This window comes from Anomaloglossus baeobatrachus, chromosome 1 (assembly GCF_048569485.1).
Source record: "Anomaloglossus baeobatrachus isolate aAnoBae1 chromosome 1, aAnoBae1.hap1, whole genome shotgun sequence".
In the NCBI taxonomy this organism is placed as follows: Eukaryota; Metazoa; Chordata; class Amphibia; order Anura; family Aromobatidae; genus Anomaloglossus; species Anomaloglossus baeobatrachus.
The window spans coordinates 867,135,747-867,391,073 of NC_134353.1; the positions used below are offsets into that span (position 1 = coordinate 867,135,747).

Sequence of the window (255,327 nt, forward strand, 5' to 3'; positions counted from 1 at the left end):
TATAAATAATTTTGGTTCCTAATTGACCTAAAATGGAAAAGGTTTATTCTGATTTCATGTCAGATAGTGAAAAAACCTGCAGATGTGTCTTTTTAGATATTGTATGTAAACGTCTGGTTTCAATTGTATGTATATTTACAAAAATGCAATGCTCAAGCATACTCAAGCAATACCATATGAGAGAACAACCATTTCTATTGTGAGGTCATGACAGGCTTGTCAGAGTACTCTTACATCATGAAAAAGTAATGAAGGGGGAAAAGTCAAGTGTCTCAACTAGAACACAATATCCACCACTATCCACCTAGTGTATTCGATTTTGAGAAGCCTGACAGGATTGAATCAGGCAATAAGTTACCTGTAAAGAAACCTCTGTCTCGTGGAAAACCTCATTTGTGTGATCAAATAGATCTGGAATTTTTTTTAGAGATAATGATATCTTTGAACTTCATCCACAATGACATTGTCTTAAACATAGTAACTGAAAAGTTTTATGTACCAATCTTGGGAAATTACGATTTGCTTTATGACTGAAAATCTGATTCATACACTTTATGGACAAAACTATTTGGATACCTATAAATTACACTCACAGGAGTTTTTATGACATCTTATTCTAAATTCATAGTCATTCATATGGAGTTGGTTCCCACTTTGCAGTAGGGAAGGCGTTCTATAAGATTTTGGAGGTGTCTGGAAATTTTAGATCATTCATCCAAAAAAACATTTCTGAGGTCAGACTCTCATGTTGGATGAGAGGTCATGGCTTAAATCCCTGTTGTAGTTCCTGCTAGAGTTGGTGGATGAGGTTGAGATCTTGGGTTTGTGTGGTCAATCTTGTTCTTCTACAATAAACTCACCAAACCATGCCTTTATGGACCTCAATTTGCTGCATGCTGCAACTGAAATAGGGCCCCCCAAAACGGTTTGTCACACGGCGATTTGTACAAACTTTGCCGACTATCATGACAACTTTGGGCTCTGTTCAGATTGCAGATTTTGACACTCCGCCCGATGGTGTCTTTGGTGTCTAGGATCAACACAGGCAGACTCTGGCATCAACCTGCTGTGTGCTGATTCATAGACAAGTTAGTGGGCGTTAATCTCTGCTAGTCTGCTTGTTAGGATCCTTTGATCACATGTGGTGGTGAAGCCATTCACATCTGCTTCCCTTGTATTTAAGCTGGATGAAATCTTCTACCCCTGCCAGATATAGTTTCTATGTTGGTCTGTGTGGTGTGGTATTCCAGAGTCTCTGGTGAAAATTGTGCTATTTGCTTGTTGCAGTTGTGGAGTTTACCCCTGTTGCTTTGTAGCTTTCTTCCTTCTCTTGTGTTTCTTTCTGAATTTCTTATTGTCGTTACCTATGTGTGTGCGTGCTATATGACAGAGTTTTGATTTTTGGTTAAACTTTGTCTGTCTATATCTGTGATTTTCATTACACTCCTGTCCCATCCCTCCCTGGGGGGAGGGTGAGGCGGAAATCAGACCACGACTGGTCAGGAGCAGGGCCAGGAAGGAGATTCAGGCATCCCCACCATTAGGGGTATCCCTGAGAATAGGGATAACATAGGGCTCCCTAGCTTGAGGGACAACTCGGGCCCCGGTTCCTCGCTATCCCAGAGTCATAGTGACACTGTTCCTACAAAGTTGGAATCCTACAATTGTACACAGTGTCATTGTGCTGAAACATTAAGATTTCCCTTCACTTTTATGTTATATACAGAGTATATAGAACCCCCGTGTGGATGAAGAAAGTGGGAGTGAGGACAGATTCCAAGTGTCCAAAATGTACTGTGGAAGAAGCAGGGATCATGCACATGTTGTGGGAATGCCCGTGTTTACAAGGGTTCTGGATCACAGTGTTAAATTTAATTCAATTAGTGATGCAAGTGGACCTACCCAGAAACCCACTGGTGTGTGTGCTGGGCTATGTAGATGAGGTGGGGGTGGATGAACATGAGAAGCTGGCAGTGGCACGATTGTTGTATGCAGCAAGGAAACTAATTGCCTTGTATTGGCTATCTGAAAGCACCGACACGTAAGGAATTTGTTCAAAAAGTGAATTATATTATTTATATGGAGAAAAATGTTTATATTAAAAGGGGAAGGAGAACTCAATATGAGAAGATCTGGAGCAAGTGGCTGCACTTTCCAGGATTAGCGTCATTTGATCTACTGAAAGATAGGATATTTAGACTATAGGTAGGAAAGGAAAGATCGCAGTGGCTGAGAAATAAGGAGGGCAGGTCATTATGTGAATAAAGAGGGATGCAGAGAGTGGAGGGGTGAGACTGTCGACCGGAAGAGGGTGGGGGGGAGGGGGAGGGGAGGGGGTATGTGTGAGGACTACCCTCACAATTTGTTATGTTTATGAAAGTTTTAAAATGCAATAAAAATTTATCTGATTTAAAAAAAAAAAAGATTTCCCTTCACTGAAGTTAAGGGACTTAAGGGTACTTTACACGCTGCGATATCGGTACCGATATCGCTAGCGAGCATACCCGCCCCCGTCGATTGTGCGACACGGGCAAATCACTGCCCATGGCGTACAACATCGCTTACACCCGTCACACGGACTTACCTTCCCTGCGACGTTGCTCTGGCCGGCAAACTGCCTCCTTTCTACAGGGGCGGTACGTGCGGCGTCACACAGCAGCCGTCCAATAGCAGAGGAGGGGCGGAGATGAGCGGGACGTAACATCCCGCCCACCTCCTTCCTTCCTCATTGCCGGTGGACGGAGGTAAGGAGATGTTCGTCGTTCCTGCGGTGTCACACATAGCGATGTGTGCTGCCGCAGGAACGAGGAACAACCTCGCTACGTACGAGACAACGATTTTTGGTAAATGAACAACCTCTCATATACCAACGATTTTTGTCTCTTTTGCGATCGTTTAAGGTCGCTCCTGCCTGTCATACGCTGCGATGTCGCTAACGACGCCGGATGTGTGTCACAAACACCGTGACCCCGACGATATATCGTTAGCGATGTATCGTCGTGTAAATGGCCCTTTAGACCAACTTCTGAAAAACTAGATCATGGGATTATCCATCCTTTCATGATGCAGAAAAACTAATATTCTGGCATTCTTCAAACCCAGTACATGCTTAACACCACTCTATCCGTTACTAGGTAAGGTGCTTGGTAATGTAAGGCTTACATGCTGCTGCTCGGCCATGTAAACCTATGCTATTAAGATCCCAACTAACAGTTTTTGTGCCTATATTTATACCAGAGGAGGTTTGGACTCTGCAGTCATTAAGTCAGCAGATTGTTGACAACATTTGTGCATTTATCACCTCAGCACTCAGAGACTCTGCTTTGTAGCGTTACATGTTATGCTACTTTGTTCCTGAGTTGCTTTGGTTCCTAAATCCTTCCACTTTTCAACAACACCACTCACAATTGATTGTTGAATATTTAGAAGTAATATTTTGTCCACGTAGTGTATCTCTAGTAAACCTGTTTGGACATTGTTGATACACAGCGGGTGAAAGAAATATTAAACACTTCACCAATATTCAAAGTAAATATATTTCTAAAACAGCTATTGATATGAATTTCTCACCAGATGTCGGTAACAACCCATCCAATCCACACAGGTAAAGAAGTCAAACCATATATGTTCATAAATTTAGTGATGTGTAATAAGAAATGGCAGGGGAAAAAACTATTGAACACATGAAGAAAGAGTGGTACAAAAAGCCATGGATAGTCATGACACCAAATGAAGTCTATCAGTATTTAGAGAGCAATCCTGCCAGTTAGTGAAAAATAATTTCAGCTGATTCAATTGATGGCCTATAAAAAAGTGCCAAGGTGCCACACGAGAAACGTCTCATGATGGGAAAAAACAGTCAGTAGGCTGTCTCAAGACTATCGCAATCCTATTGTCTTACTGTTGCAAAACAATCTGATGGCACTGGTTACAGAAGAATTAATAAACTACTTAAGGCTCCAGAGAGCACTGTTTGGGCCATAATCTGGAAGTGGAAAGAACATCATTTCACCATAAACCAGCCACGGCCAGGTGCTCCCCACACGTTTTCAGACAGGGCAGTGAAAACAATTATCATAAGAGAAGTCCAAGAGCCAAGAACCACCTGTGGAGAGCTACAGAAAGACCAGAAATCAGCGAGTACAATTGTTTCAAAGAAAAGAATAAGTAATTCACTCAACCTCCATGGCCTGTATGCACGCTCACCACGCAAGACTCAATCGCTGAACAAAAAGCAGGTTTAAGCGCGTTTAAAGTTTGCTCATCAACATTTAGACAAACCTGTGAAATACTGGGAGAACATAGTTTGATCAGATGAGACCAGAATTGAAATCCTTGGATGCCATAATACACACCATATTTGAAGGGCAAAAGTTACTGCATATACAGTGCCTTGTGAAAGTATTCGGCCCTCTTGAATTTTTCAATCTTTTCCCACATTTCAGGCTTCAAACATAAAGATAAAAAATTAAAATTTTATGGTGAAGAATCAACAACAAGTGGGACACAATTGTGAAGTTTAACGAAATTTACTGCTTATTTTAAACTTTTATAAAAAAAATAATAAGCTGAAAATTGGGGCGTGCAATATTATTTGGCCCCTTTAAGTTAACACCTTTTGCTGCGATTACAGCTGCAGTCGCTTAGGGTATGTCTCTATCAGTTTTGCACATCGAGAGACTGAAATTATTGCCCATTCTTTCTTTGCAAATAACTGGAGCTGAGAGAGGTTGGATGGAAAGCGTTTGTGAACAGCAGTTTTCAGCTCTTTCCACAGATTCTCGAATGGATTCAGGTCTGGACTTTGACTTGCCAATTCTAACACCTGGATACGTTTATTTGTGATCCATTCCATTGTAGATTTTGCTTTATGTTTTGGATCATTGTCTTGTTGAAAGACAAATCTCCGTCCCAGTCTCAGGTCTTTTGCAGACTCCAACAGGTTTTCTTCAAGAATGGTCCTGTATTTGGCTCCATCCATCTTCCCTTCAATTTATACCATCTTCCCTGACCCTGCTGAAGAAAAGCAGGCCCGAACCATGATGCTGCCACCACCATGTTTGACAGTGGGGATGGTGTGTACAGGGTGATGAGCTGTGTTGTTTGTACGCCAAACATATCATTTGGCATTGTGCCCAAATAGTTTGATTTTGGTTTAATCTGACCAGAGCGCCTAATTCCACATGTTTGGTGTGTCTCCCAGGTGGCTTGTGGCAAACTTTAAACAACACTTTTTATGGATATCTTTGAGAAATGGCTTTCTTCTTGCCACTCTTCCATAAAGGCCAGATTTGTGCAGTGTACGACTGATTGTTGTCCTATGGACAGACTCTCCCACCACAGCTGTAGATCTCTGTGGTTCATCCAGAGTGATCATGGGCCTCTTGGCTGCATCTCTGATCAGTCTTCTCCTTGTTTGAGATGAAAGTTTGGATTGACGGTCGGGTCTTGGTAGATTTGCAGTGGTATGATACTCCTTCCATTTCAATATGATCACTTGCACAGTGCTTCTTGGGATGTTTAAACATGTGGAAGTCTTTTTGTAACCAAATCAGGCTTTAAACTTATCCACAACAGTATCACGGACCTGCCTGTTGTGTTCCTTGGTCTTCATGATGCTCTCGGTGCTTTAAATAGAACACTGAGAATATCACAGAGCAGGTGAATTTATACGGAGACTTGATTACACACAGGTGGCTTATATTTATCATCTTCATTCATTTAGGACAACATTGGATCATTCAGAGATCCTCAATGAACTTCTAGAGTGAGTTTGCTGCACTGAAAGTAAAGAGGCCGAATAATATTGCTCGCCCCAATTTTCAGTTTATTCTTTTTTACAAAAATTTAAAATAAGCAATGAACAATGTCCCACTTGTTGTTTTAATCCAATCAATTTTTATTGTAGGAAGTTACATTACAAAAAAAAGGAGAGATTCAGGTATCATTGGCAATAATACACAAAGAAAACAACGCTGTAACATGTGGTAGTGTCACCTTTGATTATGATTCACATTTCCTGTCACACCACCACCAATCATGTCTGATGCAAGTTGCAACTTTTTTAGGTTAATCAATACCCAATACGTATACAATCAACCTACCAATTTACTCTTTAATCCTCAAAATGAGGGATCCAAACAACCAAAACCAGAGAGTAAGAATGGAAGATAAGAAAAGGGAGGGGAGAGAGAGGTGGGAGAGGGGGAGAACCATGGATGGTTGCAAGGAGGCAACCAGGGAGGGGGAGGGGGGAGGGAGGGAATTGGATGGCGTTTTGGGGTAGCCCGAGCAGTAACAACAACAGAGATTTAAACACCTTGACTATTGACATGTGGTATGGGTGAACACCCTGCGTAACACACACTTTGAGCCTATTTGACCCGTTTTTAATTATCAACAGTTTGCCCTGGAAACAGATGCCTGACAGGGGATGCATATACAGAGTTTAACCACGTGTCCCAAATCTGAAGTATTTTGTTTTTGGCGCGGATGGAGTGAGCCAGACAGAACTCGTATTGGCATTGGAGATTAATTCGGTTATATAGTTCAACTAATGTAGGCGTCTTTGGGGATTTCCAGTGCAAACTTATGCAATATCTGGCAGCTACTAGAATGTGAACTAATAAACCCCTGGATTCCCAAGAGAACTCCTCTATACCCACGTTTAGCACTGCCAGAGCCAGATTCGGATTAATACGATTGCCTGTCAGCTCACCCATCAGGCCAAACACCTCCAACCAGAATGAGAAAACCTTGGGACAAGCCCACCAGCAGTGACCAAGAGTACCCCTTTGGAGGCAGCCCTTCCAACAATGTGGTGAATAATTTGGGAGGAACTGTGCTAAGTTGGCTGGGGACCGATACCATCGCAGGTGTACTTTTTTCAGTTGCTCCAGATGATTTATACACTTGGAATATTTTTGGATATTTGCTGATGCCGAGTGCCAGTTTGAAGGTGAGGTAGAGACACTCAACTCCACGTCCCATTTATTCATATAAGGAGATTTTTGCTCTTCGGGGGGGTTATTGAGCCATTTGTATGTCGAGGAGATACCTTTGGATTTAATTATCTTTTTAAATACCAAAGCTTTTGTTGTAGGTAACAGAGGCTTTGACTTTGGAGGAAATTTAGAGGCCAGAAAATGACTAATTTGGATGTGTTGATAGAAACAGCCCTTTAAAGAGGGGTGTTCCCGTACTATTTCATTAAAGGGGTTAACACCCAAATCAGAGTATAGATCCGCCAGCACTGTAATGCCCGATCCCTCCCACCTGGCTAGATTCAAAAAGGGGATTTGAGATTCCAACGACTTGAGGGAAATCTCTGAAAGAGGAATCTGAATCTTATGAATCAAGTCATTTCGCCAGACCTCCAGGGAGGCTGACATGGTGGGAACACACGGGGAGAACCGTGAACGGCTCAAATATTCTGCTTCCATCATTCTTCTGACCGAGCCCTGGCGGGACAGGAAATTTTCAATCTGAGCCCATCTATGTGAATTACCTGGACGCCACCATTCCTTTAGTGATTCAATTAGTAAGGCTTTATAATATGCCGTTATGTTTGGGGTGCCCAATCCCCCTAAGTCATATGGGGGGTATAACACTTTACCTGCGACCCTAGCCCTTTTATTACCCCAGACAAATTTGTTAGTCAACGATTGAAGTTTCATCAGGGTTTTGTGAGAAATTTTGATGGGAAGGCATCTGAGCACATACAATATTTTGGGTAAGAAAACCATTTTAAAGGACTGTATCCTGGCCATCCAGGACAATGATATTTTTTCATATCTTCCCAATTCCTTTTCTAAATTTTGGATCAGAGGTTCCAAATTTTCTTTAATTAACATCTGCGATGGTGTCAGCTTAATACCCAAATAAGGTATCCCCCTGTCGCACCATTTGAATTGAAAGGCCCCCTCCAGCGCACTCCTGGCCTCCGCCGGTACATTAAACGGCAGTATCAAAGACTTTGCCGCATTAAGCTTATAATACGACACTTTAGAAAAGTTTGATAATGTGTTCACCACTGCTGGAATCGACACTGCAAGGTTAGAACAGGAAATTATCACATCGTCTGCGTATAAACCAAGTTTATGTTCAAATTCCCCAACTCTTATACCAGAAATGGCTATGTTTTTTCGTATAGCTTCCGCCAGAGGTTCTACCACTAAAGCAAAAATAGCGGGAGACAATGGACACCCCTGGCGGGTGCCATTACTTATTTGAAATTTAGATGACAGAAACCCCGATGCCAACACTGACGCATTTGGGTAAGAGTAGAGGGCTAGAATGGATGACTTGATGTTCCCCAAGAACCCGAATTTTGTTAGAACTCTCTCCAGGTATCCCCAGTGCACCCTGTCAAAGGCTTTTTCAGCATCAAGAGACAGGAATGCACTGGGTTCACCCGATATCTCCACCAGTCCAATCAAGTCAAGCATCCGTCTGGTGCCATCCTTAGATTGCCTCCCTGTCACAAACCCAACTTGATCTGGAGCCACTAAGGTCGGGATCACTTTGTGAAGTCTATCTGCCACTAGTTTGGCATAAATTTTAACATCACAATTTAGGAGTGAAATGGGCCTAAAATTACCCGGGGTGTCTGCAGGTTTCCCTGGCTTGGGTAGCGTGATAATTATCGCTTCTAAGTTGTCTGGAGAAATTGACCCTTTATTTTGCCAAAAATTGAAGGTTTTTGACATAAAGGGGGACAGAGTGGATGTAAATTGTTTGTAATATTCGTATGGCAGCCCATCGGGGCCCGGGGCAGAGTTAGACTTAGTCATTTTGATGGCACCTAGGATTTCATGTGTAGTAAAGGGAAGATTAAGTTCCTCTAATTGCTCATCTGAGACCCGGGGAAGATCCAGGGTGTCTAGGAAACCCTGTATATCCACTTGAGTCGGCTGTGACGTATTGGAATCATATTTTAGATTATACAGGGCCTCATAGTATTTCGCAAATGCTTCTGCTATTTCAATGGGATGTCTAGTGATTGTTCCGTTCGGGTCCCTCAGGAATTCTATTTTAGATTGGATCTCACGTTTTTTCGTCCTTCTTGCCAATAAGGACCCCGCTCTATCCCCCATAGCATAAAATGTCGATCTATTTTTTTTAAGATTATGTTCGTATTTTTGCAGGAGTAGGGATCTTAGTTGGAATCTATGGGTTACAATTTCTTTAGTCAAGTTAGGGGATGCTTTGGCTTTATTCAGGGATTCAAGGTGATGAATACGGGTTAATATATATTTAATATCTGCGTCTTTTTTCCGTTTTTGGATGGAGGCTATTTTTATGAGCTGCCCTCTGACTACGGCTTTATGAGCAGCCCACAGGGTCTCGTCAGAAATTTCCCCATTATTATTAAGTTTAAAATATTCTGTTAACACTGACTCAACTTCATCATGTACCTTCTGCCTACCAAGCAAGCTGGTATTCAGTCTCCACCTAGGGGAATTTTGAACATTAAAGCTACCCTGAACAGACAAAGAGATCGGCGCATGATCTGTCCAAGTAATTAAACCAATATCAGCTGCCACACAATTACTTATAGATTTGCTGTCGACCAAAAAAAAATCAATTCTACTGTATGAGCGGTGCCTGGAAGAGAAGAACGTATAGTCTCTTTCTGATGCGTGCAAATATCTCCAGATGTCATGAAAATGGAATTCATTGATGAGATGCTTAAGTTCCTTAGCATGTGGGATGCTGGTGTTGGAGCAATCCATGGAGCGTATTACAGGTATATTAAAGTCTCCACAGATGATTTCCGCCCCTGTGGCAGTATCTTTGAATGCTTGGAAAAATGTCCTAGCAAAGTTCAATTGTGATGAATTTGGGGAGTAGACCGTTGCCAAGGTATAAGGGACGCTGTTGATATAACAAGACAAAATAATATATCTTCCATCCGCTCCATAACTGACATTTATCAATTTAAAGGCCACTGAGTTCTTTATTAAAATGGCCACTCCTCCTCTTTTTTTTGAGTCATTAGCAAAAAAGGTGTGTTGGAAGCTTGGATGAAGTAGCCGTTTATTATCTGTGGAAAGAAGGTGGGTCTCCTGAATGCACGCTATATCACAGTTAGATGCCTTGACCTCTCTCCACATCATTGACCTTTTTGCTGGGGAGTTGAGTCCGTTCACATTAATAGACAATATCTTAATTCTCATATTGGAGCCGCAGGGGGGGTTGAATTCCCAGGAACGCCATCAGGGATGAGAGGGGCTAGACCAGCAAGGAATTGAGAGAAATTTCCAGAAAAAATTAAGGAACATTTGTGAGAAGAGGAACAAAAACAAAAAAATTCCAACAACACCGGTTTGCCCCGAGTAGGGTGCCCGGTGTATAACCGCTCGCCATAGGCGAGAACATCAGGGGGGCTACGTGACATCCCGTGTCACAGGAGCAGGGACAGCAGGTGCCATAAGCAGGAAGGAGTCCCAGCTAAGCTACTGACCATTCAGGGTTAATCCTGTCTGGAGGGCCTCTATGATTCTCCTGCCCACCAGGGTTTGGTGGGTGGGCTATTCCCCAGTCATCCAGCAATTTGCCCAGCTGAGAAGGAGTATGACATATGTGAGTGCCTCCATCTTTGAAAATTATCATCTTCACCGGAAACCCCCACTTGTACTTGATGTCTTGATCTCTAAGGAGTTTAGAAAGGTGGGCAAATTCTCTTCTTTTATTAAGAGTTGCAGCAGAAAGATCTGGGAAGATTTTTAGTCCCATGAAAGTGTCTGGCAGGGCTGGATTTCCCCTCAGTGTGTGCAGCACAGCTTCTTTTGTTTTATAGAAATGAAGTCTAGCCAGGACATCTTTAGGCAGAGCTGGATCTATGCCTTTGGCTTTAGGGACTCTATGAATCCTGTCCACTATCAGGTCTCTGGTGTCCCATCCAGGGAGTATAAGCTGCAGAAACTTGTGGAAGTATTCCTGGAGGTCTTTATCTGCTACTGATGAGGGAATCCCTCTGATTTTTAGGTTATTTCTTCGGGATCTGTCCTCTATATCACTGATTTTAAGTTTTAGTGCCTCCACCTCCTTTTCCAAAGCTGTGTTAGCATCTATCAGATTGTTATGTGATGTTGCAAATTCAGCCATCTTAGTTTCTACATGCTCTGTGCGAACCCCTAGAGACCTGATCTCTTCCTTCAGCTCTCTTACTATTTCTCTGAGATCAGCCTGCAAGGAAGCCCTCAGCGTTTTCAGCAGAGCTTGCATTGTTTCCTCTGTCAGTGGAATGGCTGTGCAGCCTCTTAAACAGCCTGTTTCTCCCTGTGAGGAGTGGGAAGAAGCTGAGTGTGAAGCCATCTTGCTTGGTGAGCAGAGATCCCTATCCAGGGGGTAGAAGTCTGTCAGTTTGGCTGGAGTGCCAGTCTTTTTAGGTCTCCCCTTAGGCATAGCTGGGGGCTGGGGTTACTCACACCTCCTGTAGCTGGTAATCCTGTTATCTGTGAGCTGATAAGAGCCGGTTTATCCTGCTTCAGCACAGAGCTCTCCTTCAAGCAGCCGTCGCCATCAGCGTGCAGGCCACGCCCCCCCTCGTCCCACTTGTTGTTGATTCTTCACCATAACATTAACATTTTTATCTTTATGTTTGAAGCCTGAAATGTGGGAAAAGGTTGAAAAATTCAAGGGGGCCTAATACTTTCGCAAGGCACTGTAACTCCAAAAACACCATACCAACAGTGAAGTTTTCATGTGGAAACATCATGGTGTGGGGCTGTTATTCAACATACGGCACTCAAAAACTTCATATAATTGAAGAAAGGATGAATGGACAATTGTACAGAGACATTCTTGATAAAAATCTGTTGCCATCTACTAGGACTATGAAAATTAAACGATGGTGGATATTTCAGCAAGACAATTATTCCAAACACACAGCTAAGGAAACTGATAGAAAGAAAATAAAGCTACAAGAATGGCCCAGCCAAACACCGGACCTGAATCCAATAGAAAATTTATGGAAGGAACTAACCTCAGATTTCATAGAGGGAGCCCACGTAACCTTCAGGATTTGAAAAGTGTTTGTGTGGAAGAATGACCAAAATCACACCTGAGCAATGCAAATTACTAATTTCTCCATAGAGGAAGTGTCTTGAAGCTGTCATCACCAACAAAAGTTTTCGATGAATTATTCGTATGAATTATTAAATACATTACAGTACGTGTATTCAATACTGTTCCCCTGTGTCATTTCTCATTATTACAGGTCACTAAATTTATGGACATCTATAGTCTGATTACTTTGCCTGTGTGGATTGGATGGGTTGTTACCGATATCTGGTGAGAAATTGATGTCAAGAGCACCTTTTAGAAATACCATATTTTTCGTTTTATAAAGCACACCAGATTATAAGACGCACCCCAAATTTGAAGGAGAAAAATAGGAAAAAAAATAATTTTTACTGTTAAAATGAGGGTCCATTTTATAATCCAAGTGCCTCTTATATTACGGTAGCTCACCAGGGTGGAGTGGCGGTGGTGCAGTGGCTCAGGAAGGTCAGAGACAATGCTGGGGGCTCAGAGGAGGGGGTGTCTGGCTCAAGAGGGTCAGTGTACAGAGGGTCAGTGATACTGCGGTCTCGTGGGTTGTCACGGCAGTGGATGCCATTGATCTGCCTTATGGACTTGGAGGAGGGGGTGTCACGGCTCAAGAGGGTCAGTGTGCGGCAGCGGAGGGTCGGCGATGCTGCGGGCTCATGGGGTGTCGCAGCGGCAAGTGCCATTGATCTGCTGGGGGACTGCAGGCTCCATTGAATCGCCAGCCATTGACGCCTTTGACTTCAAGAAAATGGCCAGGAAGGCGGCGTATGCGTAGATTGGCCTTCGCGGCCATTTGTGTGAAGTCCATCGTGTCAACCACCAGCGATTCAAAGCATCCCGCAGATCAAGGGCGCCCGCCGTAACACCCCATGAGCTCACAGTATTGTCGACCCACCGCTGTTGCACACTGACCCTCCTGAGCTGCTCCACTGCAATGACACCCCCTCCGACCCTCCGTATTGCCAACCCTACGCCACCACTGTCACCCCAGTAAGCCATATGCGGTTCGTTTTACAAACCGGAAAATACAGTATATTAACTTACAAAATTGGTGATGAGTTCAATACTTATTATTTATGGCTGCACATGAAACAAAGTGATCATCTAATAAAATTATGCAATCTAAGAAAACATAAACAGCCCAAGTGTTCTAGGACTGGACATTTTAATAATTGGTATATAGCAGATGGGACATTACAGTGCATATTGCAGACTAGTGCTAAACTGCAATTCCTCATCCCAGGAGCGGATACAGACAGAACAGTACATGGGCCTTTTACAATCCAATAGCTCAATAAAATGCACAATGAAAGTGGACCCCTTTACCTCTTGGGCCTATATGTGGTGTCACAGGCTGTACCAATGATATGTCCTCCCCTTCCTCAGCCCATGAATAACAGTGGTGTTGTGTTGGAAAAATAACAATCAGACACTTTCTTGCTAATCTAATCCACCACTTTAATATAAAATACCATAGAATTTCATGCAGCACAAACACTAATATCTAAAACGTCCTAATACGTAATATTGTTATTCACCCCACATACACAGGATTGGATCCCAGGAGAAGAAGATGAAGTATTTCCAGTGTGAGGGATTTCCTACTTCCTCGGACATAATCTGCTATTGCTTTTGGCAAATAAATCTACACTGGAAATAGGGAAACGGAGAAGAATTGTAGCCATGTGACCACCATCGATGACTGAAGGGAAGAAGTGCTTGGCTGATTGTTATGTCCCATTTTGCTGCAATCACATATAAAGTAAAAACTTGTAATGACTCCTAAACTTGCAGTCACATCCCCTGAAGAAGCAATGATGAAACGTGTTGGGGTGGGAAGCAGCCATTCTGCGGTCCAGTGTCTGTTTTTAGGCTGTCTATCCAGTGGTGTAACTTTTAAGCTTGTCCGGTTATTTGTTTACTTATCTGGTGAGGTCTCCTTTGGATTCTTATACTTTTGCTTATACTATGTCATTACAAGTTTGTGTTACCTTTTTGTTAATTTTGAAACTCTAGTCATACATTGTATTGCTTATTGTCCTATACTATACCTATGTTAAAAAGAATTAATCACCAAGGTTTTGCTAACCCATTTGACAGCAGCATAATGTAAGGGCAGAGACCGTGATTCCAGCTATGTATCGCTTACAGGGCTGCTTGCTGCAATTTCGATAAAACCATTGTTTTATCTACTATCGATCTACCCGTTCTCTGACAGCTGAGCTGTGTATAACCCTTTTGTCACACAGAGTTTTGCTCAAAACTTGCCGATTGTCATGGCAGCAGTGTAAACTGTTCACACTACAGATTCTGACACCCCATCTTATGGTTTCACTGGTGTTTCTGAATTACACAGGCAGGCTCAGGTATTGTTCAGTGGTGTGCGCATACATGGTCTGCTAGCCTGCTGATTACCTCTGAGATCACATATTGTTGAAAACCTATCACATTTGCTCCCCACCTTTTTTTGATGGTGGAATCTGTCTTCCCATGCCTACCACAGTTTATTGATGTGTTGGTCTGTTGTGTCCTAGTCCTGTTGGTGATTATGTGGTGCTTGGAGTTATTGAGGAGTTCTCCCATTGTCTTGTTGTTTCCTCCCTTCACTTAGGGGTGCTTCACACACAGCGAGCTCGCTGCCGAGATCGCTGCTGAGTCACGCTTTTTGTGACGCAGCAGTGACCTCATTAGCGATCTCGCTGTGTGTGACACTGAGCAGCGATCTGGCCCCTGCTGCGAGATCGCTGCTCGTTACACACAGCCCTGGTTCGTTTTCTTCAAAGGCGCTCTCCCACTGTGACACACAGATCGCTGTGTGTGACAGCGAGAGAGCGACAAATGAAGCGAGCAGGGAGCAGGAGCCGGCGTCTGGCAGCTGCGGTAAGCTGTAACCAAGATAAACATCGGGTAACCAAGGTGGTTACCCGATATTTACCTTAGTTACCAGCATCTGCAGCTCTCACGCTGCCTGTGCTGCCGGCTCCGGCTCTCTGCACATGTAGCTGCTGTACACATCGGGTTAATTAACCCGATGTGTACTGTAGCTAGGAGAGCAAGGAGCCAGCGCTAAGCAGTGTGCGCGGCTCCCTGCTCTCTGCACATGTAGCTGCATTACACATCGGGTTAATTAACCCGATGTGTACTGTAGCTAGGAGAGCAAGGAGCCAGCGCTCAGTGTGCGCGGCTCCCTGCTCCCTGCACACACAGCTAAGCGGTGTGCGCTGGTAACTAATGTAAACATCGGGTAACCATACCCGATGTTTACCTTAGTTACCAGTGTCCGCAGCTTCCAGACACCGGCTCCGTGCAAGCGCAGCGTCGCTTGAACGTTGCTGCTGGCTGGGGGCTGTTCACTGGTCGCTGGTGAGATCTGCCTGTTTGACAGCTCACCAGCGACCATTTAGCGATGCAGCAGCGATCCTGACCAGGTCAGATCGCTGGTCAGATCGCTGCTGCATCGCTAAAGTGTGAAGGTACCCTTATTTTCCTCCTTATCTCTTATTGTCTTATACACCTCTGTGTGAGTGTGCTGTGAGATAGAGTTTTGGTTTTCCTTGTGTCTGTTTCTGTGGGCTGAACCACTCCTGCCCCAACCCTTCCCTGGGGTTGGGGGGAGGAGTTCAGGGATAGATAGGGTCCCCCTAGCCTGAGGACCAGTCTAGCAGCTGTCTCTTTCCCTGTCTGCCTCTGTCTGTCTCTTTCCTCGTGTGTCTTTCTGCCTGTCTCTTTTGGTCTGTCTCGCTTTTTTTTTTCCCTGTCTGTCTCTGTCTCTGTTTGTCTCTGTCTCTTTCCCTGTGTGCCTCTTTCTCTGTCTGTCTCTCTATCCGTCTCTCCACTGACATCATATTACCTGTCACGCTTCCCGGTCCCCGGGCCCCGCTCTCCGGTCCCCGTGCCCCGCACTCCGGTCCCCGTGGCCCGCTCCCCGGTTCCCGCCGGCGTCCCCTGCTCACCACCCCGGTTCCGGTCCCGTCCTCCGCGCCTGCACCCTCCTTGTGTCCTGCTCCCCGCTCCCGGCGCTCCTCTGCGACATGGGACACACAGCCGAGCGCTTCTGCTTCCTCCTCACCGCTTCCTGGACTGGCTTCTGGCACACGGGCATCGCGCATGCGCATTAGGGCGCGCGCGTGGTCATTGACCCTCTCTTAAAGGGCCAGCACCCAGAAACAGGAAATTGCATAGACAGGTACAGGGTATATTAGGTTTCTCTTTCCTGGTGGGCGGGTCCTGTTCTACGTGTTTAGCAAGCTAGTGTTCAGGTCCCCGTATTGCTTTACCCTGTGCTTTGCCCTGTATTAACCCTGTCTGTCTCGCAGAGCCTGTCCTGCCACGCCAGCCGCTCCGAACCAAGTCCATCCCTGGACCCTGACGGTGACTTCGGCGGATGTTCCACCACCTCTGCAGCTCCGCCAGTCTCCAGTCCCTGGCTCCGTTCGGTGACCCGCCCCATCGCTCAGCAGGTTCCGGATTCCGCCTGACCCTACAACCCGGCCTCGGACCCTGAGCCTCGTCACCCGGACTACCGTCCAGAACTCTGTGGGTTCAGCAACATACACCTTTCCTGCTCCTCTACGGACTGTCTGGCTACCAATAGTGCTTCGGCTGCCGTGCATCAGGACCCTCTGGTGGGGTGACCGGCCTGGCTGCCTCCTCAGGGGAAACCAGTGTACGGTCCAGAGTTTCCACCACCCGGACGTAACATTACCTCACACATAAGCTTCTTATACTATGAATGTCCTTTGTTCCTATAGCAACCAATCATAGCGCCTATTCACTTGAATGGAGGCATGATTTTTGGAGAGTAAGGGTACCTTCACACTTAGCGATGCAGCAGCGATCCGACCAGCGATCTGACCTGGTCAGGATCGCTGCTGCATCGCTACATGGTCGCTGGTGAGCTGTCAAACAGGCAGATCTCACCAGCGACCAGTGAACAGCCCCCAGCCAGCAGCGACGTGCAAGCGACCCTGCGCTTGCACGGAGCCGCCGTCTGGAAGCTGCGGAGACTGGTAACTAAGGTAAACATCGGGTATGGTTACCCGATGTTTACATTAGTTACCAGCGCACACCGCTTAGCTGTGTGTGCAGGGAGCAGGGAGCCGCGCACACTGAGCGCTGGCTCCTTGCTCTCCTAGCTACAGTACACATCGGGTTAATTAACCCGATGTGTACAGCAGCTACATGTGCAGAGAGCCGGAGCCGGCAGCACAGGCAGCGTGAGAGCTGCAGAGGCTGGTAACTAAGGTAAATATCGGGTAACTACCTTGGTTACCCGATGTTTATCTTGGTTACAAGCTTACCTCAGCTGTCAGACGCCGGCTCCTGCTCCCTGCTCGCTTCATTTGTCGCTCTCTCGCTGTCACACACAGCGATCTGTGTGTCACAGTGGGAGAGCGCCTTTGAAGAAAACGAACCAGGGCTGTGTGTAACGAGCAGCGATCTCGCAGCAGGGGCCAGATCGCTGCTCAGTGTCACACACAGCGAGATCGCTAATGAGGTCACTGCTGCGTCACAAAAAGCGTGACTCAGCAGCGATCTCGGCAGTGAGCTCGCTGTGTGTGAAGCACCCCTAACTATAAAGCGCGGGGTTACATTTTTACATTTCAAAACATAGTCTATGACGTTCCCTGAATCACATGGGGTGTCTGTGTAAAATTTTGTGATTGTAAATGCGACGATGCGGATTCCTTTAGCGGACACACACATATACACACACACACACACACACACACACACACATACACTCAGCTTTATATATTAGATTTATACGTTAATAATGTCTGGATATGATTATTGGCTAGTTGTGACTGAAACGTCTAAATAACATGCAATGGATTTGCAGGATGATAAGGAATTTGCATTCTTCACCTGCCCAATTTTTTGGAAATTAGAAGGATTCTGATCCCGGAGTAGAGAATTTGTGGTGTGGGGTCAGTTGGGCATCATTGGTCTAAGTTCAATGGAAAGAAACCATTTCAGTGCCTCAGTTGTACCGGGGATTGTACTGTATGTAATGTGCTGAGTCATAGGTCAAATTAAGTCAAAAAGAGAAATGTAATATTACCAAGCGGTGTTTACACAGCAGCCTTGTGAAAGCCGAGGGCTTTATTGACGAGACCGGTGGCTATTTAAACATGTCTACAACTTCGTCATTGGTTGCTCTTGCATAGTGCACAATGCGGGCTGCATATAACAGACACCAAACAAAACGGATTGAAAGTTAGAACAAAAACATTCCATTGTAAGAACAATATCAGAAATAACTTCTCTGTGTTTCCTGTTTCCAAAGCAGCAGTGTCTGTGTGTTATCCCAGCCTGCCAGCCTGTCCGTCAATGGCTCTAATGGTTTATGCAGCATAATAGGAGGCTGCTTCATTATTACATGTGCCTGTTAGGTCAACGTGATTGACTAATGTGAGCCGTAGACATTTACCATTCGATACTCGTGATGGGAATGATCATGTCCGACATCATTCAGACATCTGTTTTCCCATACGAATAGTGATGGGCGGCCCTGGATTGTAAAAGTCCAGATCAACACAGCTTCAAAAACATCTGGGTGGAGGGCCGGCGAGAACTCCGGCTAATGATCTGGCAACTCTGGAAATAAAAAAAAACGAAAGGAAAAATAAAGCAAACGTGCTATACTTGCAGAATCTCCGGTGGAGCTGTAACTGCTTCCGGGCAGATCATTATCACTCATCCATATACACCGCTTCCCCCGCCCCCAGCAGTCCTGGCATCTGTGATTGCAACCAGTCAGACACTGTCACACAGGTTAAGGGTGCTTCTGACTGCAACCAATCACAGACCCTGTCTGCGGGTCCCTATCGTGGTGTATCGTGGTGTGGCTCATAGCTAAACCTACTGCCTGCAAACATGGAGGTTGTGAGCTTGATTCTTGGGAAGATGAGATCACAAGAGAAGATAGATGATTATTTAATGTATGTACATGCTGGCTCTGCCCACAGAAGGAGAAGCTATGGAGGCGGCGAAGAGAGTGAAGAAGTCGGGACAAAGCCCTGATGTGCTGGAACAGCGGGGCTGAGGCCTCAAAAAGGGACAGTCCTACTGAGTCTGGAGTTGAGAGCTATGCTTTTAAGCTTTATGACAGAGCTTTATGGTTCCTAGGTGCTGCCATTTGGTGCCTCTCTGTGGATATAGACCTCCATAAAGCAGCATATGTTGTAACATACTGCAATGTCTTTCCTGTCAACATATACAGGTGACATATTAGGGATTCTGTGAGTACAAAATGATCAAACCAAGCAGAGGCTCTTAGTTTACCCTGGCGGAACCAAATAGCTCAGTGCCACCTAATTGTCTTCCATCTATATCTGCTTTTTCCCGGCTCCTGTAAAGCCAGAGATGTTAATCCGGGAAGAGGTAGGCGAAGAGAAGTTGCACTGAATTTATTCCTGCACCGAGTGATTCTGCTTTGTTTGAAAGGTCATTTTGTTCTGAGAGACTTCCTTTAAAGAAAATCTGTACCCATGTTTTTGCCACCTAATCTGAGAGCAGCATAATGTAGAGACTGAGACCCTAATTCCAGCAATGTCACTTTCTGGGCTGCTTGCTGTAGTTTTTGTGAAATCACCATTTTCTAAGCAGGACTGAGTACTAGAGGACTAGTAAATCTGCTGCCATTTAGTCCTCAATATTCATGAACTCTGTATAACCCAGCCCCCACCACTGATTTGCATCTCTCTGCCTATTCACAGTGTACACAGAAAGCTGCCAATCATTGATGTGGGTGGGATTATATAGAGTTTTGCATTCAGAGAAGTGGTAGATCTGCAGCAGATAAAACAGGAATTTTATCAAAACTACAGCACCCAGTAAGGTAAGTGACACTTGCAGGAATCAGGGTCTCTGCCTCTACAAAATGCTGCTCTCGGGGTAGTGAAAACTTAATGACAAATTCCCTTTAAGGTTTTTTACAACATAAAGCTTGCAAACAAAGTAAATTGTAGAGAGATGTTTCAAGGGAATTCTTTATGAGAAATAGAAATAGTTTAGGTGTTATGTTACACAACATAAAGTCACGGCTGCTTAATAAGCATTAACAAAATGTTCTAAATATTCTTTAGTAGTGACTGCCATGTCAACCTGAACTGGATAAACATGAAGCTGTTCTCAGAATGGTTCCTATAGAAAATGTCAAGGCAAGAATGTTCTGTATTGACTGGAGACTGTGGCAACATTCAAAATTATAGGGAAAGTATTAGCAGACAATACACGTAGACTTTTCACACACTCCGCTTCATCCGCACCACTTCTATTCTGCACTGAGGTGTAGCACAGGTATTTTGGGTGTGTTATGCTATGAGGGTTTTATTCTATATACAGTGTGTCCACTCATATCCTGTCCACAGCCATTAACTTGAGAACGGCGGCAGCTATAGGCATAGAAGTGGTGTCTAGGTATCGTAAAGTAGTCATGCGCTACGCTATGAAACAACCTATAGCGCCACCTAGTGGAAAACGACGGAGTTAGCATTTTTATCTTGAAACGGAACGAGATAGAGAAAAAAAGTCAATTACAAAGTTGTAGGGCATCATCAATTCAATACGAATAATGGCGGTGGACAGAATATGGGTGGACACACTGTATATGGAAGTGATGTTTTTGGAAATAGTGTTTGCTTCTTGTTAAGGTTTATTTCCTCCAGTATGTGTGACTGTTAATAGATAATCTTTTTGGTTACTAGTTTCTATTCATCTCAGAATTGAAATCTTCTCATATACTGACTCGGTAAGCTGGGTGCACAAGACTGTATTATCTCCATTAAAAAAAAAACGGCCCGATCATTCTAGCAGAGTCTGATCAGAGCGGGATCTGTTTTTATCAATTGTGGAGAAAAATAACAACATTCCTCCATTCTGTCAATCTGTAAAAATCGGACCTCACACAAGTGAGGTCCAATTCTTTTAAAAGACCCATAGAATTGAATGGCTGAGTGTGATCCGATTCTGGGAGGCAAATTGTGCATGTTGCAATTTTGATAAATTGGATGTGAGCTGTCTCATTGAATAATAGAAGTCTGAGTGCGATCTGATATTTTGTCAAAAGCAGTTGGACCAAAAATATGGTCATCTGCAGAAGCTCTTAAAACTAGAAGTCCCAGAAATTTCGAGCTCTCTGGGTTCCAAAGGTAGAAATGTTAAATGACCCCTCTCTGGGACTTCTAGTGTTGACGGGAATTTTTAATAGACTAATTTAAAATCTGGTATCCAAAAAACAACAACAAACAACAATAAATATTTTTAGGTAAGGTGCTCAAACGTTTTTCAGGTAGGGATTGACCTTAGGGTGCCAACCTCCATGGTTAGGTAGGGGAAGAACTAGGGCTATTTGCCCAATCCCTACCGGAAAAACTTTTGAGCACCTTACCTAAAAATATTTATTCTTGTTTGTTGTTGTTTTTTGGATACCAGATTTTAAATTAATCTGTTCAAAATTGTTTTTAGGTTTTTTTTTTCTGATGGTCTGTGCAATATATACTCCCTTTCAAGTTTTTGTCTTTGTTTTTTGCTGTAGTGTTAAAGGGAACCTGTCAGGTGCAATATGAGCTCCGAACCACAAGCAGTTCTGGGTTGCTATTCCCTGCCTAACCGTCCCTGTATCTAGTAGTATACATAAAGAGATCTTTAGAAAAAGTATTTCTAAAGATCGTTTATGATATGCTAATGAGCACAGGGACTAGTTGCAAGGGTTTTAGTTCCTGCTCTCATTTATTCTGCCCTTTTAGCATGTTAGTACGCACACAGGGGAGTGCTAACTTGCTATTCAATACAGCATCACCAGTGCTGATGTGCGTACCTGTGTCCGCTGTGACCGCTGATCAGAAGTCCCAGCACTTGCACTCATGCGCAGTATACCTCTCTGAAGCCGAGATGTGTACACCCGGCTTCATACTGCGCATGACCGGAAGTTCCAGGCGTTCTCATCAGCGGTCACAGTGGACACAGGTACGCGCGTCACCGCTGGTGATGTTGTATTGACTAGCATGTTAGTACGCCCCTGTGGGCGTATTACCGTGCTAAAAGGTGGAATGATCGCAGGAACTAACACCCTTGCAATTAGTCCCTGTGCTCATTAGCAAACACTGGTCGCAGAATTATTAGGCAAGTTGTATTTTAGAGGATTTTTTTATTATTGATCAACAACTACGTTTTCAATCAACCCAAAATACTCATATATATCAAAGCTTAATATTTTTGGAAGTTGGAGTGTTTTTTTTTTTAGAATTGGCTATCTTAGGATTATATCTGTTAGTGCAGGTAACTATTACTGTGCAGAATTATTAGGCAACTTAATAAAAACCAAATATATTCCCATCTCACTTGTTTATTTTCACCAGGTAAACCAATATAACTGCACAAAATTTAGAAATAAACATTTCTGACATGCAAAATCAACCCCCCCCATATATTAGTAACCAATATAGCCACCTTTCTTTATGATGACACTCAACAGCCTACCATCCATAGATTCTGTCATTGCTTGATCTGTTTACGATCAACATTGCGGGCAGCAGCCACCACAGCCTCCCAGACACTGTTCCGAGAGGTGTACTGTTTTTCCCTCCCTGTAGATCTCACATTTTATGAGGGACCACAGGTTCTCTATGGGGTTCAGATCAGGTGAACAAGGGGGCCATGTCATTATTTTTTGATCTTTTAGACCTTTACTGGCCAGCCACACTGTGGAGTAGTTGGATGCATGTGATGTAGCATTGTCCTGCATGAAAATCATGTTTTTCTTGAACGATACCGACTTCTTCCTGTACCACCGCTGAGAAGAAGTTGTTTTCCAGAAACTGGCAGTAGGTCTGGGAGTTGAGCTTCACTCCATCTTCAACCCAAAAAGGTCCCATCTTTGATGATACCAGCCCATACCAGTACCCCACCTCCACCTTGCTGGCGTCTGAGTCGGAGTGGAGCTCTCTGCCCTTTACTGATCCAGCCTCTGGCCCATCCATCTGACCCATCAAGAGTCACTCTCATTTCATCAGTCCATAAAACCTTTTAAAAATCAGTTAAGATATTTCTTGGCCCAGTCTTGATGTTTTATCTTATGTTTCTTGTTCAAACGTGGTCGTTTTTCAGCCTTCCTTACCTTGGCCATGTCCCTGAGTATGGCACACCTTGTGCTTTTTGATACTCCAGTAATGTTGCAGCTCTGAAATATGGCCAAACTGGTGGCAAGTGGCATCTTGATAGCTTCACGCTTGATTTTCCTCAATTCATGGGCAGTTATTTTGCCCCTTTTTTGCCCAACACGCTTCTTGCGACCCTGTTGGCTATTTGCCATGAAACGCTTCATTGTTCGGTGATCACGCTTCAAAAGTTTGGCAATTTCAAGACTGCTGCATCCCTTTGCAAGACATCTCACAATTTTGGACTTTTCAGAGCCCGTCAAATCTCTCTTCTGACCCATTTTGCCAAAGGAAATGAAGTTGCCTAATAATTAAGCACACCTTATATAGGGTGTTGATGTCATTACACTACACCCCCCCTCATTACAGAGATGCACATCACCTGATTTACTTAATTGGTTGTTGGCTCTCAAGCCTATACAGCTTGGAGTAGGACAACATGTATAAAAAGTATCATGTGATCAAAATACTCATTTGCCTAATAATTCTGCACACGGTCTATCATAAAGAATCTTTAAAAATACTTATGTCCTATCAGACAGAGGGACGGTTAGGCAGGGATTAGCAATATGCACCCAGAACTGCTCGTGGTCCTGGGTGCATATTGCACTTGACAGGTTCCCTTTAAGCTACCAACTAAGGCTGGGTAGATACAACATTGTTTCAGACTCCCAGTCGATTTCAGCTAAGGCTGGATCCACAGGACCGACTTGCTGTACATATGTTCCATCTTTTGTCACTTCTTTTAACTGCTTCAGGCTTCAAAGACCAGGGAATGTGTAAAAGAATTAGCATGTTCCTTCTTTGGCCAACTGCTGCTTGGAAGACGTTTGCTATTTAAAGCACAACTCCAGTGTTTTGTTTATTTCTGTACTGGAGTGGTGCTTTTAATCTAAGTCCCCTGCCCTCAATCTTATACTCACCTGCTGCCATCTTCATCTGTTTCCAGCGCTGCTCTGGTCAGTCTCCTGAGATTTGTGACCTACTGGCAGCTTCAGTTTCCATGGCATGCGGAAGGTGACAACTCAATGTAACTGTATGAGAGCCTCGTTCTTCCTCTCATAGTTACATTCAGAGTTTGTGACGTAACTTCTGACTTCAGCCAGAAGTTACAGGCACAAGATGGCATCGTGGAACCAGTAAGGCACCGAAAAAGGATGAGGAAGGCAGTAGGTGAATATAATACAGGGGGGGGCTTTTCCAGAGCTGGAAAAAAACAAACAAAAATCACTCGAATGGTGCTTAAAGCTTACGGATGCGTGGCCCACAATGAGTTTTCGGTGACTTTTTGCCCCTGTATAATTTCATTGAGTCAAAAATACAGCCTCTTAAAGTTCTAGGAAAGTGAATGGAATTATAGAACTCTCCTTCCCTCTGCGCTACTTTTTTATTCAGCGAAAACTGACATGCGGTACGTGTTTCAAAACTGCAACATGTAGTTTCTCTTGTGGGTAAGCGGAGTCTTATGTGCACATTTTTCTCATAGTATTGTATTGGATGCCAAAAATCTGCAGGTAATAACTCATATACATTTTTAGAGCATTTCCGATGTGGAACTGCACAAAAAAGTCCGCACCTAAGTATATCAATAAAGTTTTGTCAAAGCCAAATATCAGGAAGTTGGAAACTCCAAACAATATTATTGAAAGCAAACACCAGGGTCAAAAACATGATAAAAATGTAAGAAAAGACCTTCAATAAATCAATGAAAAAACGCAAGTAACATAATTTACATAAGTGGTGCAGAAATTTGTCACGGGAATGTACTAACGGATCAGAGGTTCTTAAATTGGACCTTAGACTCGAGACCTTATGCTGTCCCTTATCTCAGAGGTAGGCTTGATGCTAGCCAGGTCTGAGCCCCCATCATGACCCTGTCTCCTATCCGAGCCCTGATCTTACTACACCCATCCGGAGAGGGGGCCGGAGGCCGGAAACCCAGGAACAAAATCCCCACTGAAAAGACAGTGACAAGGACAACGAAACCTCGTACACACTGCACTCAAACATAAAGGAGAGAGAATATGTGTACATGGGGAATAAAGAAAAGGGTAGGGAACAGAGGAACATTCACGCCACACAGTAAAGCAACTGTTGTTCACCATGACAACCATCGACACCGGGATCGCTGATTCTATCTTCAGCGATCTTCTACAACACTCCCCAGCCTTAAATAGGAAGAGAGCAGCAGTGGATGGTAATTAGCAACCTGGCTCTCAGAAGAGTTGCACACTGCTCTAAAAAAGGATAGCTCCTGCAAGGTGGGAGCCGAAAAACAACTCAGCCGACGGCCAGCATAGCTGAGCACTTAAGAGAGGCCAGGTTGCCTGTCGGACTCTGCAATGTAAACAGAGTCCTACGCCGTAATAGTAATCCGAATGTGCGGATTCAGACAGTGCATGACAAAATTCAGCAAAATAAAAAACTCACCAAAAGTTCATCATGGGAGCGAAGCTTAAATGACAAAAAAAAAGACATATGGTGAAGCTCCTCTCAAAAACTAAGCAAAAGATGCCAACAAAGTTGCGTCAGGAAAACCAGCACTTGCGTTTTCCTGAAGCATCGCCGCCTTGGAAGCGCAGTAGGTACACCAGTATCTAAAAGACATTGTGTGCACCAGGGACGGACATAATGGCTCGAGTGATAAGGGGGCCACTTCTACCTCCAAAACACATGGAATTGTGCATTTTGATGAGATGTTGGACTGCAGTGGGGCCACATATTGTTCTGACCATGTCTTCTGTATGTGTCTGCCCATGGACAGTACACATTCCTCTAGGCTGGCTTCAAATATCCAAGTATTATGGTCTGTGCACACACCATGATTTCTGGGTCATATGCAGGTCTCTTGGCCCAAACTCAACAGTGTCATAAGGACATATGAGGCTCTTAACGTGAGGTCCCAGGAGACCTGCAGCTAGTCCAGAAATCATGACCATAAAACTTGGATGTTTGAAGCCAGCCTTCATCTTAAATATGGCCTAATTGAAAAAAAGCTCAAATTAATCACTGGCTTCTTGGCAAGGCATCGAGTACTTCCACGCTAAAACATTAGACCAAAAAAAAAAAATAAAAAAAAAATTATACAAGTAATACTGTAAATTTTAAAATGGTGAAAGGGTCTGTGTCTATATTAGTAGCCTTATGCCCACGGACCGAGCAGATGCATGCTAAATATAATGCCGACCATAATTACCTATACACTGTTCTTTCTTGGAGATAGGAACCGCTTATGATTTCGTTAGACTTGAGTTCATTACCCCAGTGTAAGCAGCAGAATCGCCTAATAGCTTGCCCATTTTATGTCTTCTTCACACCTTAATTTAATGGCATTTCAATAAAGGAAATCATTACATAAGAGAGTTTTCCATTTAAACTTTCCAGCCATGGAAGCGGCTTTAACACTTTCTTTCATGTAGAGTTGTGTAGCCCGAGGGCTGGGAAGTTTTACAGCTTAGTGAATTTTTAATTTCCAGTCTAACACATGTCACCGGGAAGCCACACTGTGTGTAAGGAGTGATCCTCCGCCGCCTGGACTTATAAATCTTATTATTCAATAAAGTTGGAAAAAGGATTAACATGATTGTAAAATTTGAACATAGTGGTGGTCCTCTGCTTGGACTTTCCCCCCTTTTTGTAAGGATAAGGACAACTTTAGGGGGATTTTTTTTTTTACGTTGTAATACAGTTGAGCTTTAGTTAAAATTTTGCACCATCTGCAGTTTTTTTCTCCTGATGAAGGAGTTTAACTCTGAAATGCGTAGATAAATAAAACTGCTCTTTTGTTCAACACCAGCCTCTCCATTGGATATCTTCTTGACCAGCAGCGCTGCAGATTTATCGGTATATTCCTTTACACTATTGCCTAAAATTGTAATTCCCTTGCAAATAACAGCAAGCCAAGAGGGCTTACAGCAGACAGACCCCCCACTCAGCTTGTTCCCATAAACGGCAACTCTATATAGTGCCAATACAGTTGGGTGGATTGATTTGCATGAGTCAGGTCCATCAGCCAGGTCAGTAGTCTAATGGGTGCTTTACACGCTGCGACATCGCTAACGCTATATTGTCGGGGTCACGGTGGTTGTGACGCACATCCGGCGTCGTTAGCGACGTTGCAGTGTGTGACAGGCTGGAGCGACCTAAAACGATCACAAAAATGACAAAAATCGTTTGTTTTGGAGAAGTCGTTTAATAACCAAAAATTGTTGTCAGGTAAGTAGCGATGTTGTTCCTCGTTCCTGCGGCATCACACATCGCTATGTGTGACACCGCAGGAGCGACAAACATCTCCTTACCTGCGTCCACCGGCAATGAGGAAGGAAGGAGGTGGGCGGGATGTTCCAGCCACTCATCTCTGCCCCTCCTCTGCTATTGGAGGGCTGCCATGTGACGCCGCTGTGATGCCGCACGAACCGCCCCCTTAGAAGGGAGTCGGTTCGCCGGCAACAGCGACGTCGCAGGGAGGGTAAGTACGTGTGACGGGTGTTAGCGAGGTTGTGCACCACGGGCAGCGATTTGCCCGTGATGCACAACCGACGGGGGCGGGTACACTCGCTAGCGATATCGGTACTGATATCGCAGCGTGTAAAGTACCCTTAAGGCTGCTGGACAGTAGGGTGATCAACATTGTGCCAGGTCTGCTATTCAGAAGCCGTTTCTGGGATCATTGAAGGTATATATTTTCTAAACTCATATCCAGCAGCCAGAGATTTCTTACTTGGCTGATGGACTGGAGTCTTGCAAATCAATCCGCCCAACTCTGATTGCTACACAATGCTTTGAAAAAGGATTCATACCGTGAATTTTCACAAATTTTTTCACGTTACACCCACAAACTTAAGTCTCTTTTATGTGAAATGTAAAGGAAATGATACATGGTTTTCTAAATAAATATTTAAAATATTTAATCTTAATCTGTATAATTATCTCTATAGAATAATCTCTATAATCTGCATCTTATGCATATAAATCTGCATAAGAAAAAAAATCGCAGGTCTGCACTGCCCTATAGTTTGATACTGGTCCAAATGCTCTCTGATAAAATATTGTATAGCATTTGGCAGTGTCAGCGAGCCCTTAAGCGGGCTTTACACGCTACGATTTCGCTACAGCGATCTCGTTGGGGTCACGGATTTTGTGACGCACATCCGGCCGCTGTAGCGATGTCGTAGCGTGTGACTCCTAGGAGCGATTTTGGATCGTTGCAAAACCGTCCAAAATCGCTCCTCGTTGACATTGGGGTCCGCTGCCAGTTATCGCTGCTGTCGCTGGGGCGAAGTTGATCCTCGTCTCTGCGGCAGCACACATCGCTACGTGTGACGCCGCAGGAACGAGGATCATCTCCTTACCTGCCTCCGGCCACAATGCGGAAGGAAGGAGGTGGGCGGGATGTTACGTCCCGCTCATCTCCGCCCCTCCGCTTACATTGGGCGGCCGCTTAGTGACGTCACTGTGACGTCAAACGGACCGCCCCCTTAGAAAGGAGGCGGTTCACCGGTCACAGCGACGTCGAAGGACAGGTAAGTATCTGTGACGGGGGTGCGCGACTTTGTGCGCGACAGGCAACGATATGCCCGTCGCGCACAAACGATGGGGGCGGGTGTCATGCTAGCGATATCGGGCCGGATATCGCAGCATGTAAAGCCACCCTTAGTCGCATACTACTACTTCACAAATCTGACCTTTATGGAAGAGGGGTAAGAAGAAAGCCATTGAAGGCCACCATAAGAAATCATGCTTGCAGTTTGCAGAAAGCCATCTAGGGGACACAATTAGCATGTTGAAGAAGCAGTTCTGGTCAGATAAGACCAAAGTAGAGCTTTTTGGGCTAAATCTTAAACACTATTTGTAACATAAAACTAAGGCTATGTGCGCACAGTGCGTTTTTCGCGGCGTTTTTGCGCGTTTTTCGGGTGCGTTTTTGGCCTCAAAACTGCAGGACTTTGCTTCCCCAGCAAAGTCTATGAGTTTTCAATTTTGCTGTCCGCACACATCTGGTTTTTTTACCTGCGTTTTTGAGTTAAAAAAAAAAATGGACATGTCAGTTCTTTCCTGCGTTTTTCTGCGTTTTCCCCCCATGCAATGCATTGGAAAAACGCAGCAAAACGCAGAGATCAAAAACGCAGCAAAACGCAACCGAAAACGCACCAAATCGCGGCAAAAACGCATGCGATTTTGATGCGTTTTTTCGATGCAGGTGCGTTTTTGTGCGTTTTTAGCGGCCAAAAACGCACAAAAACGCAGCGTCAAAAAGAAGCAGTGTGCGAACCTAGCCTTACACTGCAGATCATCCTGAAAATACCATCCCCACTGTCAAATATGATAGTGGCAGCATCATGCTATGGGGATGCTTTTCTTCAACAGGGACAGGGAAGCTGGTCAAAGTTGATGAGAAGATGAATGTACCTAAATACAGGAAAATCCTGGAGGAAAAGCTATTAGAGGCTGCAAAGGACTAAATACTGGGATGTAGGTTCACCTTTCAGCAGGACGATGACCCTAAACATACTGCCACAGCTACAATGAAATAGTTTAGATCAGGGCTGCATGTGGTCTGCCGAATTATGTTGTGCGGCCTGGGGAGAACCGGGACACTCTGGATCTCATCTTCCTGTATTCAAATATAATTTGATTTTGTCATTCAGAAATTAGAGAACGATAAAGGTGTTGTTCACTTTTGTGCACATAAAATCTGCAAAAAATAGTGTGTCTGAATCAATAAAACCCCTGACAAGAATGCATACATTGCATATAGGCGGCCTTTAACATGCCATTAATTTTGGAACATTTTTTGTCACATAATGAGCTAGTGGAAAGTGACTACAGAGCTAAATTAGTCACTGGCTCTGAAACACCTGCAGCCCATATTTCTGAAATATCTGCACTAGATTTAGCTACAAATGTATTTTCTGGTTATTGCTCCTACAGATCACATAAAAATAGCATGCAGTTCCCCCAATTTTGATGCCCAGCCATTATAAAGCCAACAGCTGGGAGCTGGTATACTCAAGCTGGGGAGTCCCATCCTTTTTCGGCCCCCCAGCTTAAAAATAGCAGCCCTCAGCTGCCCAAGATTGTTGCATCCATTAGATGCGACAATCCCAGAACTTTACGTGGCTCATCTTGATTACCCTGGTGTGGTGTCAGTTGGGTAACAAGGGGTTAATAACAGCTCACAGCTGCCACTAAGCCCTAGATTAGTAATGGGAGGAGTCTGAGACCCCCATTACTAATCAGTAAGTGAAAAGAAATAAACACAAACACCGAAAAATCCTTTATTTGAAATAAAATACAAAAGAAGGGAATTTTGTTTACTTACCGTAAATTCCTTTTCTTCTAGCTCCAATTGGGAGACCCAGACAATTGGGTGTATAGCTACTGCCTCCGGAGGCCACACAAAGTATTACACTTAAAAGTGTAAGGCCCCTCCCCTTCTGGCTATACACCCTCCCGTGGGATCACGGGCTCCTCAGTTTTAGTGCAAAAGCAAGAAGGAGGAAAGCCAATAACAGGTTTAAAGACAAATTCAATCCGAAGAAACATCGGATAACTGAAACCATTCAACATGAACAACATGTGTACCCGAAAAAACCAAAAATCCCTAAGAAAACAGGGCGGGTGCTGGGTCTCCCAATTGGAGCTAGAAGAAAAGGAATTTACGGTAAGTAAACAAAATTCCCTTCTTCTTTGTCGCTCCTAATTGGGAGACCCAGACAATTGGGACGTCCAAAAGCAGTCCCTGGGTGGGTAAAAGAATACCTCGTGATAGGGCCGTCAAACAGCCCTGTCCTACAGGTGGGCAACCGCCGCCTGAAGGACTTGTCTACCTAGGCTGGCGTCCGCCGAAGCGTAGGTATGCACCTGATAATGCTTGGTAAAGGTGTGCAGACTCGACCAGGTAGCCGCCTGGCACACCTGCTGAGCCGTAGCCTGGTGCCGTAATGCCCAGGACGCACCCACGGCTCTGGTAGAATGGGCCTTCAGCCCTGAAGGAACCGGAAGCCCCGCAGAACGGTAGGTTTCAAGAATTGGTTCCTTGATCCACCGAGCCAGGGTGGATTTGGAAGCTTGCGACCCTTTACGCCGACCAGCGACAAGGACAAAGAGTGCATCCGAGCGGCGTAATGGCGCCGTGCAGGAAATGTAGATCCTGAGTGCTCTGACCAGATCCAACGAATGCAAACCTTTCTCAAATTGATGAACTGGATGAGGACACAAGGAAGGTAATGTGACATCCTGATTGAGATGAAAGGGGGATACCACCTTAGGGAGAAACTCAGGAACCGGACGTAGAACCACCTTGTCCTGGTGAAACACCAGGAAGGGAGATTTGCATGAGAGCGCCGCTAGCTCGGACACTCTCCGAAGAGACGTGACCGCTACTAAAAAGGCCACTTTCTGTGAAAGACGAGAAAGGGAAACATCCTTCATAGGCTCGAAAGGCGGCTTCTGGAGAGCAATTAGAACCTTGTTCAGATCCCAGGGCTCTAACGGCCGCTTGTAAGGAGGAACGATATGACAAACTCCTTGCAGGAACGTGCGTACCTGAGTAAGTCGTGCTAGGCGTTTCTGAAAAAATACAGATAGCGCTGAGACTTGTCCTTTAAGGGAGCTGAGCGACAAACCTTTTTCCAACCCGGATTGCAGGAAGGAAAGAAAAGTAGGCAATGCAAAAGGCCAGGGAGAAACTCCCTGAGCAGCGCACCAAGATAAGAATATCTTCCACGTCCTGTGGTAGATCTTGGCGGAGGATGGTTTTCTAGCCTGTCTCATGGTGGTAATAACCTTTCGAGATAATCCTGAAGACGCTAGGATCCAGGACTCAATGGCCACACAGTCAGGTTCAGGGCCGCAGAATTCAGGTGGAAGAACGGCCCTTGAGATAGCAAGTCTGGTCGTTCTGGTAGTGCCCATGGTTGGCCTACCGTGAGGTGCCACAGATCTGGGTACCACGATCTCCTCGGCCAGTCTGGAGCGACGAGGATGGCGCGACGGCAGTCGGCCCTGATCTTGCGCAGCACTCTGGGTAACAATGCCAGAGGTGGGAACACATAAGGTAGCCGGAATTGCGACCAATCTTGAACTAAGGCGTCTGCCGCCAGAGCTCGGTGATCGTGAGACCGTGCCATGAAAGCCGGGACCTTGTTGTTGTGCCGTGACGCCATCAGGTCGACGTCCGGCATCCCCCAGCGGCGACAGATCTCATGAAACACGTCCGGGTGAAGGGACCATTCCCCTGCGTCCATACCCTGGCGACTGAGGAAGTCTGCTTCCCAGTTTTCCACGCCTGGGATGTGAACTGCGGATATGGTGGAAGCCGTGTCTTCCACCCACGTCAGAATCCGTCGGACTTCCTGGAAGGCTTGCCGACTGCGTGTTCCACCTTGGTGGTTGATGTACACTACCGCTGTGGAGTTGTCCGACTGAATTCGGATCTGCTTGCCTTCCAGCCACTGCTGGAAGGCTTGTAGGGCAAGATACACTGCTCTGATTTCTAGAACATTGATCTGAAGGGTGGACTCTTCCTGAGTCCACGTCCCTTGAGCCCTGTGGTGGAGAAACACTGCTCCCCACCCTGATAGACTTGCGTCTGTCGTGACTACCTCCCAGGATGGGGGTAGAAAGGACTTTCCTTTCGACAAAGCGGTGGGAAGAAGCCACCACCGAAGAGATTCCTTGGCCGCCTGAGAAAGGGAGACGTCTCTGTCGAGGGACGTCGACTTCCCGTCCCATTGGCGGAGAATGTCCCATTGTAGTGGACGGAGATGAAACTGCGCGAAAGGGACTGCTTCCATTGCTGCTACCATCTTCCCTAGGAAGTGCATGAGGCGTCTTAAGGGGTGAGACTGGCCTTGAAGGAGAGATTGCACCCCTGTCTGTAGTGAACGCTGTTTGTCCAGCGGAAGCTTCACTATCGCTGAGAGAGTATGAAACTCCATGCCAAGATATGTTAGCGATTGGGTCGGAGTTAGATTTGACTTTGAAAAGTTGATGATCCATCCGAAACTCTGGAGAGTCTCCAGCGCAACGTTCAGGCTGTGTTGGCATGCCTCTTGAGAGGGTGCCTTGACAAGTAGATCGTCCAAATACGGGATCACAGAGTGACCTTGAGAGTGCAGGACTGCTACTACTGCTGCCATGACCTTGGTGAAGACACGTGGGGCTGTCGCCAGCCCGAAAGGCAGAGCTACGAACTGAAGGTGCTCGTCTCCTATAACAAAGCGTAGAAAACGCTGGTGCTCTGGAGCAATCGGCACGTGGAGATAAGCATCCTTGATGTCTATAGATGCTAGGAAATCTCCTTGAGACATTGAGGCGATGACGGAGCGAAGGGATTCCATTCGGAACCGCCTGGTTTTTACGTGCTTGTTGAGCAGTTTTAGATCCAGAACGGGACGGAATGACCCGTCCTTTTTTGGCACCACAAACAAGTTGGAGTAAAAACCGTGACCTTGTTCCTGAAGAGGAACGGGGGTCACCACTCCTTCCGCTTTTAGAGTGGACACCGCTAGCCGCAGAGCATCGGCTCGGTCGGGAGGTGGAGAAGTTCTGAAGAAGCGAGTTGGAGGACGAGAGCTGAACTCTATCCTGTACCCGTGAGACAGAATGTCTCTCACCCAGCGGTCTGTGACCTGTGGCAGCCAAATGTCGCCAAAGCGGGAGAGCCTGCCACCGACCGAGGATGCGGAGAGAGGAGGCCGAAAGTCATGAGGAAGCCGCCTTGGTAGCGGGTCTTCCGGCTGTCTTTTTTGGGCGTGACTGAGTCCGCCAAGAATCTGAGCTCCTCTGATCCTTTTGAGTCCTTTTGGACGAGGAGAATTGGGACCTGCCTGAGCCTCGAAAGGACCGAAACCCCGACTGTCCTCTCCTCTGTTGGGGTTTATTTTGTCTGGGCTGAGGTAAAGATGAATCTTTACCCTTGGAGTGTTTAATGATTTCATCTAAGCGCTCCCCAAACAGTCGGTCACGAGAAAATGGCAAACTGGTTAAACACTTTTTGGAAGCAGAATCTGCCTTCCATTCTCTTAACCACAAGGCTCTGCGCAAAACTACGGAGTTGGCGGACGCCACTGCCGTACGGCTCGTAGAGTCTAGGACAGCATTAATCGCGTAAGACGCAAATGCAGACATTTGAGAGGTTAAGGGTGCCACCTGCAGAGCAGATGTACGTGTGACCGTGTCAATCTGTGTAAGACCAGCTGAAATAGCTTGGAGTGCCCATACGGCTGCGAATGCTGGAGCAAACGACGCGCCGATAGCTTCATAGATGGATTTCAACCAGAGCTCCATCTGTCAGTGGCATCTTTAAGTGCCGCCCCATCTTTCACTGCAACTAAGGATCTAGCTGCAAGCCTGGAGATTGGAGGATCCACCTTGGGACACTGGGTCCAGCCCTTGACCACGTCCGGGGGAAAAGGATAACGTGTATCCTTAAGCCGTTTGGAAAAACGCTTATCCGGATAAGCGTGGTGTTTCTGGATTGCCTCTCTAAAGTCAGAGTGGTCCAGAAATACACTTAATTTACGCTTGGGATACCTGAAATGGAATTTCTCCTGCTGTGAAGCTGTCTCCTCCACAGGAAGAGCAGGGGGAGAAATTTCCAGTATTTTATTGATGGACGCTATAAGATCATTCACTATGGCGTCACCATCAGGAGTATCCAAATTGAGAGCGGTCTCAGGATCAGAATCCTGATCAGCTATCTCCGCCTCATCATACAGAGAGTCCTGCTGGGACCCTGACCAGTGTGATGAAGTCGAGGGCCGCTCATAGCGAGCTCGTTTAGGCTGTCTGGGACTGTCGTCTGTGTCAGAGCCATCACCCTGGGATGCCAGAGACACCCCCGGATCCCGGAGCTGTTCCGACTGAGGGGGACCAGGGAGCAATGAGTTAACAGTGTCCATGGCCTGAGATACTGGTCTAGACTGCAATGTTTCAAGAATTTTAGTCATAGTCACAGACAATCTGTCAGCAAAGACTGCAAACTCCGTCCCTGTCACCTGGACAGTATTCACAGGAGGTTCTGCCTGGGTCACCTCCAGCAGAGGCCCCGGCCGAGCAAGTGCCACAGGGACCGAGCACTGCACACAGTGGGGGTCAGTGGAACCTGCCGGTAGAACAGCCCCACATGCGGTACAAGCAGCATAGAAAGCCTGTGCCTTGGCACCTTTGCTTTTTGCGGTCGACATGCTGTTGTGTCCTCTGAGAAATCTAGGAGGGTATATAGCATAGAATCCCCAGCGACCGTACAGTGCAATGTAAAGCTGCAAGCATAAAATACAATAAACACTTCGGCAACAGTGGGGGTCAGCCCTTGAGGACAGCTTACCGCCCGCTGAAAAGCGGGTGTGTGGGCACCAGAATCCCGTGTCTGGGTCTCCCAGTCTCCTCTCTCCAGCTCAGACTGCACACAGGAATGGCTGCCGGCGTCCTGTGAAGAGGGGCGGACCGTGGGCGTGCCTCAAACAAAGTGCGGGAAACTGGCGTCCCACTGTGCCCAGTGTGAGGGCTGGAGTTTGCAAAGCAGACTCCAGCCCTCTGCGCTGACGTTCTGTACAGCGTCCCGCCCTTCCCCTGACTGGCAGGCCTGGGGGCGGGAACGAAACGAAACTAGGCCGCAAAAAGCCGGGGACTCGAGTAATAAGCGCGGCCGTGATATATGCACGGCCAGCGCGGAAGTCCCCGGCGCACCACAAGTCCCAGCCGCGCCGCAGCGAAAAAAACCGACAGCAGCGGCCGCGCGGCAGTTTCAAATACGTGTCCCCTCTCAGCAAAGCTGCAGATAGGAATGGCACCAGCGCGCAGCGCTGTTGTTCCCGGCGCACTAACACACCCAGCAACGCTGCGGTGTGCGCGCGATATGTACGGGGACACAGAGTACCTTGACGTAGCAGGGCCTGTCCCTGACGATACTCAGCTCCATTCCAGCAGGTTCTCAGGGGCTGTGGATGGAGCACGGTCTCAGTGCCTGGAGACCGGTAAAATCCCACTTCACCCAGAGCCCTAAGGGGGATGGGGAAGGATGCAGCATGTGGGCTCCAGCCTCCGTACCCGCAATGGGTACCTCAACCTTAACAAACACCGCCGACAAAAAGTGGGGTGAGAAGGGAGCATGCTGGGGGCCCTAGTATGGGCCCTCTTTTCTTCCATCCGACATAGTCAGCAGCTGCTGCTGACTAAACAGTGGAGCTATGCGTGTATGTGTGCCTCCTTCGCACAAAGCATGAAAACTGAGGAGCCCGTGATCCCACGGGAGGGTGTATAGCCAGAAGGGGAGGGGCCTTACACTTTTAAGTGTAATACTTTGTGTGGCCTCCGGAGGCAGTAGCTATACACCCAATTGTCTGGGTCTCCCAATTAGGAGCGACAAAGAAAACACACTCTTTCACTCCCTTTATTAACAAACAAAACACCCAGGTCCAAACTAATCCACACGAGGTCCCAGATTCCGGCTCTGCTACATCTGAAGTGATATCGTGTGGGCATAGAATATAACTGCCTGCTGTGAGCGTCAGGCAGAGACTGAGCCACAGCGATAAGTGGAGATGTCACAGTTATTTTCGGTCACAGCTAGAGGTTTCGATGGTCCTGCAGCTGTGATCGCATATAACCTGACCTCAGGTGACCTCATTGAACTGAGTGACCTCACAGTTAACCTGATCTCATTCAACTGAGTGAACTCATCTCAGGTGTGTTTATTTCTTTTCACTTACAGATTAGTAATGGGTGGTCTCATAGATGCCTCCCATTACTAATCTAGGGCTTTGTGGCAGCTGTAAGATGTTATTAAACCCTCATTACCCGGATTACCACAGCACAAGAGCAATCGGGACGAGTCGGGTAAAGTTCCAGGATTGTCGCATCTAATGGATGCAACACTCCTGGGCTGCTATGGGCTGCTATTTTTAGGCTGGGGCCCAATAAGCATGGGTCTCCCCAGATTGAGAATACCAGCCCCCAGCTGTCGACCTCATCATGGCTGGGTATCAAAATTGAGGGGGGACGCTAGCCAATTTTAATTATTTATTTAAATAATTTTAAAAAAGCTGCATAGTCAGTCTTATTTTGATACACAGCCAAGATAAGCGCAGGGCTCAGGGCTGCAGCCTGTAACCTTATCTTTATCTGTGCTGGGTATCAAAATATGGGGGAAAACCTGAGACAATTTTTTTATTTATTTATTTTTACAGCAATAGAGATGCACACACACAGTGTCTCTAATTGGTTGCAGTCAGACACGCTGTGACACAGGTGGGGGCGCATCTGACTGTGCAACCAATCAGAGACACGAGAACTGCTGGTGGACGGAGGAAGCAGTGCATATCTATGAGGTTAATAAGCGGCCCCGGAAGTAGCAGTAGAGCCGTGTGGGAGGCTCGATAAGTATAATACGCCTGCTCCCCTATCACTTCTACTACTATTTTAAAGTGACGGATTCTGGTCCCCGTACACTTATATGAGGACCTGTGTCTGGCCAGATATTCGGGGTCAAATCCAGGCCTGAATTGTATTTTTTTTTTTAATCCTGGTTGGATTCGCTGATACCAGATATCTGCGAGTCCGCCCATCACTAGTTAGATCACATAAAATTGCAATACAGTACATTCAATGTTGTGGGTGGAGCATGAAAAAATGTGGAAACGTTCACGAAGTATGAATACCTTTTCAAGGCACTGTATATCAGTGCATTTAGTGTGACTTACATTTTGATACATCATGTTTCTGAGATTTTGCACACCGCCTATCTACTGGTTTCTTTACCTTAAGGCCCTGTGCGCTCTAGAAAATGGAATTTTCTTAAGAAAATTCTGCACCCTCTGAGTGATTACTGCACCTGCGGTAAAAAACTGAAGCAAACCACACCCGAAAACTGCATGCGGTTTTACAGCGGTTTGCTGCGGTTTTGCCACGAATTTTCCACCGGTTGTTCTCTGTGTTTTTTTACCATTATCTAGGGCAAAAACTGCAGGTACCTGCGGAAAAGAAGTAACATGCACATTAATTCCACAGTGGAAATTCCGCAGCAAAACCTGTTGGTGAAAAAAAACGCAGTGTGCGCACCGCATTTTTTTTTACCATAGGTTTTGCAGGGGAAGGACTGCAGCAAGGTTCTGGACATCATTTTCTATAGCAAAACATGCAGCAAAACCGCGGCAAATCCGCGGTAAAAAACGCAGTGTGCTCACAGGGCCTAAAAGAGGATTCCTATGCAAAAGGGTAGCTAGGAAAACTACAGACAAAAATATCAAGGCTGATTTTTTTTTTCCAGGGATGTCTTGTACAGTCGGTGATCTGATGTCAAAGTTGAAATTAAAGAAAGATAAAAGGATGCACATAAAATTTGCAAAAATAGTAAGCCTGAATCAATAAAACCCTTGGAAAGAATGCATACGTCGCATATAGGCGACCTTTAGTATGCCATTAATTTTGGAAAAATATGTCACATAATGAGCTAGTGGAAAGTGACTACATAGCTAAATTAGTCACTGGCTCTGAAACACCTGCAGCCTGTATTTCACTAGTTACAGTGCCTACAAGTAGTATTCAACCCCCTGCAGATTTAGCAGGTTTACACATTCGGAATTAACTTGGCATTGTGACTTTTGGACTGTAGATCAGCCTGGAAGTGTGAAATGCACTGCAGCAAAAAAGAATGTTATTTCTTTTTTTTTTTTTAAATTGTGAAAAGTTTATTCAGAGGGTCATTTATTATTCAACCCCTCAAACCACAAGAATTCTGTTTGGTTCCCCTAAAGTATTAAGAAGTATTTCAGGCACAAAGAACAATGAGCTTCACATGTTTGGATTAATTATCTCTTTTTCCAGCCTTTTCTGACTAATTAAGACCCTCCCCAAACTTGTGAACAGCACTCATACTTGGTCAACATGGGAAAGACAAAGGAGCATTCCAAGGCCATCAGAGACAAGATCGTGGAGGGTCACAAGGCTGGCAAGGGGTACAAAACCCTTTCCAAGGAGTTGGGCCTACCTGTCTCCACTGTTGGGAGCATCATCCGGAAGTGGAAGGCTTATGGAACTACTGTTAGCCTTGCACGGCCTGGACAGCCTTTGAAAGTTTCCACCCTTGCCGAGGCCAGGCTTGTCCGAAGAGTCAAGGCTAACCCAAGGACAACAAGGAAGGAGCTCCGGGAAGATCTCATGGCAGTGGGGACCATTGGTTTCAGTCAATACCATAAGTAACGTACTCCACCGCAATGGTCTCCATTCCAGACGAGCCCGTAAGGTACCTTTACTTTCAAAGCGTCATGTCAAGGCTCGTCTACAGTTTGCTCATGATCACTTGGAGGACTCTGAGACAGACTGGTTCAAGGTTCTCTGGTAAGACCGAGACCAAGATCGAGATCTTTGGTGCCAACCATACACGTGACGTTTGGAGACTGGATGGCACTGCATACGACCCCAAGAATACCATCCCTACAGTCAAGCATGGTGGTGGCAGCATCATGCTGTGGGGCTGTTTCTCAGCCAAGGGGCCTGGCCATCTGGTCCGCATCCATGCGAAGATGGATAGCACGGCCTACCTGGAGATTTTGGCCAAGAACCTCCGCTCCTCCATCAAGGATCTTAAGATGGGTCGTCATTTCATCTTCCAACAAGACAACGACCCAAAGCACACAGCCAAGAAAACCAAGGCCTGGTTCAAGAGGGAAAAAAATCAAGGTGTTGCAGTGGCCTAGTCAGTCTCCTGACCTTAACCCAATTGAAAACTTGTGGAAGGAGCTCAAGATTAAAGTCCACATGAGAAAAGAACCTAGATAACTTGGAGAAGATCTGCATGGAGGAGTGGGCCAAGATAACTCCAGAGACCTGTGCCGGCCTGATCAGGTCTTATAAAAGACGATTGATTATTAGCTGTAATTGCAAACAAGGGTTATTCCACAAAATATTAAACCTAGGGGTTGAATAATAATTGACCCACACTTTTATGTTGAAAATTTATTAAAATTTAACTGAGCAACATAACTTGTTGGTTTGTAAGATTTATGCATCTGTTAATAAATCCTGCTCTTGTTTGAAGTTTGCAGGCTCTAACTTATTTGCATCTTATCAAACCTGCTAAATCTGCAGGGGGTTGAATACTACTTGTAAGCACTGTAGATGAAGCTACAAAATGTATTTTCTGGGGTTTTTTTGCTCCTACAGATCATATAAATACCGTAGTCACATCGCAATAATGATATTTCAAGAACAGACGACTGAACAGCTGTACCACTGTAGTGCTAGATACTTCCTAGCAATGAAAAGAGATTCAGGTAGAAATATTAGTAGGTTGTGTGTCCATTGATGTGCCAGCAGGATATCTGGCAGACACAAATTCTGGTGTACATGGTACCAGACTAGAAAAAATAAACAGACAAAAACACAGTGACCAGATTCCAAAATCATGTACCAGGAGAACATCTACAGAACATGTGCCAAAAGTCTGCTGCTAACTCATGGCATTCAGTATCGGGGAAGCGGACCATCACATGTAGACTGTTGAAGCGACTGATGAATAATGTGTAGTTGTATCAATGTATTATTAATGGATGGAAATACCTGTATATGGACAAAACTATCAGAACACCTCAACAGTACACCTAAAGGAGCTTTTATGACCTCCCATTCTAAATCCATAGGCATTAATATGGAGTTGATCACCTCTTTTGCAGCTGTAACAGCTACTGCTCTTCTAGGAAGGCTTTCTATAAGTTTTTTAAGCTGTCTCTGGGATGTTCTGCGCATTAATTCAGAAGACCATTTATAAGGTCAGATACTGATATTAGATGGGACAGCCGGATCTTTAGGATGAACTAGAATCTCCATTCTAGTTCATCTTAAAGATATTCATTGTGGTTGACATCAAGGATCTCTGTGGTCAGTCAGGTTCTTCCACACCAAAATCACCTAATCATGCCTTTGCACTTGGTAACCCACTCGGTAACATCACTCAGGTTCTTCCACGTGAAAATCATCCAACCATGCCTTCGCACTTGGCAACCCCACTCTGTAATGTCAATCAGGTTCTTTCACACCTAAATTATCCAACCATGCCTTCGCACTTGGTAACCCACTCTGTAACGTCAGTCAGGTTCTTCCACGTGAAAATCATCCAACCATGCCTTCGCACTTGGCAACCCCACTCTGTAATGTCAATCAAGTTCTTTCACACCTAAATTATCCAACCATGCCTTTCGCACTTGGCAACCCCACTCTGTAACGTCAGTCAGTCTATTCCACACCATAATCATGCAACCATGCCTTCGTACTTGGTAACCCCACTCTGTAACTTCAGTCTGTTCCACACCATAATCACGCAACCATGCTTTTGTACTTGGTAACCCCAGTCTATAACGTCAGTCAGGCTCTTCCACACCAAAATTCACCCAACCATGTATTTACACTTGGTAAACCCAGTCTGTGACTTCACTTTGTGGCTGAGTTGTTTGTGGCTGAGTTGTTTTGCTTCTTTCCATTTTTCAGTAAAGCTGCTCACAGATGGTGGATATTTCAGAATGAAAAATAATTTCAGGAACTGACTTGTTACATCGGTGACATCCTACTACAGGACCACTCTGGTATCGGTAAGCTCTTTAGAATTAGCCAATCTGTCACGTTAGTAAAGGTAGATGGAACGGCGAGAGGCTGGATTTTATACACCTGTAATAATGGGACTGACTGAATAACCTAAATTTAACAATGAAGATATGTGTCCTGATACTTTTGTCCATATAGTATATGTATTCATCCTGAAGGCTACAGTCACACATTCAGAAGTTTGATATAGTTTTTGAAGCCAGAATTGCATTCAAAAGATGGAGAATTCTCTGCCTATTTACAGGTGGTTTCTAAGATCTAATAATGGCTTTAACTTCAAAAACTAGATAAAAATCCCCTAAATGTGGAAACTCCGCCTAAGTTGGAATATTGCTTTTCCATGTGTCTGTTACTTTCAGTGGGTTTTGTATTATTTTATTGTGTTAGGTAACTGTACAAAGCAGAAGTTAGTGTTCTTGAGTCCTGGAATTTAAAGATACTCATCAAGGGTAATGTGAAATAGGTTTCCTTGGTTTGAAGAATTTTGCATTTAATGTGTGTCATAGCCTAATGTAAAATGTGTCTAGACAGAATGTATTAAAGTTGAAGGTCAGTATAATAGAATAAGGTATTTAATAAAATAAGAGCAAAGTGAGAGAATTTGGTTTTGTCGTGTTGACAATGGTATCTGATCTGTATCTGTATCTGAACTCTGAATATTATAGACCAGGAGGAGCTGAGCAGATTGATGCAATTTGTGATAAATCTTTCAGTACAATTTGCCTTTTATGCATTGAAATCCCTGATGTTTGTATGCATATGGGTCCAGTTGGCGGTCCTATTCAGTGATTGACAGTCTTCTCTGTATAATGGTACATGCGGCGCTAACCATCAATCACTAGTAGGACCGCCCACTGAACTCCTATGCAAATGAATACTAGGAATGTCAATGAATAAAATACATATTATACCAAATCTTTCCCAACCAACCTATATGTCAATCTGCTCAGCTCCTCCTTCACTATACCATGCTTTCCATAGATCAGAATGCATGTACAATGTGATAGGTTCCCTTTAAGTCAATAGCGGTATTGCCAAACTCACCCCTTCCTGACACCCTTCAGATATTTCTTGGCCCAGTCTTGATGTTTCCCCTTCTGTGTCTTGCTCAGTGGTGCTCAGGCTCACCGTCCTTACCTTGGCCGTGTATCTGAGCACTGAACACCTTGTACTTCTGGGTCTCCAGGGAGATTGCGGATCTGGAATATGACAGCACTGGAGGATAAGAGGTTCCTGGTCACTTGGAGTCTTCTCTAATCTTTGAATGTTACTGTGCATCTTTATTTTCCACACTTTTTTTGTGACCCTGTTGACTATATGTAACAAAACCTTTGATGGTTCTGTGATCATGCCCCATTATCTCAGTATTTTCAAGAGTGTTGCATCCCTCTGTAAGACTTTCAACAATTTTTAACTTTTCAGAGTCTATTAAATCTCTTTTTGAGCCATTTTGCCTGAGGAAAACAAGCTGATAAGAATTCTTGACACCTTTATAAAGGGTATTGTATCCTTAGGCCGCACCGTTCTTCATTACACAAATACACATCACCTGATCTGCTTCATCCAATAAACCATGGAAGTTTATACAACTTGGAAAATCTTTAGAAAATTATTAGAAGGTGAAAATACGTATCTCATAATTCTGCCTTTTATTTCAGTGTTGTGATTTTGCTGTGAAAGTACAACACGCGTCCTTCATTAAAGTCAATGGCGAGGAGCTGTATGCCACTGGAAACTAATGACAGAAAATTCAACACATTTGGAAACATTTGCGACTCTATGTCCCAGTTGCAGTTGATCGTAGGTCATAATGCGAATTGCCATTTAACTATTGCGTAAGAAGAAAGTATATTCAAGTAATATTTCGAGTGATGTTCCAAATGTGGTTACTGCATGGGTAAGGATCATACATTCAAGTATTTCCGCTATCCAGCCTGGTATTGGAAACAAAAGTCAGGTGTGGTGCCATTCCAACTTGGTCTTTTGGGCTTAGCTTTTGAGGCTCAATAGATTTTTGGCAATTAGTTAACATTAGAGTCTTATTTTTCCAAATGGGGGTTGCTTCTTCATTGTAATAATTCTAACCTTGCTGTAATCAGCTATTAAGTAATGGTAGATGGAGGATGCAAAAAAAAACCCCAAACCCCAATGTAGAGCTGCCACATGGATTTCCAAGACAGCGGAGGAGGCTATCAAGTAATGGTAGATAAAGGATGCAAAAAAAAGAAGAAAAAGTCCAATGTGGCACTCCCACATGGATTTACAGGACAGCGGAGGAACGTAGATGTATATTTATTAAAAAACAATGTGTTTCGGCTACTGTATAACCTTCATCAGATGTACAAAAAAACCCATAAAATATACAAATCAGCTATCAACTGACTTTATGATGAGCTTCTGTTTACACAGAGCTTTAGTGTAAACATGAGGTTGGGGCAGAACCACATTCGGAGCCACTCATGTGGCCAAAAGGGTGTATCAGATTTCTTCAGAAATTGCAGATAGATGCACGTCGGAGTACTTTACTGGGTTCTGATTTGAACCCCATCATTGTCCCAATGGAGCTTTTTACTTAAATGAAGCCACTGGACTCACTTTATGACATCCGTTCTGGAAATAGTCATCTTTTTCAGACATGCAGAAAACAGAAAAAGATGTGGGGTGGATCTATATCATCGACGTTTCCATCAGAATCCATTTGTTGGGGGAGATTCAGACAGGAACCCTTATGTTGCGCTCAGTGGAAACCACTAAATAAGTATAATCCTACCCTTATACTACTATGTACTTTATTTGCATGGACATATCTCAAAAATGTGCCATATTGGAGAACAAAATTAATTATTTTATAAAAAAAGTTGTGGCATTCTCAATGATTGAACTCTTGCATGGAAACTCTAATACAGAAATCAATTGCCAAACATTCAAAAGTTCCTGACAATCTCATATATATTCCCAATATTCCGCCTCAATTAATATTGACAAGATGGATGAGCTCACTTTCTTAATGTACAATCCACAGAAAATGGCTTAATAGCCTAATTATTTAACAACACATCAGTGAAGAAATGCCTTGAGATAAAATAGCTGTTAATACTGAGATAAATGAAACTGTTTCAGTCACAATGGACTAAAAAAGAGAAGAGAAACATTTACTATTAATGACAAGATGTCAGAAGTTTCTAATATAGGCTGTCGGCATCTGCCTTTGGCAATGACACATTAAGAAGCTGTGGAAATATTATCTCTATCAAACCATGTGAAATCTAGAATGACTGTCAAAGCTAAAACTCTGATGCATTTTATATTATACTCAAATCCTGAGTATCGGTACTCAACCGAAGATACTATCCCATATACTGAAGGCACTACCCCGTACACAGAAGACATTACCCCGTACACAGAAGACACTACCCCGGACACACAAGACACTACTCCGGACGCACAAGGCACTACCCCGTGCACACAAGGCACTACCCCGTACACAGAAGACACTACCCCATACACAGAAGACACTACCCCGGACACACAAGACACTACCCCGGACACACAAGACACTACCCCGGACACACAAGACACTACCCCGGACACACAAGACACTACTCCGGACGCACAAGACACTACTCCAGACGCACAAGGCACTACCCCGTGCACACAAGGCACTACCCCGTACACAGAAGACACTACCCCGAACACAGAAGACACTACCCCGTACACAGAAGACACTACCCCGTACACAGAAGACACTACCCCGTACACAGAAGACACTACCCCGTACACAGAAGACACTACCCCGTACACAGAAGACACTACCCCGTACACAGAAGACACTACCCCGTACACAGAAGACACTACCCCGTACACAGAAGACACTACCCCGTACACAGAAGACACTACCCCGTACACAGAAGACACTACCCCGTACACAGAAGACACTACCCCGTACACAGAAGACACTACCCCGTACACAGAAGACACTACCCCGTACACAGAAGACACTACCCCGTACACAGAAGACACTACCCCGTACACAGAAGACACTACCCCGTACACAGAAGACACTACCCCGTACACAGAAGACACTACCCCGTACACAGAAGACACTACCCCGTACACAGAAGACACTACCCCGTACACAGAAGACACTACCCCGTACACAGAAGACACTACCCCGTACACAGAAAACACTACCCCGTACACAGAAGACACTACCCCGTACACAGAAGACACTACCCCGTACACAGAAGACACTACCCCGTGCACAGAAGACACTACCCCGTGCACAGAAGACACTAACCCGCGCACAGAAGACACTACCCCGCACACAGAAGACACTACCCCGCACACAGAAGACACTACCCCGCACACAGAAGACACTACCCCGCACACAGAAGACACTACCCCGCACACAGAAGACACTACCCCGCACACAGAAGACACTACCCCGCACACAGAAGACACTACCCCGCACACAGAAGACACTACCCCGCACACAGAAGACACTACCCCGCACACAGAAGACACTACCCCGTACACAGAAGACACTACCCCGAACACAGAAGACACTACCCCGTACACAGAAGACACTACCCCGTACACAGAAGACACTACCCCGTACACAGAAGACACTAACCCGGACACAGAAGACACTACCCCGCGCACAGAAGACACTACCCCGCACACAGAAGACACTACCCCGCACACAGAAGACACTACCCCGCACACAGAAGACACTACCCCGTACAAAGAAGACACTACCCCGTACACAGAAGACACTTCTCCGTACACAGAAGACACTTCTCCGTACACAGAAGACACTTCTCCGTACACAGAAGACACTTCTCCGTACACAGAAGACACTTCTCCGTACACAGAAGACACTTCTCCGTACACAGAAGACACTTCTCCGTACACAGAAGACACTTCTCCGTACACAGAGGACACTTCTCCGTACACAGAAGACACTAACCCGGACACAGAAGACACTAACCCGGACACAGAAGACACTAACCCGCGCACAGAAGACACTACCCCGCACACAGAAGACACTACCCCGCACACAGAAGACACTACCCCGCACACAGAAGACACTACCCCGCACACAGAAGACACTACCCCGCACACAGAAGACACTACCCCTTACACAGAAGACACTACCCCGTACACAGAAGACACTACCCCTTACACAGAAGACACTACCCCGAACACAGAAGACACTACCCCGTACACAGAAGACACTACCCCGAACACAGAAGACACTACCCCGTACACAGAAGACACTACCCCGTACACAGAAGACACTACCCCGTACACAGAAGACACTACCCCGGACACAGAAGACACTACCCCGTACACAGAAGACACTACCGCGTACACAGAAGACACTACCCCGTACACAGAAGACACTACCCCGTACACAGAAGACACTACCCCGAACACAGAAGACACTACCCCGTACACAGAAGACACTACCCCGTACACAGAAGACACTACCCCGTACACAAAAGACACTACCCCGCACACAGAAGACACTACCCCGTACACAGAAGACACTACCCCGCACACAGAAGACACTACCCCGCACACAGAAGACACTACCCCGTACACAGAAGACACTACCGCGTACACAGAAGACACTACCCCGTACACAGAAGACACTACCCCGTACACAGAAGACACTACCCCGTACACAGAAGACACTACCCCGTACACAGAAGACACTACCCCGTACACAGAAGACACTACCCCGTACACAAAAGACACTACCCCGTACACAGAAGACACTTCTCCGTACACAGAAGACACTTCTCCGTACACAGAAGACACTTCTCCGTACACAGAAGACACTAACCCGGACACAGAAGACACTACCCCGCGCACAGAAGACACTACCCCGCACACAGAAGACACTACCCCGCACACAGAAGACACTACCCCGTACACAGAAGACACTAACCCGGACACAGAAGACACTAACCCGGACACAGAAGACACTACCCCGCACACAGAAGACACTACCCCGAACACAGAAGACACTACCCTGAACACAGAAGACACTACCCAGAACACAGAAGACACTACCCCTTACACAGAAGACACTACCCCGTACACAGAAGACACTACCACGAACACAGAAGACACTACCCCGCGCACAGAAGACACTACCCCGCACACAGAAGACACTACCCCGCACACAGAAGACACTACCCCGTACACAGAAGACACTTCTCCGTACACAGAAGACACTAACCCGGACACAGAAGACACTACCCCGCACACAGAAGACACTACCCCGCACACAGAAGACACTACCCCGAACACAGAAGACACTACCCTGAACACAGAAGACACTACCCAGAACACAGAAGACACTACCCCGTACACAGAAGACACTACCCCGTACACAGAAGACACTACCACGAACACAGAAGACACTACCCCGTACACAGATGACACTACCACGTACACAGATGACACTACCACGTACACAGATGACACTACCCCGTACACAGAAGACACTTCTCCGTACACAGAAGACACTACCCCGTACACAGAAGACACTACCTCACACACTGAAGACACTACCCCGTACACAGAAGACACTACCCCTCACACAGAAGACACTACCTCACAAACTGAACACACTACCCTGTACACCTCAGTGGTACTCCACAATAATAAATACAAAGTTCAGAAGATAGTTTCAAAATATATTTTAACAGAGGAATTATAGGCCTTACCAGTACATTAAAATTCAGTAAATTATATTTTAAAGGTATTAAAATGCATTGAGGATGTATTGTCACGGCGTGTGGCACAGGAGACAGACTGTCCTATAGATGGTCACAACATTTGGTTGTGCAAACTGCTCCCTGACCTTCTATAAAATCTTGCTTAGTGTATTAGGTATCCTATGTATCACCTCTGCTTGTGTTTCATCCCTTTCCCTTTAGAACCCTGTGGAGTTCTTCATCCTTTCAGCTGTTTTACATCAGCACTTCCCTTGGTGACTATCATTTCTCCTTACTCTGTGCTGGTGAGGGGTCTAATACTCTTACAAGTCTTCAGTGCAAAGGGTCGGCTTGTATACATTGGGAGAAACTTGTTGCTGTTGCAGCTGTTTTCCCTGAGTTATATGGAGATAAGTTGTTTGTTTTATTTTCCCCTGTTTGTTATCCCTGTGTCTTCTTTAGAGCTTAGTGGGGTTGACTAAGCACTCAATCCATCCGCTCCGTACCTAGGGCCTACTTCAGGATCAGATATCCGGCTTGGCACATAGTTGTGGAATCTATCTAAGGTGGAGAGGGTAGCTAGAGCCCAGCGGTAGGCTTGGTCAGGGGTCACGATCTCCCCCCTTCCCTAGACATAGGGTTTCCCTTCTGCCATTTGCTTGGTACTTCCCCGTACCTAGTGTGGCAAGTATACAGTACACTCAAATTACATAGACATTTCATGACTGGTCCAACTCAGTAGTGGTCCACAATGATACCGTAAATAACAGGTCCAGAAGATAGTTGCAAAACAAACATTAAGAGATACATTACGGCAATATTCATTGCTTGTCAGAATGCTGTTCATAATGTGGCTGGAGTCACAGCGTCTATGTCTTGTTGCCCGCAATACGGCTGAAAACATTGCACATTCAAGTCAGTGAAATCACCCAAATTCTGTTATGCTGGGGTTCAGACAGAAGCCATTGGGAGCCACTGAACATAGGGCTATATGCTATGTGAGCATAGTCTTACAAAGTTTGTCCAGAACTCTACTAGTCAATGACCCAAACTTTGCTCAAGGACTTGTGTGGCTTAGTCGTCTCCATTAGACCCACTTACATACTTAAAGGGAACCTGTCAAGTCCAATATGCACCCAGAACCACAAGCAGTTCTGGGTGCATATTGCTAATCCCTGCCTAACCGTCCCTGTATACACTAGCATAGATTAAGGGATCTTTAGAAAAGGTATTTCTAAAGATATTTTATCGTATGCTAATGAGCGAGGGGACTAGTCCCCTGGGCATTAGTTCAGTCGGCTCCATTAGCATGTTAGTACTCCCTTGTGGGTGTGCTAACATACTAATGAATGCGTAGCGTTAGTGGATAATCTCACTCATTTCTCCGCTGCCATCGCTGCCTGACGCTGGATTTCGGCTCAGTGCGCATGACCCTGGAGTTTCGGTCACTGTAAAGCATTCAACTGCTGTAAAGCCACGATGGCAACCTGCAGGGGCTGCTCCGTGCATGGGACGTGATCCTCAAGGGGTGCCTCTTGCAGACCGCAGGCACATAGACCCCTCTGTGATCGCGTCCTGTACACGGGGCAGTCAGTGCTGCTGTCAGCGCTTTACTGCAGTTGAATGCTTTACTGCACTACTAACGCCGTAAAGCATTCAACTGCAGTAAAGCCATGATGGCAGCCTGCAGACCTGTGCATTGGACGCGATCACGGAGGGGTCTACAAGAAGCAGCTGAGGTCACTACGGAAATGGAGGACAGGTGAGAACAATTTTTATTTCATAATAGAGGACAAGAAGGGGATTGATAGGAGGACATTACTGTAGGGCACATTAATAGAGGGCCCAAGGAAGGGGTACAAGGATGGGCACATTATAATAAGGGGAGGGGGCACAAGGATGGGGAACATTACTACAAGGGGGAACAAGGATGGGCACATTACTACAAGGGGGAACAAGGATGGGCACATTACTACAATGGGGAACAAGGATGGGCACATTACTACAAGGGGGACAAGGATGGGCACATTACATTTTATTGGGGTCTATTTTTATTTGTGAAACTTCCCAGTAGCTGCTGCATTTCCCTCCCTAGGCTTATACTGGAGTCAATACGGTTTCCCAGTTTTTTGTGGTAGAATTAGGGGCCTCGGCTTATACTCGGGTCGGCTTATACTCGAGTATATACGGTACCTAATATTGCTATAAAGTATATAATGAATAGTCTTCATACAAAGCATTTTGGTTTATGGCCTCTTGGGGTCAGTAGCATATTTTTTCCAAAAGGCAGCATTATTTAAGTGTACAGTATTTTCTGGTGTTTTTCCTTTATGCTGCAGGCCTTGGAAAAAAACCCATGAAAAATATTTCGAATGATAAAAAAATGTAAAATAGCCCTTAAATATTGAATATATTAAATATTGAAGATGCACAGAAGATTCTTTTATGTTTGCTGAAATCTCCGGGCCGTGTCCATATTCGTGTTAATTCTCATATTGAACCGGCTTTCATAAGAGATTGACAGTTCGTTCCAGTTATCCCATAAGCTTTTGTGAGGTTATTATTTTATTCATCTTGAAGGAGCTGAATTGATCACATTTTCCCTTTGAATACTTCTCCCTTCATTTGATTTTATTGTACTTGGCGCTCTCGCTATATAAATCTTCATGTGCTGTAATAATCAAAATTCTGGAAGGATCGCCTCTCGCCATTCTTATGACCGGGGATAAAAGTTGATGTTCTGGTATAACACAGGCAGTACGCTAATTCTCCGGGCTAAATATAAAAGACTATTTCAAATACAGTAAATGAATGATGAGCAATGGCTTCATTTAGTGGGACTTCGCCTTTGTGGCATAAATTGCTTTTCATAGATGTTCTATACAATCTCTTATAAGATGTAAAAGTTGCCTATTGCTTGAGATTATGTGAAGATGACGTTATTGTAGCTTATTACGGTAGAACTTGTACTATATATATACCTAGTGCTTGATAGATGTATAGTGCTGTATAGATCATTGAATTCACCATGGGTGCTGTATACATGTGATCCAGGGGAAACTACATTGGAGATCAAAATTAGCGAACAATGTATGATTTTGCCCAAAACATGATTATCATAATTAGAGAACAGCAATGGCTGTAGCACAGAGAAAGACTATAAGTACATTTTCTGCAGGGAACAACAGTCACAATCAGTAGGACATGTACAGGCCTTTGCTTTCAATGACTTCAGCAGATCTGCGGCCACAGGATATCACTAGTCTCTCACACTGCTCTGGTGTGATTTTGGTCCACTCTTCTTCCAGTCTCTTCCACTGTTCTTTGACTGTTGTGGGTTTCTTGGCCATAACTTTGTCACCAAGGATTTTTCAGAGGTTTCTATTGGGTTTAGCTCAGGACTCTGGATTGGCCATTTCAATGTTTTCTGTTTCAGGGAACTTCTTTTCCCATTTTGCTTTATGACAGGGGGCATTGTCCTGCATTAAAAATTGCTGGCTGCAGAAAACATTTCCCAAGCCATGACACTTCCTCCACCATCTTTCACTGACTTCTTAACACACTTTGGGTTCAGTCTTTTCCCAGTTTTTCAACGAATATAATGTTTTCCATCAGACCCAAATAAATTAAACTTACTTTTATCACTAAATGAACTGTGGACACTTCTCTTCTGTCCACACAACATTCTCCTCACCCAAAGTAAATCTAGGCTTTTGATTCTTTCTGCTAATGAGAGGTTTGGTCACTACAGAGTGGACTTTCAGTCCAAATGCTCTTAAGCATTGTGACACTGTATGATGACATAGATCCTTACCCTGTTCAGTACTGAACTGGTGAGCAATTCCAGCTGCAGTGTTGAGAAATGATTACACATGCAGATTCTCCCCATTATCCTGTCCTCTCTTGCATTTGTCTTTCGAGGGTGATCAGTCTTCTTGGGGTAAGTGAAAGAGTTTGTGATGTTTTCAAAATCACAGACTTGGAATCACCAACTTCTCTTGCTATGGCTGATAGGGTCACCCCTTTGGCCTTCATCTGGACAACCTGCTGCTGGAGGGTTTCAGTCACTTTGGAGCAGCACGCAATTTTTGCTAAGTCAGTGCAAACTGGAAAGTCAGGCTGCCAGTTACATAGAGTTTGTCAGATAATTAAGGAAATTAGCTCCAGGTGCCAGATTAACCAATAACTTGCAGGTATCTGAAAGTGTTCTCTAATTTTGATCAGTGTTCTTTTACATTGATCTCATTTACATTTTTATTATGTGATTTTGAAAAAATTCAATTTATGAACTAAACTTAACATACTGCTAGATTACACGTTAGGATATAATCACATAGGACTACACAGTGACCTTAACATTTAGGAAATTGTGTTATTTTCTAATTTTGATCTCCAGTGTATATCAAAACTATTCCTGACCCATTCCACTCCGATTCAGTGACGAGCCGCTCACAATAATCGGTACATATATTTCATGCACAGCCATTGATTCCACTGCAAGGGAAATGAGGTTATATGCAGCTAATTTATATGCTTGTACAGCCAAGTTTTCCCAGTAAAAACCACTAGAAGAGTATGCAGGTGGTCATTTTCCTGAGGTGGATTCACATGCAGCTTTGCCATAGTTCTTGAGCAGATTCTGCCACTGGCGATTTTCACTCTTTACTGAAAAGTATAGAGCAAGTAAATAGCATGTAACGTCTTTAAAAGCTTCAAGGTTTCCAAACCCTGAATCGGTTAAAAGAAGCGACAAGAGATGGAACGTGCGTTGCAGTCTATTTGACATTGCTGTGCACGTGTTCATTTTATGGGACGCACTTGCGGTACTTTTTCAGTCGGATTTCAACTAAAACAAACGGCATGTGCACAAACCCTAACGGTGGCCATGCACTTTAGATAGCTGACATCTATCTCTCCCGACCACTCTATACACATGCAGGCTGAGATGAGCGGGCATTAAGCTGCTGGCAGTGGCTTACCTCTAAAAACAAAAGAATCACGCATTCAAATTCAAAATGCCCGATCCTTCCTCCTTCCCAATGGAGTGGAAGCTGCAAAGAGATCAGACCCATATTAATGCCTACAGTATGGATTTAGAATGGATCTCATAAAATCTCCTTTAGGCGTAATGTGTCGGTATGCCACTACTTTTTGTGTACTTTAGATAGCTGCCACAGGAAACTATGATTGTTCGACAACTGTTCTCCACTTATTTTTGTATTTTGTTCTTTTAATTTTCAGTAACTGAACAATCTTTTATAAATGTACAAATTGTATGCTTTCTAGTGGTGAGCAGGCACTACCATGCCCTGGTGCTCTGTACTCGTAACTCGTGATGAGCGGGCACTACCATGCCCTGGTGCTCGGTACTCGTAACTAGTGATGAGCGAACACTACCATGCCCTGGTGCTCGGTACTCGTAACTAGTGATGAGCGAACACTACCATGCCCTGGTGCTCGGTACTCGTAACTAGTGATGAGCGAGCACTACCATGCCCTGGTGCTCTGTACTCGTAACTAGTGATGAGCGAGCACTACCATGCCCTGGTGCTCTGTACTCGTAACTAGTGATGAGTGAGCACTACCATGCCCTGGTGCTTGGAACTAGTGATGAGCAGGCACTACCATGCTCGGGTGCTCAGTACTCATAACTAGTGATAAGTGAGCACTACCATGCATGGGTGCTCAATACTCGTAACTAGTGATAAGTGAGCACTACCATGCTCGGGTGCTCGGCATTAGTGATGAGCGAGCACTACCATGCATGGGTGCTTGGTACTCGGAACTAGTGATGAGCGGGCACTACCATGCTCGGGTGCTCAAAACTCGTAACTAGTGATGAGTGGGCACTACTATGCTCGGTTGCTCGTAACTAGTGATGAATGAGCACTACTATGCTTGGGTCTCGCAACGAGCAGTTGGATGCTTGGATTGGTGCAACTCAAGTACCGAGTATAATGGAAGTCAATGGGGAACTCGAGCATTTTCCTGTAAGATTTCCCTGAAAAATGCTTGAGTTCCTCATTGACTTCCATTATACTCCGGTACTGTAATTGATCCCGAGTATCCAACCGTTCATTACAAGTACCCGAGCATAGTAGTGCTTGCTCATCACTAATGCTTACATGTTCATCATTTATATGGAGAATACATTTAAATAGTAAATACTGATCCTGTTTTCACAAATTGTCGATTTTGACTTTTTTTCCAAGTAAAACATGAACACTAGGATAACGTCTATCAAAAATGTGAAATCGGTTTGGATTTTTCTTGCCACTTTGCAGAAGCCGACTGTTGTTCTACATTTTTCCCCCCTATTTTCGTGATCTTACATGTTCATACCATTGATTGAGCTGTGTAGTACATCATGCTGCCCATAGTGAAACAGCCGTTGCCAAGGGGCCAGTAGAATAATGTTTCCAGGAACTGAAAAAAGAGTAAAACCCTGAAGGCATCATCTTTATTTGAAAACCGTTATATAGAATCAGAAAATCACAGGACAGCACACAGTCACAGGACAGCACACAGTCACAGGACAGCACACAGTCACAGGACAGCACACAGTCACAGGACAGCACACAGTCACAGTACATCACAAGACAACGGTATCTAACAGAACAGAAGAAATGTTGAACCAAGCATCCGAGTATACAGATTTATTGTAAAACACACACAAACTTAATTGGTTCCTAGAGATTGGACGTTTGGCACATTATTAGAAAGTGTAAATGGTCATATGTTTTATTAAATAGGGGCATTACCTGGTCGCTACCAATGCACTACAGTGCCGAAATCAGGGGAAATACTGAGAGAAACACCAGATTTTGTATATATTATGCTAATACATGTCCTTTCTTAAAGGGATCTGTCTTGCGATGGACTGCCTTTAAAGTAAAATGTAAAGCCTGCTTTACATGTTACGATTCTGCATACGATATCGTAGGCGATCGTAACCACCCCCATCGTATGTGTGGCACGTTCAATTTTGTTGAATGTGCCGCACAAATGATTAACCCCCGTCACACGTAGTTACCCGTCCATACGACCTTCATGTGGGCGGCGAACGTCCACTTCCTGGAGTGGGAGGGACGTTAGGCGTCACATGGCAGCCGTAAACATCCCTTCCACCTCCTTCCTTCAGCATTGCTGGCCGGGAGCCGCGGGACACAGGTAAGATCTGTTCATCGTTCCCGGGTTGTCACACACTGCGATGTGTGCTACCACGGGTACGATGAACAATCTGACGTTCAATTCATGAGGAATGAACGACGTGCGTGCGATGAACGTTTTACCATTCATTCGCAATCGCACGTAGCTGTTACACACTACAATGTACCTTACGATCTCGGATGTGCGGCACTTACGACGTGACCCCGCCGACACATCGTAAGATATATTGTAGTGTGTAAAGCGGGCTTAAGTTTGAGACACTATTACATTAGATCAGGGGTCCCCAACCTGTAGCTTTGGAGCCACATGTGGCTCGCGGGCCTGTGTTGTGTAACCCATGACTGTCTGCCAGCTTGGTGCATTAGCATCAGGTCTAGCAAGCAACTATGAAGAGCATGTCTAAAGATGGTGACATTTGTGAGATACCCCTTGATCTTGGTATACTACCTAAGTGTGATTTCTGTGGAAAAGCTTTGGCTGTCATTGTACCTGTAATGGCGGCTCTGCGTGTCACTACTGTGGGGGGTGGAAGCTGTATGTGGCTCATGACCCTCTCTCGAAGCTGAATGTGGCTCTACTGGTTGGAAGGGTTGGGGATCTCTGCATTATGGGATCACATGATCACACATTTTCTAATACAGTGTAATAAGAACCAGTCCCTTTATGAGGCGGAAGATGCCAATCACAGTAATACAATAGTAAAAGAAAATTCAGGTAGCGTCACAATAATCCAGTTATTTCAAGCAGCCTGTACATGGGTCGGTTGATAAAAAACACATAATAATGTAAAACCAGTAAACATGTGCAAGGCAGTGCGGCATATGTATAAACTAGTGACATAAAGAAAGCAGTGTAAACATTTAAGGCATAAAAAAACGTAATTACACAAAAAGTTGTAACATCGGGTTAAGTGTCTAATAAAAAGAACTAGGCCTGAAGAAGAGCAGAAAAGTAAGGCCGGGGCTACACGGGGCACTGGTGCGATGCTCGCATGACACTCGGCTCACGCTGGCAGCACAGCAGAGCCGAGTGTCATGCTAGTGTACCTGTGACTGAAGTCCGACTGTGCGAGCGGACCTCAGCTGTGGGGGGCGTGCCGGCACTGAGGAGGGGCGGGCCAGCGCTGAGGATGGGAGGGCTGGGCCGGCACAGAGGAGTTGCGGGCTGGGCCGGCACAGAGGAGGGGCGGCCCGATGCTGCAGAGGGGAGGGAGGGATTTATCTCCCTCTCTCCTCCGTAGCCGGCTATTGCGATTCTCGCTCTGCACTCGTGGTACACCGGTGTACCGCGAGTGCAGTGCGATTTTTCTCTTGCCCCATACACTTGAATGGGTGCGAAAGAAAGTCTCACATTACACTTGCAGCATGCTGCGATTGTTTTCTCGGTCCGATTCGGGCTGAGAAAATAATCACTCATGTGCGCTGACACACAGGCTAATATTGGGCTGAGTGGAAAGCGATGTTTTATCGCACTACACTCGCACCGATTTTCTCGCCGTGTGGCTTAGGCCTCAGAAACTAAGGCAGTATAGCAGAAAAGGGGTTATTCTGAAAACCAGTGCACCAATAAGGCAAGGTTCATATCAGGATTGTAATAGTCCCATATATCCAGTGCCCCAGAGAACATACCGGTAATAAACCTGCAAATATGGCGACTTTGGCCATAACATCTGACCAAAGGTCACTAGGTGTCGCTGCTACATCACAGCATAATACAAGTGAATGGCATTACATTGGGACCTCGAGGTGTCTGTGACCGCAACAAGCAAGTTGTAAGAAGTCCAACAGCATCAGATTATTTACAACTTGCTTGTCATCGTACCCTCGGGGTCAAAATGCAATCCCATTCACTTATATTGTGCTGCGATGTAGCAGTGACACCTAGTAAACTCTGGTTTCACAACAGATGTTGCGGCCAAATACACCCCCAGCTTTTATGAACCGTAAGCACATTGGAATAATTGTTACACACAGATATTAGTAAAAATGATTAAAGGGAACTTGTCACAATAAGAAATGCTATTTATCTGCCAGATTTAGGGGTAATCAATAGAGATTAAATATTCTTTACCTGCAGATATAAGGATAATCTGCTGATAAACTGTGTTTAATTCCTGTGTAGCTGGTTTACTCTCGAGCAGCAGCTACAGGGAGAAAATTGAGTTTTATTCTCCCTATAGCCGCTCGCTTCCAGTCATCGTGGTGCTTCAGGGAGCAGATTTAGTTATCGATTACCATAAAGTGAGCTCGATGTAATCATTTACCAGCACACTGATTGACAGCCTGCTCTGCTCACATACACTATAGGTATAGTAGATAGCTGGAGAGGCATAAAGAGCAAAACAGAGTCTTATCTTTAACACTAAGGTGAAGTGAGGAAACATGCTCACCTGCAAGGTTGTGAAAGTCACAACTGCTGAAAAAACATGACAAGGCTGTAGCAGCCCCACAATAAATGGACAACTGAAAAACGGAGGGAAGGGTTTAATCTGAGTGGTCATCGACAGGGATATCAAATGCAGTATTTCTTGGATATGAATTGTCGACGCATTTTGGAGTAAAAACTCCTTCAGGACAGGAGTTTTATTTACTCCGAAACGCAGACAAATAAATCATATCCAAGAAATATTGCATTTGATCTCCTTGTCCACGGCAGCATGGATTACCCCCTTCCCTCCCATTTTTTGGTTATCCACACACACTGTAGAGCAGACTGTCAATCAATGTGCTGGAGAGTGATTTCAGACGTGCTCACTGTATAGAGTGGTGTCAGTAGCTGCTCCCTGCACAACCTCGATAACTGAAAGCAAGCGGCCGCTGGGAGAATAAAACTCTATTTTTTCACTTTAGCTGCTTTTCCAATACGCCGGCTACAGATTGTTTAAGCACCATTTATCCGCAGATTACTCTTACATGTGCAGGTAAATAACAGATCTCGAGGTGGCATAGTCCCTTTAATATTAGCGGTATCGTCAGCAAATATGTAGGGCGACGTTCAATCATACGGGTTCTTTTCAGTTTATGGTGTGATATTTCTTAGTTGATCTCTCACTCTGTGCAATCTCCTGTTGCTTAATTATTGTAATTATGATTTGTGTGAATACCCGGGGCTGCTCAGGTCAGCGGCACATGATGCTCATTAACACATCCGCATTCACAAAGTATAATTACCATAGAAATGAAGGTTTGGTATCCATGTGTTAAAGGCAGCCAGAGATATTAGGATATTGCGCTCATACTATTAAGGTTGGTTTTAGGTGACATTTTAATCATTTTTTTCATTACAAAACCTGGACCCCACAATCTGGCTTCGTTCTATCGTGACTGAAGATTCTAGTTTGCAACATATTCCTCCAAAGGAACGATCTAAACCTATGCCGTAGTATATGCACACAGTGCCAGATTATGTAGTAAAAGCAAAACAAACACAAAAAAAAACATGTATGCATTTTTTCCCCGGGTGCCGGAAGTGCGTGAAAGATTTTTATGTCCAATGTGCTGTAAAAACTTTAATGATTTATTTATAATTAACTCTTAAAGGGGTTGTTTGTGTATCGAATATTGATGATCTATCCTCCGGATAGGATATCAATATCCGACAGGTGGTGGTCCGACACCCCCACCAATCAGTTGCTATTTGTTCCGACAGCTCTGTAGAGGCCGCTGCCAAGAGCTACACAACAAATCCAGAGCTGAGAACAGCTGATGGGTGGGGGGAGCCGGGCATCTGACCCCACTGATCTGATATTAATGACTTATCCTGTAAATAGGTTTCCACCATTACATCTCCTCTAAGCTCCATTCAGAAAGAGTGAAATGCAGCAATGTGGCTTACGCGTTTCAGGAACGCATATATACTAATTCAAATCATGAAAAATGCTGCGTGTGAGTGGGTTAAGCACAACTGTCAGCCAATCAGCTGTGCCAATAAGCAGATCATTGTAATACAAATGGTAAAAACGGTATCGAGATTCCATCGTAATTCTTAAGGAAACTGTATTCCAATGGAAACCTCGACATGCTGCTCAGCCTATACTTATATAAATGTGAACCTAACTTTTCCTGTATGAGGGGCTGCTGATAAGTCTTTGGATTTGTGATTTTTTTTTGTTTCTATGAATGTTACATCACATGAAAGCCTTAGGTGTCTAATATATGTTTTCAAAATGTTGTGTTTGTTGCTTATGGCAACAGTGTTCTACGCACACGAGAAAAGAAAATGGCGGAGTCTGATGCGATATTCACAGCAACTGAGAGCAGAGGAGTGATGAAATTCTTGTTTCTGCAAGGAAAGGATGTGAAGGATATTCATGGTGATATGTCGCAGACATTGGGGGATCAATGCCCTTCATATTCCACAGTTAAGAACTGGGTTGCAAAATTTAAAACGGGCCACTTCAGCACCAATGATGAGGAACGTCCTGGACGACGGAGAGTGGTTGTTGTGGAGATTGTCGATGCTGTGCACAACCTCATACTGGAGAATCCACGAATTTCAGCTAAAGCAATAGCAGACATCATGGGGATTTCCCGTGAACGTGTTTGTGTCATTATCCATGAACATTTAGACATGAGGAAGCGATCTGCAAATTGGGTCACCAAATGTCTGACAACAGATCAGAGATCATGCGAGTGAAAACTTCCCGATCCATTTGTCAGCGTTTCTGGACTGATAAGAACTTTCTGGATGACTGGTCACTATGGATGAGACCTGGATTTATTTATACAGTCATATGAAAAAGTTTGGGCACCCCTATTAATGTTAACCTTTTTTCTTTATAACAATTAGGGTTTTTGCAACAGCTATTTCAGTTTCATATATCTAATAACTGATGGACTGAGTAATATTTCTGGATTGAAATGAGGTTTATTGTACGAACAGAAAATGTGCAATCCGCATTTAAACAAAATTTGACCAGTGCAAAAGTATGGGCACCCTTATCAATTTCTTGATTTGAACACTCCTAACTACTTTTTACTGACTTACTAAAGCACTAAATTGGTTTTGTAACCTCATTGAGCTCTGAACTTCATAGGCAGGTGTATCCAATCATGAGAAAAGGTATTTAAGGTGGCCACTTGCAAGTTGTTCTCCTATATGAATCTCCTATGAAGAGTGGCATCATGGGCTCCTCAAAACAACTCTCAAATGATCTGAAAACAAAGATTATTCAACATAGTTGTTCAGGGGAAGGATACAAAAAGTTGTCTCAGAGATTTAAACTGTCAGTTTCCACTGTGAGGAACATAGTAAGGAAATGGAAGAACACAGGTACAGTTCTTGTTAAGCCCAGAAGTGGCAGGCCAAGAAAAATATCAGAAAGGCAGAGAAGAAGAATGGTGAGAACAGTCAAGGACAATCCATAGACCACTTCCAAAGACCTGTAGCATCATCTTGCTGCAGATGGTGTCAATGTGCATCGGTCAACAATACAGCGCACGTTGCACAAGGAGAAGCTGTATGGGAGAGTGATGCGAAAGAAGCCGTTTCTGCAAGCACGCCACAAACAGTCGCCTGAGGTATGCAAAAGCACATTTGGACAAGCCAGTTACATTTTGGAAGAAGGTCCTGTGGACTGATGAAACAAAGATTGAGTTGTTTGGTCATACAAAAAGGCGTTATGCATGGAGGCAAAAAAACACGGCATTCCAAGAAAAGCACTTGCTACCCACAGTAAAATTTGGTGGAGGTTCCATCATGCTTTGGGGCTGTGTGGCCAATGCCGGCACCGGGAATCTTGTTAAGGTTGAGGGTCGAATGGATTAAACTCCGTATCAGCAGATTCTTGACAATAATGTGCAAGAATCAGTGACGAAGTTGAAGTTACGCAGGGGATGGATATTTCAGCAAGACAATGATCCAAAGCACTGCTCCAAATCTACTCAGGCATTCATGCAGAGGCACAATTACAATGTTCTGGAATGGCCATCCAGTCCCCAGACCTGAATATCATTGAAAATCTGTGGGATGATTTGAAGCGTGCTGTCCATGCTCGGCGACCATCAAACTTAACTGAACTGGAATTGTTTTGTAAACAGGAATGGTCAAATATACCTTCATCCAGGATCCAGGAACTCATTAAAAGCTACAGGAAGCGACTAGAGGCTGTTATTTTTGCAAAAGGAGGATCTACAAAATATTAATGTCACTTTTATGTAGAGATGCCCATACTTTTGCACCGGTTAAATTTTGTTTAAATGCGGATTGCACATATTCTGTTAGTACAATAAACCTCATTTCAATCCAGAAATATTACTCAGTCCATCAGTTATTAGATATATGAAACTGAAATAGCTGTTGCAAAAACTCAAATTGTTATAAAAAAAAAAGGTTAACATTAATAGGGGTGCCCAAACTTTTTCATATGACTGTATGACACTGAAAACAAGGAGCAGTCAAAAGAGTGGAGGCACAGTGGTTCTCCTCGTCCAAAGAAGTGCAGGGTGCAAAAATCACACCATTTCTGATGCTATGGCTGCAACAGATGCCTGGTTTTGAGGCACAACAGAAAACGTTTTTGCTAGGCTTACAGAACTTGGAACACAAGTGTAAGACATGTGTTGACATCAGTGGAGAGTATGCGGAATAAATGTAAAGTTTCATCATTCTATCTCGTTTCTTTCTGGGTAAAGCCAAAGACTTATCAGCAGCCCCTCGTAGTACATTATTTTTACAATAATTACAAAGACTATTACAATAGAGAGAAAATGCTACATGTAAAGAAATCATGGCAGAATTTTCCGATCACAATCTGAAAGTTTGCCGCAACAATCGCTGCGAAGTATGGGGCGGGGGTGTTAAGGCTTCCTATACTTTTAATTTCAATGGCTGTAGTATTCCCCCAGTGTGTATTCTTAAAATGGGCAGATACAGCTTAAATATTACAAGCACTGGGGCTAGAAATGTCAGGAGAGACATACTGTTATTAATGTACTGATGTATGCTGTGGCTAGATGCTTTAGCCCACAGGTCCCCAAACTTTTTGACTTTGCTAGCCACATCCAGCTCCTGCCCTTCACAGTAGTGACACCCACAACCCCATTAGAGGTATAATGACAGGCAAAGGTTTTCCAGACAAACCACACCGAGACAGTGTACCATGATCCAGGGGTTCCTACCTTACTCCCATTCAGATCTGTTCTTCTGTGTAGGGCTACCCACAAAAGTCACCATCTGGACACCTGCTCTTCATAGCTGTGTGGCTGATCTGGTGCTTATGCACCAAGCTGGAAGACCCTCGTGAGCCACACATTACAGACCCGTGAAGCACATGTGGCTCCCGAGTCATAGGTTGGGGACCCATGTTTTAACCAATTATGAAAATGATTTGGATAACGTCATAAAGCCTGAGTACGTGCATTGTCTGCGGCCGCATTTGTATGACAGCCATGTAAGGAGACCAGAAGACAAAATCTGTCCCAAAGTTGGAGCTCTTCAGGAAACACATTTGTTACCGTGTTCTTTCAGCTTTTGTAAGGTAGCCTCGTAGCGTAATACCAGGATGTATTTTCTCACAATTATACGCAGCAGCCCTCATGGTTGTAAATATGTGAAATCGGAAAGCCTTTGCAGGTTCACCTTCAACCAAGTACCAAACGGGGAAGCCCCCTTTCACACATCAGTTTTTTGCCAGCAGTCACAATCCGTTTTTTCAACGGATCCGTCGCATCAGTTAATTTTCAGCCCAACTGTGTTTTTACAACCCATCTGAGCATGCTCAGTTAATAAAAAAAGGGCTACGGCGCCAAATTCCATCATTTGACGGATTACGACGGATCCTGCGCCCACAGGTCTCCATTCCACCAAATGACGGACGGCGACGGATCCGTCAAAGTCTGTTTTTTTGACGTACATAAAAAACGTTTGTGGACGTTGTCTCCATCCGACAGACAAACATTTTTCGACGGATGAAACGTGAGGCCATCCGTCGCTAATACAAGTCAATGAGAAAAAACGGATCCAGTGGCATCAGTTGTTGGTTCCATTTTTTTCAAAATTCGACGGCTTGTGACTGATGGCAAAAAACTGGTGTGTGAAAGGGGCCTTAGTTTGTAACATTTATCTTACAGTGATCTACTGTTAAGCATCATCGATAGTCTATCAGTTCTTTCTAACCTACGCATGTGCACCCTTTTTCATGGTATAACTAAGGGAACCATGTGTGCTGGAAACACATGGAAGAGTGGATTATAACTAGACCCTGAAAGTTCTTACAAAATGCTAGACAACCTTTTGTTTTTTTAACACTTGCTATCCTGAATACGCTGTAAAGGACCATTTACATGCTGCGACATCGCTAATGATATATTGTCGGGGTCACGGTGTTTATGACGCACATCCAGCGTCGTTAGCAACATCACAGCGTGTGACAGGCAGGAGCGACCTTGAACGATCGCAAAAGAGACAAAAATCGTTGGGATATGAGAGGCCGTTCATTTACCAAAAATCGTTGTCTGGTCAGTAGCGTTGTTGTTCCTCGTTCCTGCGCCAGCACACATCGCTAGGTGTGGCCCCGCAGGAGCGAAGAACGTCTCCTTACCTGCCTCAACCGGCAATGAGGAAGGAAGGAGGTGGGCGGCATGTTATGTCCCGCTCATCTCCGCCCCTCCGCTTCTATTGGACGGCTGCCGTGTGACATCGCTGTGACGCCGCAAGAACTGCCCCCTAAGAAAGGAGGCAGATTGCCGGCCAGAGCGACGTCGCAGGGAAGGCAAGTCCGTGTGACGGGTGTTAGCGATGTTGTGTGCCACGGGCAGCGTTTTGCCCGTGACGCACAACCAACAGGGGCGGGTACGCTCGCTAGCGATATCGGTACCGATATTGCAGCGTGTAAAGTACCCTTAAGATCCTCAAAAAACAAACAAATCCTCCCAAGCTCCAACAAGAAATCGAAAATCTTGTGTGCAACAGAAGTTACCTGGGACCTCCTGGAAAACAGTATTAAGCCCCAGCATCCAAAGGCAGATTCAAATGATTGGGAATAGGGCATGAATTTGGTTTGACTCATCAGAAAGGGGCTGTAGTTATACAAATACAAAATGGCAGTCCATGTACACCAGATCGGCTGTAGAGGGTTCTGAATTGGACCCAACATCTATATTGTTCGTAATTATATTGTTCGTAATTAAAAGGAATCTGACAGCAGGTTTTTGCTATTTAACCTGAGGTAGACAAAATATAGGAGCACAGATCCTGATTCCAGTGATGTGTCAGTGATGTGGTTTTATCAGTACGAGATTATCACTACACAACAAGCTGCCTCATGTGTCCTAGTCCAACCACACCCCCAGCATTGATTAGCAACTCTCTGGCAAACTACAGTGTACACAGAAAGCTACCAATCAGTGGTGCGGCTCGGGGTTATACACAAGCTCAGCATTCCGAGCTCTACAGGAGAGAGAAAACTGTGACTATCAAAACTTCTAGACCCAGTAAACTAAGTGGTACATCGCTGCAATCAGGGTCGCTGTCCAGACATCATGCTGCTATCACATTACATAGCAAAAACCTGCCGACATATTCCTTTTAATGGGAAAAATGGACAAGAGTCGACTTTATGAGACCACCTCCTTCAAGGATCTAATCATGGCCACTTAAAATATGTTCAGAAAGTGTTGTGTAAATGAGTGGGAAAAGACCGGTCCTCATCTGCTTGTTGATGGATTCAACATAATAATAGATGCTGAACTACTCAACACAGAGAGCGATCTGCAGAATAAGTGTAAACTGCTAAAAAAAAGGTGGCGGTCCTCTACAGAGTAAGTGCGAGGTCTGAGTAGATCATGTGTATCAAAAGAAATCTTATTTTATCCCTAACTATATTTAAATCAAGTGACATCTGGCCTCTCATGTAACCTTCCCCAGTTGTTCCTGAGAAGTCTGAGGTGTAACAGATCCCCCTGGCCAGTCTGGAGAACATAAATCTGACCAGCCCGGTCTGTCTGTCTGGCTGCCAGCCGCTCCTCGTGACTTTGGAGTGTAGAATGTAATATTCGCACACGGCCAACACAACGAGCCTTCAATGTGTGACCTCTACAATAATTAAAGTAACTGAAGCAGCTATGAAAGTGTCAGGCGTTTACCAACACGCAGAAAACAAATCCTATCAGGAGGACCTTTGTGAGTTAAGGCAGCTTTACACGCTACGACATCGCTAAAGCGATCTCGTTACGGAATTTGTGACGCACATGCGGTCGCTTTAGCGATGTCTTTGCGTGTGACTACTATGAGCGATTTTGAATCGTCGCAAAAATGGTCAAAATTGCTCATCGGTGACATGGGGGTCCATTCTCGAATATCGTTGCTGCTGCAGTAATGATGTAGTTCGTCGTTCCTACGGCAGCACACGTTGCTCCGTGTGACACCGCAGGAACGAGGAACCTCACCTTACCTGCGTCCCGCCGGCAATGCGGAAGGAAGGAGGTAGGCGGGATGTTACGTCCCGTTCATCTCCGCCCCTCCGCTTCTATTGGGCGGCCACTTAGTGACGTCGCTGTGACGCCGCACGGACCGCCCCCTTAGAAAGGAGGCGGTTCGCCGGTCACAGCGACGTCGCTAGGCAGGTAATTAGTGTGACGGGTCTGGGCGATGTTGTGCGCCACGGGCAGCGATTTGCCAGTGTCGCACAACAGATGGGGGCGGGTACCCACGCTAGCGATATCGGTACCGATATCGCAGCGTGTAAAGTGGCCTTTACTATCTATTTTTTATGTTCTGGTTATCACAATGGTAATCAAAATGCAGTTACTGCAATCTAAAAAAACACCTATAAATACATAATTTACAAATGTCTTCCAGGATATGATTTGTTTCTTAGTTATTAAAATGATTGTCCCACAAATAGAGGCAGACTAAAGTTTCCTGTATACTGAGCATGTGCGACTACCACTCCAATAGGCAGTCAGTGGAGTAGTGGTCGCACATGCTCAGTAACGCTTCATTCATGCAAAAGTACTTTGGAGCTCCAGTTCCCGTGACCAATGGGCAGACCCCCAGTGATGATACATTTACCATCTATCTATGCATAGGTGATGTTTATGAGACAAACCTTTAATGACTTACACCTGAAAGGGAATCTGTCACATCAGAAAATGCTAATAATATGCACATATGGAGTTAAAGGGAACCAACCAGCAGGATTTTCATAAAGAATGTAAAGTCAGTGCTATACTGGCACTAGGATGTTGAATGTAAGCATAGCTTTTGTTCAAAGATTGGATGTTTTATTTCAGAAATATGTGCAAGTAAAGTTCCAGCAATGCACTGCTATTTGATTGACAGGTGCAATAGGGGTGGGAATATGTGGGTCAGGTCTTGCTATCTACTGTACTCCCGCCCCTGCATGCGTGCCTGGCCTTCCTCCCCTTGTTGCTGTCATAGACATTAATTCCGGTGCAGGCAAACAGACGGGTGGGAATTGATAGCAAGACCCAACCCACATATTCTCTTCCTGTTGCACCTGTCAATCAAATAGGAGTGCATTGCTTGAACTTTACTTGCACATGTTTCTGAAATAAAACATTCAATCTCTGAACAAAAGCTATGCTTACATTCAGCATCCTAGGCCAAGTATAGCTTTACTTTACATATGAAAATCCTGCTGGTTGGTTCCCTTTAATCTGCAGAACAATAGCATTAGGAAGGTGCATGATGGACGCCGTACTAAAAGTGCAGAACCTGGGGAAAAAAAAACAACTTAATTTCTCCCAGGTGCCTCTGCTTTCAGTCACGCTGTTGCGGCTAGTCACTACTCACCATACTTTGAGCGATGCATGGATGCCTCGGAGCTTTGACATGACTGCTGGTTCTCATTGATGCACTGCAGAGCAGGCAGTCAGTCAATGCGCTGAGCTTGTGTACAGACATCACTCAAATTGGTGATATGTCTGTATGACCGAAAGCCGGTGCTCCCAGGAGAACTATATTTCACTTTCACTTAGGCCTCTTTCACACGTTCGGGCCTCCGGTACGTGTATGGACAGTTTCCTCACATACCAGAGACACGGCCACACGTTGACATATGTTTTCCTATAGTTTCGGGCACACGTATTTTTGCACGGAACTTGTGTCTGTTCCGTACTTGCGTGTGCCCGTGTGCTCCACACGCCGACATGTCCGTTTTTCTCCGGCATCATGGGTGTCACACAGAACGCAAACGTGTCACAAGTAACACACACGGATCACACGGATGTGTTCCGTGTGACACGCACCGGAGAAAAGACATGTGTCTATTAAAAAAAAAAAAAACCCCTTTCCTCACCTTCTCCAGCCCTCCTGTCTCTGCCGCTGCTGTCACTTGCTGCCGACCGCCGCTCATTATGCTCATTGCATATTCACTTCACTGCGGCCGGAAGCAGCAGCAGCGGGGAGACGGCAGGACCGGAGACCGAAGATTAGCACCACGGACAGCAAAGCCAGGGACAGGTGAGTTGAAAGTTCCCATTCTCCGTGTGTTATCACGGATAACACACGGAGAACACACGTGTGCCATACACACAGCTCACCGTGGGCAATACGCATCTTTGACAAGTACGTGAAACACGTGCGTGATTTTCACGGGCGTGTGAAAGAGGCCTTAGCAAGTTTTTCCCTGTGGCCAGTTTAACATTCTCAAAGTGATGAAAGGTCCTCATTCAAGGACAGCAGTGGCTCAGTGGTTAGCACTCCAGTCTTGCAGCCCTGTGGTTCTAGGTTCAAATCCCACAAAGGACAACATCTGCAAGGAGTTTGTATGTTCTCCTTGTATTTGCATGGGTTTCCTCCGGGTTCTTCTGTTTCTTCCCACACTCCAAAGACATTACTGATAGGGAATTTAAATTGTGAGTTAAGATGGGGACAGTGATGATCACGTCTGTAAAACGCTGTGGAATTAATAGCGCTATATAAGTGAGTAAAATAAATGTCGGAAAGCAATCTGATGATTCACCAGCTGTCCTGTAGCTGAAATCCCCAGCAGTCAGCTCGAATGTGTGAGGAGACCTGACAGCAACTGCTCAGGAGAAATGAGGCATTACACATTGGAGTCCTCCAGAGCAAGACACCAGCTTTGTAGCCACTTTACACTCTGGCTAATAGATTAGAGCTGCATTTTCAGGACTGGGGCCAGGCACCTTCCTATTGCTATTAACCAGAAGAGTAACCCCATAATGGTCTCATCCGCGTGACAGGCTCCCTTTAAAAAGTAAATTTCTCTGTTACATCAAGCACAACACAAAAATTTCTCAGATTTAAAAAAAACCCAAAAAAACCCAACCCCTTCTTTGTGTAGACATTGGCGTTATGCACTTGTAATGACGCCTTCTATTGTTCATTGCGGATATCAGGATCCCACTTCTAGTGCACCTATCCTTTACTGGTTCATGTGCTCAGTCGCATTAATGATATGCAAATAAGAAAAAAAAATGGTTAACGAAAGGTGGGGCCCCGCTGTCAGGAGGAGCTGGCGGAGTTGTAGGACTGGCAGACGGCAGAGGACATCACACGTCGGGTGCGTGCTTGAGCGTCTACTTCGGTTGTGCAGTGTGAAGAAACCAAGTCGCTTAGTATCTCCCTTTTTGTGATCGGTGATGGTCCCTGCAGTGTGGCCCCAGTGATCAGACATTGATCGGTGATGACACCTGCAGTGTGGCCCCAGTGATCAGACATTGATCAGTGATGGTCCCTGCAGTGTGGCCCCAGTGATCAGACATTGATCGGTGATGACACCTGCAGTGTGGCCCCAGTGATCAGACATTGATCGGTGATGGTCCCTGCAGTGTGGCCCCAGTGATTAGATATTGATCAGTAATGGTTCCTGCAGTGTGGCCCCAGTGGTCAGACATTGATTGGTGATGGTCCCTGCAGTGTGGCCCCAGTGATCAGACATTGATCGGTGATGGTCCCAGCAGTGTGGCCCCAGTGATCAGACATTGATCAGTGATGGTCCCTGCAGTGTGGCCCCAGTGATCAGACATTGATCGGTGATGACACCTGCAGTGTGGCCCCAGTGATCAGACATTGATCGGTGATGGTCCCTGCAGTGTGGCCCCAGTGATTAGATATTGATCAGTAATGGTTCCTGCAGTGTGGCCCCAGTGGTCAGACATTGATTGGTGATGGTCCCCGCAGTGTGGCCCCAGTGATCAGACATTGATCGGTGATGGTCCCAGCAGTGCGGCCCCAGTGATCAGACATTGATCAGTGATGGTCCCTGCTGTGTGGCCCCAGTGATCAGACATTGATCGGTGATGACACCTGCAGTGTGGCCCCAGTGATCAGACATTGATCGGTGATGGTCTCTGCAGTGTGGCCCCAGTGATCAGACATTGATCGGTGATGGTCCCAGCAGTGCGGCCCCAGTGATCAGACATTGATCAGTGATGGTCCCTGCTGTGTGGCCCCAGTGATCAGACATTGATCGGTGATGGTCTCTGCAGTGTGGCCCCAGTGATCAGACATTGATCGGTGATGGTCCCTGCAGTGTGGCCCCAGTGATTAGATATTGATCAGTAATGGTTTCTGCAGCGTGGCCCCAGTGGTCAGACATTGATTGGTGATGGTCCCCGCAGTGTGGCCCCAGTGGTCAGATATTGATCGGTGATGGTTCCTGCAGTGCGGCCCCAGTGATCAGATATTGATTGGTGATGGTCCCTGCAGTGTGGCCCCAGTGATCAGACATTGATCGGTGATGGTCTCTGCAGTGTGGCCCCAGTGATCAGACATTGATCGGTGATGATCTCTGCAGTGCGGCCGCAGTGATCACACATTTCTCTCCTATGTTAAATTATCATAAACCTCAGACAATTTCCTCATTTGTAAAGTGAGAAGACATTCATGCACTTTATAAAATCATGCTTCAAATTTGTAACACTCCTTAATTGAGATTTTCCTTTTTTTGACCACAAAAGCTTAACGACAAGTGAAATAAAAAGTCCATCTGTTTAGTAATTTCCACCTACTGGACTGTAAGACACGCTGTGGGGCAGTGAAGTTTTGTAGGAAAAGTAAACTGATTGATTTACTTTTCATCTGTAAGGCATGGATGATGTAGAAACTGACCATTTTATGTGCCTCGAGACACATTTGGCATAATATTGCAACACGTTGCTGTATGATTTGGCACGTCGTCAAAACTGTTAATTTCCAAAAGATCTATTATAAAACATGGGGAGGAGGAATATTATTTTAAGGGCTCAGTCCTTTACTCAAGAGAAAAGCTTTTTGGTTTGGCTCGCGACCTAGGAACGTTTGCAATAAAGACATGCCGTCTACAGAACCTCCGGGCTTTAGGATAAGGTTTCTGTATTTCAATCCAACCTAGAAGAGAAAAAGAAAGGCATGTAAGACATTCATGTAGACTGGGAGTGCACAGGTGAGAATGGAGAGGAATGCACAGGTGAGAATGGAGAGGAGTGCACAAGTGAGAATGTGGAGGAGTGCACAAGTGAGAATGTGGAGGAGTGCACAAGTGAGAATGTGGAGGAGTGCACAAGTGAGAATGGGGAGGAGTGCACAAGTGAGAATGGGGAGGAGTGCACAAGTGAGAATGGGGAGGAGTGCACAAGTGAGAATGGGGAGGAGTGCACAAGTGAGAATGGGGAGGAGTGCACAAGTGAGAATGGAGAGGAGTGCCCAAGTGAGAATGGAGAGGAGGGCACAAGTGAGAATGGAGAAGAAGGCACAGGTGACAATGGAGAGGAATGCACAGGTGAGAATGGAGAGGAGCGCACAGTTGAGAATAGAGGAGCGCACAGGTGAGAATAGAGAGAGGCGTGCACTGGTGAGAATGGAGAGGAGCGCACAGGTGAGAATGGAAAAGAGTGCACAGGTGAGAATGGAAAAGAGTGCACAGGTGAGAATGGAAAAGAGTGCACAGGTGAGAATGGAAAAGAGTGCACAATTGAGAATGGAGAATAACGCACAGGTGAGAATGGACAAAGCTCACAGGTGAGAATGGGGAAGAGCTCACAGGTGTGAATAGAAATCAGCGCACAGGTGAGAATGGAAAGCAGCGCACAGGTGACAATGGAGAGGAGCGCACAGGTGACAATGGAGAGGAGCGCACAGGTGACAATGGAGAGGAGCGCACAGGTGACAATGGAGAGGAGCGCACAGGTGACAATGGAGAGGAGCGCACAGGTGACAATGGAGAGGAGCGCACAGGTGACAATGGAGAGGAGCGCACAGGTGACAATGGAGAGGAGCGCACAGGTGACAATGGAGAGGAGCGCACAGGTGACAATGGAGAGGAGCGCACAGGTGAGAATGGTGAGGAGCGCACAGGTGAGAATGGAGAGGAGCGCGCAGGTGAGAATGGAGAGGAGCGCGCAGGTGAGAATGGAGAGGAGTGCACAGGTGAGAATGGAGAGGAGCGCACAGGTGAGAATGGAGAGGAGCCCGCAGGTGAGAATGGAGAGGAGCGCGCAGGTGAGAATGGAGAGGAGCGCACAGGTGAGAATGGAGAGGAGCGCACAGGTGAGCATGGAGAGGAGCGCACAGGTGAGCATGGAGAGGAGCGCGCAGGTGAGACTGGAGAGGAGTGCACAGGTGAGACTGGAGAGAGGCGTGCACAGGTGAGACTGGAGAGAGGCGTGCACAGGTGAGACTGGAGAGAGGCGTGCACAGGTGAGACTGGAGAGAGGCGTGTACAGGCGAGACTGGGAGGAGTGAACAGGCGACAATGGAGAACGCACAGGTGAGAATGGAGAGGAGCGCACAGGTGAAAATGAAGAGGACCGCATACGTGAGAATGGAGAAGGCGGCACAGGTGAGAATGGAGAGATGCGCCTCGATTGAGATTTGAGAAGAGCGCGCAGGTGAGAATGGAGAGGAGCGCACAGGTGAGAATGGAGAGGAGCGCACAGGTGAAAATGGAGAGGAGCGCCCCGGGTGAGATTGAAGAGGAGCGCACAGGTGAGAATGGTGAGGAGCACACAGGTGAGAATGGAGAGGAGCACACAGGTGAGATTGGAGAGGAGCACACAGCTGAGAATGGAGAAAAGCCCCCTGGTTGAGATTGCAGAGGAGCATGCAGGTGAGAATGGAGAGGAGCTCAGAGGTGAGAATGAATAAGAACACACAGGTGAGAATGGAGAGCAGCGCGCAGGTGAGAATGGAGGGCAGCGCGCAGGTGAGAATGGAGAGCAGCGCGCAGGTGAGAATGGAGAGCAGCGCGCAGGTGAGAATGGAGAGCAGCGCGCAGGTGAGAATTGAGAGGAGCGCGCAGGTGAGAATGAAGAGGAGCGCGCAGGTGAGAATGGAGAGGAGCGCGCAGGTGAGAATGGAGAGGAGCGCGCAGGTGAGAATGGAGAGGAGCGCGCAGGTGAGAATGGAGAGCAGCGCGCAGGTGAGAATGGAGAGCAGCACGCAGGTGAGAATGAATAAGAACACACACGGGGGAAAGAATGGAGAGCAGCGCGCAGGTGAGAATGGAGAGCAGCGCGCAGGTGAAAATGAAGAGCAGCGCGCAGGTGACAATGGAGAGCAGCGGGCAGGTGACAATGGAGAGCAGTGCGCAGGTGAGAATGGAGAGGAGCACCCTGGTTGAGATTGCAGAGGAGCACACAGGTGAGAATGGAGAGCAGCGCGCAGGTGAGAATGGAGAGGAGCGCGCAGGTGAGAATGAATAAGAACACATAGGTGAGAATGAATAAGAACACACAGGTGAGAATGAATAAGAACACACAGGTGACAATGGAGAGGAGTGCACAGGTGAGAATGAACAGGAGGGCACAGGTAAGAATGGAGAGGAGCGCACAGGTACATTGTTACTTAAGGCATACTCAAGATAAAGGGGTTTAAAAGGTAAGTCAACAGCCGATTCATGCTGCCCAAACCAGGAATTTCCTGCATCAAAGACCGGATCAGTTATTAAAGCTATGTATGTTTTACTCAAATGCTGTGGAATTTTATAGAAAACAAACTTACAAGATCAAGAGCCAAGAAGACCCAGATAACTAGTCTAAGAAACAGATCCCTGGTGACTCCAAGCGATACACACACATATGTAGAGACCTGTAAGTAAAGGCGAGTCCAACACAAATGCTGCACTCACAAGGTCTGAGCACAGACCACGTCACAGACTAGCCGCGGGTCAAGTTTGTATCAGTACCCATAGACAGTCCAAACATGGACCATGATACATGGATGTGTGAATGCCACCTAAAGCTAATGGTGGGAAGTCATAGATTAAAGAAGTCCATCTTAACAGGAAGATTGCAGAAAAGCTTGGTACGGTCAGCCACTAAAAAAGCATTCCACTGCTGGGCTGATCTCTAAAAAATGGAGGCTACACAGTAATCAGTTGATCTGGTGATAAGCAAAATTTAGAATTACAAGTCGGTCAATCAAATGAATCAGTGGCCATGTAATACAAGAATACAAGAAGCTTTCTCTGCAGATGCACTAATCCAACAATAAATTCCATTTCCTTCAATAAAACATAACTGGAGGGCTTGACTTCTTGCGAAAAGCTCCTAAGAGGGAGTCTGCTTGGTTTGAACAGTCATGTACCGCTGACAAAAGTGAAGACATGGTCAAGCAGATCAGTTCACCTTCCCACCTCTTTGATTTGCATTAATACCCATTTAAAGATAGAAAAAGTAAAAAGGTACACTGAACTGTGTGACCCTCCATGTATCGCCTGTGCTTGGTTTGAACAGTCATTTTGTGCTGGTAAACTCCCTGTAATGCAAACTGTTATTTAGATAAGCATCATTTTCCATTGAAAAATAAATACATGAATTTTGGAATCTAAACTGTCACAAAATAATTATATGGAAATTGTTCCCTTCTCTTGTTATATATTGTTTTTGATGTATCTGGGTTAATCGTGGCTAGATACAATTGTCAAAGGATTTTTAGTCACAGCTAAGCGCTTTGATTTTGTTGAGAAGACAAGTCAAGTGTCATTGAAGAAACAGTCTATTGAAGAACAAGAGCTATTTCTCCTTGTTTTAAAAGGAATCTGTCAGCAAGTTTTTGCTATGTAATGTGAGAACATCATGTTGTAGGGGATAAAAAACAAAATAAAACTATGCCTATCTTATCAGGCTGTGTACTGTTGTTTACTTAAACTAAAGGCTTTATCACTTAGTGATTATCATTGCTGTACTACAATGTCATGTGTACAGCATTACGGCACGCCGCTTCCTGTGTTTGAAACCTCAATGTCAAAGTACAATCTCTATATAAAGCCTGGTGTGGGTGGGGTCAGCTCTCTCAGCTCTGCTACATGGCTAAATCTAAACATTCTGATTGTGTCAGGACCGTTGCACCCAGTAATCTAAGTGATACATCATTGAACTTAGTATCTCTTTGCCTACATCATGCTGCTCTCAGATGAGATAGTAAAAACCTGCTAACAGATTCCCTTTAAAGAAAACTTATGATAGGAATGTAACAAATCTTACCTCTGGGTTCATTATTCCTTGATCTTTAAAGCAACTATAAAAGATATCCATAGAGAAGACCTCACTCCACAAGTAGCCATAATACTGTCCATCATATCCCCCAGCCAGGTGACCAAAAGTAGCAGGCATGTTGGTACCTAAATTACAAAGGCTCCGAAAATCAGATCAAGTAAAAATGCAAAGTTACACCTTCCTATGCTATGTATGCTATGTAGTGGCCACTTTCTGCAAATGATGAGATTTTAATGTAAAACAATGAGTTTTAAAGGGTTATAAGACTCATAAAAATATCTATTTAACCATTCCATACATTGGTCGGTATATGACTCTCCAAAGATGTTTTGGCAGCCTGCCATTGCATGGAAATTGTGAAACTGCAGGAGAAGGGTAGCTGCTGTCAGAAACAACCAGACTTCCCATAGAGAAAGCTGAGTTGGTGTTGTAACGCTCACCACCAAGGTCGCACGTACACTGGAATGGTGTAGAGTTCCTAGGCGCTTGCCTGCAAGGGGTCACTAGTACCAAGCTGGGAACGGTCTGCAGAGTAGCCGATCAAGCCGAGTGTCAGAAGCCGGGAGGTCACGTCAGTACAGAGGAGCAGGAGAAGCAGAGGTCACGTCAGTACAGAGGAGCAAGAGAAGCAGAGGTCACGTGCAAGCCGATGGTCGGTAAGCCAGAAAGTAGCGTCAGGTACAGAAGGGGAGCAGAGCCGTGGTCAGAGAACATGCCAGGGTCGGAAGCCAAGAGGACACAAAGGTACAGAAGGGTGAGTGGGACTGGAGTCACAAAACAGGTCGAGGGTCAGGGAGACAAGGAGTACAGACAATACGGGAAGGACGAAGGGCAGGGAATGAGACGCAAAGTACAAGGACAAGATCAGAACAACTCACGAAAGCCAGAAGCATGCACTGCAGAGCAGGAACTATTACTGGCAGCGTTCCGGGTAAAACAGCTCTAAGATAAGGCAGAGCGATCACTCGGAACGAGGCACGACCAAATAGGCCCCTACCCCCGAGCCTGAACCTGGAGAATACAGATGACAAGAAAACACTTAGGACACAATGGCTCTGCACAGAGCAGAGCCATAAGTGAATCATAACAGGTGTATTGTAACCGTCTTCCTGATCATGAAATACACTGAACTAAAGGTGGATGATATACCAAATCCTATTGACATGCTGCTAAAAACAATCTGCGGCAAAAATGGAGCTATGATGCTGCTTTTAAGCCCACAGAATGTCAATATATGCTGGGAGTTTTTCCTGTAGATTTTACCCTTTTGGAACAAAATCTGTGACAAATGTGAATTTAACTATGCTGACTTAATATTCGATTTTTATACAGATTTGCTACAGTTCTTCGTCGAACAATTAGGTGAATGTAGTCTAATAAAACAAAAAACAAGAATATAATTGTACTTATGGCAAAAAAACAGAACTATAATAAAAAAAAATAAATTTGATTTTTGGTACTCGCTGTAAAATCCATCTCTTGAAGTCTATATTTGGCGACGCAGAACCATGAGATAGTCTGCTGCAACCTGAAGGCTGGTTTGCAGAGTAGAAGAAAGAACGGGTTTCAATAAAAGGTATTTATTCCTAGTGTTTGTCCTGATGAAGGGGACGGAAGTGTCCCTGAAACGCGTAGACCCATGTAAATAAAGGAATTCTTCCATACTCTCGGTGCATCTGTGGTCTTGGCGCGGTATTCAAACCCGTTCTTTCTTCTACTCTGCGAACCAGCTCAACACTACGGGACTGCTGCCGACCACGTTACTTTCATGCTTTTTGAGGGGTTGTGACTTGCACAACCTGATAAGGTGAGTGTCTCTCCCACATCTACGTCACTCTTTTATACCTGGTAAGACCCAATTTGCGCCTGTTGTTTCCACAGTTCTGCTTACGCAACCTGAAGGCTGACACTAGTATTACATAGAATAAAAAATTGGCTCCTCTGCAGCAGACTAGCCACCGGCCTCCTCTGTTTTGTGACTAAGAGGAGAAAAGAATAAAAAATTATAACTGGTTATCAAGAGAAAACAACGTTAATATTCGCCCAATAGGCAACAAAAAAAGAGGGGAGCAGTGTTCTGGGACTAACGAGAAACAGATTTTATGGCAAGTACCAAAAATCTACATTTCTTTGTCGCTTCATTGAGGGGAGGGTACACATAACCATGGGATGTCCCAAAGCTGTCCCTGGGGTTGGAAAAAGAGAAAACAATATTCTGCTAGCTTCAAGGAACTTACTATAATACCATTTTTGGGCAGTTGTGATGTTTTGATCGCCTCTTATAACATTTTATTGACTAGATCAGCAGACATGAGCAGAGAAAGATGTAGGCTCAGTGTGTGAGCCTGCATGAAAGGGAGGGGCACGACCTATGACACACAGGCTCCACACCCTGGAGAAAAGTCTTGATCTATGGATCAGTCGCTAGGTTCTGCTGAAATAAGATAGCCAAGGTGAAATATAAAACTTAAAAAAGCCAAGCACTAGCCCTGATTCCAACCCAGACTGCAGAAAAGACAGCAGTAATGGCAAAGAAAACACCACTGGAAAGGTATCGAAAGACTCACACCAGCAAAAATATGCTCTTCAAGTGCGATGATAAATACAACGCGAAGGTTTATGCACTCTGATCATAGTTTGATTGATTATATCCGAGAGACATGACCTTCTTAAAATCTCAGCTTCAACAGACATGCCAGTAAAGTGACCAGCTGTAAATTGTGATGGAAGAATGGACCCTGGAACAAAAGGTCTGGGCGATTCGAAAGAGGCCATTAAACTTCGACCACAAGATTGATGATATCCAAATACCAAGATCTTCGTGGCCAATCCGGAGTTACTAAAATGACTGGCACCCCCCTCTGCTCTGCTCTTCTTGAGAAGTCTGGGAAGAAGAGGTAGAGGTATGGCTGCGAGAACTGCGACCAAGAGATTGCTAGAGCATCGGCCCCAACTGCCTGAGGGTTCCGGGTACTTACGATGAATTTTGGTACCTTGTAGTTTAGCCTGGAATCCATTAAATCAATGTCTGGTGTGACCAAATGCTGGTAGATTTCACTGAAAACCTATGATTGAAGAGCCCGTTACCCTGGATCTATCCATTGGCGACTTAAAAATTCCGCTGCCCAATTGTCCACCCTGGGAATGTGAACCACGAGCATCAAGAGCCCATTGTCTTCTGCCAAATCAAGTATCTTTGCTACCTTTTCCATGGAGGACTGACTCTTAGGCGGGCTTTGCACGTTGCGACATCGCAAGCCGATGCTGCGATGTCGCACGCGATAGTACCCGCCCCCGTCGCAGGTACGATATCTTGTGATAGCTGGTGTAGCGAAAATTATCGCTACGCCAGCTTCACATGCACTCACCTGCCCTGCGACCGTCGCTCTGGCCGGCGACCCGCCTCCTTCCTAAGGGGCGGGTCGTGCGGCGTCATAGCGACGTCACACGGCAGGCGGCCAATAGCAGCGGAGGGGTGGAGATGAGCAGGATGTAAACATCCCGCCCACCTCCTTCCTTCCGCATTGTGGCCGGCGGCAGGTAAGGAGATGTTCCTCGCTCCTGCGGCTTCACACACAGCGATGTGTGCTGCCGCAGGAACGAGGAACAACATCGTACCTGTCGCTCCACCGGCATTATGGAAATGTCGGAGCCTGCACCGATGATACGATAACGACGCTTTTGCGCTCGTTCATCGTATCATTTAGGATTTACACACTACGACATCGCAAGTGACGCCGGATGTGCGTCACTTTCGATTTGACCCCACCGACATCGCACCTGCGATGTCGTAGTGTGCAAAGCCGCCCTTAGTCCCCCCTTGACAGATACTATATGGTAACACTGTGGCACTGTCCAACTGAATCTTGATTGGCAATCGAAGTAGTAGGTGCTGTCAGTGGAGCAGACCCTGATGAATTGCCTGCAGCGTCAGAATTTTGATTGGGAGAAATCTCTTCTGACTCCCATGTGTCCCCTGGGCTGCAAAATGACGATAAATTGCTCCCCAACCTGTGAGGTTGGCATCTGAAATCAGAACTTACCACTCAATAGACAGGAAGGAGCGACCCTGAGTCAGAAGGGGTAAGGTTGACCACCATCTGAGGGTCTGTAAGCAACATAGTGGAAGACGAATCGGCTGATACAGGGACTGCAATGACCTGTCCCAACAAGCCAGAAAAGCGTTCTGCAACTGTCTTGAATAAAAATGACCAAACGGGACAGCCTCAAAGGCTGACACCATTTGTCCCAACAACCTAATGCAAAACTAGAGAAAGGTTGTCTGGACATCTCAGGATTTGGATGGAGGACCAAAGATCTAGACTCTCCCCCCTCCAGGAGAAGAAACTACCGCTGAGAAGTGTCAAGAATCATTCCCAAAACTGTAAACGCTGAGTGGGAGCTAACGTGGACTTTGACAGGTTGACCACACACCCAAAACGGATCAGGGTGTGTAACTCGACCTGCAAACTCTCCCAGTTCTGGGATTGAGAAAAAGTCTTGACAAGGATGTTGTCCAAGTAGGGATTACCATTATTCCCCTGGAGCGGAGAAGTGCCATAAAATAGGCCAAAGTTTTCATAAATACCCTGGGCGCAGTGGCCAAATGAAATGAAAGAGGCCTGAGCTGAAAGCGTTCATGGCCGAAAGCAAACCGCAGGAAATGCTGGTGAGCCGGAAAATAGGAACGTGCATAAGTGTCCTGAATGTCAATCGCCAAAAGAAACTCGCAAGTTTCCATGGACATGACGATGGAGCGGAGGCACTTAAGGGGGCTTTACACGCTACGATTTCGTTAATGTTTTATCGTCGGGGTCACGTTGTTAGTGACACACATCCGGCGTCATTAACGATATCGCAGCGTGTGACACTGACCAGCGACCTTAAGCGACCTCAAAAATGGTGAAAATCGTTCACCATGGAGATGTCGTTCCAAAACCAAAAATCGGTAATGGTTGATTATCGATGTTGTTCGTCGCTCCTGCGGCAGCACACATCGCTGTGTGTGACACCGCAGGAGCGAAGAATATCTCCTTACCTGCCGCCGGCCGCAATATGGAAGGAAGAAGGTGGGCGGGATGTTACGTCCCGCTCATCTCTGCCCCTCCGCTTTGATTGGCCGGCCGCTTAGTGACGTCGCGGTGACATCGCTGTGATGCCGAACGTCCCTCCCCCTTGAGGGAGGGATTGTTCGGCAGTCACAGTGACGATGACGACCAAGTAAGTGCGTGTGACGCTGCCGTAGCGATAATGTTCGCTACAGCAGCGAACACATGATATTGCACACACGACAGGGGCGGGTGCTTACACGCTCGATATCACTAGCAATTGCTAGCGATGTCGTAGCATGTAAAGCACGCTTTATTCTTGAAAAGATGTAGGCGCACCCACTTGTTGAGACACATGAGATCCAAAATCGGTGGCACGGAGCCGTCCTTTTTGGGAATAACAAAAAGATTAATATAAAAAGGTCTGAAAAATTCTGACGGGGGGACTCTTGTAATCACTCCTGCATGCAACAAAGAACATATGGCTAGATCAAAACCAGATCTTATGCAGAGTGAAATTGGGAGAACAAGTTCTAAAAAGCCAATCTGGTGAAATGGATTCTATTCTGTAGCCTGAAGAGACAACCACACTGATCCAAAGATCACTGACTGCTCCAATCCATACCCTCTGAAAAAGGAGTAGGCGACCTCCCACCCAGACAAAATCCCCGAGTGGGAGCCGCCCATCAAGCCTCAATCCTTCTGTTGCCTCTGGAAACAGAGGTATTTCCACTGGGCTCAGCAGGCCGCCAGGTGGAAACTGGCTTGAAGGGCCCTGTCTTAGCTACCTGACATGCACAAAGTCTCTGATGGGTACAGATCTCCAGAGCTGGATACTGCCGAATCGGACAAAGAGGTAAATCTTCCCGCCTCCAAAACAGCCGTCTGACTGTAGCCTAAGACAAAAAAGTACTTTTACGACCCATGACATCTGCAATAATTTTTATCTAGTTTGGTTCCAAAGAGACAGGACCCCATGAAAAGGTGACCCTGTAAGAGACTACTTTGAGGCTAAATCTGTTCTCCAAATCTTAAGCCATAACATGCGGTGGATAGCTACACAATTACTTGCAGCCTAAGAGGAACATTCCGCTGCATCAAAGATATTTAGCTGCCTGTGCAATCTGATCTGTCACTTCAGCTAAATCCACTTCTTGGGATCCGGCCAAAAAACTGCGATGCAGGTGTTTAGCCTAGGCTGAAACAATCTTAGCAACCAAGGTACTTGCTAAGGCCAGACAAAGGGCAGACGCTAATGCCTCAAATACAGACTTGGCCACAGACTCAATGCATCTACCTGTGGTATCCTTTAATGATGCAAACTCACGAAGAGTAGACCAGGATACCGTTAACTCCTCTGGGAAAGGGTACAACACCTCTATGCAACTATTGTTCTGAAAGCGTTTGGCCGGGTGCTCCCAGGCTCTTTGCAGTGCCTCAGTAAATTTCTCATGGACAGCAAAAGCCTTAGCCACATGCTTACACCTTCTAAAGAACCCTGTCTCACATGATGGCAGGAGGTCCATTGATCTGACCCCTGGGGAAGAATCGACTGCTGTAATTAGACTCTCTACCATGTCTCTAAATCTACTAACCTGATAAGGTCTAATACCAATCCCCACACTGAAACTCAAATCTCATCATTCTGCGTAATACCCCCTAAGTGAAGAAGAAAAACCTGCTGCGCATCTAACTGGAGAAGGGGAAGAAATTCACAGATGCTTAGATCGCAGCTGGGACCTTCTATATTGATGACAAGTCACTGGAGGGTCTGACTCGCTAGCAGAAGCAGCCAAAGCTCCAGGGTGGCCGACGTCACCGGAAAACGGTACAGAACAGTAACCAGTGTTTTGAACACCCTAGTTAGTTCAATGACCACCTGAGCTAGATGGGGACACATTATCTTCAGTAATTACAGAGGACTTCTGAGTAGAGCTAGGTGGACTCGCAAAAAAACGGCATCGGCGGGTCCCCCACGGTATTCTGCTACCCAAAACAGATAAAGCCCCTGGCAACAGCCTCAGCTTGCGCTTATTTTGTTTGTGTATCAAAAGAAGAGGAACCGCATGCGGCTTTTTTAATTTAAATAATTTAAAAAAAACGACGTGCGGTTCCCCCCAATTTTGATACTCAGCCAAGATAAAGCCCCACAGCTGGAGACTGGTATTCTAAGACTGGAGAGACCCCGCCTGCAATTATTAGCCTCCAGGTGCCCGGAATTGCTTCATCCATTAGATATGACAAGCCCAGCGCTTTACCAGCTCTTCCCGAATGCCCTGATGCAGTGGAAATTGGGGTAATACGGGGTTAATAACAGCGCACAGTTGTTACTAAACCCTAGATTAGTGATGGCAGGTGTCTATGACACCCACATCATTAATCTGTAAATGAAAGTAAATAAACACAAACAGAAAGAAATCCTTTATTTGGAATAAAAAACAAAAAACACACCCTCTTTCACCACTTTATTAACCCCCCAACACCCTGCTGATCCGATGTAATCCACATGATATCGCACGGCGATTCCAACTCTGCTACATCTGAATCTCACAGCGAGCGCTATAGAACAAGACTGCCCGCTGTGAGCTCCAGAGAATGAATGAGCCGCGATAAGCAATGAAGGCAGGCAGACGCCATCACAGAGGGGGGCAACCAATCACAGAGGCCAGGCCGGCCGGTGGGCGGGGAAAGCCATGCATACGAAATGAACAGCCCAGGGAAACCACAGGAGCAGCGCAAAGCAGCGCAGGAGCAGCATTCAGCTGGGCCGGAGCCTGGGTAAGTACGAAGCACTCGCTTCATTCTTATTTTCTTTATTTTTCCTTTATTTATTTTATTTTCTCGAGTGCTGGATCAAACACCCAGAATCCTGGGTCCGGAACTCAGGCAACTTTGAAACCGCGTGGATACAGACTTTTTCAGTCCGGGTATGCCCAGCCCTACACCTGAGCCGACATCTGCAAGGAAGAGGGAGGAGTACAGGCTGAACAATAAGAGATAGACTGTCCGTTAAGCAAACTTGCTACTACACACATGCATAAAATTTAACCAGTGTGGATTTGGCCGGAGGGTGGGCACTGTCCTCCCTTGACTCAGGTATCCGAAAGCTAGAAGGAGCAAGATGGGGGAAGAACAGAAAACCGGTGAGCAGAGTGAATGCCACTGGATGGCCCAATAAATATCAGCTCCCAGATGGGAAAAGCCTACACTGTACGAGATCCCTCAAGAAAGCACCCTTGTGATGTGAAGGCATCAACACTGCACAGTGAGGTCTCGAGGTGAGGGATGTCCTAGCGTATGTCCGGGGTCAAATTTAGCGACGCCGCTGGCAGATGAAGAAACAGACTGGAAGGGGTGGGACGAGAGGCGTTGCTCCGATAGGACAGCCGGAATGCATTTCCGCACCATATGACCAGCTGCTGTTCTAATTGGACCAAAGCATCTAGGTGATCAATGACCGGAAACCAAGCCCTCAGGCTGGGAACATGGTTGCTATCATCAAGCTGGTGAGCGAGAGAAGCCACTGACAACCACAAAAACACTGTCTGCTGCGACCCCCCCTCCCCCATCCCTGGGGCCCTCATCAGATTGCCCGAGGGGACACCAAACAGGGTAACACTTTACCAGTCCTGAAGACTGGCTGATTTCTGCTCCAATAAAGGGAGCACTATGTGAGGTGAGAGAACAGGAGCTTAACTGGCAAACCGACCTCCGCCCTGTACCTGACTCCAGTCAGGTATTGCAGTCTGGCCAACCTGAAATGACAGGATACAGCCTGAATACTACAGCCTGTACTCTCCATCGCTACGTGGGTGAAGTAGAGTGTGGTCTTACTCTTTTACCTGGAAACCCGATTATCGGAAAAAAAACCAAAAAGAGTTAGAACATAGTATCAACTACAAGTATAATAGAGACCTTCCTCCAATAGACACTAGAAAAAACTGAGGAAGCCGGTGGCTAGCAAGCAAGGTATAGTCTGCTGGGAAGGAGCCAATTTTCTATCCTATGAAATACAGCCTCCAAGTGGTAGAATACTATCCCACGGTTCTGTGTCCGCGAATGAAGAGACTGAGAAAAACATTTATAGTATTTATAAAAACAAAAGATAAAAAATCAACTTCTTTATTGTTGTTAGTAAGATAAAAATGAAATTATATTATCTTAAATGTACTTTTGTCTATAGTCGGGACGATGCGCATTATACAGTACCTGGTGTAGCTGATATCCCTAGAATCTCCTGGGAATATTTGGCATATTCACTGGCTGTGTCGGCTGATGAATTTGTATGAAGAGACTGATCCAGTTTACTGAGAACAATCTGGCGAAGAGTCAGAAGACCTGGGACACAAAAATTCAAGTTACTCAGCATGGACACGGTATTTCAATGAGGACGGGTGAGTTTTATCTTTAGAATCAGGGGCAGATCAGTTGAGGCAACACATTCAATCCTGTTCTAATAAAGTCTTTCCTTTATATATCGTAACTTTCAGATTAAAACGCAATTTTAAAAAGGTAAAATCATTAAGACTTAATCTGAGAGCTGCAATTGTCTTCCCAAGATGCTTTGTAAAAGCTGTTGTAAGGGGATAAGGCGGCCTTGTAATACATGGACTGTTTGAGTCCACCAAAGCATGTGTCGCGGCTGCTCAGCAGATCTACATGTTGGCTCATAGATGTCCATATGTCCAGCTAGGGGTCCTTTTATCTCCCATTCTTCTTTCAGCAAACTTTATTTAAAATCCAAACGCCGAACTCGACAACAGACTTCCGTGAGAAGTCAGTGTTCACATTTGAGCCTCGAACACTAGTTGTCCAGTACGAACCCAGAAATTTACCGTTTGGGTCCGCTCATCCCTATTCACTTTGCATTTGATTAAAATAAACTTTTAATACTTCTATTTTTGTCATCGTTCCATGATGCATTGAAGTAGTAGAATCTGTATCTGTATATTCTGTATGTGGCACCACGATAACTCTTAAGCAGCAGGTTCGATATCTGGGGGTTATGCTCGATACCGATCTCTCCTTCACCTTCTATATACAATCTCTCACCCGCTTCTGTCGCTTACACCTCAAGAACATCTCTAGAATCCACCCTTTTCTCACCATGAAAACTACAAAAATCCTCACTGTGGCCCTGATCCACTCCCGCCTTGACTACTGCAATTCTGTAGTAATTGGAATCCCCTTAACTAGACTCTCTCCTCTACAGTCCATCCTTAATGCAGCAGCCAGGGTAACCTATCTGGCTAACTGCTACTCGAATGCTTCCTCTCTGTGCCAATCATTGCACTGATTGCCCATATATCACAGGATCCAATTGAAATTTCTTGTTCTTACTCACAAAGCTCTCCACAGTGTGGCACCCCCCTACATCTTCACCCTCATCTCTGTCTATCACCATACTCGTTCTCTACATTCTGCAAACGACATTCGACTAACATCCACACTAATCCGAACCTCCCACTCCCGGATCCAAGACTTCTCCAGAGCAGCATCAATCCTCTGGAACGCTCTACCCCAAGAAACTAGGACTTATTAAACTTACTCAGCTTCAGACATTCCCTAAAAACACATCTTTTTAGGGTGGCCTATCACACTCCCTAATCGAATTCAATTCACATAGTTCCTCCACGACTTCTCAGAGCATAACCCCCCCCACCCCCGTCAAACTCAACCGCACCCAAAAGCATCTCAAAGTTTTGGCTGACTGATTCAGGCGGCCTTTATTTATCCCCCATTTCTTTCAGATGGCTGGATTGTCATTGTAAATAAAACACTTGTACCTTGTTCCGTCCACCCCCCCCCCCACACCCCATTGTAGATTGTAACCTCTCATGAGCAGTGTTGTCTTTTTTGCTTTAATTATTGTATTTTCTATAACTATTACTTGTTTGTATATGAACCTCTGAATTGTAAAGCGCTGCGGAATATGTTGGTGCTATAGAAATAAAGATTATTATTATTTACCTGTGTTGGCTAGTCTGGATTCAATTAATTTGTCCAGTAGTTGATCTGGTATTGGACTTCCATCTACATAATGTGCGGACATCCTCTGTATGGCCTGTTTCTCCCACACCCAGTTCTCCAGCATTTGTGATGGCACCTCAACAAAATCAGTTTCAACATTTGTTCCGCTAAATCGAGCAAAGTTTGTCTAAAAAGTAGAAAAAAATTACTGTAAATCATATTATTTTAGGGTTGTATGTGCAGCACATTGGTAATAATACTATCATAACATATTATTTTAGGGTCCTTTTCTTTTTTGAAGAGTATTTTCAAGAAAAAGTATCTAACTGAGCAAGTTTTTATGCAACACTTGGCTGAAAATAGCAAAATCTCAAGGTTTAAATAAATAAAAAAAATGGATAATTTATTACCCTATATTTTAAAGCTTTAATGTGAAACATATTAACTAGTATTCAAAGCACAAATCATTACAGAAATCTACCAAATAATTAAAAAGGTTTTGCTATTATATATCAATTATACCACACAACAAAATACAAAAAAAAAAATACTATTTTTTTTTTCCATATAAGCTTTTTTTAAAAGAAGAAATACAAATCTGACCACTGGGGTATTTTAGATTGTAACTTCCTATAGTTTCGCAAAATGAACTTATACATTAGCAGCAATGAACGGACTCCAACCCTTTTATATTGATGCATCTAATGGGAGTGTGCAAAAGTGATTGAGAGGGGAGAGTCAGCTGTGACATCACTTAGGCCCTGTGCACAAGCTGCGTATTTTCATGCGGATTTTGACACAGATTTTCAGAAATCTGCAGCAAAATCTGCATGTCCATTGTGAAGCCAGTAAAGTCTATGAGAATTCAGAAGTGCTGTGCCCACATTGCTTATATTTCCCTTGCATATTTGGTGCAGAAAAAAAAGAAATCTGCACCAAATACTCAACGTGAGCACAGCACTTCTGAATTCTCATAGACTTTGCTAGCTTCACAATGGACATGCAGATTTTGCTGCAGATTTCTGAAAATCTGGGTCAAGATCCGCAGCGTGAGCACACGGCCTTACAGTGAATGGTGGATCCTGTGTTATGAACGGTGTATAGAATTTACCTGTCATTGTAATCCCACTAGGAGTTTTTCCTGAAAGGACAGGGAATAGGAGTTTAAGGGCTCATGCGCACGTTGCGTCCTGACAGTGCAGAAATAAATGCACCCTCTGGCAGACTTGACTGCGTTTTGATAAAAAGAATGCATCCAAAACGCATGTATTTTGGATGCATTTTACATGCGTTTTGAATGCATTTTTGTCAGTGCAGTCCCCCGGCAATTTAGCTCTGCTACATGCCCGCTGACAGCAGACACAGACAGAGTCGGGTGATGAGAATGAACGCGGATGAACTTCACCCGACTTCATTGTCATCCTGTGGCTCTGTCTCTGTGTGCTGTCATGAACTCAGATGAACCTCCGCGGTCAGTGACAGGACACAGGAGTCCGTAGCAGTGACGTCAGAGCTTCACTCGAGTTCACTGACATCGCGCAGCTCTCTCTCTCTGTGTCGCAGCCTGATTTGCGATCACAGGTGAAGGACTCACTGATGACCGCAAATCCCCTGAGTGACTGAAATGAGCAGCGCAATCAGCGGTGCAGTCACTCAGGTGACCCGTGGCCACAGCTGGCATCCTCCACCTGAGAGCTGTGGCTGCGGGTAACCTGAGTGACATCATCGCTGATCACTTCAGTTGCGGCGTGGAGCTGTCAGAGAGCGGTCGTGGTTTGTGGCCGATCGCTGTCAGCTTCATGTAGCAGAGCTGAAAGCGTCGTGGGACCTCATGTGGATTACGTCGGACCTGGAGGGGTATTTGGGGATTAATAAAGTGGTGAAAGAGGGTGTTTTTTTGACTTTTACTCCAAATAAAGGATTTTTTGGATGTGTGTGTTTATTTACTTTAATTTACAGGTTAATCATGGTAGGTATCTTGGGGAGACGCCTGCCATGATTAACCTAGGACTTAGTGGCAGCTATGGACTGCTGCCATTAACTCCTTATTACCCCGATTGCCACCACACCAGGGCAATTCGGGATGAGCCGGTTAGAGTCCCGGGACTGTCGCATCTAAGGATGCGGCAATTCCGGGCGGCTGCTGTTTAATATTGTTAGGCTGGGGGGCTTCTCATAACGTGGAGTTCCCCATCCTGAGAATACCAGCCTTCAGCCGTGTGGCTTTACCCTGGCTGGTATTAAATTTGGGGGGGGACCTCACGTTGTTTTTTTTTAATTATTATTTTTACAGCACGATATAGACACGCCTACCGGCGGCTGTGATTGGTTGCAGTGAGACAGCTGTCACTCAGCGTGGGGGCTCGTCTGACTGCAACCAATCATAGGTGCCGATGAATGGGGGAAGCAGGGAATACAAGATGGAATAATGAGCGGCTGGCATTTTCAAAAGAGAAGCCGCCGGAGCAGTGTGACAGCTGTGCAGCGCTGCGCCAGTGATCGAGGATCGTGAGTATAAGAGAGGGGGTGGGAGGGAGGGACCGACATCGACAGAGAGAGAGAGATAGAGAGACCGACCGACAGAGAGACCGAAAGACCTGCATTTGTTATGTCAAATAAACATGCGGATCGCCACAAAAATGCAGTGCAAAAACACTGCTTAGCATTTTAGTAGCGTTTTTCTACAACTTGGACAAAAGAATTGACATGTTGCTTTTTTAAATGCAGAAATGTTGTCAAATTTTTGACAATCAAAACGCTGCGTTTAAAAAAGCATTGTGCGCACGGATTTTGCTTGATTCTCATAGACTTTGCTGGGGAAGCAGCACATATGAATTTTGACAATGTGACGCTGCAGCTTAAATGCTCCAGAAACGCAAAAAAAACTGCAACATGTGCATGAGCCCTAAGGCTATCTGAGCACATTGAATATTTAGTTGCAGAAATTTCTGCATCTCTTGGCAAGAAAAATACAGCTTTTTTGCCTTGCGTTCTTTTAATGCGTTTTTTTCCATGTGCTTTTCATGCATTCTGGGGGTGGAAAAATCCTGCAAAAACACTGAAAGAATTGACATGCTGCAGATTTAATTCTGCATCTAATCTGCAAGGAAAAAAAAAACCATAACAACATGTGCAGAAAACGTCAGGATCCCATGGACTCAGCTGGCATAAGGATTTGTATTCAGTTTTGACAAAACTGCACTCAAAAACGCACTGTGTGCACAAGGCCTACAATAGCTCCATTGGCCGCTGTGAAAAAGATAAGATAATAATAATAATAATAATAATATAATAATAAGATTACTAATTTTATTTTTTTAACAGATGATAAAAAAAAAACCTTGCCAAATACTTCTTAAAAAAAACCTACGTAACATAAAAAACCTGATATAAACAATATATAAACAATAGGTCATTTTCTGATGATGGCTTCATCTTTACGTGTAGCACAGCATGGCGGCCACCACCACTGCAACATTGTACTTCCGGGGGGCGTCACACTGGTCCTGCAGGTATAGCTCCCCTTGACTGTTAGCCACACCAAATCACAGACACAGTGGAAACCAATCCCAAAAACTCATCTATGGCATCTTAAACAAGCAGAGCGAGGAGGTGGGACCCTAGTTGCAGTCTACTGCTAAATTAAAAATCCTTGATCCAAATGGGGTTTATTTAGGGCTTGGCCTCGCAGCACAGGAGCTGTTGGGAACTAAGGTCATTGGTGCCACTAGACTGTTCTTGCGGCAGCAAGTCTTGCTGTGCACAATTGCACTTAAAGGGGTAGTTCACTACTCCCAATTAGTGGCCACATCGCTGGAAAACTCACAGGGAAGGCTTTAGTCAAATACCTTGTGTAGCACATTCTGCCCCTGGGCAGTGCTACTGAGATCCGCTCATCACCATCCAGTGACTCTTCGAGCTCTGTGACCTCTGAGATCCGGTAATGTCACGTCAATTTCCAGTTGACCTGACATCACCGAGGTGGCCCCAGTCTTTGAGTAACTTGGCGGAGTTTCATTGCTTGTCACAGCCCAGCATTGCTCCTGCTTGCGGCGCTCTGCAGTGAAGGAGAGAACGTGCGAGATACTGGGCTGTGACAAGCGGTGAAACTCCGCCCAGTCACTCAGGGAGACTGGGGCCGGCCGCGGTGATGCTGGGTCAACTGGAAATTGACGTGACATCACCAGATCTCAGAGGTCACGGAGCCCGGGGGGTTCACATGATAGGGAAGAACAGACCACAATAGCGCGACCTGGGCCGGCGTCAGCACCCGGCAAACCCTTGTCAAATGCCGGGGCCCTGAGCTGCCGGGGGGCTCACTCGCGGTGGCAGGAGTGGCGCACCGCTACTCTGGGAGGCCCGATGCCCGCTCTGTCACCGCCCCCTCCCCCCGCCGAGGATCGCGCTTTCAGTTGTATCGGCATCGCAGGTGCTGATACAATTGAGAGCAATGATGAGAGACAGAGCAAGGCACTGCCTCTCTTATCATTCTCCCCACTGTGACTGTCGGCACTCTAACAGCTCTGCAGCGGAGCGCGGTGACGTCATCACTGCGCGCCTGCAGTGAGGTCAAAGCGAGCGACAGCAGTGGACGCGCTAAGGAGACTGGCACAGCGGGGGGAACGAGGAGAAGTGAGTATTAATCACTGTATACTACATGAGGGTGCCAACTGCTATCTGGCTCTGCACTGTGCTGTATACATTGCTGTGCTATATACAAGGTGTATACTACATGAGGGAGGGTGCCTACTGCTATCTGGCTCTACACTGTGCTGTATACATTGCTGTTCTTTATACAAGGTGTATACTACATGAGGGAGGGTGCCTACTTCTATCTGGCTCTGCACTGTGCTGTATACATTGCTGTGCTATATACAAGGTGTATACTACATGAGGGAGGGTGCCTACTGCTATCTGGCTCTGCACTGTGCTGTATACATTGCTGTGCTATATACAAGGTGTATACTACATTAGGGAGGGTGCCTACTGCCATATGGCTCTGCACTGTGCTGTATACATTGCTGTGCTATATACAAGGTGTATACTACATGGGAGGGTGCCTACTGCTATCTGGCTCTGCACTGTGCTGTATACAGGCTGTCCTATATACAGGCTATATACTACATAAGGGAGGGTCCCTACTGCTATCTGGCTCTGCACTGTGCTGTATACATTGCTGTGCTATATACAAGGTGTATACTACATGAGGGAGGGTGCCTACTGCCATATGGCTCTGCACTGTGCTGTATACATTGCTGTGCTATATACAAGGTGTATACTACATGGGAGGGTGCCTACTGCTATCTGGCTCTGCACTGTGCTGTATACAGGCTCTCCTATATACAGGCTATCTACTATATGAGGGTGCCTACTGCTATCTGGCTCTGCACTGTGCTATATACAGGCTGTGCTATATACAAGCTGTATACTACATGAGGGTGCCTACTGCTATCTAGCTCTGCACTGTGCTATATACACTGTGCTATATACAAGCTGTATACTACATGAGGGTGCCTACTGCTATCTAGCTCTACACTGTGCTATATACACTGTGCTATATACAGGCAGTCCTATATACAGGCTGTATACTACATGACGGTGCCTAATGCTATCTGGTTCTGCATTGTGCTATATGCGGGCTGTAGACTACATGAAGGTGCCTAATGCTATATGGGTCTGCATTGTGCTATATGGAGGCTGCTTAATGTTATTTGGGGGCAGCATAGTGCCATATGGGGGCTACATAATACTATATGGAGGACTATGGGGGCTTCATAACACTATATGGAGGAATATGGGGGCTGCATACTACTTTACCCCCAGAGTTGTATGTCCCCTCCACCCAGGTGCTGTATACCCCTTCAGAGCTGTATGTCCCCCCCCCCACCCCAGAGCTGTATACCACCAGAGCTGCATGTCACCCCCCACCTCAGAGATGTTTGTCCCCCCACCTCAGAGTCACTGCCCTCCTCTAGAGCTGTATGCCGCCCAATGCTGTATACCCCTTTCCTCAGTAAAATGTATTCCCGCCAATAATGTGTTTGTCCCCAGCATCTCTTGTGATGTATATACAGCAGTGTTACTGTGCTCTATGTGCGGCCATGTCTGGTAGACAAGCCGGGAGGTGAATGAGGCTGTTGCCGGCTTCCCAATATTAGAAATATATATACAGTATAAATATAAAAAAAAATGTGTGTGTGCATGTATGATGTGTATCTATGTATGTCAGTGTATATGACTGTGTATAGATTTGTCTATTTGTGTTTTTGTGAATTTCTCTTTAAATAAGTATGTGTACGTATGCCTGTATGTGTATGTATCTGTGTATGTCTAAGGGCTCATACGCACGTTGCCGAATTTCATGCATTTATGCTGCGTATTGAACTGCAGCATAAATGCATGTGTCCTGCGTCCCGTGCACAGTCTATGAAGATCGCATGAAAGAGCGCATGAAATCGGCTTTTTTTTCTGCAGAAACACTGCATCCATTATGTAACAGAGTGTCCCTCCACCGCCTGTGCTCATGGTGTAATAGTCTGTCTGTCTTTTGTGCTGCTTCTGTTGGGGGATTGATTTTTCTTCTCAGCATGGGACTTCTCCAACCACAACTTGGTAAACAGAACAGAGCCAGGAGTCTAAAGTCCATTCATGTATCAGATGTCTAGGGGGAGGTGTGCCCACCTAAGGGGCTGATCCCAAGAGAGAAGAACAATGAGACCCATGTTAAGTTAGTTGGATCTCGGCTGGAGAAGGACTAGGATCTATAGCTGAGGCTGGATCCTAGTACCTGTGTATGGACTGTTACAGACTGGAGATCAGTGGCCACGTGGGACTGTGTTTTATTGTTCCCCATGTTGGACTTAAGGAACTCATATAAGGACAATTGCCCTATTTTCCCTGGCATCGGAATACCAGGCGGTGCCCCTGGATCTTTTGTTTTGTTGTGGACTCCTTGCAGACTTTAAGGATTTATATTTGTTTGGTGCTTTATCTTTGTGGTTCCAATAAAGCCCTTTGGATTGTTCCTCGGCCTGGCGTCCCTCACTGCTCTGTCGCATACCCCATCACACATTATGCAGTATTTCTGCAGCGATTTGAAGCGCACATGTGCTGTCAAATCCCTGCAGAAATTTCTGCAGGGACACGACGAAATGTGCGCAGACAGCCTATGTGTGGATGGGGCCCACTGAGACTCTTTCGCCCAGTGCCCACAAAAACCTGGAGCCGGCCCTGAGCGCGACTCAGGTAGAAGTTATTACACAAGGTATTTCACAAAATCCTTCCCTATGAGTTTTATCGCGATGTGGCCACTAATGCTAAGTAGTGAACCACCCCTGTAATAGAGCCGGGACTCACTGCAGAGGTTGCCCTTAGGTTGCCTAAGGCTTTTGCATTTTGATTAAAATGTATATTTCAATAATTTAGTTCTTGCTATACAGAAATGCTGCGTCTCTAATTCATATTAATGTCCAATGTCCAGTGTATGGTTAGACATTAGCATTTCGGCTGCTTTCACACTACGTTTTTTTAACATGCATCATGAACGTTTTTTTGCTGTAAAAGCGGATCCTGTTTTTACAAAGAAAAACGCATGCAAACGCAAGTGTTATTTTGTAGGATCCGGTCACTTGAAGTTTATGGGCGGGCATTGGAGTCATGTGATCGGGAGCGAGGGGAACTGAACGTGACAGACTGGGAGCCGGCTTCTGACAGCTGCGAAGGCTTGTAACCAAGGTAAACATCGGGTAACTTGCTTGGATACCAGATATTTACTTTGGTTACGAGCGTCTGCAGCTGCTAGGAGCTGGGCTCCCTGCACACGTAACCAAGGTAAACATCGCGTATCCAAGCAAGTTACCCGATATTTACCTTGGTTACGAGCGTCTGCAGCTGCTAGGAGCCGGGCTCCCTGCACACGTAACCAAGGTTAACATCGGGTAACTTGCTTGGATACCCGATATTTACCTTGGTTACGAGCGTTTGCAGCTGCTAGGAGCCGGGCTCCCTGCACACGTAACCAAGGTAAACATTGGGTATCCAAGCAAGTTACCCGTTGTTTACCTTGGTTACGAGCCAGAGCAGCTCTCAGGCGGGGGAGAGAGAGAGGAGAGGGTGGGGGAGAGAGGGAGGGGGAGAGAGAGACTGATCACACCAGGCTGGTTTCTGGGCATGCTCAGTAGAGCAAGCAGGATCCTGTCTATCAGCATGCCAGCGTTCACATACGTTTGCGTGCAGTATAGTCAGGATCCAGCAATTTGCAGTATTTGGACGCAGCTCAAAAACGCTACAAGTAGCGTTTTTGAAAAAAGTTAAAAAACTGCAAGTCGCTGGATCCTCACTATAACGCACGCAAACGCAGGTGAACGCATGTTGACGCGAGTCCATTGCAAATGCATTGAAATGAAAATGCATTTGCACTGGATCCGTTTTTGCGTTAAAAAAACGTTCAGGACGCGTGTTAAAAAAACGTAGTGTGAAAGCAGCCTAACACCTTCTGATTGTCTTCTCGTTTTGCATACATCCAGCAGAGTTCTGCGATACAGAAGCGCTCAGATCCATCCACCAAAAGGAAAGGATTACGATGGTTTATTGACGACAAAAAAAAAAAAGAGGAACAAACCGAACATTGCGGGTGATACAGTGATACAGAAATGAGTCAGCGCACCATAATTGACTCCTGCTAGGTGCAACAATTGACTTCTGCATCTCAAGTGTCAGTGTATTAGAGCATCCGGTGTCCCAGGAATGAAGAGCAATGAGATCATCTCTCCTACTGCAGACAGCCTTATAAGATGGCCCGGACTGCACCGCGATATGGACTTTGTACCTTCATCTGTCAACATAAGCGAACCACAAAGTGACTGTATCAAGCTGCACTAGATATTAATCCTCTCTGGGGTCATAACAATAAAATAAAAAGTAGCAGATTTTCAGATCCACAAATTTGCACCTACCACGATATAGCATCATATACTGTGTATTCTGTAGCTGGCGTTTGCATATTTGTTACCTTATTTTATTAAATGGGTATTCCCATCTCCAAGATCTTATCCCAATATGTAATAGGTGTAACAATAATAATATTAGCAAATATGCCCAATTAGAAACGTAGTATAGTTCTCCTGATTAACTATGTCACTTACCTCATGTGCAGGTCATTGCAGCATAGGTATCCCTGGTTATGACCAGTCAATGTGAGTTAGTTGCTGGTGGTGAGTACTCTGGATACCTAAGCTACTGTAATGCCCTGCAGATGAGGTAAGTGATATAGCTAATCAGGAGTATAGTTTTCATGATTAGCTAGGTCTCTTACCTCATGTGCATGGCATGGAAGATTAGTTAACCATGGTTATGACCACTGAAAGTGAGTTAGTTAGTTAGTTAGTTGCTGCTGGTCAGTGGCCTGGATACCTAACCTACTGTAATGCCCTGCAGGCCTGCACATGAGGTAAGTGACATAACTAATCAGGAGTATAGTTCTGATTAGCTAGGTCTCTTAACTCATGTGCAAGGCATTGCAGATTGGTTAACCATGGTTATGATGACATGGTTATGACCACTCAAAGTGAGTTAGTTGCTTGTGGTCAGTAGCCTGGATACCTAAGCTACTGTAATGCCCTGCACATGAGGTAAGTGACATAATTAATCAGGAGTATAGTTCTCCTGATTAGCTATGTCTCTTACATCATGTGCAAGGCATTGCAGATTGATTGGTCATAACCATGGTTAACCAAAGTGAGTTAGTTTCTGGTGGTCAGTACCCTGGATACCTAAGCTACTGTAATGCCCTGCACATGAGGTAAGTGACATATCTAATCAGGAGAACTATACTACATTTCTAATTGGAAGTATTTGCTATTATTATTATTATTATATCTACTACATAGTGTTATGATCTTTGAGACTGAAATACCCCTTTTAGGAAAAATCATATGTAAAAAAAATAAAAAAAATATTTTTACAGCAGATGGCAGATCAGTCTTTTTATGCAAACTTTTGTAGTACAGACAATCTGTTAAATAATGAACTTCTTGCTGCTTACAGCCACCACTAGGGGGAGCTTACTGCATATTGCTCATTCTGTAACCCTGTGAATTAAACAGTATGCTGGAGGCTCCCCCTAGTGGTAGCTGAAGATACTCAGAACAATATATAAAATACGTTTTTAATGAAAGACATTTATCCTTTATTGATGCCAACAACCTGATCGCTGTGTGCCCCACCTCTATACTTCCACCTATTACCCATTGTATTCTTACTTTATTAGCCATGAAATGTTTCAAAAAGGGTTATACATGGATTTTCATTGTAAATACACAAGCCTCAGCAGGTCTAAGAAATCTATTTACTAATTATGTGCAGTTTGTGGTGATATCTGGGGACAGATCCACTTTAAATTAACAATTTATTAAAAAAAAATGTTTTAAATGATAGTTACCTTGTAAGCAGAATGTGTTGGTTATAGGGGCTGCTAGATGCTGCCGATCGGTGGTAGTCTGAGGGCCAAGTGCTCTACCGATGAGTGTGAACACTGCTCTGAAGTATGCAGCACCTGTATGAGCGGCGCGCACAGAGTGGTGTACAGACCTACAGACCCGGAACTTACTATTGAGCCCGTACACGCTCTGTTCACGTGCTTATGTATGAACGGCGCATTCCATGATCGGTGGGGGTCTCAGAACCTGAAATCCCCCCCTCACTTGGTAGCACATAGTAGTCAGTAAAACATAGAAAGAAAATGCATTAAAGGGAACCTGTCAGGTCCAATATGCAGCCAGAAACACGAGCAGTTCTAGGTGTATATTGCTAATCCCTGCCTAACCGTCCCTGTATACACTAGCGCAGCTAAAGAGATCTATAGAAAAAGTATTTCTAAAAAGAGCCTTTATCTTATGCTAATGAGCGCGGGGACTAGTCAAGTCGCAAGTGGAATCATACCCTGAGGCCGGCGTCACACTTCCGATTAACTCGCATGAGTGCAATGCGAGAAAATCTCCCACTGCACTCAGACCAAGGTTAAGCAATGAGGCAGCTCCGATTTGCTTTTTTTTTCTCAGCTCAAATTGGACTGAGAAAAAAAAAATCTCAGCAGACTGCAATTTTTAGTTTCTCGCACGAGTCACTCCAATGCAAGTCTATGGGAACCAGCAAAAAACGGATGACATACGGACGGCACACTGACCATCCTAGTGACATGCATTTTTGTAAATACATGCAGCAGAGAACACTGTAAATGAAAGAGGTCTGTCAATGTCGGTCTCTCCCTCTCTCCCCCTCTCTCATACTCACCGATCACCGGCGCGGCGCTGCACAGCTGTCACAAAGCTCCGGCGGCTTCTCCTCTTTTGAAAATGCCGGCCGCTCATTATTCCATCTCATATTCACTGCTTTCCCTACCCACCGGCGCGCCTATGATTGGTTGCAGTGAGACAACTGTCACTCAGCGTGGGGGCGAGTCTGACTGCAACCAATTACAGCTGCCGGTGGGTGGGTCTATATCGTGCAGTAACATAAATAAATAAATTTAAAAAAACAACGTGCGGTTCCCCCAATTTTGATACCAGCCAAGGTAAAGCCATACGGCTGGAGGCTGGTATTGTCAGGATGGGGAGCACCACATTATGGGGAGCACCCCACCCTAAAAGTGTCAGCAGCCACCCAAAATTGCCGCATCCATTAGATGGAACAGTCCCGGGACTGTACCCGGCTCATCCCGAATTGCATTTGTGTGGTGGCAATCGGGGCACTAAGGAGTTAATGGCAGCCCATAGCTGCCATTAAGTCCTAGGTTAATCATGGCAGGCGTCTCCACGAGATAACTTCCATGATTAACCTGTAAGTTAAAGAAAATAAACACATACTCCCAAAAATTCTTTATTTGGAATAAAAGACAAAAAAACACCCTCTTTCACTACTTTATTAATCCCCAAACAGACATCCAGGTTCGACATAAATATAATCCACACAAGGTCCTAAGATGCTTTCAGCTCTGCTACATCTGAAGCTGAGAGAGAGAGGCCTCAGACCACGACCACTCTCTGTGAGCTCCCCGCAGCAACTGAAGTGAGTCGCGCTATCAACGATGACGTCACTCAGGTTACCTGCGCCACCGCTCTCAGGTGGAGGACTCCAGCTGTGGCCGCGAGTAATCTCAGTGACGACACCGCTGATCGCGCAGATCACTTCAGTCACTCAGGGGATTTGCGGTCACCGGTGAGTCCTTCACCGGTGACCGAAAATTAGTCCGCGACACACAGAGAGCCGCGGGATGACAATGAAGTCGGGTGAAGTTCATCTGAGTTCATTCTCATCGCGCGACTCTGTATCTGCTGTCAGCGGGCATGTAGCAGCGCTGACAGCAGATGACATAGCTGCTGAGAATAAAAACGGATCACACACGGATTGCACACGGACTACAATCTAGAGAAAAATCATAGAATCGCATTGCAGTTGCATTACACACGGATCAACACTTGGATAGAGCTCATCCTACATTCTAGCATAAGAATCGGACCGATTTTACAGTCGTAAGTGTGACGCCGGCCTTAGGCAGAGATTAGCAATATGCACAGAGAACTGCTCGTGGTTCTAAGTGCATATTGCACCTGACAGGTTCCCTTTAAATGAGGTACTATGGTAAAAGGTATCAGCGTCCCACAGAATGAGTAACTTCTAGATCTTAAGGTGATGTGCGCACGCTGCGTTTTTTTGACGCTGCGTTTTTGGCCGCTAAAAACAAACAAAAACGCATAAAAACGCACTCGCAGCAAAAACGCGCAAAAGATGCACCGGTAAAAACGTTTGTGTGTTTACCGCATTTTCGGCGTTTTTGATCTCTGCGTTTTCCCAATGCATTGCATGGGGGAAAACGCAGAAGAACGCAGGAAAGAATTGACATGTTCATTTTTTTTTTAAGCTCAAAAACAAAGCTTAAAAAAAAAGTTGTGTACGGACAGAAAAAATGAAGTCATAGACTTTGCTGGGGAAGCAAAGTCATGCAGTTTTGAGCCCAAAACCGCACCCGAAAAATGCGCAAAAACGCCACAAAAACGCACCGTGCGCACATAGCCTAAGAGGACTGAGTGTTCAGACCCCCACCCATTGCCAGAACGGATCAAGTGGTTATCGGTGAGCACTTATCACTGGAATATCCCTTTAAGTGTAAGTGGATTAAAAAAAAACAAAAAACAAAAAAATAGCGGAGTCACATGCAATGAAGCAAGAATAACGAAAAGTTCTGGTGTGTTATTAGCTCAGAGATGAAAACCACTCGTCGCTAAAACTATACACAAAAGTTTAATAGCAGATCCCGAAATTATAGGGTGTCAAGAGCTTGCTGCAAAGTGGGAGAAAATAACTGCATTACGTGCTCCAAAACGGGAAGACAGATTTGCAAGATGTAAGAAGCTAAAAACCATTCACACTGGCTCTAAAAAGAGTTCGGAGCCCCCCACCTGCATGTAGAACTAAAGGGAAGGGGCATTCGAGTATTAAGACTCTGACACTTTAGCCAACATGTGTAAGTATCCATAATGAGTATATGGAAATGTTAGGTTGACCAATAGGTCACAACTGTTGCTAGCGATGACCAAATGCGGAGGGAGTCCTAGGCCCCCCTCAGCTTCCCTAAGCCCTAATGAGATACAGACAGACGCTGATATCTGCACATAAGGTAAGAAGGAGTGTGCGCTCCGAAGACGACTGCTAGTTTATTATCACATACAGGGGTTATCAACCTAATAGGGGCGTAGCTATGTCGTGTACAAAGGAATATATTTCGTTTCTCAGTAAAGCATAAATGAGTTTCGATTCTTGGCGTAAGCGTAATTTTCCATTTCTCAGTAAAAACACAACTCTTATTGTCTAAAGGGGGCTTTACACGCTGCGACATCGCTAATGCGGAGTCGTTGGGGTCACGGAATTTGTGTCGCAAATCCAGCCGCATTAGCGATGTTGCTGCGTGTGACACCGATGAGCGATTTTGCATCGTTGCAAAAACGTGCAAAATCGCTCATTGGTGACATGGGGATCCATTCTCGATTATCATTACTGCAGCAGTAACGATGTAGCTCGTCGCTCCTGCAGCAGAACACATCGCTATGTGTGATGCCGCAGGAACGAGGAACCTCTCCTTACCTGCGTCCCGGCCGCTATGAGGAAGGAAGGAGGTGGGCGGGATGTTCCAGCCACTCACCTCCGCCCCTCCGCTTCTATTGGGCGGTCGCTCAGTGACGCCGCACGGACCGCCCCCTTAGAAAGGAGGCTGTTCGCCGGTCACAGCGACGTCGCCGGGCAGGTAAGTATGTGTGACGGGTCTGCGCGATGTTGTGCGGCACGGGCAGTGATTTGCCCGTGTCGCACAACAGATGGGGGCGGGTACCCACACTAGCGATATCGGGACCGATATCGCAGCGTGTAAAGTAGCCTTTAGGCTAGGCGCAGGTCTTATCTCTGTCCTTGGGTCTCAGCGTCTAGAGTTTTTGATTCCGCTCTCAGCGTCATAGCGCAGCTGGGCTTGTTTGTTCATCTTACAAAACAACATGAATGTCCATCTATTCAATTTTAAGCTAACTCTTTCCTCACAGTATGTATTAATTTTCACCTTTGGGCTTTGTTCATACACGTTTGCAAACGCTGTAAGGTATTAAAGGCAACTGGTCACCAGGTTTTCCATACCCCATCTGAGATCCGCTTGATCTAGCGGCAGAAACTCTATTTCCAGAGATTAATCACTTACTGCAATTTTGATACAATCTCATTTCCATCTGTTGCAGATCTACAATCCTCTGACAGCGGAGCTTTGTATAAACCATGCCCACATCACCGATTGGCAGCTTTCTGTGTTCACTATGTATGGTCAGAAAGCTGTCAATCAGTGGTGTGGGCGAGATTACAAAGAGCAAGAGGACTACATGACATGAGAGAACTAGTCCTCTGATCTAACAGTGATTTTATCAAAACTAAAGCAAGCAGCCCAGCAAGTGACTCATTACTGGAATCAGGATCGCTCTACATTATTCTGCTCTTAGATTAAGGGCTCATTCACATGATCATTCCGTCCGTCCTGGTCAGTTCCTGGTTTTTGCGGACGCACCGACAGGACCATCTTTTCAATGTCTTTTGTGTAGGATCGGATGGCACACGGAAGAACTTCCGTATGCATCCGATCCTACAAAAAAACACATTGGATGCCGTATGTCCGCTCCGTTATTATGGAACATGTCCTATTCTGTTCCGTAATAACGGTATGTGACTCAATACAAGTGAATGGGTCCGCAAAATCCCCAGAAGCCGCACGGAAGCACTTCCGTGTGACTTCCGTCGGGTGCCGCTACAGTCTGTGTCCTGCTCCAGCCCCAGCCCCGCGGCTGCCCGCACAGCAGTGTCAGCATCTGCCCACACTGTAGTGTGTCCGCAGCTGTCCGCACTGTAGTGTGTCTGCGGCTGCCCGCACAACAGTGTCAGCATCTGCCCGCACTGTAGTGTGTCCGCAGCTGCCCACACAGCAGTGTCAGCATCTGCCCGCAGCTGCCCGCACAGCAGTGTCAGCATCTGCCCGCACTGTAGTGTGTACGCAGCTGCCCGCACTGTAGTGTTAGCAGCCGCGGGGGATGACAAGCGCTGCCGTCAGGAGGTTAGTTAAGTTCATTACCTGCGGTGATGAAGTCCTGCCCTTCTGACGTCAGCGCTCGTCACTGTCTTCCATGACCACCGCTTGTCACATCACCTCTCGCGGGCGGCCCGAGACTGTGACTAGCGGTGACGTCACGGGCCGCTCGCAATTCTTGGTTTGTGAAGGCGGCAGTCATTGAACTCAGTGACAGCGCTGCTGTCAGGAGTGCAGCGATCACCGCAGGTAATGTACCTCGCTAACCCCCTGACAGTAGCGCTCGTCATGCCCTGCAGTGACCAGGGCTGACCTATTGATGTTAGCTCAGGTCACTGCATTGCTCTCCCAGCCAATGGGGAACATTCTGTTCTTCATTGACTGGGACAGTGACTATGGTATGCATCGTCGTGGGACCCCCTTGGATTACATCAGACCTGGATTTGTTTTTCTTTCTAATAAATTGGTGAAAAAGGGATTGTTTTGGGGAGTGTTTTTTCAAATAAAAATGTGTTTGTCGTCTATTTTTATTTTTATTACTGACTGGGTTGGTGATGCCAGGTATCTGATAGACGCCTGACATCACAAACCCCAGGGCTTGATGCCAGGTGACATTACACATCTGGCATTAACCCCATATATTACCCCGTTTGCCACAGCACCAGGATGAGCTGGGGCGTAGCACCAGGATTGGCGCATCTAATGGATGTGCCACTTCGGGGGCGGCTGTGGCCTGCTATTTTTAGGCTGAGGAGTGTCCAATAATAGTGGACCTCCCTAGTCTGAGAATACCAGACCACAGCTGTCCGCTTTACCTTGGCTCGTGATCCAATTTGGGGGGACCCCGTGTTTTTTGTTTTAAATTATTTATTTAATTTAAAATAACAGCGTGGGGTGCCCTCTGTTTTGGATTACCAGCCAAGGTGAAGCTGCCAGCTGCGGTCTGCAGGCTGCAGCCCTCTGCTTTACCCTAGCTGGCTACAAAAGATAGGGGGGACCTCATGTCGTTTTTTTTGAAAGGCACCAAAGGGTGCCAGATTAGAATATGCAGGGGGGTAGGACATTATGTCTTTCTCATCTATCTATCCCTCTATTCATTCATTCATTCATCCCTCTATCTCTCCGTCTCTATAGCTATCTATCCGCAAAAAAGCGGAAGGCACACGGATGACATACTGACCGTATACGGAACGTAATGGAACGGAACGCAAACGGATGCCACGCGGATGCCACATGGATGCATCCATGAAATAAAAGGACCGTTTTTTGCGGACCGCAAAAACGGATCGGTCGTGTGAATGTAGCCTTAGTGGCAAAAACCTGGTTACAGATTTTCTTTAGGTGAAATTTTTCAATCATTTTGACACACAGAAGTCTAATGGAATCATTATACCGTGCCTTGAGTAAGTATTCATACCCCATGAACTTTTCCACATTTTTTTTTATTTTGCCCACAAAAACTAAAAAGTATTTTATTAGCGTTTTATGTGATATACCACCACATTGTAGCAAGTTTTTGTGATTGTAAAGGAAATGATACATGGTTTTCTAAGTATTTGAAAAATATAAATCTGAAAATGGTGATGTGCATTTGTATGCAGCTGTCACGGGCTTGTCATGTGTGACAGACAGTCATGTGATTTCTGGCCATAAAAGGTCACAGCGTTTGGCTGCGCAGAATGCCCCCTGACTCTCCATTGTTCCTGCTGACAGTATTCATTGGTATAGGTAAATTTCCTACTGGACTCTCTCTTTTGGACCCTGCAGGAGCTCGACTTCCACCCAGCTGTTGATTGTCAGTATTCTCTTAGTGTGTAAATACTTCTTCCTTCCTGTGGACTGTGCTGGTGATATTTTCAGTTCTTTCAAGCCGAGGTTGCAAGCAATTGGTTTGTACTCCTCTGTGGTATTGTTCCTGAAAGCTCTGCTGAACTTCTACCATCTTAGAGTCATCTAATGATAAGTAGTTCATGCTTCTCCCCTTGTGTCCCTCTTATGTCTTCTATAGTTGTTTAGTGGGGATGACGAAGAATTCATCCCATTAGATCCCTATTTAGGGCCTAACAGTAGGGATACAAAGGGTCAGGTCGGCTTGGCAAACAGGTGTGGAACCTATCTAGGGTTTGGAGGGACCCCAGGAACCAGGAGTAGTTTCAGTCAGGGGGTCACCATCTTCCCTTTCCCTAGACACAGGGATTCCCTTCCCTTTTGCCGTGCACTTGGTACTTCCCCGAACCTAGCGTGACATCAGCCCTCTGTATTCTGATACCCCTAAATAAAATCCTGAGTGACAAATTGCCTCCACAAGTCATCTAATTACTAAATTGAGTCCACCTGAGTATAATTTATTCTCAATATAACTACAGCTGTTCTGTGAAGGCCTCTGAGGTTTGTTTGAGAACATTAGGGATCAAACCACATCATAAAAACCAAGGAACACTACAGACAGAGTTAATGACTGAATGTCATATCCTAATAGTCTCCATTGTGAGGTAAACCAACTTACCAAAGACCCCCTTGTTTGAGAAGATCAACTTTGTATCTAGACCAGGTTTTCAGTTTCATCATGTTCTATGTCTAAGTGCCATCTTTCTAAAGACCAGTTCTGTAAAAGACCTTTTTTAAAGGGAACCTGTCACCAGATTTGGTGACTATAAGCTGTGGCCACCACCAGTGGGCTTTTATATACAGCATGTTAGAATACTGTATATAAGAACACAGGCCGCTGAGTAGAATGTAAAAATCACTTTATAATACTTACCTAAACGGTCAGTACGGTGCAGACTGGTCAAATGGGTGACTCCGTTCTCCAGGTGCGGCGCCTCCTCTTTCGGCCATCTTTGTCCTCCTTCTTCTGAAGTCGGGGTGCATGACGCGTCCTACGTCATGCAAACGTGCCGGCATTGAGGTCCTGCACAGGCGCACCTGAGCAGTGCATATCAAAGTATTGTAGTCTCAATGCCGGTCTGTGTGGATGACGTAGGACACGTCATGCACCCCGGCTTCAGAAGAAGGAGGACAAAGATGGCCGAAAGAGGAGGCCCACACCCGGAGAACGGAGCCACCCATTTGACCAGTCTGCACCGAACCGACCGTTTAGGTGAGCATTATAAAGTGATTTTTACGTTCTACACAGCGGCCTGGGCTCTTATATACAGCATGTTAGGATGCTATATATATAACAGCACACTGGTGGTGGCCGCAGCTTATACAGGTTCCCTTTAAATATCATTTTGGGTGGGTGCCTGTAGTGGTTCAGATGTAACATATTAGTAGTTAACACCCCCCCCCCCCCACACCCGAGATTTAGTAATCCGAAAGTACAGCTATATAGCCAGTAAGGGGTTGTATAGAGATAGGGTCTACCTGAAGAATCATTTTCTCTGCTGGGCTCATGTACTCTGGTTTGCAGCTCATCGTATATGATATTGTATCATAGCTTGCAAGGATGCTCGGTGGAACTTGTGAATGTCTGACATTAACACATCTAGGCATAAACCAGGAATGAACCGGCACATCAGCAGTTTTGATTGGAATTTCTCATTGATGTAACCGGCCATGCAAATGCTGTACTAAGCAGAAATAAGGAAGAACGAGCGGCCATCATTAGAAGACAATAAACAATAAGAAACCTATACGACTGCTATTTCCACACTATTAATTTTCATTGGTCTTTTTAGGAAGTCACATCCTCATAGGGGCGGATAGAAGGTTAACTTTTTATATTACAAAAAGGAGAATATGCATTTTAAAAAGCCTCTTGACCTGAAGTGGACAGCTATAAACGTGCGAGCGAGCTGCTCAGAGCGCAGCTTTGGGACTTGGTTTCTGGTCTTCATTAAAGGGAATCTGTCACCAGGTTTTGCCACCTTATCTGAGAGCAGCATAATGTAGAGACAGAGACCCAGATTCTAGCGATGTGTCAATTATTGGGCTGCTTGCTGTAATAAATATCTGCTGAAGATCTAGCTGTTCCCTGAATGCTGAGCTCTATATAACCCCGCCCACAACACTGATTGGCAGCTTCTGCCAATGAACAGTGTACACAGAAAGTTGCCAATCAGTGGTTGGGCTGGAGTTACATACAGCTAATTAATATGGAGGACTACCTGGCAAAAGGTTTACTAGTCCTCTAATGATAATCTCCTGCTGATAAAACTGTGACTTTATCAAACCTACAGTAAAGGACTATAAGACTTTGGCTGTTTTGAGGGGACCTACAGTGGTTACTGCTAATATTTATGTCCTGTGCAAACATTATTACCGGAGGTCCCATGGTCAATACTGTATCTGGCGTCTTGTGCATCAATGTTACCGGCGGTATTGTTCCTAATACTATTACTGACAGTCCTCGGTGATAATGTTACCAAAGACCCTGGGTCTCACTCCTTGGCTAAAGGCCCTGTGCCTCACGCTGTGGCCAAAGACCAAATGCATCACACCGTGGCCAAAGGCCAAATGCATCACACCATGGCCAAAGGCCAAATGCATCACACCATGGCCAAAGACCAAGTGCATCCCATTGTTTCATACCGTTACCACAGGCCCCTGGGCCTCATGCACTTGCAGGAGGCCTCTTGCCTCATATTGTTGCCAAAGGCTCCAAACCTCATACTGTTACTGGTGGTGTTGCAATACGGTAGTTGCTTTTAGTGAATACATTAATGCTAATAATGCAGTGCTGTTGCAGTTACTGGGGAATCTTGGATTCTGCAAAACACTTTTAGTAGAGTTGAGCGCGGTTCGCGGTTCGAGGTTCTCCAGTTCGCGGCTCGAGTGATTTTGGGGGCTGTTCTAGATCGAACTAGAACTCGAGCTTTTTGCTAAAGCTCGATAGTTCTAGATACGTTCAAGAACGGTTCTAGCAGCAAAAAGCAGGGCTTTTTACAGCTACAGTGTGCAGGAGCCATCGCTGGCAGCCTGCCAGAAGCTGGTAACCAAGATAAACATCAGGTATCCAAGCAAAGCGCTTTGGTTAGTAACCCGATGTTTATCCTAGTTACGTGCAGGAAGCCCACACTTCCCCGCTCAGCTCACTCCGCCCCCTCCTGCACGCGACATGTACACACACACTCACACACACACACACACACACACGTCCCCAGCCATGCAGTCCACGACACTGACGTCCTCCTGGCACTCTGCACACATGGTCCCGCTCGGCTTACCTGCGGTGATGAAGTCCCGACCTCAGCGCTGTCACTGTCCTCCATGGCCGCCGCTTGTCACATCATCTTCTCTCCCTTCCGACCCGAGACTGACTAGTGGTGACGTCATAGGCCGCTCGCGATACTTGGCTGTGAAGGTCGGCGGTCATTGAACTCAGTGACAGGTGCTGTCAGCAGTGCAGGAGATCAGCGCAGGTAATGTACCTCGCTGACAGCAGCACTTGTCATCCCCTGCAGTGACCTGGGCTGACCCATTGATGTTAGCTCAGGTCACTGCACTGCTCTCCCAGCCAATGGGGAACATCCTGCTCTTCTTTGACTGGCACAGTGTGGATCGTCATGGCAACCCCTTGGATTACACCAGACCTGGATTTGTTTTTCTTTCTAATAAATTGGTTAAAAAGGGAATGTATTGGGGAATATTTTTTTCAAATAAAAATGTGTTTGTCGTCTATTTTTTTTTATTACTGACTGGGTTGGTGATGTCGGGTATCTGATAGACGCCTGACCTCACCAACCCCAGGGCTTGGTGCCAGGTGACATTACACATCTGGTATTAACCCCATATATTACCCCGTTTGCCACCGCACCAGGGCACGGGATGAGCTGGGGCGAAGCACCAGGATTGGCGCATCTAATGGATGCGCCACTTCTGGGGCGGCTGCGGCCTGCTATTTTTAGGCTGGGGAGAGTCCAATAACCATGGACCTCCCTAGTCTGAGAATATCAGACCCCAGCTGTCTGCTTTACCTTGGCTGGTGATCCAATTTTGGGGGGACCCCTACGTGTTTTTTTGTTTTTTTTTTAATTATTTATTTAATTTAAAATAAGAGCGTGGGGTGCCCTCAGTTTTGGATTACCAGCCAAGGTGAGGCTGCCAGCTGTGGTCTGCAGGCTGCAGCCGTCTGCTTTACCCTAGCTGGCTACAAAAATAGGGGGAACCCTACATCATTTTTTTTTTTTCATTTTTTTGGCTAAATACAAAGCTAAGAACCCCTTAGTGCCACATGAAAGGCACCAAAGGGTGCAAAATTACAAAATGCAGGAGAGTGGGACATTATGTGTCTTTCTGCCATTATAATGACAGAAAAGACTGATATGAAGTGTACAAGCACAGGAAAATCACCAGAGCGCTCTACGCTGTGAAAATCTGTAGAAAATGGCACTGGAGTGAACATGTGACCGCCTCATGTAGGTTGAAGCTAAGGATCCTGGGTAAATTTATGTATTTTCCCTCCTTCAGTTTTTTTGCAGTACACAAAAAAAACGGAAGGCACACGGATGACAAACAGATGACATACGGACCGTCTACGGAACGGAAGCCACACGGATGCACCCGTGAAAAAAAACGGACTGTTTTTTGCAGACCACAAAAATGGATTGGTCGTGTGAATGTAGCCTTATTCTGATCTGCCGTTTATAAACAGCAGGCAGAAATAAGTGAATAACGCCCCCCAGCGTCAGAAAATCTCCGGGGTTTCAGGGCTAGCTGAGACCCTGGAGATCATGATTCAGGCCGGTTTTTCCGGTCCCCGCTCATGTGATCACAGGTATACACCGTACACCGATGATCACGTTACAGTAAATGACAGTGCCGGTAAAAAATTATTTATCTCCCATCTGGCATGAACAAACATGATAAATCTCCTCCCCGGTCCCCCGGTGTCGCCAAAGTGCCCTCCCTGATGCCCTCCCAAAAATCCAAGATAGCAGCGCGCCGGCCGCATTCACCCTACTCCTCTGTGTCATGGCACATGCGACAGAAAACTCCTCCCCAGGCCCTGCCAGGTCACCCCCTATAACCCCACCGGTGTTCCCCGGTGTCCCACGGTACCTGTGCAGCATTGATCCCCCCACGGCCCTCTCCTTCACAATAGACGCTGCCGCATGCACAGAGCGGCTGTCAGCTCAGCTTCCTGTGTTCAGACACAGTGAGTGGTGGTTATGCATCTGTAAGCTAAATGGGCGGCACGGTGGCTCAGTGGTTAGCACTGCAGTCTTGCAGCGCTGAGGTCCTGGGTTCAATTCTCACCAAGGGCACCATCTGCAAGGAGTTTGTATGTTCTCCCCGTGTTTGCGTGGGTTTCCTCCGGGTACTCCGGTTTCCTCCCACACTCCAAAGACATACAGCGCTATGGAATTAATAACGCTATATAAATGAATAAATTATTATTATTACTGCAATGCCCTGCTCATGAGGTAAGGAACATAATTGATCAGGAGAGCTATATACTACATTTCCAAATGGAGGGATTTGCTTTTATAGTTTCCCTGCTTAACGACTACCAAACATGAGAGTCCGTTATACGCAACAAGAAAACACATCTAAATAGCGAGCTCTGTTATTAAGTATTCATTTAGCTGGATAACTGGACTTAAAGGGATATTCCATCTCCAAGATCCTATCCCCAATATATAGTAGGTGGAATAGCAATAATATCAGCAAATACCAATATTTGGAAATGTAGAATAGTTCTCCTGATTAGGCATGCCCTTACCTCAAGAGCAGGGCATTGCAGCTTTGGTAGCAACCATTACGACATGGACTCTGCTGCTGTGGACCCGGGGAGAGTGAGTGCAGATTCATTGCACCCACACTCCTCACATGAAGGGTCTGCACTCCTAGAAAATGGGGGATACGTTCCCTGAGTGTCTCCCCCCCATATTCTAGACGGTCCAGAGTCGTCGTGGGATCCCTTTATTTTTTTTCTTACAATAAATTGGTGAAAGAGGAAATGTTTTGGGGACTGTTTTTTCAAATAAATTTCTTTTGTCGATTTTTTTTTTTTTTGTTAGTACTGACAGTTTATGATGTTGGGTATCTAATAGACGCCATGACATCACAAACTGCTGGGCTTGATCTCAGGTGACTTTACAGCTAGTATCAACCCGATTTATTACCCCGTTTGCCACTGCACCAGGGCACGGGATGAACTGGGGTGAAGCCCCAGGATTGGCGCATCTAGTGGATGCGCCACGTCTGGGGTGCCTGCGGCCTGCTATTTTTAGGCTGTGAAGGCCCAATAACTATGGACCTTCGCACCCTGAGAATACCAGACCACAGCTGTCCGCTTTACCTTGGCTGGTGATCCAATTTGGGGGGGACCCTACTTTTTTTGTGTAATTATTAATATTTATAAAATAATTATAAAAAAAGAGCCTGGGGGGACCTCCACATTGGATCCCCAACCACGGTAAAGCTGCCAGCTGTGGTTTTCAGGCTACAGCCGTCTGCTTTACCCTAGCTGGCTATCAAAAATGGGGGGACCCAACGTCATTTTTTTCTTAACTATTTTTTAAATAGAAAAAATTAATGGGCTTCCCTGTATTTTGATTGCCAACCAAGGTAATGGCAGGTAGATGGGGGTGGCAACCCATAGCTGTCTGCTTTATCTGCGCTGAGAATCAAAAAATACCGCGGAGCGCTACGTCATTTTTTTTAAAGATTTATTTTTACAGCACTGTGATGTCCAGCAATCAAAATACAGGGAAGCCCATTTTGTTTTTAGTTATTTAAATAAATAATTAAAAAAATATATATGGGCTCCCGCTGCATTTTTTGTATTGCTACCTAAGGGTAATCCAAGCAGCTACTGGCTGCTAACCCCCACTGCTTGGTGTTCCCTTCACTGGCAATGGAAAATCCAAGGAAGCATTTTTTATTTTTTTTGCCAAAAAACTACAAAAAAAGGACGTGAGCTTCGCCATATTTTTGTATGCTAGCCAGGTATAGCAGGCAGGTACTGGAAGAGTTGGATACAGCGCCAGAAGATGGCGCTTCTATGAAAGTGCCATTTTCTGAGGCGGCTGCAGACTGCAATTCGCAGCAGTGGGGCCCAGAAAGCTCAGGCCAACCTGTGCTGCGGATTCCAATCCCCAGCTGCCTAGTTGTACCTGGGTGGACACAAAAATGGGGCGAAGCCTACGTCATTTGTTTTATAATTATTTCATGAAATTCATGAAATAATAAAAAAAGGGCTTTCCTTTATTTTTGGTTCCCAGCCGGGTTCAAATAGGCAACTGGGGGTTGGGGGCAGCCGTACCTGCCTGCTGTATCTGGCCAGCATACAAAAATATGGCGAAGCCCACACAATTTTTTCAGGGGGCAAAAAACTTCTGCATACAGTCCTGGATGGAGTATGCTGAACCTTGTAGTTCTGCAGCTGCTGTCTGTCTGTATGGAGAAGAGCAGACAGCAGCTGCAGAACTACAAGGCTCAGCATACTCCATCCAGAACTGTATGCAGAAATTTTTTGCCCACCAAAAAAATGACGTGGGCTTCGCCATATTTTTGTATGCTAGCCAGGTACAGCAGGCAGCCACGGGCTGCCTCCAACCCCCAGTTGCCTATTTGTACCTGGCTGGGAACCAAAAATATAGGGAAGCCCGTTTTTTTTTAATTATTTCACTTATTTCATGAAATAATTAAAAAAAAAATGACGTGGGCTTCGCCCCATTTTTGTGTCCAGCCAGGTACAACTAGGCAGCTGGGGATTGGAATCCACAGCACAGGTTAGCCCGAGGTTTCTGGGCGCCTCTGCTGCGAATTGCAGTCTGCAGCCGCCCCAGAAAATGGCGCTCTCATAGAAGCGCCATCATCTGGCGCTGTATCCAACTCTTCCAACAGCCCTGGAGCCGGGTGGCTTGTTGGGTAATCATGAGTTAATACTGGCTTTGTTTTACTAGCCAGTATTAAGCCAGAGATTCTTAATGTCAGGCACGTTTGACCCGGCCATTAAGAATCTCCAATAAAGGGTTAAAAAAAAACACCACACAGAGAAAAAATACTTTAATAGAAATAAATACACAGACACATTAGAGACTCCATCTTTATTACCCCCTGTCAGCCCTCCACGATCCATGGTCTTCTGTCTTTCTCGTTCAACAAATGCAGCTCTGCTCCATCACTGCTGCATGGGGGAAGACGCTGCTTCCCGTGCAGCCTTCACTCCGTGAAGGCTGCACGGGAAGCAGCATGCAGCCTTCACTCCGTGAGAGATCAGTGCTGCTGGCTGCTGGTGGTGACAGACGCGTTACCATAGCAACAGGGCTCCGATCATGTGATTCCCGGAGCCGCGGTTAGCGGTCACGTCACCGCTAACTGCGTTGCTATGGCAACAGTGATCTCCGTTAATGACCGGCTGTGTCAGCCGGTCCCTAACGGAACGGGGAGTCGACCGTGTGCTAGAGCATGTCGCCGGTACACGGCGATACACAAATGTGCACCGTGTACCGGAGAGTGCAATGACAGGTCCTACATGACGCGTCATAGTCATGTGACCAGTCTGTGGCCAATGAGATAAAAGCCACGTGACTAGTCACATGGCTATGTTGACATCACGATAGGTCCTGCATCACTGCTGGCAGTGCTGGTCAGCGGGAGGATTCAGCGATCATCGGATGGAATAGCGGTAGGAGACAGAGTGCAGGAGGGATCGCGGGGATCGGTAAGTGTTATGGCAATGTTTATTAACTGTATGTGTACATTTATAATGCGTTTTTATGTGTTTGTGATTGCCTCCCATTATATCCTATTGGTTCGAGTTCGGTTCGTCGAACGTTCGCCGAACTGAACTCGAACGAGACCTCCGTTCGACGAACCGAACTCGAGCCGAACCACGGCCAGTTCGCTCATCTCTAACTTTTAGGCTATGTTCACACTAGAAAAAGGATTTTTCTCAAGAAATTTCTTGAGTCTGAAAGATTAGCACACTTGAGGTAAAAAACCCCCCAAAAAACGCACCAATAACGCATTGAAAACCGCATGCGTTTTTACCGTGGTTTTGTGCATTTTTTCCGCAATTTGGTCCCTGCGTTTTTTTACCATTATCTATGGCAAAAAACGCAGGTACCTGAAGAAAAGAAGTGACATGATCATTCTTTTTCTCAAGAAATTCTGCACAAAGAATGTTCTTGAGAGAAAAACAGTGTGCGCACAACTATTTTTGTTTTCCATAGGTTTTGCTGGGGAATGTCTGCACAAAGGTTACAACCATTTTCTCAAGACATTTCTACAGCAAAAACGCAAAAAAAAGGGTAAAAACGCAGTGTGCGCACAGGGCCTTAGGAAGACTCTTGTAAATTTTGGCACACGTCTGAGCTATCCCTGCTAATTTTTTTTACACTAATAATATAAAAGGTAGCATCAAACCATAGACTAGGGGTTTCCACCCTGAGCCTTGGGTGCCACATGTGGCTCGCAGCTGTTTCCCAGTTAGGAGCATTTGCACCAGATCTTGCAAACAGATATAAACAGCAGGTCTCCAGATGGTGACATTTGTGAGTAGCCTCGCACAGAAGAGCAGATCTGAATGGAGGTATCAACTTCTGGATATCGGTATACTGCCTCGGTGTGGTGCTTTCTGTCTAAAAGCTTTGACTGTCATTATACTGGTAATAGGGGCTCTGGGTATCACTACTGTAAGGGGGCAGAAGCTGAATGTGGCTCTCAAGGTCAGAAAGGTTGGGGACCCCTGCCTTAGACCAGATTCTGCTACTTCTCCATGTGGATAGTATTTGTGCAGAGCGACATTATAAGGCCGGGGCCATACGGGGATTACTGCGATCCCCTCGCATTACACTCGGCTCACGCTGGCAGTACAGCAGAGCCGAGTGTCATGCGAGTGTACCTGCGACTGAGGTCTGATCGTGCGAGCAGACCTCAGCTGCGAGGGGTGGGCCGGCACTGAGGAGGGGCGGGCCGGCACTGAGGAGGGGAGGGATTTATCTCCCTCTCTCCTCTGTAGCCAGCTATTGCCATTCTTGCCCCCTGCATTCGCGGTATACCAATGTACTGTGGGTGCAGTGCGAATTTCTCTTGCCCCATAGACTTGAATGAGTGCGAGAGAAACCAGGATCGCATTACAGTCACAGCATGCTGCGATTGTTTTCTCGGTCCGATTAGGGCTGAGAAAATAATCGCTCATGTGCGCTGACACACAGGCTAATATTGGTTCGAGTGGAAGGCGATGTTTTATCACACTCCACTCGCACCGATTTTCATGCCGTGTGGCTTAGGCCTAACATGCACTTCAAATACACTACGATAGGCTAATTAGAAGCATTTTCTATGGAAGAGGTCTTCTTGCCAATTCCTATTCAATCAGAATCTGGCAGCGGGCATATTTCAAATCAACATTATTCAATGCACAGAATGGTAATTTTCTGTGTACACAGAAAACAAACAGAAGTGCAGGTTAAATAAAGCACCGAGGATTGGATCCCTGCGCGTTCCGCCTTTGTCACACATCTTTAATCAGCTTTTTCCATACACCCTGCATGGTCTGCCATCCGTTTTTAGGGCTAATTTTAGACATTCAATCTAAAATAATCCAGGGGAATTAAGCTGAATATTTCCATGACCACTTTACCAGTTGTAAGAAGACATGAAGCATAAGATATCCCAATCTTCTGAAATACACGGGCATGCTTTTATAGTTCATGCATAATTCCTCAGCCGAGTGGTGTAAATCATATTTAACTCTACATGTCATATAACCTAAATGTGGCCTCAGAGTGACTTTGTAGGACCTGGAGGACGGACTTAATCCCCATGGAATGTTTTATATATTCTCAATAGAACCTGTAATTGCAAAAATTAAAAAAAGAAAAAAAAAAAAAAGCTATTGACATTTTATAGTCACACGTGAAAACTTTTGATCTTTGGGGGGTCAGTCACTGATTGTCGAAATAAGGTGGTAACAGAGCTCAGCAGCAAGACCCCCACAGATCAAAACTTCCATTTCACTAGTTTTCTTAAACGATAGATACATTTTAAATGTACATTTTGATGGCAATAAGTAAATCGATGGCTTTTGTCATGGTCGTCTCCCTTTGACAGGCTCAGGTTCGGAGTCTCTTTTGTACCATCTGAGACTCTTCTCATTAAGGCTATGTGCCCACAGGAGAAAGTAACTGCGGATTTTGCTGCAGAACACCCGCGGATTTTCTAGATTTTCCAGATAAATCCGCGGGTTTACACAAGTACAGACACTCCCCATGTTACCCTATAGGATTTGGAGAGTGCTCTATCAATGCTGCGGTATTTGCGGCTGCGGAATATGCTGCGGATGTCCTGCAGCCGCACGTAACTGCATGTCAATTATTCATGCGGAATTATCTGCGGAATTCCCGCTCCTCCACTATGGAGCTACAGGGCGGGACAGCCATAGAAATTCTGCACTGTTTCCGCAGGTTTATCGCAACAACTCCGCATATATATCGCAGCAATGGATAGCTGTGGATTCCGGGGAGCTGCTGTGTAAACCTGCGGAAATACCTGCAGAAAGGTCTGCAGGTACGATCTCCCATGGGCACATGGCCTAAATATTTTTTTCCTATTGACATGCACGGGGTTAATGTCAGTTTTCTTGCTAGCAGCAAGCTCATTACCCTTGCTCAGGTGTTTACGCTGAGTACCACTTGGAGTGTGGATAAATACCCTCTGCTCCCAGCAGAGGGTGCTGGTTATTCAGAATTCATTCTGTAGCTTGGTCTTCACTTGTTTGCTGTGGATGTACCCTGTTGTTTTGTTACCTTCCCCTAATCTTAATTACCCCCTATACACCTCCTTGTAGTTCCCGTTTGTTTTTGGGGTGCATGAGTTTGTTGTCTGCCCAGTCTGTGTTGTTTGTCGGTGGGGTTTTGTGACTACTGTCCCGGCCTGACCCTTGGGTGGTGGGTGTTACATTAGGGTCTTGGACAAGATATAGGGACACACTGGGGGCCCAGACCTCACTACCATCAGATGTACCTCTGGGCACACAGTTATGTGCAAATTAATAAAAGTGTCTTTAAACAACTGAGAAAAGCTCAATCCTCATATTAGCATTTATTTTTCGTACACACAGAGGCACTGGGATGCCTGCATATTCAATTCCAAATGAAAAGCATGAACAAAATATCAATTTATTAAACTAAAAATGAACGGAATAATAAACTGTTTAAAAATAAAATAGTGTCTGTATTTTCATTAAACTAGAATATTTACAGTATAAACTGAACTTTGTTTACAGGTAGCTTTTCTGTTAAATTACATTCGCACTTCCGATGTTTTGCATCAGTCACAATCCATCGTTTTGAGAAACAACTGAATCCTGCAGAGGTTCACTTTTTTCCCCATAGACTTGTACTAATAACGGATTGTGACTGATGGCCCTGCGTTGCATCCGCTATGCGACTGATCAGTCGTGAAATGACTAACAGTCGAGTGGAAGCAACGCAGAATGTAACATTTTTTGTAGCGTTTCTCTCTGTCTGTCTGTCGATGTCAGTCTCTCTCTCCCCCTCCTTCATACTCCATCACCGTTGCGGCGCGGCGCTGCAAAGCTGTCACAAAGCTCCGGCGGCTTCTCCTGGTTTTGAAAATGCCGACAGCTCATTATTCCATCTCAAATTCACTGCTTCCCCACCCACCGGCGCCTATGATTGGTTGCAGTCAGACGCGCCCCCACGCTGAGTGACAGCTGTCTCACTGCAACCAATCACAGCCGCCGGTGGGTCTATATCCTGCAGTAAAATAATTTTAAAAAACTGCGTGCGGTCCACCCCCCCCCCCCCCCCAATTTTGATACCAGCAAAGGTAAGTAAAGCCACACGGTTGAGGGCTGGTATTCTCAGGATGGGGAGCCCCCTAGCCTAAAAATATCAGCCAGCATGCCGCACGGAAATGCCGCATCCATTAGATGCGACAGTTCCATGACTCTACCCGGCTCATCCCGATTGCCCTGATGCGGTGGCAATCCGAGTAATAAGGAGTTAATGGCAGCCAATAGCTGCCACTAAGTCCTAGCTTAGTAATGGCAGGTGTCTATGATGGAAGGTGTCCATCTCTAAACTGTAGTGAAAGTAAATAAACACAAACACCGAAAAATCCTTTATCTGAAATAAAAGACAGAAAAACCCCCTTTCATTACTTTATTAATCCTCAAATACCCCTCCAGGTCCGGCATAATCCACACGATGTCCCACGACGCTTTCAGCTCTGCTACATCGGAAGCTGACAGGAGCGGCCGTTTGAACACCGCCACTCGCTGTGAGCTCAACGGAGCAACTTAAGTGAGTTGCGTTATCAGCGGTGACGTTACTCAGGTAGTGCCGGTGTGTGTGCGGTGATGATGGAGGTGGTAGTGCCTGTGTGCGGTCATGATGGGGGCGGTAGTGCCTGTGTGTGTGCTGTGATGATGGGGGTGGTAGTTCCGATGTGTGTGCGGCGATGATGGGGGCGGTAGTGCCTGTGTGTGTGCAGCGATGATGGGGGCGGTAGTGCCTGTGTGTGTGCAGCGATGATGGGGGCGGTAGTGCCTCTGTGTGTGCAGCGATTATGGGGGCGGTAGTGTCGGGGTGTGTGCGGCGATGGTGGGGGTGGTAGTGCCAGGGTGTGTGCGGCGATGGTAGGGGCGGTAGTGCCGGTGTGTGTGCGGCGATTATGGGGGCGGTAGTGCCTGTGTGTGTGCGGCGATGATGAGGCGGTTGTGCCAGTGTGTGTGCGGCGATGATGGGGGTGGTAGTGCCTGTGTGTGCGCGGCGATGATGGGTGCAGTAGTGCCTGTGTGTGTGTGTGCGCTGATGATGGGGGCGGTTGTACCGGAGTGTGTGCGGTGATGATGGGGGTGGTAGTGCCAGTGTATGTGTGCGGTGATGATCGGGGCAGTAGTGCCGGTGTGTGCGCGGTGATGATGGGGGCGGTAGTGCCGGTGTACGCGGTGATGAGGGGGGCGGTAGTGCCAGTGTGTGTGTGGTGATGATGGGGGGTAGTGCCTGTGTGTGTGCTGTGATGATGGGGGCGGTAGTGCCGGTGTGTGTGCTGTGATGATGGGGGTGGTAGTGGCCGGTGTGTGCGCGGTGATGATGGGGGAGGTAGTGCCTGTGTGTGTGCGGTCACGATTGTGATGGGGGCTCTCTCCCTCTCTATCTCTCTCCTTTGCCAGGTAACGGATCTATCCCATCAGTTGTAACACAATCTGCAATGCATCAGTCACAACAGATTGTGACTGTTGCAAAACAACGCAAGTGTGAATGTAGCCTTAATCACTGAACTAATATTTAGTTGTATAACATTTATTTGTCTAGATCTGCTTTACATACAGTATGTGTGGCATGGAGTCAACTAACATGACACCTGCGAACAGATATTCCAGCCTGAACTGACTGGACTACATTCCACAGTTCTTTGGCAGTTTTAGCTTTTTGTATATAAAAAAACATTTTTTATATCACTCTACAAATTCTTAATCGAATTGAGGTCCAGGGATTGAGCTCACCACTTCACATCATCAATCTTGATGGTCTGGAACCTGGATGTTGCAGCGTGCTGGTGTATTTTGGGTTGTAGTCCTGTTGAAATACCCATTTCAATGGCATTTCTTCTTCAACAAAAGGCAGCTTGACCTCTTCCAGTATTTTGATTTATTCAAACTGGTCCATGGTGCCTGGTAGGCGATAAATGGCCAAAACTCTAGAGTATGAGAAACATCCTCAATGCAATATGCTCTTACCTCCATGTTTTACAGTCTTCACAGTATACTGTGGCTTTAATTCAATGTTTATGGGTTATCTCACAAACTGTGTCCTTAATACCAAATAAGAACAATCTTGCTCTCATCTTTCCATACAATGTGGAGCCACTTCTCTTTAAGCTCAAGGAGTTCTTTGGCAAACTGTAACCTTTTCAAAACGTTTTTTTTTTAGCAATGGTACTATACTTTGGCGTCACGTAGTCATCTTCTGATGGTTGCAGTAGTCACAGGTAACTGAAGATCTTCTTTGATCTCCCTAGAGCTCATCATTTTATGCTTCTTTGTCATTGTTGTTATTCTATGATCTATAAAAATGAGGACGAGACGCCTCCTCCCTGATGAAGATTACCAATACCAAAAATCGAAACGTACGTAGGTTATCTTGAGGCTCTTCCCTGACTGTGTCCCCCTCATTTGGAGAGACAGCTTATTGATATATAATGCCCACGTGTTCTCCCTGTAAAACTGACAGTGCTACATTGATGTGTTTTGTATTTGTACACCACTGCCTATGTTATTATCATGTATGGGATTAACCCGTCATTAATTTTTTTTTTTTAATGCGTTTTTAATGATATATTGGATGTTCACCCCTACTTTGTCTAATAAAAATTTGTATTTTTGCACTTTAAAAACTCTTGTTCTCCTTTCCATGCTGATCTATAAAAATGGTAGTATTTACCATATTTATCGTTTTATAAGACGAACCGGATTACAAGACGCACCCCAAATTTAGAGATAAAAAAAAAGGTAAAAAAAAAATAAAAACGGGGTCTGTCTTATACTCCGGTGTTGTCATACCGGAAGGGGGCAGCAGTGATGGTGAAGTGGGGTCACAGGAGGCAGAGGTTGTGCTGGCAGCCGCGGCGAGTCAGTGGTGGAGCAGGGTGGTGCGTTGAGTGTCCCAGTCTGTCCACGGTCCCGGTTCAAATGATGGTGCCTGGAGTGGCGCATGCGCAGATGAAGCTGTCATCCAAGAGCTCCATCTGCGCACGCACTGACTCCCGGCGCCATCATATGAAACTGGGACCACGGACACACTGGGACACCTGCCGCACAGCCACCACAATCCACAAAGCCACCTGCTCGCACGCACAGAGTGGCAGCCAGCAGGACGCTCGCCCGCTCACCGAGAGGACAGAGAGGCACCCGGCCGACCGCATGCAGCCATAGCCACCTGGCCTCCTGAACGCACCCGGTCGCCGCACAGATAGCCCCACCCCCCGGTAAGCTATATTCGGATTTTAAGATGCACCCCTCATTTTCCTCCCAAATTTCTGAAAAATACGGTAATTTCCTACCAGGTTTTCCAGGTTTTATGTGCAATTTTAAAGAATTAGAAACCTTTTCAGGTGAGCAGCTAATTATTTTCTGTATTTCTTTATAGGTTTTACCCTCTCCATTCAACTTCTTGATCAAAGTTCTCTCTCCTTTAGTACAATGTCTGGAACGGCCAATTTTACTAACTAAGCAAAGGCTAAAACCAGCAGGTACATTTGCTGCCCTTTTTTAAATAAGGGCCATAATTGACACCTGTCTCTTCACAGGATGAATGCCCTCACTAATTGTACTCTGCACTGCTATTAATTAGAACACCCAAATTTCATTAAATGAGTCAATTACATTCAATTAGCAGCACGTATGCCATGACTGTTGATTCTGTTGGTTGTCCATTAGTTTCCTATGCCTAGTCATGATTTTTTCCCACAATGTAAGGTATTTTTTGCAAAAAACCATAAATGAACACGTGTGATAGTAGACTGTGATTATTTTGCACATAACAGTATTTATTAAAGAATTCTAAGCAAATGTGGGCGTCCACCCTTGAAGGCCACTAATCTATTAGCTAGAATATGAAGTGACTACAAAATGTGTCTCTTGCTCTGCTGGACCCAACTAGTTTTTGTATGCAATGGACTGTATAATGTTACATTTCTCCTGTGTTGGCGCTGTAGGGAAATTGAGCCGTTTCTTACCATATTTCGTCACGAATTCTAGCTAATTGCTGGGGATTTTCAGCAACAGCACAGTTAGTGATCAGCTGGCTTTAAGGCATCTTTTAATCAGGACCTTTCACCAGTTTGAGTATGCCAAGCTGACCACAGGAAGAAACTTGGGAATGTCGACTTTCAGTCATAGAAGAGATGTCACAAGGAGGTTTTTCGGGCATCACCAACTGTCATTGTGGCTTCAGGTTCTGTAGAGAATACAGATTCTGACACTCTGCCTGCTAATTTCTTTGATCAGCTCAGGTAGACTTGAGCGTGGAAACAGACTTGTATTTCATAGGCAGGCTAGCAAGAGTTAATCCCTGCTGGGCTGCTTGTTAATTTCCTTTCAACACATGCTGCAGGGGAGGCAGTCACATTCGCAACCCTCCTATATATGCTGGCTGGACAATACCATTGATGCCAGCTATAGCTAGTCTATACTGATCTGGTGGTGTGATGCAGACTTACTGGTGATTGTAGTAGTTTATTGCTATGAGTAGTTGTGGTGTTAGGCCAGAGTCACACTTGCGAGTGCCTCGCGTGTAACTCACGCGAGTCTCTCATTGAATCACCCGGCACCGACTATCACTCTCGTTACAGGAGCGGGTCGGTTGCATGTATGTCTATGCAGCTGAGACACTCCTGTCCGGAGAGTGTGAGTCCATGCCGGGTGATTCAATGAGAGACTCGCGCGAGTTACGCGCGAGGCACTCACAAGTGTGACTCTGGCCTTAAGAAGAGATATTTGGGTTCACTGGGTCTAGCCGGATTTAAAAAAAAATAAATAAAAGATCCGGCTCAGGACCGAACATGAACCCAAACATATGCATGGATATCAAACCCCATATAAAAGTCTAAGGGGACCCGAACATTGTGAGGTAAAATGGTGGTAGAAAGGTGGAGCAGGAGCCTTATACATACTGAGTCTTCTGAGCGACTGTAACACTATTTCCGGGTCTGCTCATTAACCCTCATACATATTCACTGCTTTCTCCACCCACTATTAGTCCCGGCGTTTGTGAGTGGTTGCAGTCAGACCGCGCCCAGACCGTGTGACTGCATCTGTGATTGGTTGAAATCACACACGCTGTGCCTATAGTATAAAAATAAATTGCCGAAGGGTGCGCCATGATACCCAGCGCAGATAAAGCATACGCCTACAGGCTGCAGACCCAAACCTTGTGCTTATCTTGGCTGTGTATCAAAATAAGAGGGACAATATCCAAATTTTTTTTTTTTAATTTTTTAAATAATTAATTTTAAAAAACGGCATGCAGTCCCCCCCCCAATTTTGATACCCAGCCATGACAAAGCCGACAGCTGGGGACTGGTATTCTCAGGCTGGGGAGGCCCATGGTTATTGGGGCCCCGAGGGTAAAAATGGCAGCCTGCAACCTCCCAAAATTTTCACATCCATTAAAAAAATGACAATTCTGCCACATTACCAGGCTCATCCCTATTGCCCTGTTACAGTGACAATCGTAAGGTGTTAATAGCAGCTCACAGCTGCCACTAAGCCCTAGATTAGTAATGGAAGGCGTCTATGAAAGTCCCCCACACCATTACTAATACTGTAAGTGAAAAGAAAAACACAACACAGAAAAAATACTTTATTTGAAATAAAATACAAAAAACAACACCCTTTTTCTACAATTTATCAATCACAAAGACCGAGTTCTGACGTAATCCACAAGAGGTCCCATGACTATCTTGGCTCCGCTACATAGTGAAGTCGCAGTGCACAGACACATCATAAAACGTGACTGCCCACTGTGGCTTCAGGTAGAGACTGACTGAGCCACAGATGTGAGCGTTGATGTTACTCAGTTTATCTGCGGAGCTGGAAGTTCCCACAGTACCCACCTGTGACTGCAGGTAACCTGATCTCACCTCAGGTGAACTCATTCAGTTCAATGAGACCTGCATCTCTTGGCAGAAAACCACGTTTTGTTTTGTTTTTTTCTGCCAATAGATGCAGATTTGGTGCTGAAATTTATACACCAAATTCCTGCACCAAATCTGCATCTTCAGGGAAAAAACTGCATCGAAACGTGATGCGGTTTTCATGCGTTTTTTTGCAAGAAGATGCAGATTTGAATTAAAAGAATTATACGATGGGGGATTTGAACCTATGGGCTATCTATATAAGGTCTTATTCACACAGTTGGACTTTTTTTTGGGGTCTGTGTTTTGTTTTTGTTCTAAGAAAATTATGCAAGGCACTTTCAATATAGGCCAAAAACCTCCCACAAAAAACACTGGTGGATGTTTCCCAAGCTTGTACGGACAACCAATCATTGAGACATAGACAGCAGATAGCATCCGATGCAACTGTCCCATTCATTTGCTCTAACTGGACACAGAAATCGAGCTGATTGGTCAGTGACAAAAAAAAATAATGCAAATGTAAATAACCGCTAGGATGTAATGTGTCAGGGAAAAACAAAAAACAGTGCAATGACAAGTAATTTGCTAAAAGCCCTTATATAAGTGGGTTTATTTGATGCTCAACAAGGTTACCACAAAATCCAGAGTGTTACGAATCGGACTGGAATATGTGTCATTGGAGCGGGGCAGAGACGCTGGAAAGTCCTCTGTGCTCATCTATAAGGCATCACTCCTCACCGGATTAGGTCTTTCGCAGTGACACACATTACTGCAGGCGGTGCATCATTATTACATCAATCTCTGGATCTACAACACTATAAAACTTTTATTAGAAAGATCTAGGAACAAAGTTAAACGACTAACAGCTAAAAATGTCACACAGTGTTTTCTTACGTGACTGCACACACACTCACGTATGACGCACCTTATTCCAGCTCCCTCATATGTAGTGCACCAGTATATTTATTTTTATATAATACACACACACACACACACACACACACACACACACACACACACACTAAAGACCAAAAGTTTGGACACACCTTCTCATTCAAAGAGTTTTCTTTATTTTCATGACTCTGAAAATTGTAGATTCACATTCAAGGCCTCAAAACTATGAATTAACACATGTGGAATGAAATACTTAAAAAAGTGTGAAACAACTGAAAATATGTGTTATATTGTAGGTTCTTCAAAGTAGCCACCTTTTTCTTTGATTACTGCTTTGCACACTCTTGGCATTCTCTTTATGAGCTTCAAGAGGTAGTCACCGGAAATGGTTTTCACTTCACAGGTGGGATTTCTTGCCTTATCAATGGGGTTGGGACAATCAGTTGTGTTGTGCAGAAGTCTGGTGGATACACAGATGATAGTCCTATTGAATAGACTGTTAGAATTTGTATTATGGCAAGAAAAAAGCAGCCAAGTAAAGAAAAACGAGTGGCCATCATTACTTTAAGAAATGAAGGTCAGTCAGTCTCAAAAATTGGGAAAGCTTTGAAAGTGTCCCCAAGTGCAGTGGCAAATACCATCAAACACTACAAAGAAACTGGCTTACACGAGGACCGCCACAGAATAGGAAGACCAAGAGTCACCTCTGCTGCGGAGGATAAGTTTATCCGAGTCACCAGCCTCAGAAATCGCAGGTTAACAGCAGCTCAGATTAGAGACCAGGTCAATGCCACACAGAGTTCTAGCAGCAGACATCTCTAGAACAACTGTTAAGAGGAGACTTTGTGCAGCAGGCCTTCATGGTAAAATAGCTGCTAGGAAACCCCTGCTAAGGACAGGCAACAAGCAGAAGAGACTTGATTGGGCTAAAGAACACAAGGAATGGACATTAGACCAGTGGAAATCTGTGCTTTGGTCTGATGAGTCCAAATTTGAGATCTTTGGATCCAACTACCGTTTCTTTGTGCGACGCAGAAAAGGTGAACGGATGGACTCTACATGGCTGGTTCTCACCGTGAGGCATGATGGAGGAGGAGGTGTGATGGTGTGGGGGTGCTTTGCTGATGACACTGTTGGGGATTTATTCAAAATTGAAGACATACTGAACCAGCATGGCTACCACAGCATCTTGCAGCGGCATGCTATTCCATCCGGTTTGCGTTTAGTTGGACCATCATTTATTTTTCAACAGGAAAATGACTCCAAACACACCTCCAGGCTGTGTAAGGGCTATTTGACTAAGAAGGAGAGTGATGGGATGCTACGCCAGATGACCTGGCCTCCACAGTCACCAGACCTGAACCCAATCAAGATGGTTTGGAGTGAGCTTGACCGCAGAGTGAAGGCAAAAGGGCCAACAAGTGCTAAGCATCTCTGGGAACTCCTTCAAGACTCTTGGAAGACCATTTCCGGTGACTACCTCTTGAAGCTCATCAAGAGAATGCCAAGAGTGTGCAAAGCAGTAATCAAAGCAAAAGGTGGCTACTTTGAAGAACCTAGAATATAAGACATATTTTCAGTTGTTTCACACTTTTTTGTTAAGTATTTCATTCCACATGTGTTAATTCATAGTTTTGATGCCTTCAATGTGAATCTACAATTTTCAGAGTCCTGAAAATAAAGAAAAAACTCTTTGAATGAGGAGGTGTCCAAACTTTTGGTCTGTACCTATCTATCTATCTATCTATATATATATATATATATATATATATACACACACACACACAGTGCCTACAAGTAGTATTCAACCCCCTGCAGATTTAGCAGGTTTACACATTCGGAATTAACTTGGCATTGTGACATTTGGACTGTAGATCAGCCTGGAAATGTGAAATGCACTGCAGCAAAAAAGAATGTTATTTTTTTTTTTTTTTAAATTGTGAAAAGTTTATTTAGAGGGTCATTTATTATTCAACCCCTCAAACCACAAGAATTCTGTTTGGTTCCCCTAAAGTATTAAGAAGTATTTCAGGCACAAAGAACAATGAGCTTCACATGTTTGGAATAATTATCTCTTTTTCCAGCCTTTTCTGACTAATTAAGACCCTCCCCAAACTTGTGAACAGCACTCATACTTGGTCAACATGGGAAAGACAAAAAGGAGCATTCCAAGGCCATCAGAGACAAGATCGTGGAGGGTCACAAGGCTGGCAAGGGGTACAAAACCCTATCCAGGGAGTTGGGCCTACCTGTCTCCACTGTTGGGAGCATCATCCGGAAGTGGAAGGCTTATGGAACTACTGTTAGTCTTCCATGGCCTGGACAGCCTTTGAAAGTTTCCACCCGTGCCAAGGCTAGGCTTGTCCGAAGAGTCAAGGCTAACCCAAGGACAACAAGAAAGAAGCTCCGGGAAGATCTCATGGCAGTGGGGACATTGGTTTCAGTCAATACCATAAGTAACGTACTCCACCGCAATGGTCTCCGTTCCAGACGAGCCCGTAAGGTACCTTTACTTTCAAAGCGTCATGTCAAGGCTCGTCTACAGTTTGCTCATGATCACTTGGAGGACTCAGACAGACTGGTTCAAGGTTCTCTGGTCTGATGAGACCAAGATCGAGATCTTTGGTGCCAACCACACACGTGACGTTTGGAGACTGGATGGCACTGCATACGACCCCAAGAATACCATCCCTACAGTCAAGCATGGTGGTGGCAGCATCATGCTGTGGGGCTGTTTCTCAGCCAAGGGGCCTGGCCATCTGGTCCGCATCCATGGGAAGATGGATAACACGGCCTACCTGAAGATTTTGGCCAAGAACCTCCGCTCCTCCATCAAGGATCTTAAGATGGGTCGTCATTTCATCTTCCAACAAGACAACGACCCAAAGCACACAGCCAAGAAAACCAAGGCCTGGTTCAAGAGGGAAAAAATCAAGGTGTTGCAGTGGCCTAGTCAGTCTCCTGACCTTAACCCAATTGAAAACTTGTGGAAGGAGCTCAAGATTAAAGTCCACATGAGACACCCAAAGAACCTAGATAACTTGGAGAAGATCTGCATGGAGGAGTGGGCCAAGATAACTCCAGAGACCTGTGCCAGCCTGATCAGGTCTTATAAAAGACGATTATTAGCTGTAATTGCAAACAAGGGTTATTCCACAAAATATTAAACCTAGGGGTTGAATAATAATTGACCCACACTTTTATGTTGAAAATTTATTAAAATTTAACTGAGCAATATAACTTGTTGGTTTGTAAGATTTATGCATCTGTTAATAAATCCTGCTCTTGTTTGAAGTTTGCAGGCTCTAACTTATTTGCATCTTATCAAACCTGCTAAATCTGCAGGGGGTTGAAGACTACTTGTAGGCACTGTATATCTCTATCTATATATATCTATCTATATCTATCAATCTATATATCTATATCTATCTATATATCTATATCTATGTATCTATATCTATATATATATATATATATATATATATATATATATACACACACATACATACATACACAGTATATACACACAAAAATATATATAGGCATATATACACAACTGTATGAACAAACCAGTCCCCAGTACAAAGTAAATTAAACTGGAACGATCCATTCCAGCTTAGTGTTTGACAGCCGGCCGATGCACTTTAAGGAGCAGCACACCCAAATTCTACAAAAACGCTTCCTATATAGGAGTGCTTCTTAGACCCGCAACAGACATCCGTTTAATTTGTACGTGTGCGGTACGTATTTGCACGTACCGGAGACACGTACACACGGAGACCCATGTTATTCAATGGTAGATGGCACACACACGTAAAATCACACGGAACGTGTGACCGTGTGGTAAGTACGTGTGTGCGCTTTTCTACCCGGACGACATGTCAGTTTTTGGCCGGCAGCACGCAGGCACGGACCCGCTTTAGTCTATGGGTCCGTGCCTGCACGTACCGCACACGCAGTATGTCCGTGTTCAGCACGTTTCGTGCGTGTGAGTTTTTACACTAGCGATCTTTTCTTTTGTTTTTTTTAAATTAAAGTCAGTATACTTACCTTTTTTCCTGCTGTTCTCAGTCATACTTACATTGGCGCTCGGTTTTTTTCTTCCCCCGGCTCCGGAGCTGCAGAAGACACAGCCGCTCCTGTCACCTCCACGCAGCTAATGAAGGGAATAGCGCGATCAGCTGAGCTGTCACTGAGGTTACTCGCGGCCAACGCTGAATACAGCTGATCGCGCTATTCCCTTCATTAGCTGCGTGGAGGTGACAGGAGCGGCTGTGTCTTCTGCAGCTCCGGTCACCTTCATGCAGCAGAGCTGGATGCGATGCTGGACCATCCTGGAGTACGCCGGACATGGAGGGCTTTTTCGGGCTTATTAAAGTGGTGAATCAGGGTATATGTTTGTGTTTTTTTTTCTAATAAAGGATTGTTCGGGTGTGTGTGTTTATTTACTGTAATTTACAGATTAATCATGAAAGGTGTCTCGGAGAGACGCCTGACATGATTAATCTAGGACTTATTGGCAGCTATGGGCTGCAAATAACTCCTTATTACCCCGATTTGCCAATGCACCAGGGCAAATCGGGAAGAGCCGGGTACAGTCCCAGAACTGTCGCATATAATGTATGCCTAAAAAAAGAAACAACTTCCCCCTAAAAAAAGGATATCCGAAAGAAACAACTTAACCCATGAAGAAAGAAAAACTATCACAACATTACGTGAAAATAATAATATAATCATTAAAAGAGCGGACAAAGGAGGAGGTATAGTAATAATGGATCGATCATGGTACATTAAATGAAGGGTTTAGGATACTCCATGATCATACTATGAATGTTTGGAGAAAGACCCTTCAGCACAAATTCTACATGAATATAAGAAAATTATTCAAGAGGCCCACCAAAAAGAGTTATTGAATAAAAGAGAGAAAAAATTTCTAGACATAACCCTCTATTCAACACCATTTTTTTATTTTTTACCCAAAATACATAAAGATCCTAAAAATCCCCCAGGCCGCCCAATTATTTCGGGTATAAATTCCATAACAAGTCACCTATCCCACTACATAGATCTATTCCTTCAAAGTTATGTACTAAAATTAGATTCCTATCTAAAAGATTCCACACAATTGATTAGAGAGCTGATGGAGCTACCTCTATTAGAGAACAGCACCCTTCTTACATTAGATGTTTGCGCTTTGTATAATAATATAGCACATGATAAGGGTTTACAAGCGATTGAAGCGGTACTATCCAGAGACATAGAAATATCCAATTCTCAAAAAATATTTTTATTAACAGCAATTGAATTTATATTGAAAAATAATGTTTTTACCTTTGAAGGTTCCTACTACAGGCAAATCAAAGGCTGTGCAATGGGGGCTAGATTCGCACCCAGTTAGGCAAATATTTTTATGGGTGCGTTTGAGTTACTCTCCATTATACAGTCTAAATATGCGGAACATATATTAATGTACCGTCGCTTCATAGATGACCTGTTCCTGATCTGGAAAGGCCCAGTTAAAATGATGGAAGATTTTGTAAGGGACCTTAATAAGAATGATTGGGGAATATCTTTCACAGCCACACATTCAGACAAGAGAATTCAATTTTTGGATATACAAATTATGGTGGATGAAACGGGAAAGATTACAACATCAACCTTCTTCAAACCAGTAGAGGTCAATAGTTATTTGAGATTTAATAGTGGTCACCTCCCTAAATGGATCCAAAATATCCCATATGGGCAATACAGAAGGGTGAGAAAAAACTGCACAGATGATGATAATTTCAGAGCTGAATCAAAAATTCTAAAAAAAACGTTTCCTGGAAAAAGGGTATCCAAAAAAACTATTATATGATGCCTATAAGAAAACCAATTCCCTCTCACAAGAGATCTGTATAAAACCTAAAACTAATATCCACATGAATACCAACGAAAAAAATGATACGACCCAATTCATGAAATGGAGTTTGGTGACTACATATTGTCAATCACGAACAATCATAGAAAATTTAATGAAAAAATACTGGTTCATTTTGAAGGGAGATCCTGTTTTATCGGTACATATCCCAAAAAAACCCATTATTATATATAAAAAAAATAAAAGCTTGGGGAACATGGTTGCACCTAGCAACACGACAATAAAATTAAAAAACACACATACCAGAAAATTCTAATAGAAATGGATGTTACCAATGTCAAACATCCAAATGTATGTGCTGCAAAGTAATAGCTAAAGGGGCAAAGACCTTCTCATCGGCAACTACAGGTGAAACGTTCCCAATAAAATTTAATCTGAACTGTAAATCAAAATATGTAATCTACTTCCTGGAATGTCCATGCGGTATTCAATACGTTGGACGGACAGTACAACAAATGCATCAGAGACTGAATAAACACCGTCAAAATATAAGATTGGGATACCAATTACATAGTATCTCCAAACATTATAATAGCACACACAATAAAGACCCGAGCAAAATGCTACTAATAATTATAGATCAAATTAACAGCACTGAACAAGATCTATTAGCAAAATTGATTAAGAAAGAAAGCTACTGGATATATAAACTAGGTACATTGGCCCCAGGAGGACATAATTTAACACTAGACAATGTAGCTAAACAGTAGACAACTAATTACAAATTAGATGCTCCCCCTCTATATTTTTATATATATATATAAAAAATTGATGTAAAAAAAAAAAAAAATTGATGTCACAAAGATAGATATTTAATGAAATTTTTTTTAATAGTATTTTATTGTATTTATTATATTTATCCTTAGTATATTTGTTTAATATTAATATTCTAATATCATTATAACTGTGGAGTTCATTATTATATTATTTTATTATATTTGGAAAATAACAATGGTTACAATAATGGTTTTAATATTATTAATATATTGGTTATAGATAGTATATTATAATATATGTTTTATTTAATTTAATATTGTTTAGTGAATTTTATATCTTGTAATTACTAATTTAATACTCTGATGTGAGCTTTGATCATCAGGGACTCTAAGGGGTGCTTCACACACAGCGAGCTCACTGCCGAGATCGCTGCTGAGTCACGCTTTTTGTGACGCAGCAGTGACCTCATTAGCGATCTCGCTGTGTGTGACAATGAGCAGCGATCTGGCCCCTGCTGCGAGATCGCTGCTCGTTACACACAGCCCTGGTTCGTTTTCTTCAAAGGCGCTCTCCCACTGTGACACACAGATCGCTGTGTGTGACAGCAAGAGAGCGACAAATGAAGCGAGCAGGGAGCAGGAGCCGGCGTCTGACAGCTGAGGTAAGCTTGTAACCAAGATAAACATCGGGTAACCAAGGTGGTTACCCGATATTTACCTTAGTTACCAGCCTCTGCAGCTCTCACGCTGCCTGTGCTGCCGTCTCCGGCTCTCTGCACATGTAGCTGCTGTACACATCGGGTTAATTAACCCGATGTGTACAGCAGCTAGGAGAGCAAGGAGCCAGCGCTAAGCAGTGTGCGCGGCTCCCTGCTCTCTGCACATGTAGCTGCATTACACATCGGGTTAATTAACCCGATGTGTACTGTAGCTAGGAGAGCAAGGAGCCAGCGCTCAGTGTGCGCGGCTCCCTGCTCCCTGCACACACAGCTAAGCGGTGTGCGCTGGTAACTAATGTAAACATCGGGTAACCATATCCGATGTTTACCTTAGTTACCAGTCTCCGCAGCTTCCAGACGGCGGCTCCGTGCAAGCGCAGCGTCGCTTGCACGTCGCTGCTGGCTGGGGGCTGTTCACTGGTCGCTGGTGAGATCTGCCTGTTTGACAGCTCACCAGCGACCATGTAGCGATGCAGCAGCGATCCTGACCAGGTCAGATCGCTGGTCGGATCGCTGCTGCATCGCTAAGTGTGAAGGTACCCTAAGGGTTAAAATTTCAAGGATTAAGCAGCGGCACACCCAAAAGGTCCACTCTTTTAATCTATATAAGAAGTTTTATACTGATCCTGTTATACTGCTCCTATTTTACCTGATGAAAGCAATTCCGCTGAAACGCGTTGTAATAATAGGAGCGCCTAATCAATAAAGTTTAAATAACTAATATCAGCATATATCCTTATTGCGCTATATTAGACCGAAAGAATTTTTTCGCATATAATGTATGCGGCAATTCTGGGCGGCTGCTGACTGATATTGTTAGGCTGGGGGGCTCCCCCATAACGTGGGGCTCCCCATCCTGAGAATACCAGCCTTCAGCCGTATGGCTTTATCTGGCTGGTATTAAAATTGGGGGGGACCTCACGCCGTTTTTTTTAATTATTTATTTATTTTACTGCACAGTATAGACACGGCCACCGGCTGCTGTGATTGGGTGCAGTGAGACAGCTGTCACTCAGCGTGGGGGGCGTGTCTGACTGCAACGAATCACAGGCGTCTGTGGGTGGGGTAAGCAGGGAATACGAGATTGATTAATGAGCGGCCGGCATATTCAAAGTAATTGTTGCCGCGTATTGTAATTGTTGCCGCGTATTCTCTGCACAGCTGTTCCTCGCCGCGCTGGTGATCGGGGAGCGGTAAGTATGAGAGAGGGCTGCTCACTTCAGTCACTCGGGGGATTAGCGGTCACTGGTGAATCCTTCACAGGTGACCGCTAATCAGTACGCGGCACACAGACAGAGCCGCGGCATGACAATGAAGTCGGGTGAAGTTCACCCGAGTTCATTCTCATCGCACAACTCTGTCTGCTGTCAGCCGACATGTATCAACGACATTGTGCAACACATAAACGGACATTCCACACGGACATTCCACGTACACATACACGGGCATTTTACACACAAACACGGACATTTTACACGCACACACGGCTCGCATACGCCATCACACGGATGCCATACATACCGGAGAAACGCCCCAAAAAAACAGAACACGGACCCGAAAAACGGACCGTGTCACACGCACTTTTTTTTGCGGAAGTGTGTTTTAGGCCTTAGAGACTGGTGAGGCAAAAATACCTGACCAAACACTAAGCTATCTCCAGGCTTGGAATAACTGCGCGGTCATTGAGCAAACACAGTCTATTTGATTAGCACAACCACATTTAATCTGATTAATATGAGATTTTCTATGTACAATTTTTTAATTTTTTTTATCTCAATCCCACTGAAATTAGCTAAAGACAATGCATTACGAGGCTTTTGATATTTAATCTGAGAGCATAATGATGTAGTGACAGATACCATGATTTCAGCAAAGTGTTACTTACTGGTCTGCTTGCGGCAGTTTAATCTGCTGTAAGTACCTGACTGCTGAGGTCACATCACTGATTGGCAGCTGTCTGCCTATGCACAGTGAACGCAGAATGCTGCGAATCAGTGGTGGGGGCGAAGATACATAGAGCAGGAGGAAACTAACACAAGCAGCCCAGTCAGTAACACAGGGATGGAATCAGGGTCTCTGTCCTTAGATTATGCTGATCTCAAAATAGCAAAAACCTGCTAAAAGATTCCTATTAAGACTCAAAATTTCTGATAGGTCACTATCAGCGAGTATAGCATTATTAGTTTATCAGCAGGGATTGAAAAGAGGTTGTCAGAGTAGTGGGCAATGCCTCTAAAGGTGGGAAAAGCTCTGAAATGGTTCTTCTTGGTAGGATTCTTTTACATGACAAAAACTTGACATTTCAACAGGGGTGTGTAGACTTTTTATATCCACTGTAGTATATATGCCTCAAGTCCTGGCAGCTGTATGGTGTAACCGATGTATTCCATCTATAAAGCCGGGTTAAATTTTAGTAAAATTTAAAAAGTTCACTCTACAGTGATATTTTATCATAAAAGTAGGGTATTCAAATAATTTATTGAAACTAAAGCCAACAACAGTGGTGGGTATACCCCCCAAAAATGTCAATGTCTCAATAACTTGCCATGTCGCCTTGAGCATCAATTACAGCTTGACAAGATGTATCCTGCTATTTACAAGTGGAGTTACTATCTGCGGAGGCATGGCATCCCACTCTTCTTGAAGAGCGGCCCCCAGGTTATTGAAGTTCTGGGGTACATAGTTATGGCCTTTACACGGTGACGCAGTTGATCCCATAGGTTTTCTATAAGTTTCAGGTCTGGAGAAAGTGCAGCCGCTCCATCAGAGGCTCTTCAGCTCCAGCAGCCATTCCCTAATGATGTGACCTTGATGAGCTGGAGCATTGTCATCCATGAAGATGAAATTAGGCCGCTGTTGGTCATGCAGAGGCACAATGACTGGATTAATGATGTTATTCAAGTAGTAAGGGCTGCCACTGTACCATCCACAAAGTAGAAGGCAGTTCTGTACTGACTATCCATCCCTGCCCACACTAACACCACCACCACCAAAGGCTCATCTGGGGACAACAATTGCAGATGTAGAGCGCACTCCTTGATGTCTCTAACATTGTTGGCCGCCATCTTTTCTGCTTACTCTGAATCGACTTTAATCAGTGAACAGCACTGAGGCCCACTGGTCCCCCTTTCAGCGTAGATGATGCCTGTGCCTGGTGGTGTGGTCAGGAACCCTTGTAGGTTGTCTAGTACGCAGACCACGCTGGTGTAAATGGTTTTGAATGGTCTGAGGTGACACTTGGATGCCTCTCACCTCCATTAAATGAGCCCGGAGTTGTGTGGCTTTCATCATCTGTTTCTGAAGGGCATTGTTCTAAATGATGCAGTCATAAGTGTGGGATGTGGCCAAAAGATGTCCACTTCTCTGCCTTTCTGTGACTCTTCCAGTCTCTCTATATGTCTGTTGCAAGCTGCTGATGACACTCTAAGCTCAGTGGCCACTTCCGTCTTGAGAACATCCTGCTTGAAACCTTGCAATGGCGAGGTACTGCTGAGCAATTTGTTAAGTGTCATCTTTTTCTCATGATGTCAAAATGTGAACAACATGATGAAGAGGACTGTTTACATACCAATTCTAATCGACCCCTGAAATGTATATGGCGATTCGTGGATCAAACACCTGTTGTGAAACTTGCCATTTACCTCCTTGTAAAAGAACAGCAAGTTGTGCAAAAAGTCCTGAAATACTTAACAGTTGGACATGTGCATGAGAAGTTTGGAGAAGGTCACCTTAAGTTCACCTGAAAAGGTCAGAGGGCATTTGAGTATCATCCTGAACTTTCCCCCGAAAGCCCGAGTAGTGTATATGTACCCAGTCCCGGAAGTATACCTCAGGAACCTAAAACTTCAAGACCAAAACCTCATTTAGACAGGTTTATACTCGGGAACTAGTGTTTGTAGGTATGTTCTGTTACAGAATTATTGAAGACTAAATCACCTACTCCAACTACATTCTCGCTATCGTCCTGTATCTCATGCACCCTTCCTTATGAGGACGTCTATTGGAATGGGTTCATTGCCACTAATGGAAAATCACGACCTGTACATACCCCATATAAACAATTTACATGTAATTTGTGACACTTTAGTAAATATATGACAAATTTGATGCCCAAAATAATGCAGTCGCTTCATTAGAAATTACATATAGAACAGCAACGACATCCATAAAACAGAAAGCATGAAAATCTGTCTTCCGTACTAGACAGGAAATTGCAGTTAAAATGTAGAAATGAAGAATGCCTCTTGTGATGAAAGCCAAGTGCAAGGAGACAGTAATTATAAAGCAGAACTGAGAAAATGACTAAAATGTAGCCATAGACCGGCTCAAGTGCCACTTAACAGGTAGACGGTGCAGCGTTTCATCTATTTATCCTTCCGCTGCTATTCTGCGTTATAATCAGACACTCCATACTGAACAGCACAGACCCGGAATGAGAAAAGCTCATGTGATGTAGCTTAACACACAGCGCCTCCTAGTGGCAAAAATCAACAGTTGCGTTACATTCTGCACGATTCTTTAAAAACGTACTGTATATGAAATATAATAATCTGTATTCTTATATAGCAACAACATATTCCGCAGCGCTTTACATACATCAGCAACACTCTCCCATTGGAGCTCACAATCTAAATTCTCTATCTCTAATAAATAAAACACGTATCTATCTCTATAGATATATATCTATCTATATCCTATCTGTCTTGTATAACTGTGTAAAGTTGGTGCCCTCTAAATAACTCCACGCAGCCATTAATGTCTAAACTGCTGGCAACAAATGTGAGTTCACCCCTAAGGGAAAATGGCAAAATGAACCTAATTTGCCATTTGACCCATGAGTGTGGCAAGGTCCCAGGTGTGAATGGGGAGCAGATGTGATAAATTTGGTGTTATCGCTCACACACTTTCTCATCCTGGTTACTGGAAGTTCAATTTGGATCCTCATGACAAAGAATTATCTGAGGATCTGAAAAAAAGAACTGTTGCTCTACATAAAGATGGCCTAGGCTGTAACTGAGCTGCAGCATGGTGGCTAAGACCATACAGCAGTTTTTACAAGACACGTTCCACTCAGAACAGACCTGCCATGGTCGATCAAAGAAGTTGAGTGCACAGTTTGTGTGTCATATCCAGAGGTTGTGAGAAATACAAAGACAAGTGTTTCCTGCCTACAGTCAAGCATGGTGGTGGTGTGTCATGGTTTGGGGCTGTATGAGTGCTTGCAGCCGTGGGAAGTAGAGTTTTAGGAGTGAACCAAGAATGCCAAAATGTAATGTGACATAGTGAAGCAGAGCATGATCCCCTCTCTTTGTATTTCAACATGATGACGATCCCAAACACACCCCCAAGAGGACCACTGTATTGCTAAAGAAACTGAGGGTAAAAGTGCAGCGGAGAGGTGAGTGAGATCATCCTGTGACGCTGCGTGTTCATTAGCATGATAGCACGCCCACAGGGACGTACTAACATGCTAATGGGGGTCGACTAACGCCCAGGGGACTAGTCCCTGCGCTCATTAGCATATCGTAAAGGATCTTTAGAAATACTTTTTCTAAAGATTTCTTTATCTATGCTAGTGGGACAGTTAGGCAGGGATTAGCACTGCTCGTGGTTCTGGGTGCATATTGGACCTGACAGGTTCCCTTTAAAAAAGGTAGAAGGAGAATACCAAGTAGCAGCTTTACATATTTGATCGATGTCAACTTCTGCCTTTTTAGCCCAGGAAGTTCACACTGCATGTAACAGAGGAACTACTGGACACAAGTGCGGGAGTGTAGTAATCAACTTTTAAGGACGCATTACCGATAGTGATCTACTATATCCAGATACTACAGCACCAAGCTACTCAATTACTGGTGCCCACACAGATTGCCACATATGGTCATAGGCGCAGGAGCCCTATATATACTGCATACCTGACCGACAGCGTGAACAAGACCCCCAAAAAGGGTCGAAACGTTGTTTTGTTGCAAGTCTCTTCACAAATTACTGGCACCTATTGCTTGTTTAACATATCTGTAAATAAACTTTAAGCACCTTTGCAAAATTATACCTGAGAGTGCGGTGATTTATAAGAATAATCTATCCAGTTAGACTGTCAGAAGGAGCTGGAAGTTTTTAAGTTTTTGTGTATATTTTTCCGAGCTCCTCTCAGCTGATTTATGGCCACAGACCACATTAAAGCCCAACTCTGGAATTTTTTTTATTTCACTGACAAATCCCTAATGTACGTGCCCGTAGTAAAAATACTTATCAGCCGCCGTCTCCTGCTGCTGCTGACGCGACTACGGTTCAGTTGAATCAACTTGTGACCGCAGCTCCTGATTGGCTGGAAGTTAAAGGTAACAGTCACAAGCTCTCAGTGTAAATCTACGAGATCCGCGTTCTGCTTCTCAAACTTAAAAAAGGTATATCTGGGACTTTATAAAGAAAAAGAAAAAATTCCCAAGTACTGATAGGCAGGTAGTTGCTACTTACCGGCTGCTGTTGTGCGCAGCGCCGTTCTTCAAGGGCACAGAGTGGTCACAGACTGCACCTGCCGGAGAATCAGGTGTTTTCGCTGACGTCACGTCAACAGAGTGGCGGCTTCTCATCCACTCTGCTCTGTAGACGGGACAGTCAACATCATGTTGATTGTGAGCCGGCCACTCCAGTTAGGCAGCGAGGAGCCAGCTGTCGGACCCGATACATCTCATGTGGAACTGCCAGTGTCTACAAAAAGTATTGGACAGGTGTGCTAGAGCTTATAGATTCTGTATATGACTGTCAGGTTGACCGAGGACCTCTAACGTGTATCCTGCAGAACATCCCATTCAGGAGAGTCATAAGATAGCCATTGTATGCATAATGTATGAGGCACGCAAGAGCATAGCGTGTTACTGGAAGAATACTACAGCCCTGGGTATTAGAGAATTGATTGATAATGTAAATAATATCCTTAGACTAGAAAAGTATGTATATCAGAAAAGGAAAACGTACAAGAAATTTGAGGACCTTTGGGATCCTTGGCTCGACACCCCAAATTTGGCACCGATGAGCTCTGTTAGTGGGCTTATTCCAGTTAATCACTGAGGCATATATATTCAACATGAGTAAAAGGATTTTATGTGTTCCAAGAGTACCTAGAAAATGAGGATGAGTTGCTGTTACCAAGACTCAAACCAACGGTTAGATTTACTGAGGATATAAGTGTTACATAGTTACTTAGGTTGAAAAAAGACCTAGGTCCATCTAGTTCAACCTTCCTCCACCAATTCTACATTTTGTCATCAAGTCATTTGTAGCCGACAATGTTGTGTGCACTGAGGAAATCATCCAGCCCTTTTTTAAAAGCTGTTATAGTATCTGCCATTACTACCTCTTGTGGTAGGGTATTCCACAGTCTGACTGCTCTAACTGTAGAGAACCCTTTCCTATTTAGCTGCAGGAATCACTTTTCTTCCACTCGAAGTGAATGCCCCAAAGTGAATGTGTTGCTGTCGGATTCTATGTTTTGCATTAGTGTAAATGTAATTGAATATTTGCTCTGGTTATTGGAACTTTTTGGTTCAGGGGTGAGAAAAAGTGGTTAAAAGGGGGTTGTTTGCTTGCTTATCTTTGTGTTTTTCTTTGCATGTAAATAAAACAAAATTGTTCAATAAAAAATGTATCTGATTCAAAGAAATCTAAAATAGGACAGGGCGCTAAGGGGTTACACTTTAGCTGAAGTAGATGTTCGCACTTCTAGTGCACATTTCCTCATACTTGTAGTACTTCCTTAATTACATACAACTTCCTTACGTCTAATGTTGTCTAAAGTTTATCTTTTCCAAATTTATATGTTTATTTTAGCTCTTAGTTCTTGGGCTGGTTTTTCAATATTTTACACAGTTCTCTGCTTTCCTGCGCTTTTCTATAGGTGTTCAGAAAGGTTCACAGGAGCGTATAAAAAAAACAATCAGAATTTCATAAAAAAAGGAATATTTTTTGTAATTTGTCTGCCCTGTGCAATTAACACTTTTAGAAAATTACCAGACTAAATACTTTTCCCAACATTAAAGACTTGTAATGTAACCATAATAATCTGATGCTATATAATGGCTCTGTATAAAATACAATTTACTGTATTTTTCGCTTTATAAGACGCACCCCATATTTGGTGAAGGAAAAAAAGAGAAAAAAATGTTTTTTTTTAATGTCAAATGGGGTCCGTCTTATAATGCCAGTGTCAGTCTAACAAATCATATAGGGTATATGTCCCTCATAGCCACCCCCATCCTAAAATTAGCCTCCTTAATCTGGATATGGCCCCCTCATATTGAATATAGTCCCCTTGTGCTGGCACACGTCCCCAATTGATGGCACACATCCCCTATTTATGGCACACGTTCCCCTGTGCTGGCACAGGTCTCCTACAGCTGGCACAGGTCTCCTATGGATGGCACACATCCCCCTGTGCTACCCATGGCCCTCTATGGATGGCACACGTCCCCCTGTGCTGCCCATGGCCCCCTATGGATGGCACATGTCCCCCTGTGTTTGATATGGCCCCCATGCTGCTGCCCATAGTAAAATAAAAAAAACCTCTTTACTTACCTTCTCCAGCGCTGTCCTCCCTTGTGTCTCCCTCCGTGCTGCTGAGCTCCTGCACTTCCTGCTTCTCGGTGCCGGTCATGTGATCGGCACAGCAGAGTTACATCATCTGTGCGTGCCTGATCTCAGTGGCAGCTGGGAGACACCGGGAGATCAGCGCTGGAGGCGGTAAGTAAAGCTTTTTTATTTTAGGATGGACAGCAGCATGGGGGCCATATCTAACACAGGGGGGGTATGTGCCATCAAAGGGGGGGCGCAGGCACATATAATATGCGCCGCTACCGCAGCCCATCACCGCGTTGCGGTTTCAGCACCACAATGATGGACAGCAGCAGTGCATATTATATGAGCGGAAGCAGGAGAGATCCCGCTGCCTCCACCAGCCTGCCTCAGCCGCCAGCACCGCTCAAGAGGGCCCTGCAGTATATAATCCGTATATTCGGATTATAAGACGCACCCCCTACTTGCCGCCAAAACCAAAATCTGGGGGAACAAAAGTGCGTCTTATAACGCGAAAAATAAGGGGGGGGTATTTTTTTTTTTGCACTCCGACTTGTATGGATCAGTCATGATGTTCAAGAACAGAATCTGCACATAAAGAAAAAGAATAATTGCATAATTGCAGCATGCACAAGCTTCTTCCATGTGACGGATGAATCTCATCATTTTTGGACATATATGCCTAGCTGAGGTGGGCACCAAGACATGGTATGGCCAAAACTTCTGCATGACATTGCACACCAGGACCGTCTACATCAGGGGTGGGGGGCAGATTCCCGGTGGCCGCGGTGCTCGGGCAGCCACTCATCTTGTCTATTGCCGGCTGACAGATAGCACTGGGGGTGGGACTTCAACCCTCCCTCTGGCTCCTGCATGCTCACCTGTGAGATTGAAGCTAGATGCAGATTGATGGGGGAGGGGCCTGCACGGCACTAAAAAGGTTGTATAGTGCCGTGCATTCTGCCTCTCACCCTCCCGTTCTGTGCAGTGCACTCTGCCTCTGTGCTCGGCTGTTCAGGTCTAGCACCGCAGAGGAGAGAGAAGACGAGAATGAAGCCAGCCCTTGAGCTGAGCTGCTGCTGCTGCTGCATTCATCTTGCGTCAGGCAAGAACTTGTGCTGCACCTGATCTTACAGGGCAACTGAGCAGCAGGTACTTATGTCAGCTAAGTGTGTTTATATCTAATATATACCACCATGTATCAAATGTATTTGTGACTTCAATGTCCAGTGTGTGTGTGTTGTGTATGCGGCGTGCGCGCGTGTTGTGTATGCGGCGTGCGCGCGTGTTGCGTATGTGGAGCGCGCGCGTGTTGCGTATGCGGCGCGCGCGCGTGTTGCGTATGCCGTGCGCGTGTTGCGTATGCGGCGCGCGTGTTGCGTATGCGGCGCGCGTGTTGCGTATGCGGCGCGTGTTGCGTATGCGGCGCGTGTTGCGTATGCGGCGTGCGCGCGTGTTGCGTATGCGGCGTGCGTGTTGCGTATGCGGCGCGCGCGCGTGTTGCGTATGCGGCGCGCGCGTGTTGCGTATGCGGCGCGCGCGTGTTGCGTATGCGGCGCGCGTGTTGCGTATGCGGCGCGCGTGTTGCGTATGCGGCGCGCGCGTGTTGCGTATGCGGCGCGCGCGTGTTGCGTATGCGGCGCGCGCGTGTTGCGTATGCGGCGCGCGCGTGTTGCGTATGCGGCGCGCGCGTGTTGCGTATGCGGCGCGCGCGTGTTGCGTATGCGGCGCGCGTGTTGCGTATGCGGCGCGCGTGTTGCGTATGCGGAATGTGTGCTGTGTATATGGTGTGTGTGTGTGTGTGTGTGCTGTGTTTGGCACTTAATAGTTTCATATTTTAAGGTTTATTGGTATATCTAATTCCTAGTGTGCACATGTTTACATGCAGAGCTTTTTTCCTTCTCCTTATGTGCTGTGTGTATGGCTTGTTGAATGGTGTGTGTGTGTGTGTGTGCGTGCGTGCTGTATACGGCGTGTGAGTGCTGTGTACAGTATACAGTATCTCCTGTGCACGTGCACTGTATATGGCCAGTGTGTGTCGTGGGTGGTGTACAATATGACCAGTGTGTCAGGCTGTGTGCAGTATATGGCCAGTGTGTGATTACAATGTGTGGTTTACAGCCAGTGTGTCGGGGCTGTGTGCAGTATACGGCCAGTGTGTCGGGGCTGTGTGCAGTATACGGCCAGTGTGTCGGGGCTGTGTGCAGTATACGGCCAGTGTGTCGGGGCTGTGTGCAGTATACGGCCAGTGTCAGAGCTGTGTGTGTATGTACAGTGTCTCCTGTGTGATGTATATGATTTACCAATCTTCTTATCATGAAGAGTTGCCTGCGCTCCAGACAAAGACAAACCTGGAAAAGCAGCTGTGAGAAGCAAACATCACAGCCGCACCAAAGAGAAGCAGCTCCGGCTGCCACAGTAGGGGGTGAGTTAATTAATTGTTTGACCAACTATAGCCGGGTCATTTTCAAGTTGTTAATTTTTTGTGGCACCCGAAGGTTGGTAGCGTTTTCCAAATGGCCCCCGACAGTAAAAAGGTTCCCCACCCCTAGTCTACATAATTATAGTCAATAGTCCAGGCAGCTCATATGTTGAATCCTGCTTTACAAGTGATCGGATGGACACGCTGAATGTAGGGTCTGATGTGATGTGAACCTGGCCTTAAGGCCTAAGACACACGGCGTGAAAATTGGAGAGAGTGGAATGCGATAAAACATCGCATTCCACTTGGACCAATATTAGCCTAAGTGCCAGCACACGAGCGATTATTTTCTCAGCCCTAATCGGACCGAGAGAACAGTCGCAGTATGCTGTGGGTGCAATGCGAATCTCTTTCTCACACACCAATTCAAGTCTATAGGGCGAGAGAAAGATCGCACTGCACTCGCGGTACACTGGTGTTCCGCGAGTGCAGGGCGACAATGGCAATAGCCGGCAACGGAGGAGAGAGGGAGATAAATCCCTCCCTCCCCTCCTCAGCGCCGGCCGTCCCTTCCTTAGCGTCGGCTCTCCATTCCTTAGCGCCGGCCCTCCCTTCCTCAGTGCCGGCTCACCCCCCGCAGCACCGGCCCTCCCCTCCTCAGCGCCGGCTCACCCCCCCCCGCAGAACCAGCCCTCCCCTCCTCAGCGCCAGCCCGCCCCCCGCAGCGGTTGTCTAATCGCATGATCGGACCTCAGTTGCAATTACACTCGCATGACACTCTGCTCCTGCTGTGCCTCCAGCATGAGCCGAGTGTCATGCGAGGATCGCAGTAGTCCCCGTGTGGCTCCGGCCTAAGTCTCCTTCACGCGTCTGTTTCCGTTTTTTTTCACAGATACCACCCATTATAACCTATGAGGCTGCTCATATGTCCGTTATGTTGCAGCAGCATGGATGACAAGGGCCAATACAAGACTATGGGTCCGTGAAAAGCACGTACAGCACACGGACGTCATAAGTGCACAATCTGTGTGCCGCATGTGTTTAACATTGCAAAGTATAGGAGAAGCTTTACAACACTGATGGTTAAAACAGACACAAGGACCCAAAAACTTAAAAAATGATCCAAAACACGGATACCATTTTTTCACATACGTGTTTAAACATGGATGTGTGAATGAGGCCTTAGGCATACAATGGATTCATAAACCGATCTAAGACCTTTTTTTATTTACTCTTCTGCAGAGACAGAATTGGATCGATACAGGCAGCAATTTGCTATATGTGGGAAGACTACGGTAAACGCCTTATTATTTCAGAGGCTTGTACACGCTCCAAAAGAAAATTTAGGGTTACGGACAGTAGCATGTGACAGATAGCAGCTCGCGCTCTCCCAAAAACCCTTTGTACTTGTCTACTAGCTTCTGGCAATGATTTCCCATCAGACCATGAATAAAGCAAAGAATAAGAAACTGCCCGGGATCGGCTGTTCTGTTCCATATGCAAATTAATGCAAATGATGCCGAGTTACGATTTACGTGATATAAATATTTTAAAGTTGACTTGCCAGGTAAAAATACAACAACTAAATGTTGGATCTTCTACTCGCCGTCTGATGTCACTGCTGCTTCTCCAGGTTTCTGGAGCACCCCATGTATTCTGCTTTAGTCACAGTCTCCACCAGCAGAGGGCTGGGGTCTGGACGCTGCCAGTGAACATCGGCAGCCTCTCCTGTGTATTTTCCTATCTAAAGGATGCGTCTCTCCAGCATCCTGGTCACAATTCGGAATGATATGTATAATCATCACATATGTAATAAGGGCATTATTGGACATGTAATTGGCAGGGTTGATTCATACAGAGAAATAAAAAAAAAGCAAGTCAAATATTCAATGAGGAAAAAGAGAAACCCCTACAGGTTAATTTATAAGTCTGCTGGTACTTCTCTTTAAAAATAGAACTTGTCATTAGATTAATGCTGCCCGAACCATCATTTCTATACACATCGAACGTTCTGTCAATCAAATGGAATGGGCAGATGGGAAGCCGGTAGGGGCACGTCATCAGACTAGGGACCAGCTTTTCAGAGTAAAACATTCGCTAAGAGTAAGGGCACATTTAGACGTCCGTGAATTTCGTCTAATCTCAAACTGCAGTGCACAGGCTGCCCGCCGGTCTCCTGACTGGAGTGTTACGGCTTCATTAAAATATATGGATCTGTCACTCTCTGGTCGGGAGAGGTGCGGCCAGTCCATGCTTTAGCGGTTCATGCTTTGACCAATTGACACCAATGTCTGAATGAGTCCTACAATATCCCTCGATTCAATCTTTCAACCAAAGTTCTGATTCATGCAACCATAGTTCAGGCAGCATGAACCTAATGACAGGCTCCCTCTAAGCACATCTTTATTAGCTGCCAAATCCCACCTCACATTGGCAAGAGCAATTCGAGTTTAACATCCATTTTCCACAAGTGTTCATTGCAATTTAATAATTATAACAAACTTTTTAATATATCTTTATCAGAGTTATTTGCTTCTTGCTCCACTTATGAGCCGCCCCTTCTCCACGTATCCCGATGTCGATATTTGCTTCCTGCTCCAATCATGAACCATTCTCCACTTACCCCCATGTCTCCAGAACTGACCATGCACTCTTAAATAATATGGATGTGATCCCACAAATTTTAAAGTGAGAGGTAGAGACATTGTACATCTGGGGACAAGAGGGAGTGATTAAGGAAAAATATTATCCCAACGTGAGTGGTTGGATTTCGCCTTGGGAACATGGTGCCCAATGATTTGAACGAGAAACTTGGTTTCTCATCTTTTTTGTAATGTTGTATAATTGCATCCCTCTGTCTCTCTGGGGGCAGTATGTATAATTTATGTATTGCTTTGTTTTTAGTTTTGTTTTTAACTTTTCCCCCTCTTTTCTTTTCTGAGATATGGCCTGTGAGTGGATCTTCTTAGTTCTGGAGGCTATTCACATGTTCCCATATTAAAGATCCGGATCAAGAGATAAATATATACTTTTTTGTTTGCTGTAATGTTTCCATTTCTGTGCGTATACTATTACTGTGGAAGCATATATTGTCTTTGATGTATGTCCTATAATGACATCTGGGGATATATCTATTGATCCTGATAAACATATTTCCCCATGTATTATTTAGTTACTGGGAGTTATTGCAGGACAGGACTTTTCGAATGTTATAAACTTATACTAAAATGGCCCTGTTTCTCTACTCTTACAAATACTAGGAACCAATATGGTTGAACGGTGTGTTTTTACGCCTTATATTTTTTCCCTTACTGAATGATAGGGCTATTCGGCAATGTCCGGTCATTTGCCCTTACTTATGCCAGAAACCAAGATGGCCGCGCGGTATCCGCATGCCCTGTGTCGTCCGATGTTCTCGCGCACACAGATGAGCACTGTTCGGTGGGAGGTGACGTCCTCTTTTCGGACGTCACTTCCACTGTGGAGACCCGGAGGTGATGTGTGAGTCACAGATGTGGACACAGCGCATGCGGCGCATATGGTGGCAATTACGGATATGACTGGCAGTAGATAGAAGGTAGACCCCGATACACGACCATATACTGCCTCCCAAGGAAACGCAGCGAAATGCGTTGGGGCTTCTTTCCCCACAGGACATCTACCTCACCACAGGCACTTTACATGGGTAAGCAATAACTTCTATGATGATTTCCGTGATCATGATCTATTATTGTTTGCAATGATGTTGTTATACATTATTAGATCAACATGGTACCAGTTTAATAGAGGCTGCTTTATTTCCCTCTTTGATGAATTTTATGTAGCTGTCCATGGTTAGGGATATTTTTCTCTGTTTCTGTACCTAACTTCTGTATGGACTTTTTATTGTTGTACCATAGTCCTAACAGTGCCCTTGTATTATTACTGGAATAAAATGATTTGCATGTATACTTTTTCAAGGAGCATTCTTTATACAACTATCACAATGAATGGCCGTTTAGCACTCATTTTCTTCCTTATACGACTCTTAAATAATAGCTCAATTTTGGCACAGGAGTGTGGTGTCAGTTTACATCACCTATTATACTCTAATGAGAGGGGAGGGGAAGGACGAGTGAGGAGCAGAGTGAGAAAACAAGCACAAAGACACAGAAAGATGGTGCTCAGCTTTCTAACAAGTCTTTTACCTCACCCTAGAGGTGGATTCATATCTAAACACCAAAGCTCAATATGGGAGATAGAGGTACAGTCTACCAAGTTTACAATATATATCAGCAGGGATAGAACACAAACTTTAACTGTTTGTACATTAAAAGTTACAATTATTTCTTCTAATAGAAGAATAAAACCGGTAGGCTGATCGATGTGAGAATGCACCCGCGATTGGGAGCATCACTTGATGGACTGCGTATATTTGGGGTAATCTGTGGCAACGTGAAGCCCCCATTTATCCTGTCAAAGCAGTGGTCCATCGCAGGACAACCTCTAAATAACAATGGAAGTGGTGAGATTGTTCCTTTTATAAAATATTAGACTGCAGGCCTCTAGCACTATATATTTTTGTGTTGTATGAACTTCTTTGAACATCATTGGGAACCATATGGCCAGGACACACTGCTGCAACAATCCGTACCAGCTGTATCTGCCGAACATGCTGCTGCAACTATCCGTACCAGCTATATCCGCTAAACCCACCGCTGCAACTATCCGTACCAGCTATATCCGCTAAACCCACCGCTGCAACTATCCGAACCAGCTATATCTGCCGAACACACTGCTGCAACTATCCGTATTAGCTGTGTCTGCCGAGCATGCTGCTGTAACTATCCGTATTAGCTGTATCTGCCGAACACGCTGCTGCAACTATCTGTATTAGCTGTATCTTCCGAGCATGCTGCTGCAACTATCTGTATTAGCTGTATCTTCCGAGCATGCTGCTGCAACTATCCGTATTAGCTGTATCTTCAGAGCATACTGCTGCAACTATCCGTACCAGCTGTATTTGCTAAACCCGCTGCTGCAACTATCCGTACCAGCTGTATCTGCCGAACACACTGCTGCAACTATCCGTGTTAGCTGTATCTGCCGAGCATGCTGCTGCAACTATCCGTAACAGCAATATCCGCTAAACCCGCTGCTGCAACTATCCGTACCAGCTGTATCTGCCGAACACGCTGCTTTCCCTCCGTAACGGCCAAACCTGCCACATCTGTCACTACAGAGACTAGCAGTGTCCGTACCTCTGGCGCCAGCTGCTGAGGTACTGAGATCCTCTGGCTGCTACCAACCAGTTCAAACCTATCCTTACCTCCTATGGTTTAGTGAAATCACGGTAGCCGTTCAGGTACACTCCTCCAGGTCAGAGATCGGTGCCTTGGTCCAGTGGGTCCACTCACCGCTTGCACCCTAAATGTCCTTTTTCATCCTGCTCTACAAATCCATCATTACAATGCAGACCACTAACCGCCAACCCAAACCCCATCTTATTTAATGAGATAAAGCCTGAGGACTGCACTTTGCTGGGACCTAGAAGACTAAAATAATTATAGTCTGATCATCCATGTATGAAAAGGTAAAATGTTAACACTCCATAACACATGTCTAGATCTTGGGACAGTGTAACCTTTAAATAAAACCCAAATTGTCCCATAAATTCAGCACTGCAGACGGTGATAGAGGACATTATACGGTGGTAAATCTGTACAGACAGAGCTGTTCTACCACCAAGAAATGAGATCAGACAGATGTCACCGCGCATTACAGTAGAGACGGCATCACACTTCACGCTGCTGGTGTAATACTTCATCCTTTTTACACTTAAATAATAAAAAAAAATCCAAAAAAGCCGGTAAAGGAAAATTTATTTCAAGTGATAACGTCAGACACAGCTAGAAAACTAGGGCGTGTTTGAGATCTCTGTATATAATTACTTGTGAGAGTTTTCAGAAGATCCAAAGATTCTCCCAAAGAAATCCCATCAATCCTTAGAAGTCAAAAGGAGAGAGGCAATAATAGGAATAAACAATGTGTTGTCGTCTAAAGTGGAAGGAGTGATTTGTTTTGCATTCAGCCAAATGAAGGGAATTTTGTTTACTTACCGTAAATTCCTTTTCTTCTAGCTCCAATTGGGAGACCCAGACAATTGGGTGTATAGCTCATGCCTCCGGAGGCCACACAAAGTATTACACTAAAAGTGTAAAGCCCCTCCCCTTCTGCCTATACACCCCCCGTGCATCACGGGTTCCTCAATTTTAGTGCAAAAGCAAGAAGGAGGAAAGCAAATAAATTGGTTTAAAGTAACTTCAATCCGAAGAACCTCGGAGAACTGAAACCATTTAACATGAACAACATGTGTACACGAAAAAACAACAGGGCGGGTGCTGGGTCTCCCAATTGGAGCTAGAAGAAAAGGAATTTACGGTAAGTAAACAAAATTCCCTTCTTCTTTGTCGCTCCATTGGGAGACCCAGACAATTGGGACGTCCAAAAGCAGTCCCTGGGTGGGTAAAATAATACCTCATAATAGAGCCGTAAAACGGCCCGTTCCTACAGGTGGGCAACCGCCGCCTGAAGGACTCGTCTACCTAGGCTGGCATCCGCCGAACCATAGGCATGCACCTGATAGTGTTTGGTGAAAGTGTGCAGGCTCGACCAGGTAGCCGCCTGGCGCACCTGCTGAGCCGTCGCCTGGTGCCGTAAAGCCCAGGACGCACCGACGGCTCTGGTAGAATGGGCCTTTAGCCCTGAGGGAACCGGAAGCCCAGAAGAACGGTAGGCTTCAAGAATTGGTTCCTTGATCCACCGAGCCAGGGTGGATTTGGAAGCCTGTAACCCCTTACGCTGACCAGCGACAAGGACAAAGAGTGCATCCGAGCGGCGCAGAGGCGCCGTACGGGAAATGTAGATTCTGAGTGCTCTCACCAGATCTAACAAATGCAAATCCCTTTCACATTGATGAACTGGATGAGGACAAAAAGAAGGCAAGGAGATATCCTGATTGAGATGAAAGGTGGATACCACCTTAGGAAGGAATTCCGGAACCGGGCGCAGCACCACCTTGTCCTGGTGAAACACCAGGAAAGGGGCTTTGCATGACAGCGCTGCTAGCTCAGACACTCTCCGAGGTGAGGTGACTGCTACTAGGAAGACCACTTTCTGCGAAAGGCGAGAAAGAGAAATATCTTTCAAAGGTTCAAAGGGTGCCTTCTGAAGGGCCAGCAGAACCCTGTTCAGATCCCAGGGTTCTAACGGCCGCCTGTAAGGAGGAACAATGTGACAAACCCCTTGCAGGAACGTGCGTACCTGAGAAAGCCTGGCAAGACGCTTCTGAAAGAACACAGAGAGCGCTGAGACTTGTCCCTTAAGGGAGCCGAGCGACAAACCTTTTTCCAATCCTGATTGAAGAAAGGAAAGAAACGTGGGCAATGCAAATGGCCAGGGAGAAAATCCCTGATCAGAGCACCAAGAAAGGAATATCTTCCACGTCCTGTGGTAGATCTTGGCAGACGTTGGTTTCCTGGCCTGTCTCATAGTGGCAATGACCTCTTGAGACAACCCTGAAGACGCTAGGATCCAGGACTCAATGGCCACACAGTCAGGTTGAGGGCCGCAGAATTCAGATGGAAAAACGGCCCTTGAGACAGCAAGTCTGGACGGTCTGGCAGTGCCCACGGTTGGCCCACCGTGAGATGCCACAGATCCGGGTACCACGACCTCCTCGGCCAGTCTGGAGCGACGAGAATGGCGTGGCGGCAGTCTGACCTGATCTTGCGTATCACTCTGGGCAACAGTGCCAGAGGTGGGAACACATAAGGGAGTTGAAACTGCGACCAATCTTGAACTAAGGCGTCTGCCGCCAGAGCTCTGTGATCGTGAGATCGTGCCATGAATGCCGTGACCTTGTTGTTGTGCCGGGACGCCATTAGGTCGACGTCCGGCATCCCCCAGCGGCAACAGATCTCCTGAAACACGTCCGGGTGAAGAGACCATTCCCCTGCGTCCATGCCCTGGCGACTGAGGAAGTCTGCTTCCCAGTTTTCTACGCCCGGGATGTGAACTGCGGATATGGTGGAGGCCGTGTCTTCCACCCACCTCAGAATCCGCCGGACTTCCTGGAAGGCTTGTCGACTGCGTGTTCCGCCTTGGTGGTTGATGTATGCCACCGCTGTGGAGTTGTCCGACTGAATTCGGATCTGCTTGCCTTCCAGCCACTGCCAGAAGGCCTGTAGGGCAAGATACACTGCCCTGATTTCCAGAACATTGATCTGAAGGGTGGACTCTTGCTGAGTCCACGTACCTTGAGCCCTGTGGTGGAGAAAAACTGCTCCCCACCCTGACAGACTCGCATCTGTCGTGACCACCGCCCAGGATGGGGGTAGAAAGGATTTCCCTTTCGACAATGAGTTGGGCAGCAGCCACCACCGAAGAGAATCCTTGGCCGCCTGAGAAAGGGAGACGTTCCTGTCGAGGGACGTCGACCTCCCGTCCCATTGGCGGAGAATGTCCCATTGTAGTGGACGCAGATGAAACTGCGCGAAAGGGACTGCCTCCATTGCTGCTACCATCTTCCCTAGGAAGTGCATGAGGCGCCTCAAGGGGTGCAACTGGCCTTGAAGGAGAGATTGCACCCCTATCTGTAGTGAACGTTGTTTGTCCAGCGGAAGCTTCACTATTGCTGATAGAGTATGAAACTCCATGCCAAGATATGTCAGCGATTGAGCCGGGGTCAGATTTGACTTTGAAAAGTTGATGATCCACCCGAAACTCTGGAGAGTCTCCAGCGCAACGTTCAGGCTGTGTTGGCATGCCTCTTGAGAGGGAGCCTTGACCAGCAAATCGTCTAAGTAAGGGATCACAGAGTGTCCCTGAGAGTGCAGGACTGCTACTACTGCTGCCATGACCTTGGTGAAGACCCTTGGGGCTGTCGCCAGACCGAAAGGCAGAGCTACGAACTGAAGGTGTTCGTCTCCTATAACGAAGCGTAGAAAACGCTGATGCTCTGGAGCAATCGGCACGTGGAGATAAGCATCCTTGATGTCTATTAATGCTAGGAAATCTCCTTGAGACATTGCGGCGATGACGGAGCGGAGGGATTCCATCCGGAACCGCCTGGTTTTCACGTGCTTGTTGAGCAGTTTTAGGTCCAGAACGGGACGGAAAGACCCGTCCTTTTTTGGCACCACAAACAAATTGGAGTAAAAACCGTGACCTTGCTGCTGAAGAGGAACAGGGATCACCACTCCTTCTGCCTTTAGAGTGCACACCGCCTGCAGAAGAGCATCGGCTCGGTCGGGAGGCGGAGACGTTCTGAAGAATCGAGTCGGAGGACGAGAACTGAACTCTATCCTGTACCCGTGAGACAGAATGTCTCTCACCCAACGGTCTTGGACCTGTGGCAGCCAAATGTCGCCAAAGCGGGAGAGCCTGCCACCGACCGAGGATGCGGAGAGAGGGGGCCGAAAGTCATGAGGAAGCCGCCTTGGTAGCGGTTCCTCCGGCTGTCTTTTGAGGGCGTGACTGAGCCCGCCAAGAATCTGAGCTCCTCTGATCCTTTTGAGACCTTTTGGACGAGGAGAATTGGGACCTGCCCGAGCCTCGAAAGGACCGAAACCTCGACTGTCCCCTCCTCTGTTGGTGTTTGTTTGGTCTGGGCTGAGGTAAGGATGAATCCTTACCCTTGGATTGTTTAATGAGTTCATCCAATCGCTCACCAAACAGTCGGTCACCAGAAAATGACAAACTGGTTAATCACTTTTTGGAAGCAGAATCTGCCTTCCATTCCCTTAACCACAAGGCTCTGCGTAAAACCACGGAGTTGGCGGACACCACTGCCGTACGGCTCATAGAGTCCAGGACAGCATTAATAGCGTAAGACGCAAATGCCGACATTTGAGAGGTTAAGGATGCCACTTGCGGAACAGATGTACGTGTGACAGTGTCAATCTGCGCCAGACCAGCTGAAATAGCTTGGAGTGCCCACACGGCTGCGAATGCTGGAGCAAACGACGCGCCGATAGCTTCATAGATGGATTTCAACCAGAGCTCCATCTGTCTGTCAGTGGAATCTTTAAGTGAAGCCCCATCTTCCACTGCAACTACGGATCTAGCCGCAAGCCTGGAGATTGGAGGATCCACCTTGGGACACTGGGTCCAGCCCTTGACCACGTCAGGAGGGAAGGGATAACGTGTATCCTTAAGGCGTTTGGAGACACGCTTATCTGGATAAGCGTGGTGTTTCTGGACTGCCTCCCTGAAGTCAGAGTGGTCCAGAAAAATACTCAATTTACGCTTGGGATACCTGAAATGGAATTTCTCCTGCTGTGAAGCTGACTCCTCCACTGGAGAAGCTGAGGGAGAAATATCCAACATTCGATTGATGGACGCTATAAGATCATTCACTATGGCGTCACCCTCAGGTGTATCCAGATTGAGAGCGGTCTCAGGATCAGAATCCTGATCAGTTACCTCCGCTTCATCATACAGAGAGTCCTCCTGCTGGGACCCTGACCAGTGTGATGATGTCGAGGGCCGTTCCCAGCGAGCTCGCTTAGGCCGTCTGGGACTGTCGTCCGTGTCAGAGCCTTCACCCTGGGATGCATGGGACATCCCCGGAGCCCGGAGTTGATCCAACTGAGGGGGACCAGGGGGCAATGATTCAACAGTGCCCATGGTCTGAGGTACCGGTCTGGACTGCAAAGTTTCTAGAATTTTAGTCATAGTCACAGACAATCTATCAGCAAAAACTGCAAACTCCGTCCTCGTCACCTGGACAGTGTTCACAGGTGTTTCTCCCTGGGTCACCTCTAGCAGAGACCCCGGCTGAGCAAGTGCCACAGGGGCCGAACATTGCACACAATGGGGATCAGTGGAACCTGCCGGTAGAACAGCCTCACAAGCAGTACAAGCAGCATAGAAAGCCTGTGCCTTGGCACCCTTGCTTTTTGCGGACGACATGCTGTCCTCTGAGCAATCTAGGAGGGTATATAGCCAAGAATAGCGACCGTACAGTGCAATGTATAGAATACAAGCATAAAAGTACAAATGAACACTTCGGCGCTAGTGGGGTCAGCACTTCAGGTGCTGCTTACCGCCCGCTGAAAAGCGGGTGTGTGGTCGCCAGAATCCCGTGTCCGGGTCCCCCAGAGCTTGTCTCCCCTCTCCAGCTCCGACTGCACACAGGAATGGCTGCCGGCGTCCTGTGAAGAGGGGCGTACCGTGGGCGTGCCTCAGACAAAGTGCGGGAAACTGGCGTCCCACTGTGTTCAGTGAGTGGGCTGGAGTATGCAAGCAGACTCCAGCCCTCGGCGCTGACGTCCGGCACAGCGTCCCGCCCCTCCCCTGACTGGCAGGCCTGGGGGCGGGAAAGCCACGAGACTAGGCCGTAAAAGCCGGGGACTCGAGTAATAAGCGCGGCCGTCCAGAGGCACGGCCAGCGCGGAAGTCCCCGGCGCACTACAAATCCCAGCCGCGCCGCAGTGTAAAACTGACAGCAGCGGCCGGCGCGGCAGTCCCCAATACATTAACTAACTCAGCAAAGCTGTAGTGAGTAGTGGCACAAGCGCGCAGCGCTGTTGTCCCCAGCGCACTAACACACCCAGCAATGCTGCGGTGTGTCTGCGCGCGGTCTGTACGGGGACACAGAGTACCTTGACGTAGCAGGGCCATGTCCCTGACGATACTCAGCTCCATATCCAGCAGATACCCCAGTGGCAGTGGATGGAGCACGGTCTCCTGTGCCTGGAGACTGGTAGGATCCCACTTCACCCAGAGCCCTAAGGGGGATGGGGAAGGAAAGCAGCATGTGGGCTCCAGCCTCCGTACCCGCAATGGATACCTCAACCTTAACAAACACCGCCAAGAGTGGGGTGAGAAGGGAGCATGCTGGGGGCCCTAGTATGGGCCCTCTTTTCTTCCATCCGACATAGTCAGCAGCTACTGCTGACTAAACAGTGGAGCTATGCGTGGATGTCTGACATCCTTCGCACAAAGCTTGAAAACTGAGGAACCCGTGATGCACGGGGGGTGTATAGGCAGAAGGGGAGGGGCTTTACACTTTTAGTGTAATACTTTGTGTGGCCTCCGGAGGCATGAGCTATACACCCAATTGTCTGGGTCTCCCAATGGAGCGACAAAGAAATAAAGTTCAGAGCACAGGTGATCCCATAGTCAAAAAGTTGAGAGTCGCAATGAACATGTCATAAAAAAAAACCATCTATGGTTCAAAATAATAGGACGATCTTGCCCTTCAAAAAACATACAAAGTAAATTCAACACCCCAAATAAAGAAAAAAAAAATTGGTACCGTATAGAACATTTTCTAAGGCTAGGTTCACATTTCTGTTGTTTTGCATCAGTCACATGCATTGCTTGACGCTTGTGACTGATGCGTTGTACGACGTGTGACAAGAATTGGAATTCATAGTCACGAGAAAGCGGATTCCATTGTAAAACTAGTGATCATTCACAATAGCGGGCCGCCGGCTTTTGAGAGCGATCAGCTGATCTCCCGGCCGCCAGCTTTTGAGAGCTACTGATCGCTCTCAAAAGCCGGCGGCCGGGAGATCAGCTGATCGCTCACAGAAGGCGGCTGCCGGGCAATCAGCTGATCGTTCGGCCGCCGAGAGAGAGAGAATGCGCAGCGAAATCAAAAGGATTCCCCTGCTCAAAAAACGTTACAAGCTGCGTTCCTGCCGCCCAACGGTCAGTCGTTCTACGACTAATCAGTCGAGCGGTAGATGCAACGCAAGGGCATCAGTCACAATCCACCGCTCATACAAATCTATGGGAAACAACGGAATCCGCCAAATGGACTGCGTTGTTTATCAGAGCGGCGGATTGTGACTGATAATAAACAACGGAAATGTGAACCTAGCCTTACAAACAAAAAAACCTAGATTTCAGATTCCTAAACCCTTAATAAATTTATTGAATAATCCACTAAACCAAATTATTTGGAAAACCAGTAATATCTATTCCTTACTAAATGAAGATTATGAATTTGAAAGAAGCGAAACCTAAATAATTGGGAGAATGATTTGCACAAGGAATTCCCTATAAGTACATGGAAACAAGCTCTGGAAACAACTTATGCAACTGCAACCTGTGCTTCTCTTCAGGAAACACATTATAAAGTGTTTTCCAGATGGTTCTATACCCCTCTAAAGTAGTGCAAGTTTTCTGCTAAAAACTCACCACTATGTTGGAGAGGTTGCGGGAAAAATGGATCCATTATCCACATTTTCTGGGGATGTCCTTTACTTAAACCCTTATGGAAGGAAGTCAGAGACCTCTTAAAGCAATTATCTACAAAAGATATAAATCTAAAGGCTGCTTTACACGTTACAATTAATCGTGCGATCGCACCCGCCCCAATCGTTTGTGCGGCATGGGCAATTTGTTGCCCGTGTCGCACAATGCTGTAACCCCCCGTCACACGTACTTACCTTCCAATCGACCTCGCTGTGGGCGGCGAACATCCACTTCCTGAAGGGGGAGGGACATTCGGCATCACAGCGACGTCACACAGCGGCCGCCCAATAGAAGGGGAGGGACGGAGATGAGCGAGACGTAAACATCCCGCCCACCACCTTCCTTCTGCATTGCCCGCGGGACGCAGGTAAGCTGTGTTCATCGTTCCCGGGGTGTCACACAGAGCGATGTGTGCTGCCTCGGGAATGAGGAACACCCGGACGTTCGATTTTTAGAAAATGAGCGACGTGTCAACGATGATCAAGAAGGTGAGTATTTCTGCTCGTTCACTGTCGCACGTAGCTGTCACACGCTACGATATCACTAACTATGCCGGATGTGCGTCACTTACGACGTGACCCCGACGACATCTCGTTAGATATATCGTAGCGTGTAAAGCCCGCTTTACTCCAGAATTGGTCATTATTTCCATAGGGTTAGAAGAATACGAGAAAAAAATATATATACATTGTCTGTCACATTTTCTTAGTTATTAAGAATTTATTAGCAGCCAACTGGAGAGAAGAAAGAATACCATCTATTTCAGAAGTTACGGACAGGGTTTCAGCTCATAATTTATAGCAGTATACTATTGCGTTAAAAGAAAAAAACTATCAAACATATAAAATAAGATGGTCTCTTTGGTCCCAGATGTACATGCCAAACCTTGTTTTGACTTAGTTCCTTGACATTCTCTAAATAATATAAATGTAATATGTTATTTCCGAATGTGTTTACTTACTGAGCTAAATGAATATAAGTTTATAATCTTGCTTGACTTTGAAACTTAACGAATTGCCTCAACGTCTTCCTTCTTGCCTTTCTCCTCCCCCTTTATATTCCCTATCTCCTTCCATTCCCACTTCCCCCTCCAGTAACCCTTCCCCATCCACTTTTAGCCTACCCTTTCTCTTCCCCTTCTTTGTTCTTTCAACACTATTTTTAAGAATGCATTTTAAATACTTCAATTACCCCCTCCCCTGTTATTGTAAACCCCTTAAAATTTAGTATACAAAATAATAGGACGTTTAAAAGGGGTTGGCCACAACTTTGACAACCCCTTCTCATTCCCCTTGTTTGCGAGCATAAAAATAAATAACCCCATAGTAACCTCTAATGCAGCCACGGTTTCAGTGATATCTGAAGCCACGTTCCTGGGGCCCACATTACATTGTTCTGACACGCGTGCCCCAACGCCTGGCATCTATTTCCCCACCTTCGGCCGTTTGAGCAGGAAGTCTGCGCAGCGCTCACATCCTGCTCAAATGTCTGAAGGCGGGGAAATAGATGCCAGGCGTTGGGGCACACGTGTTAGAACAAAGTCACGTGGGCCCCAGGAACGTGGCTTTAGACATCGCTGGAACTGCGGCCGCACCATATGTGAGTACCGGCTTATTTATTTTTACAGGAGCAAACAGGGGGAATGAGTACGGGTTGTCAAAGAAGCAGACAGACATTCTCTTTAAAAAGGTTCAAAGTGCAGTTTACTTAACATGTTACTTTTAGGCTGCGTGCCCACATTCGGTTTTTGCAGCGTTTTGGATGTAGCGTGTTTTTGCTACATGCAAAACTCAGTGTTGTACAGTACAAGCACAGTGGATGGATTTCTACAAATCCCGTGCCCACTGTGCTTGTTTTTTATGCAGCAAACACAGACCTGTGTGGCATCTTTCCAGACCGCAGTATGTCAATTGTTTGCTGCGGATTTGCATGCGTCCTCCGTAGGGAGAACAAAAGTGAGAGACCGCAGCGCACTGAACCCTGATCGTGGGTACGAGTAGCTGTGTGCTCCTGCTTTCTCCTGCAGAGGAGACTCGTGGCCCCCCGGTCAGAACCTGCTGCATCCAAGACGTAGTGAGTCCTGATCAAGGCCAAATACCCTTAGTTGAATTTTGTTTTCAGTGTTTTTTATGCAAATTGAAAGCTGCTTTTTACATTACCAGCAAAAGTGATGAGATTTCAGAAATCTCATGCACACGCTTTTTTTTTCCTGACTAAATTGGAAAACTGGAGTGTTTTTTCCAATCTACAGCCTGTCAATTCTTTCGGCGTTTTAGCAACATTTTTTTACCCATAGAAAGCAACAAGAAAAATACGCTGCAAAAAAATGCAAACATTTCTGTAAAGTTTTTTTTTATGAATAAAACTAACTTTATTAAACATGTACTGCAGAAAAAAAAGCAAAAGTTTAATTTTCACCCAAAAAAGCAGCAAAAAAATCCTCGAGTACACTCAAAAATAGGCATTTTGAAGGCAATAAGCAAGTATAGCTGCAGAAAAAAGATCAGCAAAATTGCTGTGTGTGAAGTTTTAGGCTCTGTGCACATGTGTGCGTATTGCATGCAGTTACACTGCGTTCTGCACCGCAGCGTAACTGCATGCGTCCTGCGTCCCCAGCATAATCTATGAAGATTGTGCATAATCCATGCCCACGTTGCGTTTTAGAACGCAATGATTTGCATGCTGCCAAATCGCTGCGTTCTAAAAAGCAACATGTCTCTTCTTTCGTGCGCTCTGCATGCGGTCTCCATTCTGTCTATAGGGAGAGGCAGCATCCAGAGTGCACAAATTCTGCAGTCAGCAAAGTTTCAGAATGGAGCTTTTCAGCTGAGCTCTGAAGCGAACATGCAGTGACGTTGCGCTGCGGTGCAGAGCGCACACATGTGGGCACATAGCCTTAATGTACACAAGGGGTTAAGGCCGCAGGGTCACCAGATTTCCACTGTCAACTACATTCAGTTATAACCAGATCTCTCAGAGCAGACGGGACTTTGAATATCCATCTCAGAATGGCTATTTAATCCTGAAATAAAAATGTGCATTTCAGGAGTCAAGCGCTTGTAAAATGCTCAGTTTTTTTTTTGTTTTTTTTTTAATCAGGCAATGAAAATCTTAAAAAGTATTATACAGCCATTAGGACAAGGATTTCAAAGAAAGTACACCAGCCTCATCAGGTCTAGGAGGCCTATTTGATAATATATGTAATTTGCTTTTTGAAATCTGGTTATATTTCCACTTTAAAGCACACCAATCACCAGGATTTTCCTATATAACCTAAAGCCAGTGCTATACTGGCACTATCAGGCTGATTCTATACATACCTGCAGTGGTCAGCTCGGATGTATAAGTTCTGAAACACAAGCAAGTAAACTTAGTAAAATCACCAACTTCTTGAGTGACAGAAGCTGCCGATCAGCTGATAGCTGGGTGGTATTCATAGCTATCCCCTCCCTTTGTTACTTATGGTAATTCTATTATACAATCGTTTTACTTTGTGACTAAGAGGACCTGTGCTGATGTCATACCCATGTGACCAGAAGGGGCGGGACCTCAGCCAACAGAAAAATGTTGCTTTATGATATAAGCTATGTTGGCCTAGGCCCCGCCCCTTCTGGTCACATGGGTATGACATCAGCACAGGTCCTCTTAGTCACAAAGTAAAACGATTGTATAATAGAATTAGCATAAGTAACGGGGAGGGGATAACTATGAATACCCACCCCACCTATCAGCAGATCGGCAGCTGCTGTTAGTCAACAAGCTGCTGATTTTACAAACTTTACTTGCTTGTGTTTCAAAATCTATACATCAGAGCTGACCACTAAAGCTATGTATAGAATCAGCCTGATAGTGCCAGTATAGCACTGCCTTTAGGTTATATAGGAAAATCCTGGCGATTGGTGCGCTTTAAGCTATTTATGGAGCTAGGTTTGTTTTGCCTCCAAATCACCGTCCATGATAAAACCAACGCATAATAGTGACTGCTCCTAAGCAATGTAAGGAAATTATCAGACACTGACCTGAGCACATATCTGGTGCATCACATGGCCAAACTCATGGAAGTAGGTTTTCACCTCATCATGCCTGAGCAGTGACGGCCGCGTACTTGAAGGCTTGCTGAAGTTTGCCACCATAGCTGCTGCAGACATCATCTTTCCACCATCAGGGAGAAGACAGCCTGGCTGTAGTCCAAAACATGCAGCGTGTCCATATTTTCCTTCCCTTAAAATTAGAAAAAGGCAAAACCCATCAACAAGATCCACAGGAATCTAGAAAGATTGAAGACAAAATTAAAAAACTGATCACGTTGTAAATCAGGATAACGGTACATGGCAACTGGATCCTCTCTGCTCCTCAACGACCAATCCTGAGCCTTAAATAGACCAAGAAGACCTGACAACTGGGTAAAAGTGCACAGTTTTTGCGCTTATTTTATTCCTGCTGCTCCAGAGTATTCTTTTTTTATCTACAATAAAGTTCTAGAGATATGGGGCTTTTAAGTTCATGCTAATTTTTATGGTCTTTTTCAAGAGGGCAGGGCTCAAAGGTGGATAATAAGAGCAGCCAAAAGACCCGCCCCAGAGGATACTGTGAGTAAAGCCCCCTTGGAAAAGACAATAAATTTAGCACTATATAAAAATGGCTGCATCTCTGGAACTGTATGGCGAATTTAACCCCTTTGTCCTTGGGCAATTTTCAGTTTTTAACTTTTGCTTTTTCCTCCTGTTTTATTTTTCTATCAATGCAGCCATGAGGCCTCTTCTTTGCGGAACACGTTTTTCTTTTGAATGACATTCATTCTGCCATATATTGTACTGGAAAATGGGAAAAAAATTCTAAGTGCAGTGAACTTGCAAAAAAAAAAAAAAAATTATTCATTTTTTATGTTTACTATATGGTAAAACTGACCTTGCAGTATAATTCCCCAGGTCAGGAAGAGTTCAGAGATACCCAACGTGCAGTTTTTATTTTTGTTTGTTTTTTTGAGTGTTGAAAAAAATATGAATATAGAATTTCACTTGTGTCGCCATTTTCAGAGGCCCCTAACATTCTCATTTTTTAGGATCTGTGGCTCAGTGCTGGCTTATTTTTTTGTCCCCTGATCTGATGTATTTACTGATACCATTTTTGTGTGGATACAATGTTTTGATCGCCTGTTATTGCATTTTTGCATATTGTAGTGTTGTGGCAACCAAAAATCGTAATTTAGGCATCTTAATTTTTCCATTACGCAGTTTACCAATCAGATGAATTTATTTTACATTTTGATAGGTTGGACATTTCTGAAAACGACAATACCAAATATGTGTATTTGTTTTTTCTTGTATTGTTTTATTTTCAATGGGGCAAAAAGGGGTTTATTTAAACTTTTACGCTTTTTTATTCCTTACATAATTTTTAAAAACCTTTTTTATTTTAATTTTATTCATTTTATTAGTCCCTTAAGTAACTTAAAGCCTGCACTGTTCCATCGTTTCTCCTGATCACAACGATGCTTCAGTATCCCTCTAAAAAGCAGAAATACTGATCTGCTGTGAATGGCGATGTTCAGCCGGCATTCACAGGAACCTTGTCATCTGCCCCCCCCCCCGTCTGTTGTAACAACCCATCAGCACCCCAGTGATCACGGGGCCTCCAATTGGAGCGGGGAATGGCGTGCTCCTCGCCGGTGTGTGCTAGATTGCGTGGTTTCATAGCGCAATCTAACTAGTTAACAGGTGCAGGTGGATCTCCATTCAGCCGAAATGCGCAGGGAAAGCTTGCATCAAAGTCAGCGACATGACCAAGGACGTACCCGTATGTCCTAAGTCATTAAGGGGTTAAAAAGAAAAAAAAATGCTCAAAAGGAACAATTTTAAAAACCATAAAAATTAGCACTAAAGAAAAAAAAATCCTCACAGGTATAGCAGGAAAACATTAAAAGCAAAAATTGCTCACTTCTCACCTGGTGACAGGTCCTCTTTATCACTAAATGTAAGGGCGGTGGCCATTCATGTACAGGCTTTTATCATTTGATATTTTCCCTTCACAGGCCCAGTAATTGGCGATAAATTTACCACAGATGATCTTGTCTCTATGATTCCCAATGACCGTTTGTAGTTATGAACGCTCGCTGCCCCCATTGTAGTGCGGAATGTTCCGCAGTGAAGAGAATGAGAGCATTCATGGAAGAAATAGGTCATGGCAATGACACAATATCACACTTTCAAATAGGTATAATAAAGGCTTGCTCTGCATCTCCTCAATAGACACATCGCCCAAACTTGACCTTAAAAAGGGGTTATCCCACGAAAAATGATCACAACAAAAGTCCTGAAAAGACCTGTGATTGGCATCCTTCTCACATTGTGGGAGAGCTTCCAGGAAGTCAATCCCCAATATATATGGGGATATATGGAGAAGGTATGCACACCAGTGGCAAGGGGAATATATGAAAAGCAGAAACTGCTGTGTGAATACTGACATGAACAATACAATAGCTATATGGATAAATGAAAGTATGAAAATGGAACCTGCATTACTGCCATGAACTTTAAGAATGAAGAAAAATTTAGCTGTTGAATTGATCAATGCAATAGAGCCCCAACACCTCGTCACGGTATTCTCTACGTAGTTGTCCCTAGCTAATGTGTGTCCCTCTCTTGCAGTTAAAAAAAACTTACCGGGACTTCCGGGAGGCGGAGCTACGAGGTAGCTGCTTTAATCATGAGCTCCTGCAGCAGCCTAGGCCAAAAACGTTATCCAGGCCCATCCTAACATCTCAAGGCTGCAGGGATAAGGCCAGGACAAGGGGCGCACATCAGGCCCGGCTCTCCTGATACTCCGTAGGTGAAAGGTGTATGCTGCACCACAAAGAAAGGAGTGCTCTGACACAAAGCACCAGGCTGCAGGCTGTGGGCTGTGCTGCACAGAGGAACGCTGCCCATCCTCCCTGCTCCCCCTGCAGATGTGCCACTGCAAACGGAAAGCACCCAGGACCTGGTAAGAGAGGGGTTAAATATCGGGCACTAACATCCAGAAGGAGACAGGGAAGGGGACTGAAGTGCTTCCAGCGGCAGCCATAGTTTTCAGTGAACTCTCACACACTCCCCTCCCTGCCACAGAAGAAATAGTGAAACACCGAGCAGCAGCAAGCTCAGCAAACAGGACTGCACGCTGTGTTTACCTGTCATACAGAGCTCCATGGACAGGCCCACCACCTGAGATACTGTGAGTGAGGAGGGAGCTGAGAGCCCCTGGAGACATTCGGCTGTGAGAGCAGGTCAGGAGATAAACAGGGGGCTGTGAAGGGGGCAGATACATCCCTGCAGGTCTCATCTTACATGGCTGCTGCACAAGGCCTGTAATCTGCAACAGTAAACAGAGGCAGATAAGCCTGAAGTGCATCACAGCTCAACTTGATTAACCCCTACTTCACCAGCACTGACAGTATAGAAGAGGGTGAAAAACAAAAAGAAGTGGGATCAGTCATCTGGCCTGCCTCCTGCCCTTCTGACTGGTCTTTTTCAAGTAACATCTATACACTCTCATACACAGCGTGGAAATAATTGTGAAACAGCCAAGTTTACCACACAGATGTAATTAAGCTTATGTTATTGTGACGTCACCACAGTCTCTAAAGAAGCTCCATATTTACAGTTCTAACTATGGATAAATTTGTGGGTAAGAGCAATGCCACACAACCAAGTAAAGGAATTAGACCGCATAGACGAAACCAAAATGCACCCCCATCACCAGGGGCTTCCCCTGAGGCAACTACAGACCCACCCCAGGACACTGCTAAGGCCATCACGGATCTCTTGATGCCGGTGATTGATGGGCGGCTGGCAGCCTTCCAGTCTTCATTAGACATTATAGTCACCCAAGTTAATGCCCAGGGTTCAAGGCTAACAGATGTGGAGCAGAGGGTCTCTGACATGGAGGACTCTGTAAAGGAAATTTCAGAGATGCTGGAGAGCAGGATTAAGGACATTGCTGTATTGCTGGACAAGGTAGATGATCTTGAGAACAGGTCCAGACGCAATAATTTAAGGTTGGTGGGCGTCCCTGAATCGGTTCGGCAAGCTGATCAACTGAAACTCACTTCAGAATGGCTACCAGGAGCTTTGAAATTGGATCTAAAGTCGGGGCCAATTGCTATTGAAAGGGCCCACAAAGTGGGCCCACCTCGAAATGATGGAGAGGTCAGACCCAGACAAGTAATTTTTAAGGTCCTGGACTTCCAAGACAAGATCAGATTGCTGACAGCATTTAGAAAAAAATCGCTCACTTACCTACAATAACTCTAAACTGCTTTTGTTCCAAGATTACTCAGCAGCCTTGACAACAAGACGCAAAGCCTTCAATCCAGTATGCAAACTATTAGCGGAAAAAAATATTCGCTTCAGTCTACTGTATCCTGCTGTTCTACGCTTCACTACAGGGGGAAAGAATTGGACTTTTGAAGATCCTAAGTTGGCTTTAAATTACCTTCTTCAGGAAAATGGAGCTTCGCCAGCAGTCAACATAGACACTTAAATCGGAGACGTCACTGTGCTACAGTTCTGATGTTCATCCTGTTTTTCCTTTTTTTTTTTCAGTGTCAGGACTGCCAGAGAGGCAGGTGACATTGCCATTAGATTAAGGTTTTTGTTTAGATGGGAAGGGGTTAGGGGGCTCTGCGTGCGTACCTTTAGTTTAGCTCTCATATGGGTTGTCGCGTTTACTCGCTGGGATGGACGAGGGAACCCAAATAGGTTGTTTATAATTTTACAATTAATTCCTCCTTCTGGAATAGGATAAATGACTAACACAGAGAGCACAAATGTGTCCACGATTAAATCGCTGCATTGGTGCTCCTGGAATGTTAACGGGTTAAACTCTCCTATTAAGAGGAAAAACGTTTTAAATTATCTACATCGTTTAAATTGCCATATTGTCTTCTTACAGGAAACACACTGGATGAAGGGCAATCACCCATTTCTTCACAGCAGAAAATATGCCGTATGCGCAGAAGCGTCATTTACGAGAAAACAAAGAGGGGTAGCTATATTGATCAATAAGCATATTAGTCATGAAGTTCTGGAGGTTTCAGAGGACCCTATGGGGAGATTATTATTGGTGAAAGTGAAGATAGAGGGCACTATCTATAACTTAGCAAACATATATGCACCAAATATTCCTGATCCACAGTTCAGAGCCAGATTGATCGAAAGTATCACAGTTTGGGATATGACTAATTTAATTGTAGGCGGAGATTTCAATGAGGCTCATGATGGAATTTTAGACAGGTCAAGTCCCCAGCCATCTCCTCTATTGGCGCTCCATAGTGGTTTGCAATATCTCGTCAATCAATTGGGACTAATAGACACATGGCGCATGCAGCACCCAATAGATAAAGATTATACATTTTATTCACATGTCCATGACTTACATACACGGATTGACTATTGGCTACTAAGCCCAGCACTGATGCCACATTTACTTTCCTCCAACATCCTAGACATCTGTATTTCGGATCATGCACCGGTTACTTTTAATTTGTTATCTACCACAATACTACAGGAAAGAAGGTGGAGGTTTCCTTCATATTTATATCAATCTGAGGATTTCAAAGCTTCTTTACAAAACTACTGGAGCTTTAATGAGAAGGATAATCACGAGCATAGTGGGGACGCTGGTTTGTATTGGGCTGCCTCCAAGGCAGTAGTAAGAGGTCAGATAATATCATATGTCAGCCATAAGAGAAAAAAGCTCCTGGAACAAACTATATCAGCACAAAAACTTCTCACGCAGGCATATAAAGATTTTAAAAATAACAACACGGATGCGACAAAACAACATTTCTTAGAGGCCAAGGAAGCGGCGGACACCTTGGCCCATGAGATGGCACTTAGTAACCTGGACTACCAGAAACATAAATACTTTAAATGGGGCAACAAACCTGGGAAATTACTAGCTTCTTTAACCAAACCCTTTAGAACCACCACTAGAATCCACAAAATTAAAAAGAAAGATGGTACCATGGTAACAAAAGATGAGGAAATAGTGGAGGAGTTAAGGGCATTCTTTGGCTCGCTGTATGAGGCGGAACCGAGGGAGGTTGACGGGGAAGCTGATTTTATCCATGGTACCGTAGCGCCCATCTTGACAGAGGAACAAAGAGTAGTACTAAACGCCCCTATAAATATTTCAGAAATAGTAAAAACTATTGGCACTCTTAAACTAGCCAAAAGCCCAGGGCCCGACGGATTTAGTAACGAATATTATAAGATCTTGGGAGCCTCTATCGGTCCTCATCTATGTGCAGTGTATAATAAGATAGTCACAGATAGAATAATTCCCGACAGGTTCAATGAGGCAAACATTATAGTATTACCTAAGCCAGGAAAAGACCCACTACAGGTGGAGGGATACAGACCCACTACAGGTGGAGGGATACAGACCCACTACAGGTGGAGGGATACAGACCCACTACAGGTGGAGGGATACAGACCCACTACAGGTGGAGGGATACAGACCCACTACAGGTGGAGGGATACAGACCCATCTCATTACTCAACTCTGATTTTAAAATCTTTACTAAAATACTAGCTGGTAGATTACAACAAGTGATTCCAGATCTTATTCTGCCCTTCCAAACGGGATTCGTGCACGGGAAATCCATCACCTATAACATCAGGACGGCTATTGGGGCTATCTCTTATAGCAGGAAGCATAGATGTACCAAACATATAGTAGTTAGCCTTGATGCGGACAAGGCCTTTGACAGGGTCTCTTGGGCCTATTTACATAATCTTTTGGCATGTCGCCAGGTGGGATTCTGGTTTTGCGAAGCAGTCAAGATGATATACACAGAACCCAAATCCAGACTATCTATAAATAATACATTCTCTGAGCCATTTGAGGTACAGAGGGGAACGAGGCAGGGGTGTCCCTTGTCACCTTTATTGTTTAATTTGGCTCTGGACCCAATGTTGAGGACCCTACATAATTTAGCAATATTTCAGGGCATGAGAGAGTCGGTGGGACAACAATTAAACTTTTGGCTTTTGCCGATGATATTTTATTGTTTATTGCCAATCTCAAGCGATTCCAGAGATAATGAACACATTGAATAATTTTGGAAAGGCCTCAGGCTTCAGGGTAAATTACAAAAAAACTGAGGCATTGGCAATGTACAAATCGGGTAAAATTGATAACTTATTTCCCTTCCAGTGGTGTACCAGGTCCATTAAATATTTGGGGATTCAGCTCCCAGCAAACCCCTTGTTACTATATCAAATTAATGATAAGCCTCTTATAAATTCATTAATACATCTACTCCAATCTTGGAAACATCTGAAAATATCCTTTTCGGGCCGATGTCACTTAATTAAAATGGTAGCATTCCCCAAAATAATGTTCTTATTTCAGACTCTCCCGTTGCTTCTACGCAAATCAGATATTAAGCTACTAAATTCATCCTTTGGAAAATTCATTTGGGGGCACAAGGGGCGTACTAGGATCAGCTTAATCAAGCTTCAATTACCAAAAGGGGCAGGGGGCATAAATCTTCCAGATCTGGGCAGATATAATCTAGCAGCAAATTTTAGATATGTGGTGGACTGGGTGCGAGGAGTATCTCACTTTGCCAATGTACAATTGGAACAACAGCTATGTTCACAAGTCTCGTTAACAGCATTGCTGCATTTAGGGAACGAGGAAATACCGAGTGAGGTTAGGGATCATCCAACACTATGGCATACTATACAAACGTGGAGGAAGGTGAGGAAACTTGGTAAAATTAACACTTCAAGTTCCCCATTTCAACCCTTTGTTGGAAATCCGAGATTCCTCCAGGGTCGCCCTCCGAGGATTTATGAAACATTGTCAATGCAGGGTTGTGCTTATGCTGCAGATCTAATGGAGCCTGATTGGTCGTTGCTTTCTTACGAGAAGGCGGCACACCGATTTCCAGCTTTTGTGGGTCAGCCTTTTCTTTTTCTTCAGGCGCGTAGCTTGGCACAAAAATATCTTGTTGACAAGCCAAAGGGAGATCTTGGAGGAAGTGTGGATAACTGTCTTAGGAGGTCAAGAAGCCAGGCGTCCTCGACTAGTCAGGTTTATTCAATGTTGCGTACAGTTTGGACATGGGAGGGGAAAACAACAGGTCCAGCAAAATGGAAGGTAGACATGCCAGAGTTCGAGGTAAAGGATTTTTTACAAGCCACGCTGTTGCAACGTAAATTTCTGTCGTCCAGTAGCTACACAGATATGGCCTTGATGATTCTACATAGAGCATATATTACTCCAAAAATTCAATCAAAAATGGACACAAATGCCTTATACTCTTGTTCTAAATGTGGCATAAGAGACACTGACCTGTTTCACCACTTATGGGACTGTGTTCAGATACAGGGAGTATGGAGAAGCGTTCACTCAGTCTTACAAAACACATACAATATTCAGTTTGCTCTGACACCACAGTGGGCGATTTTTAACATGTTGGAGGAGGCTCAACAAAGTCTTCCGAGAGGTACCAGGGCAATGTTAACTATTTGGGCCTCGGCCACTAGGAAAAGTATCCTACATCTCTGGGTAAATCCTGAAGCACCCTCTCTAGCGTTTATCCAAACAAAACTAATGTTCATATTCAAAATGGACTGGCTGGATGCACTGTCGAATAAGGAGAAGCTGACTAAGCGTTTTTTTGAAACATGGTCTTTATTTATACCTAACTGGGCTACAGTGCTTAAGGATAGACTTAAATCTCAGTTTGGACAGACCTCTTGGTACCTTCTTGAACTGCTCAATGGACACATACCAATTAGATAAGTTACCATTTTAAGTTGCTTCTGGTCGCACGCAGAGCGGGGGGGGTGGGCGGGACTGTTTTGATTATAATGTCATCAATGAAATGCTCTTTGTATAAGAGCAGATTGTAAAAGAAATTCGGTTAAAATTCAATAAAAAGATGTTTAAAAAAAAAAAACTTACCGTGTATAGGAATCTGAGACCCAGGCTATATATGTATGAATATATATATATATATATATATATATATATATATATATATTAGCTCGATGGCTTACTATAAGGCAATCAACTGAGAAGACCACAAAGCCTCTTTAAGCAAACCAGCAAGCCACTTTTTTAATTGTGTCAATTTACGTTATGTTTCTACTAGTGATGGGTAGATCGTTGGGTCCAACCAGCTTTTAAAAATAAACAAAAAAAAAATCCCGGTTTGGGCCCGGAATTGGATATTTGGCCAGTCAACAATCCCCATATAAGTCTATGGTGACCAGAATCCGGCACTATAAAATGGTGGTAGAAGTGATAGGGGCAGGCGCATTATACTTACTGAGGTCTCCCGCGCGGCTTTAAAGCTACTTCCGGGTCTGCTCATTAACTCATACATATGCACTGCTTCCTCCGCCCCCAAAGGCAGTCCCCGCATCTCTAATTGGATGCAGTAAGACGCACCCCCACCCTAAGTAACAGCGTGTCTGACTGCAACCAATCAGAGGTGCTGTGTGTGTGTCTATTGGTGCAACAAATAAATAAGCGTAGGGTCCCCCCATATTATTAAACCCAGGCCAGATAAAGTATATGGCTACAGGCTGCAGCCCTGAGCCGTGTGTTTATCTTGGCTGTCTATCAAAATAAGAGGAATCCCATGTGGCTTTTTTTTTTTTTTTAAATGGTGTCCGGTCCCCCCAATTTAGATACCCAGCCATGATAAAGCGAACAGCCGGTGTTCTCATGCTGGGGATAATGATGCTTATTGGGCCCCCCAGCCTAAAAATAGCAGCCTGCAGCCGCCCAGGATTGTCGCATCCATTAGATACAACAATCCCTGAACGTTATCTGGCTCATTCCAATTGCCCTGGTGTAGTGGCAATCAGGGTAATAAGGTGTTAATAACTGCTCACAACTGCCACTAAGCCCTAGATTAGTAATGGGAAGTGTCTATGAGACCCCCCATTACTAATCTGTAAGTGAAAAACATCATTTATTTGAAAGAAGATACAAAAAACCCAACCCTTTTTCACCCATTTACTAACCCCTCAAACAGGTCCAACATAATCCACATGAGGTTCCACGACGATTCCAGCTCTGCTGTATCTCAAGTGACAGCTCGTGGGCACAGAACATTACCTGGAGTTTCCTGAGATCTGCAAGCCTGATGCTCGGGTACTTTGGGGCACAAAGGAGCATTGTTACTTTTTAAGAGGCACAAAGCGAGAAATACTTACTGAATAAGAGCATGAAGGGGCATAATTATGGTTTGACGGTTCAGCATAATAGGGAAGTGATTACTATAAGAGGACATTACTACTTTGTCTTACACAAGTGCTGCATAGGACATGAAGGGACGGCACTATAATTGTGTAGGGGGCACTGAGGGGGGCATTGGACGTAGTAGCACCATAAAGGAGTTTGTGTGCAAAAATCAGTTGTGGCTGGAAGATATTTTCATGGTGGTCTTCGCCCAGGTACAGAAGAAAAGGGAAGGTGGACTACTAAAACAGTCACGAGTTTACAGGATCACAATCTGAAGGATTATATAAACAGTTTTGCTTTTTTTAGGGGGGCGGGGGGGAGTGAATTGTGAATAGACAGATACACACATATACGTGCTGCAAGGATTAACACATGGAATTCAGGGATGCCTCTCTTGTCAAGGTCCGATTTGTTGTTTGTTTGCTATGTTTTAAGCAGCAAGATTTATCCTTGCAGGACTATAATGTCATGCGCATGGCAATCCGACATGCCCCCGATTGACACCTCACTGTAAATGTACAATTTCCATTGAGAGCCTGGTGTGGGCGGGGACAGCTCTCTCAGCTCTGCTGCATGGCTAAATCTAAAAATTCTGATTGTGTCAAAACGGTTGCATCGAGCAATCTAATTGATATATTAGAACCAATTAAATGACCAAAGGGTAAAGATAGCTACACTCATTCAATAATAAAAACCTATAAAACGTGAGTGATCAAGCCAAATAAAAGTATATAATCTTTATTGAAAATCATTAAAACCAACATGTAGAACAAACAATGATGAGGACACATTCAATTAACCTCAGGTAAACAGGAATATACAAGCAATAAATAGCAAATATGCATACTGGCCGTGTGTCAGAAAGGCATAAAATAGTGCACAAAAAAAAAAAAAAAAACTGTCAAGTTTCTTGGGGAACCAAGAGTCTTTGGGTAGATACGAAATGTCCCAAAGAACACCTATGAAATAGGACTACATTGAATATAAGCTGAACAGAGCTTAGTCCTTCACTAAAGACTAGATGTATGAGATCCGCATTCCCATTACCGCAACACATGGCATATATCAAGGGAAACCGAGAAAGCATATGTCTATGATATTAACAGGATTATAATCCTATAAGATGTAAGCGTGATGGTTATATAAAAAAACATAGAAAAAACAAGTGGTAAAACCACAAAGTGTTTCCCAAAAGCCTACAGTCCCAAGGGGGAGGGGCAGGATCTCAACCACACATATGGAGATGAAGACAGAAACCGACACAAAAGCAAGTGCCAAAATGACACTTTAGCAACAGGGCTAGACTAAGGAAGTACTATTCCCAGTGTTATAATACATAAAGAGGATTATAACAGACAAAGAAGGCGGCATGGCCTGCAATACCAACAGTGTTTGCACCTTACAAAGGCACAAAACCAGCCATAAAGACCCACCTTAACACTGGGTTATCAGCCCACAATGACACACACCAAAAAGGATGTTAACCTGAGGGTAGAATACCCCAACACGTGTTTCGCAGAAAAGCTTCTTCCAAGGGGTGCTGATGCCAGTCAATACCCAGGTATATATACCCCCATCCATCAGCGAGATGTGTAGCAGCGGCGCTCAATCACAGCTCCACCATCGTGCACATGGGGTCTGGCGTCTGACATCATCATGCTCCGCCCATGTCAGACTCGTCATCACATGGGAGGAGCATGGCGAGGCAGGAAGACACGTCGCCCCATAGCACAAAGGGTGGGCGGAGAAATGAGCGCTCCACACCCGCTGGGAGATACTGCCATAGAAACAAGGCAAAACAACAGTGTGTCAGTGGCACACAACTCAGAGACCACTCATACAAACAAGAAACACACTAGGGTGCACGCAAGGTTCAAGCCCAAAGAATATAGGAAAAATTAAAATACCAATTGTTTAGAAAAGATTATTGATTTTATAATATTAAAAAAATATAAAAAGTGTGTGAATATCTCAGTATACATATATATCTTAATACAAACATGCATGCAAAAGCATGCACATACATGTCCCCACAAGGATTCTTCATATAAAAATACCATGTGGAAATTACATATATTATAAGATGTAAGTCTAACAGTGCATAATACAAAAAATTGCTGTTATTACACAATAGCAGTAAAAAGGTGCATGGTGCATATAAAACTGATGCAAAAGCGCATGATAAAAGTGTAAAGTGCAAAAATGACCAAACATGTATTAAAATGCATATGAAAAGCCCATGTGTAGTGGCGCACAACGAAAGTCAGCAAAACCAATGCTCAGTATATGTTGTGCAAAGGAAGGTGTTCGAAACCAATGTGGAGACAATGTAAAAAGAAAATAGAAAAAGATATAAATATACATACACAGAAGGGATAGAAAGACATAAAAGAACATGATATCTTTATTATAAAAAAAAAAAAAACAAAACAAAAAAAAAAACACATAAATATAAATATAAAATACACATGCAAGAATGCATATGTATACCAATACGTGCACATGTGCATGCATACACACATAAGAATGAGAGGGAGAAAAAGGTGTGCCAAAGATATTACATAAAAATTCAATACAAATAGTGCAAAAATACATAATGTGGTTTGTAGAAATCCACTTGTGAGGATGTCAGCAGGGATGAAACTAAAAACAAAAACAAAGACAAGGGGAATTAAAAACAATTTTATTCAAAAAACATACAGATTAAAATATACCGAAGGGCATAGACTAAAAGCGAATGTTAAAATTATAGGAATGGGACAAAACTCATGACGTCATTAAGACCATGTGGACGAACAGAACCAATCTTAGAGATCCAACGGGTTTCTAGTTGAGCCAGCCGCTTCTTAAAGTCGCCTCCTCTGCTATCCAGGATCACCTTATCAATTCCAAAAGCCTGCAACCCACTGCTGTTACAGCCGTGCTTAGACTTAAAATGTCGTGGGATAGGTTTTAGGGTAGAGGTATCCTGGACAGTAGCTGCCTTCTCAATGTCACGCACATGTTCTCTGATACGTGTTTTCAATGGTCTAGATGTAAGACCAACATATATAAGATTGCATGGGCAAGTGGCATAATATACCACATGCGTTGTGTTACAGGTCATATGTTGAGTAATCCGGAATTCATGATTTCCGTCACTGGACTTGAAATTCAAAGCTCTGACCATATTCGGACATGCAATACAACTGCGGCAAGGATAGAAACCCCATTTGGGTCCCGCTGTTCCAAAAGAATTACTCTTAGGGCCTTCATAACAGCTATGTGTGAGGAGATCCTTCAGATTGGGAGATCTCCTATATGTGACAGCAGGGACCGGTGGAAGATATTTAGACAGAGTTGGATCAGACCGAAGGATAGGCCAAAATTTTTCCAAAATTATTTTAACTTCTTGCCATCTGTTATTGTAGGTAGAGATAAATCTTACCTGCTGATCGTTCTGCTTCTGCCTATGTGAGTGTAACAAGACTTCCCTCTTCATGTTTTTGGCTCTCAAAAACCCTTTCTTGATGCTCCTGTTGGAGTATCCACGATTTTTAAAGCGATCGCTCAGGTCCTCAGCTTGTTTGTAAAAGGCATCTTCGGACGAACAAATTCGTCGAGTCCTCAAAAACTGGCCTGTTGGAATACCAGAAATAAGGGAATAGGGATGCGATGAAGTAGCATGTAGCAATGCGTTAACAGACGAGGGTTTCCGAAAAACCTCAGACTGTAAAAAGCCATTGGCATCCTTAGAAACCAGAACATCCAGAAATTCAATACTAGATTGACTGTACTTATGTGTTACCTTGATGTTCATGGAATTCAAATTGAGTTTCTGCAGAAACATCACCAGATCCCCCTCTGAACCCTGCCAAATCATAAAAACATCGTCAATATAGCGGGTCCAAACAAGAACTTGTTCAATATACTCAGAGAAATCAGGTGAAAAGAAGATGCCCCTCTCCCACAACCCCAAGAACAAATTTGCATAAGAGGGCGCAAAAGCCGCCCCCATTGCAGTACCTTGGAGCTGCAGGTAGAGGGCGCCCTTGAACAAAAAATAATTGTGAGTAAGGGCAAAATCGACAAGGGAGAGGAGAAAATGGATATCATCCAGATCCATCATGGTCATATTTAGAAAGGTCTCTACGGCTCTCATCCCATCATGATGACGTATAGACATGTACAGTGACTCGATATCACACGTCACCAGCCACATATCATCATCCATTTGAATATTCTCAATTTTACGAAGGAAGTCATTGGTATCCTTCAGAAAGGATGGTACATTTTCCACTATGGGTTTCAAGTGGAAATCTATATACCTACCCACAGTCTCACAAAGACTTCCATTTCCCGATACAATAGGACGTCCAGACGGTGACACTGTATTCTTGTGGACTTTCGGTAGTAGATATAGGCAAGCCGTCCTGGGAGACTTGGGAATGAGACCTTCTTTCATCTCCTTGTTGATTATACCATTCTCGCATGCCTCTTCCACCTTAACACTGGGTTATCAGCCCACAATGACACACACCAAAAAGGATGTTAACCTGAGGGTAGAATACCCCAACACGTGTTTCGCAGAAAAGCTTCTTCCAAGGGGTGCTGATGCCAGTCAATACCCAGGTATATATACCCCCATCCATCAGCGAGATGTGTAGCAGCGGCGCTCAATCACAGCTCCACCATCGTGCACATGGGGTCTGGCGTCTGACATCATCATGCTCCGCCCATGTCAGACTCGTCATCACATGGGAGGAGCATGGCGAGGCAGGAAGACACGTCGCCCCATAGCACAAAGGGTGGGCGGAGAAATGAGCGCTCCACACCCGCTGGGAGATACTGCCATAGAAACAAGGCAAAACAACAGTGTGTCAGTGGCACACAACTCAGAGACCACTCATACAAACAAGAAACACACTAGGGTGCACGCAAGGTTCAAGCCCAAAGAATATAGGAAAAATTAAAATACCAATTGTTTAGAAAAGATTATTGATTTTATAATATTAAAAAAATATAAAAAGTGTGTGAATATCTCAGTATACATATATATCTTAATACAAACATGCATGCAAAAGCATGCACATACATGTCCCCACAAGGATTCTTCACATAAAAATACCATGTGGAAATTACATATATTATAAGATGTAAGTCTAACAGTGCATAATACAAAAAATTGCTGTTATTACACAATAGCAGTAAAAAGGTGCATGGTGCATATAAAACTGATGCAAAAGCGCATGATAAAAGTGTAAAGTGCAAAAATGACCAAACATGTATTAAAATGCATATGAAAAGCCCATGTGTAGTGGCGCACAACGAAAGTCAGCAAAACCAATGCTCAGTATATGTTGTGCAAAGGAAGGTGTTCGAAACCAATGTGGAGACAAAGAGTCTAGCAGAATTTCCACTAAGGTACCACACGACAATCTCTCCAAATCTCAGAGAAGGGCTTTACAGGATTTGAAAAAACGAAGGGATGTAATCATCAAACCCGCTGATAAAGGGGGTAACGTTGTCATATGGCCCACCGTGATGTATGAAAAGGAGGCATTCAGGCAGCTGAATGATGGTACTTGTTACAAGAAACTTACTTTCAACCCGACTTCTTCTTTTCACACACAGTTATCTGCTATTTTGGAAGAGGCATGCGAGAATGGTATAATCAACAAGGAGATGAAAGAAGGTCTCATTCCCAAGTCTCCCAGGACGGCTTGCCTATATCTACTACCGAAAGTCCACAAGTATACAGTGTCACCGTCTGGACGTCCTATTGTATCGGGAAATGGAAGTCTTTGTGAGACTGTGGGTAGGTATATAGATTTCCACTTGAAACCCATAGTGGAAAATCTACCATCCTTTCTGAAGGATACCAATGACTTCCTTCGTAAAATTGAGAATATTCAAATGGATGATGATATGTGGCTGGTGACGTGTGATATCGAGTCACTGTACACGTCTATACGTCATCATGATGGGATGAGAGCCGTAGAGACCTTTCTAAATATGACCATGATGGATCTGGATGATATCCATTTTCTCCTCTCCCTTGTCGATTTTGCCCTTACTCACAATTATTTTTTGTTCAAGGGCGCCCTCTACCTGCAGCTCCAAGGTACTGCAATGGGGGCGGCTTTTGCGCCCTCTTATGCAAATTTGTTCTTGGGGTTGTGGGAGAGGGGCATCTTCTTTTCACCTGATTTCTCTGAGTATATTGAACAAGTTCTTGTTTGGACCCGCTATATTGACGATGTTTTTATGATTTGGCAGGGTTCAGAGGGGGATCTGGTGATGTTTCTGCAGAAACTCAATTTGAATTCCATGAACATCAAGGTAACACATAAGTACAGTCAATCTAGTATTGAATTTCTGGATGTTCTGGTTTCTAAGGATGCCAATGGCTTTTTACAGTCTGAGGTTTTTCGGAAACCCTCGTCTGTTAACGCATTGCTACATGCTACTTCATCGCATCCCTATTCCCTTATTTCTGGTATTCCAACAGGCCAGTTTTTGAGGACTCGACGAATTTGTTCGTCCGAAGATGCCTTTTACAAACAAGCTGAGGACCTGAGCGATCGCTTTAAAAATCGTGGATACTCAAACAGGAGCATCAAGAAAGGGTTTTTGAGAGCCAAAAACATGAAGAGGGAAGTCTTGTTACACTCACATAGGCAGAAGCAGAACGATCAGCAGGTAAGATTTATCTCTACCTACAATAACAGATGGCAAGAAGTTAAAATAATTTTGGAAAAATTTTGGCCTATCCTTCGGTCTGATCCAACTCTGTCTAAATATCTTCCACCGGTCCCTGCTGTCACATATAGGAGATCTCCCAATCTGAAGGATCTCCTCACACATAGCTGTTATGAAGGCCCTAAGAGTAATTCTTTTGGAACAGCGGGACCCAAATGGGGTTTCTATCCTTGCCGCAGTTGTATTGCATGTCCGAATATGGTCAGAGCTTTGAATTTCAAGTCCAGTGACGGAAATCATGAATTCCGGATTACTCAACATATGACCTGTAACACAACGCATGTGGTATATTATGCCACTTGCCCATGCAATCTTATATATGTTGGTCTTACATCTAGACCATTGAAAACACGTATCAGAGAACATGTGCGTGACATTGAGAAGGCAGCTACTGTCCAGGATACCTCTACCCTAAAACCTATCCCACGACATTTTAAGTCTAAGCACGGCTGTAACAGCAGTGGGTTGCAGGCTTTTGGAATTGATAAGGTGATCCTGGATAGCAGAGGAGGCGACTTTAAGAAGCGGCTGGCTCAACTAGAAACCCGTTGGATCTCTAAGATTGGTTCTGTTCGTCCACATGGTCTTAATGACGTCATGAGTTTTGTCCCATTCCTATAATTTTAACATTCGCTTTTAGTCTATGCCCTTCGGTATATTTTAATCTGTATGTTTTTTGAATAAAATTGTTTTTAATTCCCCTTGTCTTTGTTTTTGTTTTTAGTTTCATCCCTGCTGACATCCTCACAAGTGGATTTCTACAAACCACATTATGTATTTTTGCACTATTTGTATTGAATTTTTATGTAATATCTTTGGCACACCTTTTTCTCCCTCTCATTCTTATGTGTGTATGCATGCACATGTGCACGTATTGGTATACATATGCATTCTTGCATGTGTATTTTATATTTATATTTATGTGTTTTTTTGTTTTTTTTTGTTTTTTTTTTATAATAAAGATATCATGTTCTTTTATGTCTTTCTATCCCTTCTGTGTATGTATATTTATATCTTTTTCTATTTTCTTTTTACATTGTCTCCACATTGGTTTCGAACACCTTCCTTTGCACAACATATACTGAGCATTGGTTTTGCTGACTTTCGTTGTGCGCCACTACACATGGGCTTTTCATATGCATTTTAATACATGTTTGGTCATTTTTGCACTTTACACTTTTATCATGCGCTTTTGCATCAGTTTTATATGCACCATGCACCTTTTTACTGCTATTGTGTAATAACAGCAATTTTTTGTATTATGCACTGTTAGACTTACATCTTATAATATATGTAATTTCCACATGGTATTTTTATATGAAGAATCCTTGTGGGGACATGTATGTGCATGCTTTTGCATGCATGTTTGTATTAAGATATATATGTATACTGAGATATTCACACACTTTTTATATTTTTTTAATATTATAAAATCAATAATCTTTTCTAAACAATTGGTATTTTAATTTTTCCTATATTCTTTGGGCTTGAACCTTGCGTGCACCCTAGTGTGTTTCTTGTTTGTATGAGTGGTCTCTGAGTTGTGTGCCACTGACACACTGTTGTTTTGCCTTGTTTCTATGGCAGTATCTCCCAGCGGGTGTGGAGCGCTCATTTCTCCGCCCACCCTTTGTGCTATGGGGCGACGTGTCTTCCTGCCTCGCCATGCTCCTCCCATGTGATGACGAGTCTGACATGGGCGGAGCATGATGATGTCAGACGCCAGACCCCATGTGCACGTTGGTGGAGCTGTGATTGAGCGCCGCTGCTACACATCTCGCTGATGGATGGGGGTATATATACCTGGGTATTGACTGGCATCAGCACCCCTTGGAAGAAGCTTTTCTGCGAAACACGTGTTGGGGTATTCTACCCTCAGGTTAACATCCTTTTTGGTGTGTGTCATTGTGGGCTGATAACCCAGTGTTAAGGTGGGTCTTTATGGCTGGTTTTGTGCCTTTGTAAGGTGCAAACACTGTTGGTATTGCAGGCCATGCCGCCTTCTTTGTCTGTTATAATCCTCTTTATGTATTATAACACTGGGAATAGTACTTCCTTAGTCTAGCCCTGTTGCTAAAGTGTCATTTTGGCACTTGCTTTTGTGTCGGTTTCTGTCTTCATCTCCATATGTGTGGTTGAGATCCTGCCCCTCCCCCTTGGGACTGTAGGCTTTTGGGAAACACTTTGTGGTTTTACCACTTGTTTTTTCTATGTTTTTTTATATAACCATCACGCTTACATCTTATAGGATTATAATCCTGTTAATATCATAGACATATGCTTTCTCGGTTTCCCTTGATATATGCCACGTGTTGCGGTAATGGGAATGCGGATCTCATACATCTAGTCTTTAGTGAAGGACTAAGCTCTGTTCAGCTTATATTCAATGTAGTCCTATTTCATAGGTGTTCTTTGGGACATTTCGTATCTACCCAAAGACTCTTGGTTCCCCAAGAAACTTGACAGTTTTTTTTTTTTTTTTTTTTGTGCACTATTTTATGCCTTTCTGACACACGGCCAGTATGCATATTTGCTATTTATTGCTTGTATATTCCTGTTTACCTGAGGTTAATTGAATGTGTCCTCATCATTGTTTGTTCTACATGTTGGTTTTAATGATTTTCAATAAAGATTATATACTTTTATTTGGCTTGATCACTCACGTTTTATAGGTTTTTATTTTTTTTTTTCTAATTGATATATTGTTGGATTCAGGTTCTCTTTGCCTATATAATGCTGCTCTCAAATAATGTAGCAAAAACCTGCTGCCAGATTCACCTTGAATGGGACTCACCAATGCAGCCTGGCCATAGTCAGCGACCATGAAGCGAGCAGCATGGGCGAAGGCCCAAGCTAAAACATGTGCTCCAGGGCGCCTTAGCATTTAGTTACACCCTTTAAAAAAAAGTTTAGATTTTACCTTGGGAACAGGTCCAGGTAAAATTGTCCCAGAATGTCTCCTGTGGCACTGTCATACACGGCGTAGAGAGTCACACTTTCGTGCCACACATGAGGGTTCTCCACACGTTCAAATCGAAGCCCGAGCAGCTCTTGGTAAATGGACAGAAGATTTTTAGTGACAGTCTCCATCGGGAAATACTCCTGCAGTTTCTCCTGATCTACAGAGTACTTTGTCTCCACAATGCGGGTGAGGTAGTAGTGCAGGTCCCAAGCGTTAATTTTACCATCAAACGTCACGGCTCGGTCTTCACAGTCCTTGCTTTTCATTTGCAAAATAAGCAACTTTTCTTCTTCACCTAAAGGCTTCAGCTTAGTTTTTAGATTATCTGTAAGAACACATACATGAAATAGCTTTAGAACATTTATTTGCCCAGTTTGTAATGGGGGTTTCCATCACTTCAATAATGATGACCTTCTCTATAATGGGTTTGTTGTTCCCTGTCAGTAAATGAATGTTCTCGGCTGCAGGTTACTATAAATAAACAGTCCGTGGTGTTCCCGTCTTCTGAGTCCACCGGTGAGGCTCCGCTGATGCCCCTGGTTCTAGGCACTGACGTGGCAGTCAATCAGTGAACTCGGCAGCTATGGCAGTGTAGACAGAACGCCTCCTTCAAAGCCCGAGTGCACTGATTGCCTACGGCAGTGTCAAAGGGTTACAAGCGCCACAGCCAATGTCTGACATGGAGAGCAGCGGTTGAAAGTTGCCGGTGGACTTGGGAAAGGTGAGTACAGCGCAGTTTAATTTCTATATAACCTGCTGTCAGAGGCATTCATTCACTGAAAATAAGCAACCCATTTAAAGCTTCAATACATCTTAGATTGATGGCTAGTCAGCTAGCAGAGCTTTTGGCCAACACCTAACTCTCCTTACACGTTAACGATTATATGCTTTTAAAGGGGAGAATGGAGAAAACCACTGCCAGACAGCTTCAAAAGGGGTGGTTCACCCCTTTTCATTACTAGCCACATCGATATTATGTTGAGAAACAAGGTTTCTCTCAAATACCTTGTGTTGCCAATAGTGCCTGTGAGTGCCGCTATTGCGGTCCGCTCACCCGCTTTGTATGACCTCCGGGCTCCGTGACCTCTGATGTCCGGTGGTGTCACGTCAACTGAGGCAGGCTGCAGTCTTCCTGACTGACTGGGCTGTGGGAGGTGTTTCACCGCTAGTCACAGCCCAGCGCCACAGCACAGCATCTCACACCTTCCCTCCTTTACTGCACAGCACCGCAAGCAGGAGCGACGCTGGTCTGTGCCGAGCGGTCAAATTCCATCCACAGCCCAGTGACTCACGGAGTCTGGGGCCGGTCGCGGTGATATCAGGCCAACAAGAAGTTGACATGACATCACCGGACATCAGAGTTCACGGAGCCCAGGGGTCACGTGAAGGGGGTGAGCGAACCGCAATAGCGCTGCTCACAGGCACTATTGGCAGCACAAGGTATTTGAGAGAAGCCTTGTTTCTCAGCATAATATTGATGTGGCTAGTAATAAAAAGGCATGAACAACCTCTTTAATCTCCTGAATAACAAAAGGGTCCGGCAGAGATTCAAACTGTTTGACACTTATGACCCACTGACATCAGTCGGGGATAGTTGGGAGGCCACCCATATAAAGTCATGGCTGAAAGTGTTGGTACCCTTGAAACTGTTCCAGGAAATGAAATATTTCTCCCCAAAAATCATTGCAATTACACGCTTTGTCATACACGTTTATTTCCTTTGTGTATATTAAAACAACACAAAAAAAAAAGGGGGGGGGGTGGGAGAAGAAGACAAATTAGACATAATTTCACACAACTCCAAAAATGGGCCAGACAAAAAAATTGTTGGCATCCTCAACTTAATATTTGGTTTCACACCCTTTGGAATAAATAACTGCAATCAATCGCTTCCTATACCCATCAGCTTCTTACACTTCTCACCTGGAATTTTGGACTCTTCTTTTGCAAACTGCTCCAGGTCTCTCATACATGAAGGCGCCTTCTCCCAACAACAATTTAAGATCTCTCCACAGGTGTTCAATGGGATTTAGATCCAGACTCATTGCTGCACTTCACAACTCTCCAGTGTTTTGTTTCCATCCACTTCTGGGGGCTTCTTGAAGTATGCTGGGGGTCATTGTCCGGCTGGAAAACTCATGACTTAGGATGTAAACCCAGCTTTCTGACACTGGTCACTACATTGCAACCCCAAACCCTTTGGTAATCTTCAGATTTCATGATGTCTTGCCCACAGTCAAGGCTCCCAGTGCCAGAGGCAGCAAAACAACCCCAAATCATCTTTGAATTTCCACCATATTTGACTGTAGGTACTGTGTTCTTTTCTTTGTATGCCTCATTCTGCTTGTGGTAAACAGTAGAATGATATGCTAAACCAAAAAGCACTACCTTGGTCTCATTTCTCTATAAGATGCTTTCCCAGAAGTATTTTGGCTTATTCACGTACATTTTAGTAAATTTCATTCAAATGTGGACGGACAGTTTGCGCTGACACTGATGCCCCCTGAGCCTACAAGATGGCTTTAAATTACTTAGGAATATGACTGGGGCTGATAATTATCCACCATCCGGATTATCCTGCATTTCAACCTTTAATCAATTTTTTCGCTGATGTCCACATCCAGGAAGATTAGTTAAGGTGCCATGGGTTGTGAACTTCTCGATTATGTTGTGCACCATGGGCAAAGGAACATAAAGATTTTTGGAGATGGACTTGTAACTAGAGCTGAGCAAACCCGTGGAAGTTTGGTTCGGCGAGTGCAGCTGAACTTTAAATTAAGATTGATTTGGGACCCGAAATTGACATGACCACCAATGGAAGTCACTAACTGGGCAGTTCAAGTCTTTGCCCACATGCAGACAGCCATAAACAGATCCCTTCTGTGGGGCGAGTTGGGTTTTTCCATTTTTTTGGGGGAGTGCACACTACATCCAATCATGCTATTGTTACCCCCCAGTGCATGCCGTTCAAACACTGCAAGCGGCTCACACTGGGCTGAGCATCGAGCAGTGTACTTAAACACAGCGATGCTTGCGCGAGTGATGTAAAGCAACCAAACCGTTTTTTTTTAAAAAAAAAAAAAAAAAGTCTATTTGGTACTAACACTGAACCTCACACTCGCTCATCTCTACTTGAGAACCAAAATTGTTGAAAAATATCAACAATCTCAGGGTTATAAATCCTCAGACGGTTCTCTTCTCTTTTTGTTCTCCATACTTAGTGTGGCGCACACAGACAAACCAATATAAAGATTGAATCAACTTCTCCCCTTTTTATCTGGTTTCAGGTGTGATTTTCATATTGCCCACACCTGTGACTTCCCACAGGTGAGTTTGAACGAGCGTCACATGCTTGAAACAAAGTTGTTTACCCACAATTTAGAAAAAGGTGCCAACAATTTTCTAAAGCCCATTTTTGGGGTTTTCTGTGAAATTATGTCCAATTCACCATTTGTTTTTCAGTTTTTCTGTGTTATTCCAATACACAAAAGAACTAAACATGTGTATGACAAAACATGTGTAATTGCAATAATTCTCTGGGAGAAATACTTCATTTCTTCAGCGCTCTATTGGGAGACCCAGACGATTGGGGTATAGCTACTGCCTCCGGAGGCCACACAAAGCACTACACTAAAAAGTGCAAGGCCCCTCCCCTTCTGGCTATACCCCCCCGTGGTATCACGGGTTCTCCAGTTTTCAAGCTTTGTGCGAAGGAGGTCAGACATCCATGCATAGCTCCACAGATTTTAGTCAGCAGTAGCTGCTGACTATTTCGGATGGAAGAAAAGAGGGCCCATATAGGGCCCCCAGCATGCTCCCTTCTCACCCGTTGATGGTGTTGTAAGGTTGAGGTACCTATTGCTGGTACGGAGGCTGCAGCCCACATGCTGCTTTCCTTCCACATCCCCCTGGGGGGCTCTGAGGAAGTGGGATCCTGCCGGCCTCAAAGCTCTGACGCCGGGCTCCATCCACAGACCCGTTTGAACCTGCTGGATACGGAGCTGGAGTACCGTTCAGGGACATGGCCCTGCACCATTACAGGTACTCTGTGTCCCCGTACACACAGGCACAGCACACTCCAGACTTGCTGGGTGTGCTAGTGCGCCGGGGACAGTAAAGGGTTACAGTCACTGCAGCTTTGCTGAGTGACTTTGTGTATTGGGAACTACCGCGCCGGACGCTCCGGGAGCGGCGGCGCGGCTGGGACTTGTAGTTCGCCGGGGACTGGGCGCCGACCGCGCTTTTACGGCGGCGGCGCTTATAAATCCAGTCCCCGGCTTCTGCGGCCTAGTGCCGCTTCGTTCCCGCCCCCTCCCTGTCACTCAGGGAAGGGGACAGACGCTGAGCAATCAGCAGCGCCGAGGGCTGGAGCCTTATTTACATGCTCCAGCCCTCTCACTGCACACTGTCGGACGCCGGATTCCCGCTCTGACTTGGGGCACGCCCACGGCCCGCCCCTCCTCACACGAGCTGGGGAAGACGCCGGCAGCCATTACTGCAGTCCGAGCTCGGACTTTCGGCAACCAGGCAGGACGGTGGCGACCATACACCCGCTTATAGGCGGGCGGTAAGCGGCACACATAGTGCTGACCCCAATATATACTGCAGTGTGTACATGTGTATTTTAACTGCATAGGTCGCTATATGCCCGCTTGGAGAGCGACACATCAGCAGCAGGAAAGCAGGTGTGCTAAGGCACAGGCTTTCTAGGCTGCTTGTATTGCACGTACTGAAGTGTTCATTTGTGTTTATGCTTGTATGCTATACACTGCACTGTACAGTCGCTAGTCTTAGCTATATTCTCCTGGAATGGCTAGACTACAGCAGCAGAAAACCAAGGGTGCTGGGGCACAGGTTTTTTTCTATGCTGCTTGTATTGCATGGGCTGCAGTGTGCATTTGTACTTGTGCTTGTATGCTATACATTGCACTGTATGGTCACTCTTCTGGGCTATATTCCCCTAGATGACTAGTCTACAGCAGCAGAAGAGCAGAGGTGCCAGGGCACAGGCTTCTATGCTGCTTGTATTGCTTGTGCTGCAGTGTTCATTTGTACTTTATGCTTGTATGCTATACATTGCACTGTACGGTCACCAATCTTGGCTATATACTTCTAGATGGCTAGTCGGCAGCGGCAAAAAAGCAACACAGATTTTCAGTGCTGTTTTTACTACATGGGATGCTGTTCATGACACCGTCCCATTGTGTGCATGCTCCCCTGTAGCACTTCGTCTGCCGGGGTCTCTAGCACTTCGTCTGCCGGGGTCTCTACTAGTCGTGGCCAAAGAAACCACCTGTCATCCCTGTCCAAGGACAGGGACGGAGTTGCAGTTTCGACAGATATATTGTCATAAGATAGAGACTTGCAGTCCAGACAGGCCATGGGCAATCTTCCTGACCAACCTCATTTGGAACGGGGGGGTCCCAGGAGGACTCTCTGTATGATAAGGCAGCTCTCCAGGACTTTGATCCTGACATCGCTATCAATCCGGATACACCGGATGGTAACGCCATACGGAATGATCCTATAGCGTCCATCAATGGAAGGTTGGATCTTTCTCCCTCAGCTCCCCCAGTGGAGGAGTCAGCTTCACAGCAGGAGAAGTCCCTTTTCAGTATCTCAAACGGATATTTTTCTGGCCACGCTGACTTCAGAGAAGCAGTCCAGAAACACCACGCTTACCAGATAAGCGTCTTCTCCAAACGTTTTTAAGATACACGTTATCCCTTTTCCCCTGACGTGGTCAAGCGCTGGACCCAGGGTCCAAAGGTGGATTCTCCAATCTCCAGGCTTGCGTCTAGAGCCATAGTTGCACTGGAGATGGGGCTTCACTTAAAGATGCCATTCACAGACAGATGGACTCTGGTTGAAATCTGTCTAGGAGGCTATCGGCGTGTCGGTTGCTCCGGCATTCACAGCCGTATAGGCAACCTAACCTTTTCAGCTGTTCTTGCGCAGCTGGCCTTGAGCACATGTACATCTGTACCGCAGAGGCGTCCGTAACTCCGCAATGTCTGCACTGCGACTTACCCTATTAATGCTGTCCTAAAAGTACAGTCGAGGTTTCGGTCCTTCCCAAGCTCGGGCAGGTCCCAATTGTCCTCGTGCAAAAGGGCTACAAAACCTCAGACGGGCTCAGATTCCGGCCGGGCTCAATCACGCCCAAGGAAGGCAGCCGGAGGAACCGCTACCAAGGCGGTCTCCTCATGACTCTCAGCTCTCTCTCTCTCTCTCCGCATCCGCGGTTGATGGCAGACTCCCCCGCCTTTGGCGACATTTAGCTGCCACAGGTCACAGACCGGTGGGTGACGGACATTGTGCTCACGTGCACAGGACAGTGTTCTGTTCTTGTCCTCCGACTCCATTCTTCAGAACGGCCCCACCTCCCCACCGAGCAGATGCCCTGCTGCAGGCGGTGGACGCTCTAAGAGCAGAAGGAGTGGTGATCCCTGTCCCCCCTCAGGAACGAGGGCGAGGGTTTGTACTCCAATCTCTTTGTGGCTCCAAAAAAGGACGGCTCCTTCCGTCCTGTTCTGGACCTAAAACTGCTCAATAAGCATGCGAACGCCAGGCGGTTCCGGATGGAATCCCTCCGATCCGTCATTACCTCAATGTCTCGAGGAGACTTCCTTGCCTCAACAGACATCAAAGATGCCTATCTCCACGTGCCAATTGCTACGGAGCACCAACGTTTTCTACGTTTTGTGATAGGAGACGACCATCTTCAGTTCGTAGCTCTGCCATTCGGTCTGGCGACAGCCCCACGGGTGTTCACCAAGGTCATGGCAGCAGTGGTAGCAGTCTTGCACTCTCAGGGACACCCGGTGATCCCTTACTTGGACGATCTACTCGTCAAAGCACCCTCCCTCGAGGCATGACAACGCAGCCTGAATGTTACGCTGGAGACTCTCCAGACTTTCGGGTGGATCATCAATTTGGCAAGGTCAAATCGGTCACCGACTCAATCACTAACGTATCTCGGCATGGAGTTCACACTCTATCAGCGATAGTGAAGCTTCCGCTGAACAAGCAGCGTTCACTGCAAACAGAGGTGCAGTCTCTCCTTCAAGGCCAGTCGCACCCCTTAAGGCGCCTCATGCACTTCCTAGGGAAGATGGTGGCAGCCATGGAGGCAGTTCCCTTTGCGCAGTTTCATCTGCGCCAACTGCAAGGGGACATTCTCCGCCAATGGGACGGGCAGTCAACCTCCCTGGACAGGAAAGTCTCCCTTTCCCAGACGGCCAAGGACTCTCTGCAATGGTGGCTTATTCCCACCTCATTGTCACAGTGAAGATCCTTCCTACCCCCATCCTGGGCAGTGGTCACGACAGATACGAGTCTGTCAGGGTGGGGAGCAGTTTGTCTCCGCCACAGGGCTCAGGGGACGTGGACTCAGCAGGAGTCCACCCTTCAGATCAATGTTCTGGAAATCGGGGCAGGGTATCTTACCCTACTAGCTTTCCAGCAGTGGCTAGAAAGAGAGCAGATCCGAATCCAGTCGGACAACTCCACAGCGGTGGCATACATCAACCACCAAGGAGGGACGCGCAGTCGGCAAGCCTTCCAGGAAGTCCGGCGAATCCTCATGTGGGTGGAGGACACAGCATCCACCATATCCGCAGTTCACATCCCGGGCGTAGAAAACTGGGAAGCAGACTTCCTCAGTCGCCAGGGTATGGACGCAGGGGAATGGTCCCTTCACCCGGACGTGTTTCAGGAAATCTGTCGCCGCTGGGGGGTGCCGGACGTCGACCTAATGGCGTCTCGGCACAACAACAAGGTCCCGGCATTTATGGCACGATCGCGCGATCACAGAGCTCTGGCGGCAGACGCCTTAGTGCAAGATTTGTCGCAGTTCCGGCTCACATATGTGTTTCCACCTCTGGCACTCTTGCCCAGAGTACTGCGCAAAAAATCAGATCCGATTGCAGCCGCGTCATACTCGTCGCCCCAGACTGGCCGAGGAGATCGTGGTACCCGGATCTGTGGCATCTCACGGTCGGCCGACCGTGGTCACTACCAGGCTGGCCAGACTTACTGTCCCAAGGGCCGTTTTTCCATCGGAATTCTGCGGCCCTGAACCTGACTGTGTGGCCATTGAGTCCTGGATCCTAGCGTCTTCAGGATTATCCCAAGGGGTCGTTGCCACCATGAAACAGGCTAGGAAGTCCACCTCTGCTAAGATCTACCACAGAACGTGGAAGATTTTCTTAACCTGGTGCTCGGCTCAGGGAGTGTCTCCCTGGCCATTTGCATTGCCTACTTTTCTTTCCTTCCTGCAATCGGGGTTAGAAAAGGGCTTGTCGCTCGGCTTCCTTAAGGGGGAAGTCTCGGCACTATCCGTGTTTTTTCAGAAGCGTCTAGCACGTCTTTCTAAGGTGCGCACGTTCCTACAGGGGGTCTGTCATATCGTACCCCCGTACAAGCGGCCGTTAGATCCATGGGATCTCAACAGGGTATTAGTTGCTCTCCAGAAGCCGCCTTTCGAGCCTCTGAAGGAAGTTTCCTTTCTCGCCTGTCACAGAAGGTGGCGTTTCTCGTTGCGATCACATCGCTTCAGCGAGTGTCTGAGCTGGCAGCTCTGTCATCCAAGGCTCCCTTCCTGGTGTTCCACCAGGACAAGGTAGTGCTGCGCCCCATTCCGGAGTTTCTCCCTAAGGTCGTATCCTCATTTCATCTTAATCAGGATATATCCTTGCCTTCCTTTTGTCCTCATCCGGTTCACCGGTATGAAAAGGACTTACGTTTGTTAGATCTGGTGAGAGCACTCAGACTCTACATTTCCCGCACGGCGCCCATGCGCCGTTCCGATGCACTTTTTGTCCTTGTCGCTGGTCCGCGCAAGGGGTTGCAGGCTTCTAAAGCCACCCTGGCTCGATGGATCAAAGAACCAATTCTAGAGGCCTACCGTTCTGCGGGGCTTCCGGTTCCTTCAGGGCTAAAAGCCCACTCAACCAGAGCCGTGGGTGCGTCCTGGGCATTACGACACCAGGCTTCGGCTCAACAAGTGTACCAGGCAGCTACCTGGTCCAGTCTGCACACTTTCACCAAGCATTATCAGGTGCATACCTATGCTTCGGCGGATGCCAGCTTAGGTAGAAGAGTCCTGCAGGCGGCAGTGACACCCCCGTAGGGGAGGGCTGTTTTGCAGCCCTAGCATGAGGTATTTCTTTACCCACCCAGGGACAGCTTTTGGACGTCCCAATCGTCTGGGTCTCCCAATAGAGCGCTGAAGAAGAAGGGAATTTTGTTACTTACCGTAAATTCCTTTTCTTCTAGCTCTTATTGGGAGACCCAGCACCCGCCCTGTTGTCCTTCGGGATGTTTTTGTTGTTTGCGGGTACACATGTTGTTCATGTTGAACGGTTTTTCAGTTCTCCGATGTTACTCGGAGTTAATTTGTTTAAACCAGTTATTGGCTTTCCTCCTTCTTGCTTTGGCACTAAAACTGGAGAACCCGTGATACCACGGGGGGGTATAGCCAGAAGGGGAGGGGCCTTGCACTTTTTAGTGTAGTGCTTTGTGTGGCCTCCGGAGGCAGTAGCTATACCCCAATCGTCTGGGTCTCCCAATAAGAGCTAGAAGAAAAGGAATTTACGGTAAGTAACAAAATTCCCTTCTTTCTAGAACTACTTCAAGGGTGCTAACACTTTTTGCCATGTATGTACATTAAACTGTCAACTACAAAATCCCCTCCCTACAACTTACCTAGGAAGGTAGACACATTGCTTGTGTTTTTAGCTGTGTTTAATTCAAGTACAAAATCGGCATGTGTCCGATATCCCAGAAGTTTGGCCAGTTTAGACCGAAGCGTAATCAGTTCTTCAAGTATTTTAGCATTCTCCTAAAAGGATAAAATTATGTAAACGACATGTTCATTTCAAGACATCTGAACACTATTTAAATAGCACGGTTGCCTTGTAACTCCGGGTTCTTGAGATTGAAAAAAAAACCTGAAAACATCTGCATGGACTCTGTAAGGTTCTTCATCTTACTTTTTAAAGGTTTCCAAAATGTACAGTTAAAATCATAAGTAGTGATGTGTGGACCCGAACTGTAAAAGTCCGGATCTGCTTAGTTTCAAAAGTATCCAGGTGCCGGCCTCGTTTCCAGAGATCTCAGGGAACTATGGCTGATGATACGGGATCTGGCAACTAGGGAAATAAAGGAAAAATAAAAATAAAATCAAGCAGGCTATACTTACCAAGTCTCCCGCGTGGCTGTAACTGCTTCCGAGGCTGCTCATTCGTCTTCCAGGGCAGCTTATTAGCCTCATACATATTCACTGCTTCCCCAACCCACCGGTGGTCCTGGCGTCTGTGATTAGTTGCAGTCAGACACGTCCCCAGCCTCTGTGACAGCATCTGACTGCATCCAATCACAGACCCTGTCTGCGGGTAACCATCGTGGTATAAAAATAACAAATTGGCATAGGGTCCCCCGTATTATGATAACCAGCAAAGATAAAGCATACGACCACAGGCGTCTGATTATCTTGGCTGTGTATTAAAAGAAGAGAAACCGCAGGTGGATTTTTTTTTTTAAATTTATATAAATATTTATAAGAAAAAAAATGGCATGTAGTCCACCACAATTTTGATCCTCAGCCATGATAAAGGCTAACAGCTGGGGGCTGGTATTCTCTCAGGCTGGAGAGACCCATGCTTATTGAGCCCCCCCCTAGCCTAAAAATATCAGCCTGCAGCCTTCACAGGATTGTTGCTTCTATTTGATGTGACAATCCCAGTACTTTACTCGTCTCTTCCTGATTGCCCTGGTGCGGTGGCAATCAAGATAACTAGGGGTTAATAACAGCCCATAGCTGAGTGACCTTTCAATATGCACTCGTTGAAAGAAGTGCAAAAACAAATTCTCCAAAGGACAGAACATACTGTCTATGTTTCTTCATTGCTGCTCCAGCATCCAGCATTATAGAACAGTAAGGCTATGAGCCCACGGTGCAGATGAGTTGCAGGAGAGAGTGTGAGAGTGTGAGTGAGAGTGTGTGTGTGTGTGTATGTGTATGTGTATGAGAGTGAGTGAGTGAGTGTGAGAGAGAGAACATTGAAGTAAATGGGTGAAAGACGCTGCTAAACCAAAACCGGACCGAAACCGGATGGGAAAAAAACTGCAGTGTGTGCACAGCAAAACAAAAAACCATTCGACTTAGCTGGCTTCAGGAGAATCATGCAGCTTTTAATGCAGATTTAAAAAAAAGGAGTAAATAGCTGGATCCAAGAAGAGCCAAATGGTCTGAACACAAACAAGACCTAAAACGTAACTTTTAATAAGTACCAATTAAAAGAGCTAAACGCTCAAGGATATATTAAAAACCATGAAGCGATGATATACTCATGCTCTACAAAAGGGCATCAGATATAGCCCAAGTCAAACCACCATAAATAGGTCCTTATCACAGTGGTATCATATAAACCTGGTCAGTATCCAGGAAGACCCCCGGTAGGTACCTAGAGGATGTTTTGACAAAGTTGAACCATACTCACCCCCACTACCCCTTACTATGGTACTCCAACTTAAAAGAAAGAAGGAGGGGGGGGGGGGAAGATGTGTTACAAATGCTGGCAAAATACTGGCAGTACAGATCAGATTAACATAGCGTAGTTAGATCCTATATCAGAAGGAACCAAATGCTGATCACACAATACTGGCAGTACAGATCAGATTAACATGGCATAGTTAGATCCCATATCAAAGGGAACCAAATGCTGATCATACACAAGGATCAGAGTATAAAACGTAATACGTCCCAAGATGGAACAATCTTACCCGTCCTGTGGAAAAAAGGGCGACTAGAGGTATATCATGGCTCGTAGGGAAGCTGTCAGCCAGCTATTTTAGATCCCTTAGAAATGCCATGAAAACATCACCTCCATAATGTTGAGAAACACTCACTCCCAACGCGTTTCATGGGGAACAATCATCAGGGGAGTTCAGGTGAAAGATTACTGGGTACTGTCCATTCACATATCCTGCAGTATTGTCATGCCCAGTGTCACACAAATATCCATATGTCCAGGTACAGATTCAAAAGGTGCCGCTTCTTCTTGGATCCAGCTATTTACTCCTGTGGATACTGTGGGTCCCCCTGGTATTTTGCTAATTGAACTACAGATTTAAAAAAAAAAAAAAAAAAAAAAAAAAAAAAAAAAAAAAAAAACAGCCTCAAAAAACGCAGTGTGTGCATAGGGCCTAGGACTCTCCTTGAGCTAAACATCAGAAAAAAAGGGTGGCGGAACCAATAGGATCAAAATAAATCAAAAAGGAAGATTATTCTTCTCCTCTACCCTCATAGAATCATGTACTATCAAGCAACCTACCATAGCAGCTTTAACATCAATGTAAAATAGCTACAAAAGTATGTCACTCAACGTCTGTTTGTGTTGGTCTAGCTAGTCCATGGCATCTAGGAGGATGAATGGAACAAAGTGCGGCCACTCTCAGCTTCGCTGGATATAGCAATGCACCTCCTCTTGACATTGAAGAACTGAAGCCTCCCCTTCTGAACCTCTGTAGACTAGTCCGAGTAGAAGGATATTGTCTGACTATTTAAGAATAGCGTTCTTATTCTTGTAATGTAACCGTTTGATCAGCCAGCTTAAGGAGGTGCCTCTGGTGGCAAAGCCCGGGTCAGGTCTCTGTGTGCTCGTTCCACGGCATATAATGGAGATAAAACTTCCATATCAGACACTTTTTTCAACCAGGATTCAAAGTACTCAGTGGGGTTCATACTTTCAACTTCCTCCGCGACACCTACAACTCTGACATTATTCCTCTTTGAACGATTCTCAAGTTCATCTGTTTATTTCAGGTAACAGTACTATTTGATTGTCATGTCTTCTCAAGTCCTTACTGAGACCCGGTAGTTTATATTCTATGCTACTGACCCTATTTTCCACTTCCACTATTCTTTCATTTACTTTTCTGAGATCTTGTCTCATCAAAGAGAATTCTTCTTTACATGTCCTCGCCTGTAGGCTAAGACTGAAGAGAGCAGAATTCCCGCACACTGAGGCTCTGTGCTACCCATGGATCTCATGAAGTTGGCCAATTTTGACACTGTATTTTGTGCTGCACTTGTTCCTCCTGCAGTACAGGTATTACCGTATGTGTTACACAGCCTAAAGAGTTACGATGGTCACTTTCACTTATCCCTTCCCCCTCCTTAGTTTTCCTACTTGCGCCGCCGGTCATTTTGTCTCATTCTGGCCAGAACCCACACACCAACTTTCCACTGCAAGTCTTCAGACGTCATATTACATACATAGTGGCAGAGATACAGTTTTTTGAGAATAGTATGAGCAGAAAAAAGGTTTGCTTGAAATTTAGCTGCAATAATCTTATCGCCCACAAGATGGCAGCGGATCACCACATGCTCTTTATAATTAATACAGGCCAATCTCCTCTTACGGGCGTCAAGCCAGAAACGCGTTAACGTTATCTGTGCACTGTCTGTTCATACACGAATAAATCACCATTTGCACTCAGGTGGATCAATCTTCTATTAATTGCTTTGCGGCCAGGGCAGGGCCGGTGTCCGAGACTGAGAAGCGGTGACGTCAGGTGGTGGTGAGATGGATATTCTGGACTAGTTAGGAGTACCGAGCACCCGAGCATAGTAGTGCTCACTCATCACTAGTTACAAGTACTGAGCACCCGAGCATGGTAATGCTCACTCATCACTAGTTACGAGTACTGAGCACCCGAGCATGGTAATGCTCGCTAATCACTAGTTACAAGTACCCGAGCATGGTAGTGCCGGCTCATCACTAGTCATGAGTACCGAGCACCTGAGCATGGTAGTGCCCGCTCATCAATAGTTACAAGTACCCAAACATGGAAGAGCTCACTTATCTCTAGTTATGAGCACTGCGTACCAGCCCAAGTCTCCTCTGTGCTGCATGTCGACCTGCTCTCCAAGATGGCACCCACGCTGAGAATGAATGCCCGCCACCGCCCCACTCATTGGATAGATGGCTTTTCAGGGCTGCACTTCACTTCTTTCAGAGTTGTTACCTCAGAGCCAGGCAAGAATCTCTCAGTTGTCGCCCTTCACTATTAACCATACCATCACCCAGAGTGCAGACTCCTGCTCTGTACTAGCGGGCAGGACATCTGGACAGCGGCTCATGGGTCATTCCATGGTAACTTACGTTACATTGACTAGCCAAAAACTGAGTTAATAATGGCTTCAGACTGTTCTTTGAAGGCAGGCACAAAAATGGGTGAATGTATATAGTACATTGAACTATACTCAATAGATTTCAAGTGCAGCAAAGTTGCAAAACAAAGCGCAATTCTACAGTTGTTTTGTTTTGGTTTTTTTGTATTCAGTAAAAACGACTCAGCAAAATGATTCTCCTGGTCAGTTCGAATACGCTGATACTAAATATGCATATTGTTGTTTATATTTTGGTGATGAAAAAAATTTCTAAAATTTGTAAGAAAATAAACAAGGCCCATAACATTTTTAATTTTTGGTCAATGGGGTTTTTTATTGATACCACGTTGGAGTAAATCCGATGTTTTGATCGCCTCAATCTATTTTTTTTGTAGTGTTACAACAGCCAAAAAAAAAAAAAATATGGGTATTTGATCTTTTAATTTTTTTATTTTTTTTTTTATTTTTTTTTTTTTACACAAAAACAAACATAAGTTACCAAGTAACATTGTATTTTGTACTTAATTTGTATTGTTGAAAAATCATACTATTTTGGAATCTTTTTTCCCCCCTTTTCAATACATTACATTATCAAATTAATGATGCTAATCAAAAAAAAAAAACCTCATATGGCTATGTGGATGGAAAAATAAACACACAAAAGTTACAGGAGAGGAAAAAAAAAAACAACGCAAAAATGGAAAACGGCCATCTCAGGAAGGGGTTAAAAAGATCTGTTTAATAAAGAATGCAACCTGTATTGTAAAATCTTGCAACAGATCTGCCTCAATACTGCCACAATAACCATGTGTAAGAGTAAGACACATTGTACTCACTTCCATGCACCTACTGTTGAAAGCCGCTTCCAATTTCCTCCTAGTTTCGGGAACTGAGCATTTCTTCACAACGGGAAAATAATGTGGATACTGAAGAGTTACTTGGTAATGGTCGCCTGTTTTTTCTAGGCCGTCAATGAAGTCAGTGGGAAGACCCTCTGTAAAATAACCCAGAGCAGAGACCCATGTCAGTGACATTCACAAACATTCAAATGTAGAATAGGCCACGCTCAGAGGACTAATGTGTCTACAGACAAAAAGGAGAAGAGTTGGACTGAGCACCAATTCCGATACCATAAAAAAAATCTTTATTAAACCATATTCTTAAAAAATTGAGGAAAATCCATAACGCAAAACAAAGGGCATGAGTAAACTTGACGCGTTTCGGATCCTACATATTAAAAACAAAAGTCCTTAATCATAAGTTTTTAATATGCTTTCCTTGAGATTTCCTTGAGATGGCTGGATTGTCATTGTAAATAAGCACTTGTACCTTCCCCCCCCCCCCCTATCTCATTGCAGATTGTAAGCTCTCACAAGCAGGGGTGTCTTTTTTTTGTTTGTTTGGGTTTTTTCCCCCCTCTAATTATTGTACTTTCTATAACTGATATCTGTTTGTATATGTTCCTTCTGATTTGTAAAGCGCTGGGGAATATGTTGGCAGTATAAAAATAAAGATTATTATTATTAATATGTAGGGTCCGAAACGCGTCAATTTACTCATGCTCTTTGCTTTGTGTTATGGATTTTCCTCAATTTTTTTTTTTTCAAAAATCTTTTATTGAAGTGTATCAACGAGACAGGATAAATACAAAGTAAGTGCAATTGCACCATTACAATATAGATAGTAAATCACTCAAAATAGACCGCCCAAGCTCAACAACACGTGTCTTTAAGTATCCTACAGAACTAAACTCAAGGGCGAACATAGGATCATAAGTGTCTCATATAATGTGAACATAACAATCCCAGTATTTGCTACCGTATGCAGAAACTGTTTTTTATTGTAAATCTAAAATCACAGAATAGTGTAGTAAGAATTATAGAAAAAGGTTAAAGCCTATAAACAAAGCTAGGCCAAGTTCTCGCTCCTACGTCGAGATCCTTCACAGGGAGAGTTCCTTAGCGAGGCGCAAGGGACCCTTCCTCCCTTCAGGAAAAAGGACATGTGTATAAAGAAGGGAATTTTGTTTACTTACCGTAAATTCCTTTTCTTCTAGCTCCTATTGGGAGACCCAGACAATTGGGTGTATAGCTTCTGCCTCTGGAGGCCACACAAAGTATTACACTTTAAAAAGTGTAACCCCTCCCCTCTGCCTATACACCCCCCCGTGCATCACGGGCTCCTCAGTTTTGGTGCAAAAGCAGGAAGGAGGAAACTTATAAATTGGTCTAAGGTAAATTCAATCCGAAGGATGTTCGGAGAACTGAAACCATGAACCAAAAGAACAATTCAACATGAACAACATGTGAACACAAAAGAACAAACAGCCCGAAGGGAACAGGGGCGGGTGCTGGGTCTCCCAATAGGAGCTAGAAGAAAAGGAATTTATGGTATGTAAACAAAATTCCCTTCTTCTTTGTCGCTCCATTGGGAGACCCAGACAATTGGGACGTCCAAAAGCAGTCCCTGGGTGGGTAAAAGAATACCTCGATAAAAAGAGCCGAAACAACGGCCCCCTCTTACAGGTGGGCAACCGCCGCCTGAAGGACTCGCCTACCTAGGCTGGCATCTGCCGAAGCATAGGCATGCACCTGATAGTGTTTTGTGAAAGTGTGCAGACCAGGTAGCCGCCTGACACACCTGCTGAGCCGTAGCCTGGTGCCGCAATGCCCAGGATGCACCCACGGCTCTGGTAGAATGGGCTTTCAGCCCTGAAGGAATCGGAAGCCCAGAAGAACGGTAGGCTTCAGAAATCGGTTCCTTGATCCACCGAGCCAAGGTTGACTTGGAAGCCTGTGAACCCTTACGCTGGCCAGCGACAAGGACAAAAAGCGCATCAGAACGGCGCAGTGGCGCCGTGCGAGACACGTAGATCCGGAGGGCTCTCACTAGATCTAACAAATGCAAATCCTTTTCACATTGGTGAATTGGATGAGGGCAAAAAGAAGGTAAGGAGATATCCTGATTGAGATGAAAAGTGGACACCACCTTAGGGAGAAAGTCCGGGACCGGACGCAGAACCACCTTATCCTGGTGAAATACCAGGAAAGGGGCTTTGCATGACAGCGCTGCAAGCTCTGACACTCTTCGGAGTGATGTAACCGCCACTAGAAATGCCACCTTCTGCGAAAGACGTGATAGAGAGACATCCCGCAGCGGCTCAAAGGGCGGTTTTTGAAGAGCCCGTAGAACCGTGTTGAGATCCCAGGGTTCCAGCGGACGCTTGTAAGGTGGGACTATGTGGCAAACTCCCTGCAGGAACGTGCGGACCTGCGGAAGCCTGGCTAGACGCTTTTGAAAAAACACGGAAAGCGCCGATACTTGTCCCTTGAGAGAGCCGAGAGACAAACCCTTGTCCAATCCAGATTGAAGGAATGAAAGAAACGTGGGTAAGGCAAACGGCCAGGGGGTAAACCCCTTCTTAGAGCACCAGGCTAAGAAGATCCTCCAAGTTCTGTGATAGATCTTGGCTGACGTTGGTTTCCTGGCCTGTCTCATAGTGGCAATGACATCTTGAGATAACCCTGAGGACGCTAGGAGCCAGGACTCAATGGCCACACAGTCAGGTTGAGGGCCGCAGAATTCAGATGGAAAAATGGCCCTTGAGACAGCAAGTCTGGTCGGTCTGGGAGCGCCCACGGTTGACCCGCCGTGAGGTGCCACAGATCCGGGTACCACGACCGCCTCGGCCAATCTGGAGCGACGAGGATGGCGCGGCGGCAGTCGGACCTGATCTTGCGCAACACTCTGGGCAGCATTGCCAGAGGAGGGAATACATAAGGCAGTTGAAACTGCGACCAATCCTGAACTAAGGCGTCCGCCGCCAGAGCTCTGTGATCCTGAGACCGTGCCATGACTGCCGGGACTTTGTTGTTGTGCCGAGACGCCATGAGATCGACGTCCGGCGTTCCCCAGCGGCAACAGATCTCTTGAAACACGTCCGGGTGGAGAGACCATTCCCCCGCGTCCATGCCCTGGCGACTGAGAAAGTCTGCTTCCCAGTTTTCTACGCCCGGGATGTGAACCGCGGAGATGGTGGAGGCTGTGGCCTCCACCCACAGCAGAATCCGCCGGACTTCTTGGAAGGCTTGACGACTGCGAGTGCCGCCCTGGTGGTTGATGTACGCAACCGCCGTGGCGTTGTCCGACTGTACGCGGATCTGCCTGCCCTCCAGCCACCGATGGAACGCCTTGAGGGCTAGAAACACTGCCCTTATCTCCAGAACATTGATCTGAAGGGAGGACTCTGTCGGAGTCCAGGTTCCCTGAGCCTTGTGGTGGAGAAAAACCGCTCCCCATCCTGACTGGCTCGCGTCCGTCGTGACCACAGCCCAGGATGGGGGCAGGAAGGATTTTCCTTTCGACAGAGAAGTCTGGAGAAGCCACCACTGAAGAGAGGTCTTGGCTGCCAGAGAAAGAGAGACGTTCCTGTCTAAGGACGTCGACCTCTTGTCCCATTTGCGGAGAATGTCCCATTGGAGTGGACGCAGATGAAATTGCGCAAAGGGAACTGCCTCCATTGCTGCCACCATCTTCCCCAGGAAGTGCATGAGGCGCCTCAAGGGGTGCGACTGGGCCCGAAGAAGGGATTGCACCCCTGTTTGCAGCGACCGCTGTTTGTCCAGCGGCAGCTTGACTATCGCTGAGAGAGTATGAAACTCCATCCCGAGGTACGTCAGTGACTGTGTCAGAGTCAATTTTGACTTTGGGAAATTGATGATCCACCCGAACCTCTGGAGAGTCTCCAGAGCAACGGTCAGACTGTGTTGACAAGCCACCCGGGAGGGTGCCTTGACTAGGAGATCGTCTAGGTAGGGGATCACCGAGTGGCCCCAAGAGTGTAGGACCGCTACAACGGATGCCATGACCTTGGTGAAGACTCGTGGGGCTGTCGCCAGGCCGAAAGGCAGTGCCACAAACTGAAGGTGTTCGTCCCCAATGGCGAAACGCAGGAAGCGTTGATGCTCTGGAGCGATCGGCACATGGAGATAGGCATCCCTGATGTCGATTGATGCTAGGAAGTCTCCTTGGGACATCGAAGCGATGACAGATCGGAGGGATTCCATGCGAAACCGCCTGGTTCTCACATGTCTGTTGAGCAATTTGAGGTCCAAAACGGGACGGAATGAGCCGTCCTTTTTTGGCACCACGAACAGGTTGGAGTAAAAACCGCGACCGCGTTCCTGAAGGGGAACGGGGATCACCACTCCTCCTGTCTTCAGAGTGTCCACCGCCTGAAAAAGCGCAACAGTGCGCTCGGGGGGCGGAGATGTTCCGAAAAAACGAGCCGGAGGACGAGAGCTGAACTCTATCCTGTAACCGTGAGACAGAATGTCTCTCACCCATCGGTCTTGGACATGTGGCCACCAGGCGTCGCAAAAGCGGGACAGCCTGCCACCGACCGAGGATGCGGTTTGGGGCGGCCGAAAGTCATGAGGAGGCCGCCTTGGAGACGGTGCCTCCGGCGGTCTTTGGAGGACGTGACTTAGACCGCCATGCAGAAGAGTTTCTCTGGCTCTTCTGTGGCCTGTTGGACGAGGAGGATTGGGTTCTGGCTGAGGGCCGAAAGGACCGAAACCTCGCTTGAACTTTCCGTTGCTGAGGTCTGTATGGTTTGGGCTGGGGTAAGGACGAGTCCTTTCCCTTGGATTGCTCAATAATTTCATCCAATCGCTCGCCAAACAGTCGGTCGCCAGAAAACGGCAAACCGGTCAAGAACTTTTTGGAAGCAGAGTCTGCCTTCCATTCGCGTAGCCACATGGCCCTGCGGACTGCCACAGAATTGGCGGATGCTACCCCTGTACGGCAAGCCGAGTCCAGGACAGCATTCATGGCGTAGGATGCAAATACTGACGCCTGAGAAGTCAAAGATGCTACTTGTGGCGCAGCGGTACGGGTGACCGCATTAATCTCAGACAGACAAGCTGAGATAGCCTGGAGTGCCCACACTGCTGCAAAGGCTGGGGCAAAAGACGCGCCTATGGCTTCATAGATGGATTTCAGTAGGAGCTCTGCCTGTCCGTGGCATCCTTGAGCGATGCACCGTCAGCCACTGCTACTACTGATCTAGCCGCCAGTCTAGAGACTGGAGGATCCACCTTGGGACATTGAGCCCAACCTTTAACCACGTCAGAGGGGAAGGGGTAACGTGTGTCATTAAGGCGTTTAGTAAAGCGCTTGTCCGGGAAAGCCCTGTGCTTCTGGACAGCATCTCTAAAGTTAGAGTGATCGAAGAAAACACTCAGAGTACGTTTAGGAAACCTAAACTGGTGTTTCTCCTGTTGTGAAGCTGAATCCTCTACAAGCGGAGTTGGGGGAGAAAGATCTAGCACCTGGTTGATGGACGCTATAAGGTCATTTACTATGGCGTCCCCTTCAGGTGTATCAAGATTGAGAGCAACGTCAGGGTCAGAGTCCTGGGCTGCGACCTCCGCCTCATCCTCTAGAGAGTCCTCAAGCTGAGACCCCGAACAGCGTGATGAAGTCGGGGAAGATTCTAAGCGAGCCCGCTTAGCTGGTCTGGGACTGCGGTCCGTGCCGGAGTCCTGCACGTAATAATTAGAGGCCACATCAGGAGCACGCTTCGTCGCAGACAGAGAGGGGCCTGGGGGTGATCCCGCAGTGCCCGGGGCCTGTGTAAGGGCCGGTCTGGACTGTAAAGCCTCTAGAAACTTAGCAGACCATTTAGCCATAGACTGAGTCATGGAATGTGAAAGTGACTCAGAGTTTGTCAGCTAAAACAGCAAACTCTGTCCCTGCCATCTGGACAGGGGGAGCCGGTGGTTCTACCTGGGCCGAGGGACCCCCCAGTGCCTCAGGCTCCGGCTGAGCGAGTGCCCCAGTGCCCGAGCATAGCTCACAGTGAGGGTAGGTGGAACCTGCAGGTAGCATAGCCGCACAAGAGGTACAGTTAGCAAAATAACCCTGTGTCTTGGCACCCTTGCTCCTTGTGAACGACATGCTGTTGTTTCCCAGGAGCGTGATCACTGAGGGTATATAGCCACAAGCTAACAGTACAGCTGAACCGGAAAATGTATACAAAAATAATATATATATATATATATATATTACAGTTCAGCACCCTAGGGGGACCAGCACCGGGTAACCGGTGTGGCTTACCGACCGCTCCAGCGGTGTGTGGCCACCAGATTCCCTGCCTCGGGTCTCCCAGAGCTGCAGCCAGAAGTCCTCCACCGGCAGAATATGTTAAAACATGGCTGTCGGCGTTCACAGGGGAGGAGGGAGCCGTGGGCGTAACTACAAAAGTGCGGGAATCTGTTGCCCCAGAGTGATTAGTGAGGGGGGAGGAGGACAGCTACGTGTGCTCCAGCCCTCACTGTCGGCGTCAGACCGACCGTCCCGCCCTTACCCCTGACTGGCAGGCCCGGGGGCGGGAGTTTAATGCACTAGGCCGCAAAAGCCGGGGACTAAAGTAAAAACCACGGCCGGCAAGCAGGCACGGTCGGCGCGGTAGTCCCGGTCAAAAATCAACACCGCAGTCGCTGCAGCGTCTGAGGCCAAGGTGCTCCATGCACCGTCCCAAAGGGGACACAGAGTACCTGTAGATGCAGGGTCCTTCCCTGACGATACTCAGTCTCCTGTCCAGCAGATTCCCCCAGGGGCTGCGGAGGGAGCCCGGTCCCAGTGCCTGGATGACCGGTTAGGATCCCACTTCACCCAGAGCCCCTAAGGGATGGGGAAGGAAAACGGCATGTGGCTCCTGCCTGTGTACCCGCAATGGGTACCTCAACCTTAACAGCACCGCCGACTCAGTGGGTTGAGAAGGGAGCATGCCGGGGGCCCTGTTAGGGGCCCTCTTTTCTTCCATCCGATATAATCAGCAGCTGCTGCTGACTAAAATGTGGAGCATTGTGTGAATGTGCCTCCTTCAACACAAAGCATAAAACTGATGGGCCCGTGATGCACGGGAGGGTGTATAGGCAGAGGGGAGGGGTTACACTTTTTAAAGTGTAATACTTTGTGTGGCCTCCGGAGGCAGAAGCTATACACCCAATTGTCTGGGTCTCCCAATGGAGCGACAAAGAAACACCCTAAGTGGGGTGTGTCTTACAAGGCGACATCATAGAGCTCCCGGAGGGTCTCAACAGGAAGAGCAGTCCATATAACAAATAAGTAGCCAATAAACAAGTATCACTGGTTAAGGATGATTAGTAACAAGATCAATCCTGTAACCAGTTAATGTTAAGTATTAAATACTACATCATACCAACTTATGATACTTGGGGAAAAGACAGGCAATCCCTAGATGCATGTAACTTTAACTACTCAAAGATACCGGATATGTCGCCGCCTTTCTGTTCTAAAGTGCAGTTCCCCAAGCACCAAACATAACATATTTGGAAAATGGCAATCCCTTGCCCACCTCCCACAGAAACCAGATATAAGTCATGTGATTTTTTTTTTAGCAAACTTCACAAAGCGGCTAAATCCAGAGCGACAATCCGGGATCAAGTGACTCCGGTCACGCCAGAACCTGATGGTGTATGTTCAGGGTCTCATGAAGTCAATCATTGCTCGGTCATACGTGATTGGACCGAGGGTTGGCTTCTCTCCCGCTGTGGTAAAGCCAGACGCCTTTATAGGCCAGTCCGAAATGGTAACCTCAGGGAGATTCAGATCTTCTAGGAAGGCTCGTAGGTCCTGGGGGTTCCTAAGGAAGAAGAAACCCTGCTGATTGCAAACCTGAAGCTGGAAGGGAAATCCCCACGTATATGGGATATTCCTCTCCCTCAGGACGTCCAGGAGTATTCTCAGCGATCTTCGCTTCAGCAAGGCCGCCCTTGATAAGTCCACAAGAAAGTGGATCTGTGCTCCATCAAAGTCCAGCGGGCCTTTGTTGCGGGCTTGTCGCATAATCTCCTCGTTTAGGTCATAGTAGTGGATCCGACAAATGACGTCCCTGGGGTTGTTGGGATCGATGGAGCGGATTCTAAGAGCCCTGTGGGCTCTATCAAATATTATTTCCTCCTCTTGTGGTCTCTCCAGAAGGGTGTTAAAAAGGCCTTGGAATGTGGGGATCAGGTCTGACGCTCCGGTGGCCTCTGGCAGCCCCCGAATGCGAATGTTGTTACGTCAGTTTCTATTTTACAAGTCCTCTACTATGCCGAATAAGGAGTTATTTGTTCTGAGTGTTGTTCAACCAGCTGTTGTTGGGATGTCTGATTCTCCTTGACGGCCGACATGGAGGTTTCAAGCTCTGTCACTATCTGATACCTGCGTCACCATATCTCTGAGGCCCTGTATCTCTGTTCTACATATGTTTTCTAACCGAGAGATGTATCCTTCCATATCCAGCTTGGTGGGGATCTCAGCCCTCTGAGACCGCAGGTCTTTTATCTCTTCCATCATGGGATTTTGTGCTGGTGAAGCTTGAGATGCCAATGGGGATGTAAATAGGTGGGACCCCAATCAGTGCCATAGTTGGGAGGCGAGCACTCAGCATCTTGATTACACATTGCTGTGTCCTCGGATCTTTGGGAGGGTAATGCCAGGTGAGCAGACGTATCCATTTCATTAGGATATTGTTGCGAGGCTGTATTATCTACCAGGAACTTCTGAATATCACCGTCTCTGGAAGTAGATGAGGAGTTAGATGGTGATGGGGATGGTTTTCTGCTTTTCCTGACCATAGCTGTCTCTGAGACTATATTGCTGTACAGGATATTAGTAAATTGACTCAGTAAGCCTGTAATGGAGTTAAGATAGTAATGTCCAGCTATGTCTTCCTGTCTGCCAGGGTGTCATAGGGAACGACATGGCACATCATGAATTAGGCGAGCTGTGGCATCATGCACCCGCTCCGCCAATTTTGTCAGATTGGTAAAGCTGGAGCAAAGATGCCAAAAGTCGGACACATTTTTTGCAATTCTCTTGAAGAATTGGGGCCATAGTGTCAAAGACAAGATCAGATCCATTCATGAATAAGAGAATAAACGTATCCCAGAGTTTTATACTGACAAAGTTCCTCAGCTTTCTGCCAACAGAATCCAGTTCCATTCTGATCACTTAAGATTGTGGATTGTGAACACAGAAAAAGATTGATGTTTGTGCCATAGCACTTAGGCTTGGGTCTGCACACAGACTATTTAATACAATGCTTGCTGACAGATTCTTAGTTGCTCATTTTGCAGTCAGCAATTTGTAGGAAAAAGAGGCATTCAAATAAAAAACAAACAAAAACAAAAAAGGTGTTTCACATCTACACTGCTCAGTATTGCTGTATAATACAGTTGTGCTCAAAAGTTGACATATCTTGGCAGATTTTTTGCTTTCTTGGCCTTTTTTCAGAGAGTATGAACGAGAACACAATCTTTTTTTGCACTCAAGGTTAGTGGTTAGGTGAAGCCATTTATTGTCAAACTACTGTATTTTCTCTTTTTAAATCATAATGACAGCTAAAAACATCCAAATGACCCTGATCAAAAGGTCACATACCCCAGTTCTTAATACCATGTATTGCCCCCTCTAACATCAATGACAGCTTGAACTCTTTTGTGGTAGTTGTAGAGGAGGGTCATTATTTTCGCATATGGAAAAGCTGCCCATTCTTCTTGGCAAAAAGCCTCCAGTTCCTGTAAATTCCTGGCCTTTCTTGCCTGAACTGTATGCTTCAGTTCTCCCGAGAGTGGCTCAATGATATGGAGGTCAGGAGGAGACTGAGATGGCCACTCCAGAACCTTCACTTTGTTCTGCTGTAGCCAATGACAGGTCTACTTGGGCTTATGTTTTGGATCGTTGTCATGTTGGAACGTCCAAGTACGTCCCATGCGCATCTTCCAGGCTGATGAGTGCAAATTTGCCTCCAGTATTTGGTCATAATGTGCTGCATACATCTTTCCTTCAACTTTGACCAAGTTTCCTGAGCCTTTGTAGCTCACACATCCCACCATCATCAGCAATCCACCTCCGTGCTTTACAGTAGGAATGGTGTTCCTTTCATCATAAGACTTGTTGACACTTCTCCAAATATAATGTTTATGGTTGTGGACAAAAACTTGATTTTAATCTCATCACAACAAATTAACTTGTTCTAGAAGTTTGGAGGCTTGTCTCTGTGCGGTTTGGCATATTGTAGGCGAGATGCTTTGTGGCATTTGCGCAGCAATGGCTTTGTTCTGGCAACTTGACCGTGCAGCCCATTTTTCTTCAAGTGCCTCCTTATTGTACATCTTGAAACAGCCACACTGCTAGTTATCAGTGAGTCCTGTATTTCAGCTAATGTTATTTGTGGGTTTTTGTTTGCATCTGAAACAATTTTCCTGGCAGTTGTGGCCAAAATGTTTGTTGCTCTACCTGATCATGGTTTGGTTTTTACAGAGCCCCTGATTTTACATTTGTTAATCACGGTTCAAACACCGATGACTGGCATTACCAATTCCTTGGATATTTTTTTGTATCCCTTTCCTGTTTTATACAGTTCAACTATCTTTTCCCATAGATCCGTGGACAATTCTTTTGCTTTCCCCATGACTTACAATCCAGAAACGTCAGAGGCTGGATGAAAGATGCAAAAGTCTGTCTGGATCCCATAAACTCACTCAGCTTTTATGCACACACTGATTACAAGCAAACAGGTCACAGGTGAGGATGTTACCTTTATTAGCCATTCAAACCCATTTATGTCAATTTCTGTGCATGTTATCAGGCCAAAATTACCAGGGTATGTGAACTTTTGATCAGAGTTGTTTGGATGTTTTCGGTTGTCATTATGATTTAAAAAGAGAAAACACAGTAGTTTGACAATAAATGACTTCACCCAACCACTAACCATGAGTGGAAAAAAAAAGATTTTGTGTTATCATTTATAGTCTTTGAAAAAAGGGCAGGAAAGTAAAAAAAATCTGCCTGGGTATATAAACTTTTGAGCACAACGGTATGTCCACCACACTACTGCTGCTTCCAAAGGGTGCTACAGGAAAAAATAATGCAGGAGCCCCTCATATCTGTGTATACTGGAGACAACATAGCAGCTAGTTTCTACCCACAATCTCTAAGAACTTAAAGGGGTTGTCATGGACCTTAACACTGATGAACTATTCTTAGGATAGGTCATCAATATCTGATCAGTGGAGGTGCGACACTTCGCACCCCCACCAATCAGCTGTTCCGGGTGCCGCTGCCACCATCCGGAACTACTCAGTTACAAAACGGCACAGCACAGCTCAGTCGATAGAATAATGGCTGCAGCTGGGTACTGCATATCCATCCCTTTGAGTATTGGAGGAATATCCAGCCACAGCCACTATTCTGTTGAAGGAGCTGTGCTGTGCAGTTCCGTAACAGAGTAGTGCTGGCTGCCGGCAACACCAGTAACTGATTTGAGGGGGTGCTGAGTGTCACACCTCCACTCATCAAACATTGATGGCCTATCCGAAGGGAAGGTCATCAATGTTAAAGTCCAGGACAACCCCTTTAGAATAAGAGTTTGAGCTTGCAGAGGGGAACATTGGTAAAAAATTAAAACACAAGTCATATAATGGCCATCAATAGTGTTATTCATCATGCACAAACATATTACGGGCTTATTCTGAAAAATTACCTGAAATGTCAGGTATGATTTAAGCTTACTACTTAAATTTTGGGTTAAGAGGGGCTCTCATGTTTCATCTTCAGGAGTGCACTACTCCTCCCGGCTTTCAGTTTGTTGCACTCCCGAAGCCTGACCGTTCAGATCAGTAGCATGCCACGGACTAAAAATGTGCCCTCTTTGGTGCCCTTTGCAGACGTAGTTTTGCCTTTGCAGTAGCAGAGTGGCATTAAAGTTGGACAGTGTAAATTTCCTTCCAAAAATGAAAAATTACTGCTGTGGAGACACGGGGGTCAGTGGGTGCTCTCGTCCGCTGGCCCGGCCTCCTTTAGAAAGACAGCATGGCCCACGGCTCCTCCCAACTGAACGCCGACCTCCTTAACCGTGGGCTGAACACTACTCAGACAACACAGGGTGAGGGAAATCACAATATTAAGATTTCATTGGATGCCCAAACAATTAACGGCATATGGCACATAACCAGCAAAACCACAAAATGTAACTGGCAACAGTTTCAAACCCTTCCGCTGGCTCACCAGGGGTTAGAATGTCCGTGCCTCAGAGCTTCCAGGGCTACTAATGCCAAACCAGCAGCACCCCGCTTTCGGCGGGCACCCACCGAGAATGGAATAACACCGGATTTAGGAAGCTGGCTGAGGACCGCAAAGCCTGTAGTGACTGGATTGTCCCAAGCTGGATTCCATCCTTAGGTAGTCCTTCATATCTCAACCGAATAATTGCATTCGATGCTGAAGTCCATGTAGTATTATAATCCAGGTGCAGCTATGGCTTGCCAATCGGATCCGCAGATCCTAGATTGGTATCATGTAGCAAGAGTCTAGCTGGGCAATGGACAGTCGTCCTTCTTATACCCCTGAGCTCTCCATTCAGACCATTGGCATCTTCACGATTGGTGGATAAGACTGGGCTCTTATTGGCTAGATTTCAAGCCATATACATAATATCCCTAATAGTAATGATCTCTGGCAGAGACGAGGGAGAGACAGCTAAGTTACATCGCATCTAGTAATACACATAGTAATAGAATGGGAGGTTCGCATAATTGATTTGTCTGGGTATCTGACCTTCACTGGCCAAGGCAATTACATGAGTCAACAAGAACTTTAACACTAGACTCCTAAAGGTCCAGTCACACATACGAAATCGTGAACGAGATCGCTACTACGTCACAGCTCCCGGATCGTTGCTGAGTCGTTGGTGAAATCGTATGTGAGGTGTCACACACACCGACTTTAGGAACGAGCACGCGACCCGTATAACGATCTTGTAAATCGTCAGGACCCTGTCACACAACAGCTGTAGTAACGATTCCGATCTCGATTAGGGGCGTAGTGAAACGCAGTGAGCCACGTAGGCGTGCATTTGCGTCGCCTTTTCCACACCCTTCCGCTCCGATTGGTGGCCAATACTGCGTTCTGATTGGGCGGGTGGGCGGGCCTAAAAGGAAACTTTTGTATCGCGTCATCCTTTGTCACTTCTTTTGAGCTTTGCTTTGAGAATAGAACCTGCGACTCCACCCTGATTCATTCGTACTTTGTACCCGGTTGCTTGCTTGCTTTTCGGATCAAAGCTGCACCTGCACCCGAATTCATCCCTCCTTCATTCCCGAGTGTTTATGAGCGCCAACCAATCGGTGCAGAGGGGGCGCGGAAACTGGGACGCAACTACACGCCTACGTGCCACACTAAAGTTCTTATCTAGGTCGTTAATGAAATCGTAGGTAGGTGTCAAACATACAGATCCATCCTGCCCAGCAGGACTCCAACGAGCCAAAAATGGCCCAGGCTGTTCATGATCGACCAACGATTTCACAGCAAGGGGCGGATCGTTGGTACGTGTCAAACATGACTAGATCGCTAGTAAAGTCGTTGTTGCGTCACAGAAACTGTGACGTAGCAACGATCTCGTTCACGATCTCGTTATGTGTGAAGTGGCCTTAAGAGTCTTGTAGAAACAACGAGGGCCTTATCCACCATTTATAAATAAACTATCATCATGTCTGGCTGAATTTTAAGAAACTTAACCCATGCTAGGCACTGAGAGTCCATGTCGTCACAACTGACACAATTTTAAAGCTTCTTAAATCCTAACAAAATAAAAAAACATTTTACAGATAATGCTGATGTAAAACAGACAATGGGGGAAATTATATTTATTAATATTTTGTGAGGTGTGACTAGATTAAAAGGGAAAGTCATTTAAAGTTTCTAAAAAAAATAGCAATTTTCATTTGTCACATTTCTGATATTTTTATAAAACAACAAAACCTAAGCATTGACCTAAATTTATTATTATCATAAAGTATAATGTGTCACAAAAAAATCTTAAAATCACTGGGATATGTTGAAACATTGCAGAGTTCTTGCCACATAAAGTGACAAGTCAGATTTAAAAAAAAATTGGGCCAGTCATTAAAAAAAAAAAATGTCCCCAAAAGTGAACAACCCCTTTAATATTGTAATATGATAAGGCAACAGAAGTAATGGACATACCAAGTTCTGCTTTGGTGAAGACAAGACTTGTGTTGTCTTCTGTCAGATTTTTGTTGAAGTCGATACTTAGTTCGCTGATCTTTTTTTTCATGCTTTTTATTTCCTAGAAAGGATTAGAAAAGACAAAAAAAACTGAAAAATTAAAAGAAAAGCATAAGTGCCAAGTAAATAGCAGATATTCACACCATGATGAGACCCTACTGAATCACCAAGTATAATAACAATACTGTAAGGAGGTAGACCGGGCATATTATTCTGTACTGAGCATTGTGCAGCCATATAGTGCCACATGCATTACTGTACTAGAGTATCTCCCGGATAAAGCAATCAAATGACATGGACAAAACAGAATTCATTGTCTTTCCTTCTCCTCATTCAACGCCTCCACCAAGCCCATCCATCAAAGATTATGGCTGCTCACTCTCCCCAGTCTCAGAAGCTCGTTACCTTGGAGTAACCCTCGACTCTGCTCTATCCTTCAAGCCGCACATCCAAGCCCTCTTCACCTCATGCTGACTAAAACTCAAAAATATCTCCCAGATCTGTGCCTTCCTTAACCAAGAATCCGCAAAAACATTAGTGCATGCCCTCATCATCTCCCGCCTCGACTACTGCAACCTCCTGCTCTCTGGCCTCCCTTCCAACACTCTTGCACCCCTCCAAGCTATCCTAAACTCTGCGGCTCGCTTAATCCCCCTCTACCATCGCTACTCCCCAGCCTCGCCACTCTGCAAATCCCTTCACTGTTCACTGGCTTCCCATTGCTCAAAGACTTCAGTTCAAAATATTAACCATGACCTACAAATCTATCCACAACCTGCCTCCTCCTTACATCTGTGACTAAGGGGTACTTCTCACATAGAGAGATCGGTAGCGAAATCGCTGCTGAGTCAGAGGTTTTGTGACGTACCAGTGACCTCATCAGCGATCTCGCTGTGTGTGACTAAGCAGCGACCTGGCCCCTGCTGTTAATCGCTGATCGTTACACACTGTTCTGATTCATTTTTTGCTCGTTGGTCTCCCGCTGTGCAACACACATCGGCGTGTTTGACGGTGGGAGACCAACGAGCACTCTGTGTAGGCAGCGTACGCTGGTAACCAGGGTAAATATCGGGTAACTAAGGAAAGCGCTTTGCTTGGTTACCCGATATTTACCCTGGTTACCAGCGTACGCTGCTTAGCGCTGGCTCCCTGCACACGTAACCAGGGTACACATCGGGTTACTAAGCAAAGCGCTTTGCTTAGTTACCCGATATTCACCCTGGCTACGTGTGCAGGGAGCCAGCGCTAAGCAGCGTACGCCGGTAACCAAGGTAAATATCGGGTAACCAAGCAAAGCACTTTGCTTAGTTACCCGATATTTACCCTGGCTACGTGTGCAGGGTCGCTGGTGAGATCTGCCTGACTGACAGCTCACCAGCGACCCTGTAATGACACACCAGCGATCCTGACCAGGTCATATCGTGGTCGGAATCGCTAGTACGTCGTTTAGTGAGACGGTACCCTTAGTCTCCTGGTATCTATCTGCACGCAACTTCAGATCCTCACAAGATCTCCTTCTCTACTCCACTCTTATCTCCTCTTCCCACAATCACATGCAAGATTCCTCCTGTGCCTCCCTTATACTCTGGAACGCCATACCCAGCATATCAGACTCATCTAGCGTGGAAAGCTTCAACAGGAACCCGAAGACCCATCTCTTCCAACAAGCCTACAACCTACAATAACCCTTAGTCCAGTACGCCACTGCACAACCAGCTCTACCCTAAACTATTGTACCCTCACCCATTCCCTGTAGACTGTGAGCCCTCGCGGGCAAAATCCTCTCTCCTTCTGTACCAGTCTGTTTTGCACTGTTAATGATTGTTGTACTAGTTTTTATGTATACCCTTTTTCACTTGTAAAGTGCCATGGAATACATGGAGCTATAATAATAAATAATAATAAAATGAGCATAATTACCACTCACCAAATAGCAGTCTACTACAATGAAGGGAAAAAAATAAATAAATAAATAAATAAAATAAATATATTATATATATATATATATATATATATATATATATATATATATATATATATATATATATATATATATATATATATATATATATATATATATAAATATTTATTTATTTATTTTTTTTTTTTTTTCTTCTTGTGCACTCCACATTTGCATAAAAATTTTGGAACTTTTTTCCCCCCACAATTCAAAAAATAAATCCCCACTCGTGCTCATTTCCCCTTGCTGACTGTATGCAGTGGGGAGGGAAGTTACATGGGTATTATCCCCACCCAAAAAAACAGCAATACTAAAATATATATAGGAGAAGAATGATATCTTTAATGAAACAATCAAGAAAGTGAAAAGAGAAAAGATAGATGTAACTTTTGTCAGCTTTAATGAATCCAGGTGAAAAACAAAAACCAAAAAAAAACAAAAACAAAACACAGTGACATCAAAAAGTAATAGAAAATGTCTGTGTGCCCTCTAAAAACCAGCATGTCTCATCAGTGCCAGTGGCTATGCCTTAATCATGGTTATACCATAGACAATATCTGTGCCTTTTATACAAAGAAAAAGGTTGCGTATTTCAGGCTGAAACACTTCGATTTTTAGGAGGCACCCATAAAACGGTGTTACTTTTTGATGTCTCTGTATTTTTCTGTTTTTCACTTGGAGTGACTAAAGCTGATAGAAGTTACATCTATCCCACTAGATTTCTAGCATTGCTGATCTCTTCGCTGTTCACATTTTGCCTATCCGGCTTCAACCCAAGTCTTTTCCACGCAGATGTAGGAATCCTATCACAGAGGGTATCACTGAAACATTTCTTACAAATTATACTTCATCATTATTGAACCACTAGGTGGCGCAAGTGTCCTCTATATATATTGTAGGCAGCGTGATGCAGTCTTGTTCAGCTGCATGAAAACCTTCACATCGAGTCATTCTTGGTGCACACCGAATTCTATGATTTGGTTGTCATCCAACCAAATCTGTTCTATAAATGTATTTCATGTTCAGTGTGGACATAGCAGAAAAACCCAACTTTTCTAATGTAGACAATACACAATTCTGGTAACACTCACGCTCTGTATTTCTGGAGGAAGATGGAGTCCATTGCGTCTTCCAAGTTGAACTGACTTCTCCAAATACCGTCTCACCTCCGGCTGCAGCTGTTCCGGGTCCTGTGTTTTCTAGAAACAATATATACAAGATGCAGTATTGTAAAAGCAATAAAATGATGCCTGGGTGCCATAACCTACAATATACACCTGTCCTCATAGGGTTATATGGTGATCTGAGGTCCGGTTAGAAAAAAAATGAGCAGGAAAGGTTGGTGTTCAGGTCTTCTGGCTATGGCCACCTTGTTGACGTGAGAAACTGACTTTGCACATTATTTTCTTGTTAAAGGGGTTACCAGAGTTATGGTCTCTCTCATTGCTGGTTTTCGACTCAGTGCGCATGATCAGAAAGTCCCCAGACTTCCGGTCATGCACACTACGCCAGTTTGAAGTCAGGAAACGTACACCTGGCTTCATAGTGCATATGACCGGAAGTCCGAGCCTTCTGAATATGCACACTGAGCCGAAAATCATCGTCGGGTGCAGTGGTAGCAGAGAGCGGTGAGATCAACCATGCCTCTGACGCTGTGCATTCATTAGCATGTTAGCACAAGGCGTGCTTACATGCTAAGGGGGCCAACTAGCCAAGGGAACTAACGCACTTGCAACTAGTCGCTGGCCTCATTAGCATATTATAAAGGAGCTTTAGAAACACTTTTTCTAAAGATCTCTTTACATATGTTACTATGGCTTGGGACAGTTACGCAGGGATTAGAAATATACACACAGAAATGCTCGTGGTTCTGGGTGCATATTAAACCTGACAGGGTCCCTTTAAAGAATATTTGGTGAAACCAGTTATCTTTAAACCTTCTTCCAGATTTTGTCTATACCAACATTGTTACAAGAACTGATTTCAGATTTGTCAAAAATGTCCCAGAATCTAACATTGGAACCAAATTATTTCCTCTTAACACATCTCAGCACAGCCATTGAGGAGGTAGATGGAGCCCCCTACACACTCCATCCCCACTTGTGAAGAAATATAACAGAGAAAAAGATCTGGAATCGCCAGTCCTCTATCGGTCTTACACTTATGTAGCGTTTGTAATTTGAACCTAGATATTCCCTTTTTCCTTATGAAATCCCAGAATTTACTATCCTATATATCCCATATACTATCCTATTCGTTTGTTTGTTTTTTTTTGTTTTGGACCGTGAGGAAGGCGGAAAACAGTCGAAACGTGTAGTCCTGTCTGCGTTATTTTCCTGTGTGCATTTCTGTACTTGATTCTATTGGACCGCTGTATTTTAAGAAATTTATAATAAAGATGAAGAATTTTTAAACAACACCCTGAAGTTCTGATGTCATTGCTGGATCTCTCTCTGATGTTGTTTATACTATTATGGATGGAATCCCAATCCTGATCCGGACAGGACAAAGTTAATCAGGAGAGCTGAGGATCCAGGTGACTCATGTGTGAGCTGGACTACATTCTGTTTGCATAATATAAAAATATATATTATATATATTATATATATATATATATATACACACACACACACACACACACACACACACACACGTACAGTGCAGACCAAAAGTTTGGACACACCTTCTCATTCACAGAGTTTTCTTTATTTTCATGACTCTGAAAATTGTAGAGTAAAAAGTGGCTCACATGAGGACCACCCCAGGAAAGGAAGACCAAGAGTCCCATCTGCTGCGGAGGATAAGTGTATCCGAGTCACCAGCCTCAGAAATCGCAGGTTAAAAGCAGCTCAGATTAGAGACCAGGTCAATGCTACACAGAGTTCTAGCAGCAACAACATCTCTAGAACAACTGTTAAGAGGAGACTTTGTGCAGCAGGCCTTCATGCTAAAATAGCTGCTAGGAAACCACTGCTAAGGACAGGCAACAAGCAGAAGAGACTTGTTTGGTCTAAAGAACACAAGGAATGGACATTAGACCAGTGGAAATCTGTGCTTTGGTCTGATGAGTCCAAATTTGAGATCTTTGAATCCAACCACTGTGTCTTTGTGAGACGCAGAAAAGGTGAATGGATGGACTCTACATGCCTGGGTCCCACCGTGAAGCATGGAGGAGGAGGTGTGATGGTTTGGGGGTGCTTTGCTGGTGACACTGTTGGGGATTTATTCAAAATTGAAGGCATACAGAACCAGCATGGCTACCACAGCATCTTGCAGCGGCATGCTATTCCATCCGGTTTGTGTTTAGTTGGACCATCATTTATTTTTCAACAGGACAATGACCCGAAACACACCTCCAAGCTGTGTAAGGGCTATTTGACTAAGAAGGAGAGTGATGGGGTGCTACACCAGATGACCTGGCCTCCACAGTCACCAGACCTGAACCCAATCGAGATGGTTTGAGGTGAGCTGGACCGCACAGTTAAGGCAAAAGGGCCAACAAGAGCTAAGCATCTCTGGGAACTCCTTCAGGACTGTTGGAAGACCATTTCCGGTGACTACCTCTTGAAGCTCATCAAGAGAATGCCAAGAGTGTGCAAAGCAGGAATCAAAGCAAAAGGTGGCTACTTTGAAGAACCTAGAATATAAGACATATTTCCAGTTGTTTCACACTTTTTTGTTAAGTAATTGATTTCACATGTGTGAATTCATACTTTTGATGCCTTCAATAAGAATCTACAATTTTCAGAGTCATAAAAATAAAGAAAACTCTTTGAATGAGAAGGTGTGTCCAAACTTTTGGTCTGTACTGTATATATACTAGAAGATACTGTATGTCTAGACAGCTAAATTGGAGCATTATTCAAAAAAAAAATATAGGGCTTGTGGTATAATGATCATTTTAGTGCTCCCTATTACAAATAGCAGGAGTTTACACCATGCATTTTTTTTTGTTAAAACGTCTTTAGCATTGGAGCAATATTTAGTGTTTAGTAATCATTATTTTTTCACTAATTTGGATTCCAGGATACATAAACAAAGTCCCTACTTTCAATTATGTGAGAGTTCCATACAGTTAAGTGGTTTAGGACCTAAGGTCATGAGAGAAGACATCCCAATTAATTTTAAGACCTGAGTGTTCCGAAATTATTGATTAGAGAAATTGCTTCCCTCACGAGATCGGACAGTCATTAAGAAATAACAGCATATCATCAGCATAAAGGGCAACGTTTTCAATTAATGAACCATATAGAAAGCCCTTCACTATTCAAGATACTCTCAATGCTGCAGCAAGAGGCTCGATTGTTATTGCGAATAGGAGAGAGAGAGGGCAGAGGGGACACCCCTGCCTCGTTACCCTGCCCAAAGCGAGGTGACACGACATCATGAGTCATGACATTCGCTTTCAACCTGGCTCTCGGAGCGGATTGTAGCAAATGAACCCACAAAAGAAAGCTCTCACTAAAACCCATATTTGACAGTACAGCCTATAAATGCGCCTATTCTACACTATCAAACACTTGGCTACATCACGCAAAACTACTGCCTTATAATCACAATCCACTGAAGGCAATTGCATAAGTACAACCATCTAATAATTGCCGTAGATTTGTTTGGCATAAATCCGGATTGATCTCGGTGTATCATGGAAGTAATGGACTTTAGTAAGGCAATTTGCCAGGACTTTGGCTAATATTTTTATGTCTACTGTTAAAAACAAAATTGAAACATATGATCCTGCTCGACAGGGATCTTTATACTATTTAGGAATAACCACAATAGTGGTTTCATTCATAGAGGGTGGTAATCGGTCATCCTTTAACACTGTAAAAATAAAGTCAAAAGCTGAAGGAGTAAAGTACCACTAAATTGTTAATAAATTTCAACCGAAACCAGTCAATCCCTGGGGATTATTTTTTGGCCATCAAGCTTCATGCCATTTCAAGTTCCACCAGACTAAGCAGTGCATCCAATAAGTTAATATAGTCTGATTTTAATGTAGGTAAATTAAGTGGGGCCAAAAAGAGTTGTAGCTGCTCCCTAGAAGGGAAACCTTAGATTGATAAAGTGCTTCAAAAGAAACTTGGAAAACCAATAAAATATCTGGCGTGGATTGCAATAATACTCCATCTTTGCCACTCATCTCTTTAAGAGAGATTGCACCTTACTTTTACATTGATTGCCTATCCTTAGAATAGATCATCAACATCTGATCGTACGGGGTCCAATTGTCACTGATCAGTTGCTCTAGGTTCCGGCAGCGACAGTCAGAAATTCTCAGTTCCGGAGCTACCCTGTCAACTGATTGTGCCCGAGGCCGGGTACTACCGTACACAACTGCCTCCTATTGATTTGAATGGGAGGCGCAAGTGCAGTACCTGGCCGCTATCATAAGACGGGGCAAATCTGGAACTGAGCATTTCTGAATGCCTGCTGCCGCTACCACCCCTAACAACAACTGATCGCGGGGGTGCCGGGTGTCTGATTATGGCCGATCAGACATTGATGACCTACCCTAAGGATCGGCCATTAAATGTAAAAGTAGTCGACAACCTCTAATAAAAGACATGCTCTGTTGGGTATTTGCTATAACTGCAAGATGTTCAGCCTTCTCTCTTTCAAAATATTTTTTTTGATAAAACTTATTACCTGCTTTAGTTACCATGTATTGTGCCAACTGATATTCAGCTTCCTATAAACTAGACTAATGTAAGTCAGAAGGATACATCATATATTATATGATATCATATATCACCTTCAGCTTCCTGTACTTCCATCTTGAATGTGTGTTCAAACGATTTAGAAGCGTTTTTAATACTGCTTACTTTAATGAGGAGACCTCATAAAAAGGCCTTCATGGTATCCCAAACAATTACAGCGGAAGTGGAACATTATCTAATAAATTTGGAATTTTATTAGACTTAAAAATATATTTAGCCAATTAGTGTTAAATTGCCAAGGTAGGGTCATTACACACTTAAGCGGGCTTTACACGCTACGATTTCGCTACAGCGATCTCGTTGGGGGTCACGGAATTTGTGACGCACATCCGGCCGCTGTAGCGATATCGTTGTGTGTGACTCCTAGGAGCGATTTTGGATCGTTGAAAAAACGTCTAAAAATCGCTCCTCGTTGACATGGGGGTCCACTCCCAACTATCGCTGCTATCGCTGGGGCGAAGTTGTTCCTCGTCCCTGCGGCAGCACACATCGCTATGTGTGACGCCGCAGGAACGAGGAACATCTCCTTACCTGCCGCCGGCCACAATGCGGAAGAAAGGAGATGGGCGGGATGTTTGTTCCGCTCATCTCTGCCCCTCCGCTTTCATTGGGCGGCCGCTTAGTGACGTCGCTGTGACGCCAAATGGACCGCCCCCTTAGAAAGGAGGCGGTACGTCGGTCACAGCGACGTCGCAGGGCACGCAAGTACGTGTGACGGGGGTGTGCAATGGGCAGCGATATACCCATCTCACACAAACGATGGGGGCGGGTCGCATGCTAGCGATATCGGGACAAATATCGAAGCGTGTAAAGCCACCCTTAGAAGGAACAACTTGAATAACCAATTTAATCGGAGCAGGATCCAAAAGATTACAAGGCAAGTATTCCACTGAGAACAATAAACTTTGCCATTTACGTATTACCATTAGCCAGATCTATACCGGAGAGAGAGCCATATGTCAAAGAAAAACATGAGCATACCTTCAGGTCTGGATTGCCGAGTCTTCAAAAATCCCAAAAGTCAATTTCACATAAGAGTTTCCCAGATGGGGTTAAGCCTATGCCAAGTGTCCCCAGTTTCTTTTGAAACCTGTCTAAAGAGCTCTCTATAGAATTATTAATATCATCCAAGATTAAAATTGGCAATTAGAGGCGCGTGAGCTACAAATTTCAGAATCTCTGAAAGACATGATCCAGTGTATGGGGGTGGATATTATTCAGAGACCAGCAACATTTTGTGCAGTGCGGAGTATGACATCCCTGTCTTTAATGGAGGATCTTCATAAGCACTCTACGTGTGGGGCTGCCTGGAGGAAGCGGCCTGGTTGGAGCACAATGATCACATTCATAGGCAAATAATGGGGTCAGAATGGTAACACTTTCATCACCCAATCTACAAAATATTTAGTTGGTCGATTACCTTCTTTTTTCTCAAGATCCTTAAAAAGCCAAATATTATTTCTACAAAGATGGTTTTCCAGGTCATCCTGTGTTTCACAGATAATTTCAAGGGCTCTCCCATGCTGTCATAGGCCAGGGCATATCATCCATTTCACTAACTCTCTCCTCCACTGCCGTAGTTCTTTCACTAAACTTCCTCAAGTCCTGCCTCACACTTGAAATGTTATATTATTTAGGGACTTATGATGGCTGCAATTGGGCTTTGTAATATCTGCAAGAGTGGGTTCTTTAGTAAGGGAGACAGACTGCTGCACACTGTTATTCTGTGAGGATCTTTGACCCTGTAGCCCTGCATCATGGCTTGTGTCAGTGTCCTCCATGGTAGTGTGTGTCATACAGAGCTTTGCTGGCAAGAACTGTTGATTCTCTGACTAAGGCCTAAGCCACACGGCAAGAAAATCGGTGCGAGTGGAGTGCGATAAAACATCACATTCCACTCGAACCAATTCTAGCCTGTGTGTCAGCACACTTGAGCGATTATTTTCTCAGCCCTAACCGGACCGAGAACACAATCGCAGCATGCTGCTATTGTAATGCGAGACTCTTTCTCTCGCAGCCATTCAAGTGAGTGGGGACGAGAGAAAAATGGCACTGCACTCGCGGTACACCGGTGTACCACGCGTGCAGAGCGAGAATCGCAATAGCCGGCTACAGAGGAGAGAGGGAGAAAAATCCCTCCCTCCGCAATGTTGGCCCGCCCCTCTTCACTGCCAGCCCGCCCCCCGCAGCTGAGGTCCGCTCGCACAGTCAGACCTCAGACGCAGGGATACTAGCATGACACTCGGCTCCCGCTTTGCTGCCAGCGCGAGCCGAGTGTCATGTGAGGATCACACTAGTGCCCCGTGTGGCCCCGGCCTTACCCGATTGCTTTGCAGGCCTTAGTGGCTCTTCCACAGGGCCAGCTCCTTCAGACTGAGAGGTAAGATCAGGAAAACCGGTCAAGTTTAGTCGCCATTTCCTTCTGCTGTAAAAGCCATCAACTCAGTCATCATTGAAGCCGCAGACAAGGTGGCGCCATCTTTGATCTCTCGCTTGGCCTTCCTGGAGGTCTTTCCCCTTTTCATTTCTAGCTTCCTTGCACCAAATAAAACACACCGGAGGGCACCACCAGTAGCCGTGGTCGTAGCAGTTGCACACTGATTGGTACCTCTAAGCTGTACGGAGCCGGATAAAAAGGATAAAAGTTCCGTAGAGAACTGATATCACGTCCTCTCACATTTACATTTTACATTTCGAGCCACCCCCCAATTTTACTTATTAATGAACTTAAAGGGTTATCCCCAAGATCCTATCCCAATATGTAGTAGGTGTGATAATAATAATATTAGCAAATGCCTCCAATTACAAATGTAGTTCTGATATAGCCATGACGCTTACCTCATATGCAGGGCATTGCAGCTTAGGTATCCATGGTTATGGCCACTCAGTGACAGTTGCACCATGGATACCTAAGCTGCAGTGCCCTGCACATAAGGTAAGAGATATGGCTGTATCAGGAGCACTATACAACTATTCTAATTGGAGGTATTTGATAATAATAATAATAATAATATTATACCTACTACATATTGGGATAGAATCTTAGAGATGAAAATACTCTTTAAGCATAACATTTTAAGCTACAATCCTGGAGCGCGTTGCTTAGTAATCGGCCCAGACTTTGTAAATTTGATCACATATTTCCAGGATGAATAACAGACGAGCACAATACAGAAGTTAAAGCAACAAAGCTATGGAATTATTTAATTGTTTACTACTACTGTACAGACATGTCAGGAGAATCAATCGGACACGGAAAAAAAATAAAACAGTTTCCGTAACAGATATAATTGGTTCTGATACTAAACTAACATTACAATGTCACATTTCTTAGAATGAAATAAGATGTATTGCTATGGAGGGTGGGCTGATCTATAGGATCTAGCAGTAATTTCACTGCTTCTACTAAAACAGATCTAGCAAGGAGTTTGAAAAGATTGTTTAAAAGAACGGAGACCATTAAAAAGGTATCAACCACTGAGTACTAACTGAAAAGATGGTAATAATAGCAGCTTTCCAGACTGCTCGGGTCTCTTCATCAGGCTCAGTATAACACAATCTGAAGAGTCACATATTTAGGGCTCTTTTCCACTCGCGATTTCCTGATGCGAGTGCGGTCCGATAAAACATCTGATTGCACTCGCACCAGTGTTAATCAATCAATGAGACAGTTTTATCTGTCCCGTTTTTTCTCCACACAAATCGTCCTCTCGGTACAATCGCAGCATGCTGCATTTTGCACAGAGTCTCGCCTCACGCGTGTGTAAAATCGCACTGCACTCACATGTTATGTGACTGTAGTGCGGTGCAAACAGACACAGACAGCGGAGGAGATGGGAGAAAGTTCTCCCTCCATCTTCTCCGCTCCTGTGATGCGATCACAAGATTGCTCACTGTCGCATGGGTAGCACCCCTGCGGTACCAGGTGCCACAAATGTAAGCCATGGAAAATCCAAACCCCGGAATACCTGTGCCAGCAAGTACACCAGCACCTTCAGGCCACATAAACAACCCCAACACCTGACTGGGAGACTGCCTAGTAACAGGTAAAAGGGGAGGGCACTGATTGGATGGTAGCCACCCAACCTGGAGGGAAAGACCCAGTGAGGGGGAGAGGCCAGTGGTCAGTTGGGAGCTGGCAGGATGGAGTGTAAGAGGAGAGTCGACAGTGAGACCAAGTGAGGAGGAAGAAGTCTCCAGAGAGTTGAGAATTGGAGGGAAGAGAAGGAAGCAAGGAGGAGAGTGAAGCTCGTAGTAGTAGAAAGTGGAAAGTACAAAAACTGACCTGAAGAACCACCGGAGTGCTGTAAAAGGAGTGAGGGACTGTGGAATACGGAACCAGGACTCCAGGCACCGTGGGTTACCTGTGGAAGTGTAAGACTCCAGGAACCACGGGACGCCTGTGGAAGTCTGGAACCAAGGCTCACAGGACTCAACACAAGGCGGGGTGCAGACCCTAGGACAGTGGGACACTTTATGGTCAGCTGTTAAATCTGCCAGGCGAGAAGAAGATCTCCAGGGCCCATCACCAACCAAACAAGCCTGAAGCACAAGCAGCAAAGAGGGGACCAGGGACTGAAACCCTTAAATAGTCCAAGCTGCCTGCATTAAGGCCAAGGCTAAAGAAAAGGGACTTCCAAGTAGCTCCAGGCCACAGGAGTCCAACCACAACGAGTGTGCACGGAGGACAGCCAACCCAGGTCTCAGCTGGCACTGAGAACAAGGGGAGAAGGTACACCTGGAGCCGGCACCCGCAGGTTCAGGTACCACTGTAAAGTAAAGTCAAGTGGAAACTGCAATTCTGGTGTGGATTGTGTTCTTGATCACCCCGTTCACTGACATAGATGGTTCCCCACTACTACACACCGCAAGTGGCATAGTTAAGAACTCTTATTTTTATTTTTCCCTTTTACTTTTATTTTACCAAAAAAACCCTTTCTCTTCCGGAAGACGGCACCCCAAGGGCCACGGTATCGGGCCACGACCACGACTGACCCCACTGCGCACCCCAAGCCCGGGATCGAGTACCCCACGGCCCCGGGGTGTCACACATGACCCTTGTCTGACACTCGCTGCAGAGGGTCATTAGCATATCGCTTCCGATGCTATTGCATCGGAATTGGTACACAAGTGGAAAAGAGCCTTTATACACAACAGGACATAGTAAGGAGTTTGGAAATTTTACTCACGTGAAAATGGAGAATTCTTGTAAATATGTCTTCCCTCATATTCATTTCAACATCAAAGTCAGACAGCCTTTTATCAGCCTGCGTGCTGGCCATCCGCACCTCTCTGCGGGGGGACACGTGCTGCGGAAAATCTAGCAAGGTTCGCTCTACTGTTGAGAGACCACAATGAACGTTACGGTTAGTGAGACTGTGGCCATGATGTGTCGAGAGCCAACAGCAATGAGGGAACACATTTTTTAAAGTAAGAGACAACTTAATGTACACTATATTGGCAACAATATTGGACACACGTGTTAGTCAGTGAATTTAGGTTTTCTATTTAGCCCCACTGCCCCCAATACATAACACCCGGAACCCCAACGAGCCATTTGCCTTTACATCACGTGTATCAAGTCAGATCATGACATTTTTCTCAAATAATACTTCAGTGCTGACATTCCCATAGGTGACTTTATGCCATAAACTACAGTATCTCAATGTAAAGAGAGATCCAACTTCCCAACTTGAGTGTACCCCAAAAACATGCCCCCCGAATAACCACTGCTTTATAAAGTCAAAGCTGTCAATCAAAGAAAAGGGTGGGGGCGGAGATAGAGGGAAAACAAGTAGGTGCACCTTAATGTTTACCACGCCATGAGTGCAAGGAGAGCCTGCACTTGGTTTGAACAGAGGTTCTGTGCCAACATGTGAGGGTATGCTCACATCTTGTGTAGTTTTGGGGGGGAGGGAAAGCGCTGCGACTTTCTCATTCATTTGAAACAACCCCATTCAGATGCATGGAACAGAATCTGTAACATGGGAATTCAGCCTTAAAGGGGGGTTTACAGATACAGAAAACACATCCGACACGGCAGTTTTTGGGTTTTTTTGGGTTTTTTTTAAAAAAAAAAAAAAAAAAAAAGAAAAACTGTGCTTTATTCACCCTGTATAAACCTCAAGGAACAATAAACCCTGTTAAAAATTTACTTTTAATGAATAAGTTAAAAAAAAAACAAAACAATAAAGGACACACAAAGTGATTAAAATTTTGAAGCACGGTACCATGATAGGTCGGGTGCAATAACAGTTAATAGAGATATTATCTATAATAACTCACATATATGATCACATGTGCTGAGTAAGAAGCCCGGGAAGCCCTAGAGCAGCCCTACCGTGGGTGACCGTGCCCAAACTAAAGCACCTGCCACCAAAAGTATTAAAAATCAAAAAGGTACTTATCTGAACGGTCATATTTCAGCAGTATTCATTCCCATAACGTCCCGACGCGTTTCTCCCCAGTTAACAGTATACGGGGGTTCATCAGGGGACAAAGACAGGTGCAGATAACATCCTCAACCTCAGATTTTGGCACACAACTATTTTTCTTGGAGTCTCCGGACCTGGGACCCCCGAGTATCGGCTCGTCTTTGTACCCTGATGAACCCCCGTATACTGTTAACTGGGGAGAAACGTGTCAGGACGTTATGGGAATGAATACTGCTGAAATATGACCGTTCAGATAAGTACCTTTGATTTTTAATACTTTTGGTGGCAGGTGCTTTAGGTTGGGCACGGTCACCGTAGGGCTGCTCTAGGGCTTCCCGACGATGAATGGGGGGTGCCCAAAACAGTTAAGGTGTCATACCCTCCATTGCTAGGTAGGGACTTTTTAGGGCTCATTAGGGTCAGTTTCCTATAAAGTGCCTAGCAATCGGAAGGGGTAATTTCTCTCCCTTTTCCTTGAAAGCTGTGACTATTTGTCATGTGATAAAGTGGTCACGGTTTCTTTTTTCAGCTTTCTTACCCAGCACGTGAATATATATGTGATTTATTATAAATAATATCTCTATTATCTGTTATTGACTCCTGACCTATCATGGTACCGTGCTTCAAAATTTTAAATCACTTCGTGTGTTCTTTATTGGTTTTTTTTTTAACTTATTCATTAAAAGTTAATTTTTAACAGGGTTTTTTTTGTTCCTTGAGGTGTATACACTATCTATACACCCAGTGATTATTTTTGCTGCGGCTTTGGTTTTTATGCTTTACTCACCCTCCCTGGGTCCGGAGCAGAGTCCCGGCCACTGCTGAAGGCTGTTAGGCTATGTGCGCACGCTAGGTTTATGGTGCAGAAATTTTCTGCACCAAAAACACCCCTTGTGGCAGAAAAACACACAAAAAAATAACGTTTACGTTACTTGATGCATTTTTTTTTGCATGCCTTTTTTGTGAAATCAATGGCTGGAATGGCTATGTATAATAAAAAAAAAAAAAAAAGCAGGAGAAAAAAAAAAAAAAAAAAAACACACCAACAATTGACGTGCTGCTGATTTTTTCTGTACCCAAAACTGCAAAAATAAATAACAAGTATATGCTCAAAACTTTAGAATTCACATAGCCTTTGCTGGCAAAAGGTAGACATGCAGATTTGGGCCATAAGCTGCACAATAAATTGCACCAAATCTGCATAAAAAACTCCGCGTGCGCGGACAGCCGTTCAGGCTGCTCGGCCTGAGTTGACGGCATGAGCTGCTGAGTTCGCCGATTGCCTGCAGACAGTAACAGAAACCAAGAACAGCGGTGGAGACTCACACTGGACCCAGGGAAAATGAGGTAGCTCAGATGTTTGGGATTTTTTCCTAACAAACAGCAGCAAAAGAAGGAGTTTTCCCTAAACTGGAAAACCCCTTTAAGTTCCTGATGATGCCCTAAGTGCACTTTAAAGGGCTTTTCTGCTACTTTTAAAAGTTTAATGCAGGATAGAGATCCCCATGAAAGAAAGTATGAGGTGATAACTATTGGAATGCTCATGTTCTGCCACTCCTATGGTCTCTTCTAGAAACACTGAGGCCACCGATTGCTGCAGGGTCAGGAGTATGACGGACCAGATGTTATCATTTCCAGATTCCGCTGAAACCATCATTATTGCAGGGCTGGAGCAGGGATTTTAATGACAAGTCTGAGGAGCTGTCCACGGACTAAACACTATTGGACGTAGAGCGGACTTTTTACAGCACGGAGCGCTGGTTACGACTATCTTATTGTTGTTTTTTTATTAGAGATAGCTTTAAGGCACACAATTTGAAGTGGATGTAACAATGTCATACTTGTTGGCTTCCCTATAGTCAGGCCTACAGTAGGATTCATTGTCTAGCATATGACGGGGGGGGGGGGGGGGGGGGAGGGGGTTGTGCATTTGTATTCATCTCTGCAGGGAGCTTCCCCAATACAGTTTCAGACTGGGCTTCTGGAACCTTCTGCATACTTTGAGTTAGGCTACTTTCACACATCAGGTTTTTCCCTATCAGGCACAATCCGGAAATAAAACGGGTAAAACGGATCCGGTACCGCATCCGTTTTATCTCCATTGATTTGCATTGCCACCGGATTGTGCCTGATGAGCTTGCGTTGCATCCGGCTTTTTCCGGATGCTGCTTAAGCAATAAATGCAGTGGCCGCATGGAACGTTTCATGCAACGTTTTTTGTCTCATAAAAAAAACGCACAGCGCCGGTTGCGGCATGGTGCATAATGAAAGTCTATGCACGCCGAATCCGGTGGCATGCATCAAATGCCGGAAGCATGTACCGAATTCGGTTTTTACTTCTGAGCATGCCCAGAAGTGATTCTCTGGGAAAATCGGTGCGAGTGGAGTGCGATAAAACATCGCATTCCCCTAGGACCAATTCTAGCCTGTGTGTCTGCACACATGCGCGATTATTTTCTCAGTCCTAACCGGACCGAGAAAACAAGCGCAGCATGCTGCGGGTGTAATGCAAAACTCTTTTCTCTCGCACCCATTCAAGTGAATGGGGCGAGAGAAAAATCGCACTGCACTCGCGGTACACCGGTGTACCGTGCGTGCAGAGCGAGAATCGCAATAGCCGGCTACGAAGGACGGGGGAGAGAAATCCCTCCTTCCCCTCCTGAGAGCCGGCGCGCCCCCCGCAGCTGAGGTCCGCTCGCAGGGTCGGATCTCAGATGCAGGCACACTAGCATGACACTCGGCTCCTGCTGTGCTGCCAGCGCGAGCCGAGTGTCATGCGAGCATCACACTAGTAACCCTTGTGGCCCCAGCCTCTCTCACTCACACTCACTCACTGACTCACTCACTCACTCGCCGGCGCGGCGCTCCACGGCGTTCACACTGCTGGCGGCTTCTCCTGATTTGAAAATGCCGGCCGCCCATTATTCAATCTCATATTCCCTGCTTCCCCCGCCCACCGGCGCCTATGATTGGTTGCAGTCAGACACGCCCCCACGCTGTGGGACAGCTGTCTCAGTGCAACCAATCACAGCCGCAGGTGGGCGGGTCTATAACTTGCAGTAAATTAAATAAATAATTTAACAAAAAAAAAAAAAACCACATGCAGTCCCCCCCCCAATTTTGATACCAGCCAAGATAAAACCATATGGCTGAAGGCTGGTATTCTCAGGATGGGGAGCTCCACGTTATGGGGAGCCCCCCAGCCTAATAATATCAGCCAGCAGCCGCCCGGAATTGCCGCATGCATTAGATGCGACAGTTCCGGGACTCTACCCGGCTCATCCCGAATTGCCCTGGTGCGGTAGCAATCGGGGTAATAAGGGGTTAATCATGGCAGGCGTCTATAAGACACCCCCAATGATTAACCTGTAAGTGAAAGTAAATAAACACATACACCCAAAAAAATACTTTATTTGGAATAAAGGACAAAAAAACCCTCTTTCACCATTTTATTAAAATCCCCAAATACCCCTCCAGGTCTGACGTAATCCACGAGTTCCCGCGCGATTTCAGCTCTGCTACATGAAGCTGACAGGTGCGGCAGTAGAACACCGCCGCTCCTCGGAGCTCCACGCAGCAACTGAAGGGAGTCGCGCTGTCAGCGGGGACATCACTGAGGTAATGTCGGTGTATGTGCGGTGATGTGCGGGAGTGCCGGTGTATGTGCGGTGATGTGCGGGAGTGCCGGTGTATGTGCTGGAGTGCCGGTGTATGTGCGGTGGTGCCGGTGTATGTGCGGTGGTGCCGGTGTATGTGCGGTGGTGTGCGGGAGTGCCGGTGTATGTGCGGGAGTGCCGGTGTATGTGCGGGAGTGCCGGTGTATGTGCGGTGATGTGCGGGAGTGCCGGTGTATGTGCGGTGATGTGCGGGAGTGCCGGTGTATGTGCGGTGATGTGCGGGAGTGCCGGTGTATGTGCGGGAGTGCCGGTGTATGTGCGGTGATGTGCGGGAGTGCCGGTGTATGTGCGGGAGTGCCGGTGTATGTGCGGGAGTGCCGGTGTATGTGCGGTGATGTGCGGGAGTGCCGGTGTATGTGCGGGAGTGCCGGTGTATGTGCGGTGATGTGCGGGAGTGCCGGTGTATGTGCGGGAGTGCCGGTGTATGTGCGGGAGTGCCGGTGTATGTGCGGTGATGTGCGGGAGTGCCGGTGTATGTGCGGTGATGTGCGGGAGTGCCAGTGTATGTGCGGTGATGTGCGGGAGTGCCGGTGTATGTGCGGTCATGATGGAGTCTCTCTCAGCCTTAAAAAAAAAAAAAAAAACAAAAAAAAAAAAAAAAAAAAAACTGATCCGTTTTTTTACCACATCAGTTTTTCCCAATCTGAGACTGATCCGTTCCATCAGGCACAAACCGGATTGTGCCTGATTGGAAAAAACTGATGTGTGAAAGTAGCCTTACATGTAACAAATGCTTAAGGGTTGGGATGTGATTACCTCTCCTAAACCAGTGGTCTGATCCAAGGAGAGGTGGAAAAGTGAGCCACATGTTTTGTTAGGGAGTTGGTGCTGTAATGTGGAGGGGTGAGGATCTCTTGCTATGGCCAAGTTCTGGTGCCCATGAATAGAATATAGAGATTGGAGCTGGATACACGTGCTACGGTCATGATATCAGTCGAATGGATTTAAGGAACTATCATAAGGACTGTTGTTGATGGCTGAAGCTGGATAAACGCACTGTGGACATGATATTCATCGTCTGGAGTAGCATAAGAACTGTTGTTGGTGGCTGGAGCTGGTTATACTTGCTACGGTCCTGGTATTTATCATCTGGAGAAGTATAAGCAGTGACTGTACACTATACCAGCAGGAGATACTAAAGCTGTTAGCCAATCAAAAGTTGGGGGTCAGTGGACATTGCCTGGTACGGGGTCAGTGGAACTACCAGGCCCGGTTTGGGATCTCGTGGACATCTCATTTTGACCAACTACCCAGAGTTATTGTAAGACAGTGTATGAAAGAAATAAAAATTGTTGAATCGTTAACCTGCCTAGGTGATTAATAAAACCCACCACATCGGATCTTCACAACATGTATTGTTTCTTTCTTGTATTCTGATCCTGACTCTTCATAAAATTTTCAAACGTAGCAGAAAATCCCTGTAACACAATGACTATTACCTGAATATTCTAGCTCCAAATTGGCCAAAACTTTGACAGTGTTTTCATATGTGACTTTCCCAACCTCCAGTGCAGCCACTGCGTCATATACGCTCTTAGTCCTTGTTATAAGTTCTTCAGTCCTGGTGTGAATATCCTCCGGTGACAAGTCCCAACGTAGAAGATTCTTATCGGCCACAAGATTAGAAGCCATTCTCATGGATTTTGGCATTTCTGAGCCCATTGTCACTTTATATAGGAATCTCCCACTCTGTAACCTGCTGTGGAGAATGGAATAATGTCAAGAACATAAAATTGTAGTGTGAAAAAGCAAGTCATATAATAAATCACATAATAAACAGTCCAATTTATACTGATAAAATAAAATATAACCAAATACAGATGTCCTTGTATCACAATCAGAGTACAGAACATGATATATGGATTGGCTGAGGGTCTCCTCACCTGAGCTCAAGCATATGTATGAGGCTGTGGAGTTCGCGCCAGAAGACACTCGGCCAGACCGTGCGTCACGGTTTGTACTGGGTCCAGCCTTGTCTGTACCATCACAGAAATTGGACCCAAGAGGAGCCACAGAGTGATCTCTGCCCAGGCGTCCAAGAAGGTGTGAAATCAGGAACCTCTGGGCTTGAGACGTACTAGCATAAAAACTATTGGATGATAACTCAAACTCTACATAGCCGTGGGCAAAAGTTATCGCTGGCAGAAATTTGGGTTTTCATAAAGTTTACTGCCATGATCAGGCCAACAATAAAACCTCCTGACACCATCGTGTTGGGGCTTTTCATCCATGGAGGGGGCTCACTTGCCATATTGCCTAAGAACACGGCCATGAATAAAGGATTGGATCTAAGCATCGTCCAAGAGCAACTTCATCTGACCATAATGGAGACCATGTCACAAGGCAGAAGAGATAACTAAAGCCCCTTTCACACATCAGATTTTTGCCATCAGTCACAATCTGTTGGCTCCGTTTCTTTGACGGATCCATCGCATCAGTTTGGCATCCGTTTGTTCCGTTTTTTAACAGATCCGTTTTTTTAAAGGGGGTGGCTCCCAAACGTTATTGGCTACTGAAAACCATTCACAGCAGTGAAAATGACACATAGGGTGTATTCTACGTTATATACTGATATTGGAGCATGCTCAGTTAAAAAAAAAAAAAAAGGAATCCGTCGCTGGATTCTGTCATTTGACGGATTACGACGGATACTGCGCACATAGGCTTCCATTCTACCCAACGACAGATGGCGATGGATCCGTCGCCGTCCATTTTTTTGACGTACACAAAAAACGTTGCTGTGTGGACGTCGTCTCCGTCCGACTGACACACATTTTTCGATGGATCCGTCAAATGATGGATGAAACACGAGGCCACCCGTCGCAATCTGTCGCTAATACAAGTCAATGAGAAAAAAACGGATCCAGCGGCATCAGTCGCTGGATCCGTTTTTTTCAGAATTCAAAGGATTGTGACTGATGGCCAAAAAACTGATGTGTGAAAGGGGCCTTAGTGGATCAGTGAACAAAACATTGACATTCTGGGTCCGTGGCCTCAGATCTCATTCCTATTGAGAATCTGTGGTCAATCCTGATACAGTGGATGGACAAACAAAACATAGACATTGTGATAAATTCCAAGCACTGATTAGGGAAAAATAGGTGATCAGTCAGGATCTGGCCCAGAAGCTGATATCCAGCATGTCAGGGCGAAGGGCAGGAGTCTTAGAAAACAAAGGTCACATGTTTTTGCCCCACACAAAAAAAATGCAGCATTTTACCGTACGAACAGTGAGTGAGGTTTCTGATATCTTATGCTGCTTAGTTTTTTCTCACAGATTTGAAATCTGCAGCACGTCAATGTCTTGGGGACGTGAGCACAGTAAGGCTGTGTGCGCACATTGTGTTTTTTCCTGCATTTTAAACTGCACTGTGTCATTGACAAAATGCATGCGTTGTGCTTCCCCAGCAAAGTCTATGAGAAGTCAGAAAATTCCATGCGCACGTTGCTTTTTTTTAGGCAGCGTTTTAGATGACAAATATTTGGCAAAATCGATGCCTAAAAACAAAGCAGCATGTCACTTCTTCAGTGCGTTTTGGTTGCATTTTGCAACCATTGAAATCAATGAGGGGTGTCAAAATGCAACCAAAATGTTTAGCTGTGCACTTGCACTGCATTTTTGTGGCATTCTGCATGCTTTTCTGACAAACAAAACGCAGGTCTTTAGGACTCTCTGTCGATATCGGTCTCTCTCGGTCGGTCGGTCAGCCTCTCGGTCGGTCGGTCAGCCTCTCGGTCGGTCGGTCAGCCTCTCGGTCGGTCGGTCAGCCTCTCGGTCAGCCTCTCGGTCAGCCTCTCGGTCAGCCTCTCGGTCAGCCTCTCGGTCAGCCTCTCGGTCAGCCTCTCGGTCAGCCTCTCTGTCAGTCGGTCAGCCTCTCTGTCAGTCGGTCAGCCTCTCTGTCAGTCGGTCAGCCTCTCTGTCAGTCGGTCAGCCTCTCTGTCAGTCGGTCAGCCTCTCTGTCAGTCGGTCAGCCTCTCTGTCAGTCGGTCAGCCTCTCTGTCAGTCGGTCAGCCTCTCTGTCAGTCGGTCAGCCTCTCTGTCAGTCGGTCAGCCTCTCTGTCAGTCGGTCTCTCCCTCCTTCATGCTCACCGGTGCGGCGCTGCACGGCTGTCACAAAGCTCTGGCGGCTTCTCCTGCTTTTGAAAATGCCGGACGCTCATTATTCCATCTCGTATTCACTGCTTTCCCCTCCCACCGGCACCTATGATTGGTTGCCTTCAGACGAATCCCCACACTGAGTGACAGCTATCTCACTGCAACCAATCACAGCCACCGGTGGGCGGGTCTATATCGTGCAGTAAAATAAATAATTTAAAAAACGACATGCGGTCCCCCCAATTTTGATACCAGCCAAGGTAAAGCCACACAGCTGAGGGCTGGTATTCTCAGGATGGGGAGCCCCACGTTACGGGGAGCCCCCCACCCTAAAAATATCAGCCAGCAGCCGCCCGGAATTGCAGCATCCATTAGATGCAACAGTCCTAGGACTGTACCCGGCTCATCCCAAATTGCACTGGTGCGGTGGCAATCAGGGTAATAAGGAGTTAATGACAACCCATAGCTGCCACTAAGTCCTAGCTTAGTGATGGCAGGCATGTATGAGACACCCCCCATCACTAAGCTGTAAGAAAGTAAATACAACACAAAGACCGAAAAATCCTTTATTTGAAATAACTGACAAAAAAAAAAAAAAAAAAATCACCCTCTCTCACTATTTTATTAACCCCTCAAACAACCCTCCAGGTCCGACGTAATCCACACAAGGTCCTACGACACTTTCAACTCTGCTACATTGGAAGCTGACAGTGAGCGGCCACTGACCACGACCGTTCTCTGTGAGCTCCATGGAGCAACTGAAGTGAGTTGCGCTGGCAGCTGTGACGTCACTGAGGTTACCCGCGGCCACAGCTCTCAGGGTGAGGACTCTAGCTGGCCGCTGGTAACCTCAGTGATGTCACCGCTGATCACGCGGCTCACTTCAGTCACTCAGGGGATTTGCGATCACAGGTGAGTTCTTCAGGTGTGACCACAAATCAGGCTGCAACACAGAGACAAAGCCGCGCGATGACAGTGAACTCGGGTGAAGCTCTGACGTCACTGCTGCGGACTCCTGTGTCCTGGCACTGACCTGCAAGGTTCATCTGAGTTCATGACAGCACACAGAGACAGAGCCAGAGCCAGAGCCGCAGGATGACAATGAAGTCGGGTGCAGTTCATCAGAGTTCATTCTCATTGCGTGGCTGTCTGTGTCTGCTGTCAGTGGGCATGTAGCAGAGCTGAATCGCCGGGGGACCGCACTGTCAAAAATGCATCCAAAACGCATGTAAATTGCATTTAAAATCCTAGCTACCCTAAAGTATGTAGTACTACAAGTCCCAGCATACCATAATATATTATCACTACAATCCCCCAGATATATAGAACTACAAGTCCTAGCATGCAATATGGTGCTATTACTAGCTACCCCAAAATACGTAGTACTACAAATCCCAGCATATAATATGATGCGATCACTAATTACCCCAAGGTATGTAGTACTACAAGTCCCAGCATACAACAGATTATCACTAGATACCCCCAGGCATATATTACTACAAGTAACAGCATGTAATATGGCGCCATCACTAGATACCACAGGTCTGTAGCACTACAAGTCCCAGCATGCAATATAGTGCCATCACTAGCTAATCTGAGGTGAGTAGCACCAAGTCTCAGCATACAATAAGACATCAGTAAATGGCCATGCATATAGTACTACAAATCCCAGCTGCCATGTCGGTACCTGCAGGTGTACACACACAGACGTGCTGCATACATGACCAGGACAGCGTGCACTCCCAGGCATGGCTACCAACCACATGTCAAGGGTGCCGGGCGCCGGCAGACATATTTCATGAGGGCAAAACTACCTTAGTAACCAGTGCAAACAGCCCCCGCGGCTCCTGTGCTGAGCTCTGCACTTCACAACAGCTTCCACATTCAAGAAGCCTCAGACATGATGTGCAAGTAAAGGCTGACACGTTACCAGTGAGCTCCTCAGATACAGGTCACACGTAACCTGCTGTCTTTTTGCCCATAGTTAAAATGGCTGCAGTAGAACAGTAGTGGGCGAAGCTTACTCGTCCATCCATTACCACTTACTAGTTTAGCACGCCACCTAGTGGTACAGCGCAATATAGCAGGAGGCCGGTGGTGAAAGAAGAAAATGATGAATGGAGGAGGCTGGTTTTAAAGGGAACCTGTCACCAGATTTGGGGCCTATAAGCTGCAGACACCACCACTGAGGTCTTATATACAGTATTCTAACATGCTGTATATATAAGAGCCCAGGCCAATGTGTTGAATATAAAATTCACTTTATAATACTCACCTAGGAGGACGCACCGGTGCCGACTGGTCAAATGGGTGTCTCCGTTCTCCGGGCCCGCCCCTCCTCTTTCGGCCATTTTGCTCTTCCTTCTTCTGAAGCCTGTGTGCATGACGCATCATAAGTCATCCACACTCCCTGGCACTGAGGTCCTGCGCAGGCACACTTTGATCTGCCCTGCTCAGTTCATATCAAAGTATTGTAGTGCACAACCTATAGTTAGCCTCATATGTGTAATACAGCGTGTCCCTGGGAATGAGAGATCCTATAGACAACAATATCAGGTCCACAAAGCAGATATACGTGTGATCATGCTCAATTTATTAAATGTTACAAAAACATACATATAAAATTGTGACAATACAAGTTAATAGACGAAACCGGAAGCGGTGAAACGCGCGTCGAGGTGGGAGTGGCTACACGAGCAGGTGCTTACCGATAGACACATGGCTGCAGATAACTTACCACTATAGTCCTGTATCATATTAGGGGCACAATAGAAGATTGATTTAGAGATGGCTGAGTGGTTGTGCATTTCTAATGTTTTCGGATGTACAAGGGTTGATTAATTCTAATATACTGTGAGTAACTTGACACCACCAGCACCCTCAATGTTAATCATAGCCCGTAGGTAATCAGCCTTTATATATATGTGGCTACGGACTGCACTGGTCCCGTGTGGTCACCCTGAGTAGTGCGACTCTTTCCCTATTCCATATCCGTGTAGCCTCTATCTATTAACTTGTATTGTCACAATTTTATATGTATGTTTTTGTAACATTTAATAAATTGAGCATGATCACACGTATATCTGCTTTGTGGACCTGATATTGTTGTCTAAAGTATTGTAGTGCGCCTGCGCAGGACCTCACTGCCGGTGAGTGTGGATGAAGTGTTTGAAAGAATATTCCTTCCTGCAGAGCCGCTTCCAGAATCTATATACTTTCAATAACAGAATAATAAGTATACTGTTACCTGTATTTTACAGGACAGAGGGTACATGTATAGACAGAATCAAACAATTCAGTATATAATGCAACAGTTCAGACAAGGAGGGTTAGGCTGCTTTCACACATCAGTTTTTTGCAATCAGGCACAATCCGGAGCTTTGCAGAAAAAACGCATCCGTGTTTTTTTTGTGCCGCCGGATGCGTTTTTTCCTCATAGACTTGCATTAGCACCGGATTGTGCTGCATGGCCTGGCGTTGCGTCCGGTTTTTCCCGGATCCGGCATATTTAGCCGATGCGGTGGTCGCATGGAACGTTGCTTGCAGCGCTTTTTGTCTGCGGTGAAAAAAACGCATTGCGCCGGATGCGGTTTTTTGAACTGCGCATGCTCAGTATCATACCGGATCCGTCAAAAAAACGGGCGGGCCATATGGAAAAACTTATGCAACGGATCAGTTTTTTTCGCCGTATCCGTTGCATAGATTTTGAGCCGGATTGAGCCTGATGCAAAAAAACTGATGTGTGAAAGCAGCCTTAGTGGCTGAGCCCTGCACACAGGAGCTTACAATATATGAGGAAATAGGGGACACAAGGGGTAAAAAATGCCTGTCTTGTATAAATAAGATTGTACAGTATCTGTATATGTCTGGATGTAAATGCTACTTTGTGCATGGACACAGGATAGAAAGGGAGGGAGAATGGGGAAAGGAGTGATCAGAGAGGTGATCGTTCTGCCTAAAAAGATGAGATTAAAACTGAAGTTAATTTGAAATATTCGGATGGTCTTGGGTAGCACAGTAAGGAGTACTAGTGCAGCAGGAGAGAAGTCTTGGAGAAGGCGGTGGTAGATCCAATCATGGAGGATTGTTATAGAGTGGTTGCCGTGTGTATGTCCTTATACTCCATGTTGTATGCCTTTAGATCATTATATTGTTTATTACTAGTGGGGAACTTTTCTTGGCGTGATGCTCAAGACTCTTCTCTTTCTTGGAGTAACACCCGAAACATTATCTTTTGAGAAATTGTTGAGATTCAATGTTATATTTACAGCTGAAAGAATTAATTGAACTCTCTTTTGGAGCCATAGTTGAGTGGGATTATCTGGATAACTAAAATAACTAAAGAAGTCCACCCATTAGGTTTTTATTCATATGTGCTTGTAATGTAGCGTGAGTGTATTATTATACTCACCCACTTCTCCTCTATCCCTATCCAGTGCTGCTCTGCTCTTCTTCTCAGTGACATCACTGCCCTGCAGACTCTCTAAGTCACTCTGCGTGACCTGGAAGTGGCTATAACAATGTAAGTCCATGGAGCGTCAGAATGAGGCTCCATAGACTTAAGCCTGCTTTACACCTTACAATTAGGTGTGCGATCTCGTATGCGATGTGACACGCCCAGGTCGCATATCCGATTGAATGAGATTGCACGTAGGTCGTTCATTTGCTGTCACATGAGCGTTAGTAGTCTATGTTAAATTGATCAATTTTGTGTGCGATCCTTTAGATCATGTGTTCTGTGACGTATGCATTGGGCACCTTTTTTTTTTTTTTTTATCTATTGACTTGCCAAGCGTGTGTAATGTGTAGGGATGCGTTTTTACTATGTCATCTGCCATTCAGCTCTGCTACATGGCCGCTGACAGCAGACACAGACAGCCATGTAGCAGAGCTGAATGGCAGATGACAGCAGACACAGACAGAGCCGCACTGTCAGAATGAACTCGGGTGAACTTCACCCGACTTCATTGTCATGCTGCGGCTCTGTCTGTGTCGCGTCCTGATTAGCGGTCACCAGTGAAAGACTCACCGGTGACCGCTAAACTCCTGAGTAAGTGAATTGAGCAGCCTTCTCTCATACTCACTGATCCCCGATCTCCGGCTCTGCACGGCATTCACACTGCTCCGGCGGCTTTTACTGTTTTGAAAAAGCCGGCCGCCCATTAAACAATCTCGTATTCCCTGCTTTCCCCGCCCACCGGCGCCTATGATTGGTTGCAGTGAGACACGGCCCCACGCTGAGTGACAGGTGTCTCACTGCACCCAATCACAGCAGCCGGTGGGCGTGTCTATACTGTGCAGTGAAATAAATAATTAAATAATTAAAACAAACGGCGTGCGGTCCCCCCAATTTTAAAACCAGCCAGATAAAGCCATACGCTGAAGGCTGGTATTCTTAGGATGGGGAGCTCCACGTTATGGGGAGCCCCCCAGCCTAACAATATCAGTCAGCAGCCGCCCAGAATTGCCGCATACATTAGATGCGACAGTTCTGGGACTGTACCCGGCTCTTCCCGATTTGCCCTGGTGCGTTGGCAAATCGGGGTAATAAGGAGTTATTGGCAGCCCATAGCTGCCAATAACTCCTAGATTAATCATGTCAGGCGTCTATGAGACACCCTCCATGATTAATCTGTAAATTACAGTAAATAAACACACACACCCGAAAAATCATTTATTAGAAATAAAAAACACAAACATATACCCTGGTTCACCACTTTAATCATCCCCAAAAAGCCCTCCTTGTCCGGCGTACTCCAGGATGATGCAGCGTCGCTTCCAGCTCTGCTGCATGGAGGTGACAGGAGCTGCAGAAGACACAGCCGCTCCGGTCACCTCCACACAGCAACTGAGGTGAGTAGCGCGATCAGCTGAGCTGTCACTGAGGTTACCCGCGGCCACCGCTGCATCCACCGCTGGATCCAGTGACAGCGGGTAACCTCAGTGACAGCTCAGCTGATCGTGCGGCTGTCTTCATTTGCTGTGTGGAGGTGACCGGAGCGGCTGTGTCTGCTGCAGCTCCGGTAACCTCCATGCAGCAGCGCTGGATGCGACGCTGGACCATCCTGGAGTACGCCGGACATGGAGGGCTTTTTGGGGCTGATTAAAGTGGTTAACCAGGGTATATGTTTGTGTTTTTTATTTCTAATAAAGTATTTTTTCGGGCGTGTGTGTGTTTATTTACTGTAATTTACAGATTAATCATGGAAGGTGTCTCATAGACGCCTGACATGATTAATCTAGGACTTATTGGCAGCCATGGGCTGCCAATAACTCCTTATTACCCCGATTTGCCAACGCACCAGGGCAAATCGGGAAGAGCCGGGTACAGTCCCAGAACTGTCGCATCTAATGTATGCGGCAATTCTGGGCGGCTGCTGACTGATATTGTTAGGCTGGGGGGCTCCCCATAACGTGGAGCTCCCCATCCTGAGAATACCAGCCTTCAGCCGTATGGCTTTATCTGGCTGGTTTTAAAATTGGGGGGGACCGCACGCCGTTTTTTTTAAATTATTTAATTATTTATTTCACTGCACAGTATAGACACGCCCACCGGCTGCTGTGATTGGGTGCAGTGTGACACCTGTCACTCAGCGTGGGGGCGTGTCTCACTGTAACCAATCATAGGCACCGGTGGGTGGGGAAAGCAGGGAATACGAGATTGTTTAATGGGCGGCTTTTTCAAAACAGTAAAAGCCACCGGAGCAGTGTGAATGCCGTGCAGAGCCGGGCCGGGGATCGGAGATCGGTGAGTATGAGAGAGGGGGTAAGAGGGATAGACTGACATGGACAGAGAGAGAGGGACAGAGATAGTGACCGACTGACAGAGATTAGTGAATGACAGACATTGTGAGGCACTTCAGAACGCAGCTTTTCAGCTGCGCTCTGAAGCAGACCTTTTTTAAGCTGCGGTGCAGAGCGCACACCTGCGCACATAGCCTCAGACACCAAAATCGTATGAGGGATGTCACACGTTACAATTGACTAGGTTCATACAACAAAACGTCCAATGTATGAGGAATAAACGACGTGTATGCGATCACCGTATTTTCGTTCAATCTTGATTGCACGTAGGTGTCACACGCAAATACGTCACGAACGATGCCGGATGTGCGTCACTTACAACTTGACCCCGACGACGGATTGAAAGATTTATTGAAGCGTGTAAAGCAGGCATTACTGTCACGCTGTACAAAGGACTAGTGAGAAGTAGAACAGTGTATTCCCCACTAGGTGGCAGCAGTGTAGTGAAGTCAGAGTAACACTAGGGAGGCAGAAAGCAGAGTAACTTCAGCAGGCAGTTCACAGGCGAACTATCAGGGGGCAATAGAGTAGTCAAACAGTCAGGGTCTAGCCGGGAAGTCAAGTAAATGCAAAGGGTGACTCAACATCAAGCTGGACAAGACACATATGTGAAGCCCCACAGGTGTGGTGTCGGTGCATTACCTTCAGGGACTCCACTCGGCTGGATCTTGTCACAGGTAGGAGATCTTCTTCTTGTCGTGACGCCACTCTCAGTATTGCGGTCAGTGGGGGACCGCCACTGCAGGTTGAGGGACGCCTGGGGCTGATGGTGAGTGCAGTTAGTTGGAATAGCCCCCTGAGAGCGAGGCAAGCCCCAGGGCCCTGTGTAGGTGCGTAGTACCACAAGGCGCAGAATAACTCCACACAGGCAGAATGTCTTTCAGGGTTTTTACTCACTTCAGGTGGCAGGGTGAGTAACCCGGGCGTAGCTGGGATGAACCAGGCGGGAACCAGGTGTCCTTCAGGCTGACTTGTGAGGGTGACTACTAACTCGCCTTCCTTAGCCCTTGGTGGTTTGGGGTGACCCCGACTTTGAGTCCCTATGGGGGTCACCCAGGGAAGTTGCTGAAGCCTCACTCCCCTTCGTTTGCCGTGTGCTTGTTGCCTGGGCCAGATCACTCCAGCTTCTTGCCTCCTGTGAGCTATGGGCCCTAACTGTGGCTACGTGGCTGCGGCTTTTTGTGGTGTTGTGGCGTGGGCTTTGAGAGCCCCACACCGGCAGGTTTAGCAAAAGAAAGCTGGATCTATCTCCGCTTCGGGATCTGCCGCCCGTTTGGGCCTGGTACTCCCTAGCAGTCTCCTTACTTCCCACTCTGTGCTCTCTCTCTAGCTGGAGATGGGTTTCGGGTAGCCCTCCTAGTTGACCGTTCTCCCCCGTCGGTAGCCACTGCGCGGACGCTGTCAGACTACAGCAGCCCAGGGGAAGGGGTCAGCTCTCCTCGGAGCTCCCTGGACTCTGCTCTGAACCGGCTCACATCTGGGACCTTCACTGCTGCTCCTGTCTGAGCTCCACTTCCATGCTCCTCACTCCTCCACCCTCTGCTTCAGACTCTAGACTGTTTACTCCTCCTCCTCTTTTCCCTTTTGTGCCTGCCTACGCCACCTAGCAACCAGACTCTCTTACCACACCCCTTGAGAGGAGATGGAGGCTTTTGGCCCCCTCCACTATTCCAGTGAAGGTGAAGGCTTTTCCCCCTCCTGGGATCCCCAGGGGTCCTCTCATGGGTACATGTGTGAGACCTGATCACTATGCGCCTGTGTACCACACCCCGGTCAGCCTTCTGGATTACCTGTATTGTACTGTCCCCAGCATGGGTGCAGTACTCAGTGGTGCCTGACCAGGTCAGGGGCGCCACATTCCCCCTTAGTTATCACCAGCACGTCCTCGGGCTGCAAGACAACATTTTAAAATGCATAAAACATTAAAACATGTAAAACATTTTTAAAAGCACCAGGTACCATACATCACCACCCTCCACCCACAAGTCCGTTAACCCACCCAAAACCCTTTCACGTTGGCCGCGGCTTCAGCCACTTCTGGCAGGATGTAGAGGCGGCTTACATGGGCTGGTGGTTTCAGGGTATACCTGGCCTGGTGGATCCGCGCCTTCAGCCTCTTCTGGCAGGATGCAGAGGCGGCCTCCACAGTTGGTGCTGACCAGGTACCCTCTTTGTGGTGGAGAGCCAGGCCCCATAAGCAGGCATGCTCTCTGGTCGCAGGTGAGCCAAGGCCCTATATACGGACGGGCTCCTCCTGGTTGCAGACGAGCCAAGCCCCTAAACAGGCTGACTCTGGTGGTGGTGGTGCCCTTTTGGTGTAACTATTTACACTGCGAGAGTTTGTGGCTATAGCCAGTTCATAGCCTTAAGGTTTATTTCTCACAATAGTTTATGTGGGCACATTCTTGAACTTTAAAACGTTGCAAAACAAACTTTCCAAACTGGTCAAAACTTGCTGTACTTTACTTAAACTTATGCAGACTCCTCCATACCAGGGCTTTGGCCTGTTGGGCTGCGGCACCTGCTGCTTTCTTGCTCTTTGTCGTCGTCTGAGGTAGTCTCATCTGTAGGTTCCTTGTCTCTGCTTTCTTGATCTTCATCTGTTTCCTTTCCTGTATCTGTTTCTCTTTCCTGTAGCATGGGGTGGCTGTAAGGTTTGCTGGTACATAGTGCTACGTCAAGCGCGTACAGTCCTCTTTCGCCTTGATGCATGGTAAACTGTACTGAATCCCCCATCTTTAGGTTTCTGCCAGGGTGTCCTCTAGGCAGATGAGCACTCACATCTCTTCGGTTGACAAATATCCCTTCCTTCACACCAGGTGCTACAATGAATCCATATCCACTTCTCAAATTGAAATCCTCCACTACTCCTCTGCAAAGGGGTCCTCTGACCTGGGCTTTGGCTCTTCTCAGGAACCTTTTCTCCTGTAGGTCTCTGGCTGTGACTTCTCTCTGCTCTGGAGACTGTGGTGCAGGGGACAGCGTTGTTCTGTTGCGACGCCTGGTCTTGCGGGCTGGGTTCTGCTGGGCTGTTACCTCAATGCCTGCAGGGCCCCAGGTGAGGTTTCTGGGCTGGTCTTCATCAGCAGACGGTGTCAAGTCCTCCTCATCCCAACGGGAATAGGGTAACATCTCCGGCTCTGAGTATTGCTCCACTGCCGGTGGCTCCGGAGTCAGCTCCTCAGCTTCCTGGCCTCCTCTCCCCCTTAGTTCTTCTTGGCACTCCTTTGGTGGCAGTGCTGGGGATGGGCTTTCTTCAGCAGGCTCAGGCAGGGGACTCTTTGGCGTGGTTGCTGCAGGGATTGCTGGAATCCTCTTGGGGGTGTGCGGAGGGAGCATGTACCGGTCCACCAACCATTGTGGAAACTTGGCCTCCATGTCAGCCTTCAGCCGCCAGTATTCGGGGTCCTCCCCCAGCGTGGGCTTTCCAGCAGGGACCTCTTTGGACTGGGGAGCGGTGTCTGCTCTGGCCTTGCAGGCCGGGGTAAATGGTGATGCAATCTCTTGGCGGGCCGCGCCCTGTATGGCGGCGACCTGGTCTTGGCGGGCCGCGCCCGGCATGGCGGCGGCCTGGTCTTGGCGGGCCGCGCCCTGTTTGGCGGCGGCCTGGTCTTGGCGGGCCGCGCCCTGTATGGCGGCGGCCTGGATCGGCGTCGCAGCTGCGATGGGATCTGTGCAGGCTGGGCTGGGCGTCGCTGCAGGGACCGGGTCTTGGTGGGCCGAGCAGGGCATCGCTGCGGCGGCCGGGGCTTGGCGGGCCGAGCAGGGCATCGCTGCGGCGGCCGGGGCTTGGCGGGCCGAGCAGGGCATCGCTGCGGCGGCCTGGGCTTGGCGGGCCGCACCTGGCGTGGCTGCGGCCTGGCTCAGCGTCGCCGGGCGCCTCTTCAGGGACCGCGGGCGTGGCAGCAGGGGTCGGGGCATCCGGGCCGGCAGGGGTAATACTGGACTCACCCATCGGTGGCAGCATCGGGGTCTGAGTCGTCGCCGTCCGGTCTGGCACTCGTCGTGCGGTTCCCCTCTCATAGGCCTGAACCGCGGCAGCCATCTCCAGAAGTTCCATACGTTCTTCTCGGATCTGCTCCACGACCCGGGTCTCCAGTCGGTCGCAGAACTGGGCCAGCTCCCGATACCACCAGGCAGCGGAGCCCGGTTCTGGATTTCTGCGGTCAGACGCCATTTCTTCTGCGCCCTCTTCTGCACGACTCTCCAGCTGTGGACTCGCCGTTGCCTCTAATAGCAAGCTGTTCAGTTTCCGCTCTGCCTCTTTCAGCAGCTCCTCTCCCAGCAGCAGGCTTCTGGCTCCCTTTCTGTCCCGACGTCTCTGGACGCTTCCACTCTCATAGCTGGCAAGGTCAGAACTCTGCAGGGGATCTCTGGGTAGCCACACCTCTTCGTGGGCGGTAACTTCTTCCAGCGCGGGCTGCTGTTGTTTTTCAGCGCGCTTTTCATGGTGGCAATATGGCGGCGCTTCCAATTTTTCAAGCGGACCGCCCAGGCACATGGTCACCTGTCTGAACAGGTCTAGTCCTTATCCTGTTCGTGACGCCAGATGTGAAGCCCCACAGGTGTGGTGTCGGTGCATTACCTTCAGGGACTCCACTCGGCTGGATCTTGTCACAGGTAGGAGATCTTCTTCTTGTCGTGACGCCACTCTCAGTATTGCGGTCAGTGGGGGACCGCCACTGCAGGTTGAGGGACGCCTGGGGCTGATGGTGAGTGCAGTTAGTTGGAATAGCCCCCTGAGAGCGAGGCAAGCCCCAGGGCCCTGTGTAGGTGCGTAGTACCACAAGGCGCAGAATAACTCCACACAGGCAGAATGTCTTTCAGGGTTTTTACTCACTTCAGGTGGCAGGGTGAGTAACCCGGGCGTAGCTGGGATGAACCAGGCGGGAACCAGGTGTCCTTCAGGCTGACTTGTGAGGGTGACTACTAACTCGCCTTCCTTAGCCCTTGGTGGTTTGGGGTGACCCCGACTTTGAGTCCCTATGGGGGTCACCCAGGGAAGTTGCTGAAGCCTCACTCCCCTTCGTTTGCCGTGTGCTTGTTGCCTGGGCCAGATCACTCCAGCTTCTTGCCTCCTGTGAGCTATGGGCCCTAACTGTGGCTACGTGGCTGCGGCTTTTTGTGGTGTTGTGGCGTGGGCTTTGAGAGCCCCACACCGGCAGGTTTAGCAAAAGAAAGCTGGATCTATCTCCGCTTCGGGATCTGCCGCCCGTTTGGGCCTGGTACTCCCTAGCAGTCTCCTTACTTCCCACTCTGTGCTCTCTCTCTAGCTGGAGATGGGTTTCGGGTAGCCCTCCTAGTTGACCGTTCTCCCCCGTCGGTAGCCACTGCGCGGACGCTGTCAGACTACAGCAGCCCAGGGGAAGGGGTCAGCTCTCCTCGGAGCTCCCTGGACTCTGCTCTGAACCGACTCACATCTGGGACCTTCACTGCTGCTCCTGTCTGAGCTCCACTTCCATGCTCCTCACTCCTCCACCCTCTGCTTCAGACTCTAGACTGTTTACTCCTCCTCCTCTTTTCCCTTTTGTGCCTGCCTACGCCACCTAGCAACCAGACTCTCTTACCACACCCCTTGAGAGGAGATGGAGGCTTTTGGCCCCCTCCACTATTCCAGTGAAGGTGAAGGCTTTTCCCCCTCCTGGGATCCCCAGGGGTCCTCTCATGGGTACATGTGTGAGACCTGATCACTATGCGCCTGTGTACCACACCCCGGTCAGCCTTCTGGATTACCTGTATTGTACTGTCCCCAGCATGGGTGCAGTACTCAGTGGTGCCTGACCAGGTCAGGGGCGCCACACATACACACAGATTTAATGAATAAGAAATTAGCTGTAGTGCCTTTGAAAAAGTATCCATACCCCGTGAACATTTCCACATTTTTTTTATGTTACACCCCCAACCTTATATGTATTATACTGTGATTTTATGTGATATACCAACACTATGTATCAAGTATTTCTCAAGTGTAAAGGGAATGATGAACGGTTTTCTGAATATTTAAAAAATATAAATCTAAAAATTGTGACTTTCATTTGGGTATGTTGAAAGAGAGCATAAGGGAATAAAGTAACTGAGCCAGAACAGATCAAGGAAAGATAAAAAAAATACACGGAGCATCTCTATAGGCAGAGGTGTATCTAGGCTTTCCAGCACCAGGGGCAAAAATTCATTTTGGCGCCCCCCCCCCCACCCACCTAGCAGTTTGGGTGTTCGTCATGTGACCAAACACTCATGTACCGCCCTGCGGCCTCGGCTGCGACCGCCGAGCCGCTCGGATCCGTGCTCGTTCTGCGGTCGGTGGCTCGAGCCTCTCACGGACCCGGGAGTCACTTCGCTCTGTAAGGGAGGCTAGCGCTACACGCGGTGAATGTGGGGATTTCGGGTGTCGGGGTGATTGCTCGTGACGCCACCCACGGGTCGTGGTGATGGTGGACACCTCCGCCACTGTAGACGTGAGGGACTCCCGGGAGCGGTGTCAGGGCGCAGCTTTGGTGTTAACCCCTCTGTGGGTAGGGGTGGTGTGTCCTGGGGCCCAGTTGCGGGGAGCTGGTGCAGGGTGCAGTGCTGCGGTGCGGTGCGGTGCCGGATGGCACTGTTATACTCACGATTAAGTCACACAGAGTCAATGGTAAACCAAACGCGGTGATAGACGGGAGGCCCGCAGCCGGCTGCAGTCCACTAGTTGGCAGAGTCCACCTTTCTCCTGCACCTAAGTGTAAACGGACCATGGTGCCTAAGCACGGGTGGTCCGCTCCCCGGCGGGTGTGTCGAAGGAGCTCCTTTGCAAGCAGACGCTGGTTCTTGGATCTCTGGCCTTTGGCGGTAGCTACTATCCGGTCGGGTTAGGCTGTTGCCTTCAATCGGGTCTTTGGTGGGAAAGAACCCCGGGAGGTCCAGATCCTCAATCAGTGAATTTGACTATGGTGGTGGCCTACGGCCTAGTCAGGGTCTGAGTACCTGTCCTGGTGCTCCGGTATACTGTTGGTTCGGTTCTGGCGGGCTCCAACCCTGTCCCGGTCCCTACGGTTCCACCGGTCGTGTTCCAGGTCTCCTGCAGGCGGCCCCTGCCATCTGCCTACCTGACTGTTTGAGGGTCCTAGGCTCCAACCCAGGCCCCGCGCGGAACTGCACTTCACTCCCCTACTCCTGAACTGCACTCTCTCTCTTCTCTGCCCTGGGCAGAACTCCTCTCTGTTTTCCTGCCTCAGGCCAGCAGACTCCTCGGTGGGCGTCTCCTGGCTCCGCCCACCTGGTGTGCCTGTCCAACACTGAGGGAGGCAATCAGGTCTTTGTGGTTGACGGGTGTTACCTGCCTAATGTGGGGGGGTTGTATGTGGTGTAGTGACCTGTGACCCCTGGGGTGTCCAGGGCGTCACATTCATATGTGATTTGCATACTTAGAGTAACGTGATGACGAGCTTCTCTTCTTAATTCTCTCAATGTTCAATGAGAAACGTAGGAAGAAAAGCTAATTTTCACATGCATGTATAAAAATCACATATGAGTGGGGTGGCCATGTGACAGTGGGTATATTACACGCTATTAGGACTGGGCTACATGGCTTAACTTTGTAACTAAAGGAGTTGTCCAGGATTGAGATGAAAGTCTGCAGTGACTCTATTCGTGACTTCAGGCTTCTTAATTCTTTAAACGCATGCTCTGTACACTTTTACAATTCTCTGATGTCAGTGACGAGAGTGGACGATCATGTGAGCACAAGTATGAGATTTGTACACTTCTGGCCACATTCTGATTTGAAGTGTCCAGCCTCAGTCAATTCATTTTCATTGAGCGAGGCCATGCATGTCTGTTCAGCACGGGACCACATCTATGTAAATCTCATAGTTGCAGCTTCGTAACCTCCCACTATCACCAGAGAATCTTGACAGCGTGCAGTGTGCGCACTGTGAGAATTCAGAAGTCTGCAGTCACAGAGTGACACAGAGTGACTGCAGACTCATTACAAACTTGGACAACCCCTTTAATGCTCCTAACAACATAAATAAAAACATAGTAAACCTTAACTTGTCAGGCGGCACAAGACTTTTTTAAAGAGATTGTCCACTACTCATTGATGGCCTTTCCTTAGGATAGATCACCAATGCCTAAATGGTCGGGGTCCGGCACCTGGCACCCCACCAATCGCCTGTTCTAGATACTGTGTCGGTGGTGGCAGGTGGCCGGAAGTGCTCAGTTCTGGATCTGCTCTGTCCTTTGATAGAGGCAGCAGCCTCTTATAAAAATCAATGAGGCGGATGTGCAGTACCCGGCCGCGGACACCATCAGAGGACGGAGCAGATCCAGAAATAAGCACCAAGAACAGCTGATCAGTGGGGGTCCCATTGCTCTCATATCAGAAGCATTGCGCAAGTGGTAGCGAGGCCTAATGATACGACATAGTATCCGAAATAAACATTTACATTCAGGTATTTTATAGATGACGTTGTCTCTGAGACATTTCTTTCTTCTGCAGCACATCCCGACACAATGCCCCTAAAAATAGCAGAATGATTAGAATACTCCTATTTAAAAATATCTGCCCTACACTGTGCCCCAGAATAAATAATGGCCCCTCACTGTGTTCTCAGCCGAAAATATGACCCCACACTGTCCCTCTTATGGTAGACACTGCCCTCTCCTTTGCATACTGAGCCTCTTCACACTGTCCTTTACACTGTGTCCCCATATACTACCCAGTTTTTATACTGTGCTCTCTCACTCTCACCACACACCCCTCCTTGCTATGGCCTCACTGTCCTATTCTGCCCCCTCTCCATACTGGCCCCTCCACTACCCAGTCTCTATTCTGTGCTCCCTTACATTTTTCTCATCCTTTACTGTCTCCTCATTACCTCCTTAGTGTCCATATACTTTTCCACCTCAGTCCCCATCCTTCCCACTTGCTCCTCATACCATGTCACTCTTTATTCTGTGTCATCAAATTTTTTTTTACCGTTTGCTCCCCATACCATGTCCGTATACATTCCCCCAATCGCTCCACATACTATGTCTGTATACATTCCCCCCCTTACCCCTGCTCCCTATATTATGTCTGTATACAGCCCCCCTCATTCCCTATACTATGTCTGTATACATCACCCTCACCCTCTCCCCATACATCACCCTCACCCTCTCTCTTCATACATCACCCTTCATCCTCTCTATCACCATACATTACCCCTCATCCTCTCTCTCCCCATACATCACCCCTCATCCTCTCTCTCCCCATACATCACCCCTCATCCTCTCTCTCCCCATACATCACCCCTCATCCTCCTCACCCCATACTGTGTCCAAAGATAGTTCCCTCTCCCCATCCTCTCTCCTCCATACTGTGTCTATAGATACAGCCCCCTCCCCACCCTTTGTCCCCTCATACTGTGTCTATAGATACTGCCCCCTCCCCACCCTCTGTCCCCTCATACTGTGTCTATAGATACTTCCCCCTCCCCAACCTCTCTCCTCCATACTGTGTCTATATATACTGCCTCCCCACCCTCTGTCCCCTCATACTGTGTCCACAGATAGTTCCCTCACTCCTTCCTCTGTCCCCTCATTCTGTGTCCATAGATACTGCCCCCTCCCCATGCTCTCTCCTCCATGTTGTGTTTATAGATACTGCCCCCTCCCCACCCTCTGTCCCCTCATACTGTGTCTATAGATATTGCGCACCCCCCGCTCTGTCTATAGATGCCTCACTCCATAGTGTTCCTCTTCCGAGTCTTCCGATCCACACTGGAGCACTTATCAGCTTTCTCTGCCGCCTCTGTGCTGCGGCCCTGACTTCCGAGTCAGTAGTGTGAACAGCTGACCTGACAGACGTCGCTCTGACCCGGAAGTCAGCACCGGCAGGCACCGCTTCAATTGTCCTCACGTCTGAAGATACAAGGACAATTGAGCAGTGAGAGCCGCGCGCTGCAGTTTCTAGGAGTGCGGCTGTCAGTAGCTCAGAGAATGGCCGGCTCCCACTATGGGGCGGCAAATGCAGCCCTCGGGGAGACTTTCAAAGCGCCGCATCAGACAACCCAACAGCACCACGCTGACAGTTGCGCCCGGGGCAGATGCCCTGCCAGCCCCCCCTAGATACGCCTCTGCTATAAGCATCGCTGAATTGCTCGGATGGTGCTGTTGGCCCCTAGGAAAATTAGTGGTCTAGCTTTCTCAGATATGTGGAAATATTATGTAGCCACACACCTAAGACGTGTCCCCGCTTGGACCAGTTTGCCCTCATAGGGTAGGAGGATGGAGGTGGAGCGAGATTGGTTGGCCCCATTCATCCTGCTGCCCTGTTATGGATGGACTCTCCAAGCCCACCCAAACGCAGCCCTTCTGGGACCTATGGCATTCACCAGACCTATCTGGCGGATGGCTATAAAAATGTTCCCACTCACCTCAGTCAAGTCCTCACTGATGAAGTAAGGTGATTCCCTGCAGGGTATATAATAAAAAACAAACACGTGGCGCCAATCTCAGCGCGTTATCAAAGCAGCTCTCTGGTGCCCTTTTTTTTACTGAAGTTTTATGCACTCACCTTTTGCCACAAAACTTCAGGCATATATGACTTTTCCAAAGTCTCCTTATCCGGGTCTGCTGCTTGCCTTGAATTGATCCTGTGTATGGTCCTGCCTCGGATTACCACAGGTGAAAAAGTTAAAAATGAAGTAAACCAATTCTGTAGTGGCCGCGCTCCCCGTAGTAATGATTTTAAAAACTCTTGTCCTCAAATGGAATTTATTACTCAAACATACGGAAATAAAAAACGGATACAACGCGTTTCGGCGGAAACAACCGCCTTCCTCCTGATGGTTGGGCGACTGCCCCATGGATTCATGCACGGCTTTTCCGCTTTGTAGACATAATAGATCCCTGCACAAACACAATCCTACCTTTCTCAACTTTACGAGAGAGATTTGGAATCCCTGGGCAGGCTTTTTATACATACGCACGGATACGTCATCTGGCCATATCTATGATCAAATCCACTACGTTTTCTAAGCTCACTCCTTTTGAGGGCTTCTGTAGGTAGGGCCCTTCATCAAGGGGGCTAATCTCGTGCTCATATGACATGCTCACTTCATATGTAGAAATACAACATTCATACATGACAAAATGGGAGACATATTTGCGAAGGATGATAATGAAACCGATGTGGCAGACCATCTGGGAACAAGCTGCAAAAACCTCCATGTGTACTACACAAAAGGAGAATCAGTATAAAATTTAAATGCAGTGGTATCATACCCCAGAGGTCCTTGGTAGGCTTTTTCCTAGCACGTCGGACCAATGTTGGAGATGTGCGAAGGATAAGGGATCTCTATATTTTCTGCGACTGAGGTTCTTGTTCCCTTTTGGAGAGAAGTAGGGGAGCTGATCCATAGAGTTCTGGGATATGAGGTCACCTTGGACCGATTTAGCTACCTTCTTAATGTTCCACCCCTGGGGGCTTCAAAAGATTCAGCCAGGTTGCTCCTCCACATATGGACTTCGGCAAAATGCTTGATAGCCTCATTTTGGAAAATAAAAACTTCCTCCCACTCTCCAGGACTTGGAATTGAGGATCCGAGAAACGAGGCAAATGGAGTACCTTAGCACCTGCATCAACAATCAGTTGGAAAAATTTCAACATATATGGGACCATTTTGTGAACAGTTGACAACTAGTCGTCAGGACAAATAATTTATATATTTCAATGCTCCGCATAGATGTTTTACATGCATCACATGTTGGTTATCCTTCCCTGCTCTTTCCTACCCAGTCTTTAGCAATGTCCCCCCCCCCCGCTTCCAGATGCCTTGTCTATTTTTGTCAAAAAGTCCTGATATGTAATTTTGCAGTGTTATGTTTAAATTAAAAATTTCTTACTAATAAACAGTTTAAAAAAATAAATAAATAGCGGGAAGAAGCATTGGAGCTGTCCCTTAGGGAAGGGGCATGGTAGGTCATTGATAAAGAAGGAGTACTGGGGAGCAACCGTCAGTCAGACATCGTATCTTACAGAGGAAGGAATACACCCCCCCTCCTTCCCCTAAGTGTAATTTTTACTATACTATTGATATAATTATTTGTTTTTTATTACATTTTTGTAGTAAGTTAATTTTCAATTTATAAATTTGAGGTGTTCATACAGGGCGGCGGTTCTCTTCCATGCCCGGTTATGTGTTATTTGTAAGGCTCGCTGTACAACAACCGTTGGCTTTTGGTAGTTTAAGAAGAAAAGGATAAAGTTAAGATTAAAAGGGGCATGGATAGAGTTTTATATTCTATGGATTTGTGTTAATAAAGCTGTGATCGTCCCTATCAACCCAAATAAATATTATAAGGTGTGTTTTATTATGGCGGGATTGGTGTCAAAGATCATTAGATTAGTTTGGAGACCACAGTCTGACAAATATGAGATGTCTATTCGGCTGGGGGAGAATTTGGGGGGGAATTGCGTTCTTATCAAAGAGATGCTAATATACAGGTGAAGATAATTGCTTATAACATAGACTGGCCGTCTCCTACCCAGACCAGGATCAGCAGAGTCACAACGAAAATTCAATATTTCTATATCATCGCTATAATAATCCAATGTAAAAACAATTCACTGATATACCTGTGGATCGGGGAAACCTCACAACTTCAGTGGTTTCAAGGGCTAAGATTCTCAGCCTTAGGAAACCCAAGAAATGTCATATCAACAGGAATTCTAGACATAGCCTAGTCGTGTTTGGTGTGTCTAGGATGGTAAAAATATGATCGGAAAAATGATGGTCATATTATTCTACTAGGAGATTTCTAGTGGAATATATGACATAAAATTGTATTGTGTCCTGCTACATTCTCTAATTGGGCTGTTGTTAGCAGTGGAGTACTGCAGGGATCTGTACTAGGACTGATTATTTTTGATCTCTTTATTAATGACTTTGTGGATGGGTTTGAGTGTAAAGTGTCAGTCTTTGTTGATGACACCAAACTGTGTGTGTATCTTTCTGTGTATGTGTCTCATTCTATCTGTGTCTCTTTCTGTGTGTGTCTGTGTGTCTGTCTCTTTCTGTGTGTCTCTCTTTCAGTGTGCCTCTTTCTGTGTGAGTGTCTCTTTCTGTGTGTGTGTGTCGCCCTGGGCAAGCCAGGGGACACAGGTCACACACCACCACACCCTACATCCCAGGTAGGCACATCTAAGCTGAACCAAAAATCCTTGTTGCCTTCCTCCAGAGGCTGATGATTCACACCAGGGGGTGGGCCAGGCAGTTGGCTCCGCCCACCAAGGAGATCACAGCTCTGGAGGTGGGAGAAACCAGGCAGATTAGCCCGGAGAGGGCAAGAGTGAAGTCTAGCTGAGGGCTAGCAAGGAGTAAACAACTAAGTGGAAGTGAAGGAAAGAGAAGTAGTAAAGGAGGAAAGCAAGAGTGGTGACAGAGAGAGAAGAGCCTGAAGAGTCCAGCTAAGTGCAGGGCAGGTCAGCAAGGTCAGCAACGGCGGTGACTGTCTGGAGGGGGACCGTTTGGAAGTTCCTGGAAGGACCCCGTAGGCTGTGTGCCCGGTGGTCTGGAGCAGTGTTCCGAAGGACAGTCAGCACCAGGGCAGGGGCCTCTCGGACCCCGGCAAGGCTTGGAGTCGCCGTAAATTGCCGAATCCGTCAGTGAAGGGGACGTAGATCCCCCAACAACCAAGACCCGAGTGAAGGCAACAGCCCAACCTGTTCAACAGAGACACCGCCACCGCCAGGGCACCAGTTTCTGAGGGCCAGCGCCTGCGGGCAAAGAGTAGAGCTCCTCCGGCCCAGCTTGAAGCCGGGGAGCGGGTTACCGGTGGGGACCCATCGCAACCAACAAGTACACAAGGTGCAAGGAAGAGGGACATCACCGTCACCTACTGGGAGAGCAATTGCAGCCGTCCGTGGGACCGTCTTACCAGCCGTTTGGTTTACCGTACAAACTGTGTCAACGTCTCAGGCTGAGTGAGTACCACAGTGCCGCAAGGCACAGCGCTGCCCCCGCGTCCCTGCGCCCACCAGGCCCTGCACCTCCCAAACCGTCACCGGGCCCCGGGATCACCAACCCCTACCCACGGAGGGGCAACACAACACCTGGCTGCTCCGCATCACCATCCCCGGGACCCCCGTATTGAGCAGCAGTGGTGAAATCACCACAACCGTGGGTGGCGTCACGGACTATAAACAATCCCCACACCCAACCAACCCCTTTCACTCACGGGCGAGGAGTGCCGCTCGAGAAACCCCCGGGATCCGGCATACAGCTCGAGCCACCACTGAGCAGCGGCCGCCGGACCCGAGCAGAAGGGGTGAGCGCGGTGTGCTGCCACCCTCCTCCCCGCCCGCGACAACTTGGCGTCACGAACAGGATCTTACCGCTCTGCCGTCAGGTAGAGGTGCGCCTTGTTACCGCCGGAGGTATCCGGCAGGAAAATTTCAGAAGCCGCCATCTTTGGCGCGAAAAGTTCCCGCTCGAGCGTATTCTCGAGCAGTAGAGGTGCGAAGGCCAAAACCCCGCCCCGAGAGAGGAGGGGCCGGAAAGAGCTAAGGGGGACGCGATGGCGGCTGGCCGCATGTAGCTGCACTATAAAAGCAGGGACGCCAGGACTCTGCAGACTGACTGGGTTCCTGGAAAGCACAACTGCCAAGATGTCCTCCCCACCTAGTTCTGCAGAGACTACCGAGCCGGTGTCTGGAACAGCAGCATGGTTGAGAGCCCGGGCGGCGGGGATCTGCCGTCGCTACCAGAGTCAGATCGGCGGGCTGATGGAGCAGTGGGCCGCGGAGGTAGAGGCCCTAGTTGCTGTGGCGCGAGTGTATGGAGTGGAGGCCATGATGGAGGAGCTGGAGAGTGACCCACGCCCCTGTGTCCCCGAGGGACCGGTCGCTGCGGCTGAGGGACCCGGTCTACCCCTGGCTCCTGTGTTACCTCCGTCCTTCTCGCCCGCGCGCTGCACCGCACCTGGCCCGTCGGATGTACACCCCTCTGTAACTGCGGCGGGGGCAGAAGATAGCGACTCCGGGCCTGACACCGAGCCTGTGTCAGAAGAAGAGGAGGGGGTCGTTGCCCTGTCTGGCATGGAGGCCACTTATGTTCCCCGAGCCGGGGGCAACGGGTATCGGGCGGCCCTTCCACGCCATGCTTGCTACGCACTGGAGGGGCTGGTGCCCGTGTCCTTCCACCCCGAACCGGGTGAGGAGGACGAAGACATCGAGTAGGGCAGCGGATGCCCGCAGCACCGTCCCCGTTGGGACCACCTGTTTGAAAAGTTAGAAAGAATGATAAGAAAGATGATTAACCGAAGTTTCACCTGATTTATTTGTGATTGAACCGGCCGGAGCCGGCACCGTTGTCCCCGTGGGGACCGTTAAAAAAGTTTTTGCATGGGAACTATCCATGGACAAGCCCGTGAACTTGCAGGGCAACCACAGACGTTAGTGGCTTGTAAATATGTTGTTTGCCGTTACCGTTTTCCGCAGGCCGCCTCCGGAGAGGCAGGTTGGAGGGAGGGCCCTCAGCAGAGCAGGCTGGGGCCCAGCCACCAAAGGAACCGGTGGCTACCCTCTGGAGGGAAGGACAGATCCCGCTCGGGTACCGTGTGCTGGACTGTGGGTCAAGGGGTGCTGCCTGGGCTTTAGGGGCAGCATCAGGGCCAGGTTGCTTGGGTGGGAGAGAGCGGAAACCGTAACCGTAAACCGTTGCAACGTTAAAGAAAATGTGCCTCCCGTTTTGGGAAGAGTTATTAAAAATGTGAATATGTTATGTTTAACCCTGTTAGCCCCTTTTTACAGAAAAATAAAACCGGTGTAGGACGGCAGCCCGCGGACGGTCTGCATTTTGCTAAGGGGGAATGTGTCGCCCTGGGCAAGCCAGGGGACACAGGTCACACACCACCACACCCTACATCCCAGGTAGGCACATCTAAGCTGAACCAAAAATCCTTGTTGCCTTCCTCCAGAGGCTGATGATTCACACCAGGGGGTGGGCCAGGCGGTTGGCTCCGCCCACCAAGGAGATCACAGCTCTGGAGGCGGGAGAAACCAGGCAGATTAGCCCGGAGAGGGCAAGAGTGAAGTCTAGCTGAGGGCTAGCAAGGAGTAAACAACTAAGTGGAAGTGAAGGAAAGAGAAGTAGTAAAGGAGGAAAGCAAGAGTGGTGACAGAGAGAGAAGAGCCTGAAGAGTACAGCTAAGTGCAGGGCAGGTCAGCAAGGTCAGCAACGGCGGTGACTGTCTGGAGGGGGACCGTTTGGAAGTTCCTGGAAGGACCCCGTAGGCTGTGTGCCCGGTGGTCTGGAGCAGTGTTCCGAAGGACAGTCAGCACCAGGGCAGGGGCCTCTCGGACCCCGGCAAGGCTTGGAGTCGCCGTAAATTGCCGAATCCGTCAGTGAAGGGGACGTAGATCCCCCAACAACCAAGACCCGAGTGAAGGCAACAGCCCAACCTGTACAACAGAGACACCGCCACCGCCAGGGCACCAGTTTCTGAGGGCCAGCGCCTGCGGGCAAAGAGTAGAGCTCCTCCAGCCCAGCTTGAAGCCGGGGAGCGGGTTACCGGTGGGGACCCATCGCAACCAACAAGTACACAAGGTGCAAGGAAGAGGGACATCACCGTCACCTACTGGGAGAGCAATTGCAGCCGTCCGTGGGACCGTCTTACCAGCCGTTTGGTTTACCGTACAAACTGTGTCAACGTCTCAGGCTGAGTGAGTACCACAGTGCCGCAAGGCACAGCGCTGCCCCCGCGTCCCTGCGCCCACCAGGCCCTGCACCTCCCAAACCGTCACCGGGCCCCGGGATCACCAACCCCTACCCACGGAGGGGCAACACAACACCTGGCTGCTCCGCATCACCATCCCCGGGACCCCCGTATTGAGCAGCGGTGGTGAAATCACCACAACCGTGGGTGGCGTCACGGACTATAAACAATCCCCACACCCAACCAACCCCTTTCACTCACGGGCGAGGAGTGCCGCTCGAGAAACCCCCGGGATCCGGCATACAGCTCGAGCCACCACTGAGCAGCGGCCGCCGGACCCGAGCAGAAGGGGTGAGCGCGGTGTGCTGCCACCCTCCTCCCCGCCCGCAACATGTGTGTGTGTGTGTGTGTGTGTCCCTTTCTGTGTGGTTCTTTCTATGTCCATAATAACAGATCCGTCCACTGACTTTAATGTAAGTGACGCACCCCAGGGCTTTGGGGTACTCGGTCCCGGACCTTGAATCACAAGGACATATCACGGGTGGCCAGTGCCCATTTCTGCGACCCTGTGGGTCGCTTATTAAAAAGAGAAAATAAAAAAGAAAATGTTTTTCGTGACGCCACTTGCGGTATGCGGCTATAAGGAGAAAGGCGTCGCTGCAAAGTCTCTCACTGCTGGGGCTGGTGGTATTGAGCAGCTTGGATGTTATGGCCCTCCACAAGGAGGGCTAGGCCCCAGGCGAGAATGATGGTGGTAGTAGTATTGTGGAAGTTGGTGATGCAGAGGTGTTGGAAGGATTCAGACAACACAGGGGCTGCGGTTTAACTGGTTCATTACTCACTGGTTTGGAGTAGCTGAAACCCGGCTGGTGCTGGTCTCTACCAATCTGGGCCTCAGGTAGTCCGGTATTCCCTTGATTTCAGTGCCGGTGTAATGACCTGCTGAGCTTTACTTCTATACACCCCTTCTGTAGTTGGTGGGTCCCCGTTGCCTGAAGCGTTCTGGAGTCCCCTCCTGTCGTCACAGTCCTGGCCCATATGGCAGGCATCTTGAACCTCTCTTGGGTTGGACCTCTGTCTCAGTCCCCGGGTTCCCTCTTTGCTGCTGTGCGCCGGACACTAACGTTGATGAGGAACCTTGATGATCCCCTCACCTGGCAGATTTATCAGGTGAGCCTAAAGTATCTTCCTGAACTAGGGCTATGCACCCCGCCGGAGCTCGGTCCAGTGAGTACTCACACCATACTCTCCCTGGTGACTGTATGCCTTGAGCCCACAAGCCACTTGACACTTTCTGTCTGCACGTCAACTTCAGACCGACTCTCGACTGACTGTCTCGGTCACTGTCTGACTTTCGACTCCTTGAAAAGATGTCAGTCTTCTGTCATCTGCACTGACCAGCCCCTCCCCCTCCCATGCTTCTGACTAGCGGATTGTATAAGTCCCGACAAATAGGTGGACATCCATCATACCCGTCTCTACACTGTAACTCAGTCTGGGAAAGAGGGCATGGATGTGTGTGTTTGAATGTTATTTACCGACACTGGTCTTCCAGGAATCCCGGGTTAGCAAATAACTGTAAAGCGCAGGGTTAAATTTCCCCCTCAAAACATAGTTTATGATGTTCCCCGAGTCAAATATGAGATGGCTGTGCAAAACTTCATGATTGTAAATGCGATGATGCAGATTCCTTTCGTGGCCATACACACACACCGCACACACACACCACACACACACACACACACACACACACACACCACACACACACACACACACACACACACACACACCACACACACCACACACACACACACAGCTGAGAATATTAGAATTCTACTTTTTAGACACATTTATAAAAGTCATGTGTTATTTTAAATTCTTTTTTGTACCAAATCCGTAATTTAAATTTTGAGCTTATCAACGCGAGTCCT

The 255,327-nt window shown here is 46.0% G+C and overlaps 1 protein-coding gene across 2 annotated transcripts; it reads right to left on the reverse strand.

The window, feature by feature from the left end:
* Positions 1-67,654: 67,654 nt before the first annotated feature.
* NLN (neurolysin) lies at positions 67,655-231,678 on the reverse strand. Of its 2 annotated transcripts, none has more exons than XM_075342516.1 (13): positions 231,603-231,678; positions 227,259-227,518; positions 220,898-221,046; positions 211,080-211,187; positions 207,987-208,089; positions 193,763-193,920; positions 188,456-188,591; positions 178,706-179,072; positions 158,817-159,018; positions 86,139-86,325; positions 84,378-84,506; positions 75,109-75,245; positions 67,655-71,014 (listed from the first exon to the last, which is right to left on the reverse strand). In XM_075342516.1, exons 1-13 carry the CDS (start codon positions 231,635-231,637, stop codon positions 70,883-70,885), a joined length of 2,103 nt encoding a protein of 700 aa, XP_075198631.1. In that variant the 5' UTR covers positions 231,638-231,678; the 3' UTR covers positions 67,655-70,882. The 2 variants fall into 2 exon arrangements, with proteins under 2 accessions (XP_075198631.1, XP_075198639.1); XM_075342524.1 differs by having other exon boundaries at positions 227,259-227,515; positions 231,603-231,664.
* Positions 231,679-255,327: the final 23,649 nt, after the last annotated feature.

Bases quoted from the DNA above. Each gene is read 5' to 3' on its own strand.
- NLN (XM_075342516.1), bottom strand. From the start codon at position 231,637: ATGTATGCAGCACGTCTGTGTGTGTACACCTGCAG. The intron at 208,090-211,079 runs GTGAGTGTTACC...AATCCTTTCTAG, and splicing joins TTCCTCCAGAAATACAGAGC to GAAATAAAAAGCATGAAAAA. The intron at 193,921-207,986 runs GTATGTCCATTA...GTTATTTTACAG, and splicing joins CTTCACCAAAGCAGAACTTG to AGGGTCTTCCCACTGACTTC.